The sequence below is a fragment of the Pectinophora gossypiella genome, chromosome 17 (genome assembly GCF_024362695.1).
Source record: "Pectinophora gossypiella chromosome 17, ilPecGoss1.1, whole genome shotgun sequence".
Lineage (NCBI taxonomy): Eukaryota > Metazoa > Arthropoda > Insecta > Lepidoptera > Gelechiidae > Pectinophora > Pectinophora gossypiella.
Window position 1 is genome coordinate 14,189,044 of NC_065420.1, and position 218,817 is coordinate 14,407,860.

At 40.0% G+C, this 218,817-nt stretch overlaps 14 protein-coding genes across 18 annotated transcripts; 6 read left to right on the forward strand and 8 right to left on the reverse strand.

Annotated features, from left to right (window-relative positions):
- Positions 1 to 9,703: 9,703 nt before the first annotated feature.
- Positions 9,704 to 13,866, forward strand: LOC126374731 (protein C1orf43 homolog). The gene is made up of 5 exons (XM_050021467.1): positions 9,704 to 9,958; positions 10,321 to 10,474; positions 11,160 to 11,379; positions 11,736 to 11,883; positions 12,485 to 13,866. Exons 1-5 carry the CDS (start codon positions 9,800 to 9,802, stop codon positions 12,587 to 12,589), a joined length of 786 nt encoding a protein of 261 aa, XP_049877424.1. The 5' UTR covers positions 9,704 to 9,799; the 3' UTR covers positions 12,590 to 13,866.
- A 2,026-nt stretch (positions 13,867 to 15,892) lies between these two features.
- On the reverse strand, positions 15,893 to 32,138 carry LOC126374699 (focadhesin). The gene is made up of 19 exons (XM_050021413.1): positions 31,790 to 32,138; positions 31,234 to 31,437; positions 31,003 to 31,159; positions 30,197 to 30,339; positions 29,245 to 29,393; positions 28,069 to 28,634; positions 27,488 to 27,592; positions 27,113 to 27,234; positions 26,594 to 26,797; positions 25,398 to 25,590; positions 24,642 to 24,735; positions 23,726 to 23,931; positions 22,632 to 22,871; positions 21,795 to 22,094; positions 20,689 to 20,888; positions 20,129 to 20,248; positions 19,249 to 19,426; positions 17,362 to 17,489; positions 15,893 to 16,148 (listed from the first exon to the last, which is right to left on the reverse strand). Exons 1-19 carry the CDS (start codon positions 32,068 to 32,070, stop codon positions 16,106 to 16,108), a joined length of 3,633 nt encoding a protein of 1,210 aa, XP_049877370.1. The 5' UTR covers positions 32,071 to 32,138; the 3' UTR covers positions 15,893 to 16,105.
- LOC126374719 (CCR4-NOT transcription complex subunit 11) lies at positions 19,205 to 79,260 on the reverse strand. Of its 2 annotated transcripts, XR_007567479.1 has the most exons (11): positions 79,125 to 79,260; positions 78,961 to 79,052; positions 78,654 to 78,877; positions 78,002 to 78,162; positions 77,027 to 77,177; positions 75,381 to 75,515; positions 73,465 to 73,674; positions 72,019 to 72,158; positions 70,413 to 70,578; positions 68,540 to 69,595; positions 19,205 to 19,248 (listed from the first exon to the last, which is right to left on the reverse strand). XR_007567479.1 is itself a non-coding variant. In XM_050021452.1 (10 exons), exons 1-10 carry the CDS (start codon positions 79,166 to 79,168, stop codon positions 69,464 to 69,466), a joined length of 1,455 nt encoding a protein of 484 aa, XP_049877409.1. In that variant the 5' UTR covers positions 79,169 to 79,260; the 3' UTR covers positions 65,983 to 69,463. The 2 variants fall into 2 exon arrangements, 1 of the variants encoding a protein (XP_049877409.1); XM_050021452.1 differs by lacking the exon at positions 19,205 to 19,248 and having other exon boundaries at positions 65,983 to 69,595.
- Positions 32,739 to 33,976, forward strand: LOC126374742 (probable protein BRICK1-B). The gene is made up of 3 exons (XM_050021484.1): positions 32,739 to 32,938; positions 33,322 to 33,404; positions 33,736 to 33,976. The coding sequence occupies exons 1-3, from the start codon at positions 32,818 to 32,820 to the stop codon at positions 33,760 to 33,762; spliced, it is 231 nt and encodes a 76-aa protein (XP_049877441.1). The 5' UTR covers positions 32,739 to 32,817; the 3' UTR covers positions 33,763 to 33,976.
- On the reverse strand, positions 34,037 to 40,950 carry LOC126374725 (3-ketoacyl-CoA thiolase, mitochondrial-like). Its single transcript, XM_050021459.1, has 8 exons — positions 40,784 to 40,950; positions 39,076 to 39,242; positions 38,685 to 38,816; positions 38,075 to 38,339; positions 37,789 to 37,958; positions 37,261 to 37,458; positions 35,115 to 35,269; positions 34,037 to 34,508 (listed from the first exon to the last, which is right to left on the reverse strand). The coding sequence occupies exons 1-8, from the start codon at positions 40,800 to 40,802 to the stop codon at positions 34,427 to 34,429; spliced, it is 1,188 nt and encodes a 395-aa protein (XP_049877416.1). The 5' UTR covers positions 40,803 to 40,950; the 3' UTR covers positions 34,037 to 34,426.
- Positions 42,629 to 50,433, reverse strand: LOC126374723 (3-ketoacyl-CoA thiolase, mitochondrial-like). The gene is made up of 8 exons (XM_050021457.1): positions 50,319 to 50,433; positions 49,142 to 49,308; positions 47,716 to 47,850; positions 45,924 to 46,188; positions 44,955 to 45,130; positions 44,114 to 44,314; positions 43,044 to 43,198; positions 42,629 to 42,825 (listed from the first exon to the last, which is right to left on the reverse strand). Exons 1-8 carry the CDS (start codon positions 50,338 to 50,340, stop codon positions 42,744 to 42,746), a joined length of 1,203 nt encoding a protein of 400 aa, XP_049877414.1. The 5' UTR covers positions 50,341 to 50,433; the 3' UTR covers positions 42,629 to 42,743.
- LOC126374724 (3-ketoacyl-CoA thiolase, mitochondrial-like) lies at positions 51,350 to 59,699 on the reverse strand. Its single transcript, XM_050021458.1, has 9 exons — positions 59,581 to 59,699; positions 58,344 to 58,510; positions 57,832 to 57,963; positions 56,955 to 57,219; positions 56,198 to 56,373; positions 55,512 to 55,706; positions 54,987 to 55,141; positions 54,362 to 54,519; positions 51,350 to 51,571 (listed from the first exon to the last, which is right to left on the reverse strand). The coding sequence occupies exons 1-8, from the start codon at positions 59,597 to 59,599 to the stop codon at positions 54,438 to 54,440; spliced, it is 1,191 nt and encodes a 396-aa protein (XP_049877415.1). The 5' UTR covers positions 59,600 to 59,699; the 3' UTR covers positions 51,350 to 51,571; positions 54,362 to 54,437.
- Positions 60,105 to 61,941, forward strand: LOC126374744 (acyl-CoA-binding domain-containing protein 6-like). The gene is made up of 2 exons (XM_050021486.1): positions 60,105 to 60,751; positions 61,077 to 61,941. The coding sequence occupies exons 1-2, from the start codon at positions 60,105 to 60,107 to the stop codon at positions 61,843 to 61,845; spliced, it is 1,416 nt and encodes a 471-aa protein (XP_049877443.1). The 3' UTR covers positions 61,846 to 61,941.
- Positions 60,751 to 61,082, forward strand: LOC126374741 (SRA stem-loop-interacting RNA-binding protein, mitochondrial-like). Its single transcript, XM_050021483.1, has one exon. The coding sequence runs from the start codon at positions 60,804 to 60,806 to the stop codon at positions 61,059 to 61,061; it is 258 nt and encodes an 85-aa protein (XP_049877440.1). The 5' UTR covers positions 60,751 to 60,803; the 3' UTR covers positions 61,062 to 61,082.
- A 1,731-nt stretch (positions 79,261 to 80,991) lies between the features above and the next one.
- LOC126374700 (E3 ubiquitin-protein ligase Nedd-4) lies at positions 80,992 to 138,363 on the forward strand. Of its 4 annotated transcripts, none has more exons than XM_050021414.1 (19): positions 80,992 to 81,488; positions 89,206 to 89,285; positions 96,284 to 96,365; positions 97,031 to 97,069; positions 98,173 to 98,342; positions 109,835 to 109,994; positions 111,939 to 112,054; positions 113,174 to 113,318; positions 117,278 to 117,979; positions 120,659 to 120,740; positions 121,003 to 121,101; positions 121,725 to 121,853; positions 124,805 to 124,929; positions 125,657 to 125,798; positions 126,432 to 126,641; positions 127,586 to 127,826; positions 129,294 to 129,522; positions 131,077 to 131,246; positions 132,118 to 138,363. In XM_050021414.1, exons 1-19 carry the CDS (start codon positions 81,333 to 81,335, stop codon positions 132,218 to 132,220), a joined length of 3,180 nt encoding a protein of 1,059 aa, XP_049877371.1. In that variant the 5' UTR covers positions 80,992 to 81,332; the 3' UTR covers positions 132,221 to 138,363. The 4 variants fall into 4 exon arrangements, with proteins under 4 accessions (XP_049877371.1, XP_049877372.1, XP_049877374.1 ...); XM_050021415.1 differs by having other exon boundaries at positions 98,173 to 98,336; XM_050021416.1 differs by lacking the exon at positions 80,992 to 81,488 and adding an exon at positions 82,282 to 82,602.
- A 2,378-nt stretch (positions 138,364 to 140,741) lies between these two features.
- On the forward strand, positions 140,742 to 164,808 carry LOC126374743 (nose resistant to fluoxetine protein 6-like). Its single transcript, XM_050021485.1, has 13 exons — positions 140,742 to 140,916; positions 141,799 to 141,935; positions 150,548 to 150,754; positions 156,203 to 156,359; positions 157,249 to 157,366; positions 158,906 to 158,993; positions 159,671 to 159,837; positions 160,646 to 160,831; positions 161,489 to 161,668; positions 162,292 to 162,442; positions 162,646 to 162,829; positions 164,175 to 164,317; positions 164,475 to 164,808. The coding sequence occupies exons 1-13, from the start codon at positions 140,835 to 140,837 to the stop codon at positions 164,682 to 164,684; spliced, it is 2,010 nt and encodes a 669-aa protein (XP_049877442.1). The 5' UTR covers positions 140,742 to 140,834; the 3' UTR covers positions 164,685 to 164,808.
- A 1,246-nt stretch (positions 164,809 to 166,054) lies between these two features.
- LOC126374647 (O-acyltransferase like protein-like) lies at positions 166,055 to 183,353 on the reverse strand. The gene is made up of 14 exons (XM_050021338.1): positions 183,350 to 183,353; positions 182,519 to 182,530; positions 177,999 to 178,138; positions 177,326 to 177,653; positions 175,965 to 176,073; positions 174,837 to 174,921; positions 173,631 to 173,797; positions 172,347 to 172,425; positions 171,405 to 171,508; positions 170,554 to 170,721; positions 169,383 to 169,533; positions 168,811 to 168,997; positions 168,140 to 168,282; positions 166,055 to 167,480 (listed from the first exon to the last, which is right to left on the reverse strand). Exons 1-14 carry the CDS (start codon positions 183,351 to 183,353, stop codon positions 167,295 to 167,297), a joined length of 1,863 nt encoding a protein of 620 aa, XP_049877295.1. The 3' UTR covers positions 166,055 to 167,294.
- Positions 183,354 to 183,441: 88 nt separating this feature from the next.
- LOC126374710 (nose resistant to fluoxetine protein 6-like) lies at positions 183,442 to 197,255 on the reverse strand. Its single transcript, XM_050021434.1, has 13 exons — positions 197,187 to 197,255; positions 196,328 to 196,467; positions 195,886 to 196,213; positions 194,905 to 195,013; positions 192,544 to 192,628; positions 188,618 to 188,784; positions 187,834 to 187,912; positions 187,010 to 187,113; positions 186,444 to 186,611; positions 186,069 to 186,219; positions 185,481 to 185,667; positions 184,618 to 184,760; positions 183,442 to 184,271 (listed from the first exon to the last, which is right to left on the reverse strand). The coding sequence occupies exons 1-13, from the start codon at positions 197,248 to 197,250 to the stop codon at positions 184,071 to 184,073; spliced, it is 1,926 nt and encodes a 641-aa protein (XP_049877391.1). The 5' UTR covers positions 197,251 to 197,255; the 3' UTR covers positions 183,442 to 184,070.
- A 3,238-nt stretch (positions 197,256 to 200,493) lies between these two features.
- Positions 200,494 to 217,100, reverse strand: LOC126374712 (nose resistant to fluoxetine protein 6-like). Its single transcript, XM_050021436.1, has 12 exons — positions 216,750 to 217,100; positions 210,014 to 210,147; positions 206,698 to 207,034; positions 206,438 to 206,549; positions 205,835 to 205,922; positions 205,248 to 205,414; positions 204,613 to 204,798; positions 204,107 to 204,280; positions 203,777 to 203,927; positions 202,409 to 202,595; positions 201,374 to 201,516; positions 200,494 to 200,657 (listed from the first exon to the last, which is right to left on the reverse strand). The coding sequence occupies exons 1-12, from the start codon at positions 216,817 to 216,819 to the stop codon at positions 200,511 to 200,513; spliced, it is 1,896 nt and encodes a 631-aa protein (XP_049877393.1). The 5' UTR covers positions 216,820 to 217,100; the 3' UTR covers positions 200,494 to 200,510.
- Positions 217,101 to 218,817: the final 1,717 nt, after the last annotated feature.

The window sequence follows — 218,817 nt, forward strand, 5'->3', positions numbered from 1 at the left end:
GACTGTTTATGTTCGGTGGTAAGCTAAGCGAATGTCAATTTCATTAATGGATGATACTCATGGTTAGTCTCACAAGCTGATACGATCTCCTTCTCTCGTGTGTTTCACCACGGTGTTAACCCTGGTGTCAAGGTTTCTGTTGAGCCGCCAAAGGTTTGACATGGGTTATGAAAAGACATAGTATCCGGTAGCTGATATGGTGGTTTATGATGATCAGTTGGTTGTGGTGATATGGGTGATATGCACTCTAGTGTAGTGCCTAGAAAAACCATTTTGGGAGAATTCTAATTGTTTATTTTTTAATTTATTGTGCGTTTCACCGATCGGCGCGGGTTGAAAATCAGTGTTGCCCTCTGGGTAAATTTTCACTGAACCCTGGCCTTTTTTTGGTTAACTGCGACACCCATATATACCTTTGTTTTGTGTTTTCTAACTAAATATTAATGTGTGTATATTTTAATGTTGTAAATGTAAGTATATGTGTGTTATTATTGTTCTAAGTAGGTACTTATTCAAGTTTTGTATAAGGCCAAAAGAACGTAGCCTGGAAAGTCATTAGTTTTATTAAAATCCGCGGGGCTTCCTTCGTGGTGCATACTCGCCAGTATTCAACTAAGTATTCATATAACGTCAAGAACCGCTACCCATCGTTTCCATGGTAAATACCGCGTAACTTATATTATTTGAATCACGCATTTCCTGATATGACTCTAAGTCCAAAATGGGTGATGGACGGAAACCTTTGCACTGGCAGGATATCCTCTTTGTTTATGGTTCACTGCCACCATCGCATCCAGACTGACTTATAACACCTTCGCGGGTTGGTTACTTTTAAATATGGCTGGGAACCAGGGGTGTAGTCAGAAGGCTCATCACCCGATTAGGTACTCTAGCCATAGAGGCGGCCAATCAGCTCGCGACACCAAACATTTCAGGACCCCGATACCGACCCCGCCGGCGTGTCGACGATTTCTCTCAATCAGCGCTTATCGCTATCGATTAATTCTTTCCAATATTTTTCCTCTCAGACGACGCCCTGAGCCGAGGTTCGCGCCCAACTGGGTACCCTCAGGCCTGTTGTCTTAAACGTTGTACCGGGTGAGAGCCTTCAGCGCTCCGCATTTGTCCGGCCAAGTAGTTAATGCCATGTGCGGCAAATCTACAATGAGTCACGTCAAAAAAAAAACAGAAAGGTCATTGTGAGGATTCTCAGGTGAATGCACACCCAGGACACTCCGTAAAAATCTCTTTTTTAGCGTGAACGAACGAAGTTATTAACTTATCTTAAGTGCAGTTTTCTCTAACCCTTGGCTCCACCATTGTAAGTAGACGGCGATACAGCTACCTGTCACGTTTGTCTAACAGAAAGCTCGGTGAGGTGATACATAGTTCATCTTGCAATGGATGTACCTACCTCCAACCCTGAATCACATTATAGAATTATGTTACTACCTACATTGCTTCTCTTTATTTTGATCGGAATAATAAAGGATGGAAGATGTAATGGTGCTTGGGTGCAATAAAAACAAAGATAAACGATGCATATGTCTGTTATCAGCAGACAGGCAGTGCTTCTGCCTGTAGCAATTAGCGCGCCTGTCAAATCGTCAGGTTACCTACGTAAGCGGACCCTGTGAAAAACGGGATAATGCTATAATGATGTCTATTTTCCATGAAATGAGAAGGTAAAACGAAGGGAAATCTTTACGGCGCCATTGATTTTGTTTTTGAGGAACGTAGCTTGGATATCCAGCTTACGACATCGTATCAACAGTGGCTGCAAGTTGTCTTTGATTACTTTTGGCTCTGCCGACCCCATTAGGCATTACGGGCGTGAGTTTGTTTGTGTAGTTTGTACGTAGCTTGGAAAGTCCCTCGTTGCTTTGTGGCCTTTTTAACCCCCAAGTCATCATCATCATCAGCCCATTAACGTCCCCACTGCTGGGGCACGGGCCTTCCCTATGGATGGATAGGGAGATCGGACCTTAAACCATCACGCGAGCCCAGTGCGGATTGATGGTTATGCAGCCGGCAAACCCCCAAGTATTTGTCACTAAACCCTCCGTCCGACCCTGTATCGCGGCCATTTTGTATCGCCGCCGCGTACGCAGTTTCCTGCGTCGAAAAGAGCGCTACCTACCCATTGTTTTCTTGGAGGGGATGTGTGTGCACCGAATACAGATACGGCATAATAGTTTAACTGTCGAATCAAAAAAATGTAAGGGCCCCAGTCTTTTTTAATACGCAACTGTTTAAATAGTCCCTCGTAAACTCTGAATATAAAATGCTTCGTTTAAGGTCAATAGAACCGAATTAGTAGCTTCATGGTTTTTGAATGGGCTTGGAAACCTTTAAGGAAGGAATACTGAGAAAATAAATTTAAACTCATGTGAAACTTGCTTTATGTAAAAAAGCTTATCATAAGATTAATGATTGATTACCTAAATGATAAAATGTCTGATATTAAATGTGTCCATCTAGTTATTAAATAACTTGTAATGTAGACATTGACTTAAAATATGTATTACTGTTGCAGTTTATTGTCATTTCTTCTCCTAAGCCATAACACGTTGCGAAATGATGTACTTAGATTCAAAAATGTTACATTGAATAAATGATTCTGATTTGTTTTCTATCTAACTAGATACTAAGGCGATATAATTATCGAGTAAGTAGGTACACGCCACGAAAAACCCCCGCAAATACATCCCTCGCTCCAATACATCAGCTTCTTTCACTCTATGGTTGCCTGGCTGAAATCGCTATTACAAAACATAACAGCATCACAATATGATCACATCGGTATCCTCGATTTTTTTTTATACGTGACTTATTGTAGATTTGCCGCAGATGGCATTAACTACTTGACCGGACAAAAGGTATCCTCGAAATTTAGTGCAATTAAGATATTTTTATTAATTTATTTGTACACAATAAAACAGACACAAGGAACATACAAAAAACAGACAGTACAAGAAGGTAAGCGTGCCTATGTCTCATCATCATCATCAATTTAAGAGCCACGCTCTTGTCGGTGCAGCATTTCCATGCTACTTTTTTAGGGAAAAATAGGGCAGTGATTTCCCTCTTGCCTTCCGCCCCGCAGTACTCTGTCTGACGCAAGTGGGATGGCGCCCAGAGTAGTCTATTACAAAGCCATACTAGGACTCCTGTCCTCCGCCTCTGAATAGTAGGTACTGACAGTTACTGCTGCCCTCTGTCAGGTACCTATCTCTAAACAAAGAAAAACAAAATTCAAAAAATCCAAATTTGAATTTGAGTTTACAATACATCCTTCCTCACCGGGTTCGAACAGGGGGCGACTCTATAGCCATTAGCTGAAGTATCTACAATCCAAACAATTTAAAACTCATAAACTCGAATGCAGAGATTTAGAGCCATAACGATGAAAAACACGCGTTCTCCGAACACGGCTATAAAGATTTAGGTATTTTTTTCAAGGCATCGATAGGTACCTACATTTCTAAGACCTTAACCTCTTAAACAATGTACTACAGTCGTCTTCCTACATGGTTGTATTCTGAACATTTACACTATATTATTCCTTACACTTTTACATACATTGCTCTTTAACCTAGAAACTTCTGCATTAGCAATCTTATTAAGAAAGCAATAGTTAATAAACTGAAGGAGATTTGTTTAAATTGTGCGTTGTAGTGTTAATATAATAGGTTAGTGTAGGAGTGGATTCGTCTAGTTGGCAACTGATGTAACTCTGACGAAGTGAGTGAGTCACACTAAGTACCTAGCTACCTACTCTTTAATAGAGTAATTACTCCTTTTGTAGTCTCAAACGTTCGGGTATTGTAAGGAATTTATGAATGAATCTTATTGTGATAAATGATGATAAATGATTAGGTATCACGTGCTCGCCGGTGAAGGAAAACATCGTGAGGAAACCCACATTCCCGAGAAATGCATTTCGTAGGTATGTGACCTAACCTGTATTGGGCTGGTTTTCCCTTCGCGGGTTGGAAAGTCAGTCAGGCAGTCGCTTCTGTAAAAAACCGGAGTTGTCAAATCTTCAGGTTAGGTAAGCTGACCCTGTGAAAAACAGGATACTTAATGGGAAAATGATGATGATTACGATAAGTGATGAATTCAGAAGTTCATAACGCCGCGCCGCCTTACTGTGAAAACTTAGTACTCGAAGCGCCTTTTTGAAAAATCACATTTGTGGTTTTTGCTAATAAAACCTTGCTAGACAAGCTTGTTTTAATCCAGGTAAACAATTGTCTCAAATTAAATTAAAACAATAAAATCTCGAGGTTTTGTTTAACTAACACAGTTGGTTCTACCATTAAAAGTGGACGGCGGCGATACGGCTCATCACCTATTTTTTTTTACCTTTGATGGACTTCCCCGAAGGCATTGACGAGGCCTGAAATGGAGTGAGCTCGCCCAGAAAGGGCCTGTTCACTCTGGGCTTGAAAGCACCCGGGTTATATGCATTCGGAAGTACAGAAGACGGCAGAAGGATCCAGTCCTTAGCAGTGCGCATAATGAAGGACGATGCGAAGCGCTTTGTGCGAATAGTTGGGATATCCACCAAATAGGGATGGAACCCGGCCGTACGTCTGGAAGTCCGAAGATAAAAGGGAGATGGTGGAATGAGCTCGTGTAGATCGCGGGCACACTCCCCGAAGTACAGTCTGTAGAATACCGACATACTGGCGATTTTTCGCCGATGTGCCGAGGTTTACGTTGGTCTAATAGAAAGCTCGGTGAGTTGAAGGTAGGTACTTAGTTCATCTTGTGATGGATGTACCTGTGACTACTTTACGAGGTTTTCATTAAGGCGACGTTAATCATCACCTTACTGAGGAAAAGCGATATAAAGCGATAAAAGCAGGTAGCTATATCTACTCCTCTGCGATACGACGGCGAATACGAGAGGTGTACGACATAATTTCAAAGAACGTGTCGCGCGTCGCTGGTCGTCGCGTGCGCATATTTTCGCGTGCCGACGCCATTGTGGAAGCTCGGACGCGATTTGAATACAGTGTAGCGAGGTTCAAGTCGAAATGTAACGAAGATTATTTCTACCAGCATACTGGTTTAACGTTACATACACGCATATCTCACGCCAGTAACGCCTAACAGGGTAGGCATACATACCTAAGTACCTAGTCATTTATTCTATCTTCTTCTACCGTGTGGGTTGTGAGGTGGATTACCAACCCCATCAACCCTGGCGTCAGGTTTATTATTGAGCCGCCAAAGGCCCCTGACATGGCTCATGTAACGACTACTTACGTACATCGGTAAATAATAGCCAGGACCAACGGCTCAACGTGCCTTCCGAAGCGCGGATCATCTTACTTTTGGACAATCAGGTGATCAGCCTAATGTAATGTCCTAACCAAACCTCTGTTATGTTGACTCTGTGGTGTTTTTTTTTAAATGATGTATGATATGGTGATGTTCACTGAAGAAAGGGTGAACGTGAAACGCGCACCGTACAAGTATGATCACACTTTACGACACACGGCGTTCCGCGATAGTATATTAAAAGGTCGTCTTATGCATTATACCTGCAGGGCAAAAAATCACATATAAGTACTTAGGATATCCCTCCTTATCACAGGAAAGCTAAGAGCCTTAGTAAGATCGACTATTCATCATTAAAGAAACTTTTGTATGCAGTACAAAAAGTAATGATAAAATTGCAGCCTATTACATAAAAACTTAATATATATGGCGGTAAAGAGGCAGTAGAGCTATCGTAGTTGTCTGTTTGCAAGAGTAATTGTAAAAGAGAGCGGAGTTGAACCGGCGACAGCGGTTTTCATACAAAATACGCGTTAGGAGGGCCTTTCCAACCGGGTGAGAGCCTTCAGCGCTCCCCATTTGTCCGGCCAAGTAGTTAATACCATCTGCGGCAAATCTACAATAAGTCACGTCAAAAAAAAGGGCCTTTCCATCCTCTTTCTTCTATTCCTTGGTGTTTGCGACATGATATTATTAAGCATACGTAGGTATGAAAATTATGGTGAGAAATTGCCTACATACGTACATAGGTACTTATGTAGTTATCTATCTTGAAAAAATACATGGCTCGGTTTTTACGATATAACATGCATTCTCATTTCTGTTCCCCGAAAAAATCCTTTTCCTCAGAGAAACAGTGAAAGATACGCTCTACCATTTATCAGACCGTATATTTTCAGTCAATCGCTCACTTCATAGGTACCTATCATTCCGCACCCACTTTTCGATTGCGAAAATTAAAACTAAAATGAATCTGTAGGTACGTATAAAATATTAGATTTTGAATTCATAAACTTACGCCCCCAAACGGCATAGGCAAAAAAATATTATTAGGGTAAGCTTTTTACTTAAAGCTGCAACATTTTTACTTATAGGTACTTACCTACGTGCCTACCTATTTACTTTATTGACTATTTAAAATGCAACCTCTTTCACAAACCGTCTCCTTAAAACGATTAAACACATATTGTTACTGATTGATTTTGCCCAAAACATTTATTTAAATTGCCTTTAAATTAAAGAAAAGAAACAAGTTTTACTTTTTTATTGTATTACGGCGATTTAATAAGTTTTTGATTATATTTCAGCCATTAATTACCGTGTATCGAAAATTAGAATCTCTTTGGTAGGTTTATAGAAAACCGAAGAAAACCAGTTGTGACTGTTTTTGTCCATAGTTACCTACCTAGATTAAGGATATTAATTAATTAAGTAGATAAATAAAAAATATTAGTAAATTACTTAGAGGTGTTTTGCAACTGGATCATTATTTTATTTAAATTGTAAGTTTCGTAACAGTAACCTCTGTGCACCAAGGTTAGCAATTTTAGCGGGAACACGTCAAAATGGCCGACGACACGTCACTGAAAGAAACCGCTAAACAGCCAGTCACGAGGAGACAAAAGTAATTTATTTTTAAAATACTATATTAACATAAAACATAATCAGTTTGTAAGTACACCCAGCTAGACACAGGGCTTCCTCAAAAAACCGGAACAGACGTGGAGCATACCCCAACACATTGCTCCACTGCGGGTTGGTGGAGGTATTCGGCATAATCCAATCCTTTAGTAAGGTACCTAGCTATTCTAAGGTCATTATATTGGCTATTATATGATCACTATTACACGATCCGGAGGTCCCGGATTCGAATCCCGGTGGGGAAATATCACAAAAATCACTTTGTGATCCTTAGTTTGGTTAGAACATTACAGGCTGACCACCTGATTGTCCGAAAGTAAGATAATCCGTGTTCCGGAAGGCACATTAAGCCGTTGGTCCCGGTTACTACTTACTGATGTAAGTAGTCGTTACATGAGCCATGCCAGGGGCCTTTGGCGACTCAATAATAACTCTGACACCAGGGTTGATGAGATTGGTAATCCACCCCATAACCCACACGATAGAAGATTATTAGGATTCTAGATCCAGCTGTCTAACTCAAGCAATTTGTGTCGTTGGTGGCTTTACCCACCCCTTTAGGGATCAGGGGCGTGAGTTTATCTATGTATTCATAGGTTCATTCGATCAGAAATTCTATTTTAAATAGTCTACTGGAATCATGCGGATTTAGGGGTTGGGTCATGGGTGGCCACTGCAATTTTATCTTATTCTCTATAGAGATAGGTTGTCTAGGACGGTATGGGAACATACCCTACCACGCTGCTTCTATGCGGGTTTTTGTTCCGAAATCCTATATTGGGCTTTCTGTTGCTATTTTTAAGTCTATTTTGTTTTGTAAGCTGTTGTTTTCCGTAAATGAAATAAATAGAAACATAATGATAGGTGATCAGCCAAACTCCCATAGCACTCTATCCACTATCCACCGCGTTATAACTCAACCCCACAATTGATTTTTACAACATGCCCGAGAAGATAAGCAGCTCCCACTCCAGCACAGAAGCTATTTCTCAGGCAGTATAATTTTATTGTAGACTCTATTAAAAACTTAAATCATACTGCGTATTACGAAAAATAGGCATAGAATAAAGAATACGTATAGAACGGTAACTCTCCGTCCCGCACCAATTCTGTCGTAAGTACGTCGATCTCACCCCCTCTGAGTCTTACTTTAGTACCCGTAAGCCGCTAAGGAGAAAGGGGGAGAGCGTGCAGACTGTCTTCTTCTATCGTGTGGGTTGTGAGGTGGATTACCAACCCCATCAATCCTGGTGTCAGGGTTACTATTAAGCCGCCAAAGGCCCCTGACATGACTCGTATAACGACTACGTACTTACAACAGTAAGTAGTAACCGGGACCGAAGGCTTAACCTACCGAAGCACGGATTATCTTATTTCGGACAATCAGGTGATCAGCCAGAAATGTTGGGCACAGGCCTCCCCTTAATCAACCGGAGGGGGTATGGAGCATACTCCACCACGCTGCTCCACTGCGGGTTGTTGGAGGTGTTTTGACGGCTAATACTTACTTTTTCGGACAATCAGGTTCAAGCCTGAAAAGTCCTTACCAAACGAAGGACAGTCTCACAAAGTGATTTCGACAATGTCCCCATCGGGAATCGAACCCGGACCTCCAGATCGGGAATCTAACTCTCTAACCACTAGACCACGGAGGCTGTTACTGTTGCTGTTGTTGGTGGAGTTACACAGTAAGTAGGGGATTTTTGAATGGACTGTCCTGGGTGTGGCATAGGTACTTATGTCTTACAGCAATAGCAGTCACGTCCTAGGCGTTTCATATGACTCAATTACATTCTAGTATGGAATACGGTGCATCGTAGTGGAATATACTGCTCCATACACGTTCAAGCACCTATTGTGGAACCAGTAAGCAACTAATAACAATTCCAACTCCTTATTGAAAAGTATTGGTCATCGGTAGAAGCATTCAACGGGTATTAGTACTATGCAAACAGTGTGTTCTTTCCGTCAAACATTCAGAAGGTTCGTGCCGCGCCCAACTGTGAATAGAAAGAATCATGATAAAGGAATTCATGTTCGGCCAGTACTCAAGATATACGATGAATAAATAATAAGTTTCGAGAATAATGATTTCAAAGTATGCATAGTTATTGCATAATGTAGTAGGAGGACTAGGTAGGTAGGTGTATCTTGTATGCAATTGATGTTTACTGGTAGTATGCGTGTGTACTAAACTCTTGATTTCATTATAAAATAAAAACCTTGAATTAGTTTTAGTTAACTTCGATTGTTTAATTACTTAACTTCAATCGATGAAGTCAGAGTTCCCGATAGTGATATTGCGAAATTACTTAGTGAGACTGTCATTTGTTTGGGAAGTCCGAAAGATAATTCTGTGGTTAGTTAGGCACTAAGCTGTCCCACTTCTGGGCATAGACCTTCCCTCGATCTACACTGCCCCACCCAGCCCCAGTGTGGGTTGTTGGAGGTGTTTACTACTAATTGATGGGACTAATGGCTTAACCTGTTTTCCGAAGTACGACTTATTGGACTTGATTTCATTGCTCTCATAGCGTAATTTTATTTGAACTCATTTATTTTTACGTACATTTAAAATTTTCCAGCGGCAAATCCTAAGACCAAGGCAAATCTATAAAAAAATAAAAAAAACTGTTTAATTCCTGAAAGTAAAGAATGTAGAATGAGACAAAGTATGCAAAGGTTCCAATAAATTTGTCTCTCTCAAATGTGTTCGTAGGGCACGTCCAGAGTAAAGAAAAACATCAATAGTTCTCTATTTCAGAACGAAACGACAATTGTCAAAACAAAGAATTCTGAAATCGCGATATCGATACAATTAATTTTGATTTTCGTATTAATTTATAGTTTCTGATAAGTGGAAACAATGGCATCAGGTTTTGCCGGTATACAGATTATATTTATAATCAGTGGCGGAGTGTTGACTTTCTTAATACTGTTCATTTTTGCCAAAAGACAGATTACAAGGTTCGCCCTTAGGTCTCGGAGAGGTCCTCACATTCCTATAGGAACTGATGCTAAAAAGGTAAGTTAATGTTGTTTATTTAACTGCAATTTTGATACTAAAGCTGGCTACAACCTTAAAAGGTTCTGGAGTTACATGTTCTGTTTGAGTGCAATAAAGTATATTTGATTTGAATTATCTTATAATATACTTACTTCTCATATCTTTGGATTAACTCTTTCAGAAAATGTGATTGAATTGTTATTTTAACGTTGAATTTATCTAGTAAATGCTAGTTGAATGTTAAAATCAATAAGTAAAAAAAATATTGCTCATGCACAGAGAAAAATAAAAAAATTATTTGTACAGAGAAACCTTGGGATCCACTAATTGAAGAAAATGCAACCTATTTGTTTAAAAAAAATATTGACTTCAATTTCCAGAGTTTAAAAAGAGAAATAGAGCGACGCATTGAAGCAGTCCCACGGATAATGCATGAGCCACGTCTGATAAGCACCGAGCCATCTCATTACATTCTAGAACCGCAACAACCTTACCACTACCGGTTTAAAGCTGTGGATGATGTGAAAACCCTAGGTAAGATTAGATAAAGTAAGTAATATAGTGATTATATTTCTATATAGGTAGGTAGATAGTTTTACAATAACTTCAATGCACAGTACAAGTTAATCTGTCAAAGTACAGGAGGCAGCATAGTCACACTAATGTCACAACACTGGCTCCTGTCACTAGGTATGTATCAGTTGAGATTAGGCTAATTGATTTCTTTCTATCTAACTTTATGTATGTGCAATCTGCAAGAAATTTGATTTTTCCAAGAAACTTTGTTTTTGTAGATATCACATTCACAGGGTCACAGATAAGTAATCCATACATATTCCATGAAAAAATAATTTTATGACATTTTGAAGAATGTTGTCATCTAGCCGATTTGCACTGAATTACAAATGAACTAAACATTTCTTTCATGTCTAACAGAATATTCAGTGAGGTGTGGGTACTTGTTCATCTTGCAATGGTATATGATGGATGTAGCTCTTGACTACCCAATCAGCATACAGCTTATGAGCTTATGTTTATGCACATTGACATTATAATACACACACATCTATGCGTGTGATGTTGGACGACCATATGATTGAAGACTAAAGTAAGACCAAGGGGATGGTAAACCTCGCTCAGCTGCTGGTGGGGAGCGGAGAGTTGCCATTCTAAACATACTATTATTCCGTATTCTATGGTTGATGTTCAAATCTTCCAGAGGAAGAAATCGCCCACCAAGACCCGGGTCTCCGGCGTCACCCGCGGGAGTCCCTCCGCGCGTTCCTGCTATCCTCATTAGCGACCCCGCTGGATGGTCGTGGACAGAAGCTGGTGCACCAGTTCTGTGATACTTATGAGTTCGCGCGCCACCACCCCGGCGAGTTCGGCGACGATGAGTACCAGGCGTATAGCCGGCTGCTTATGAAGCTGCTAGACGCGTGAGTATTTCTATATCTGATTAAATATATCAGATAGAAAGATATATCTGGAATTGTACTGTTCTGAGTCTTAACCTCTCATCTGCTGAGATACAAGACAGAATAGACTTTACATAGTATCTGGTTAAGATCTGCGTTCCGTGTTCGGAAAGTTAATGAATATATATTGTCTAGACTCGACCATTATATACGGCGATACGGCTCACCACTTCGTTGGTCTAACAGAAAAGTCAGTGAAGTGTGTGGTAGGTAGTGTACTTCATCTTGCCATGGATATACCTCTTGACTACCTCATTGGAATGTAGTCGTGAGCTTTATGTATGTCTATCCATCGCAAAATCTCTTGCCACTTCCAGAGCTCGCCTCCTAAAGAGCGTAGGCGGGTGTCGCAACATCTCCCCGCGCGGCAGCCCGCTGCGGCGCTCGCGGTTGCTGGACGCGGCACGGCTGCGGCCGGGGGGCAAGCTGCCCGGGGCGCTGCACAGGAACTACACCGCACTCGAGGTGAGAATGGACTAGTCTGTGTCTGTTTCTCCAGAAATGGACACAATACCTTCAAATTCAAAAATCTTTATTCATTAGGTAACATAGTTACACTTTGATTCGTCATCTTTTACATAACGAGCGTCTCATCCTCAGCTACTTACAACCTGTATAGCCGGGGAAAAGAAGCTGCAAGAAAAACCTCGGCACAGGGCGTTCTTTAAAAAAAAATGGTTACACAATTTAGCAATTTGGCTGCCTAATATCCGTTCCCAGACAGCTAATCATAAGAACTTATACCTTTTCTTTTTAACTACTGACATGACATTTTCACTGTTGTGTCACATTATGTGCCAAGCCTTGAGTTGAGGATGATTATATAGATATAATCTAGGTTTTTTTTAAGTGATTCCTAAGTAAGCATATCCCACCCTCAGCCACAACATCACTTACCATCATGTGAGGTTGTATATATCTAAATAAGCATTTGACCACTATCTCACCTGATGGTAAAGTGACGATGTGGTAATAGAAGATTCTATTTAAAAAAAGTTGGAAGTATTAGAAATAATATTATGAATTTTGGAGTCAACTAATCCTAATTTCCACCTTCCACCGACAGAACATGCCAGTAGAACCAAAAATGGAGGAGGAAATCATCCGAGTCCCAGTGCGAAGCCCTACGGAACCGGCAGCGAAGCCCCCGGCCGACGAGACCGCCGTGTGAGGCCGGCGCGCCCGCCACGTAGCACAGACTCTGTGAGCCTGGTGGTGGGTGTGGTATTTGAATGGTTGAGGAGTTGGTTGAAAAAAACAAGGTTTGTTTCTGTTCGATGAAAAAGTGGCTTAATTTTGATAAACAAAAACAGCCGTAAAGGTAAACATGTTAGAATTCTATGATCTGTGCTATAAGTATGCACGATCGTGAGGATTTGCAATCCAGATAACTATTGTATTGACTATATTGTTGAAAAATAGTGAAAATAACAAATTAAAATCGACGACGGTTACTGAAAAGTGGCTGGCATCAACTGACAGTTCAATCAGTTATCGGTTTCAAACGCCGAACTTCGATTTCTTCGGCGGTACCGAGGAACTGACAAATAAACGTGTGCGTCAAGCTAGCGGCCTCAAAAAAAAAATGGGCACGAAAAAATAATTTGACCATACCAAAAAATAGTACTCTTATTGAAAAAAATAGTACCTGTTGTAAAAAAATTAGTACCTTCACGGTTCTGGATTTATAGCCATGTTTTATTGCACTTGCTAGCTTGACGGTGAGCGAAATTTGGCGAGAGTTAACGACAAGGTCTTTCGCTTTGATTTAAACGCCAAAAAATAGTACCGAAATAGTACTTACCCCCTGCAAAATACCGAAATGAGTACTTCAACGGTTCCAAAGTTATAAAGGCAGTTCTTTGCTCCCGCTGGCTTGACGTTTTGAAAATACCTATTATCTAGGGAACGCTTGCATACTTCAGTATGTAACTAATTTCAATAAACTCGTATGAAATAGTACTTCCTACCATCATAATTTTGATCCGATTCTCTTTCTAGAAATATGTTAAAAAATCATCATAACCTATGCCATACATTTGTTGTTGATACAGTCACGTAGACAATTACATAACCTCACAATTTATTCGTAAGTATTGCCATCGCCAGTATTGCCATTTTGGAGGTCTACCCTACCATTTCTTTGCACTTCAGAGTGTTGCTATGACAAAAAATTGCTATTGCATACACCCATATGCAATAATTTTAATAGAAAATGGCTGCATAGGTCTAGTTCTTATTGAAAACAATCTGTGATTTTAATACATCATAATACATTTTTAATCAGCTGTTTTATTTTATAATTTATACCTTCATGTTCAATTTGTTACGGATCGAAGTGTTTGTTAATAAACAATTTGCAGTATTTGTAGAATAACTCAAAGAGTTTCAACAATGATATTACTTTCATCTGACAACCCTGGCACTTCACCAATTTTTACCCAAAAATGGGGAAAAAATACTAAAATCTGACAACATTCTTCTTGAGCATGTGTAATAATTTTGTTCGCGACTGTACCTGTCTTGATAAATGTATGACATAGGTTATAATGACTTTTTGACATATTTCTACAAAGAGAATCAGGTCCAAATTATGATGGTAGGGAGTACTATTTCATACGAGTTTATTGACATTAGTTACAAACTGAAGTATGCAAGCGTTCCCTAGATAATAGGTATTTTCAAAACGTCAAGCCAGCGGGAGCAAAGAACTGCCTTTATAACTTTGGAACCGTTGAAGTACTCATTTCGGTATTTTGCAGGGGGTAAGTACTATTTCGGTACTATTTTTTGGCGTTTAAATCAAAGCGAAAGACCTTGTCGTTAACTCTCGCCAAATTTCGCTCACCGTCAAGCTAGCAAGTGCAATAAAACATGGCTATAAATCCAGAACCGTGAAGGTACTAATTTTTTTACAACAGGTACTATTTTTTTCAATAAGAGTACTATTTTTTGGTATGGTCAAATTATTTTTTCGTGCCCATTTTTTTTTTGAGGCCGCTAGCTTGACGCACACAAATAAACGTCAAAAGTACTGAAATCATTCGTTCAATCGGCTTGCCGAACTTCATGTGACGGTACGACAGAATCAAATTGATGTTCGATTGCTCCAATTGAATAGTATTCTAGGTAAAAGATAAATTATGAGATTCTGATTACTAAAGACAGATCTAAATGTGTCAAAAAACGTTTTATTTTTCTATTTAACTTATTATGAATTTTAATTTAAAAAATGCGACATTTTGTCACGTTTTCCTATGACGTCACAGGTTGTTTTTTCATACAAATTCCATAGTAATTTCGTGTTTTGACGTTTAGTCAAAGTGAGTTGACTAGTTGGAAACTACTCTATTTGAATCGTCTTCACCTTACTCGGTAACCCCCGGATTACCTGAACCGGATTTCCGGTATCAATCCGGCAAATACGCATTAGTCCAATAGTTTGTCTGCTTTAACTGTAAATTAGATATTGAAGCAAATGGAATCCCATAGCCTGCTATCCCCGCACATTTCCCATGCGTGAGTATGTATGTGTGTAGTGTCTAGGACTTTTATACTTGTATCTCTGGGACATAATGGTGGTGTATATTAAACGTTATAGTGTAGCAGTATCGTTAGTAGTGATGGGCGATTGTTAAAAAAAATCGAATTATTCGAATGATTCTTCTATACTAACCCGGGTGCTTTCAAGGCCAGAGTGAACAGGCACCTTCTGGGCGAGCTCGCTCCAGCTTACGCCTCGTCAATGCCTTCGGGCAAGTCTGGGATCAAGAGCAAACCTATCAAAGGTAAAATATATATACAGGGTGTTAGTGATATCGTAACGAAAACTTTGAGGGACAACTTTCCGTCGCAAAAGTATAGAATTGAAAATAATTTAAAAAACTAAAAAAAAATATGAATTTTGCGACGGAAAATTCCATGTATATATATTTTTTGATTATTCATTTTTGCTGGTTACATTAATGTTCCCACACCTGGCAGCACGTTATCGCCTCGTCGATTCTGCCGCGTGCGGTCGCTCTCTCTCGCTCTAGCAAATGTCGGTTCTGAGTAACAGAAGAGGATAAAAGCATAGAAAATTGCGATGAGTTGCTGACAAATGTGGTTCAACCCTAATTCCTCTGTTGGTCTTTGATATAAATAACACAGGTAACAATTACTTACTTAATTAATTTTTAAATGTGTTAAAATTAAAAAAAAAAATTACATCGTAAAAAATCATTCAAATGATGCAAATTCAATCGAATGTTTATTTTTCATTCGAATAATTCGAATACCGTTCGAGTGAATCACTCATATTCGCCCATCACTCATCATTAGCTCGATTCGAATGTATCGTAGGTTTATATTAAAACTTTAATCAAACTGTAATTAGCGTAGTAATATTTGTATTAATTATTGTCCTATGATTTATTTTATGTAAATATTTACAATTGTGATATTAATTTATTCTAGAATAAAATATCGTTAATAAATAAACAACTTGTGTAATCTAATAAAGTATTTTATTTACAAATTACAAAAACTTAATGTAAACAACGATAGATAAGTCAGTTCTTTTTAACGATAGAATTATGTCGATTATGACCAACACTAACTTAATTTTATTTTAAATTACACCTGTCATTTTCTTATCTATAGAAAAGAAAAAGGACAGCCGCGGCCGTAAAGAGTCCGCACTCTTTCAATCTTCACTATCCGTAGTATTCTTGCCGAAGTGGCTTTCTCTGTAGAAAAAAAGAGACATTGTTATTTTTCGATATATGTGTCGCTTTACTGGTGATGTAGATGGTAAAATTATCTTGGTCGAATTGTATGGTCGGTGAAAAAACAGAATGGTTACAGAAACAAGATGGCCGCCGTACAAAATTTGTTCTGACACAAAATGGCGGCTAAATCCTGTCATACGCAAAACGCGAAGCTGCTTTAGCATCGAACGCACCACGCATTATCTAGTCTTTTTTACATGAAAGGACACACAGTCATGAGCAATATGATGTACCCACTTTAGGACTCTGTCGCACTAACATATTTGACATTTAGTGAGACTCAATTGTCAAAAAAGTTAATGTGACATGGTACCAAAGTGTATACATATTAATGCTCGTGACCGTACATATCACATAATATCGTGACTGACTTTCAAACTGACGTGTCTGCAATTTTTTGATAAAATAATTTGTGTGTGTGTTTGTTCAAACTGTAATGCAAATTAAAGTGAGGAAGGCATACTGTTCTAAAAAATTTGTGTCTTATTGACAATTGCAAAAGGTGCAATTCGGATTCGCTAAAAAAATCAGTACGTCAGTTATCAACGTCAGCACACCGGTAAAGTCGCTGGGACTAGAATGTGGGACAGTGATGCTGATCCAATAGACGCCATCAAATTTTTATACTTATATTTACGTTTTATACCTGTCATTTTCTTATCCGTCGAAAAGGAAAGGGACGGGTAATCCACAACCATAAAATTAATACGTCAATTTTAGGGAATTAGCATTCGTTTGTATTCGGAAAAAGGTGATCGGGCACTTTGTTTTAAGTTTACGCGGTTATTATCATAATTAAAACACATAATAACACACACTACGACAAACCGCACTCACTGTGTCCTCACGTTTTTTCACCACATTAGGCCGTTTCAAGCTTTTTACAACACCTACTACTGGATTCCACATGGTCGATAATTTGAAGTTTGGTGCGAGTTCAGATGGTTCCGAACATTCCGATATCAAAAACATAAACAAGCGGCAAAGAAAGAGGGTAGACAGATATGTCTGCCCGTAGAAAATTATGGATCTACCTACTCCACTCCAATCTCATCAGTCATCCCGTGATCATGGCACTTGCAACAGTGTCGAAATATCGGGAGTCTCATATCCTCATTTAAACGCGGTAAGAACCCGTTATTATGTGTTTTAATTATGATCGGGTACTTACAGTCGTTTCCAGAGCCCGTGCGCCATGTAGGGCTCGGCGTGCCGCAGCGCCAGCGTGGCGCGCTCGCAGGCGCGGCACACGCCCGCCTCGGGCACGCGGCCCCGTGTGTGGCACAGCCACTCCAGCAGCTGTATAATTATACAACTTTTTCTCTCAATGACATTCTTTTGTAACTTTTACACTAAAATAATAAAAAATAACCTATTTACGACTATAATTTCACTTAAATTACCTATTCGTACATCTAGTGCTTAAATTAAAAAGTATAGAATTTGAAAGATATTATGTGGGTAGAATATAAAAAAAAAACTATGTATCAGGTACAAATTGAAGCTGTGAGAGAAAAAGGTTTCATTGCAGCTTGATTGTAGCTGAAGTAAGGATGTCAGAAGTATTTATTTTGTTTAGTTGAATAGAATAAATACAGATCTAAAAGTTAATACCAATTTATAAATATCCCGCTGGCTGGAGGTTGGTTAGAAAACTTTGTATTTCCGTTTTTTTAACGGAACAAATTCTGTTTTCAGCATAATTCAGTAGAACAAATCCAGATCTAATTCTCTGCATCACTCTTATGTCTCCCAGACAGGGGATCCCGCTGAGTGTAGACACATGTTCAAATTCAAATTCAAAAATATCTTTATTCAGTAGGTAACATAGTTACACTTTGAATCGTCCATTTTACATAACGAACGTCTTATCCGCCTAAAACTACTGCAGCTTCTCACAACCTGTATAGCCGGGGAAAAGAAGCTGCAAGAAAAACCTCGGCACAGGGCCCTAGACGTTCTTTAAAAAAATAAAAATAAACATAAAATATTGGTATACAATTGAGTAATTTAGCTGCCTAATATCAGTTCTCAGACAGTTAATCCCATGCATTCATATCTTCTAAATAATCACTAACTTTATAATAACCTTTTTTGTACAGTTTTTGTTTAACTACTGTCTTAAAACAGTTGAAAGGCAAATTCTGAATGTCAATGGGAATCTTATTGTAAAAACGTATACATTGCCCCTTAAAAGATTTAGTAATCTTATGTAATCGACTGACTTGTAAAGCAAGTTTATTTTTATTCCTCCGTAACAAAAACTTTGGGGGATGATTCAGACCATGATTCTGTGATGTCAAGTTGTTTTTTTGTCAGAATAGACAGAACATTTTGAACTTATTTTCAGGTCCACAACTTTGCGCACGGTAAATTCCACTTGATATCTTTGTCTGAATCATCCCTTAAAGTTTTCGTTACGGTGTCGCTAACACCCTGTATATAATACTATACGTATATTTGCATAAAAGGAACACGGTAACAATTATATTTTTGTATAGAGTGTCCCAGCTGTGGAGCATTCGTTTGTCAAAGACGTACGTACAGTCATGAGCAATATAATGTACCCACTTTAGGACTCTGTCGCACTAACATATTTGACATTGGTGCTAATTCCTGTAAACACCATCTAAGTTATATCTGTCATTTTCTTATCCACCGAAAAGGAAAGGGACGGGTAATCGACAAGCATAAAATTTATGGAACACACGTTAATTTTAAGCACAAATCTAAAACAACCGTCTAAAAATTTTGCATTGGCCAATAACCCGACAGAATTATGTTGACAGCACACGTCAAATGGTTTGCATACAGCGAGATACCTTTTAATTCGCCCGGGTTATTCATTCATTTAATCATTCTTCCTAAAATTAAGAGCTGTGAATCAACCGTCCCCTTCCTTTTCGGCGGATAAGAAAGTTACAGGTATAACTTAAAGTAAAATCAGGAGGTGTCTGCAGGAATCGGGGCCATTTAGTGAGACTTACAGTTCAATTTCTCAAAAAAAATAATGTGACATGGTACCAAAGTGTATACATATTAATGCTCGTGACCGTACCTGTAAGACGGTCCCCTTCCAGTGCTGCCGGCCTGCGAGCGCCGCGGCCGCAGCAGGCAGGGCAGCGAGCCGCGCCTGCCTCGTGGCACCTCCTTGTAAGCTGCTGTGCCCACTCAGGACTATCACGGTCAGCATGAACACATCGCATAAGTACAGCTTCGATGATAAATCTTCAGTTCTGGAAGGCAATAGGCTACTTGACAACATAGTCAAATGAGATTGACTTTTACGAAACGTCAAAACGAAAGTTTTCTTTAAAGTTTGTATGAAAATACTGTCCTTTGACGACATTTATAAAAGCGGTCAAACGTCGTATTCATTGTTACTGAATTCATAAATAGAATTCGTAAAAAGTCGAAAAGTAAAATAGGATTGATTTTTGATCTGAGACTGGCTTCTATTTCAAGATGAGTATTTATAATTTACCTTTGACCCAATCAAATTCCCTATTAATACTAATTGGATACTAACCGGACTATGGAGGCCGTTTTTACACACGGTAAGAATGAGATTTTTGTATGGAATGTCTTAATAATAATAATAATAATAAAAACTTTATTTCGGACATTTGTACATCCATAATGGTTATATACTATGTTAGTAAGCACATATTAAATTAAATTAACTCGATACAAACCTAGTGTGAGACATGGATGTCAATCCAATGCCTCACAATGGGACAGTCAATTCTGTCCGTGACCACGTTTAAGAGACTGTTGGAGCTGGTCCGGACCCGATGCAGTAAAGAGGCAGTTTTTTTTCTAATGATGGCATGAAAGCCATCTGTACTGGCCTGCGCAAACATGCCGGACGCACTGCAATATCTCGGCAGCTTCAACAGCATCCTAAACGCGTCTTAGCTGTGCTTCAAATTACTTACTCATTGAAAGCGACCTGCGTCCGCGCCAGTAATTGCAGGAACCACTCCCTTGTGGACTCCGCATCCACGTCTGCACTCTTTAGAACTGGCACCATGCATTGGAGGGAATACTCTTGATCCCTGGAATCAGAAACAGAACGTTTGGATCTTAAAAGTGTTATTGATCCCCCTAGCATTATCCCGTTTTTCACAGGGTCCGTTTACCTAACCTGAAGATTTGACAGGACCGGTTTTTTACAGAAGCGACTGCCTGTCTGACCTTCTAAGCCGCGATGGGAAAACCAGCCCAATACAGGTTAGGTCACACACCTCCGAAAACGCATTTCTCGGGAATGTGGGTTTCCTCACGATGTTTTCTTTCACCGCTTATTGAACGGTAACTCTCCGCTCCCCACCAGCGGCTGCGCTAAGTTTACCTCACTCGGTCTCACTTTAGTGTTTAATCGACAGACGTCACACACACAGATGCGCGTGTACGATAACGTCAATGTGTAGTGTGTGTGTAAAATGAGGTTGTTTATATGAAGTGTCCGAGGTGTGGTATTAATTAAACCACTCACGTGTAATGCTGCGCCTGCGCGTCAATGAGCTCGTTGAGCCACACGAGGGGCGCCGGTGACGTCACGGCGAAGGCGCAGCGCACGGCGCACGCGCGGCGCAGCGCCTGTGACGTCACCTCCCACCAGCTGCTGGGGGACGACATGCGCTCCACGGGCAGCGACGGTAGTGCCCTGCACACTGACACGTACGTGGGCCACGACTGGAAGAGGAAGAGATATGTATCCCTCAGCGTCCTATCAAATTCAAAGTCAAAAATATCTCTATTCAGTAGATTTTGCTCTTGACTTCGTTCTTCCACAAGGAGAAGAATAGATCGACGTTGGAACGAGCTTACCCAGAAAATGCCTATTCACCCGTGATTTAAAGGACCCCAGGTTAGGTAACATAGTTACACTTTGAATCGTCAATTTTTACATAACGAACGTCTCATCCGCCTAAAACTACTGCAGCTTCTCACCAGGCCGCGGTGGCGCCACCAAGATTAACCAATCACTTCTTACTTTACTCTATGGTCCAGTGGTTGACCGTTGAGCTCACGATACGGAGGTCCTTAGTTCGAATTCCGGTGGGGACATATCACAAAAATCCCTAGTTTAGTTAGGATGTCATAGGCTGATCACCTGATAGTCTGAAAGTAAGATGATCCGTGGTTCTGAAGGTACGTTAAGCCGTTGGTCCCGGTTGCTACTTACTAATGTAAATAAGTAGGCGTTAAATTAGCCACGTCTGGGGCCGTTAGCGGCTCAATAATAACCCTGACTCCAATGTTGAGGTTGGTAATCCACCTCACAACCCACACCATAGATTTCTTTTTTTAATTAAATTAATTATTAGTTAACAAATTAAATTTTGTCCTTTGTTTGGCAAGGATGTTACTGGCTTCAATCACCTAAGTAAGATGATTGCGTGCTTCGGAGGGCACGTTAAGCCATTGGTCTCGGCTATTAGCCGTAAAAACGTGTCCACAGTAGAGCAGCGTGGTGGAGTATGCTCCATACCCCCTCCGATTGATTGAAGGGAGGCCTGTGCCCAGCAGTGCGACGTATTTAGGCTGTTTATTTTATGTTAAATTAAATTTGTTATTAATTAAATTACTATCTCTCACCACATTGTCATCATCAATAAGAGAGAAGTAAGTCTCGACGATCTGCGACAGAAGAGTCCTATTGGCGTCATGAATCTTCTCACTCTCCAGGCATTCTCTTATCATCTCCAACTGCTTTATAAACAGATACTCTTCTTTCTCCTCTAAAACATCTACTTTCTTACTTTCTTTTATCTTTATATTTTCTATTTCTCTATAAGATTCTGCCAAGCATCTTTCTATTGGTGTTCTGAGAGAGTTCGGTGGCATACTTCGACAGAGAATCGGTAGAAGTTCGAAGACTAGAAGGATGTCGGATTTCTGAAATAAAAGTTTTTTTTACGAGTAGGTTTATAATGGTGTATATACTGCCTACCCCTTCGGGAATACAGGAATGATGGCTTTTTGATTAACACTTCCAACTGTTATTCCGAAAATGAAACGCTCTACATTTATATTGTCACAACAAATTCAATCCAAAACCGTAGTTTCTAACTAGTCAAATGAGTTACTTTTTACTAAACATAAAAACAAGAAATTACTATGGAATTTGTTTAATAAAGCAACCTATGACGTCATAGAAAAATGTGATATAAACGAATATTTTTTCTTTCTTTATTCTTTCTTTCTGATAAAATGTCGCACTTATTATTACATTTTTCTTTACTATAAAAGGCATTTCTTTTCACCTTTAGATTTGTCTTTATTTAGTAATCCGAATTTCATAATTTATCTTTGACCTAGGAAACTACCCGATTGCGAATTAAAACAAAAGACGTCTAAATGTAATGTAAAATATATTCTAACCCCCTTATTTTGACAATTCATTCCAAATTCAAAAATTCAAACCCTTCTTACCTCAGACTCCTCAGTAATGCCCTGAAGATAGTTGTCAACGAACCGTCTAGCGGACCCTGACGTGTGCGCCTGTCTCGCAGCTAACTTCACGCAGCCGCCGCGCCATAGCGCACCTCGGTGGTACACTTCATGTACGAAACACAGGTCTATGGGAGGTAGAGGTTTAGGATACTCCTCAGTGAGGGTATTGAGGATCGAGAGGAGAACCGCGTCTGTAAACTCGTAGGAAGGATTCGTTGCCTGTTGGAGGAAAATAGATTAGATTTTTGAGGGTGCTCAGTAGGGCGCGAACCTCGGCTCAGGGCGTCGTCTGAATAAAATATATTTATTATTAACAGCCTCTGTGGTCTATTGGTTATAGCGTTAGGCATTGTCGAAATCACTTTGTGAGACTGTCCCTTGTTTGGTAAGGACTTTTCAGGCTTGAATCACCCGATTGTCTGAAAAAGTAAGATGATTCCGTGCTTCGGAGGGCACGTTAAGCCGTAAAAACACCTCCACCAACCCGCAGTGGAGCAGCGTGGTGCAGTATGCTCCATACCCCCTCCGGTTGATTGAGGGGAGGCCTGTGCCCAGCAGTGGGACGTATATAGGCTGCTTATGTACCTTGTTCTTTTCAAGCCCTGCTTTGAAATTACGGTAATAATTCTCCCAATAACAAATCGGTACGTATTTAATTTCATACCGATATGTTAACGGTAGCGTAACCTCGACCGCTTGTATATCTTCTTCGGCCCGCGAATACCAATACTAATAGGCTAATAAATTAGGTGTGAAAGGGAATAGGGTCTTGGTGAATAGTCAGAAGTAGGTGGATTCAGGGTGAATAGATAGGATAGATATTGAAGGTGCCCCGTGTCTTGACACGGAAGGAAGTAGCCTAGGATGGTGAATTTTTTTTTGACGAGACTTATTGTAGATTTGCCGCAGACGGCATTAACTACTTGGCCGGACAAATAGGGAGCGCTGAAGGCTCTCACCCGGTACAACGTTTAGTAGATATGTCAACGGTAGCGTAACCTTGACCGCTTGTACATCTTGTTCTTTTCAAGTCCTGCTTATTTTACAATTTTAAGTTAGAAATAAATATTCACTTGTTTCTTGAAACAATGCATAAGCCCCCTGACGACGCTGGTGGCAGGCAGGTAGCTCATATCCGCGGGCTCAGCCCTGGCATCAGGCTGGTACACCCCGCTGCGGTAACCGCGTATCTCGCGCTCTATGAGGCGCGTCACGAAGCGCTGTACACCTCCCAACGCCGCTTGGTTCGTGTACTTGAAGACCTCTGGCCAGATCTCACCTACAGACAAAAATATGTAGAATATATGTATCATTACCACTAACCAGTGTTGGGTATAATAGATACTATTTTTTTTGGCGGGATTTATTGTAGATTTGCCGCAGATGGCATTAACTACTTGGCCGGACTAATGGGGAGCGCTGAAGGCTCTCACCCGGTACAACGTTTAAGACGACACAGATACATTGAGATACATTGAGTAACTACACTCCACTAATTGTTTAACGGCCTCTGTGGTCCAGTGGTTGAGCGTTGGGCTCACGATCCGGAGGTCCTGGGTTCGAATCCCGGTGGGGACATATCACAAAAATCACTTTGTGATCCCTAGTTTGGTTAGGACATTACAGGCTGATCACCTGATTGTCCGAAAGTAAGACGATCCGAGTTTCGGAAGGCACGTTAAGCCGTTGGTCCCGGTTACTACTTACTAATGTATGTCGTAGTCGTTACATGAGTCATGACAGGGGCCTTTGGCGGCTCAATAGTAACTCTGACACCAGGGATGATGAGGTTGGTAATCCACCTCGAAACCCACACGATAGAAGAAGAAATGTTTATTTTTAATAATTATACTTCTTTGTTTGTCACGTCAGTGATGATGGCTGGTCCACGTTCAAATGGCCCTCCATTTTAGTGGACAGTAATTTGTATTAGATTTAAGTTTTTTTTAATTAATAATAATAGAAAAAGATAGTGTGTACAACACTTACACGGGATATAATCCAATACGTCTTCGGGTTTCCTCGCCGCGTCAGCCGGCGTCTTGCAGTACGACGCTGGAAGCTTCACTGTACGTCTGTAGATCTGCAACCAGAGAAGAATCAAAGTTAGGATACAGTGACAACCACGGCTGTATCCCAATGAACTAAGTACCCACACCTCAAGTCTCATCATCATCATCAGCCCATTAACGTCCCCACTGCTGGGGCACGGGCCTTCCCTATGCATGGATAGGGAGATTGGGCCTTAAACCATCACGCGGGCCCAGTGCGGGTTGATGGTTATTAACGACTGCTAATGCAGCCGGGACCAACGGCTTAACGTGCCTTCCGAAGCACGGAGGAGCTCGAGATGAAAACTTTTTTTTTGTGGTCACCCATCCTATGTCGGCCTTTGCGAAAGTTGCTTAACTTCAACAATCGCAGACCGAGCGCGTTTACCGCTGCGCCACCGAGCTCCTCAAATAGTTCAAGTAGCTTTCTGTTATACCAACGTGATAGGTGGTGAGCCGTCGTCTATAATGGTCAAGCCAACTGTATTAGTGAAAACTGCACTTAAGATAAATTAACTCAAGGTACAAGTTCGATATCGAGTTTCGAATCGGTGCTCCCCGTTTGAGAAGCAAGCGGATGAACCACAGGACCCCAGTGACTTCTTCTGCAGGCAATGATTGGTTACCAGTCAACGTGGTCCACAGCTGGTGAACAACAGGACAGCAAAATGAGAAGATTTCCTGATAATCTCACCTCAGGAATATCCTTGAGCTTGTAATCCTCGATCCTGAACCCGCCCAGGGCATCACAAGCAGCTTCAGCCACGTCGGGCTGGTGGCTCTCGGCCACCCAGCCCCACAGGCGCCGCGCCGCGTCTGACACCAGCTTGTCGTACTCCGGGGTCGACACGCGGAGCCCTGGCACTTCCGATAGCAGCTTGCAGATGCTGGCATTTACAAAATAAAAAAAATAAAGGGTCACGTTGCCTTCAACAAACATCTGTTCACACTAGGTGTCACAGACAGCCCCCTGTGCAGAGCCTGCATGGAGGCGGAGGAGACAGCGGCGCATGTTCTACTGGAGTGTGGAGGAGTCGCCAACTACCGGGCCAGGCACCTCGGCCTGACTGGGTGCCGCCCCGAGGTGGTCAGCAACGTCAAAGGACTGTTAGACTTCCTTGGGGAATTAGGCTGGTTGGAGTAATCCAGCCGTTTCAGGTATCACGCAAAATAGGCGCTCAGACGTCGAGTTTCAGAAATCTGCCCGCGAATACCAATACCAATGCCAGTAAATTAGGTGTGAAAGGGAATAGGGTCTTGGTGAATACTCAGAAGTAGGTGGATTCAGGGTGAATAGTGCCCCGTGTCAAGGAAGGAAGTAGCCTAGGGTGGTGAACTTTTTTTTGACGTGACTTATTGTATATTTGCCGCAGACGGCAGTAACTACTTGGCCGGACAAATGGGGAGCGCTGAAGGCTCTCACCCGGTACAACGTTTAGGTGGTGAACTATAAGGATGCTTGTGCATTCATGCGAATACGTTTAAATCGATTATTAATTAAATGATATTCAGTTAACAAAATAAAATGCGATATAAAATGATCACGCTTTTCCTAATGTAAAAGTCGCCTTAGAATTCGAAGGAATTATTCCAAAAGGAATGTATCTTCAAACTTTTCAGATGTTCTTTTTAAAGGCGATCAGGCCGAAGACCTAAATCAATCAATCAATCATCATTTATTTGCGGAAAACATTGGCAACATTGGAATATTTGCAGATCTTGATGGATTTTGGGGCTTACACATTAGGGTCGGCAACACATACCCTGACTACTGCAAATGTCCATAGGCGGGGGTGACTAGTTACAATCAGGTGGCCGCTCGTCGTCCAAGAGACATGAAAAAGGTAGAACTGGAAATAGCTCAAAAGTGACTCTTAGGGTTTCACCCACCTGATCTGCACCTGTGGCCGCGTATCCCTCCCCAGCTTGGGCTCGAGCGCTCGCCACGTGCTGGGCGGCGCCACGGCCGCCCCGCGCCACATGCACACCAGCGCCTCCAGCGCGGACGACGTGGCCACCGCGCCGCCACGCTCCGTGCATTTGTTCAGGATGGACGATATCACGGAGACCAACTCCAGGCCGTGGGTTGACGCCCTGTTGGGAGAATAATTCCCTCATCAACCCTCGGTATGAATGAATGAATTACAAAGGCGGCTAGATAATCTTCAATAAAGGCTATATATAAATGACTGTAGTGTAGCGCGCCATTAACCTCTCGTCTGCTGAGATACCAGACACGATAAATTTTACATTGTGTTTGGTCAAGATCTGCGTTCTGGCATTCGAAAGGTTAAATAGAGTTTACAATTTAAATACAAGAAAGAACAAGAAAAGAGATATTTTTAAACATCTTAAATTGGCTTCTAATTTTAGATTAGCATCTTATATATTCGCAAGAGGTATACCGACCTAATCTCACAGATCCTCCTGACGGCGAGGGCACGCGCGATGTCTGTCTCCCACTTGAGGTCATCCGGTCTACCCGGACCAGGGTCTACTAACATCTCTTGCAGGTAAGGGAAACATCTCACCTGGAATACAGAGCGACGGTTAATAGGTATACATGGGTGTATTTTACTTTGTGCTTATCTCAGATAAACGCAAGCCGGAAGGACAATGAAATCAATTTACCAAACCAATACCTGCGTTACAGGAAAATTTTGAAAATTTCGGGATCTCGCGGGATTGATATCTCCAATCCCGCGGGATCTCGACTTGCGATCTCGAGTCGGGATTTCATTCCCTATTAAATAGTAAGTAAGTTCTCAAACGCTAAAGTCTTACCTGTGTCTCAGCCAAACTGGCGTACAGCATGATTAAGAAGGATGTTGGTACACCTTTATTGGCCTTCAGTTTGTTTAGTACAGCTACTATGGTTGGCACATTCACCTGCAAATAGTATTAGTGTTACGCAATATAGGGTTGGCAAACAACAAATTTTCCATAACACAGCATCCACCCACTCTTCGCTAGCTATGTTTAAGTGCCAAATAATAGCGGGTGAGCCTATTGCCATCAACCGGCCCCAAATCCTGGAAACCATGTGATATCAATTATTTAGGATCCAAACATGAATTCAAACTCATAAAGGCGAATACTGTGGTTTAGGGCCCGAGCCGGGATCAAACCCATGACACTACGCTGTTAAACTACCAACGAAAATTGGTTTGAACCAGATCTAGTTAGTAGTTTTTTTTAATACATCATAAATCGTAAACCGTAATTTACTTTTCATTCAATCAACTCAAGTATAGGAAAGTTACTTGCTGTTACGGAACCCTTCATGGGCGAGTCCGTCACGCGTTTTCCGAACAGGGTTATCACGGATTTAAGGATTTGAATATTATATAATAATAAAATCATACCTTAGTCTTCGCCATAATGGGCAGCGCTTTAAGGCAAGCCATCTTCACATTCGGAGACGGATCGTGCGCAATTTTATACAGCAACACCGGCAGAACTTGTACTGACACCTCATTCTTCACATTAACCAACCCAGTCAAAATCTCCACAGCTTTTATTGTAACGCCCTCGAACCACGCGTCTTTTCGTCTTTCCAGGGTAACACCGAGGAAAAACGGCAACAATTTCAACCTTACCAAGTCATCCATAGTTTTCAACTCATCGAACCAACTGTTTAATTTTTCCGGGTTATCCCTTAATCGTTCCCAGATTTCGTGGACTTTGAACATGACGGATAAGTGGCCATCTGTGTATAGTAAAGTTTGGAAGGTTTTGTTGTTTATTAAGTTCGGCATGTGAAGTCTCGAGTCTTCGCCGTTGCTTTGTTGGTATAGTTCTAGAATTTTCGAAGCGACTTTCAAGGCAGAGGTGGTGAGGTAGGACGGTAGATGGAGCCACTGTAGTGATAGAGCAGTGAAGATGTTCAGGGATAACGAAGAGCACTCGAACTTGCTTATTATGTTTAGACCTGTGGAAGAAATAATAAATTATGTCCTTGATAAAAAACTATTATTTTCAATAGGTACATGATAATTTCAGATCAAAGAGCCACGGAAGAACGCTTGACTCTCACGGTCCAGGTTCGATACCCAGAACGCGCTTAAATCAATAATTTTCAAATGTATCAAATGATTATCACGTGCACGCAGTCTCAAGAAATGATTATGCGTTTCGGAAGTATGTGACCTAACCTGTATTGGGCTGGTTTTCCCTTCGCGGGTTAGAAAGTCAGACAAGCAGTCGTAAGAAACCTGACATGTCTAATCTTCAGATTAGGTAAGCGGACGCGCTAGCGAGATAATGACAGGATATTGGACTATGGATACCCCCAATATGAATTAATATGGACCCCCAAACTAACTCTTCGTAGCGGCGTATTGCAGTTCATTCAAAATCAAAAATATCTTTATTCAGTAGGTAACATAGTTACACTTTGAATCGTGTCATCCGCTTAAAACTACTTGAATTCTCACAACCTGAATAGCCGGGAAAAGAAGCTGCAAGAAAAAGTTCGGCACAGGGACCTGGACGTTCTTTAAAAAAGAAAGAATTTTTATTACTAGCCTTACACGACTCACCTAAGTTGAACAGCTCGTGTAAATGCAGAGCGGACGTGAGCACCAAGTTCTCAGCCAGTATAGCCAGGGTCAGCGTGGCGGCGTGTTGGAGCCCCGCCTCGGATGCCGTGCCGCGCTCCAGTAGCACGTAGCACGCGCGGGGGTCGCGGCTGGGAGTAACGCAACGCTATAAACCTGTACATTAACAGCCTCCATGGTCTAGAGGCAAGAGCGTTGGGCTCACGGTCTACGACCCGGGTTCGATTCCCAATGGGGACATTGTTGAAATCACTTCATGAACTGTCCTTTCTTTGGTAAAGACATGGATTGAATCACATGATTATCTGAAAAAAGTAAGATGATTCCATGCTTTGGAAGGCAGGTTAAGCCGTTGGCCCCGAGTTGGTACCTACCTTGTTTCTACTGTACTGGAACACTCTCCGGTTGACTGATGGGAGATCTGTACCTAGCAATGGGTATATAAGCCATTTATGTTATGTTATAAACCTGTAAGCTTCTATGCTACAGTGGGAGCGAATAAAAATCATGGAACATATTCAGCTGCTTACCTAACCAGGCGTGTTGTAAACATCGAGGGGCTGTCTGTGACCATTTCAATATGATGTACAAATAATACGGGCGGTACTGAACAATTAAAGTCAATGAGAAACTTTTTCTTAGAGCTTAGTCTTGTTCTTGTAGTATGGGAACCAATTGCCTTCAAAGCTATAGAATAAAGAATTTGTGTAAAGAAGTCCTCGCCCCTCACCCCTTTGGGTCTTAGTTTAGTCTAAATGGTTGTAAGCCGCCCGTACTTACACGTTAAGGCGGCACACGGTAAGAATGACATTTTTGTATTGAGTGTCCAGAGTGTGACAGCCCTAAAGATAGTGCATTGAGTGCACACTAAGTGTTAAGTACACTTAGTGCACTAACACTAACCTAATTGTACCATGTACATTGACCAACTCACCCGAACTTAACGAGCTCGTTAGATATCCTGGCTAACATGGGGAGTAGGGCGACCACATACTCCGCGTGTTGTTGGAACACTGCTGCGTCCATCACAGTAGAGTATGCTGCAAATGCGCGCTCTATGTGCTTAGGGTTGCAAATCTGAAAAAGATAAAATTGATGTTATTTTTAGTGTGTTATGTCACTACAATGAAGGGAATATGCTGAGTACTCCTTCCATATATTAACTCTAGACACGGCCCTATTCCTACATTTGAAGTAATGAATGCTGGCGCCGGAAGAAACCACATGCATCGTGACATCAACGCTATCCACCAATCACAGACTGATACCGATCAACTCTCAATCAACTCCTGATTTTAAGTTAATTAATTTTCTGTAATTTAAATATCTGAATTAAATATAGACGGCGATACTGCTTATCACCTATTACGTTGGTCCAACAGAGAGCTCGGTATCTTGCGATAGATGTACCTCTGACTACCCCAATTGGGATATAATCGTGAACTTATGTTATTAGAATATTTTAGGTTTATTTTTAGATTTCCGGGAGCGGAAAATAAAAGGCCGTGTTTCCTCCATCTTGGTTAATAGTGACATCTGTTAGATTTTTTGGTTACTCTGTTACAAATATCTTTAACTAATTGGTTCATAAAATATGCGCTAGATGGCGCTTGACTGTGACAGCATTATATTGATTTTGTTGCTGATTCCATCAGACACCCCCTAATTATATTTCAACACCATCGACAATCATGTACTTTGACCCAGCAGTGATTGCCTTACGTTTAAAGAGTCCAGTACCTGTTGACAACTAATACAAGCGAGCAACAGGTCGCACTGCGGCTGGCTGGGTGGCAGGCTAAGCAGCAGCTGCCAGGGACGCAACCCAGACATGCAGCCAGAACATGTCAGCCATAGGAACACTGGACGCAGGAGTTCCAGGCTGTTTGATGAAACACTGCAAGGCAGAAGTATGTTGAAAGTTTATTTAACATTTTATACCACTACCTTGTTTTGAACAGCTCAACTTACGTATAATCAGGATGAGTACACAAAGCATGCATCTGAGCAATGACATCATCCTCCGCATCCTTGTTCTTCTCGAGCACCGGTATGAATGGATGCAGTGGAGACCGCAGAGAGAACTGGCAGGTGTACGGCTGCCCCGGCACCAGGCGGGATTTCAAGTCTAGGATGAGAAGACCTGCCATTGTAGAGATGATTGCTGAATAGTTGCTGGAAAAAAAATAATTGAAAATTATTAATTTAATTTGTTAATGATGTGTATCAAATATGTATTTCAATATCAATCAATATTTTTTTATTGCACAAAGACATTTATTCATTTATTTATTAAGTACTACATCATATAGACATGATGTAGTTATACAAACAAAATAAGCACAAAACAGCAAAAAGGATGCCATCTCATTATTATATTTTATTTATTAATAAAACTTTTATTGCAATAAAGAATCTGTAAAATTATTAATAATAAAATTGTTAACATTTTTATATTTTTTCATCACAGAAGATTTTACGAACTAATAAAATATTCCCAAACAGTAAACAGCTGTTTCATACTCACTGTGCCGTGGGAAGTAAGGTTACCACAGTGGACATGGTGTGTCCTATTTCCAGCACTCCCAGCTGCACTAACGCAAGCAGACCCTGACACGCCGTCAGACTCACCAAACTGTCCTTAGCCGCGCATTTCTCTCTCAAAAACCTCAACTCTTCATTTTCTACCACAAACTTCTGTCTCTCCGCGAGTTTAAACTTCGATTTTATAGTGGATATTAACTTATCGAATGCGTTCACTACTAAAACACTATTGTTCGTGTTCAATTTATATTCTATTTCATCCATTTTGCTGATTTATTCGTAGAATTTCGTGAAATTAAATAAAATCGCCGGCTAAGCAACTCATGGACACAGCTGATAATGACAGCTTGCTGTCAAACTGGCTAAAAAGCTAGGATTCTAATGCTAATAATAAAGGAAAATATATCCCTTGTCTATGGTACAGGCATAGATTCGATTCGACTGTGGATGCGGCTTTTCGGCGGGAAACGGGAACGGGACAGTTGCTTTCTTCATTGAGTAATCTAAATAATTAATACGAAGTGGTGTTTTGTGGTTAATGATCGCATTAAGTTAGTCGGAAGACATTCGCGAGTGTTATTATATTGGAGTATTCAATAAACAAAGTGTATCTGCCTATTTTCGCTTCGTGCTGGGAAGCCGCTTCATAACTCAAAAGTTTATGCGGACTTTTGAGTTAATTCGTTTGGGGTTCGGAGTAGGAGTCTACTCTGAGGGTGGGGGCTTAGGTTTCATCATCATCACCTTTCATCATTTCATTAATCATCAAGAAAAAAAATACGTCAGACATGGCTGTATGGGCATAGTTCCCTTTGCCTTACCCTTCGGGGAAAACCAAAACAAAAAAAAAAACGACTGTGGATGCGTTCATGATAAGAAATTGAATGAATGGTTTCCGACAAAAAAAAAACAAACTGTCGATCAAATCAATCTTGTGTCGTGAACTCGTGAATTATTTCATCGTATTTTATCTCAAAATTATTAGATTATTGACAGTAAAACCTAGTGAAAATGTCGAATCCGCCGCGTGAAACTATCCAGAAGCAAATCCAGCAGGACTGGGCTAACAGGGAATACATAGAAGTGATTACTGGCAGTATAAAGAAAATCACAGATTTCCTCAATTCCTTCGGTAAGTGAAAGTATTATAAAAATAGTAAAAACAATACGGTTTTCTATAAGTTTCTATGTGTTTTCATTAGCATCTAAATGGAAAAACTGTGGCATTACGTTTGTTAGGGGACATTTGTGCAATGGACATGGACGGACAATGGGATATTTTCTGCTAGAAAGGACTAGAGTAGACAAAGTTCATGAGTATACTTCTTTGTTGTCTTTTTAACTTTGAAACTGAGCATTCAAGCAAGGATCTTTACCTTGAAATCTTTGTTTCTGTACAATTCAACCAAAAAAAATCTTCAAATTCGATTATATTGGTCATGAGTCATGAGTTACGATCAAATTGAAGACATATTAAAAATTATATACAACATGCTATGTTTACTTTTATTTCAGATATGTCATGTAGATCACGACTGGCCACCTTGAATGAAAAGCTCACATCATTAGAACGGAAGATTGATTACTTGGAAGCATGTGTAAGTGCATATTTTTTATAAAAAAAATATAAAATTGTATTAAAATGTTAAAGAAACCATTAAGCAGTAAAAAAAAACAAATAAATCTATTTACTTTTTTGCTTTTCAGACTGCTATTGGCACATAAAGGTTCGGAAATTAGAATAGAGATTGCATAATTTTCATTATGATAGGAAATTATTGATTTATTTTTAATCTTGGCCTTTTCAGTTTTAAGCGCAATGAAAGGTGTTTGGCTTTTAGTATTTTTTTTAAATGTGACAAAACCAGCTAGCTATGAGAAGATGATTTTATCATTTTAAAAATAGTAAAATAGTCATCTGTTTTACAGGTAACAAAAGGGGAAACACTGACATAGTAGATGAAATTATGAAGATCCATACAAATAATGTTAAGTCTCAAATTATAAGCATTTTTACTTTATTTACATTAAAGTATCATCTAGATTAAGGTTTATTTAAACAATACAAGTTACATTTCTTACAAAAACAATTACATAATTTATTATAAAAGAAATGCATTTTACATTGTAAAGTTAGCTTTATGTAACAATATTATAATATTAATACTCAGACATTCTTTTATTTTGAATATGAGATGTTACTAAAATTAGTCATTAGAATAGGTACATCTAATACTCATACAAAATCAGTAAACATATCATAAACAGCTTCTAATATGCTCCCACTATAATTGGGTACACACACCTCCCCATCATGGAGTAAATAATCAATCCTAGTGTCAGGGTTACTACTGAGCCGCGAAACCCCCCTCTATTAATTGACTACATACTTACTAATATACAACATCCACTGTTCACCAGAAAGGTAAACATAATATGAGCTCACGACTATATCCCAATTGGGGTAGTCAGAGGTACATCCAGAACTAAGTAACCACACCTCACTGAGCTTCCATTCTGTTTTTGTGTTTTTCTCCGTCAGAGAGAGTATGGAGCATAATAATGTTATTTTATTGGAATACATTGTTAAACTTCTAGTCTCTTTTATTTAAATATGAGATTACACATTCTCCAACAGAACTGCTACTCCCTGCCCTCCCCCGGCCGCTGATGTCGCTATGGCTCGCTTAACATTGCGTCGCCTGCAACAGTTGTAAAAAAGACGTCTTAAAAGTTGCGCCAATTTAATTAAAAAGATATGACTATACCATAACATAGAATCAATACTATAACAATCAAGAACTATAACATAGAATCACGCCTGTATCCCCCTAAGGGGTAGGCAGAGGTGTAAACATAGTATAATACACCCACTCCTAGCTAGTTCAAGTCAAATTAAGTGGGTTGGAGCCCAAACTGGGACTCAAACCAGTGACATTACGATGTAAAATCCGCCCATATCCCAACTGGGGTAGACAGAGGTACATCCATCGGAAGATGAACTAAGTACCCACACCTCACCGAGCTTTCTGATAGACCAACATCTGGGATCCTTTACAAAAGTATTTATAAGCATTTACCTTTTTCTATCGTGTGGTTTGTGAGGTGGATGACCAACCTCATTAACCTGGGTGTCATTAATTAATCGCTTTACGTGCCCTCGAAAACACGGATCGTTTAACTTTCGGACAATACGTGATCAGCCTGCAACGTCCTAACCAAATTCACACACAAAGTGATTTTTGTAATAGGTCCCCAATAGAACCCGGAACTACCAGATCGAATGACTAGACCACAGAGGCGGTTACCTGAGTTGATGCACCAAGTGTGTGACCATGCGAGCGCCGGTTGCGGCGGCCGGGTGTCCCAGAGCGATGGCTCCACCGCTGACATTCACCTTGGCAGGGTCTATGTGTAGATGCCTTAACGTGAGAACAGCCATAGCTGCGAACGTTTCGTTTATCTGTTGGTTCGAAATTATACACTTATTACAGGGTATTTGACGGGGTCAAAGATAAACTATAAAACGTTAATTTCGGAATATAAGCCAGTCTAAGGTGAACAAAAATCGAATCTTTTTTTATCATAGGGATATTCTCCGCACTAACAATGGTGTAATAAAAGGTGTTGTATTGTTAGCGGTGTGACAAACAAGAATAAAATTCCTGTTTGTCATACTGGTGTGCCAACCTGGTGTGACCACGAGTCCGGAGGGCTCATTTATTTACTTTTCGACTTATTTTCGGTATTTTCGAGTACGACGTTTGACCACTTTTATGCATGACCTTCAGGGATACTATTTCCATACAAACTCCAAAGAAAACTTTCGTTTTAACGTTTCGTAAAAGTATCTCATTTGACTAGGTCGCCAAGTAGCCTATCGCGCTTATTTCCCACCGGGGTAAAAGCAGAGACTAAAGAATTCCATTCGCTTCGATCCTGACACACTTGCTTCTCCCACATTCATCAATCGTTTCATACACGAACGCCGGTTCAGAGAATATAAACCCTTTTACGGATATCCCCAATTATTGTTTTCATACAAAAAAAATAGGTATTATTTTCTTTATTTGACAAAAGCTGCACCCGCAAGCCTCGTCCGAGTCAGATTTTTTTTCGATTTATGTTTCTATTTATTGTTTTCATGTTAGTAATACTTATAAGGTTTAAAATGACTTAGATAAAATTGCTAATGTAGCAATAAAGCCTATTGCTCTTCTTTCTCAACTGTTTTCCTTCTGCATCAAAAAAAAAAAATGTGACAAAATATTTGTAATGTATTATCTACACAGCCTTCAATGGACACACGCGCTAGGATACGCGTCTCATATCTTGGTTCACCTCCGATAGTTCCGATACCTACTAAAAGAACCCTTCGCCACCTGTACCAATCAGTCTTCTACTAGGTACCTCTTTCCTTTCGAAATCATGTGTCAACATAAACTTTAACCCTTAAACAGGCCCCGAAGAACTGCTGTAAGAAATAAAGTGTTATATATGGATTTAGGCTTTGAATAGCGGCCTGTATGATTCCTTATCAACACATTCAGAAAAAAAACACTGAAAGTCCTGAAAAAAAATGTGGGAAAACATAATCCCATTGCCTGGATAGAGACTATCCTTTATGTGATAGCTATATATAAATGTCGAATGTTTGTCTGTTCATAATTCTATTGTTTGATTACTAGATCATTTTTATTTTAAATTGTAATTGCTATTACTTATTTAATTATTTATTTATAAATAATTTAATTTAAAAATAATTGTATTAATTTTTTATATTTATAGAGGTTATTATGTGGTAAGTAAATCAAATACTTTTTATTATAAATCCCATTTATTTCACATTTTATTATGAATCCCGAATTTAGTATAATTTGTGTATAACATAATCATAATAAATTTGTGTGTAATCGAAATGATGCGTAGTTTTTAGTAAAACAAATATGTTTAAAAAAAACACAAGTAACGTCGGGTGCAAAGGCTAGTATAAAAAAATTGGTGATTTGAACAGGCAAAGGATATATAGCTCCCACAAATAAGTTCGACTCAACAGGCTTTGGTCACATGTTCCCCACATTATTATTTGCCTTGTTTTAGACAATTTAGCAAGAAATCAACTAGAAATAATGCAAATCCTGTTAGGAAAATTCAAAATCTCTAACATATCAAAAAATTGCACGACTTATCTTTCTTTGTTTCGCCATAATCTGTATAAAACCACCACAGTCACTCAAAAACACGTCTCTAACGGACAGACGAAACTCGAATGGCTGTCAGTGTCACTTACGTTCGGATACACAAAGTTTGAAAATTCGGAACCATAGAGTATATATTTACGATTAAATTTTGACAGATTGTGGACTCTTTATTGCCAAAACCTGGCTACAGCATCGAAAAATCAATGTGGGACACATATGTCCGCGGCCTGCTTAAGGGTTAAACTACCCGTACCTCAAACAAATCCACATCATCAACGCTCAGCCCCTGGTCGGTCAACAGTCGCTCCACCGCGACCACGGCGCCCAGCCCGTGCTGCGGGTCGACGCCCACACACGCCCACCCGACCACTCGAGCCAGCGGGGTCAGTTTCTGTTGCTTGATTGACTCTTCGTTCGCCAGGATCAGGGCTGAGGCGCCGTCTGCGGCGGCCTGGAAATATAACATACATTCGTAAAGTCACGCAATTCCTAATGGGGTGGGCAGAGCCATCAATAAAATAACCCGTAACCGTAACTCCTCCTGATATTTGTAGATATACTGAACCATTCACCAGCTTTGAACGGACATTGCGGCGTCTTTTGGGTTTCAGTTCTAACATAATATATTCATACCTAATGATGACTAGTTATCCCCATTTTTCCCCATATACGTAGATACTGCATAATTATGATTATGAAGAGGAATTTTGCAGCCACACCTTCGACTAAAGTCCAAAGATATATATAAAATCTACTCCAGTAAACCACCATCGAGACTCACGGAGCTATTTCCACCGGTGATGACGGTTCCATCTCGCACCAACGCGGGCAGTTGCTGCAGTTCGTACGCACTGATGTTCACTATGTCGTCCTTCTCCACTAAATACTCCTTCTTCTTCAGGGTCACCGTCAAGTTGGTTAATTCATCCGCGAAGGCGTTCGCTTCTTGTGCTGAAATGGAAATTGTTTTGGCAATAAAGTTAGCTAAGTATAATCATAACAAACGTCTGCTCTGCTTCTTGTCGTTTCGATGGCATTCATATTTCATCTTCATATTCATATTTTACCTGCCTTCCATTTGGAATAACTTTTTGAAGTGAACTCATCGGCCTCTTCTCGCGTGACGCCATGTTTCCTCGCTAAATCCTCAGCCATTTTATGGAACGACTTTCCACAGAAGCTGTCCACCAGCTCAGTCTTGATGTAGTCTTCAAACTGATAGTTTCCACCGAGTGTAGAGCCGAAGCGAACGTTCCTGACGAGGTGTGGAAGGGCTGACATAATCTCTGTGCCTCCTGTTAACGATATATTCGCTACTCCTGTTAGGATGTCCTGAAACAATAAAATAAATTGTGTGAACCATGGTGGAAGTCTCCTGTGGCTTTAGGGTGATGATCGTGGTGACCCTGGTGTCAGTCAGAGTTATCAAAACGCCAATATTATTGAACAAAGTCACTAAAGTAAAGTAGTTGGGTTCATCCGCTGCTAAGACCAATACTACGGTGCTAACACACCACTTTGTCACGATTCACTTGCCGATTGAAGTAGATACCCTTGGCTTGGCCTTTCTTTGGAAAATCCTCAATCTAATCAATGTTCCACTTACTCATTCTTTTCTAACTTGCTTTACATTTGTATCATTTATCGCTTATTTTTTTATCCTTCTATCCCACTTACCACCCCACTCGCGATGAAAGCCCGCAATCCGCTTGCGCAGGCGTTGTTCACTCCTAGCGCTGGTCTGTCGAGGGGAACTCCAGAGTAAATGCCACAATATCGCGGTGTCTTCCCGCCGTCGCATTGGCTTAGCTGAAAACAATGGTTTGATGTGACTACTACGACTATTTGCTCATATAACATCGTTGCCCTAATGTGCTTCGATCATTGTCCCATTATGTTTTTACTTTTTTAAATTAGTTAATGTGCCTATACAGCAGCGAAATGTCTGGTTATTCCTCAAATCCGCAGTACAACAGCGTGCTAGAATGGGTACCTAAGTGTGCTCCATAACAAGCTAACGATTACTAAAGTAGCAAATTCCATTTATGGTTATGCCAAAACTACTTACAAAATGCACGTTTCCCACTACAGTATTGTCTATCGTATTTTGGTCCACATTGGCTGTATAGATGACATCCTTCGCCGCTGCCGCAAACGCATGAGCTGCCGGCATCTCTCGAAGCGGTCCGCCATATTTGCAAAATGGCGTTCTTTTCGCGCCAATTACAAATAATCCTGAAAAGACCGTTGACTAGTATCGTGTGCTCTAGAATATAACACCCTATTTTCTATATCATTGCATTTAAATACCTAACCAAAGAGCCTAGCCAAGATGCTGTTGACAACACCAACTAAAATATTAGTTTAATATAATATCTTTCTCTCTCTCTTCCTGTGCATCAAGAATATAGTGTGCATCGTTTTATAAATGTAGGTAATCGCTTTAACCCTACGCTCCGAATGAAAATGTGTTTTTCATAAAAGGATCACGGGACATTTGGATAGCTTATCTTTAAAGCTTAGATTAAGGATTAATTATCTGTCTACTTATTTGTCTTTTAGGCAGACATGTAAACTTTAGAAGAAGCCCAAAAATACTTAAAAAAAAATAATACTTAAGTCCAAATTCAAAACTATCTAGTAAGTAATAAGTAAATTCATGTATTTTTTTTTATTTTATTCTACTTTAATTTCATATTTTATTCATATTTGTCAGTTAAGGGTAAATAGAGACTGCTTTGTTAATTTAATTAGTAATTTGTAGATTCTATGTACCTACTATGTACTGTAATTGTCATATATATAAGTCTTAATTTTAGTAATTGTCTTAGTTGTTAATGTTTTATATATATGATGTAGTAGTATTTGATAAATAAATAAATAAAATAAGAAGCCGAAGTGGTGTGTCAGGTTTGTAGTTAGTGGAATTAGTGGTCTCTACCTACCCCAACGGGAAATAGGTATGATGTCTACTTTGTGGAAACTTTCGCCAATCATAATAATTAAAAAATCTTGGACAGTTTATGTCGATTTCTGTAATAAATACTTATAGGTACATACGCTGCCACAGCTGGCTCGGCCATTATAATAATAATAATAATAACTTTTGTTGCACAAACACATTACAAAGATATTTTTGTTAAAATTTATAGAATATTATGCGCAATTTTACAATTTAAGTAAAAACAGCGGCAGTTCAACAGGGGTCCCCAAACTAGGCTTTGCCTGTATCTTGGGGATCTTATAGATGTCGCAACGGCTCGCTGCCTACCACGTTGGTCTGATCAGAAAGGTCAGTGAAGCGTGGTTACTCACTTCATCTTGCGATGGATGTACCATCCCAATTGGGAACATACTCGTGATATTACTTCTTTTAAGTTTTATTTTTTGTTTATTTGTTTTTTGACGTGACTTATTGTAGATTTGCCGCAGATGGCATTAACTACTTCGGCTCAGGGCGTCGTCTGAAGGAAACATATTTCGAAGAATTATGCGACCCTAGAGGGTCGATAGCCATAAGCCCTGATTGAGGGAAAAGTTTTAATAAATATTATAATATACTACTGTGCAAGGTAATATGTTAACTCCACTATCAGACCCTAACATTATAAAACATTTGATAATAAGATAGCACAGATAACAGTTGTCAGAATAGTACTGTGTTCAATGCGCTTGTTGATATTTAGAATACTTATTTACAAATAAACAATAACCCGTAAGAATAAATAAACTAGTTTCCGTAACTTTATTAATAAACTTATTTCCGTAAAACTGACCTTTGCACTTCAGTGACATTCTCACAGTTTGCACAAACACTCAGATACCAATAAAGATAAAAACCTGAGTATAAAGCAATATAAATTCACTTATCACTGATGATAATGTCAGAACTGTTTTAAAAACAATTGAGTTATTCGTGCGCAAGCGCGTCGACGCCGACGCTCCTACCAATTACAAATGCGAGCTTGTTTTTATCAGAGTAAACAGGCTTGGTAACTACATTGTTTTGTTATACTTACTGTGTATTTCGGTAATGTATTTTCATTGTAAAAGTGTAATTAAAATGTAATTACTAATGATATACCAGTTCAGTTTCTTGTTAAGTATACTTTTCTTGATTAGGTTTTGCTAATAGGTACCTATAGTTTTGCAATGAGGGATTCTCCAGGCTATGTTCCCCAAAAAATATATAGATATTGCGCTGTACAGATGTGCCTTTGTTTAACCTTTTAATTTCATGGATAACAGACATAAGTAAGCTTTACCTTTGTTTTCGGGTATAAATGATGAAACTTGTTTTTTTTTGACGTGACTTATTGTAGATTTGCCGCAGATGGCATTAACTACTTGGCCGATGACAAATGGGGAGCGCTGAAGGCTCTCACCCGGTACAACGTTTAAGACAACAGGCCTGAGAGTGCCCAATTGAGCGCGAACCTCTGCTCAGGGCGTCGTCTGAGAGGAAAAATATTTGAAAGAATTAATCGACCCTAGTGGGTCGATAGCGATAAGCGCTGATTGAGGGAAATCGTCGACCACGCCGGCGGGGTCGGTATCGGGGTCCCTGATGACCCTTGTTATTACACCGAGGCACTACTCACCTTCCACCCATTATTATTCTGGACAAAATAATATGAAGCAATATAGGTAGCAACATAATTCTATGATCCAAATATCAAGCATCAATTATTTTTATACACCTCTGCCATTACATTATATTTTTCAATTATTATGTACCCCGAGTTTCCCGAGCAATGAGAAAATAGGTAATTAAACGTTAAATCTGAACTTCTTCTTCTTCGTCGTTTCCTCACTGCTGACGATCGCGACCACAGGTTATGGTTTTCCACTCGGTACGGCTATATGCTGCGTGGAACGCCCTCTGTATGCTGCCGCCCACCGTCTTCTTCACGATGTCAGACCACCTCGTAGGTACCCTTCTTAGATCTGAACATCGCCATCTATATTTTTTTTAGAAAACGTAGCCTGGAAGAAGGCGGAAGAGAGGCGTCGTGGGAGGTTGGGCGGAAGGCAAGGGAAACCACTGCCCTATTTTTCCCTAAAATGTAGCATGGAGGAAAATGCTACACCGACAAGAGCGGGGCTCTTAAATTGATGATGATGAGCCTGGAACGTCCCTCGTTTGCTAATTTATGAGTCGAACCTTGAGTTTTATTAACGTTGATGCCGTCTAGGTATATTTACAATAACGGTTGATCATTGGTCATTCGCTAAACGAATATTGTATAAATAGAAACATTCAACAAACAAAAGCCCCACGTCCCACTGTTGGGACTCCCCTCAATCAACTGAGCATACTTCACCGCGCTGCTGCATCAGTGCGGGTTGACTGCATCATTGGCGGTTTTTGGGCTAGCAGCAGAGATCAACTTAACGTGCCTTCCGAAGCACAAAATTGAATCACGTAGAATTATACCTTATTCTATGCCGTTGGCTCCTATGCCTGTAGCGTATAACAATTAGGTACTTATAGAAAGTAGAAACATTGCTGTTTTACAATAAGGTTTGCTGGTAAAAGTCTTTATAGTTAGGTACCTTAGATTAGGTAGGTACTTAGGTACACACCGGAATCTTTAAACTCAATTAAAATACTATTCTCTTCAGGATTCTTATATATTTTTTATTTTTCTTTATTTTGTTCTGTGTTCAGTAAACTATTAAATAAGTAAATAAATAATAAAGTCTGTTTGACATGTCGTTGGCAAAGCAGAAGAATCAGACAGATTCAAGTAGGAGAGCGATGCCCTGTCCACCCCCGATGCACGCTGAACCAATACCCTTCTTCAGTCCGCGGCGTCTAAAAGAAAAAGAAATGTAAAATATCGTCGCGTTATAGTGTAAATCGCGCCATTTTAAATGTCTATTTGAATTTAGAACTGACTTTAGGAAAACTTTTTTTTGGAAAATGGTTTAACAGCTCTAGCGTAGTAGCCTTTTAAGCGTTGGAAATACCGTGCGCCTGTCTGCTCTCCGAAGTAGGTACCTAAATAATGTAAAGGTAAAATAATTACATACCTAAGTTCATGAGCAAGATGCGCCGTGATCCTGGCGCCCGAGGCCCCGACGGGATGGCCCATCGCGATGGCTCCACCGTTCACGTTCAGCTTGCTCTGGTCCAAGTTCAGCTCCTTCACGCACGCCAGGGTCTGAGCTGCGAACGCTTCATTGATCTGGAAGAATGATATTGTGGTAATCTTTTGACTTGCTTGTGTGTCTTCGCATCAAAGCCAATTGAATTGCATCTTGCGATGGTTGCACCTCTGACAACCCCATCAACCCTGGTGTCAGGGTTACTATTGAGCCGCCAAAAGCCCCTGACGTGGCTCACGTAACGACTACTTACTTACATCAGTAAGTAGTAACCGGGACCAACGACTTAACGTGCCTTCCGAAGCACGATTCATCTTACTTTCGGACAGTCTGGTGATCAGCCAGTAATGTCCTAACCAAATTAGGGACCACAAAGTAATTTTTGTGATATGTCCCCAACGGGAATCGAACCTGGGACCTCCGGATTGTGAGCCCAACGCTCACTGAACCACGGAGGTCGTTACAGTAACAGTGATAAAAATGTATGGGATTAGCTAAGGCCATTGCAGGATGTGCATGAATTATTATCGAGGAATTATTGGACCCATAAACACAGTTAATGCTATCTACGTAGACAAACGTCGAACGGCTATTGGTCGAAGCACTCGATGTAATTCGCGGTTATCATGTAGATACTGCTGATTTCTATTACGAGTGCATTGCATAAAAATGAACATTCGCTATTCGCGCAAAAAAAAAAACAAAGTTGCCGCGTTCGAAATCTTTCTCCCGTAGCATGATTGCTCTATTTATCTTAGCGTACGGCTACTGGGAGCTTAGCCAAGTTAGTTAGCCAAGGTTAGCCCAACAATGCACTTATGGGATGATCATGGTGACGTGTGAATCCCATAGACTTACTACTTTTATCATTGTCACTGTCGATTGTCATAATCGTTTGCAACTTGACTAAGGCCCCTAAAGTCATTAACGAATCTGGGGTTTATAACCGATAGAACTGTATAGTTTCTTAGAAAAGCAACTATTTAAAAACCTACCTCAATCAAATCAATATCGTTTAATTTCAAGCCAGTAGCCCTCAACAGATTCCGAATGGCAGGCACCGGTCCAATGCCCATAACACTAGGGTCCACTCCGACGTACGACCAGCCGAGCAGTCTCGCCAGCGGAGTTAGGCCATGCTGCTTCACCGCCTCTTCGCTCGCCAGGATCAATGCGCCTGCGCCGTCGTTCACTCCCTGTGATGAAATATGGTCACTTTAAAAGTTTCACGCACTTTATTGTTTGTAGTCTTCTTCTTCTAACGTGTAGGTTGTGAGGTGGATTACCAACCAAATCAACCCTGGTGTCAGGGTTATTATTGAGCCACCATAGGCCCCTGATATGACTCATGTAACTACATACTTACATCAGTAAGTAGTGATTCAAAACGTAAAATATTATAATCACACTACAAACAATACGGCCTAACGGCTTCCGTGGCCCAGTGGTTGAGCGTTGTGCTCACGATCCGGAGGTCCCGGGTTCGATTCCCGGTAGGGACATATCACAAAATACTTTGTGGTCCCTAGTTTGGTTAGAACAACACTGGCTGATCACCAGATTGTCCGGAAGTAAGACGATCCGTTCTTCGGAAGGCACATTAAGCCGTTGGTCCCGGTTACTACTTACTGATGTAAGTAAGCAATCGTTACATGAGCCATGTCAGGGGCTTTGGCGGCTCAATAGTAACCCTGACACCAGGGTTGATGAGGCTGGTACTCCACCTCACAACCCACACGATGGAAGAAGAATGTTGACAGGACACTGGAGTCCGCAAACCTAACTCTATACTCTGTGTTCGTCCTTAATAGCTTGTGTTTAACAAGCATAGCTTACGGAGGAGTTGCCAGCGGTGACGACTCCGCTCTTTCGGAACAGCACGGGCAGCTTGGCGAGCGCGTCGGCCGTGGTCTCCGGCCGCGGGTGCTCATCTCTGTCTACCACAACTTGCTGCTTCTTCACTTTCACTGTCACTGGGCTTATTTCAGCGTTGAACACGCCGTTGTCGAATGCTGGCGAAGAGAACATTACCATAAAACAACATACTTACATAAATAGTCTGTAGATGTTAACAGACGACATCTGGTCTAACAGAAAGCTCGGTGAAGTGGGGGTACTTAGTTCATCTTGCGATGGATGTACCTCAGACTCAATTGGGATATATCTAGTCATGAGTTTATGTTATAAACAGTCTATGCGCGCACCACGTTACTCCACTGGAGATATTCATTGAAGAATACTAGAAAGTAGACAGATAGACGATCAGCTCGTGGAATGTATGTCTCTCCCTGGCTAATGGTTAATAGAGGATACAAAATGTTCGGATTAACAGAAACTTGAAACAAGGATAACTGCATCTACCTACACCTGATGCAATTTGATCTTTTCCTCGATAAAAAATTACAACATTTTTTCTTGAGGGGTTCTTCTTCTTATCGTGTGGTTTGTGAGGTGGAATACCAACCTCATCAACCCTGGTGTCAGGGTTATTACTGAGCCGACAAAGGTCCCTAACATGGTTCATGTAACGACTACATACTTACATCAGTAAGTAGTAACCGGGACCAACGGTTTAACGTGCCTTCCGAAGCACGGATCATCTTACTTTCGGACAATCAGGTGATCAGCCGTAATGTCCACAAACCAGGGATCAGAAAGTGATTTTTGTGATATGTCCCCACCGGGATTCGAACCCAGGGCCTCCGGATCGTGAGCCCAACGCTCAACCATTGGACAACGGAGGCCGTTAGATGAATTGCAACAATGTGACCTTTTTAACCCCCCCCCCCCCCCTTTCCAACTCACCAGCCTTCCACCTCCTCTGGCTCTGAAGCGCGAATTCATCAACCTCTCCTCTCTTCAGGTCATATTTCTCTGCCAGGTTCTCAGCGGTCTGCGGCATGGTGAAGTTGCAATACGTGTCCAACGACCCCTTGTTCAGACTGTCTTCGAACTCGATGTTGGCTCCCAGAGGAACACCAAAGCGGGTGTTTCGGACCACGAAGGGGACCGCTGACATGTTTTCTGTGCCTCCAGCCAGAGATACTTGCGCCGCTCCTGTTAGGATGTCCTGGGACAGATATATATTACTAAGTACCTAGATTATGTAGGTACTTTATTACAGACACCCTATACTAATGAAAGTTATTTCTGGTGTCCGTTAGAATCGCCGGTCACTCGTATTTTATCGCCGTATTTTAAATCGAAATGGTGCTCAATAATTGCTCCATGCCTAGTGCCTACCACTAGAGAATTGCTTCCAATGTCATCATCACCAGCCCATTAACGTCCCCACTGCTGGGGCACGGGCCTTCCCTATGGATGGATAGGGAGATCGGGCCTTAAACCATCACGCGGGCCCAGTGCGGATTAATGGTTATTAACGACTGCTAGGTAATGTAGCCGGGACCAACGGCTTAACGTGCCTTCCGAAGCACGGAGGAGCTCGAGATGAAAACTTTTTTTTTCTGTGGTCACCCATCCTATGACCGGCCTTTGCGAAAGTTGCTTAACTTTAACAATCGCAGACCGAGCGCGTTAACCGCTGCGCCACCGAGCTCCTTACCGAGCTCCAATATATTTTAGCAATATAACAACATTTAAAGGTGACCGGCCGTTTTGACGCCAGTATGGCCGGTTACTCGACAGTCAGAAGACGGACACTTATTTCCGGACTAGGATAGAGAAAGGGCGCTTAGATTGGGACATGTAGAGAATGAATAAAAGCAGACTTATGAAGATTTATTATGCTGGTGTAAGTGGTAGAGTCAGAGGAATCCTGCATGTTTTAAAATGATAATATGATATGAAGCGGTCAGGTACGCAGGATATATTAAGGTGAGCAGACGTTCGCGCAAAACGCAGGCGCACACACTCGTCTTACCCCTGCTTGCTTCAGTGGAACGGAAGACCGATACGACTGAAGGAGAGGAAGTAACGCCAGGTTAAGAGTATACTTTAAATCGGCGTGTATGCACAAAGACTGGTGAAAGAAGCGAAAGTGGTGTGTCAATATCGTGGTAAGTGGAAAATGACAACAGAAGGGGCAAGTCACAGGGACTGTAACCTGGAGAGAGGGTGGCAGTAACTATCAGTACTATTCATAGACGGAGGACAGGAGTCTTAGTACGGCTTTGAAACAGTCTTCTCTGGGCACCATCCCACTCGCGTCAGACAGAGTACTGCGGGGCGGAAGGCAAGAGGGAAACCACTGCATTGTTTTTTCCTAAAAAAGTAGCATGGAGAATGCAACACCGACAAGAGCGTGGCTCTTAAATTAGTGATGTGTGATGTGAGTTATGTATCTGTTACACTACTGTGAATGTGAAATGACTGGACAGAAGGAGCAGTAAGAACATCAGAATACGTACTCTATCACCATGTATCTAGGTATTATTCCTATAGTAACCATAGTGAGTCCTGGGGGGTTAAAAAGGCCACATCGAAGCAATTCATCTAAAAAAGCAATATTGCTATTTGACATTTGTGTGCATTGCGCACTTTACTTTCATATGTGCAAACGTCAAATTGCAATATTGCTTTCTTAGATGAATTGCAACAATGTGGCCTTTTTATCCCCTCTGGACCTATTACTCACCTGTGCACTGTTGACAATGGCCTGGAACCCGGAGCCGCACAGTCTGTTCACCCCCAGCGCCGGCTTCTCCTGGGGCACTCCTGACTTGAGCGCCGCGTGTCGGGGAGACAGCCCGCCGTCTGAGGTGCCGCTCAACTATAAAAACATGAACGGTCACGAGTACTAAATATGTGCTTCTATCATGTAAAATAATTCCTATTTTCTGTTTAATTACGAGGACGACATGGTCGTTATTCTTGTACCAAGTCCTTTATTAAATTAAAGATTAAAAAAAGAGTAGGTACTTACTAATATGTATACACTTTGAAACCATGTCACATTAACTTTTTTGACAAATTAAACCGTAAGTCTCATTAAATGTCAAATATGATTGCGACAGGGTTCTAAAGTGGGTACATGATATTGCTCATGACTGAACATAGAATCACGCCACACTCCTCGTCTAGTTTGTCTGACACCCGTATTCTAAGAGGTTCACTCGACTCTCTCAACTCCATCTTCAGTTGAGGCGACCTCAAAGCCTTCTTCAGACTCAGCTTATTCTTAGACGGTGCCTCACTCAGCCTTAATTCGAGTTTACTCTAGTATGCTATGACGTCATTAACGGCTTCCGTGGTCCAGTGGTTGAGCGTTGGGCTCACGATCCGGAGGCCCCGGGTTCGAATCCCGGTGGGGACATATCACAAAAATCACTTTGTGATCCCTAGTTTGGTTAGGATATTACAGGCTGATCACCTGATTGTCCGAAAGTAAGGCGATCCGTGCTTCGGAAAGCACGTCAAGCCGTTGGTCCCGGGTACTACTTACTGATGTAAGTATGTAGTCGTTACATGAGTCACGTCAGAGCTACGTGTCAGAGGCCTTTGGCGGCTCAATAGTAACTCTGACACCAGGGTTGATGAGGTTGGTACTCCACCTCACAACCCACACGATAGAAGAAGATTATTTTCGTATTATTATGTTGGCAGTATGATATGCTCGACTCCAGTGAGTAAAGTCCTCAAGTCGAGGACGTCAATGACAACTTAAAGTACTGCTGAGGCCGAATGGAGTGGAGGAAGAGTCGAGTGTAAGACTTGTTTCCCAAGATGTCACGATGTGATGTGGTGTAGGGGGTGAGACATAGCTGAGACTGCCCTCAAGATCATGCTCAAGTCCCTGTTTTTATATAAGAACTGTCACATTGACAGTAGTCTTGAGAGCAGTCTCGAAGCTGAGATTAGTTTATTAATACCACCCTTAGTGTTTATGTAAAATAGCCAGGACCGACTTCCCAACGTGCAGTCTGAAGCATTTTAGGGATCACAAAGTTCAGGTAATTCAAGCTGCCTGAATAGTCATTTCGACTATGTCCCCATCGGGAATCGAACCCGGTTCTCTAGATGATAAGCCTCTCTAACCACTAGACAACGAGGCTGTCACTCACCACATTGACCATGCCAACATTGACAGAGTCCACTAAAGCCGGGCTGACGTTGCCGGCTTTGAAGGCGTCCTTGGCGGCGGTGGCCACCAGGTCGGAAGGGTGGACGTCTTTCAACAGGCCGCCCATACGGCCGAAAGGCGTTCGCTTGGCCGCTACTATGAAAACACCTGTACAAAGGTAATCAGAGGTAAAAGGTAAAATGAATTACTTAGTCGTAACACACCTCACCGAGCTTTCTATTAGACCAACGTGATAGGTGGTGAGCAGTATCGCCGTCTATAGTGGTCGAGCCAACTGTGTTAGTGAAAATTGCACTTAAAAGGTAATTTAATAAATTGCAAGTCCGGTATCAGGGTTCGAACCGGATCTCCCGGTTTGAGAAGCAAGCCGTGTACCACAGGACCAAGACCTATATTAGTTAAATGGACTAGAAAAAACAGTCCGAATTCGGGTCCAAGTAAATCTAGCTCGGTGAGGTGTCCGTACTTTGTATCGTTCTTCATTCTATGATGTAAGTACCTAGGTGTGTGTTCGTAGCATCGCGCGCGATATATTTATGTTTACTATGTAGTAACAGTACATTGACCTTATCGTATATTCCAAGGTCAAGAAGATTAATTTTAGTTTACTTATTTACTTTTAGTTTACTTTTAATGTTATGGGCGATGGGCTGATCCCTTATCACCATAAGGTTCATCATATCCATCTTTGGAATTCGTATCAACAGTGGCTGCAAGTTGTCTTTGATTACTTGTGGCTCTGCCCACCCCATTAGGGATTACGGGCGTGAGTTTATGTATGTATGTTATTTACTTCCTTCAGCCGTCATATCCCCCCTCCAAAAACATATAAATCGTAAACAGAGAGCCAAGTTCTCTTTGACGAAGTATTCTAATTATTCTTAAAAACGAAATTGTGCCAAAAACTAGAACCCGTTTATGATGAACTACATCAACCATTTAGGTAATTGTAAGATTTTTTTTTAATTGGGCTTTGCAGATTTCGTGGTTGTAAATCCATATAAAATAAGATCTCGCAACAAATAACTTATTTGTCTCACTAAATAAACTAGATCAGATACTTACCTACTTATTTATATTTCTAGCGCAAAAACCCGCTTAGTCTTAGTAGGTAAGTATACTTACATTTTTGTAAAAATAATACAAACAAAACTCACCTTTATTTATAGCGACAGACATGTTGCAAACACTTTATTATTCAAAATAACTACGCGCACGTCAACCCAGCAACCGGTTGGTTGTGTTTATGATAATGTTATCATGCCGGTGTAATGTAAAGTAATCGACGGACTTCGCTCTTATTGCTGTGTAGTAAAGAGCGATCTATCTACAAATCGCACTACATAAAAGTTATGTTGAATTCGCTACTGGGAGTTCAATGGAATGAGCTGCTTTCACTATGTTTACTACTAGCATAGAATAATATACACTACGCGAAATAGAAGTGGATGTAGTGTGCTTGATTGATATTTTAGGACTAGGATTTATCCAGCTTTTTTGGTCTAGAGGACAGAGTAGCGGAAAGCCGTGGCGGTAATTTATACAGGGTGTTAGTGACATCGTAACGAATACTGAGGGGGATGATTCAGACCAAGATTCTGAGTTAATATCAAGTGGAATTTTCCGTCCCAAAAGTATGAAACTGAAAATAATTTAAAAAAACAAAAATTTTCATGATTTATTCTTATACACAGTAAAAATGGTATTTCAAGTAGTTAGATTTTTTTAATGAGAAGATTGATGTCTGTGACGATAATGCCCCTATACTTAGGCATATCTCTATTTTTCCTGTCTATATATTAGTACAGAAAAAGCTATCATCTTGCAAAAACACTTCATATCTATATAGATCCGGATTTGGTTTGTGTAAGTGTATTAAGTGCGTGCTAATATCTTTATTTTCTTGATGCGGCCTGATTAAGTTAATACCAGGATTTTAAAGTACCTATTACATAAATTAGCTTGACAACGATCGTCGGGGGCTAAGTACGGCAATAAGAAAAGACTTAAATTTATTGCATGTAGTAATATGTATGTATGTCATGATGATTAGATGGATTATTATTGTTTTACTGTCATGATAATATCCAAGGACGTTTATGTAATCTAAAAACTCATGATAAAAAAGACACAAAACTTTTTATAAAAAAAACACATTTATTGAATCTATATATTAAGGCGATAATTATATACACGAATACAGCCATCGAAAATATGTTTTAAACAATATTTCAAGTTCACGATAAGAATTTTAAAACAGTAACACGTTCAGTCTAATAAACATTCATCATTGTATGAAATTTGATAAAATTATTTACATTATTATACATAAATAATTTCAAAATCTTGATGTAAAAATAACTTGTGTACAGCCAAGTTCTATGCGATTTATAATTACAACGAATTCAGACTTAAGGTGATTCGTTTTCCATACAAAAGTTGATGCAGTGCTACAGGAAAACGGATAGAGGAATATTGTTATGAAACCGATAAATAGTAATATTTTGGTGTATTATTTTCGCAAACTAACAAAAATTTAGGGTCCGAATACGAGAAGTACCATATTTCAGACCCTCAATTTTGATCAATTCTACATTTGTAGTGGTGCAGATTACAGTGTATTTGCTGAGCGTGTAGTGGTGTCAATGTTAGTTTGTGTGCGTGATAGTTTTTTTTTCTCTAAAGGCTTTGACTACTTGACAAGTGTAATAGAATGTCAGTGACAATTTATAAAGAGATTTTGTATGAATAAATAAAAAACTAAAAATACTACAATCTGAGAAAAGGAATATTGGAAAAATATTTTTGTTTTAACGCATATTTATTTAAACATTTTTAAATAATGGGTAAGTACCGTGTTTTAAAAGAGGACATATATTATAATAAAAAATCAATACATCAAATGAAATGGCTGTATGGGCATAGTTCCCTTTGCCTTACCCTTCGGGGAAAACCAAATCAAAAAAAAGTTGTTGCATTTGCCGGCCTAAATAGTAGTCATTTATAATGAATTGTTTTTCCATCCAACATACAGACTTATTTATATTCTCTTTGCCGCGGACTTTTTGGTGGGACCGGGAACGGGAAGGTTGCTTTCTTCATTGAATAATCTAAATAATCAATACGAAGTGGTGTTTTGCGGTTAATGATCACATTAAGTTAGTCGGAAAACATTCCCGATAGTATTATTAAATCGGAATATTCAATAAACAAAGTGTACCTATCTATTTTCGCTTTGCGCCAACAAGCCGCTTACTTCGTTTGGGGTTCGGAGTAGGAGTCTGCTCCGATGGTGGGGGCTTAGGTTTCATCATTTCATTAATCATCATCAAGAAAAAAAAACACAAGACATGGCTGTATGGGCATAGGTCCCTTTGCCTTGCCCTTTGGGAAAAAAAATAAGATAAATTTTGAAATTCTTATGTAGGTATGTATAATAAACAAACATCACAGGCATCATGACAGATCTAAAACTAACGAAAATCTTTTTTCTTTTTTCTATTTGACTTATTTATGAATTTTAATCAAGAAAACGTGATAATAAGTTCGACAGCAACCAGTTCAGGTCCCCGAAACAGCCCATTTCAGGCCGCATATATATGGAAATACTACTTCAATACGTCTCAGCCTCGTCTTTTTTTAACGACCTCGTTAAAAAAAGACGTCCTAACCTGAACTAACTAACCTAACAATAAACACCACGCGTAAATATAAGTCCAGAAATGCAATGCAAGTCGCCTTAATTTGAAAATAATATAAGACTTGGCTTCGGCCTTAATTTTTAAAACAAACTAAGACATGGCTTCGGCCTTAATTCTGAAATCAAACTAAGAATTGGCTTCGGCCTTAATTTTGTAAAAATACGCCAGACTTGGTTTAAACCTATGAATTTTATAACTAAAAATATATAAATAAATATAACACATGACTTGGCTGTATGGGCTATGATCCCTTTGCCTGTCCCACGGACAAAATAACCAAAAAAAAAAAGCAATGCAAGTCGTCTGGACTGGGCGCGAAAACAACATAGAATTCGATTAGCTGCTAAGTGTCCCGCTTGCTATCACCAGCTGTCACTGACATACGTATGAAGTCCCGCGGATTTTATTGGAACTAAATGACAAGTCATAATAATTATAGGCGGATACTGCGACATCAGCGCCGTGCTTGCGGGACGTCCTGAAGCGCTATTACATCTTTCAAACGCGATGCGACAAAGTTTGAACCGACGCAATTTAGGAAAAATCTACCTTATTATTACTGTACTGTGATCGTTATTTGTAAAATCATACAATACATATACACAATTCTTTATACACAATATAATTATTATGACATATTGTGGACTTTTCGGTAGACCTACAAAAAAGGAACAATTCAACCATACGTTGTTTTGTTATATCTCAATGGGCTCAGGCAGCGTTTTCGCCGAAAGCTCCAAGTCGGCTATATTTGTAACGATAATTATGTTTGACATTCATCATCATTTTTGAACCATTTTATACAAAAAAAATACTTGTATAAATTATATACCCTAAAGCACGCCCATGAATCACTCTACTCATTGGTGAAAACCGTATGAAAATCCGTTCAGTAGTTTTTTAGTTAGCCGCATGTTCACTGATGCGATTAATGCCTGTTAGAATTTTACAAAATAAAAAATACGGAAATTACGGAAGGTACTTTAGTGCAAAGTACATTATTGTATAATTATAATATTATTGGTAAAAGTGATACTTTTTGAAAATTCCGTAACAAATAGACGGGTTCGCCAAATTCAATTGTAAAAAAAAAAATACAAAAAGTAAAAACAATTAAAACATGCACTTGGGTTTGAACCGTGAAACTTAAGAATGGCGGCGACTGCTTTACCAAATGCGCCATTTAGAAGTTAGAAGCAGACTTCAAATTATGCATCTCTTTTAATAGCTAACCTAGTTCGCATGTGTGTGTGACAGCTTCGTGTTTGTACACAAATTGAAATGACACCAACTTTTGATGCAATGTTTTAATATGATATCTGCAGTAAATACTTCAAAATTGTAGCTTAACTTAAAGATAATGTATGTAAGATTTCGCCACCTAACATTTCACTGGGTCAGAACTCGACACTAAACGAATAAATGGAAAAAAATACGAAAACTGCAGAAGTAACGCCATCTGCTGACGCAGCGTTACCTAGCTGACTGAAACGCATCACCTTAAGCTAATAGCGTTAGGGTACCAAAGGGCAGTTTTTCTTAATAATTAGTTATTTTTTATTATATTGTGATGTTTTAAACAGCTTCAACCATAACGGCGATGCCCTGCCCACCTCCGATACACGCCGAGCCGATAGCCCGCTTCAGTCCGCGGCGTCTATAGATAAAAAGAAAATATTAGTAAATATTTATGAGCAGTTATAATAATATGAAGTAGGTAAGGGTTAAGTAGATGTGAATACGAAATGAGAAAGACATACTTTCTTATTCGAATTGAAATATTTACAGGCTCTGTCGAACACCGATTTGGATAAAAATAGCATATATTTATCATCGCACTTCTGCCTTTAACCCAATCTAGGTGGGGTCGACACTACATATCCTTCCCTTTCTCATGCATATTTCTGCAGAATTACCACTCGAAATCCAGGGATATAGGGTACTTACCGTAAAAATACTTTCTAAAGACGGACCAAGTGTACTTATCAATATAAAGTCCATTTGCAGAGGATAGCTAATTTTATTTATAAGACGATCACATTGAAAAGTAATTAGAATTTATTTAACGAATATATTCCGAAGTATCAATCAAATGTTTGTCTTCCTTCTTCTTTGTTCTCTTACCTGAGTTCATGTACAAGGTGGGCGGTGATCCTGGATCCTGAGGCGCCGAGCGGGTGTCCGAGCGCGGTGGCTCCACCGTTCACATTCAGTTTCTCCATGTCCAACTTCAGTGCCTTGGCACACGACAGGGTTTGAGCGCAGAACGCTTCATTGATCTGTTGGTAATGTGTCACATTATTTATATTTTTTTCGGACTTAATAGTCGAAGTAATTGGAGTTCAAGGTAAGGAATTTCATTTTTCTATTTTCTTTTGATCAAAGATTGAGTGTGATTGACTGTAACATTTTTAAGTAATCTACGTGACTAAAACTTTATTTTAGTCTGTGGCTAAACAATCTTAATGGTTATAAGAAAGGCCCAGATAAGTAATTGAGTAAGTTATATTCCATAATAATGTCTGACAAATAACAGAAAAAAATGTTTTTCATTTGTTATCACGTTTTTTTCATGGTTTTACTGCATCTTCTAAATATACTCACTCAGCGATAACTGTAGATAAAATAAAATAAATATCACTATCTTACCTCGATCAAGTCAATGTCATTGAGGGTCAATTTGGTGACCTTCAGGAGGTTCTCGATGGCGGGCACGGGGCCGATGCCCATGACGCTGGGGTCGACGCCCACGTATGACCAGCCGACCAGGCGCGCGAGGGGCTTCAGATTCTTGGCGGCTTCTTCGCTAGCCAGAACTAAAGCGCCGGCACCGTCGCTGATGCCCTATGGTGTACACGGAAATTATTATTATAGCTATGTAAGAGACAACAACTTATTTGAATAACACTGTTGATGAAAATTTTGTTAATTGTTTACATCACAGAATTCTCTTTTAGTTCAGTTTAAATTACTGTATTTCTCTTTAATTGTCATTAGTCCCGGTTACTGATACTTACCGATGTAAGTCGTTACATGAGCCATGTCAGGGGCCTTTGGCGGCTCAGTAGTAACCCTGACACCAGGGTTGATGAGGTACTCCACCTCCCAACCCACACGATAGAAGAAGAGATTTGTCAGTAGTTCTACTGACATTAGTTTTAGAAAGCAAGATACAAGCAAGTAAGCAAATATATAATGCTTAATATCGTGCTAGCACAGATATTTTGCGTTGGTGTAGTTGGTAGACGACTTATTAACTATATCAAATAGACTTTCTAGTTTCTACTATCCCAAACTTCTAGAGTGAATCTCATGTAAATGTATAGTAGTCTCACCGAAGCGGTACCAGCAGTGACAAGGCCTTCCTTCTTGAACACGGGCGGGAGCTTCTTGAGTCCCTCGATGGTGGTCTGCGGGCGAGGATGCTCGTCCACGCTGACCACTACTTGCTTTTTCTTGATGGTCAGCGTGACGGGTTCAATCTCAGCCTTGAACACGCCTGCGTCGTTGGCTAGTGTGGATAGAAGTAAACTTATACATAAACTGCCTATATACGTCCCACTGCTGGGCACAGGTCTCCCCTCAATCAACCGGAGGGGGTATAAAGCATACTCCACCACGCTGCTCCACTGCGGTTGGTGGAGGTGTTTTTTACGGCTAATAGCCGTGACCAACTTAACGTGCCCTCCGAAGCACGGAATCGTCTTACTTTTTCGGACAATCAGGTGATTCAAGCCTGAAAAGTCCTTACCAAACAAAGGACAGTTTCACAAAGTGATTTCGATAATGTCCCCATCGGGAATCGAACCCAGACCTCCAGATCGTGAGCCTAACGCTCTAACCACTAGACCACGGAGGCTGTGGAGTAAACTTATAAGTCATCTAAAAATAGTTGAGCTATGTTCCTCCGGTTTATTGACGGTAAGCCTGTACCCAGCAATGGGACGATCGTATATGTTATAGGTTGTTTATGTTTGTTACTAATAATAATAAAAGTAATTAAGTTGCATGTGAATATGAATGCCAAACAAAAATATTGTGACAACCTAACATTGTTAGATATCATTAAATAAATTGATCAAATATACTCACAAGCCTTCCACCTTTGTTGTGATCGCAGCGCGAAGTTATCAACCTCATCCCTGGTAATGCTGAACTGTCCACCGAGTTTCTCAGCAGTCATGCCCATGGGCAGACCGCAGTAGGAGTCAGTGAGACCGGCCCACAATGTGTCTTCGAAAGCGTATGAGCTGCCGAGGGCGGTGCCGAATCTGACATTTCTGACAGCGAAGGGAGCTTGGGACATGTTTTCTACACCACCGGCCAGGGAGATCTTAGCTGCTCCAGTCATGATGTCCTAGATGAGAAACCTTAAATTATTCCCCGAAAATACATGTATAACTTATTCTCCATCTCTCCAGGCAATGGTGCTAATTCCAGCATATACCATCTAATTTTATTTTAAGTTATATCTGTCATTTTCTTATCCGCCGAAAAGGAAAGGGAGGGTAATCGACAGGCATAAAATTTATGGAACACACGTCAATTTTAAGCACAAATCTAAAACAACCGTCTAAAATTTTACATTGGCCAATAACCCGACACAATTAAGTTGACAGCACACGTCAAATGGTTTGCATACCAGCAAGATACCTTTTTGATTCGCCCGGGTTATTCTTTCATTTACTCATTCTTCCTAAGGTTAAGAGCTGTCAATCATTCGTCCCTTTCCTTTTCGGCGGATAAGAAAACGATGACAGGTATAACTTAAAGTAAAATTAGGAGGTGTCTGCAGCAATCGGGGCCATTATCTGTATTCGATGATAGGAGACTCGCAGCGAAACAGGTCAAAGTATTTGGGCTATCAATGGACCCTACATCCTATAACTCATCACCATCTCCATACTGTTATCCGGTTTTCACATACATCCGATAACTGATTTGCATTAATTCATTTTTGACCACTCACCTGGGCGCTGTTTACAACGGATTGGAATCCAGAACCGCAAAGTCGGTTGATGCCCAAAACGGGCTTGTCCTGAGGAATGCCAGCTTTCAGGGCAGCATGGCGAGGCGTGTAGATACCGTCAGTTTGTGAGGCCTACGTTGAGAAAAATGAGTTATTATAATATTGCTTGCTTATCAGACAGTAAATTGCAGAAGAATTAATCTATTACCTATGTAAAATATCGGAAATTAATGGAAAATTTACAAAATCCTACGCAGCACGAAGTTCGCCGGGTCAGCTAGAATTTAATATAGTAGTTCAGCTGTGCACACGGGTAGGTTATTAGTTTGACATGCTATTGCTATGCTCTCTATACAGACAGCTACAACTACAAGTGTTTTTATTATTACAGAGATACAAACAATACAATACAAACCTACCCACCCCCCACCACCACCACCACCTACCTATCTACCCACCCACCTACCTATCTACAGTCATGAGCTTATGTAAATTTTACGTAGTTCACTCACCGACATGACCTGCCCCACGATGACGGTGTCGACCTGCTCGGGCTTCACGCCGGCCTCCTTCAACGCGCCGACGGCGGCGATGGTCTGCAGTTCCGTAGCAGACGTGTTGCGGAACGCGCCGCCGAATGTGCCGAACGCCGTACGCTTGGCGCCGACGATGAATATTCCTGAGGGATTTAGATTTTGAGCACTGGGCAGAAAATAGATGAGCAGAGACACACGTGATATTGAAGGGCTAAGATGGATATAATATTTGTTTTATGTTCTAATTTTCGGGTTAACAAAAGTACATTATTTATATTAATAATTAGGGGGTTACAATTTTCGTGAAATCAATTATAGAATATAAAATTAATGTTTTTTTTTTTTATTATAATCGTCTTAAGTATCTTAAACCTATTCATCATATAAACCCAAAGCCTTTGAATCATAAGTGGCTGCCAGTTGTTTTCTAACTACTTGTGGTTCTGCCCACCCCATTATCTACCTACTTACATAAAAATAAATAAAAGTGCAAAATAGGGAACAGATATTCTATAAAAAAAAATATACACCTTTGTGTTTGTGACTTTGAAATAAATGTTTATTAAAATGGAATTCTTTACTAGCTCACATCACAAGTTAAAAACTAGTTTTACAGTACTATATAAATAGCTAAATTGATCCACTTCATGCACCTAATGGACACAAGTAATAAACTTACGACATGACTTTAATTAGGTATTTAAGAATAATTAAATAAAGCATCATGTAAATAGGTACTGTACTCTAATTGGGACGCTTCCCATGATAAAACTAATTGCAAAGTTGTCTCCTACATAGGTAATAAGGCTTAGAGGAAATCGTCGTCAGTTATGTAAATTGTAATCTTACATAAACTGACGACGATTCCCCCCAGGTTCAGATTCAGGTTGAATGTTAACAATTCAAAGGTAAAATAAGTAATAAATAATAGAACTTTCGATGTAGGTAACTTGGCTCGACACTTCAGTGCGACCTAAATTATCTTTTTATCATGTTACAATAAAAAGCTTGCTTCTCAAATTAATATTTGTAGAAGAAAACCACTAGCATTGAACTTGAACAATTTAATTTGAATAGATACAAAGTACAGTATCAAGGTTTAAAACAACAAGATTTTGGAATTTGACCCCGAGAAGTCCAATTAACGCTTACGAAGAAAGTATACAAAAAAAATACATATTAGTACTTCTAAGAACTTTCAAAATATACGTACCTTTAGCTGCTACGGACATGTTGTATTTATTTTAAAATAAATTTAAATAAAAGTAAAAATATTCAGACAACGCGGCAACAAACTCAGGCGAAACTTTCAGAATGAGTGAATGAGTAACTGAACTGCACTGACAGTTGATTGATAAGCGTTGATTGAATGATTGAATGAAACGAATGTTAATTGATAAAAAAGAGTGAATGAATGGTACAAATTTCATACCATTGCTAAATAACATTACCTTTCAAATGGGTATCCCTTTTAGCAAAGTAATGACGAATCAGGCATATCATAATTTTCTTAGAGGAATATTTGTGTATTATTTATTATTATTTATTTAAAGGTGTTTTAACATGGTTCAAAGATGATGATTTTATGAACGTAAAATAATAGATGAAACATACTTTAATTAAAGGTGAATATTATTTTTGTAATTGTAACACCAAACTTTGACAGCAAAATTTTCAGTCGGAATAGCCCGTAATCGGCGAATTTCCCGTATATTTTCCACGAGAAATGCTTATGCAATGAGCGATGGTCGCCCTGTAAGCGGTCAGTTGAAGAAGTACGTCTTTCGCGGCAAGTCTAGCACCAACGGTGATACTCGAGGTGAATACTTGGAGATTGTAATCCCGGAGCTTCTGACCGCGGGCTACTCGTTCTACACGTGGCCTTCTGCGCCTTTGCTCGCCTGGTACCTTTGGACGCAGAGACGACATTTACGAGGGCTTCGAGTGTTGGAATTAGGCTGCGGCACCGGCCTGCCCGGCATCTTAGCTGCCAAGTGTGGTGCTCGTGTTACACTTACGGATAGCGTAGCCCTACCGCGATCACTACGACATTTATCTGCGTGTTGTGAAGCCAACGGCTTAGTTCCCAGTCGCGACGTGCAAATTCTAGGCCTAGCCTGGGGACTATTTCTTGCCGACGTACATAACCTGCGCCCAGTAGATTTACTCCTAGCGTCGGACTGTTTCTACGAACCGTCGCAATTTGAGGAGGTATTATCAGTGGTTGCTTATCTGTTGGACGGCACTGACGGGCGTTTTTTGTGTGCTTACCAGGAACGCAGCGCTGACTGGTCCATCGAGGCATTACTGAAGAAGTGGGGGCTGAAGGGATCCCTGTTGGACTTGGATTCTCTGAGTGAGAGCTCGGGCGTCGACTACAGGTCGCTTATCGGCGAACGTTCTTTGCATCTGCTTGAAATTATATCTGTTTAGGGTATGGCCAGCACAGCCAGAGCAGCGCGCCTGTATGTAGGCAACTTGCCCTGGACAGTAGGACATCGTCAGTTGAGAGAATACTTCGCTCAGTTTGGTCCAGTGCAGAGTGCTAGAGTAGTGTTTGACCGCTCCACTGGCCTTAGTAAAGGTTATGGTTTTATTGAGTTTGCAAGTTCTTCTGCCGCAGCAGATGCTACCAACAAGCAGATACACACCCTTGAAGGTTTAAATTTAACCGTACAAGTCCAAAACAATTAAATACTAAGTAGATAGTATGGCAGAGGGGATACCAGAATATCCGGATTCGGATTTCTCTGATGAAGAACTGTCACCCTTAGACATATCTTTCAATAAAGCAGCAGATCATGTGAGGAAACTTACAAGTAAATTAGATAACAATCAGCTGTTAGAGCTGTATGGATTGTTCAAGCAAGGCACTGAGGGCACATGCAATACACCTAAACCGGGATGGTTGGACGGACGAGGGAGGAGGAAGTGGGAAGCTTGGAAAGCCCTGGGCGATATGCCAAAAGATGAAGCAAGGCAAAAATATGTTGCATTAGTGCAGAAATATGACCCTAACACGGAACTGAGTTCTCCCACTGAGAAGGGTCAAAAGGAATTGTGGGTAGCAGTGTCATCCTTACGTTACTCCCCCGAACCGGAACTAGACCATCAAAGTTTGTCGGTGTTAGAAGCAGCAAGGGAAGATCTTGGGGATCTTGTTACAGAACTGTTGACTAAAAACCCAGAGTTGAAACACAAGAGAGATGAAGATGGGTTGACTGCCCTGCACTGGGCGGCAGACAGAGATGCCACTAAAGCATTAGCTGCTGCTTTGAAAGCTGGATGTCCTGTAGATGGTGTTGATGAATGTGGCCAGACTGCTTTACACTATGCTGCAGCATGTGGCCACATTAGATCCACACAAATCCTTATTGATGCTGGAGCTTCCCTATTGAAAGATGAAGATGACTGTACACCATTAGACGTAGTAACTGATGGTGAGGTCCGGAAGATTCTGGAAGGTGCTGCAAAGTAGACTAAGGGCATTATTGTGAGCCTTGTGCCAGTTAGAATTAATATTGGGTTCTTATACATACATGTAGTTACTTGGAATAAAACATTATAACATAAATCTTGTCTTTTGAAATTCTATATTTTACCTACTTAAAAAATTCTTAAAATATGTGACAACGTGATGGAAAACTTAGTATTGAACACATTTAGTTAGCAACAAGAACCTCGGGTACCTACTATGTTAGTTCTTAATTATTTCCAATCTTGAGTGATTAAAAATACTAATACAATCTGAAGTAAACCTAACTGAAGATATTCAATGGGGATTATGGTATTCCTGTATAAAGTATCTGTTTGGCCTTGGAAGGACCTTACAAGCAAGTTAGGCCGGGTTTCCACTGACGCGGAGATCGGAGTTGGCGGATTTGACCAATCACAGTGTTCGAGAGAGTGAAAAACGAAGACACTCTGTCACTTTATCCCTCAGGGTGATTGGTCGATTCCTGCACATCTCCGCTCCTCTCCGCCCAGCTCCGCGTCAATGGAAACGCAGCCTTAGTTTAAATAGGTGATCCATTGATAAACAAACCACAAAATTCAGTATCACAATTTACTATCATATTAATTAAATAGTAAAAAAGTACAAGCTTGTTGAGTAAAATACTTACAGCAACATGTTGAGGCATTCATAGTTTTATTTACAACTATTATAATATAACTAGACATAATGAGATATTAATCGGAGGCAAACTTAACTTGCACTAAATTATAAACAACATTCAGCTTCACCTTTAGTCATTGTGCTGAGTATTCATTAGATTTCAAAGGTTGCGTGTTTTGTTATAAAGTGTGCCATATATATGTATATGACAGTGTGGCATACATATCGTCACTGCCAAGAGGCAATTTCGAGAAAAAGCCGCTTCAAGTATTTTTCATAACTTTTTATTCAATTGGGTAGTTTCCTAGGTCAGTTGGGTAGTTTAGGTAGTTTCCTAGGTCAAAGATAAATTATGACAGAAAATGTCACATTATTAAAATTCATAAATAAGTTAAATAGAAAAAGTAAAACGATTTCTTGTCACCTTTTAGATATGCCTTTATTTAGTAATCAGAATTTCATAATTTATCTTTGACCTAAGACACTACCCAATTGGATAAATGGATAAAAAGTTATGAAATATACTTGCTACGGCTTTTTCTCTAAATTGCCTTTTGCCAGTGACGATATGTATGTATGCCACACTGGCATAGAGGGAAAGAAGGGTATTTATAGAAACATTTCTATATTTTTTCTTTCATTAATTTATTTTTCCCTCTACGCCAGCCAGCTACTATAGATCCGCAATTATGCGTTTATACAAACAGTTACGTATTTCGAGTCTGGGCACAAAGTATGCAATATCTCCTACACCTTTTGTAAAGACCGTTGGAGGCAGATGAAACTACATCTCAGGTAATACGTAAACCCTTAACCCGCAAGCAACCAGCACCGGACCACGGAGGCCGTAACGCGCTAAACATTTGTCAACTATTGAACACCCAGCTTTAATACTATATCACAACAAGAAAAGAACTATATTTAATAAGAATGAATAACAATTATACTACAAGAGTATTTCACATATTAGCATCTCTGTTATTACATATCTGGTGGTATGAAATGTAGTTTATTATACAATTACTAATTAGAAGGCAATGCGGTTGATGATGGTCGCCTATTTATGTGTAGTCATGAGCAATATAATGTACCCACTTTAGGACTCCGCCGCACTAACGTATTTGACATTTAGTGAGACTTACAGTTCAATTTGTCAAAAAAGTTAATGTGACATGGTACTAAAGTGTATACATTTTAATGCTCGTGACCGTACAGTCATGAGAGATATCATGTAACCACTTTAGTACCCTGTCGCACTAAAGTATTTGTCATTTAGTGAGACTTACAGTTCAATTTATCAATAATGTTAATGTGACATGGTATTAAAGTTACACATTTAATTTTCGTAACTGTACATAATATGCGAACATTCATGTGATGTTAATTTATCATAAGTGCAGTCTTCACTAACACAGTTGGCTCGACCTTTATTGATGGCGATATGGCTTACCACCTATCACGCTGGTCTAACAGAAAGCCCGGTGAATGGGTACTTAGTTCATCTTGCGATGGATGTACCTCGAACTAGCCCAACGGGGTTCAAAATTGCCTATTCCTCCCACCAGGTGTCGTAACCTACTGTTGAGTGTTCTTAAATTTTGGCAGTTCCCATATGTTAGTATTATAATATTATGATCTGGCCACGACACCTATACTATTTGAGTAAACAAACATATTGTTTTGTTTATATTTTCACACTATAACCCTTTGCGCAACGCTTAACTGCAAAATCATAGTGTGTGTGTGTTAGCTATTGTTGTTGATATTTGAAGTTTTATGTACCTACCTAAACTATTTTTGCATGGTTTTTAACTGTTTATTTTGCAAAATAAATTTTGATTTGATATTTTATTCCCTAAAGACCTGAATGAATAAAACTTGGAAAAACTTATTTTTAATCAAAAAAAAGTTTGACGAAGCTTGTGCGGATTTTATTATGTATGAATTGAATATTTATGCTTTCCCTTATTTTTTTTTTTTTAATATGAATGTTGGTACTGACGAAGCCTGTGGTGGATTTACATTCTGTTTTTTTATTATTTATGAATAAATTATGTTTTTTTTTTTTAAAAGTTTTTCTTTTTCGTAACTCATCCTTCAAACGGGATACACTCCACGTTGCTCCACGTTTTATTAGAATTTTTGTCGGACAGTATTGAGAAAAGCCCACTGCCCTATTTTTCCCTAAAAAGTAGCATGGAGAGTTAGGAGAATGCCACACCGACAAGAGCGTGGCTCTTAAATTAGTGACGATGGAGTATGGAAAAATTTGGGAACACTCAACAGTGCTGCCACCTACATTTGAGCTTCTAGTTTTTATCCTCATTTGGCATATAGTCGTGAGGTTATGTTATACTGGGTGTTAGTGACATCGTAACGAATACTGAGAGGGATGATTCAGACCATGATTCTGAGTTAATATCTAGTGGAATTTTCCGTCGCAAAATTCATGAAATTTTGAGTTTTGTTTTTAATTATTTTCAATTCCATATTGTGCTTTTAGCTGCATAGAACCCAAATTTCAATAAAAAAAACAATAATGACAAATTATCGAAAATTTTCGATGTAATGGAGACAACAGCTGCTCGAACGGGTCAACGGCCACACGCACCGCGCCGCGCGCCCCGCTCCGCACGCCCCGCTCCGCGCGCCCCGCGCCGCACGCCGGCGGCGCGGCGGCGGCGCGGCCTACAAAGTAGGCACTACGAACCGATCCTATTTCTTTCTCTGTCTATCGTAAATTATAAATTTATTTTATTCTTATTCTTAAACGGACGGATAATCAACAGGCATAAAATTTATGGAATACACGTCAATTTTAAGCAGAAATCTAAAACAACCGACAGAATTAAGTTACCAGCGAGATACCTTTTTGATTCGACCGGGTTATTCATTCATTTACTCATAGGAATCAGGGCCATTATCTACCTAAAACAGTTGAAACAGTAAATAATTGTATTCTTTGTTGTCATTAGAATAACTAACAACCAACTAACACAACCACCACAGATTAGGTAATTAGTTACCTACTATGTCAACCATCCACCAACTTAGTATGTAAGTACCTACGCAAAACCTCGCTACACAAAAATCGAGCGAGATCGCGTCTAGAATTGGGCGGACACTCCGCCAGAGTGTTGCCTATCGATATTCTATCGATACCTAGTTAAAAAAAACCAATAGTAGGTACCTATCGATAGATCTTTTAGATCAATACCCATTATTGTTACAAAGCAAGACCTATCGGTACTATCGCTAGTATCAATCTAAATGTACTATCACTACTTTCGATAGTTTAGACAATTTTCAAGTTCAACAATTGATAATCTACCTATCGATAGTTCGGCAACTCCGCCGCGTAGGCAATGTCGGCATGTTCAAAGAAAAAAATTGTCCGAGAGGAGTGATCTTATTTTTCTTGTTACATGTTGGTACCGTACCGAGGTACTAAGTACTAAGTTATTCGTGGTTTTAAATCTCATTGTTAAATCATCAGTAAAGAACTAATTAAACCTATCCTGTTCTGTGTACAATATTCATGTAACGGCTACGTGCTTACATAAGTACCTAGTAGACGGGAGCAACGACTTAACGTACCTTCCGAAGCACGGATCATTTTACTTTCGGACAATCAGGTGATCAGCCTGTAACGTCCCAACCAAAGGCCTTATAAACAGATTTTTGTGATATGTCCCCACCGGAATACGAACCCGGACCCTCCGCATCCCATCGCTCAACCACTGGACCACATAGGCCAAGAAGGTTCTAAGACATAATTAAAGGATCCTGGGACGCAAGACCTCCGAGTTAGGGCTTGTTTGATCTGTCTTGATGGATACTCGGACGTGAATAGCCTCACGGATCAAGGGCAACGCGCGCCAATAAAGTAGGCATTACGAACAGATACTAGGTATTTCTTTGAGTTGATAGGTATCAAGTGAAGTTTCCTGTTGCCAAATTCATAAAAAAATTAGATTTTTTTCAGTCCCATATTGTGTTTTAAGCTGCATAGAACGCACATTTAAAATAAACAAATAAAAATTACTAATTATTAAATTTTATCAATGTCATCAATAATAATAATAACGTATCTACAACTTCAGCTATGCGCAGGTGAATAGCCGGCGCACGGGTCAAGGGCAACGCTCGCCAATAAAGTAGGCATACGAACAGATACTATTTCTTTCTCTGTCACTTGCACCATAAACATACTTCTCTCTCTCTCTCTAGTCGTCGGCTCGACTCGGCCGCGGCCGGTGCGTCGTCGGCGCCTTTGATGCTTTGCGCTAACGCCGCCGCCGCGCGCTTCCGCTCAGTCGAATACTAAGCTTGACCCGAATCGCGTGATGTTTTTCGAGGATATTTTTTTCGTGTTTGTGAGTGTTTGTTTCATTCTGTAAATGAGTAGTGTCGACTATGATGATAGATCATAGACCATTTACTGCGCAAAAGTATGGAATATTGTTGATGTTTATTAAAGAACAAGGTGTTGTGTTTGTGAGTGCGTGTGATACCTACCTACCGCGGAGGAAACGCGATGTTGCATACCTACGTGACGTGACATGTTCTAGGGTACCTACCTAGGTACTTCATCCGAAGGAATAACAATTAAGGTAAGGCAAGAGTAGGGTTTTTATTGTTAATAAGTTAGGAACGTTTTAATAACTGGTAGGTAGGTATCGTGCGTGAAAAATCGTGGCAGTAGGTGTTCTACTTCAACAAACAACATTTTTAAACGTTGAACCACTAAGCATCTAAATACAAGAGAATGAAAACTCCTACCTAGATATCAACATCGTATCACGCACGCGTAACGTAGCCGCGCGTAAGTTTAGCGTCTGTGTGGCGCGTTGTTCGACTTACATTGCGGCACAGTAAAAATTGAAAATCTTAATTAAACATTTGCGACAAGAAAAACACCCACCATCGTTTTTAGTACAATAAAATAGGCGTTCCATTTTTTTTTTTCGTTACGATGTCACTAACACCCTGTATATCGTCAACTTATAGCGAAAACGACGCCATTTTGAAAAATCACACTGATGCGATTTCCTTCAACAAAAGCACACCACGGACACGTCATACAAACAACCTCGTTTTACACACACATACCACACATTGACGTTATCGTACACGCGCATCTGTGTGTGTGACGTCTGACGCCATACGATTCAAGTCTAAATTATGGTGGGGGGGGGGGTGAGGTAAACCTAGCTCGCTGGTGGGGAGCGGAGAGTTGCCGTTCTATACGTAGCATTATTCCTTATTCTTTGACAAAAGTACGGAAGCGATCCGATAGTCTTCATCCAGATAAAAAATGTGGTTTAAATTTTTACCAAAATTGAAATTGAATGAAACCAATGTTTTGTTGAAGAACTAGCCTGTCTATTGCTAGGCTTTTTGAACAAAAATCACTTCCGAACCGAATGTGATTTTATTTAAAGGCGCCTGACCTGGGGCCTGTTTTATAAAACTTACAATTGTAAATTACAACGACAATTTGATGTACATTATGTAGCTAATATGAAACTGCAAAATATTCGTGACATGTACATCAAATTGCCATTGTAATTTACAATTGTAAGTTTTATTAAACAGGCCCCTGGTTTTCTCTAAAAGGCGAGAATATATAACTTTATAGTTTGCATAATATGAACAAGACAAGAAAATTTCAGCCCCGCTTAACGGGTAGGGGAACCTAACCTAAAAAAAATGTTAGTTATGTATGATGTTGCCAATTTTTTGACGCGATTAATTAACTTTCTAGTACTAAGAGTCTGATAACAGCGGACAGACAGAAGGACGGACATGGCCATACTATAACGTACCTTGTTGACTACAGATTACGTAATTACGTAACCATTCACATACAAGTACCGCAGATAGAATACTTCATACTAAAATACGACAAAAACCTGACGCTACCTGCGTTATAAAAACCATTAAAAATTACGTAGCTACAGCCGTAGTCTTAGCATCTATAGCGCGTGGTGATTCGTAACGCGGTCGGGTTATCCAAATCTATATGTTGCCAGTTCGTCGCCCAATAGCGTACTACGGAATGTCAGAGCATGCATTGCTATTTCTGCTCTGTTTCGTCCCACTTTTTGAGCGCTTATGTTAAATCTTCGGTACTTATATATCAATGTACGTAACAGAGAAATCACTGGGAGTTGAATTCTCTGCCGTCTTCTGTATTTCCGAATGCATATAACCCGGGTGCTTTCAAGGCCAGAGAGAACAGGCACCTTCTGGGCGAGCTCGCTCCATGTTAGGCCTCGTCAATGCCTTCGGGCAAGTCTGGGGCCAAGAGCAAACCCATCAAAGGAAAAAAAAACTCTAAAAAAGTCTCGGTGATTTCATCAAAGAGCGCGCGGATAGTGGGCTTTATGTTTGACTCGTTCGCCTTCATCTCACGTTCGAATATACAGGGTGTTCGTGACATTGTAACTAATACTAAGGGGATGATTCAGACCATGATTCTGAGTTAATATCAAGTGGTGTTTCCTGTCAGAAAATTCATGTTTTTTTTAAATTATTTTCAATTATATACTATATACTTTTGCGATTGAAAATTCCACTTAATATTAACTCAGAATAATGAACTGAATCATTTCTCACACAGGTTGCCATACAAGTATGGGTGTTAGTGACATCGTAACGAATACTGATGGGGATGATTTAGACCATGATTCTGAGTTAATATCAAATGGAAAAATGGAACACTTTGAATCATCCCTCAAAGTTTTCGTTACGATGTCACTAACGCCCTGTATATACCCGTTTCACGTAGCACATCAGAACTTGTCATTTGCAAGATGAGACAGGTATAGATTCTCCCACGCGAGTTGAAGACGAGTGGTTTCGAAATAAGGCCCCTTATTTCGTTCGCATTGACGCGTTACTTTTGTTAGAGCGCAAGAAAACGAAATAACACCCGCCATTGAATACATAAAGGCTACAATCCCTCTCTTTCTTGCTAGTTCTCCTTGGCATCTTTGTGTCCCGTTCCCTCTCCGGAGTCCAGCTGTTTGAGCAGTCGGAATAGCGCCGCCGCTTCCCTGATGCGGCTGAACTCTACGCAGAATGCTTCCACCTCTATGAATAGTTCCTGCAAGTTACAAATACGGGGTATTAGATTATCTGAATAGGGTATTTGACTGTGGGTTGTAGGGTCGATGACCCTCTAACCATTCGGGTTAGGGGGCTAGTCGCCAACTTAATATCTGGCCTGCGGGCGACTTGTCACTTTTTATAATTTTTTGTAGTCTACTCGGCTGAATGGCTCCATTAGACAGGGTCAGTTTACTCCGAACGAAATAGTAGTATTTATATGGATTGTTTGTTTTCATTTAAGGTAAGCAGTATATAAAGCGAAGGTTGGTGGTAGGGTCCGTGTTTTAGTTCCTATGAAATGAAATGAAATGAAATTTATTGTCATAAATGTGGTAAGTATATCGATGCATGCCTATGTAACACCCAATTATACTACATGGAATGCAATAAATGAGTATTAAATAACATAAAACATAAACAGCCTATATACGTCCCACTGCTGGGCACAGGCCATACCCCCTCCGGTTGATTGAGGGGAGGCCTGTGAGTATTAAATAAATAAATGAAATTGAGAAATTGGAGAATTGTTCTATGCTGTTCTGGGAGCAAATAAAAAACATAGAACACGTTCAGCTGCTTGTCCTCCCGGGCATGTCGTAAAATCCGACAGAGGGATTGTGTCCTCTAACATGATGGACTAATGTTATGGGCGATAGGCTAAGGTTTATCGTATTTATCCAGCTTACGACATCGTATCAACAGTGGCTGCAAGTTGTCTTTGATTACTTGTGGCTCTGCCCACCCCATTAGGGATTACGGGCGTGAGTTTATGTATGAAACTGAGAAAGAGAGTGAGTATGGTGATGGTGTACCTTGACATTGATGATCTTGTTCCTGATGAGGGACTGCAGGAAGACGCAGACGAGCCTCACCAGACGGTTCTGCATGTACCGGTCGCGGATGGTCTCGCAGGTGGAGATGCAGTTGCTGATGTACAGGTGCACGAACTCCACCGGCAGGTCCACGGACGTCGTCAGCCTGTGGAGCAGTTCAGCCACACATTATTATCATATATACTGAAACTCGAAGTGAACTTGGGCGGAAGGCTAGAGGGAAACCACTGCCCTGTTTTTCCCTAAAAAAGTAGCATGGAGAATGCTGCACCGACAAGAGCGTGGCTCTTAAATTAGTGATGATGATGATACTGAAACTCAAAAACCTCTTTAGTGATTTTTTTTTACCTTTGATGGGTTTGCTCTTGGGCCCCAGACTTGCCTGAAGGCATTGACGAGGCCTAAGATGGAGCGAGCTCGCCCAGAAGGTGCCTGTTCACTCTGGCCTTGAAAGCACCCGATTGATAACTTAGTTACACTTTAAATCGACGATTTTTACATAACATAAACAGCCTATATACGTCCCACTGCTGGGCACAGGCCTCATCTTAATCAACCGGAGGGGGTATGCAGCATATTCAAAATCAACATTTTTCAAATTCAAAATTATCTTTATTCAGTGGGTAACATAGTTACACTTTGAATCGTAATTTTTTACATAACGAACGTCTAATCAAAACTCAACCACGCTGCTTCACTGCGGGTTGATGGACGTATTTTACAGCTAATGGCCGGCACCAACGACTTAACGTACCTTCCTAAGCAAGGATCATCTTACTTTCGGACAACCAGGTGATCAGCCTGCAATGTCCTAACTAAACTGGGGCTCACAAAGTGATTTTTATGAGATTTCCCCTCTGGGATTCGGACCCGGTAACTCCGGATCGTGAGCCCTACACTCAACCACTGGACCACGGAGAACCCGGTGGTGTAAGGGTTAACACGGTCGTCCCGGCTTGAGAAGAGCTGTGGGTTCAAGTCCCGTCGATTTAGTTTTGACTTTGTGGGTCACCTGTTTACTATGGGCGCCATTCCACTCGCTTCAGACAGGGTACTGCGGGGCGGAAGGCAAGAGGGAACCCATTGCATTTTTCCCTTAAAAGTAGCATGGAGAATGCTGCACCGAAAAGAGGCTCTTAAATTTGTGATGTGAACCTTTTTTTTCCTTTGTCCTCTAACTTGCGATCGGTCTTCCACCCATAAGCAGTTTTTTTTGCTAAGCAGTATTGGCGTGCAAGGCATGCCCGCCCATTGTTGGGATGCTTGCATGTAGATTACTGTAGATTGCTACAGGTTACCCCAAGTGTAAGATCTCTTCAGACGCCTTGTTTGTAGCCTACGAATAAATAATTATTTATTTAAAAACGGGATAATGCTACAAACTACGAATAAATAATTATTTATTCGTAGTTTGTAGCATTATCCCGTTTTTCACATAGTCCGCTTAGCTAACCTGAAGATTTGACCGGTTTTTTACAGAAGCGACTGCCTGTCTGACCAGGTTAGGTCACATACCTCCGAAAATGCATTTTTCGGGAATGACCCCGACAAGAGCGTGGCTCTTAAATTAGTGATGTGAGGTCACCTGTTGACGACCTCCATGGAGTGGAGCGACATCTCCATATTGACCAGCACGCTGAAGTACTCGGTGATGTGCTGCGAGTGGATCAGCTTCAGCAGCACCGAGATCGCCACGAGGGGGTTGTTCTCCACCAGCTCTGGCAGCTGGAAACATTATGATAATGAGCAATATTGTGTTGCTAGTCATATTTATACACAACGGCGGAGGATAAGAGTCCTAGTATGGCTTTGTTATATACTACATCACTCTGGGCGCCATCCCACTCGCGTCAGACAGAGTACTGCGGGGCGGAAGGCAAGAGGCAGTGGTTTCCCGCTGCCCTATTTTTCCCTAAAAAGTAGCATGGAAATTGCTGCACCGACAAGAGCGTGGCTCCTAACTTGATGATGATGATTCATATTTATTATATATGACGCCGTACCGAATATTGAGGGGATGAGTCTTGAAATTCGTATTTTTTACAATTACTTTCAGTTCCATACTTTTGCGATGGAAAATTCCACACTATATCTACTCAGAATAATGGTCTGAATCATCCCTAAAGTTTTCGTATATGGCATGTGAAGGCCTAAGTTCATTGAAAGACATTTATAATCACTAATCTTTTTTGTGTAGGTTATTCTCTCTCTCTATTTAAGAGCTGCGCTCTTGTCGGTGGAGTAATCGCCATTCCTCTCTTCTTCCCGCCAAAACCTTCACCTCCCGATACGACACGACCTGCACCTTCTCTTTTATTTGTTTCATAAATGTTAACCTACCCCTTCCTCTCTTCCCAATGGTTATTACAATGCCAGTTTTATTTGAAAAGAAAAAAGATTGCTTTGCAAGATGGATATTGCTATTTAGCAGCATAAAATACCTTCGGGGGGATACAGACGTCTCTCCATACAGGCTGTTAGAGACACCATACCAAATACTGAGGGAGATAATTCGGATCATGGTTCTGAGTTAATATCAAGTGGCATTTTCCGTCGTGTCACTAACACCCTTTATGTTATAATGGTGCTAATCCTTGTAAACACCATATAATTTTATTTTAAGTTATATCTGTCATTTTCTTATCCGCCGAAAAGGAAAGGGACGGGTAATCGACAAGCATAAAATTTATGGAACACACGTCAATTTTAAGCACAAATGTAAAACAACCGTCTAAAAATTTTACATGGGCCAATAACCCGACAGAATTATGTTGACAGCACACGTCAAACGGTTTGCATACCAGCGACATACCTTTTTGATTCGCCTGGGTTTTTCATTCATTTACTCATTCTTCCTAAAATTAAGAGCTGTCAATCATCCGTCCCTTTTCTTTTCGGCGGATAAGAAAATGACAGGTATAACTTAAAATAAAATTAGGAGGTGTCTGCCACTCGAATCGGGGCCATTGTCTGTGTTACGCTGTTTATCTGAAAGCTCTCCATTTGTCAACTCTAGTCTGGTCAGCATTACCTGGTAGGGCGTCACCCCGATGTCGTACACGAGGCTGGGCGACGAGTCCAGCAGCGCCAGCAGACGCTGCTGGTGCTGAACACTCAGCGCGCCCTTCAGAGCGAGAGCCGTCAGCTCCTTAGCCTCGGTCACTGTGTTCGACGACTCCTTCTCTTCTGATGTTGCCTTCTGTGCCGGCTTCTCTTCTTGTTTCTCTGGTTTCTTCTCTTCCTATAAGACACACATACATAAGATGACGCCTATTTCCCGTTGGGATAGGTTGAGACCACGGAATTCCCCTTACTACAATCCTGACACACCACTTAAGCTTCTTCCATTCTCATCAAAGACTTTATGCATGCGGTTTAGAGTACTGTAAGATATTCTGTCAAAAAATTTAAACATATTTATTTTTTAAAATTGGTTTACAAAGTCAGGCGCTTTTTGAACGTCAAAAAATCAAATTACATATTATGTAACTAGCTGTAAAACTACTACCACATCGGAATCTGTAACGCTGAGGGAAAGACGTGGCCAGAAAACCTCCCAGCACAGGGCCCTAGTCCTACTGTTTCATGTTTTCCTTTCGCTTCCTTTTTTTTAAAATCCAGTTTGTATTAAATATTTTATAGACTTAAATACAACGGTATTCCAATGGTATTACTTAAATACTGTTTGAATTCATGTTTGGATCATGAATAACTGATAACAAAACTAACGTTTTTTAATTAAACCAAATTGTAATTATATTGTAATTGTAATCGTATTGTTGTTTGTTGTATTACTAACTAAATAATGTATTTTAACTACTTTACATATATCGTCATTGAAATGAAACAGCTAATTGTAACTAAACCAAACGTAATTATCACTGTCATATATTGCCGTCTCGTTTTCCGTCTCTCTCTTCATCCGAACTTCTCACGCACAAGGTTTCGCTAATTGTTGTAATTTGATATTTTGGAAAATACAGTGCATATCGAAGTAATCTGCGTTTCAATTAATAAGGCAATTCAATTTCAATAAATATTATATAAATACGGAGGCTGTTAAATATTATATAACAGCCTCCGTGGTCTAGTGGTAAGAGCGTTAGGCTCACGATCTGGAGGTCCGGGTTCGATTCCCGATGGGGACATTGTCGAAATCACTTTGTGAGACTGTCCTTTGTTTGGTAAGGACTTTTCAGGCTTGAATCACCTGATTGTCCGGAAAAGTAAGTTGATTCCGTGCTTCGGAGGGCACGTTAAGCCGTTGGTCCCGTCTATTAGCCGTAAAAACACCTCCACCAACCCGCAGTGGAGCAGCGTGGTGGAGTATGCTCCATACCCTCTCCGGTTGATTGAGAGGAGGCCTGTGCCCAGCAGTGGGACGTATATAGGCAGTTTATGTTATGTTAATATTATATACAAAACACAACACGTGGTTTCCAGGACTTGTGTCCGGTTTAAAGCAATAGGCTCGCCCCCTATTACGTGGGACTAAAACATAGCTGGCAACACTCGGTTGATCGACAACTAAAAACTTTCAAATGGGAGCAAGCTATACACGCTACAAAAGATCGCGAGAGTGGAAATCTGTTGTTCGAACGCTACGCAGGATTAAAAGATTTCCCAAATCAAAAAATCCGTTTTACCAGTAAAAACACGTCCACCAACCCGTAGCGGAGCAGCGTGGTTGATTATGCTCCATACCCCTTTTGGTTGATTGAGGGGAGGCATGTACCCAGCAGTGGGACGTATATAGGCTGTTTACGTTTATGTTAGACTACTCTGGGCGCCATCCCACTCGCGTCAGACAGAGTATTGGTGGGCGGAAGGCAAGAGGGAAACCACTGCCCTATTTTTCCCTAAAAAGTAGCATGGAGAATGCTACACCGACAAGAGCGTGGCTCTTAAATTAGTGATGATGATGTTTATGTTATAAAATTCCCTGACCTTGGGCTTGGCATGCGGCGTGGCGGCGTGTCTCCGGGCGCCGGCCTTGTCCTTGGGCAGCCCGGCCAGCCCGGCGTACTCGCTGTCGTACAGAGGCACGTACGCCCCGCGATTCACCAGGTTCTTCCATACTGCCTACAGTACAACAATAAAGAAAAATTACTACGTATAGGACAGAGGTGTGGCGCAATAAGGAGGAGGCCTATGTCCTAGGACAGCCCGATATATAATTAAATAAATACATACATACATAAACTCACGCCTATTTCCCACCGGGGTAAGCAGAGACTATAGAATTCCATTTGCTTTGCTTAGATCGTATTGAACCTTTTCTAAGGACATCTCCAATTTGGTCATCGTAAGTCCTTCTCGGTCTTCCTCTGCCAGCCCTACCATCAACTTTCGCTTTATATACCGCTTTTGCAATTCTATTATCCTTCATCCGCTCTACGTGTCCAAACAAACCTAACATTCCCTTCTCAATCCGAGTCACTATATCGTCTTATATAATTATATTATATATTAAACATATAGATAATTAAGTTTTAGCGGCAAGGATGTGCTGCCGCCAAAGGATGTTTTCGGGGTACCGAACTGAGCATAGTACCCCGCTAGCCACAAGTTGGTAGTGTGACTAGGGATCGACGATCCAACAGTGTTGTGTTGGAAGTTGTCTTGCTGTGTAAACTTCGATACCGCGTTTCACGACCGCTTGAAGAATGTGGCGCTATCTGTTGCATGTGAGCGGAACTAGGTGGCCAACTAGTTGGGTCCGCTACAAAGTAATAAAGTAAAACTATGTGATAATGTCGGTGAATACAGGTTGTTTTTTTTTTATTTTACTACGTATAGGACGGTAATTCTCCGCCCCCCACCAATAGGCTAGTTTCCAACTACTCAAATCAGTTACATTTTACTAAATGTCAAACCATGAAATTTGTATGAAAAAGCACACTATGACGTTATAGAAAAACGTGATAAAATGTCTAAGTTATTATTACGTCTTTCTAGATTAAAATTCATAAATAAGTTAAATAGAAAAAAGAAAATGTTTTCCATTTGTTTTAGTTCCATTCGTTTAGATAAATTCTGAAATTCTGATTACTAAATAAAGACACATCTAAAACTAATGAAAAGCATTTTCTTATTTCTATTTAACTTATTTAATCATTTTAAACAAGAAAAACGTAATAATAACGTTTTTCTATGACGTCACAGTGTGCTGTTTGAAACAAATTCCATAGTAATTTTGTGTTTTGATTTGATTTTGATGTTTAGTAAAAGGTAACTGATTTGACTAGTTGGAAACTAGCCTATTATCACATGAAAAGCGCCATCTATATGTTTTTTGGGGAATGCGGCATGGAAAGTTCTTCATTAGCGTTCTCTGATGATCCTACATTGAAAATAGACTATTTTTATAATTTGTGTGACTTACGATGACCAAATTGGAGATGTCCTTAGAAAAGGTTCAATACGATCTACTCTGAACCGGCGTGCGTGTATGAAGCGATTGATGAATGTGGAGGAAGCAAGAGAAGTGTGTCAGGATCGAAGCAAATGGAATTCTATAGTCTCTGCTTACCCCGGTGGGAAATAGGCGTGAGTTTATGTATGTATGTATGTTATAATTTTTGTTAGCTGACCTCGTCAGTGAAGGCGATGTCGCTGGCGTCCAGCAGGAAGGTGGGCGGCGGGATGGGCCCCGCGGCCTGCAACGTGCGCTGCAGCGGCGAGTACTCCGTGGACATGAGGGCTTCTAGTAGCTCCTTCATGGCCATGCGGTTTGGGGGACTCCTGGGGGGAAGACAATTTGTTGGCAATTTTAGTTAGTGTATCCGAATTAAACGAAACGAATATGACTCGCAGACTGCTCAAATCGTCTTACGACGCCTATGATACTATAGTGTGGCACATATTTGTGGTGGAGTGTGCTTCATACCCCCTCCAGCTGATTGAGGGGAGCTCTATGGCCAGCAGTGGACATATAGATATAGGCTGTTTAGGTTCATTACATTCTTTTCGGTATAGCATTCTCCATGCTACTTTTAAGGAAAAATGGGGCAGTGGTTTCCCTCTTGCCTCCCGCGCGCTGTTTAGTTTATGTATCCAAATTAGTACTGGCATTTCTCCCTAGCAGCCCTGCAGCATGGAGGGTGCTAAGAGTTTTTGGCAGAGAGTCAGTCTAACAATGGCCCTGGCATATTATGTTACTAGCCAGATAGTTGGAAGACATAGACATTGATGTATTTTATGACATTATGACATGTAAGGAAGGAAAGAGTGTCACTCTAATGGAAATATTTCTAGGCAATGATTTTATGAAAAAATAGGCATAACATAAGCACCTTTTTATAAAATCACATTATTTTATGGTTTTCTTCACCAAACCCTCAGCATCTTTCAATTTATTTCATTACGAGGAAAAACTTTTGACTACAAATTTTCATCTGTATTGAAATTAGCTTATCTATTATGATTTTCTTAACAATTTTTTTTTAAAAAGGCAAACGCAAAATGTTTTTACTCACTCTAACATGAATTTATGTGGTTTTCAGAATAATGATAGTACATATCTATTTATCTTCTAAAAACTGATTCTGCAAAGTGTGCAAACATACCCATCACTAAACGGTATAAGCGCTGAGGCAGTGGCCCGCGCCATGGAGCTCATCTCGGAGACGCGGTCGGCCACCAGCGCCTGCAGCGGGGAGTAGTCAAACTCCAGCTCCTTAGCCAACACTTCTGTCATCATCACTTGCTTTGCTGACTTCTTAAGCACCTGAAATGGAACAGCTTGGTTAGGCAGGACTACTAGTTTACACTTTTGCTTTACAAACTTGATTTATTGAAAGAGGCACTGAATACACAAGCTGTTTTAATTATTTGTTTTAATAGGTAGCTTTTTATTTTTGTTATTTCTTTACTTTAGCTTGTGAACTCTGATAAGTTTTTATCATTATTTTTGAGATACCAAACAGTCTCTATTATCCTAGACAACTTTCACACGCCTGAATCCCCAAAGGGGTAGGCAGAAGTGTATAGTTTATATCCCATCTCCTTGCCAGCTTTGTTTCAATCCCATGTATTTAAGTTGGTTCAAAGCATTAAATCAGATTATTAAAAGTAGGTGATTCAGAAACAATACTGACACAGCAACAAAAAACAAGATAATTTGCTACTGCAATATAGTTTTTTTATTGAGTATCATGTAATTTTTTTTCTAAGCCAAATAATTATGATCTCAATCTTAAAAATACATAAAATACTTACATCCTTAATATTAACAGGCAAGAACCCGTGCAATTGTCCTATAAACAGTCTCTCCTGGGACACTAGGGGCAGTAGCCCTGGCTTGCCTTCCAGCAGGTGGAGAAATAATGAAGCAAATGGATTATCCACTTTGTAGATATCATACAGCAGCGCCAGCGCCACCACACGCTGCCCAGGGAGCGACAGATCACCTCCCGTGATCAGCGATGACAAGAGTAGACACACTAATAAAAAACACCACGAGTTAAACAAATATGCACAGTGAAAGTTTAGCGAATGTAAAAGTATATAACAATAAAGGACTTACAATTGAAATGCTCGGTTTTCGGAAATCTCTTTTGTACCTGAGCACATATTGAGTCTAAACTCTGCGAGTCTACCGTTTGCTCCGAAAATAAACTGAAAAAAATGACCAAAACATTAACAATCTAGTGACAAGGAGGTTATCAAATTAAATTTGATTTTACTCACTCTAATATGTATTTACTATTTTCATTTATTAACTGCTGCGACATTATTAACAAGACGCCTTCTAGCAAGCGTGTTAAATAGTTTATTTATGACGAAAATAAACAAAATTTTCGCAAACAAAACATCGGCACTAATGTCAAAATTTACTAGTGTTGTGCCTTTTTTTTTTTTTTTTTTTGGTTTGGTTTTCCCCGAAGGGTAAGGCAAAGGGAACTATGCCCATACAGCCATGTCTGACGTATTTTTTTTCTTGATGATTAATGAAATGATGAAAGGTGATGATGATGAAACCTAAGCCCCCACCCTCGGAGTAGACTCCTACTCCGAACCCCAAACGAATTAACTCAAAAGTCCGCATAAACTTTTGAGTTATGAAGCGGCTTCCTGACACGAAGCGAAAATAGGCAGATACACTTTGTTTATTGAATACTCCAATATAATAACACTCGCGAATGTCTTCCGACTAACTTAATGCGATCATTAACCACAAAACACCACTTCGTATTAATTATTTAGATTATTCAATGAAGAAAGCAACTGTCCCGTTCCCGCCTCCCGCCAAAAAGCCCTAGTGTTGTGCCTTCTGCGTGGTAATTTACTTACTTTCACTTCTTAATCGATAAAAATAAGTCGATCAATTTAATTGTAAATTCAGTTAATAAAATATTGGATGTCAAACAGGAAAGTTACTAATAGTTAAATCACGATAACGGTCCCGATTCTGGCAGACACAACTATACTTAGTCTTTAGGCAGACAACATTTTATTTTAGTTTGACACTTGATACCTCTAAAACTGAGAAACTGAAACTAGAGCTATCCTTTGTTTACAATAAGTGCAAAAAAGTGTCAAACATTACAATCCGAATTTGATCCGAATAAAGGTAATCTCCATATCCGCCCCGGTTGGTACGGCGATCCCAGATGTGGGATTTGTCTGGATTATTTAGATAATTCACTTTTATGGAAAGGAATAATTTGAAACTATGGTACCTATACTATTGTATAATATAATAATAGCAGCTACAAAGTAGGTACCTACAAATAATAAGTGCTAGTAGTAGAACAAAGTTAGTCTCATTAGGGTTAATGACTGTGAATCAGAAAAACAAACATGATTTTGACGAGAATTTCTTATCTTACGAGTTTGGCAATAAAAATACCTACTTACATATTTCTTTGGCATTTTTATCAATATCCGGTTAGGTAAAAAATATAAACTCCCTATGTTCTACGATAGGTACCTACCTAACTACTTAGTTGCTCTACATTATCCAAAGTAGAGTACCTATATTAATCGAGTCAAGAATACTTAACTGTTTTATGCCTACCCGTAGATTCTATAGTATTCGAGTTATCACTACCGGATTTGGAGGTGTGGGGTCCCTGGGGCAATAAAAGAGCCGAGGACCCTAAGTATTTTCCGAATAAAAGGTACAGTGATTTAAACGAAGAACTTAGTAATCAAGTAGTTAAAGTGATTTACAGTTTATTAATAACTAAATCATTCCGTTAGAAAATTCAATATTGCGAGTTTTGTGAGATTTTTTCGACGTAAAATACCTAATTGCGGATTTTGCCGAATAATCTGCTTTGTTACGTCCCATGGGACGTAGTTCAGAGTCCGAGCCTATTATTTATAATTTTCATATTTGAAAACAAGCGCTCCCCAGTGCTATACGAGAGTTTTGAGTTGAGATCACCAACATTTTTGTGTAATGTCTGGAAGGTAGCTCTAAAAAGAACCTCTATTGTGGGGCCCGCCGGGCAGTTGCCCCGCCTATCCTGCTCTAAATTCGGCCCTGAGAGTTATTAGAATTTATTAAGCGATCGTCAGCTCATGACAGTGTTTTGTTATGTGCGCACCTTGAGTTAGCACGTCTGAATCTGGAATGCTGACTGGAATAGTGCATCATTGACCGATACCGTTATCAACCTGCTTTATATTAAACAAAGCTTATTCCGTGAACTTCGCATGACTCTACTGAGTTATCACCGCAATGCTAATTGTAAACGCTCACATCTTTATCGTGCCCATTTCTCGTCCTGATAAGATTACAGCAGTCATATGGTGCGCCACAGCGCCATCTTGGTGCGTTTTAAGGACGATTATTGTAAATACTGGCTATTTCAAGTTATAAAGAGTGCTTGTTATAAAAAAATAAAGTGATGGTGCAGTGTTTGGGAGTACATTTGTCATTAACTCGCAATGAGAGATAGGATTGCAGTGATGCATAACGCAAGGCCATTGGAACTAGATTACGCGTCCGCGGACCCTCACCGGAGCAGGTCATCGTCGTTTTCGGTCTGGCGAGGGCCCAACGGAGTACCCAGACCGGTACCACGATATTCTTTGCAGGTTTCGGTAAGTTGATTTCATTGACGCACTTATGAACGTACTGTAGGTAATAATAATAAAATGGGTGAAAGTGTAGATATAAACAGAAAATGTATGATTTGGGTGTTGAACCGAAACAACAATGTGAAATTGTTTTAATGACGATGTCTTCCGAGACGTAATAATCTTGGTACCGAAGGCAAATTTTATAATAATGATAATTTTGCCTTTATTTCACAAACATGTGAATAAATGTGTTATGTATGAAGTCTTGTCAGACGTTATGCTATCATCACTGTGTTTTTAAAAACTTGGCCATTCTCGACTGAACCACATTTATAATCGATACAAATTACGTATAACGGAATACACTGCGTAAAAAAAGTTTGCAGAATGACACATGTCAGGCTTTCGGCGGGAATCGGGAACGGGACAGTTGCTTTCTTCATTGAGTAATCTAAATAATTAATACGAAGTGGTGTTTTGTGGTTAATGATCGCATTAAGTTAGTCGGAAGACATTCGCGAGTGTTATTATATTGGAGTATTCAATGAACAAAGTGTATCTGCCTATTTTCGCTTCGTGCCGGGAAGCCGCTTCATAACTCAAAAGTTTATGCGGACTTTTGAGTTAATTCGTTTGGGGTTCGGAGTAGGAGTCTACTCCGAGGGTGGGGGCTTAGGTTTCATCATCATCACCTTTCATCATTTCATTATTCATCAAGAAAAAAAATACGTCAGACATGGCTGTATGGGCATAGTTCCCTTTGCCTTACCCTTCGGGGAAAACGAAAACCAAAAAAAAAAAAAAATGACACATGTCACTTGACCTGTCATAAGTAGGTGATTCTTCGTGCGATATTTTAGTTTTTTATTTGTGTATTATCGTAATTGTATTAAGAAATTCATAAAGTTTTGGTGTTTAGATTTTGTATTGGACATTACAGTAATCGTTTCTAATGTTAGGAGGCAGTGGGACAAGTTGTGAATGCGTACCGAACAGGATCTTATAGAAAACGTGTCATCGCATTTCTACTGTTATTCTGACCGATGTGATACGAAAAGGAATGTGAATTGTTGTTAAATTCTTTTAAAATTAGCATTAATTCTCATGGGTGATGGCTTGGCAGTCGGATACACGTGTAAGTACTCGAAAACTTTACTTTTCCTTAGTCGTAGTATAACAAAGATAAAACTTTTTTACCGATATTGTAAACATGTCCTTGTGATCGATTAGCATTTAAATGGTCTTTACTTAGACAAACGATTGATCTATTTAAATTTTTGTATGTGTGGAATATGCTTTGTTGGCCAGTAATGTTGGAAGTGTGAAGAGAATGCTGAGACTGTGTGGGCAGATAATACTTTTAGGTTAAGTGTTTTAATAGGATTTGTCCTTCAACTTAGTAACAGTACTTTTTGTCCAGTTGCCTACTGCTTTGATATATTGCTGAATAAGTTCATTCAGTCATCTAAGTACATTTTTGTTATTTTTTTTTAAACTTGTTATTATTTTTTATGCTATTGTCTAGTAAGACATAACTCTTAAGTATGTATATATATATGTTTGAGTGTCATTTATATGCAGTAGATAATTTTATAGATGTTAAAAAAAATGTATATATGTATTGAATGACTGATTGAAAAGATAGTCCAGTTCCTGAATATCAAGTTTAAAAATAGAAGTTTTTCTTCCAATAGAACTCAACAACAGACAGTAGTAGTGTTGTCTAGTTTCATGTAGACAATTTCTTGAAAATTTGTACTTGTTATAAGGTTGAAAGTCCCAATATCCTTTTAAAATCCAATCTCCATAGTTGAACTATTGTGTCTAAAAACCAGAAGCCCTACAAGGCTATAATTCAATGGGATCCATCTTTGTATTATTTTTAATAAATTTATATTCCATTCTATTAAAATCCATCACCTGAAATTTCGCTCAAATGTCACCTTATCTCAAGCCAATGTAAGAAGTTAGAAATATTTTGAATAATATTTTCTATTTAGTTTTTGCCTAATTAACTTAGGATAACATTGGCACAACTTTGGCAAATATTTCCACCATAGTAGCTTGTGAAATTAAAAAGTTATGTTTCTGTAAAGTTTTTAGTTTTTTTTTCAATTTCAAATGATGGAAAATCACCAAAACCGATCATCACTAATTTAAGAGCTACACTCTTGTCGGTGTAGCATTCTCCATGCTACTTGCCTTCTGTGCAAAATCAATAGAAAACAAAAAAAATATATGTGTATTAAAATTTTTACTTTGACAATCAGTGTCATAATTACATTTAATAAATGAATAATTAAAAATATCTTTTTGAAGAAAGAATTCCAAAGGATATACATATTGACCAATGACTATAATGATTTTATAGTAATTATAGAGTCTATACTATAGACTCATATACAAATACTATATCTTTACTATACTATAGAAAGAAAACTAGTAGGAAGCCAAAGCACTTTTTCCTCATGTTAGAGGTATGCCTCGAAAAAAAAAAAAGTTAAAATAAATGTAGTAGTAGAATTAAGTTGTGCCTTTTGTCTATATTTTTCTTCTATCTTTATCTTTATTGCACTATAATAAAAGGAAATATTTACAAAAGACTCAGCTAAGTACATGGCAAATGGCGGCCTTGTTGCTTAAAGTGATTTCTATCTTCATGTTGTCATATTTTTTTTTTTACAGTTTTAATGATTTTGTCATATTGTGTTATATATAATTGGTGTTAATATAACACTATATATATAAATATATTTATTGTAATAAATTATTAAAATAAATATATAAAAATAAGAGTTCTGGCATTCTACTTACCTAGTTTTGTTTCTATAGTATAATAATAGTAAGTACTTGTGTCTATAGTCTGTACTATACAATCATTTATAGTCATTGATCAATAAAATTTTCACCGACTAAACTATTTCTTAAATTTTGTATCACATGATTCTTTTATAGCGGCAATAGACATGTTATTGCTGTGTTCACAATCAGGATTATGATTTATACGGCCATTGTAGAATTACTGGCATGGTAACCAGTTTATTCTTTTCCTTATATGTAATACATATATAGAAAAAAAATCATTTTTAAATATTTCTTATACTAGTGTGTAGTACATAAAATAAAAACATTAATAATATTGGCATTATACTTTCGAAAACATTGTTTTTAATGCATTATTTAAAACATGCATTTTTAAATAAAAATAATTAAGACTAAACTTAATTTAGAAAGAGTGCAAATCTATAATAGGTCCTGATTCAAAGGTGCAGTCACAGTAATTATTCTTTGATGCTCAGACATTTTCAACTGTGACACTCTCTTTGAAAGTTGCTCTTAATGGTGTTTCAATTACTTGATGACTCAGTCAAAATATTCCCCTTTTGAGTCAACCTTAATCTTAATTGATAATAGTTTACAGTTATCTTTGTGGGGTTATCAGGAATTGAGATTTTCTTATTCGTACAATGACCAAATTCGGGATGTCATTAGAAAATAATGTTTAGTATGATCTAGTAGATTATACTATAGTCGCATACCTTAAAACATATACTCCTCAATTTATATACATACATACATAAACTGACGCCTATTCCCCGTCGAGGTCGTATCAGTAGATCCGATCTTTTCTGAAACCGGCGTGTGTGTATGAAACGATTGATGAATGTCAAGGAAGCAAGAGAAATATGTCAGGATCGAAGCATATGGAATTCCATAATCTCTGGTTAGCTCAGCGGGGAATAGGCGTCAGTTTATGTATGTATATAAATTGAGGAGTGTATGTTTTAAGGTATGCAACTATGCGTTACATAGCAATCTGTGAGCACGTATGCAGTCTCTGTGTGTACGGAACCTCCCAACCCATTTTATTACTCTTGTTTACCAATACTAAAACTGACTTGAGGACGTGGCCTAAAGGTATTTGCAACCAGGCCAAAAAACCCCCCAAAAAAAAAACAAAAACTCACTTGACACTTGACACTAGGGTACAACCCAGACACTCCATACAAAAATGACGTTCTTACCGTGTGCCGTCTCACGCGGAAGTTCGAGGGAGATAGGCAATCCTCGCGGTCCCTTACTCCTTAACCCCTTAAACGCCGGAACGCGGATCTCGACCAGACACAATGTAAAATCTATTGTGTCTGGTATCTCGGCATATGAGAGGTTAAAGGCTTATGGCGATTTGGACTAAGGTGACGTAAATCTAGCTCGGCACCGATACAAATCGGCGCGGGGTGGAGAGTGTCTGGTCTATACGCAGTTGTATTCTTTATTCTATGACCAGGGTTAGTACCGTCGACCCACCTCACAATTCATTTTACAAAAAGAAAACTAAAATATACAATGTCTGTGGCTACCAACAAATGTGCCATGCTGCTTATGTCGTCGTATAAATAAGTTACCAGCTGATTTACAAAGAGGAAATGAAATCGAAAAAAAATCTGACTCGGACGGGACTTGAGTTCTTGGCAAGCCGGGATGAGCGTGTTAACCGTTACACCATCGGGTCCTCCTCCTGTCATTGCGAAATTCTTTCGATCTGTAGTCATTAAGTCGACGCATCAGTTGAGTTCTACTCACAGCACTCCAACTTGTCTTCCATCCAAGTAGTGTGTGATAGAATAGAATAATAGAATATTATGTTTATTTATCAAAAAACATATCAGAAATAATTTATTCGCTTAGGATTGGTAGGTACAGAGTCACAATATGGTATAAAGCAGTGTTACAGCATCTCTATCCTGCTAATTATTATTAGCATGCAAATGTCGAAAATTCAAAAATTCTCTAATACTATAAAAACTATTAGTAATTAGCCATTCGCGTAATTTAAAAGTCATAACTTTAGTGGGTCCGTTTTTAAATTTATCAGGTATCATATTGCATACTTTTATGCACATGTTATGAGGACTTTCTAGACAAAGTGTAGTTTTTGGCCAGTAGTCCCTTGCTAGTTCGTGTAGTAGTCGTCTCCTAGGATTAATATCAGCTGCTGTCTTAAACAAATGTCTATGCTTTTTAACTTTATAAACATGTATATACCTATTACTGGCGGACCCCGCACTAGGGAAACCCTGTATCGCGGAGTTCCTGAACATTTGTTGTTAGCAAATACACCGGCGCTAATGTAGTTCGACATCCTACCATTCTTTTCCCGCATTCTATCTCGCAATGTCAAGATAGTTTTCTCAAAATTTTCCATTCTACCTCTTATATTTGAATACCCAGAAGCCACTAAAAGTATAAAGGAAAACAAATGTGTTTCAATACGACGACGTAGACTCCTATAGCGAATATGACTCATGCTATGACGCGACGGCAATTCATAGCGAAACATCACAAATAGGTATAAATACTTAATATTTCTGATAAGAATTTGCTTTAACCTTCTAAGGCTGAGATTTCCAGACACAATAGTTAAATTATGGGATTTGGATTACGCATAATGGGCCATCTTAGAGTCTAAATGCGGAAAACAGAACCCACTAACTAACTGGGATTGGGATTTTAAAAGCATTATTCGGTTTAACGACTTTAAACATTTGTCTTTTGATTTTTTTAGCTTGGGATGAGGGAAACTACAGTATAGGCCATCAGTCTCCGTCGCTGACGTCATCACACATTCAAGTTATGCCCCTATCGGGATGGGTAGACGCAATGTAGAGAGATACATACAAGTCACATGGGTCCTTAGACAAGTTGCAAACGGTATGAAAAGCAAACTGTAGCATTCTTCCATGCTACTTTTAATAGGGAAAAATAGGGCAGCGGTTTCCCTCTTGTTTTTCGCCCTGCAGTACTGTATCTGACGCGAGTGTGATGGCGCCCAGAGTAGTCTATTTCAAAGCCGTACTAGGGTTACTATTGAAAGACTTGAAATATAGTTTTAATCAATCATCCCTACAGCCTGCTATTAAGTGTCAATGACCTCTACACCCTGCTTTTACACTCGGCTGACTTGCGGTCATTCACTACACATGATAAGGTTAAAATTCTCAAATCACCACACAATTCATCACTTTGAACCTAAATGAAACAACTGTACTTGAGAAAATTGTTGTTTACTGTTTGTTTACATTCACATACATGCATAAGATCACGCTTATCACGCCTATGTGGCCTCTGTGGTCCAGTGGTTGAGCGTTGGGCTCACGATCCGGAGGTCCTGAGTTCGATTCCCGGTGGGGACATCACAAAAAATACTTTGTGGTCCCTAGTTTGGTTAGGACTTTACAGGCTGATCACCTGATTGTCCGAAAATAAGATGATATAATAATAATAAAGATCTTTTTATTTGTTATCCACAATGTACATAGATGGGTTTCACAAAATAATGCAAATTGAAGGGTATGTACGAGTGGAGACTGGCGCTTGATCCGTGCTTAGGAAGGCACGTTAAGCCGTTGGTCCCGGTTACTACTTACTGATGTAAGTAGGCGTTACATGAGCCATGTCAAGGGCCTTTTGCGGATCAATAGTAACCCTGACACCAGGGTTGATGAGGTTGGTAATCCACCTCACAAACCACACGATAGAAGAAGATTGCTTCGGTGCGGAGGATTACCGTTCTATCATCACTAATTGAAGAGCCACGCTCTTGTCAGTGTAGCATCCTCCATGCATGAAAAATAGAGCAGTGGTTTCCCTCTTGCCTTCTGCATCGTTCTATGCGTACTTTTTTTCTTTATTCTACGCTTTGACCAAAGTATCGTGGCGTAGCATCAAATCAAATCAATTTATTTGCGAGAACACATAGAATACAAAAAAGGTGGTAAAATAATTCAAATAACAATCATATTGTTATAGGCTACTTAGCCTAATCCACAGGGATTTGAAGCGGCCTTCAGAATAACCATTATGTTACCTACTACATATATCTACGAAGAAGATATGCATGCATAATTATCTATTGGTAATTGGATAGTTTCCTAGGTCAAAGATAAATTATGAAATTCTGATTACTAAATAAAGATTGTAAAGGTGACAAAAACGTTTCCTTTTTTGTATTTAACTTATTTATGAATTTTAATAAATACAATTTAATAATAAGTGCGAGTTTTGTCACGTTTTTCTATGACGTCATAGGTTGCTTTTTCATACAAATTCCATAGTAATTTCGTGTTTTGACGTTTAGTAAAAAGTAACTGATTTGACTAGTTGGAAACTATCCTATTGTATCTTTAGTATTCATAGATGTGCAATCCACCAGGTGGGTAAAAACCTGAGTAAACATCCAATTGTTGGGTATTTACATAAACTATTTCATATACTTCAAGAGGGAAACCACTGCCCTATTTTTCCCTAAATAAGTAGCATGGAAAATGCTGCACCGACAAGAGCGTAGCTCTTAAATTGATGATGATGATATATTTCAAGAGCCCAGAACACTAGCTCTCATCTCGCTAGCGTTACCCGGTTTTACACAGTACCCGCTTACCCAACTTGAAGATTTAACAGGTCCGGTTTTTACAGAAGCGAGTGCCGGACCTGTCAAGCTATAGGTAAGCTGATCCAGTGAAAACGGGATTACGCTAGGGAGATGATGTTTTTCTTCACCGCCGAGAACATGATCTCTTCTTCAATCGTATGGGTTGTGAGGGCTGGTGACAGGGTTGTCATTGAGCCGCCGCCAGAATCCCCGGAAATTGCTCACGTAACGACTACACACATCATCAACACCATGATGATAATTTACGATCCAAACATGAATTCCAAAATCATTTTATTGTTGCAGACTGATGAGAACAGCCACCTGCTCCGCCTGAAGGTGATCGGCGCGTACTCATTGGCCAAGAAGGACATATTCGGTGCTAGGTGAGTCCCCTGAGTGTTAATTATACGTGAAAGACAGACACAGTAACCTCATATCGCACGCGCTGCGTTAAATGAACCAACTCTATTTGCGATATACTCTTTTTTTTTCATAAATAGGTATGTTTCTTAACTCTTGACACCATTCTCCATATTAAAGAGGTTAAGAAAGTGTCGACGATATGGTGAAGACATTAATCGCGTCGCGCGCGATTTGCGCATGCTATAGAAATACTCTTTATTTGCCTTTAAAAAAAAACAAAATTATGTATTTGCTCATAAAACATGATATAATAAAAAAAGGGTACAAAAAAGGGTACATTAATAGATAAAAAAAGAAAAGGGTACATTAATAGATGGATGTAAAGTCATGAGCAATATAATGTACCCACTTTGGGACTCTGTCGCACTAACATATCTGACATTTACTGAGACTTACAGTTCAATTTGTCAAAAAAGTTAATGTGACATGGTACCAAAGTGTATACATATTAATGCTCGTGACCGTACATATATAAGTTCCTCCTTATCAGCTATCAACAATAGCATACTATGGCTACTACTACTATGGCTATAGTCCAATAAATGAGACTATAAAGTTTTTTCATGTATGCGCATATTAATGTAAATGCGCAATATCAACAAATGGTAAATAGCAAACTGATTTTTTAGATAAATTGCTTCAATTCTCATTATCCTTTGTTCGTTTTGTAATCTTCTCGGTGTGCCTCTTCATTACTGGAGGTTGGCGACCTGCGTCGTGGAATCATCATGGAATGTGTGTGAATGGATGGATGTGTGTGGCTCATGGTGTGCGAGGGTGTATGTGTGCACCATACATAGAACTTACAAACGCAATATCGAATAACATTTGTCATCATCAGCCCATTAACGTCCCCACTGCTGGGGGCACGGGCCTTCCCCATAGATGGATAGGGAGATCGGGCCTTAAACCATCACGCGGGGAATTGAGGAGCTCGGTGGTGAAGCGGTTATCGCGCTCGGTCTGCGATTGTTGAAGTTAAGCAACTTTCGCAAAGGCCTGTCATAGGATGGGTGACCACAAAAAAAAAGTTTTCATCTCGAGCTCCTCCGTGCTTCGGAAGGCACGTTAAGCCATTGGTCCCGGCTGCATTAGCAGTCGTTAATAACCATCAATCCGCAATAACATTTGTATTTTTTTTTAATTTGCCCATTCGGGTAGGCAAAGGGAACTAAGCTATACAGCCTAGTCTTTGGTCATGTTAATCTTTTTTGGAGAAGCACCCAGAAAATGTCTTCAGTCTTCACTCTTCAGGTAACGTCCTTCGTTTTAAATTTTATAGCTTCATGTATATTCCGATAAATAATGTCTTTAGTGATAGACATTTGTCCAGGCAAGGCCATTTGCAGCAAATTTACAATAAGTCACGTCAAAAAAAAATCGTATGACGTCATTCTACCGTCATCGTCCATAAGATAACAGTGCAGCGTGGTATGATAGGTCTGGTATGACGAGAAATACGTCACAAGATTCGTTTAAGCGGCGAATCTGTTGAATGATTCTAAGTATAACAGGAGAGTGAGTAGTTCCAAGAACTGTAGGCCACAGACGTGTTTACGTCATAAGTTCTTCGGAGATTCCACTTAATTGGTAATAAACTAGTACTGATTCTGGCGAAGGAAACTTTATTTTATACCGCGTTATATTTATCGTACCATGATTAGAATGGCAACAGTGCGAAAGATACGAGAGATTATGTAAGGGTGAATCTCAAAATTTCAAGTTTGGTGGCGAAATTTCATATTATTTTTTCGAGAAAAATTGGGTTCCGACATAAAAAAGATCCAAAAGGATCCTCGGTTCCGACATGAAAAAGGAATTTTTTAATTCCCAATTTTTCACGAAAAAATTATAAGACAGTCGCCACCAAACTTGACACATTTCGATATTCACCCGTAACAGGGTAGTTACCAAACCAACTAGTCAAATCAGTTACATTTTACTAAACGTCAAAACGCGAAATGACTAGGTGTGGAATTTGTACGAAAAGCAACCTGTGACGTCATAGGAAAACGTGACTTTTATTAGCATGCAAATATCAAGAAATCACTGATGCTATAAAAACAATTACTATTAATGAGGCATTATCGTAATTTATGTGATTATTTTTGCAAGTCCGTTTTTTAATGTTACGTGTCTGTGAGAGACTGTCCTTTGTTTGGTAAGGACTAGGGATATTGCAGGTTGAGTCACTTGATTATCCGAAAACTTAAAATGATTCCGTGCTCCGGAAGGCACATTAAAGTGTTGGTGCTATCAACCCAAACACCCATCAACCCGCAGTGGAGCAGCATAGTGGATTATGCTCCATACCCCTTCGGGATGTTTGCGGGGTAAGCCTGTGCCCAGCAGTGTGACATTATATGATGTTATGTTATGTTGTATAACTAATTGAATGAATTTTATAAAACCATTATAGTAACATTATTAAAACACCCAATTATGTATACAGAGTGTCAGTGGCATCGTAACGAAAACTTTGAGGAATGATTCAGACCATGATTCTGAGTTAATATCAAGTGGAATTTTCAATCGCTAAAATATATAATTGAAAATAATTTTAAAAAACTACATTGATGTAACATTATTAAAACACCCAATTATGTATACAGAGTGTCAGTGACATAGTAACGAAAACTTTGAGGGATGATTCAGACTATGATTCTGAGTTAATATCAAGTGGAATTTTCAATCGCTAAAATATATAATTGAAAATAATTTTAAAAAACTACATTGATGTAACATTAATAAAACACCCAATTATGTGTACAGAGAGTCAGTGACATAGTAACGAAAACTTTGAGGGATGATTCAGACTATGATTCTGAGTTAATATCAAGTGGAATTTACATCGCAAGAGTACAGAATTGAAAGTAATTTAAAAAAGGCTACATTAATTTTGCGACGGAAAATTCCGCTTGATATTAACTCAGAATCATGGTCTGAATCATCCCCCTCAGTATTCGTTACGATGTCACTAACACCCTGTTAATAAACATTTCCAAACATATGGCTTTAATGTTACTTCAGCCTGCCAGCTGTGCATTAGTATCTACATTATGTACATACACATGAGTACATACATTATGTACACACACATGGAATATCATAATGTAGGCACACATCAAATTACGGCGCATTTTTAAATGAAAAGAAATGCGATATGATAAACTGGTATATACCAGTTATTGTCTGTTCTTATCAATGATCTGATGTGTGATGGTGCAGTAGAGAATCCTGGAGTGACGTCATGCCACAAATATAAACCAATGATCGACTCTGGGATTTTAATTATCATAACTAATTGGTTTAAGACGCTCTTACGTTCATAGAAATTCGTGGGATTTAATCATTTATGTATAACATGTGTGTACAAACATATAATATATATTATAACATAAGATACCCCTCCGCCCCCTATTACTTGGGACTGAGCTTGGCACATAGCTGGCAAGGAGTGGGTGTATATCAGGGATGTTATGGATATGAATGTTACGGATATAACGGATACGGATTTAAGAATGACTATTCTACCGGATACGGATAGTAAATTATTTCGGATTATCCGTTAGTTTCGGATAATTTCGGTTACGGATATTAATTTTATAAGGAATTTCGAAAGTAAAATACAAATAGGTAACAAAGTTGTTTTATTTATAACGATAAAAGTTATAACGACAAGGTATATAATGTTATGACGACAAAAGAAGAAAAAAACAAACAATGCGTGAGGCTTGTGTGTCGACACTGGCAGAGGCCGGCCGATCAAAACAAATTGTCATAACGTGTCTCAATTAGACTCCGCCTCTACCTGATACCTATTATCCGAAACTATTATTTCGGATTCGGTTACGGATGTTTTTTATATCGGATATCCGATAGCTACGGTTACGGTTACAGAGCTCCCTAACATCCCTGGTGTATATCAATATACTGTACACCTCTGCCTACCCCTTCGGGGATGTAGGCGTTATGTTATGTAAAGCTTTATCCGTCTATAATTTCTCTGTGAAGGTTGCCCAGGTGCATTAGAACATCATGTTATTTGAAATCGATATGTGCATATTAGTCATTTATGCATTCATTAAATTGCCAAGGCCACAGAGTCTGAGCAATTTATACATTATAATAATGTTAATACTACGTAGTCGTATTTTATCTTTATGTATGTCCGTTTGTATGGTAAGGTTTATAGGAAATATTAGTTTTGTAATGAAAACCTGTTGGAGCAACAAGTGGAGTATGAATCACATAAATCATTGGTAAAAATGAAGTTAAATTAGGTTAAGGACAGACAGGCAGTCGCTTCTGTAATAAACCGGACCTGTCAAATCTTCAGTTTAGGTAAGCGGACCCTGTGAAAAACGGGGAAATGCTAAGGTCAGACAGACTTTTCTAAGAAATTTTCATCAGAAATCCTTACTCTCACTAGGGGGCAGGTTAGGATTTTAATAAGAGCCCTCACGGGGCATTGCAGACTCAATAAGCACCTACACAGAATGGAGCTGACCGAGTCTCCTTTATGCAGATTCTGCTTAGGAGAAGATGAGACGCCACTACATCTGCTGTGCAGCTGTGAGGCTCTCATACATAGTAGAAGCCGTACACTTGGGGGCCACATAATGGACCCCCAGGTAGTCATGGAGCTTTCTCCCAAAAAGATGTTGGATCTCTTCGAACGGATCGGTCTACGTAGAGGAGGAATTTTAAATGTAGCGATTTAGGTCACAAGAGATCTGACAAGGTCGCAGTGATCTCGCGGGCTGTTTTTCAGTCCGGTTCTCACAATTTTCAAATAATAAAAAAAGGTCAGACAGGCAGTCGCTTCTGTTAAAACCGGACCCCGTGAAAAACGGAATAATGCTAGGGAAATGATCCTTTGACGAGTGAAGACCTTGGGGTTAAAGAGATCACATAGAAGCAATTTATTTAAAAAGCAATATTGCAATTTGACATTTACGCATATAAAAGTAAGTGCGCAAAACTTGGATAGAAGTACAATATAACGTGTGGAGAAAGCAAGAGAAGTGTGTCAGGATCGAAACAAATGGAATTCCATAGTCTTGCCGACGTAACGGCCACGTGTCCAGTGGTTGGGCGTTGAACTCACGATCCGGAGGTCCCGGGTTCGAATCCCGGTGGGGACATATCACAAAAATCACTTTGCGATCCCTAGTTTGGTTAGGTCATTACAGGATGATCACCTGATTGTCCGAAAGCAAGACGATCCGTGCTTCGCAAGGCACGTTAAGCCATTGGTCCCGGTTACTACTTACTGGTGTAAGTACATAGTCGTTACATGAGTCATGTCAGGGGCCTTTGGGGCTTTGGCTCAATAGTAACCCTGACACCAGGGTTGATGAGGTTGGTAATCCACCTCACAACCCACACGATAAAATAAGACGCGGATGGAAAATAGGCGTGAGTTTATGTAAGTGTAGGAGCAGAAAACATAATAAGGTGTGAGTCATACAAATCTGTCAGCGTTGACCTGTTGGAATAATTCTGGCAATTGGTGTCTGATGTCACGAGTACTCACGAGCTGAGAGTGAATTATATTGATCAGGTGCAAGGTTGCCGTCTGCTGCGCTTAGAGCCTTAGGTATATCGCACTATTGCTTGATTGTTATCACTTATCAGAAATAAAGAAATGTTGTCACGTCTCAATGCTTAACATAAATACATACATAAACTCACACCTATTTCCCACCGGGGTAAGCAGAGACTATAGAATTCCATTTGCTTCGATCCTGACACACTTCTCTTGCTTCCTCCACATTCATCAATCGCTTCATACATGCACGCCGGTTCAGAGTAGATCGTATTAAACCTTTTCTAAGGACATCTCCAATTTGGTCGTCGTAAGTCCTTCTCGGTCTTCCTCTGCCAGCCCTACCATCAACTTTCGCTTTATATATCAATGCTTAACAATGAGATAAACTTCGATGATCGATAGACTCTGATTATGCCGTGGTAGCCTAGTTGGTAAAACGCTTAACACTCAATTTGAGGTCACAGGTTGGATTCCCAGCATAGGCCTAAATCATTTTCGAATTCGTGTTTGGATCATAAATGATTATCACGTGCTCAGCGGTGAAGGAAGACATTGTGAGGAGACCCACATTCCCGAGAAATGTATTTCGGAGGTATGTGACCTAATCTATATTGGGCTGGTTTTCCTTTCGCGGGTTGGAAAGTCAGACAAGAAGGTGGGGACAAATCACAATAAAAATCACTTTGTAAGCCTTGGTTTAGTTAGGACATCGCAGGCTGATCACCAGGGTTGATGAGGTAGTAATCCACCTCATAATCAACACGATAGAAGATGATCGAGTCAACTGTGTTAGCGAAAACTGCACTTAAGATAGATTAATAAGTCATTTATAGAACGACCTCCGTGGTCTAGTGGTTGAGCGTTGGGCTCACGATCCGGAGGTCCTGGGTTCGATTCCCGGTGGGGACATATCACAAAAATTACTTTGTGGTCCCTAGTTTGGTTAGGACATTACTGGCTGATCACCAGATTGTCCGAAAGTAAGATGATCCGTGCTTCGGAAGGCACGTTAAGCCGTTGGTCCCGGTTACTACTTGCTGATGTAAGTATGTAGTCGTTACATGAGCCATGTCAGGGGTCTTTGGCGGCTCAGTAATAACCCTGACACCAGGGTTGATGAGGTCGGTATTCCACCTCACAACCCATAAGATAGAAGAAGAATAAGTCATTGGCGCAAGTCCGGTACCGGGGATGGAAACGGCGCTCCCCGATACGTTCCATCACGATATTTTCCTTCACCGCTGAACACGTACATGAGTTCGAAAACAAATTCGATAATCATTGATTTAGTACCGTGTTGGGATGGGAACCTGCGACTTCACAGTGAGAGTCGAGCATTCTTCCGACTAGGCTACCACGGCTCCTTTTGATTTGATTATTGATGTGTAATGTTGTACGTTTCAGTGACCCGTATGTGCGCGTGGAGCTGCAGAAGGCAGACGGGGATGTCACCATCGAGACGTTTCTCACCAAGACCAAGAAAAAGGTACATTCGTTTGTGAATCCTATAAACTGATACTAGGCAGCTAAATTACTCAATTGTATACCAATATTTTATGTTTATTTTTTTAAAGAACGTCTAGGGCCCTGTGCCGAGGTTTTTCTTGCAGCTTCTTTTCCCCGGCTATACAGATTGTGAGAAGCTGCAGTAGTTTTAGGCGGATGAGACGTTCGTTATGTAAAAATTGACGATTCAAAGTGTAACTATGTTACCTACTGAATAAAGATATTTTTGAATTTGAATTTGAAACAATAAAATAGGTAGATAAATAACAACATTCGCCTGTATCCCTGGGATACGCAGAGGTGTCATCATCATCAGCCCATTAACGTCCCCACTGCTGGGGCACGGGCCTTCCCTATGGATGGATAGGAAGATCGGGCCCTAAACCATCACGCGGGCCCAGTGCGGATTGATGGTTATTAACGACTGCTAATTCACCCGGGACCAACGGCTTAACGTGCCTTCCGAAGCACGGAGGAGCACGAGATGTTTTTTTTTGTGGTCACCAATCCTATGACCGGCCTTTGCGAAAGTTGCTTAACTTCAACAATCGCAGACCGAGCGCGTTTACCGCTGCGCCACCGAGCTCCTCCACACAAAGGTGTATATTTTGAATATTATTTGATCCATAATTTGTTTTTTTACAGACGTTGAATCCAGTATGGAATCAGGAGTTTGTATTTCGGGTAAGTTTTATCTTACAAGCAGTTAATTCCCATAAAACAAGACGGACGGAGTTATAACTCCACTTCTTATCTATAGCCAAGCAAGTGAAGATTCCTGAAAAACTGGTTGTTTTTTCTCCAAAGGTGTAACGGCTAAACTAGACACCTTGTCCAGACCAGAGGTTCCATCCTGGTTTGATTCCCAGTTGGGTCAATTAAGAACCGTAATTACAGTTCATGATGTGGGTTTCTCTACCAACTCTAAGTACAGCAGCGTGGTGGAGTATATCCCGTACGCCCTCAGATCTGGCTTATGATCAGCAGTGGAACATATCCTGCTTGTCCAATGCAGGAAACCTTAAGAATCTTATATTATGGATAATTTCTTCTTCTATCATGTTGGTTGTGAGCAGCAACCCTACATACATACATACATAAACAGCCTACACACGTCCCAGTGCTAGGCACAGACCTCCCCTCAATCAACCGGAGGTGGTATGGAGCATACTCTACCAAGCTGCTCCATTGTGGGTTTGTGGAGGTGTTTTTACCGGCTAATAGCCTGGACCAATGGCTTAACGTCCCCTCCGAATTACGGAAACAATCCTGGCTGCATCATGTTAACATTCCTGTTCAGTCATGATCTGTAATGTCATGATGTGTGTGTGTGTGTGTGTGTGTGTGTGTGTGTGTGTGTGTGTGTGTGTGTGTGTGTGTGTGTGTGTGTGTGTGTGTGATGTGTGTGTGTGTGTGTGTGTGTGTGTGTGTGTGTGTGTGTGTGTGTGTGTGTGTGTGTGTGTGTGTGTGTGTGTGTGTGTGTGTGTGTGTGTGTGTGTGTGTGTGTGTGTGTGTGTGTGTGTGTGTGTGTGTGTGTGTGTGTGTGTGTGTGTGTGTGTGTGTGTGTGTGTGTGTGTGTGTGTGTGTGTGTGTGTGTGTGTGTGTGTGTGTGTGTGTGTGTGTGTGTGTGTGTGTGTGTGTGTGTGTGTGTGTGTGATGTGTGTGTGTGTGTGATGTGTGAGGTGCAAAATTAATAAAGAGTTTTTACAATAGGAACAATTCCACTTTTCCAGGAACTGTATATCACTGATCATGATAACATCATAATATTCTCACTTATGTTTCAGGTGAAACCCGCGGAGCACAAGCTCCTGATTCAAGTGTTCGACGAGAACCGCTTGACCCGCGACGACTTTCTGGGCATGGTGGAGGTGCCGCTGGCGGGCGTGGCGGCCGAGAGCGCGGCCGCGCCGCGCGCGCCCGGCGTCAAGTACCCGCTGCGCCCGCGCAGGTCGGTGTAAGTGTTACACCAGCTTATACCCCGCGATATGACTCATTCCGACATTTTTGTCATACTCGGAATGATTAACACAGTACACTTTAAAAAATAACAAAATCATAAAATCAAAGAGATAACATTAAATAAGCTCATGACTATATCCCAATTGGGGTAGGCAGACGTGCATCCATCGCAAGATGAACTAAGTACTCACGTCTCACCGAGCTTTCTGTCAGACCAATGTGATAGGTGGTAAGACGTGTCGTCGTCTATAATCGCAATAATCAATGAGCTGCCATGCTTGGCTTGGATGGCTATAAACCATCAGGTTAACCAGCGAAACGGAAGATTACTTTCAGTTTTGTTTTGACTGGATTAACAAGAGCGAGTCTTCTCTCTTTGTCTCTTTTGATATTATTATCGCAAGAGTTTTGGATTTAGAATAATTGAGATGATGGTCGGCTGCTTGTAAGAAAACTAAAGTTTGAATAATTTATTCACAAAAAATATACAAGAAATTACCATCTCAGAAAAGTATTTCATAGTAATTCAAAGAGTAAGAACACAAAAAATATTTAAAACGACATGTACCTTCTGAGTAAGTCTCGAAAAAAAAATATAGGTGAAAAGTAAATGGCATTTGAGCTACAAGGTAAATTGATTGTTTAAGAAGGAAGATTGATGTTGTCCCCTCGCTTATATCCCAAAAAGCAGTAAAACAATTGCATGTTTGGTGTTGTGTTTCGGTGTCAGTAAATATTTGAAGTAGCATGGTAATTCGTGTGATATAAAATTATAATTTGTGGTAGCATAAGTTTTAATAACGTATGAAATTTATTTTATTAAATAATTATTTTAATTCGGTTGTCATAATCTTATGTTCTTAAATTAAATTATTTTTTTAATAGTGCAAGTTTTACATAACAATAAAACTTGTATTATTGAGCAGAGACGATGCACAGCATCTGTGAGAGTGCGTCATTGTACTTCCCTTGTATTTCCTGCTATCGGTTGACGTTTTGTTGATGTCAGCGCCATCTAGTGAAAATAAAGTGTAAAAGTCACAGGAGGCCGTTGGCGGCAAATCAACTTTCATAGAAGTCTCTCACCAGGAGCCCTTAATAAAAAAAAAAAAATAAAAAATAAAAATAAAAAAAAAAAATAAAAAAAAAAAAAATAAAAATAAAAATAAAAATAAAAAAATAAAAATAAAAAAAATAAAATAAAAAAATAAAAAAATAAAAATAAAAATAAAAAAAAAAATAAAAATAAAAAAAAAAAAAAATAAAAAAAAAATAAAAATAAAAAAAAAAAAAAATAAAAATAAAAATAAAAAAAATAAAAATTGTTTATTTTCAGACAACTTAAGTCCATAGAGTGTTAGTAACTATACCCTTAAAACTATGTTAGCAATTATCATTATACTAGGTAGGCAAGAAATATACAAAATAAACAAACATTTAGGTTAGTGGGACCGGCACCACTCGGTAGCCTCACCGACCTTTAGTGACATGTAGTTCGATGAACCTACCGAGCAGAGCAGAGTCCCATCTGTCCCCAAGCATCCTTAGGACACTATTCCCGCTCCCCCGCACTCGATATAATAATGACGCAACCTTTTTACGCATAATTGCATAAAAATCGTCCACGCTAGCGTCAGCAAACATGCCAGACGCACTACAGTACCGGGGAAGTCGGAACAGAGCCCTAAAGGCATTATTATATTGGACGCGCAGAGAGTTGTAAGCTTTCTGTGTGAAGTTGGCCCACAGACTGCTCGAGTAGAATGTCTGACAGTATGCTTTAAAAAGCGTAATTTTGACTTCAGCAGTACATCGAGCAAATCTATGAGCCACCACGTTCCCACGCACAGACAACCCTCTACGCTCCCTCTCTATGTCTATACTATCACACAAATCGTCTGTCACTATATGGCCAAGGTACTTAAACTGTTGAACACGTCTCAATTGTACACCATTTAGAGTAAGAGGTGGAATACAGTCTGGTCCTTTGCCTTTTGTCTTAAACAACATGAATTCACTCTTACTCTCGTTATACTTCAATCCATGCTCAACAGCATAAGCCTGACACACACCTAGCAATTTCCTTAGTCCGCCGATCGATGGGCTCAGCAGCACCATGTCATCTGCATAACTTAAGTTATTGACACATACGTCATCTATGTAGCACCCGACATGGGTACTGCTGAGCTCCTCGATCAACTTATTAACATAAATGTTAAAAAGTCGCGGCGATGACAAGCCACCCTGCCTTACACCACACTCAAGCAAATAGTCGTCAGAAACACCCCTGCCCCACTTAACTGAGTTCGCCTGGTTGTTGTACCAATATGAAAATATTGATACAACCTCCAGTGGTACCCCAGCCTCCCTTAGCTTCGTCCAAAGCTTTCCATAAGACACTAGGTCGAAAGCCTTGGACAAGTCCAAGAAGCATGCATAGACAGGAGTCTTTCTTTCAACATAATAATGCACAGACTGCTTCAAAGCTAGTATCGCACTTTCAGTACTAAGGCCTTCCCGAAAACCAAATTGGGTATCATGTAATGATACTGCCTTATCAAGTTGTCCATCCAATATCCCATCGAAAACCTTTGCTATGATTGTTGCCAGAGAGATGGGTCTATAATTGGCCTTATCCGCATTATCCCCGGTCCGATTTTTTACTACTGGCACAACTATAGTTCGCATGAAGTCATGAGGCAAGTATGAATGACGTAAACAAAAGGTGTATAGCAAAGCAAGCACTCTACAAATATGAGCTCCCGCATGCTGTAGGTGCTCAAGGCTGAGTCCATCGTGGCCGGGCGACTTGCCCCTCTTCATGTTTTTAATGATTTTAGAAACATCTTTAGCCGAGACTCCAAGTGGACGCTCAACCACACAATTTATATCAGCCCTGGGCACCGACGGCAGACTGGATTTTACGTGAAAACTGTCTTTAAACAGATTAGCTATAAGTTTAGGGTCACTTGTCCCATCAATACTTATCGGAAGACTAAATTTGCCGTTAAGATTTTTAGTACCTTTCCAAAACTTGTTAAATTGCTTGGAAGAATGTTGAGAAGCAAGAATATCCATTCTAATTTGTTCTTGATTATTTAAACAGTACTTTAAACGAGACTTGAAGATTTTTCGGCTTTCAAGCATTTTATTATAAATAGGCCCACTATGTGGCTTGCCATAGAGTACAAACATTTGGTAATCCAACCTAGCCTGCTTATGCGCCTCCCTTACATGCTTATTCCACCCATACACACTTTTCCCTCTTATTGGCCTTTTAGTTTGTACTTTACGACTTTGCTTAGAAGCCTGACACAAAATATCCACAATGTTACAATATAATTTCTGAATTAATTGTTTATGTTGTAAATCATGACACATTCCATCTGCACACTTATGGAAATCAAATGGAAAATCGATATTTTTTAAATTATTATTACATATTTCAGTATATTTATCAATTTCTGTAAGATCTCTAATCCCCCACAGAATATAATTATTACATACATTATTATTAAGTAACGTTGTTCTAAGCTTTTTAATAATACCAAGATTACAAGTAACTTCTAACGGAAAATGATCCGACCAATACACATCACAAAGTACCTCAGCACTGATTACAGTCCGCCACGCTGACTTAGTGACTAGACAATGGTCCAGCCAACTCCGCGCACTCGGAAAAGTATAGGTACCAGACGATATACCTAGTTTCTGTATGTCTGCACAACACCACTCTTGATCACGACAAAAGTCTAGCAGTTCATTACCAAACTCCGCCTTGGGGTCAGCGTTGAAATCACCCATCATGAAAACATCTTGTACATTACTGTCCTGAATAATTGCACTTAGTTCCCCTAAACACTGGGTGAATTCCGGCAGGTTTGCAGTTTTATTCGTTGGCATATACACACTGAATATTATTATGTCCCGAGTTTCATTGATCTTAACTTTTATAGCGATAATACGATCACTTATACACTTCACTATCGTGACATTCTGAAAAACACTCTTCCGCCATAACAGCGCGACACCACCATACGGCCTGCCTCGAAGAGGACTCGTCGACAGATCTACTGCCGATTTCGCTGTGTAACTGAAGTCTTCATTTATTTCGCCGATTACTGATAAGTCATGTTGCATGAGCCAAGTTTCCTGAAGGGCAAGTACATCGGCCTTTAGGCATAACGTTCTCAAGCACTCAAAACTTCTTTTAGCACTTTTACAATTATAGCTAATTAGTTTGATGTGCTCCATTTATTCCAGTATTATTGTTACTCGAATTACTCACGATCTGCTTATGTTTAGCTTCGTGATCTAAACTACGCTTCCTGAAGTGTATATATTTTCTAAACCTAATCCCATCGGGCCAGAAGCTGTCATCTAAAAATGTGGTCAATTTATTACTGGACACAAATAATTTGAAAGAGTTATAACTTTTTTCTTTTTTCATAATAATTTTTTCAAGCTGGACCTTTTCTTGCGTTTTACTCTGTATATATTCACAGATATCAGTTTCCGACGCATCCTTGTCCACATTAGAAATAAATAGTGGAATTTTGCTATGCGCTGCCTTAAACTTCATATCGAGCTGGCTCGCCGCCTTTCCCGTCTGTCCCGCAAAGCGATTTTTGTATTTTTTGCGCTGTACTAATGTCCACTCTTTATTATGTTTATTTTCAAACCCGCTAGCAGGACGTTTCACTATATCAGCCATACTCGGTTGTAAGGTGTCAGCTGATTGTGTTGATAACGGTATCTCTGCACTCACAGTGGGTTGGAAGGTGATATCCGGGCTAACGCACGCGCAGGAGTAAGACAGCGCAGTATTATTATTGCTCTGACCGCCCGCGTGAATCACCGTAGATGCCCCACGAACTCGTTCCGTTAACTTGGTCTCGTCATTTTTTTCGGTCACCGTCACATCGATATGTGACAAGCCAATGGGCCCACTATCAAGAAAATATGCACCCCTTTTTCTCGTATTTACATTCTCACAATCCACAGAAGTTAATTTGCAGTTATTTAGCTCTAATCGTAGTTCTTGCAGCTGTTGTACACTCACATAATTATCTTTTATTGTATCCAGTTCATATCGCATTAGTACCAAATCCTTCATCAATTTCGTAACATCTATGTGGTCAAATGTTACAGGGGGAAGTTTTTGTAAATCACGAGCCACAAAGATAGGAATTAAATCAGGATCTATTTCCTTGAACAAACAGATAATATCTTCGAGATCCTTTTGCTTTTTCCCGTCCTTACGTCTAGATATTTCCCGTCTCGATGTCGTTACAGATTCAAATAACAATTTCTTCGCCTCGTTAATCTCCGATTCCGTGAAAGCGGATAGACACACACGTATTATCGATTCATTATCCATCACATCTTGCTTGTTTTGGATAAATGCAAGCAATTCACAAATAATTATGTTGCAATTATTGCACTTTAACTGGTTAACTGCCATTGTTTACATTAACACACCCTCACCGCGACGCTGCGAGAGCGAGACTTAATGGGATGCTGTGCATCGTCTCTGCTCAATAATACAAGTTTTATTGTTATGTAAAACTTGCACTATTATCGGCATGTGACGATGCACAGCATCTGTGAGAGACGTGTTTATAACTCCTGGTGACTGATAACGACACGACGCTATGTGAAAAGAAAACAATTTAAATGAAATTGCTGATATAATTATTACATATTACAATCAACACCCAAAACAAGATTTTGTATTCTAAGAGAAAGAAAATCAAGTTAAACAAGTTGCCTATTATAAGGCTTAAATAGGTTCGAAATTTGCTGCAAGATTAGTCGATGATTGAGTTTTTCCTATGATTTGTTTACAATAATACCTGGCAAAGGTATTTTCACTTCGCCAATTTCCACGACTAAGAATATCTTCTATAGAGAAATTTTCAAACCAATTTAATGAAGCGACAGCCGAGCGTACAGAGCCCGGCGAGGCTGATATACCGGCATCTCTCAACATTGTTTTTATCCAATTGCCGATAACAGTACGTGAAGCTGCTTGAGTAGAACCTCTTATGGTCACGAAAAGGGCATCATTACACTCAGCCGAACGTCTCTGTGCGCCTAGCTCCACAACCTTTCTTAGCCAGAAAACGGGACAAATACTTTTATTACTATGTTGTAACAATTTCCAGCCTGATTGTCTGTATGATGCAGTATCGGTTTTGGAACCAAAGGCTGGGCACAAAATGACATGGTCGCTGGCGTCAATGTAGTGGGCCGCGGAAACCTTCAGTAAGGTCAGGTCATGCACCCGTCGGCCCGACGCGAGAAGCAATAAGCAAGCCAACCTGCGTGAAGCTTCAAACAATGTTTCATGAACTGGTGAATTTGCTTGCAGCCAGATAACCAAATCATTTGGGTCCCAGACTGGTGGTTTCTCTGCTCTTGGTCGCTGAAGAGAAATTGCTTTCAACATATGTTTCACTAAAAAATTAGAATTAAGATTTTCATTGTCTACTGCTTTTCCAAAAGTCAAAACTACTGATTTATGAAGCAAAATAGTTTGATAAGCCAATCTCTCTTCTAGGCACAAGTGCGCCAAAAATCTAGATAAACTTGTACCGGTTGGATGTCTGTGATTAAAATTATTATCACTACACCACTTGGTCCACCGTGTCCATGCGGGTCTATATGTTTTTAATGATGATTCTCTCCAGCTGGACTTAAATAAGGCTCTCTCTGCCTCTGTCCAATCTTTGGTAACATCGCTCCAGCCCCAATCTTCCAGACGTATAATTCCATGTCCTGTACTCGAGGTGGAGGAAGGCCAGTGCTCTGATCTATTAGCACTTGGGCCAAATTTGGGATTCTCATCGGTTTGCACAATGCCCGCTGGCTCAGATCTGGCAACCAGAACGCATTCTTCCACATTGGCGCTACCATCAGGAACACTCCCTGTGCTGAGTTCAGGTGGTGGAGTACTCGAGGAATAAGACTCGGTGGCGGAAACACCCACGCTAGTTGGAATTCCCATCGACGGCTGAAGGCGTTGCAAAACACCGCTGAAGTGTCCCGACAGTCCTTGGAGACATACTTCTCCACAACTCTCGTTTGAACCGTGGCAAATAGATCGATTTGAGGGATTCCAAGCTTGTGAAACACTGTTGTCAACGCCAGTGGAAGCAGGTGCCACTCGGCTGCCAATTTCCCTCGTGACAGTCTGTCTGCTATGTCGTTGAATTTGCCGGGCAGATATTCTGCTGTCAATGATATGTTCCACCGGTCTAGTATATTCAGCAGGTGATGTGTCAACTTGAGAAGACCTGTTGACCGTGTCCCCCCTTCCTTGCAAATATACGACACGACTGTCCGATTGTCGGACTGTACCATCACATGACGATTCCGTAATTGTATCTTGAAATGTGTAATCGCTGCTATGATGGCGAACATTTCCTTTCGGTTGCAATGCCATCTGCTCTGTACGGGTGTCCATCTGCCCGATACTGACTGGTCGTCCATTTGTGCCCCCCACCCATAGTCGGCGGCATCTGTTGTCAGAAAATGATGAATCAACGTCGGGTGCAGGCTGATCGACACTCGGCGGCTCTCCAGAGCTTTTATCCACCATTCCAGGTCTTCTTTTACTTGAGTTGGCATCTCCGATTGCTTCTGAGATGTCTGTCTGGCCAGAATCCGACAGTATCGTTGGAGCTGGCGGCAGTGCAGTCTCCCCCTGGGTATTACAAAATTTGCAAAATTTAGAGTTCCTAGGATGACTTGCGCCTCCTTCAGCGATAACGTTCCTTTGTGGACGGCTTTGCGGGCGATTAACAAGATTGTATTCAATTTTCTTACTGGCAGGGATTTGAGACTTCGATTCGTATCCCAAAGTAATCCTAGAAACTCTATCTCTTGAACAGGCTTGATTATCGATTTTTGGTAATTGATTGTCCACCCCAATCTTTCCAGCGTTTCTATCGCTATGCTCAAATGGGTTTCCAGCAGAGTACTCGACTGATTTGCCAACAGAAAATCGTCTAAATAGACGATAATTCGGACGCCTTTGTCCCGCAGGTATTGAGCCACCCAATTGGTTAAGGCAGCAAAGTTCTTCGGGGCGCACGACAACCCGAAGGGCAGGCAGGTCATTTGGAGAACCTGGTGTCTGTATACCAGCCGAAGAAACCTTCGATGACTCTCCGCGATTGGTACGTGAAAGTACGCTGACGACAGGTCGAGCTTTGCCATCCAGTCGTTCTTCTGCAGAAATCGGGGTACTTGGAAGTGTGAAATTAGTTTGAAAGGCTTCGGTATTATGAATTGATTCAGACGCTTTAAATTGAATATGGGCCTGAACGACCCGTCGCTCTTTCTCGCCAAGAACATGGTTGAAATGAAACTGGGACCCAACCGTTGTTGATCGGGAATCTCCAGAACACCTTGTTCCAACAGTTGGTTTATCTGCTGTGTCATGTCGGGAGAACGAGCCGTTTCGAATTGACGGCAGACCCGAGGAGATGGATGAATAAGCAGAGGTTTGGAGGTAAATGGCAGACGCATTCCCGTTACTATTTTGAGAAGAGCCTTCGGAGCCCAATCCGTCTGCCACTGCCTCCGATACGCTCGGAGGCAGCCTCCGTAAAAATTGGGTTGAAGCGGATGATAGTCATTTGTCAGATTGGTTTTTCTTGGCTTGTCCGTCCTTTCTAAAGAATTTCTTATGCTTTCCATGGTCCTGTGCCGACTGCTTGGGGATCCCTGTATGGGCAGAAGTTTTATTTTTCCCCGAGTCGTTTCCTCGTGGACGAAAGGACTGGTTATTCGATTCCCTTGAAGGACCTGGTTTAATTTGTTTATTACCTGGGTTGGAGTTGATTTTGCGAGTATTCTTCTCTCCGTAATACCAAGGACGTACCCATTTATCCATACCACCCGTATTTTGAATATAGGTTTGCAAGGGGTTTTCGTCGAATAGGTGCCTAGAACTCGGCGGGATCTTACGCAGACCCTCCCGTAGATTCTTATTAGCCACTTCGCCCAGGATACGCTCCCTGCGATTTTCAATGAACTCAGCTCGTTTCCCGCAAACCATTTGCATAATTTCCTCACTTACTTTGTGGAATTTTGAGGAAGGTTGAAATAATTCGGAAATCTTGTCGAATATGTTGTCTGGTGATAAAACTGTGCTTGCGGAAGCTGTCCAGTTTATAAATTCTTGTAAGTTTTCATTAAGAAGCTCGCGTTGAGTTAATAAGCCATTGCAAATAGCAGCTAACATTTTTTCCGAGCTTGCTACATAGTCTTTACCCTTCGCGAATTGCCTTAGTTCATCATTTACCTCAAGGTCTACGAAACCTGGCGAGGCATTATGAGCCTTCAACGATTCAGTATAACGAACATCTTTCCAAGCAGGATCACCAAACTTTTGCAATACTTCCAACCGTCTTAGATGAACAGGGTCAGCTGGAGGCACTAAAGGGGCTTTTAGGGCCGTACTTATGTGACTTAGGCTTAAATGCCGCGGTTCGACCACGGTAGTATTGTCAGCAACAATAGGACGTTGTAAACAAAAGTCAGGGTTTGGCCCCAAAGCCAACTCACGCGTTGCATTGGGTGCCGGTAAGGTTTTAGAACACGGAACATTTACACTGGATTGTAAAGAGGGTGTTTGTAACAACACGCTAGTTAACAGATTCACTTTGTTCACTAAGTCATGAAAATCGATATCGGACTCACCGCGCCTCCTCCGTTTTACCTCACCACCCGAGGAATCGGATGAAGATGATTCAGAATTGCTGCTTGAGAAGTCACGACGCTATGAAAGTTGATTTGCCGCCAACGGCCTCCTGTGACTTTTACACTTTATTTTCACTAGATGGCGCTGACATCAACAAAACGTCAACCGATAGCAGGAAATACAAGGGAAGTACAATGACGCACTCTCACAGATGCTGTGCATCGTCACATGCCGATAATAATGAATTATCCAATAATAATAATAATTTAAGTATTAATATTTATAATTACAAATTACATATTAATATAATTATAAATTAACAATTCAAGACCTTACGTCTCTAATTGTCAAACAATCCCCCCGAGTTATTTCAGGCGCAAAGGTAAATTAAATTCAGTTTGGCGGAAAGAGATCTTCTATCGCGCGGATTGTGAGGTCCATAACCGATCTTAGAAGCCCTGGCTTCTCAAGGTTAAGAGTGATTGGGTAATCAGTAACCAGTAATCAAACTCGATTAGACAAGTATATAAAGGTTTTTTTTATTAAAGCTGTTTTCATAAGATTTCTTGATATAGATGCTTCAGCAAAGTACCATTCTCCTTTAATAAGGAATAAAGACCAAATAGCCCTTTGCACAATATCATCTGAATTATACTTTCATTATACTTAGATAAACGGAACATCCCAAAAGTTACTTTCATAACATCATCCATTTTCGTGGGGTTCAAGAAAGGAAGTTAGAGGCACGATGGCCTTTTGCCAAGCAATTGGACGAAACATCAAAAACAAACGTAGCATTCTTGTATCACGTGAATACACTTACTCCGCGCTATCTATGTTTAAGTCCCATGTAATAGGGGGCGAACGAATTGCCAATGATCAGGCGCAAATCCAGGAAACCACGTGATATCAAGGCAGTCAAGGGAAAAAGAAGCCTCTCCAATAACGATAACGTTTACAATGCCTCCGTTGCGTTCTTCGCATTTTGGGCAACCCGTAATATTCATTCTATAATCCGGTATAAGACCACTAAATACCGTGAGTACAGAAGTAAAGTTATCAGAAGAATACAGACTGTCGTGGCGAATCTAGTTGGTTGATTGATTGAAAAACACAAGTGGTACGGGTTCTGCGCGAATTGTGTCGAGAGCCGATTTTGTCCAATGTACGCAGCTCATCCTATCGAGGTGGATAAACCTCGGCTGGTTATGGCTAATGGCTATTAGTCCAAGGCCTTGATATAATTGGCGCCGCGGGTGAAGAGAGAACAATTAATAGCTGCTCAATTCCTGTAGGAAAACCGTGTCTGCTGTGGGTCATACGAACCGTTCAGCGTTAATGATGCTTAACTTCTGTACTCCGACGTTTTGTTAGGTTAGTACGAGGGGTGCGGTGGGCGAGAATAAGCCGTGTAGGGCTCAGCGTACACGCAAATCTTATTCAGAAATCAGAATCATTTATTCAACGTAATTATCATGGATAAACTTGTTGAAGGTCAATGTAACATTTTTGAATTTACGTCATTTCGCAAGGTGTTATGGCTGAGGAGAAGAAATGACAAGAAACTGCAACAGCAACACATCTTTTAAAAACCAATGAGGATATACATTACAAGTTATTTAATAACTAGAGGAACACATTCAATACCAGACATTTTTATCATTTAGGTAGTCATTAATATTATAATAAGCTTTTTTACATAAAGTATTCTATCCTACATTACTAACATGTTATAAGATGGCTACTAACCACTTAAGCGTCTTAACCCCTTCCAGCGCGCGGTCCCGAGTGCGTGGCTACATAGAAGTGTACGCGGCGCTGGTGGGGCGTGTGGGCGAGGGCACGGAGCCGGCGGAGGCCGAGGGCGCCGCCACGCCGCCGGCGGACGACTGGGAAATGGTCGAGCCCGCGCCGCAGAGAGGGACCGTGCAGCCGGTAACTATACTACTACTATAACATAACATAACATAACAAATACTTTATTGCACGAACAGGAAAAAACAAAATACAAAACAAAAGAGAAACAAGAGAGAGAGATTTATGATTCTACAGGTGAATAGTATCACAAACGGACAACGTGCGTCTAACGCAACTACGCTGGCCTGCAAAACTAAGTAGGTACCTCACGTCATCACTAATTTAAGAGCCACGCTCTTTTCGGTGTAGCATTCTCCATGCTACTTTTACGGAATAATAGGGCAGTGGTTTCCGGCTAAGTAGTTAATGCCATCTGAGGCAAATCTACCATAAGTCATGTCAAAAAAACGCAGTGGTTTCCCTCTTACCTTCCGCCCCAAGTAGGTACCTACTACACATAAAATTATAATAACTTTTTAAGTACATTAGATAAACTTTCGAAATAAAAAGGACTCGAAATGTTAGTAACGTATCTTATAGTTTAATCTCTAATCTGCCGAGATACCAGACAATACAGGTGTTAGTGACATCGTAACGAAAACTTTGAGAGATGATTCAAACCATGATTCTGAGTTGATATTAAGTAGAATTTTCCGTCGCAAAAGTAATGAATATAATTGAAAAAAAAAAAATAAAAAACACAACATTTTCATGAATTTTCCGACAGGAAATTCCACTTGATATTAACTCAGAATCATGATTACAATCTCACTGATACTATATTTTTTTACATTGTGTCTAGTCGAGATCCGCTAAAAAACGTAAAAAAAAAAATTTGAAAAAAGATTAAAATCTTCAATTGACAATTGGCAGCTTAGTAGTGAATGTTTGGGCGGTAGGTGGCGTTTGTAACACACTCGGTGTCTTCCTTCACGGGGAGCGACTGGGACCTGATCGAGGTGACTGCGCCCGCGCACCCAGTACGTTCACGTTTCATTCCTTTTTTATTTTAACTTTGTTTTCTTTTCTGGAGGTCACGGTCACTGAATGCTTCCTGCCGCTCAAATATTATATTAAATATTTTAATTATGATATTTATAAATATTTAATATTATTATGTAACGAGTCTGATGTGTTATGTATGTAAAAGTGTATTAATAATTAATATAATTATATGCTTATTATCTTGTAATCTATGAGCTTGGCGAAATATTTGTCACTAACGGAAAATCACGTGTTCCAAATTGATGTTTGAAAAATAGATAATGATGTAAATCCCTTTGTCTGGCTAGGACATTGCATGATTCCGTACTTCGGAAGTCACGTTAAGCTGTTGGTCCTGGGCTATTAGCCGAATCACCTCCAGCAACCTGCAGTGGAGCAGCGTGGTAGGGTATGTTCCTTACGCCCTCCGGTTGATTGAGGGGGACGGCTGTGCCTAGCAATGGGACGTACATAGGCTATTTATGTATTGTTATTTTTTTTTTGATTTTTGTTATTGTTACAATTAACTTTTTTTATTATAATATTACTGTTTCCACATGTATGTACGGAACCCTGGCTTCCAAGTCACAAGTTTTCCACTTAGTTTGGAAGTCAGTGGACCATGCTTTGTACCATGTTCCAGTTAAAATTAAGCTCTATGTACCATTGTCACTGCAACTGTTGACAATAAACTATTATTATTATTATTATTTTTATTTGTATGTCGTTTCCATATCTCGGGCCTATGGAGTCCCGGACTTTTGGGAGGCGTGCGTGGGGCCGAAGCCAACACGTAGAATTTAAGACAATTTAATCTAAATGTTGTGTGACACCAACCGGCGATTATCCCTGTATGCACTATGGGAGTGCACCCAAAGACAATCCCCGGTTGGTGTAGGACTATTGCCGATTATGGTAACAAAGGCAACTGGGCTATTAGGTTGAGGGTTAGTGGACCGGATACTGGGGCTATGGGGGCTATGGCGCCTGCTCGACCGATTTTAACAGCAAAGATTATTATTATGTTGTGTGTTGCAGGTGGTGGGTGGTGACCCGCTGCCGGCGGGCTGGGAGGAGCGGCAGGACGCCAACGGGCGCACCTACTACGTCAACCACATCGCTCGCTCCACGCAGTGGGAGCGCCCGCACTTCACGTTAGTACTGTATTTATTTTACACAGATATGTTACAAACCTAGGTTATAATTAAAACACATAATAACGGGTTTTTACCGCGTTTAAATCAGGGATATGAGACTCCCGATATTTCGACACTGTTGCAAGTGCCATGATCACGGGATGACATAGTCATGGCACTTGATGACGTGATCATGGCACTTATTGCGACAGTGTCGAAATATCGGGAGTCTCATATCCCTGATTTAAACGCGGTAAGAAACCGTTATTATGTGGTTTATTATGACAATAACCGCGTAAACTTAAAACAATGTATTAAAATAGGTTAGCTGGAAGAGATCCCAATCAGGGATAAGCTCGCCTATGCTTTAATGTGAAGATATTTTTTTTTAAATAATACAGGTTCGCGTTTGACGACAATATCACCTGATGGGAAGTGGCGATATGATCTAGGGTGGATCACGCCTACCTAGGAAAGGTTTATTCACTCTAGCCTTAAAGAGTCCCACATTATAACGAGTTGGAAAAACAGACGACGGCAGACAGTTCCAGTTCTTTGCTGGTCGCATCATCTTTAGTGCGGATTGGTGGTATATCCACATTATTAGGATAAATGCCTGCCGACGCCCAGTTGTTCGTAGATGGAATGGAGTGGGTGGAATTAACTCGTGAAGTTCCTGCGTATACTCATCGAAGTTATTCTATAAAAGTGCTATTTGATGTGTTTCCCTTTATATTTTAAAGCAATAAAAAGTTTTTAAACAAACAGAAACTGTATAGGGCTTGGTTTTCAGATTGGAAGGTCAGACAGGCAGTAGCTTCTGTAAACCACCGGACCTGTCAAATGTTCAGGTTAGGTAACCGAACCCAGTAAAAACGGGATAAAGCTAGAACTGATTTTCCAGCCCGAAGGGAATTCAGCCCAATACAGGTTAGGTAACCTCCGAAATGTATTTCTTGGGAATGTTGGTTTCCTCACGATGTTTTCCTTCACCGCTGAGCATGTGATAATCATAAGATCCAAAAATGGAATTCGAAAACAAATTTGAAAATCATTGCTGGGGTTCGAACCAGCAACCTTACAGCGAGAGTCAAGCGGTCTTCCAACTGTCTAAAAATTGAATATTTATTTGCACAGTCGTAACGTGAGCACAGACTCGGCGGCGGCTGCGGAGCGCATGGAGACGGCCGCCACGGAGTTCCAGCGACGCTTCCACATCTCCCACGACCACCCGCAGCCGCACCACGCGCCGCGCAGGACCAGCAGCCAGGGGGACCACCACGTACGTACCACCAGGCGGGGTTACTCATAAACATGGAAGGGGATCCAACGAAACGACAGCTGCCATGACGCTCCGACGAGAGATGGTGGTCGCGTCACCGGATTAAAATCGATCTGCAGGAGGTTTAAAAGCAATCGAAGCAATTCACCTAAAAAAAGCAATATTGCTATTTGACATTTGTGTGCATTGCGCACTTACTTTGATATGCGCAAATTGTTTTTCAAGATGAATTGCTTCAATGTGGCGTTATACCGCTGATCCGTAGGGAGGGTCGCTGAGTCACGCACACGCACGATTGGAACGTGCACGCACTTTGTACGTACGTATACGTCCAGAGCGTTGCGTTGTTTTATGACAGCTTTCGTTTCGATCAATTTCTCTTCCATATTCATGACAGCAACGGCAATTATGTCCACAAGCACCTGGAAGCACCGACCATTAGGCCGCAAACTGGACGACATTAGACAACAGAGTGAAAATTGATTTCATGTTAATTTTGTAACGAACTAGGGCAAAGATAAACAAAAAACATATAGGTACAAAAGATAAATTAAATAGATTTTTTTTGTGTAAAAGCAATCCAAGATTTCATTATGACTTATTTACGAATTGTAAATAAATATGTAACAATGAGTTAGACGTTTGATCGTGGTTGTTGATGACGTCATAGATTTGTCATACAAGTTCAACAAACTCCATGGAAATTTCTCGATTGAACGTTTCGACAATGGTGCTAATTCCTGTGAACACCATCTAATTTTATTTTAAGTTATATCTGTCATTTTCTTATCCGCCGAAAAGGAAAGGTACGGGTAATCGACAAGGATAAAATTTATGGAAAACACATAAATTTTAAGCACAAATATAAAACAACCCTATAAAAATTATATTGGCTAATAACCCGGCAGAATTAAGTTGACAGCACACGTCAAACGGTTTGCATACAACCGAGATACTTTTTTTATTCTTCCGGGTTATTCATTCATTTACTCATTCTTCCTAAAATTAAGAGCTGTCAATCATCCGTCCCTTTCCTTTTCGGCGGATAAGAAAATGACAGGTATAACTTAAAGTAAAATTGGGAGGTGTCTGCAGGAATCAGGGCCAATAGTAGTCTAAAGCAAAAATAATTTAATATGAACCAGTAGTATACACTTGCTTTGCAGCAGAGCTTTTGGCTTACAAACAGAGGTCTATTCGTGTAGATCAGTTTCTGTATTGACATATCGTTGCCTTTAGTGATCTGATGTGATTTTCTTCAATAAAACCTCATTTCTTTCAACGAGGGACTTTCAAGGCTACGTTCCTCAAAATCAATATAGATGGCGCTGTACAGATTTGCTTCTATGCTGTTCTGAGAGCAAATAAAAAACATAGAACACGTTCAGCTGCTTGTCTTCCCGGGCATGTCGTAAAATCCGACAGAGGGATTGCGTCCTCTAACATGATGGACTAAGTAAGGTTCATCATATCCATCTTAGGACTTCGTATCAACAGTGGCTGCAAGTTGTCTTTGATTACTTGTGGCTCTGCCCACCCCATTTGGGATTATGGGCGTGAGTTTATGTATGTATGTATGTACAGATTTTCCTTCGTTTAACCTTCTAATTTCACGGATAACAGACATTAATAATGCATCTTTTATCTTTGTTTTTGGATACAAATGATGACACTCTTTATTACACCCGGGCACAATTACATTGATCTGGATTAAAAATTGCTTCTTCTATAGTGTGGGTTGTGAGGTGGAGTACCAACCTCATCAACCCTGGTGTCAGAGTTACTATTAAGCCGCCAAAGGTCCGACATGACTCATGTAACGACTACTTACCAGTAAGTAGTAACCGGTACCGGCTTAACGTGCCTTCCGAAGCACGGTTCGATGCGGATGCACTCCTGACTACCCCAATTAGGATATAACCGTGAGCTTATGTTATCTTTATACTTGACCTGGATTGAAACTAGTTTGTTTATCGCGAGGTTTTGTTAACAAAAATCGGATTCGAATGTGATTTTTCAAAAAGCAGCTTACGTAGTTTTCTCTATAAGGCGACGATAAAGAAATAATATCCTGTGATTGGTTGAAACTGACAACTGCTGTTGACTAAGTGATATTTTAGCCAATCATAGGATAGGATTAAACTGAGTTACACGACCGTCCCCAGATTACAAATACACATACGTTTACGAAGGCCGAATCTATCTTATCTCTGTATTTTTGGGTTTCTAATTTTCTATATTGTTTCCTTCTTATTTATACAGCTAAGAAAGCGGGATAAAGTAAATAATTTGGGTTGTATTCTATTGAATCGTCTTTTAATAAGGCCTAATTTTTTGGTGTAATATCTGCTCTCTACCATCAGCTTTATACATCTAAGTGCGGGTTACAGTTTTCTTTATTTATGGCGTGTTTAAACGGTTTTTTTAATTATCATTTTGGTGTTAAATTCTGCATGATACCTATGATAAAGTTATCTAGATGTGATAAACGATGTTATGCAGTATTTTAGTGCATGTTTCCGACGTCGTAGGTGTATGTTATCTTGATATTATTATGTATGTTCAGCAGCCGTAGTATGGTAGATGCGACGCGGCATATATCACGGGTTTTGTTCATTAGATGTAGCCGTAGCATCTGTCGATACGTGTAGCGTCTGTTTGTCGAAGCTTGTAACATATGTCGCTTCGCGCCTGCCATGCTACGGCTGCAATTCAGTTCTAGGTAAGGTTACATCATGCTGCATGGCCTTACGCTACACATTCGGTACTAACACGATACATCTTCTATACGTATGCCGTATACTCGTGGGCTTAAGGAGGGTCAACATGTTTTGAAATACTTGTCAAATTCCAAAATATCTTTTTTCAGTAGGTAACATAGTTACACCTCGAATCGTCATTTTTAACATAACGAACGTCTCATCCGCCTAAAACTACTGCAGCTTCTCACAACCTGTATAGCCGGGGAAACAAAGCTGCCAGAACAACCTCGGCACAGGACCCTAGACGTTATTTAAAAAAAAGTAAATTGATAAATATTGTTATACAATTTAATAATTTGGCTGCCTAATCTATCAGTTCCCGTGAATTCAAATCTTCTAAATAATATTCTTCATACTAGAAAGATTGCCGCAAAAACTTGCGCAAATGAAGCGCCAATGGCGTACATACAACATTACAGTGTAACCCAATGCGCTGTATTACGAGAAAAAATATGTAAGGTTATACGGTTAGCCACATCTAGTTACTCCATGGCGAAATAGAGTAACAAAATACTATAGCACCTACCCTAACTACAAATATAAATGTATAGAAAGAAGCTGACTCAGTTTCCCTAAGACGCGGCGATACGGCTCACCACCACGTTGGTCTAACAGATAGCTCAGTACGGCGTGTGTATTGAATTCATCTTACGATGGATTTACCTCTGAGTGGGGTACTGAGATACTTGAGATACTGGGGTAATTGGGATATCCCAATATACTAATATATATTAGTGAGCTGATGTTCACAGTTATGGTGTATCATACATAACAGTGTTGTGATAATTACTTATAAGCCCATCATCTGGATATCTTCTTCACGTTACACATTACAAAATAAGCCACATAGCTCGAGTATACGACATACCAACATCACCATACAAACCTCACCAACTAACGACGGACATACAAACAGATATTGTTGTCCTCACATGTAGACAATCAGCTTAGACGGTCTACTGGCGAGATCTTTTGCTATCCTAATGCTTGGATTAAAAAAATAAAAAGCAAAGCGAAAGGTCTTTGTCACGTGTACTTTTAAATACTAACTTATTTGTGCGGCTTGCAAAACGTTTAAAAAATCTTTAGCGTAATTCTAACACGGAGGGTTTCAATCGCAACATTTTCTTGGAATAGCTTCCGAGTCGTCCGCACAAATAAGTTTGTACTATGGTAATATCAAGTGTTGTCTAACAGGAGGATGTAAGCAATACCGAAGACTCTGCCTCCACGCTCACGCCACACTCTACACCGACGCGCTCGCCCGAGCAAGCTGGCGAACAAATAGAACAAGACACCGAACACAACGGCCCGACTAGCTTAAGTAACGAAACCGACTGTGATACTAGACATAGAGAAGATGACGACGTCGTCTGCGCTAACGAAGTTCGCTTAAGAGAACCCGACGGGAACAACGAAGATAGTGCTCAAGATGATACTAGTCAAGTTAATGGTAACGCGGAACAAAATACACCAAATCGTGAGACCAGAGAGGATAATGATATAAACGATGAAGCGCCTCGAGAGAGTAACGAAGTCTCCGAATCAAACGCAGAACAAGAACGGCAGACGCCGCAGGTTTCGGTAGAAAGCGTAGAAACGACGGAAAACCCCACAGATAATACAGAAACAGAAGACACAACAACGGAAAACGCAGACACACAAAATAACGCTTCAGAAATAACAGTAACAGATGGTCAGATAGTGGAACACACGGCGGTGACAGAGAATTTAGAGCGGAGAGAGGAGACAGAGGAACAGTCGGAGGAAGCGAGGGAGGCGCGCGAATCGGAGCGGAGAGAGGCGGAGATCGAGGAGGCGCTGACCTTCGACGAGAACCACTTCAGCACGCCGCGGGGCGCCTCCCCGCGCACGCGCGGCAGCGACCACGACTCCGAGGTAAGACGGTGACGCGGGAAACACCACGTAATACATACGCCTCATTACGGTTACATACACACGATTTACATGGCTCATACTAGGTTAGCGCGCCTTAAATCTCCAAATAAAACAAATTATTAGGTAGCACACAAAGAATAAGAATCTTCGCAGGCGCGGGATTATTTTCCGAAAAACTTAAAAGTTTTGATGTCTTTCTCGTTAAAGTAGGATTAAATTGCCAACGATAATCTTTAGAATTGATTCGATATGGAATGTCAGACCAAAAACAAATTACACAGAAAAACAGAGCACTTAGAAAACAGCTGACACAGGCACTCCGCGTCACACCCGCCCGTGCTTGATGTCTATGACCGTGTGAGGTACAACGTGTGTGTCCATGGCTCGTGCTTCTACTAACATTTCACCGCGCCTCACAACCACTAACACCACTAAGATTACACAAGCAACAAATACTATAGATTAATTATAGCTACGGGGAAGTCTGGTCACCAGACCTTCGCTCATAGACAATCCCATCTTTTTGGAGAGGATATGACGCGTTACTCTTTCGCTCTTAAGTCCGCCTTTCCGACATGTTCATGATGACATGTAGCTGAACGCATTACATGTTGTTTCGGGAGGGTTCAAAAGGCTACATCAAAGCAATTCATCTAAAAAGCAATATTGCAATTTGATGTTCGCGTGTATAAAAGTAAGCGCGCAATGTTAAGAAATGTTGAATAGCACTTTTGCTTTTTTATGAATTGATTTGATGTGGCTTTTTTAAGCCCCTTGTAGTCTCACACATAAAAGGAAATGGGGTTCTTAATTTATTTATTGAGTCTACGCTAGTTAGGAAATAGCGCTACAACACAATACACACAAGGTTCAATTTCCTACAACTTTCCACCACATTGCGCTTCGCTTCGCTTACATTTAGTTTAGCCTCACGTAGCATGGTGTACTATGTCATTTTGCATGATAAATATACGAATTATATATTTACTAGAGCAAAAATATAGTTTTCGCTTTGTGAATAGTCTAGCGTTCGTGTTTTATGTATTTTTTACATGTAACTCTGTAGCATTTGAAATATGCATATGTATTCGTATTGTTTGTTTCTCTAAGATACAGAAACGTGGCTTCATTTGTAAGTCGGTTGGTATTATTTGTATTAAATTGTGTATGTGTAAGCTTGAGTAAAAGCATGTTATGAGTGGATAAGTAACTGAATTACTATAAAAACTGTATATTTGCTTAAAAATGACCAATATTACAGATTCTGAGCTGGTTAGTCAAATTTTTACTATTCCAAGCTGGCAATACCAAATTCGAGCATCTGCAAAACGCAGTTTTCTATTAGTGTTGCCAGGTTCGGAGTTCTTAAGTTTTATATTGCAGCTAGCTTAAAAAATATATTTATTCTAAGTTCAAACAGTATGTTGGTCTCGATTCTGGCAGACAAAACTTGATTTTATTTTAGTCTAGTGCCGTCCCCCACTTACGACGGGCGCAAGACAGAGTTAAAGATAGTTTTAGATCTGTCAAACTAAATTAAAGTTAAGTTGGTGTGTGCAGGAATCAGCATCAATATCTAAATAAAATGTTTTAATCAATATAAGAAAAACATTGGTCGAAAATTTATCTTTATAAACCTAGGCGGAAATATTGGCTAAAGTAATATACGCTACATGTTGGTGCCAGTCTGCAAAAATTGTACATATGTCTACGCACTGTTTATGTTTATGAAAATTTATTCAGTAAGCAACAATTGGGGGTCGAAGGATATGACATGTGATATTCTAATTAAAACACATAATAATGGGTTTTTACCGCGTTTTAATTAGGGATATGAGACTCCCACCCCGCGGTAAGAACCCGTTATTATGTGTTTTAATTATGATGTATGTTCTGTTGTAAGGATATAGTCTCTTGTGGTAATGAAAAAGTCAGGATTCGCTAAGTCAATGATTTTAGTCTTGGTTTTAACCAAGTTACAAATGATTATTATATAAGTTACAACTTGGCTAATCCCTAGGTTGCTGTGTGACCAGTTCGGACATTGGTCTTTATAAATGCCTTTTACAACAGAACCACACATAATTACTGGCACACAGGACACGCTAATGAACTACATTTTCTGAACGAAGAACAATGTTCGATATTCTAGAAACATCCATCAGCTAAAGAAAAGAGTGGAGATGTGGATTGGCGAAATGGCTCTGCGCGCAGCCAGGCGCACTGCCTATGTGGTGATGACGTCACCATAGTATCATTTGATATACGTAATTCATTACTCACTCTTAAATTTTATGCACTATGCAAATCTTCTACGGAGACATGCCGAGATTGCAGAGTTGTGCTAGGCATCACTGCATATCAAATGGGCCGCTCAACGCGCTGAGCCACGCGATATGCTACGCCTAGATTATCGAGACTTTACACCTAAAGTAGTCTTACCTTTACCTCTGGACTTCCCTCAGTTAGCGTGTCCTAACCAGACAATATGAAAGGTACATCAATCCTCGTACCACGGCAACCGCGTCGGCTTTGACCAATAGCCGTACAAGGTCTATCCACGTAGATAGCATTCGCTGCGTCTATTGGTCGAAACTATCGATATAATTCGGTAGCCGTGCAGAGCCTGCAGGTGATCGAAAGAGTAGAGGAGTAGTGTTGATATGTGTGGTGTTTCAGGACGAGACGGACGCATCGACTGACAGCACGCGTAGCAGCAGCGCCAGCAGCGTGCAGAGCCAAAACCTGCCCAGCAGCGACGGTGAGTTGATGGTTCAGCTATCTCCTAAGTCCAAGATGTTTTAAAGAAAGGCCAGATCAAGAGTACTCTAAACCGGTGAGCATCCATGAAGTCTGATGAGAGTGGAAGAAGGGAAAGTGGTGTGTTAGGATAGTAATAACTGAAATTCCGTGGTCTCTCTCACAAGTCTTCCCTCAATCAACCGGAGGGGATCTGGAGCATACTCCACCACGCTGCTCCACTACGGGCTATTAACTAACGTTAATATTATTGTAATGTTTAGGTCTACCGCCCGGCTGGAGCATGCAGCGCGCGCCCAACGGCAGGATATTCTTCATCGATCACAACCAGAAGACCACTACGTGGATAGACCCTAGAACAGGTAACTAAAAGACCAGCAGTTGGAATTGTGTTTTTGTATGAGGATCTCTTAAATCACTGCTGCTTAGCGATTGATCTTCGTTAGGAAGATAGGAAGCTTTCATTTTGGATTCCTTTTATGGAGGGCACATATAATTGTCTATAGGTTCGTTAATTTTTTGCCGGGTTGCAACCATTCCAGCATGTACTAACAATAGTCATTTATTGAGAAATCAAAAATGATATCCGAATAGGTAGTAGTAACTAATGCAGTTCATTGAATCGGTAGTGAACCTCAAATTAAAAGCGATTAAACAGTAAACAAATTGATAACAACAGTAACTTTTGAAAATGTTGCGGTTATTTTAGAGGTAATTATTTTCAATTCTATACTTTTATGTTTTTAAAGATCATCTAGGGCCCTGTGCCGAGGTTTCCCTTGCAGCTTTTTTTCCTTTTTTGAGAAGCTGCAGTAGTTTTAGGCGGATGAGACGTTCGTTATGTAAAAAATGACGATTCAAAGTGTAACTATGTTACTTACTGAATAAAGATATTTTTGGATTTGAATCGTGAGTTGGTATTAATTCAGAATCATCTTCAGTAGCCGATATGGTCTGTGTAACACCCTTTATGTTTACTGTGCAGGCTGCGCATCGAGCCTGCCAGCGGCGGCCGCGGCCAGCGCGGGGGCGGAGGCCGACGAGCTGGGCGCGCTGCCCGAGGGCTGGGAGGAGCGCGTTCACACCGACGGACGGATCTTCTTCATCGATCACAGTCAGTATCACCATGCTTTGTATTTAAGGTGATTCGTTTTCCATACAAAAGTTGATGCAGTGCTACAGGAAAACGGATAGAGGAATATTGTTATAAAACCGATAAATAGTAATATTTTGGTGTATTATTTTCGCTAACTAACAAAAATTTAGGGTCCGAATACGAGAAGTACCATATTTCAGACCCTCAATTTTGATTAATTCTACATTTGTAGTGGTGCAGACTACAGTGTATTTGCTGAGCGTGTAGAGGTGTCAATGTTAGTTTGTGTGCGTGATAGTTTTTTTTTTCTCTAAAGGCTTTGACTACTTGACAAGTGTAATAGAATGTCAGTGACAATTTATAAAGAGATTTTGTATGAAGAGAACAAATATAAATAAAAAACTAAAAATACTACAATCTGAGAAAAGGAATATTGGAAAAATATTTTTGTTTTAACGCATATTATTTAAACATTTTTAAATAATGGGTAAGTACCGTGTTTTAAAAGAGGACATATATTATAATAAAACATAAAATGAAATGGCTGTATGGGCATAGTTCCCTTTGCCTTACCCTTCGGGGAAAACCTAAATAGTAGTCATTTATAATTAATTGTTTTTCCATCCAACATACAGATTTATTTATATTCTCTTTGTCGCGGACTTTTTGGTGGGAACGGGAACGGGAAGGTTGCTTTCTTCATTGAATAATCTAAATAATCAATACGAAGTGGTGTTTTGTGGTTAATGATCATATTAAGTTAGTCGGAAAACATTCCCGATAGTATTATTAAATCGGAATATTCAATAAACAAAGTGTACCTACCTATCTATTTTCGCTTTGCGCCAACAAGCCGCTTACTTCGTTTGGGGTTCGGAGTAGGAGTCTGCTCCGAGGGTGGGGGCTTAGGTTTCATCATTTCATTAATCATCATCAAGAAAAAAAACACAAGACATGGCTGTATGGGCATAGGTCCCTTTGCCTTGCCGTTTGGGAAAAAAAAATAAGATAAATTTTGAAATTCTTATGTATAATAAACAAACATCACAGACATCATGACAGATCTAAAACTAACGAAAATCTTTTTTATTTTTTCTATTTGACTTATTTATGAATTTTAATCAAGAAAACGTGATAATAAGTTCGACAGCAACCAGTTCAGGTCCCCGAAAAAGCCCATTTCAGGCCGCGTATATATGGAAATACTACTTCAATACGTCCCAGCCTCGTCTTTTTTTAACGTCCTCGTTAAAAAAAGACGTCCTAACCTGAACTAACTAACCTAACAATAAACACCACGCGTAAATATAAGTCCAGAAATGCGCTGCAAGTCGTCTGGACTGGGCGCGAAAACAACATAGAATTCGATTAGCTGCTAAGTGTCCCGCATGCTATCACCAGCTGTCACTGACATACGAATGAAGTCCCGCGGATTTTATTGGGACTAAATGACAAGTCATAATAATTATATGCGGATACTGCGACATCAGCGCCGTGCTTGCGGGACGTCCTGAAGCGCTATTACATCTTTCAAACGCGATGCGACTAAGTTTGAACCGACGCAATTTAGGAAAAATCTACCTTATTATTACTGTACTGTGATCGTTATTTGTAAAATCATACAATACATATACACAATTCTTTATACACAATATAAGTGTTATGACATATTGTGGACTTTTCGGTGGACCTACAAAAAAGGAACAATTCAACCATACGTTGTTTTGTTATATCTCAATAGGCTCAGGCAGCGTTTTCGCCAAAAGCTTCAAGTCGTCTATATTTGTAATGATAATTATGTTTGACATTCATCATCATTTTTGAACCATTTTATACAAAAAAAAATACTTGTATAAATTATATACCCTAAAGCACGCCCATGAATCACTCTACTCATTGGTGAAAACCGTATGAAAATCCGTTCAGTAGTTTTTTAGTTAGCCCCATGTTCACTGATGCGATTAATGCCTATTAGAATTTTACAAAATAAAAAATACGGAAATTACGGAAGGTACTTTAGTGCAAAGTACATTATTGTATAATTATAATATTATTGGTAAAAGTGATACTTTTTGAAAATTCCGTAACAAATAGACGGGTTCGCCAAATTCAATTGTAAAAAAAATACAAATAGTAAAAACAATTAAAACATGCACTTGGGTTTGAACCGTGAAACTTAAGAATGGCGGCGACTGCTTTCCCAAATGCGCCATTTAGAAGTTAGAAGTAGACTTCAAATTATGCATCTCTTTTAATAGCTAACCTAGTTCGCATGTGTGTGTGACAGCTTCGTGTTTGTACACAAATTGAAATGACACCAACTTTTGATGCAATGTTTCAATATGATATCTGCAGTAAATACTTCAAAATTGTAGCTTAACTTAAAGATAATGTATGTAAGATTTCGCCACCTAACATTTCACTGGGTCAGAACTCAACACTAAACGAATAAATGGAAAAAAATACGAAAACTGCAGAAGTAACGCCATCTGCTGACGCAGCGTTACCTAGCTGACTGAAACGCATCACCTTAAACCAAAATAGACGGGTCGCGCTATCGCGGGCGACTGGATAGGCACTGCAGATTTTGACCAATTTAGAATTCGAGCAGCTAAAGCGGCTACTTTTACTAAACGTCAAAACACTTACTATGGCATTTTTATGAAAAAGCAACATGTGACGTCATATAAAACGTCGGGCTTATTACTTTTTTCTTGATTACAATTCATAAATAAATTATAAAATAAATAAATGGTGTTTCCTCAGTTTTACATTTGTCTATATTTAGTAAAAATCATAATTTTATAATTTTCCTTTGACCTAGGATGCTACTCGTTTTGTGCTGTTTACTTATTGTTACATTTTAAGCATTTGTGTTAGCATAAAATTCGTATGTATTGAACGGTTCTGTTAGTGCAGTAATAAAGGAGGGTTTCTAAATTTAAAAATAACGTATCTCGTTGTTCCAGACACGCGCACCACGCAGTGGGAGGACCCGCGGCTATCTAACCCGCAGATCGCCGGCCCCGCTGTACCGTACTCGCGTGATTACAAACGAAAGTACGAGTATCTCAAGAGCCAGCTGCGCAAGCCGGTGAGTCAAACAGTAGCAAAAAAAAAATCGTAATTCATAATCATTTATTCGCAATAAAATTGGTATTGCAGTTGGTCAGCATTTTTAAATACGCTTATGTTGCTAAAGAATCCAAGCCCTTGCAAAGTTTGTGAGGTTTTATAAAATATTTCACGGGTTCCGTGCCGCAATTTATATCGAAGGCCTCAGCCAATTAACGTTCGACGTTTATTGACGTAGATAGCATTCGCTGCGTCTATTGGTCAAAGCCCGCGATATAAAAATATACGGCGGAACCCGTGCCGCCTGTGCAGGACGACAGAAATCCTGACGCTTCCATTCCGCTTATTTGGTAATATTTTGAAGTCGATGACAATTCAAGTTCCTAAGTACTTTTGCTGATAAATCATCAATAAGAAATGGCCACTGTGGTCCAGTAGATGAGCATTGGACTCACGATCCGGAGGTCCTAAGTTCGAATCTCCGTGGAGATCACTTGTGTGTCCTGATTTGGTTAGGATATTGCGGGCTGATCACCCGATTGTCCGAATGTAAGATATTCCGTGGAAGGCACGTTAAGCAGTCGTTACATGACTCATGTCAGGGGCCTTTGGCGGCTCAATAATAACCAGACACCAGGGATGATGAGGTTGGTAATCCACCTCACAACCCACACGATAGAAGAAATACGAAGAATATCCTTGACTTGGTCAAGATTCCCTATTGTGATGTTTCCCTCATATCGCAGAGTAACGTGCCAAACAAGTTCGAGATCAAAGTCCGGCGCAACTCGATCCTGGAGGATTCGTATCGCATCATCAGCTCGGTCAGTCGGCTGGACCTACTCAAGACCAAGCTGTGGGTCGAGTTCGAGTCGGAAGTCGGCCTTGGTGAGTCACGCAATCTTGCAACAGTCCAATGTTGTAATTAGTATCAGCCAACACCATCTCACTTCATTATCTTCTACAATTTCTCCATTTTTTCTAGACATAACATAAACAAATGATTTTGTATTAATAACTAGTGGTTAGAGCCTTGGGCCCACGATTCGGAGATCCGGATTCGATTCCCGATGGGGACGTTGTCGAAACCATTTTATGAGACTGTCCTTTGTTTGGTAAGGATTTTCAGGCTGATTGTCTGAAAAAGTAAGATGATTCTGTGCTTCGTAGGGCACGTTAATCAGTTGGACCCAGCTAATAGTCGTAAAATGACCTCCACTAACCCGCAGTGGAGCAGCGTGGTGGAGTATGCTTCATACCCCCTTCGGTTGATTGAGGCCTGTGCCCAGCAGTGAGACGTATATAGACTTTTTATGTAAGGTTATGGAGACTTATGCGTCCCACTGCTAGGCACAGGTCTACCTTCATTCATCAGGAGGGGTATGGAATATTTCACCACGCTGCTCCACTGCGTGTTGATGGAGGAGTTTTAATGTCTCCAATCGTCAAATATAGATTTATCCAATAATTACCGAACATCCTTCACATTCACATCAATATGACATACCGATTCCCGCACAGACTACGGTGGGCTGGCGCGCGAATGGTTCTTCCTGCTGTCCAAAGAGATGTTCAACCCGTACTATGGCCTGTTTGAGTACTCGGCCATGGACAACTACACGCTACAGATCAACCCCAACAGCGGGGTCTGCAACGAGGAGCATCTCAACTACTTCAAGTTTATTGGCCGAGTCGCTGGCATGGCTATCTATCATGGGAAATTGCTCGATGGTGAGTAAGCATTGAACCACATCGGTCAGCACAGACATTTGTTCAGGGCTCTCACCCGGCACAAAAGGCTTGAGTGTGCCCAGTTGGACGCGAACCTCGGCTCAGGGCGTCAATCAATCAAACAATACACACTGTAATGTTGTATGTACCTTTATAAATAAAAAATAAATAATAAATAAATAAATAATAATTCTTTATTGTACAAAACACAATACACAGGACATATACATACGAATAAAAAAATAAGCACAATAGGCGGCCTTATTACTAAACAGCAATTTCTGCCAGGCAACCTTAGCAATTTCTGCCGGGCGTCGTCTGAGAGGAAAATACATATTTGAAAGAATTAATCCACTACCCTAGAGGATCGATAGCGATCAGCGCTGAGGTTAATAGAGAGAGCGACTGCGCGCGACGAGGTCATAGCGTGCGTAAGCGTGCGGTCGCTCGCTCTAACAAATTACTGGTTCTGAGTAACAGAAAAGGATCGAAACATAGGAAAGTGCGAGAGGTGCTGACGGCTGCGGTTCTAACTTCATAGGCTACTTGACAACTTAGTCAAATGAGATACTCTTTATGCAACGCCAAAACGAAAAATTTTCTATGGAATTTGTATGAAGATACGATTGTGTGACGTCATCGATAGAAGCGGTCTAACGTCCTACTCGTACATAACATAAACAGCTGGGCACAGGCCTCCCCTCAATCATCCGATCGGGGAGGGGAGGTCGTACTCTGATACTTATTGATACTTATTAACATAACATAGCATCAGACTTGTATGGCCTTTTTTTGACCCCTTCATCACTTCAAGCGTACTTCAGGTCATTATATATTCACTATCAGGTCAATATATATCCCATTGTAATTGAAACAACGGCTAAAATGTTTGATCAAAAAAAAATCTGCAATATGCGATATTACATTATCCAAATCTTTTTCAGCATTCTTCATCCGTCCATTCTACAAGATGATGTTGTCTAAGACTATAGAGCTCCAGGACATGGAGTCGGTAGACCTGGAGTACTACAACTCCCTGATGTGGATCAAAGAGAACGACCCCTCGGAGCTGTACCTGACCTTCTCAGTGGATGAGGAGCAGTTCGGGAAGACCATACAACGGGAGTTGAAGCCTGGAGGAGCTAATATATCCGTTGACGATGATAACAAGGACGAGTATATTAAGTGAGTATGCTCAAATATATGCTATATATGTAATCCGTGTCTGTGGTGTCCTAAATAATGTTTCTTTCTTACTTTCTTTCTTTCAAATGGGATAGGAAGAAGCCGTGGTAGCCCAGTTGAAAGAACCTTTGACTCTCGCTGCGAGGCCGCAGGATAGGATCCCAGCATCAGCCTAAACCAATGATTTTCGAATTCACAGTTTGAATGTTATACAATTATTTCGTGCTCAGCGTTGAAGGAAAACATCGCGAGGAATTCCACATTCCCGAGAAATGTGTTTCGGTGGTATGTGACCTAAACTGTATTCGGCTGGTTTTCCCATTGCGGGTTGGCACATCCGACAGGCAGTCGCTTCTGTAAAAAAACCGGGGGTGTCAAATCTTCAGGTTAGGGTAGAGGGCCCTGTGTAATACGGGATAACGCTAGGGAGATGTGGTGCTCAAATGGTATAAGAATGAATGGAAACAATGAGGATTGTCTGAAGCTGTTATGGTTTGACAGCGCGTATTCTTCTATCTGTTGGTTTTGAGGTATGAATTACCAATCTCATCAACCCTGATGTCAGCTGTTAAATGTAACAAGCTTAGAATGAGAGCAGGGTTGAGATATCGTCGCTTAATATAGAAAGATCACTTTCTTTCTTTTTTTAGTCAAGCGCGGGTTTTTTGTCGAGTGCAGTAGATGATAGCACAGTGTCGTGCTGTCGTGTAATTTAATATGCAAATTATTTATGAGCAAATTATTAATATTATACATTAAGAAATAAAAATTAATAACTTCCTTTCTAATGTATTTTTTTTAATTTCAATTTCAATCGGGGTGGAAATTGAGACCACCAATTTTACCTGGACAGAAACTAGCTTGACCATTGCCAGGCTTTTATTAACAAAAGTCGCATTCGAATGTGATTTTTCAACAAGGCGCTTATGCGGATTTTTTGGTTTTGATGGGTTTGCTCTTGGCCCCAGACTTGCCCGAAGGCATTGACGAGGCCTAAGATGGAGCTCGCCCAAAAGGTGCCTGTTCACTCTGGCTTTGAAAGCGCCTAGTTTATATGCATTCGGGAATACAGAAGAGAGAGAATTCCACTCCTTAGTTTTCCCTATCTAGCACATCGAACTAAAATTACATAGAAATAACATTGCTCCGCATCGCAATATTGATTAAGTTATATAACATCGAGCATAGTCATAGAATAAGGAATAATACTACGTATAGAACGGCAACTCTCCTCTTTCCACCAGCGTCTGAGGTAGGTTTACATCAACCCCTCGAACATAGTTTACACTTGAATCGTATGGCGCCAGACGTCACACACACACACACATATGCGCGTGTACGGTAACCTCAATGTGTGGTGTCTGTGTAAATCGAGGTTGTTTGTATGAAGTGTCTGTGGTTTGGCATAGTCGAGTATTGAGACATGAACGCTTACCCTTTTACTTTATTCCTCATTTCATTCAACAGGTTAGTAATCCAATGGCGGTTCGTGAATCGGGTCCACGAGCAGATGGTGTCGTTCCTCGAGGGACTGAGCCAGCTGGTTCCTCTCCCTCTGTTGAAGATCTTCGACGAACACGAACTGGAGTTGCTGCTCTGTGGCATACAACATATTGACGTGCGAGACTGGCGGGCTAACACCCTGTACAAGGGCGACTATCATGCTAATCATATTGTTGTGCAGTGGTTTTGGAGAGTAAGTTATATTTTATTACATTCCTCTATCTATATACCCGCATCCGCACTGGAGCAGCGTGCTGGAGTATGCTAACCCTCTGGTTGATTAAAGGGAGGCCTATGTTAGCTCATTATGCCGATCGATTCTTTTCTATCAAACAGATTCGGTGAAAGAAAATTCTATTTTTCAGATTCAAAAATATCTTCATTCATTCATTTATTTGCATCATGTACATTATAAAAAGGTCTTAAAGTTAATTATAGTATTAGTACATAACCCTTATAGGGCATCGCAAATTGACATCGTAATTGTATAAGTATTCTTAACAAAAAAATAATAAATAACGAGAGAAATGTCACTAAACTAGCATGCACAATTAATTATTTATAGCATTGTTAATATAAAAGATGTCAAGCAAAAACAATAATTTTAATTAAAATAATAAATAAGAAGGTCAAGTATGCAAGTCACGATCACATAAAAAATCGTTTATGTTATAATAACATTTATCTCGCAATAAGGATTTTAATTGATTGCGGAAAGAAGATTCATTGATGGCCGCTTTAATGATATTTGGAATTTTATTATAAATTTTGATAGCTGTATAATGCGGTCCATTCCTGACCAATTCAACATTTGTTTTTGGTAACTCTAGTAGATTCACCCGACGAGCCCTCGTGCAGTGCTTAAAATCCTGGATATTTTTCCTAATGAACATCGCTGCTTCGAGAATAAAAATACAAGGGAATGTAAGGATTTTTTCTTTTTGAAAGAACGGTCTACAACTTTCTCTTGGCGGTATACTAAATAATATTCGCATGCACTTTTTTTGTAAGACAAATACCCCATGCGCATCTGTACTATTACCCCATAACAAAATTCCATATCTCAACCACGCGTGAGTATAAGCGTAGTACGCGGCAAGTTGTGCTTCGCGGTGAGTGTTGGATTTGAGTATTGATAGCGCATACGTGAATTGTGATAATTTTGTTTTTACCTTCTGTACGTGATTTTTCCATCTTTATTCAGTAGGTAACATAGTTACACTTTGAATTTTTCATAACGAACGTCTCATCCGCCTAAAACTACTGCAGCTTCTCACAACCTGTATAGCCGGGGAAAATAAGCTGCAAGAAAAACCTCGGCACAAGGCCCTAGACGTTCTTTAAAAAAAAATAAAAAAGTAATAAACATGGAAGCAGTCTCTTCATACTCGCTGCAGTTGATTATTGACGCCAAAACTCACACGAAACAAAACACTCTCACAGAGCATAATAATCGTACACTGAAATAAAAAAAGTATATAAGTATATTTGTATTAAAAAATAAGTATATTTGTATTTATACAATTTGAAATTAGCGCGTATAAATGTAAGTGCGCAATGCAAACAAATGTGAAATAGCAATATTGCTTTTTTAGATGAATTGCTTTGATGTGGCATTTTTGACGCCCCAAGTATGATTTTGAAGGCCTCTCCCACACGGTATGATTTTCGATGCGTCATTTTTGATCCACAAGAATGCTTCTATGTTTATTTACCGAATAGACTATAAAGCATCGTGTCTGCGCAGGTGGTACTATCGTTCTCGAACGAGATGCGGTCCCGCTTGCTGCAGTTCGTGACAGGCACGTCCCGTGTGCCCATGAACGGATTCAAGGAGCTGTACGGCTCCAACGGGCCGCAGCTGTTCACCATAGAGAAGTGGGGCTCGCCCGACAACTACCCGCGGGCGCATACCTGGTGAGTATCATAAAAAAAACATTTTATTTCAGACTTTCGTCCATACATGTGTTAGTAAAAAAAGTTAAAGTAAGTTAGTATCAAATTAAATAATTCTATCATTAAACATACATAAACTCACGCCCGTATTCCCCGAAGGGGTGGGCAGAACTACAAATAATCAAGAAACTATTTGCAGCCACTTTTGATACATAGTCCTAAGGTGGATAATGATAAACCGTATGATGATAGGGGATCAGCCTATCGCTCTTACAGATGATCCATCATGTTCGACAGGACGCTGTCCCTTTGTCGCCTTTTACGACATGCACGGGAAGATAGGCAGCTGAACACATTCTATGTTTTTTCTTTACTCCCAGTCCAGCAGTCCAGTCCCAGTCCAGAGTTTCTATTATTAAATTCTATTATTCAAAGTATACATATTTATAGTTTTATTCTAGTTGAATCCTTATTAGGTCCAACCAGATTATACACCCATTGCCTAATTAGAAGACACTCATACCTGTCACCAATACCCCTCAGGATGCCGACAGGATCATAGAAGATTTTTGTTCGAAACAACAAGCGTGGATAAACTATAAGTCGTTGGAAAGATCTTTCAGTTTAAAATATTGAACCCGAATGGTTGATAGAATCGTAAACTTAAGCACCTACTCCTGAATCTATATGATGTTAAAATATTGTACCTACTAAAATAAGCTCACCTTATTTGCGTTTTACTTGAGTCTGAAGTGGCCGTAAGCCGCTAAAGAGTGAGAGGGAGAGCGAGTTGATTGTGTCTCGCTCGCACTTACGCATTTAAGCGGCACACTGTAAGAATGAGGTTTTTGTTTGGAGTGGTCGGGTTTCAACATTGACCGTTTATTTGCAGTTTCAACCGCATCGACTTGCCTCCATACGAGAGCTACCAGCAGCTGCGTGAGAAGCTCATCAAGGCCATCGAGGGCTCGCAAGGGTTCGCTGGCGTCGACTGAGCCGCCCTGCGTGTGGGGCCTAAACTGTCGGTGGCTGCGGCCTGCCATATGTCGGGCCTCAGGCTGTCGGTGGCTGGGGCCTCGCTTATATGGGGCCTCACGCTGCCCGTGACTGAGGCCTCAACAGCGAGCGCAAAAAACATAAAGATCATACTGTTACGTCTCCAATGACACACTAAACTACCCCGGGGAGTCGCCTTCTGCGAACGTCATCAATCAAAAGGCAACTTTATAATTATAATTACAAGGTTGATTCCAGCATGCGTACTTAATACATCTTCGTGTTGCAAAAGGTATATTACGTAACTGTCTATAGATGACGGCAGAAATTGCGATGGATTTTGTTCTAAGGGCCGACTATGTTTTTTCGCTCGCTAGGCCTCGCGCTCGTGGGGCCTATTGTCACCTATTCAGTCGTGTATGGATTGTAATGTGATCTTGCGATGGTGTTATCTGACGATATCTGGTGAATTTCTCTGGTTGTTTCAAAATGTGGTTTGTTAAATACATGAGAAGGAAAATTGTAAATAATTTGGAACAAAAATGTTTCGGAACAAGCTTTCGCAAGTGTCCCAATCTCTTAAAAGAATTGTTTTTATTATTCTTAAATGTTAAATAATGAGTTCGATACATATATCGACTTAGGACACTATTTTTTTAAATCGTTTGAAATATATAAAGTAAGATTCGGGTTATATATAACTTATAAATAAACTAATATACATGATGGATGATTATTGATTATTGAATGATGTTATTTAACATTTTAGTACATTTACGAAATTGTGAATTAAAAACAACCTGAAAATATCACATTCAATTGGCAGATAATGACATCACAAAAGGGAGAATAAATTGTTAATCGAGAATTGTCAGCTATCGATAGTGTCGTATAACGAATAAACTCCTACATACTGTTAAGGGGCATAAAAAGGCCACATCGAAAACTTCATCTGAAAAGGAATGTTGCTATTTGACATTTCTTGACATTGCGCACTTGATTTTATGTGCGCAAATGTCAAATTGCAATATTGCTTTTTAGATGAAGTTTTCGATGTGGCCTTTTTAGGCCGCCTGAAGTATAAAACTGAAGTGATACCAATAAATGATGGGACGACAATGGGAATAAAAGACAAAAATCTTTTTATATTTCTTATTTAAATTCTGCTCCCATTATATTTTGTACTTTCTTTTTTATTTTCCGCATTATATTTTTAGTCGAGTATCAGAGATTATTTTTATTACTCATTTATCTTCTTATGGATTGTATTTTTTGTATCTTGTTATTTTATTTCTATATTGTGTTGTTGTAATAACATAACATCACGCCTGTATTCCCGAAGGGGTAGGCAGAGGTATATAGTATAGGCACCTACTCCTCGCCAGTTTAGGTCTCATGTAATGGAGGGTAGTGTTATTATTACCTATTGTTGTTATAAATAAATAAAATTCATTTATATCGAACAACTTTTTCCGTAAATAGTTACTAACAAGAACCTGAAAAAATACAATACATTGTACTGTTACAATACTATTTTTTAAGTTACTTGTTACTATCCTTACGGCGTTTAATGGCCACAATTTAAAATGCCTACTTCTCGAAATGACCATTTCTGGAAATCACCATTTCTAGAAATGGCCATTTCTGGAAATCACCACTTCTAGTAATGACCATTTCTGGAAATCACCACTTCTGGAAATGACCACTTCTAAAAATTACCACTTCGAGAAATATGACCACTTCTATGGAACTCATTTTAAGTCTCTTCTTAAAATGGGATTTTGATCTTTTTCCCTCGTCGTACAAATACAAATACAAAAATATTTATTCGTGAATGTTGCGTGTTATATTACAGTGTTGTCATCGGTCTCAGCACATTCAGCCAAGAATTGGCATACGAATTTAAAATTGTCATGCATATAACAAACTAAACTTAAGAAATCAACATAATAATATTCGTATCGCTATCGCTTCAGTTTTATATTGTAAGTCTGTGTAGACATGAACGACGATTCGACTGTTATCTAGAGTAAGCTAGGTTAGATCTAAAGCCAATAAATTCTTAACTACGGCGTTCTTATATATTTCGAGTTTGTTTTGTAAAGACTTTCCAAGAAAGTGCTAGTTAGTTCCTTTGTTTTGTTGGCCGAGCGTTAGTGTGCCTTCGTTTGGTCTTTTGAATTCTCTTTCAACTCAATACATAAGTTCACGACTCTATTCCCAATTAGGCTAGTCAGAGGTACATCTATCGCAAGATGAACTGAGTACCCACGCTTCACCGAGCACTCACTCTATAGTTAGATATAACATCACTACTAATAGTCCGGCAAAGTAGTGCGTGTCATCTAAGGCAAAATAAGTCATCATGTTAGCGATTATATTGGGGTTTCCTAACCAGGGTCTGTAACTTTAGTTCGAATGTCAGTAGTTCGATGAATGCTTATTCGACTGAAATATTTTTCGAAACCCTTTTTAACGAACGATCATTTTTCCGAGTCAACTTGATCGATCGTTATTTGTTACTTGATGATCAAAGAATGATCGTTCATTAGAAACATAATTCGAAAAATATTTCAGTCGAATAAGCATTCATCGAACTACTGACATTCGAACTAAAGTTACAGACCCTCCTAACCAATCAAGAAATCAGCAATAACTCAAGTCAACAAAAAATATTCTAATTTCAAAGTTTTCAAGGCTAAATAGACATTTGCCTGGTAAGAATATTTCACCCTAGCCAGCACCTTTCAAATGCGAGGCTATCCTGAATTTTAAACTCTTGCTTTTTTATAGTGGACTTTTCTCTTAAAAATGTACATTTAAATGAGTCTTATGAGATCTTATGAATCGTTCCGAAATATGAATTCGTTTATACATCTGGGGGGTTAAAAACGCCACATCGAAGCAATATTGCCATTTGACATTTGTTTGCATTGCGCACTTACTTTTATATGCGCAAATGTCATATTGAAATATTACTTTCTTAGATGAATTGCTTCGTTATGGCCTTTCTAACCCCCCTATACTGCAGTTCATCAGACGTGGTTCTCGTGGAGGTCGTTGTCAATTAAATAATGTAATTTATTTAGTGTATAGCTTCTTGAAACACTTCGGGAAATGCCAGTTTAGGCATTGAATATTGGTTATATTATCGCCTTAAAATGAAAACATTGTAAACGCCTGTTTGAAAAATCACATTTTGATACGTTTTACTTTAGCAAAACTTCGATTTCATTCAATAAATTTCGTTTATGGTAAAGATTTAGGTGTGAGGTGGATTACCAACCCCATCAACTGGTGTCAGGGTTACTATTGAGCCGCCAAAGGCCCCTGACATGGCTCATGTAACAACTACTAACTTACATCAGTAAGTAGTAACCGGTACCAACGGCTTAACATCCTTCCGAAGCACGGATCATCTTACTTTTGGACAATCAGGTGACCAGCTTGTAATGTTCTAACCAAACTGGGGGTCACAAAGTGATTTTTGTGATGTTTCCCCACCTGGATTTGAACCCGGGACCTCCAAATCGTGAGTCCAACGTTCAAACCACTGGACCACAGAGGCCGTGAATTTTTTACCTGGATTGAAACTAGCATATCTATTTGATTTTTCAAAAAGGTGCTTACGTAGTTTTCAGTACAATGCGACCGAAAATCAAGTAATGGAAAGACAGCGAAGGTATACAAAAACGTTGTTAAGTTATCAAATTCCACTTGAATATAATATTATCGATATAATGAGGCTCTGCGGACATCTATTGCGAAAATTTACTCGGACCTCTCTTTCTCTCCTATATGCACGAAAGAGAGATCCGATTGTAATCGTCCATGTAAGCAGAGTCGGTAATTTATATAATTCTAAAAGCGAGTGCCTATGTAGCGTTATTGATTAATTGTATAATACTTAGTCGCACTTAGGGCGTTGTAATTATGGCATAAAGTATATGATGGGGGAGTGGCTTTTAGGCGCTGTGCAGACCTTGAACGGTAGCGGACCAGACAGTCTGTCCCCGACAGTCGTATGAATGGGAACTTATGCAGTAACGTGTTACAATGTATAATCCACGATATTGAATCACCCACATGTGAGACATTATTATTAACCAAAACAATATCACAACAAATGTAATAGGCTACTTGACAAACTAGTCAAATGAGATGCTTTCTACGAAACGTCAAAACAAAAGTTTTCTTTGGAGTGTGTATGGAAATACTGTCCTTTGACGTCATCAGTAACAGCGGTCAAACGTCGTATTAATTGTTAGTTAATTCATGAATAAAATTCGACAATAAGTGGAAAAGTAAAATAAGATTGATTTTTGATCATGTTAGACTGGCTTCTATTTCTAGATTAGCATTTTATAGTTTATCTTTGACCCAGTCAAACATCCTATTGTCCACTAAATGGCAGTGTTTTTACGTTACACTAGTTGCTACACGCGGCTCAGCTATGCACGCCCTTTATTTCTATTAACTATTTTGATAAATACATAGGGTGAGCAAAGCCATGAATTATCAAAGAAGGCTTGCAGCCTCCGCGGTCTAGTGGTTAGAGCGTTAGGCCCACGACCTGGAGGTTCGGGTTAAATTCCCGATGGGGACATTGTCGAAATCACTTTGTGAGGCTGTCCTTTGTTTTGCAAGGACTTGTATCACCTGATTGTCCGAAAAAGTAAGATGATTCCGCGCTTCAGAGTGCACCGACCCTTGGTGGAGTATGCTCCATACCCACTCCAGTTGATTAAGGGGAAACCTGTGCTCAGCAGTAGGACGTGGATAAGCTGTTTATGTTATGTGCTTGCCACTGTTAATACGAAGTCCTAAGACGATTAAAAAAAACAAGTAATCGGTTGTGTAAAATTCATTCTCATTTATTCATTTTCTACATAAAAAGGAACCTTTGTGCATTGGCATAAGTTTACATAATTATATTGATTAACGTTATTGGATAAGTTTCTACTAACATTTTATTGTCACGGACTAACTATCGCGTCCGCTGTTGTCGCAAGGTCTGCACAGGGCCTTACTGGACCAAATCGAAGTGAAGTGATGTAAGATAATATACTAATATACGAACGACGGGGCGATCTTGGCACGACCAAATGTTGAACATGGGTCAATTTAATAGTTGGTTATTTTAATTGGATATTTATTTGTAAGGATTTCAGTCGTGCCAAGAACGACAACACGTAAGGCTTAGTGTTATATGTTTTATGGAAAAAGAAACCACGTAACATTTCAGTTTTGGCAAGTTTATTTTTCATTTTAATACAATTAAGACCGCGTTGGCAGAGGAAGACCTAGAAGGACGTACATTAACCAAATTCGGGATGTCATTAGAAAAGGTTTAGTACGATCTACTCTGAAGCGGCGTGCGTGTATGAAATAATTGATGAATGACGAAGCGAGAGATGCAAATGGAATTCCATAGTCTCTGCTTACGCCAGTGGCAAATATGCGTGAGTTTATGTGTGTATGTATATTAAGACCCTGTGGGAGGGTATGTAAAGTATAATAAAAATTGGACGACAAAATTATTTGGTACTTTTTCCGTAAAATAGTTTTCAAACCTCATCGCTTCATTCGTAAGGTCGATGATTGAAGGCAATAGAGATAACTATTTATGTGAAATAATCTGCTAAGTATTACTTGTAGAATATTCCATATAAATAGTGAAGTGTAGGGTTGAAAGGTTGTTGAATATAAATATGACTGGCCACTAGAAGAACAAACACAACGTTGATTATTTATTGTTTAAAATACTTCGATAATGTTGCCATAAGGGAAAAATTGGTCCAAAATCTTGGGTAATAATTTTATTTTTATAACATTTTATTTTTAATTCTCATTTCGAATTTTGTATTACAACAAAATGATTTTTACTAGTGGCCAGGTAAACGAATTCAACATGAATAGATTTGTGAATTTCTAGAATATATTCTATAAAATTACATTATGTATATTATTTGTAATTATTGTACAGAACAGCATTTCGGTGGGATCTGTCGACGTGTAAACGAAACTAGAACTTAACGCATTTACGTAACTGCTACAATCGTTTGACAGGTTCGCATTCGAAGTGTTTAGTGATTCTTAGATAGGCAATAAAGTAAATTATATTGATAATCAAATTGACGAATTGAGATTTTTTATTCGGCCTTTGTTTAGAAACTTGTTGATAATACATTTGCATGCTTTACCCGAATATCTTTTTCGTGTATAAGTCATTATAATACACATCTCATAAAAAAACGAAACTTCTTGTAAGTTTTATCTTTCGTAAGGATTTTCAAAAAAAGTGGGTAGAAAATGTAAGTGTCATAATACAGTGGATATTATACGATTTGTAATTCTTATGTTCTAAATTGAAATTTAAAATTTAATTGAACTCGTGTTTGGTTGAACGAAAATTTCGAAGTTTTTTTTATGAGAAGTATACCTATATTTATATACGTAGTTCCTTAATTCATTAATCATAGTTTAGTAATTCAATAAACGATAGTTCGTCTTGTTCTGACAAACCCTAATTTTGAAGTATAAAATTACGGTACCAACTTTACGGACTAGTAGGAAATCGGTACTTCAATTTCATACCGGTATGATAACTTTAGAGATAGACAAACACAGTCTGCCAGTCAGCCATTTACTGATGTAAGTGAGTAATCGGTACATGACCCATGTCAGGGGCCTTTGGCGGCTCAATAATAACCCTAACGCGAGGGTAGTTGAGGCTGGTATTCCACCTCACAACCCACACGATAAGAAAAAGTGTTACTATTAACTCGCCAAAAGCCAATGTGACGACTACGTACTTATTTCACTGATAATCTGCAAATTTACATTCTGTGTAATTCATTAGTTCCCAACTCACGCAGTTCTCAATTCACAGCGTCAAAAAAGGATTATTTTTTAATAAACTATTTTTTTTATTAAAAACGCCTAAATGCGTAATGTTTCATCCGTATAGGGTCGCCATCGGGGGTCGAACCTGGACTTCGTAATAACCTAACTATTATCTAACTTGTATCTGGACGTCGCCGCCGGACGTCGACGCTCTAACCATCAGACCACGAAAGCTAAGACTGTTGAATTCGAGATGTCAAAATAACAGGTCTACAACAGTGTTTGCGTAGCATCTGCGGTGGTAAGTTGAGTGATAGAGTGAGAAACAGTGTGATAAGACACAGATGTGGTGTAAAAGACGATATAGTGACTAAGATTGAGAAGGGAATGTTAGGCTGGTTTGGACACGTAGAGCGGATGAAGGATAATAGAACTGCGAAAGCGGTATATAAAGCGAAAGTTGATGGTAGGTCTGGCAGAGGAAGACCTAGAAGAACTTACATTGACCAAATTGGAGATGTCCTTAGAAAAGGTTTACTACGATTGACTCTGAACCGACGTGCGTGTATGAAGCGATTGATTAATGTGGAGGAAGCAAGAGAAGTGTGTCAGGATCGAAGCAAATGGAATTCTATAGTCTCTGCTTACCCTGGTGGGAAATAGGCGTGAGTTTATGTATGAGGAGCTCGGTGGCGCAGCAGTAAACGCGTTCAGTCTGCGATTGTTGAAGTTAAGCAACTTTCGCAAAGGCCGGTCATAGGATGTGTGACAAAAAAAAAGTTTTCATCTCGAGCTCCTCCGTGCTTCGGAAGGCACGTTAAGCCGTTGGTCCGGGCTGCATCAGCAGTCGTTAATAAACACCAATCCGCACTGGGCCCGCGTGGTGGTTTAAGGCCCGATCTCCCTATCCATCCATAGGGAAGGCCCCTGCCCCAGCAGTGGGGACGTTAATGAGCTGGTTGATGATGATGATTATGTATGTATGTATGTACAACAGTTAAATAAGACACTTATATGACAAAACTAGGATGTTCACTTTTCCGCAGCTCGACAAGTGGGCAATATGCAAAGTGGTCATCAATAGAAATGCTGTTGAAACATGGGCTATGTCAGCAGCGAGAGGCGGGCGACCTTCGGTGTTGCGGCAATATGTTGTGCGTTGTACCACATCGGGGGTATCAGTGCAGTGTACTTACCGCGGACGACGCGACCTATCGCCGATTCTAATATTAGAAAAAAAAAAACAAATACAACCTCACAACTATCAATTGGGTTACACAGATAATAGAACAACGTAATTTTTAAAAAATAAAATCATCTCGCTAGCGTTATCCCGTTTTCACAGTGTCCGGTTACCTAATCTGAAGAACTGAGGGTTCCGGTTAAAATAAAAATAAAAAAAAACCGATTTAAAATGAAAATAAATTAAAAACGAAGGAAGACATTTTTAATAAGTAAATGTGATCTATACGTGACCGAAACTAAATAAAATAATAACAGAAGATCGATTTATATTTTTAATAAATACCTAAGTATAATATGTGTAATATGGTTCGAAAAAGTTTAAGTAAGTAATAGGTTGTTGTTGTGATTCATAAATCAATAAAACAAATCTTTAAAACTTTTAAATTAACATTTTTTTTAAACAAATGTTGTTTATTAGCTAACGTTAGGTCTCTCTCTCTTTATTTTTTAACGTTAGGTAAGAAATTGAAAATAAATACAGAAAAAGGTCATAAATAAGTGAAAAAAACATTGTTGTACAAAATGAAGTCAATAAACTTAGTGTTAACAATATTTGTTGCCCACACGTGGACTACGTCATATGGAAGCCTTATTGAATTAAATGGTAAGTATGAAATATATTTCATGATATTTAAGCCTGTTGTCATGATGAGAGCCCTCAGCAGCGCCGGAGCCAGCCAGCCAGAGCCCTCATTTGACCGGCAAAGTACCTACCAATAAGTAACCATCTCCAATAAGTCACGTCAAAAAAAAGCTTCCCAGTGGAATCTAATTTAGTAAAGGAACACAAATGATACGGGTAGTACCTGGGGCACTGGGTCACAGACACCTTGTCAGATGATACGGACATAGAGAGGGAGCGTAGGGCTCTGGCCGTAAGGTGTAATATGCTGGCTCGTAGGTTCGCACGCTGTACCAAACAAGTAAAAATAATGTTGTTCAAGGCTTATTGCCAGTCAATGTACACGTGCAGCCTATGGACCAATTACACTCAGAAGGTATACAGAGCTCTCCGCGTCCAATGAAATAACGCGTGCAGGGTAATGTTGGGGCTGCCGCGCTTTTGCAGCGCATCTGGCATGTTTGCTGCACGCACGGATAGTTTTGAGACCATAGTGCGCAAGCGGATCTTCTCCCTGAGGCGCAGGGTGCGGGGCAGCGACAACATATACCTGAGCGCGTTAACCGAGAGGGTTGACTGCCCTATCGTAGTACAGGATGAAGGTACTTATTATGCCTAATTCTGGTGCCTACGAAAAATAGATATTACCTAGTGTTACTTTACTAACATAGTTTATAAGCGCCTTTTTTCTTACTAACAATAATATGGAGTACAATCTGAAATAAAAGTACTTAATAATAATAATAAATGATTACAAAATTCTATACGTATGTGTACGTGTAGTGTACCTACTATAATATATTATGTGTAAGTACTTCATGCTTGCCCCAGCAGCTCCGTTACGCTTACAAAATGTAATTCCAGAGACTACATTCGCGTCCCTGCCCCCCCTGTACGCGCTAGGCGACTGGTACCAGTGCCAGCACCCGGGGGACGTGTACTGCATCGTGGACGCCGCCCTCACCGCCGAGGGACCATCACCACTCCTGCACCTGTTACAGGTATCGTAAACAATAAAACACATAAACAGTGCTGGGCACAGGCCTCCCCTCAATCAACCGGAAGGGGTATAGAGCATACTCCACCACGCTGCTCCGCTGCGGATAGTTGCAGATGGTTTTTACGGCTAACAGCCTGGACCAATGGCTTGACGTGCCCTCCGAAATACGGAAACCTCTTACTTTTTTCGGACAATCAGGTGATTCAAGCCTATTGTTTTAGGAACATTACAAACTTAGAAAATTACTAAACAATTAAACTTAGAACTTTTTGTTAATATTTAGAGAGGAAGCCTCAACCCACATCTCTGTGGAAGTTCATTCACTATGGGTGAGATGAATTACGTTAGCAGCTTAAAATAACCATACATAGGCCCTGATTCCTGCAGACACAGTAATTTATTTTAAGTTATACCCGTCATTTTCTTATCCACCGAAAAGAAAAGGGACGGGAATCGACAGGCATAAAATTTATGGAACACACGTCAACTTTAGGCAGAAATTTAAAAACCACGTTTACAAACGGTACGTATAGTTCAATGGAGCACAAAAAAAACGGAAGTAACTTGCGCGACAAAATTAAATGTTGTCATTTTCATGTTCGGGTTACCAACACAACTTGAGTGAGACGTTCTTTAAAAAAAAAACATAAATACTGTTATACAATTCAGTTATTTGGCTGTCTAATATCGGTTTCCAGTCAGTTAATCCCATGCATTCATATCTTCTAAAATAACCTTTTTTACGTCTTAGAGATAAGACCTTCACCCAGATGTGTCCAAAAGTTAGTGCAGGATTGTGTTAGCAAATTGTGTAATACAAGTATTTCTAGTCTAAGACTAATATTTAACACCTAGACGACCTAGAATTATTAGATTTACAAAATAAAAAATACATACATTTATTTCATACAAAAGACATCAACGAGAGCTTATGCTTAAATATATTTTAGTTCCTTAATTATTAGTTTCCTGGGCATAGAATATGGAATAATACTACGTATAGAACGGCAACTCTCCGCTCCCGCAGCGTCAGAGCTAGGTTTACCTCACCTCCTCGGACATAGTTTAGACTTAAAACGTATGGCGTCAGACGTCACACACACAGACGCGCGTGTACGATAATGTCAATGTGTACTGTCTGTGTAAAACGAGGTTGTTTGTATGAAGTGTCCGGGGTGTTTCTGGTCTAAGGTCAAAGATAAATTATGAAATTCTGATTACTAAATAAAGACAGATGTAAAGGTAGCATAAACGAAAAGTATCGGCGTCCGAAGGACGTAATATACGATCCCGACGACCCGATTACTCTAGCCATAGAGGCAGCCAATCAGCTCGCGACACCAAACACTTCAGGACCCCGATACCGACCCCGCCGGCGTGGTCGACGATTTCCCTCATTCAGCGCTTATCGCTATCGACCCACTAGGGTCGATTAATTCTTTAAAACATTTTTCCTCTCAGACGACGCCCTGAGCCGAGGTTCGCGCCCAACTGGGCACCCTCAGGCCTGTTGTCTTAAACGTTGTACCGGGTGAGAGCCTTCAGCGCTCCCCATTTGTCCGGCCAAGTAGTTAATGCCATCTGCGGCAAATCAACAATAAGTCACGTCAAAAAAAAAAGACGTTTAGTACAAAGTAACTGATTTGACTAGTTGGAAACTAGCCTATTCTATGATTCAGAATGAACCATTCAATCCGACTTTATAAGTTTGATTTGAATTCATGTTTAGATCATAGATAATTAATATCACGTAGTTGCCAGAATTGTTGCCCGGTTAATGGCAATAGGGTCGCCGTTTATGACATGCGAGGAGTGGATGTATATACTATGTACCTCTGACTATCCCTCTTGCGATACAGGCATGATGGTATATTATGTTATAAGGTGAGATAACGGCCTTCGTGGAGCAGTGGTTGAATGTTGGCCTCCGATCCGGAGGGCCCGGGTTCGAATTCCGGTGGGCACATATCACAAAAATCACTTTGTGTTCCCTAGTTTGGTTAGGACATTACAGGCTGATCACCTGATTGTCCGAAAGTAAGACGATCCGTGCTTCGGAAGGCACGTTAAGCCGTTGATCCCGGTTACTACTTACTGATGTAATAAAGTAGTCGTTACATGAGCCATGTCAGGGGCCTATGGCGGCTCAGTAATAACCCGTACACCAGGGTTGATGAGGTTGGTATTCCACCTCACAACCCACACAATAAGAAGAAGAGACGGTGAGATGTTATGTTATAAGGTGAGATTAATACATTTCATTAAAAAAGCACTATAGAATAGAATAGAAACATTTTATTTGCTTGGATACATATAGATATAGGATATAGATATACATACATACATACATAAACTCACACCCTAATGGGGTGGGCAGAGTAATCAAAGACAAGTTGCAGCCACTGTTGATACGAAGTCCAAAGATGGATATGATGAACCTTATGGTGATAAGAGATCAGCCTATCGCCCATAACATTAGTCCATCATGTTAGAGGACACAATCCCTCTGTCGGTTTTTACGACATGCCAGGGAAGAGAAGCAGCTGAACGTGTTCTATAGATATATATATATATATATATATGGATTTGGATATAGGGTGCTTTTTGTACATAAAAGTGGTGCAATAACAGTTATTTTTCGTGGAAGTGTGGTGTGAAAATAGAAGACTGATGCCCACATGGTTCCGGGCCATAATCTTTAAAAAAAAGAAGGATGCCCTCGACATATTATAATATTACACTAGGCAAGGCTACTAGATGCTGTAGGCAGACAATAAACTTAGGTACTAATGTTTACAATGCATTAACTAACAGACATTCAATTGTACCTACATCAATATTGAATTGTACTTACTTATTTTCTTCATATTAATAATATAAAAATATAAGATAAAAATATTTAAGTAACTATCACGTTGGTCTCACAGAAAGCTATGCTAAAGCTAGCATTCTATGTGTGTGAGAACATATAACGCCATTCCGTCCCCTATTTAAAGAGCTACCCCATCTAAAGTTTCGATCCCAACTCAAAAAGTGGTTAAAGGGGAAGCAGTTTTATAGCTTAAGAGAGTTTTTCAGTTTATAAATAGGTTTTTTTTTTCTTTTTTTATATAGATAAGTGTTTTTGTAATATTTTTCAGTACTTTATGTAAGTACTTAGTTATTATTGTATGTCACAACATGACTAAATGTGCTGAGCGCTATAAGCTTTACTTCCATCGATATACTTACCACATTTATTGCAATAAAATTTCATTTCATTTCAAAGCTCGGTGAGCTTGGGTACTTAGTTCATCTTGCGATGGATGTACCTCTGACATGTCTGTGGTCATTGTATATTAATAACGCCTTGGGAAAAATAATAAATAAATGGATAAATAAATAGATATATTGTAAAATGCGACCATATCGGCGCGTGCGACTCCTGCGGCGCGTCTACATGCGCGTTCACCTTAAATATGTGTCGGCAGGTACTTCTAACCTTGCTCATCATCACACGACTCCCAAAGGTTAATTTCTCACACAATTAGCAATGATATAATACAAAGGCCATACACCTCATGTAACATTGAACGTTATGATTGTTTACCCATCATAAGCGCAGGCGCAGTGATTGGTCCCACCTTGCACCGTGCGCTCTGAGGTCGAGGGGGTCAAGTACGAAGCTTTATGAAGCGGTAATAGATAAACAAATTATTGTAGTTATAAATAACTATTCCAATTGAAAAAAAAAATAAGTATACACACTTCATAGTACTTACTCATTATTACAAAATTAAAAAATATACAAAATTTAGTTAAATCTCTTTGTTTAGAGATAAGCTTACTGTCTCTTTCATTTGTATGTTTCTTTTGACTGTTTTAAATAAATAAAGTGGGGACTGCCTTTTACCAAAAAGCGATCTCCTAGTAGTATTACATCTCACTGTTGGCCACAGGCCTCCCCTCAATCAACCCTGGGGGTATGGAGCATACAACATCACTCTGCTCCACTGCGGGTTGGTAGAGCCTCAACGTGTCCTCCAAAGCATGGAATCATCTTAATTTTTCAGACAATCAGGTGATTGAAGCCTGCAAAGTCCTTACCATACAAAGGGCAGTCTCACTAAGTGATTTCGACAATATTCCCATCCGGAATCGAACCCGGATCTCCAGATCTTGACCCTAACGTTTTAACCAATAAACTACGTATAATGCTTCGGAACGGTTATAGATGGCGAGAAAAGCGCTGCTTGTGAAACACTTTTATGTGACTTCCATAAAATATACCTAGTAAGTAATTTTGAATGAATACTTACAAAGAACAGAAGACAGACTTGAGGCAGCAAAATTTAAAAACAATCACAAAGAATATAATGTCGGAAACATTTGATTAATTTGTAAACTAAATAAATTAATAAAGCTCACTTTGAACTAAATACTAAAACCAATAATCAATAAATAATCAACTTAATCTAAATAAAAAATAAAAAAATTGAAATAAAATATAAATAATAATATTATATATTTTAATTATTAGTATAATAATATTTATAATCTTTTCTTTCGAAAGAAAAGACTTGTAGTCACGATACATTGCGGTCAAACGAGGTGTGTTAATAGCGGGTTAGGCAAAATCTACGGAAACTTGGTCACAGTGTGCCACGCATCTTTATGTGAATTCTCGAGCCCTGTTTACTGACGACAAGGATTTAGTCGAGTAAACAAGTGGACTTGTTACTAAATAAGGCAAGTTACAAAATACACACACACATTAAATTAAACATACAATAAATAAAACATAAGAACATTTTTTTACATAAAATTTTGTAATTTTGTAATAATAAGTATAATTTTCAATAATGTTATTTTCAATATACCATTTCTTTTTTTTTTATGTAAGTATATTTGTACGCCGAACACATCACAACATTGTTATTTCAATTATTTTACCACCTTTTTTGTATTTGATTTACATGTCGAGTGTCAGTTTTGGATACTTACAACAAAATTTGGTCTGCACTGGAGTGGAGCGGCGTGGTGGAGTATGCTCTATACTTCCTCCGGCTTATGGTTTATGTTATGTTAGTATATTATGCGAGTAACTGGTATAATATACTAACTGGTTAGCTAAAAATAGTTCTAATCGTTAAAGAAATGTAATATTTAGAGTAAATACTTACGACATCTTTGTTATTACTTAAGCCTATCTAAGCGGAGCGCTACGGTCTTTAACCTAGTAACAGATTCTATACGAGTAGTTCGACGCTCTACTTTATTGTTAAGTGACAAGCTTGCAACTTCTATCGTACTGTGGGTTATGTGGTAGATTACCAACTTCATCAACTGGTATCAGGGTTTACTGAGCCGCCATAGGCCCCTGACATGACTTATATAGGGACTACGTACTTATATCAGTAAGTAAGTAACCGGGACCAACGGCTTAACATGCCTTACGAATCACGAATTATCTTACTTTCGGACAATCGGGTGATCAGTCGGCAATATCCTGACCAAAACAGGTCTCACAAAGTGATTTTTGTGATATGTCTTCTCCGGGATTCGAACCCGAGACCTCAGGATCGTGACCCAACGCTCAACCACAGGACCACAGAGGCCGTAACATGCAACTCATCACCATCAATTTAAGAGCCACGCTCTTGTCGGTGCAGCATTTTCCATGCTACTTTTTTAGGGAAAAATAGGGCAGTGGTTTCCCTCTTGCCTTCCGCCCCGCAGTATTCTGTCTGACGCAAGTGGGATGGCGCCCAGAGTAGCCTATTACTCCTCTTACAAAGCCATACTAGGATTCCTGTCCTCCGCCACTGAATAGTACTGACAGTTACTGCTGCCCTCTGTCAGGTTCTAGGTTACAGTCCCTGTGACTTGCCCCTTCCGTCCTGCATTCGTCCGTACCGATGGCTCCCATCTTCGCCTCTGCAACCGTTGAGATCTTCACCCAGCACACACAACATATAACATACAACTAAACAAAGAAATTCACTTTACTAAAACAACAAGTTGACTGGTTACTAGGTGTAAACAAGGCATAACTTGCAGCTCAGGTGAAGGTCTCTCGCGTAACATTAGTTTAAGCAACGATTGAACGTAATCTATCGGTCTGGTGTCTTGTTGGGCAATTAAAGGTATAGCAATATGTTGATTAAGACCAGCCGTGTGATCGCTTTGATGCAAGTTAGTGTTGAAACGTCTACTAAATAGAAGTATTTTTGGACGTAATCTGCCCTTGACTCCTATTTGTTCACTGTCGTTATGTTATAATAGCTAAAAATGGCGCATGAGTATGTTTCATCATAGTCAACTCGTAGCAGTGCCCACTCCAATAGTATTCATATCACGTGTGGGTTGTAAGGTCAATGACCGATCTAATCAACCCTGTCAGGATTACTATTGAGCCGTCCAATGCCCCTGAAATATTGATCGGGAATTATGTTGATAACCGATCCCTAAAGTTACAGTGCCTATAATATTTTTCTTAAATTCCCAATAAGTATACATGTGAAAAGTTTACTTTTAACAATTTGTACTCGCTGCTGCTGGGCAGAAGGCAAGAGGAAACCACTGCTCTATTTTTCCGTAAAAAAGTAGCATGGAGGATGCAACACCTACAAGAACTCTTAAATTAGTGATGATGATGACTCGCTGCCCATCCTATTTACAATTACGATATACACAACATAAACACAAATAGCCTATATACGTCCCACTGCTATACACAGGCCTCCCCTCAATCAACCGGAGCGGTATGGAGCATACTCCACCACGCTGCTCCACTGCGGGTTGGCAGAGGTATTTTTACGGCTAATAGCCGGGACTCACGGCTTAACGTGCCCTCCGAAGCACGGAATCAACTTATTTTTTCAGACAATCAGGTGATTCAAGCCTGTAAAGTCCTTACCAAACATAGGATAGTCTCACAAAGTTATTTCGACAAGTCCCCATTGGGAATCGAACCCGGACATCCAGATCGTGAGCCTAACGCTCTAATCACTAGACCACGGAGGTTGTTACGATACACTTAACATGTTGACAGTCCCCATACAAAATGTTTTGATTTCCTTGTAAGTCCCGTATATTGCTTCAATGTTTATACGTCCTGTTAAAAACGCAAATAATAAGTGGAGCACCCGCTCTAAGTCGTTTCTTAGTGACCCATATATTGGTCACGGACGTATGGAGCTAGTTCATCATGACCCGTATATGGATCACTGGACTGTCAAAGTATTAATTTAAAAAAATAAAATTACGATAAGTATACCTAATTTAAAAAAAGTGAAGTGTAATCTTTATTCAGGAAGTAATATACCTAGTTGGAAACCCTGTTACTCTACAGTTACAAGGTAACAACTTCGTAATGTTACACAACCCTATACTGAATTACTCAGCATTACGTAGACTACAATTTCACTGCCATGGCCAATGTTATCCAACATTTTATTAGTAAAGCAGTTTTTCCATTTCATTTGTACGGTGTACCTACCTACTTAACTAAGTATCCTAACAATAGGATGTGATATAGAATGCGTATGTGATGAAACTGTTGCTGTCGTGCACCCATAACATAAGCTAAGCTTACAACTGTATCTAAATTGGAGTCGTCAGAGATACATCCAACGCAAGACATATTTGGCGGCGAGGGTGTGCTGCCGCCAAAGGATGTTTTCGGGGTACCGAACAGAGCATAGTACCCCACTAGCCACAAGTTAGTAGTGTGACTAGGGATCGACGATCCAACAGTGTTGTGTTGGAAGTTGTATATATGCGTCTTGCCAACTTCGATACCGCGTTTCACGACAGCTTGAAGACTGCATTATTGAATGTGGCGCCATCTGTTGCATGTGAGCGGAAGTAGGTGGCCAACTAGTTTGGTCCGCTACACATAAAACACCTGTTCACACAGAAATCATTATTTTGACGTTACTTATTGTAGATTTGCCGCAGATGGCATTAACTACTTGGCCGGACAAATGGGGAACGCTGAAGGCTCTCACCCGGTACAACGTTTAAAACAACAGCTCAGGGCATTATCTAAGAGGAAGAATAGTTGTAAGAATTAATCGACCCTAGAATTATCGATACCGATAAGCTCTGAATGAGGGAAATCGTCGACACGCCCCGGCGGGGTCGGTATCGGGGTTACAGAAATCTGCGGTTTCATAGTAAAGTGACGTTTTGATCGTCGATGGCAAAATACATACTTATGAGCGGTGTAGTAAGTTAAATACACATTATCATCAAGTATACGAGCTGATATGATAATTAATTTGACGTACACAGCATTGCTTAGAGCGTTAGGCTCACGATCTGGAGGTCCGGGTTCGATTCCCGACAGGGACGTTGTCGAAATCACTTTGTGAGACTGTCCTTTGTTTGGAAGGACTTTTCAGGCTTGAATCACCTGATTGTCCGATAAAGTAAGATGATTCCATGCTTCGGAGGGCACGTTTAGCTGTTGGTCCCGGCTATTAGCCGTAAAAACACCTCCACCAACCCGCATTGGAGCAGCGTGGTGGAGTATGCTCCATACCCCCTCCGGTTGATTGAGGGGAGGCCTGTGCCCAGCAGTGGGACGTATATAGGACGTTTATGTACACAGCATTGTGATGGTTGCAGGAGTATTCAAAGCAGACAGTGAAGCACTACAATCGCACGCTGATCCACCGCGGCGTGTGCGTCACTCGGTGCAGGGCCAATGAGACCACTGGGGCTTCTAGCGACAGCGGGGCCTATAGCGACAGCGGGGCCTCGAGCGACGGCGGGGCCTGGCGGGACGCCGCCCAGCTCTGTGTTTCCGAGAGCGTCGCTAAATATGGGCTACAGGTACTGAGTTTAACTCACTTACTATTTAAACAACTTGTAACAGCAGTGTAAGCCGCCAAAGGCCCCTGGCATGGTAAGTAACCCTGACACCAGGGTTGATGAGGTTGGTACTCCACCTCACAACCCACACGATAGAAGAAGCAGTGTAAGAGTATGCTGACTCTCCGCGGCGGGGTTTATGACAGCGACAGCGGGGCCTATAGCGACGATGTGGCCTTGCCTTCAAAACATAAGCTCCTGACTATATCCCAATTGGGGTAGTCAGAGGTACATCCACCGTAAGATGAACTGAGTACCCAACTCACCGTACGTTAGACCAACATGTTAGGTGTGTTGGCAGAGTAGATTGAGCAGAGGAAGGGCGCAGCACTTAATAGGGTGATGACAATAAAACTCAGCGGAATCTCAAGCCCAGCATCGCCATTGTATTTTCATAAAACACATGATGAAGATGAAATAGAAACATGTCACACAAAATTGTATCCCAAATAACATCCACGAAGGCAAACAGTCACACTTTCAATGTCACGAATTAAATTAACGTTTGATTATAATAATACGTCCGGATTAAATTAAATATAATATTACAACGGTTACGTTATATCGATGTCGTCAAAAGGAGAACAAAAAGAGGCAAAGACAATACATAGAATCATATGAGGCATAGACAATAACTTTATGATAGATAAGAATGCATTCAATTTAAGACGCATAGGTCGTGTTCAATTTTTATCACTTCCCCTCATTCTTATCATCCATCAACATACCTATGTTTATCAACTATAACATATAGAATACAGGCATAAAGAAAAATAGTTATTTCAAGTAATACTTATGCAATAATATAACATACACAATAAGCTAATTACACATCAAAAATTTTTAAATTCAATTCTTCAACAAAGTAATGATGCTTGTAATTACATAATGGTTTGGTAAGTACATCAGCTGTCATCTTATCAGTTGGTAAGTATTTAATAGTTACATTAGGGCGTGATACATACTCTTTCACAAAATGATAACGTATGTCTATGTGCTTGGTGCGCTTATGACTATATTCCTTAGCCAACAACAACTTATGTGCGCTCTGATTATCATTATAGATAACTGTGTCTATATGTTTATCAATAATTTCTAACAAGAAATTCTGAATAAAACATAACTCTTTCGCAACATCACTTATGGCTAAATATTCTGCCTCAGTGCTGGATAAGGCAACACACCGCTGCTTCCTAGCTTCCCAGCTAACTATACTGTTACCCAGTTTGATAACAAAGCCTGTATATGATTTCCTATCACTTTTATCATTTGCCCAGTCAGCATCTGCATATGAAATTAAGTTTATACAATTACTTTTATAAAAACAAAGCCCCAAATGAATGGTACCTGCCAAATATCGTAACACACGTTTAGCAGCCACCCAGTGACTTTTATTAAAATTGGTCAAATACTGACTCAGCTGACTACAACTAAAAGATATGTCAGGCCTTGTACAAACTGACAAATACATTAGACAGCCTATTAATTGCCTGAATTGATAAACATTGTCATCTAAAGGTTCATTGTCTGCATCAGCTAAATTACAATTTGCTATCATAGGTGTGCCAATATGCTTACAGTCTAACATATGAAAACGTGTAAGTAATTTCTTTATATACTCTGATTGGTCTAGGATTAAAACATTATTCTTTCTAGTTACACGCATGCCTAAACAACTAGTAAGTGAACCAAGATGTTTAATACAAAATTGACTGTTCAATAAATCAAATAAATCTTTTGTATTACATGTCGAAAAAATATAAAAATCGTCAACATAAAGAGCTATAATAGTGAGATCCCTTTCATTTCTCCTTGTATACACACATGGCTCACATTTACTTTGTATATAGCCATTTCTCAACAATAAATCATTTACCTTCTGGTTCCACATGCGACTAGCCTGTTTCAAACCATATAGACTTTTTAATAGCATACACACCTTACTTCCATCACAGACAAAACCTTGTGGTTGCTCCATATAAATTCTTTCATGAAGGTCACCATTCAGAAATGCAGTAGTCACATCTATGTGTTCAATAGACATATCTAACTGATTAGCTAATGAAAACAGAATACGCATTGTCGAATGACGTACCACAGGTGAGAATGTTTCAGAATAATCTATGCCTTCCTTCTGACTAAAGCCACGAGCAACCAAGCGAGCTTTAAACTTGTCAAATTTACCCGAAGTGTCGTGTTTAACTTTGTATACCCATTTACATTTAATAATATTGGCATCTACAGGTCGATCTACAATCTCCCATACTTTATGATGAACAAGTGAATCATATTCCTCTTTCATCGCTTTTTGCCACTCTGATGAGCTCGACGATGCCATCGCCTCGTCGTATGTTTGAGGTTCATCAAATATAGAGCTGGCGTACATACCAATTTCGTAGTCGCCGTATCTTATAGGTCGTTTACTACGTGTGGAGCGCACAGGGCGGTCGCATACGGTCACAGGGTCCACTGGACGAGTAGCACCTTCCCCTGAAGCTACCGTTTCCTCGCAAGTTACCGGCTGCGCCTCCGGCTCCCTAGCTAAGGATTTGGGCTCAGCAGAGACTGGTGTAGTCCCGCTGCGCTCGACACACATGTCACCCGATTCTGCATCTGAAAATTCATATAAATTTTCTTCATTAATTGAGTTAAAATTATTACCAATTACATTAATATTTGATTCATTATTATTATATTCAGAAATAATAAAATTATAATTGTCATTGCAAATAAAATTTTTATTTATATCCTCCTTTAAATCTTTATAAAATCTATCTTCAATAAAATTTACATTCCGCGACAATATTACTCTCTTTGGATTAGATGGGTCAATAAGTCTATAGCCTTTTGTGGTTTCTGAATAACCAACAAATATGCACAACTTTGCCTTAGCGTTTAATTTACTTGTACGAGTCGGCTCAGGAATCAATGTATAGGCAATGCAACCAAAAACGCGTAGGTGTCCGAGACAAACAGAATGCCGGGACCAGACCTCCTCAGGTACTTGTCCCGTTAATGCAACAGTGGGGCTCCTATTCTTTAAATATATTGCTGTCATTACAGCCTCACCCCAGAAACGGTTACCAAGACCTGACTGAATTAACATGCATCTCGCCTTCTCCATAATAGTCCTATTCAGGCGTTCAGCCACGCCATTTTGTTGAGCACAATACGGTACAGTTAACTGGTGAGATATTCCTTCATTTTCAAGGAAATTTTTAAAACTGTCATTACAGTATTCACCCCCATTATCAGAACGCAGGCATTTTATATGCAAACCAGTCTGCTTTTCTACAAAATTCTTAAAGTGCTTAAAGCAAGTCAGAACATCTGACTTTTTCTTTAATAAATAACCAAAGCTTTTTCTAGAATAATCATCAGTAAGAGTTAATAAATACCTTGCATCACTCCAGCTGGTCTCCGTCATAGGGCCACAAACATCACTATGTATCAACTCCAAGGGCTGGCTGGCACGATGAGAAGATCCCTTCGGAAAAAACCTTGGCCACCGGCTTCCCCTCCAGGCAGGCGATACACTCACCTAAGTTATTCTCATTGTCCTGAAAAGATATATTACGTTCTGCACGTGCCCGAAGTGTACACATACCTGTGAGACTAAGATGCCCTAACCTTCTATGCCATAAATTAGCATCCCTACAATTAGATCCAGCAAACTTTGCGATCTGTGCTTTCTGCACTTGATGTAGAACAGCCATCGAACGCTCCCTTGCAAAGGTACAGTTCATTCTATAAACACCCTTACATAGATCTGCAGACATAACAGGCTTTCCTTGTATATGACAACTCTCATAAATATGACACCCATCTTTATCAAAAATTACTATCATACCCCTCTCACATAATCTACTCACAGAAATTAAATTTTCAGACAAATGTGGAACATACATAACATCATTCAAAGTTTTATGAATACCATCAGAACTTACATGCATGTCTCCTATACTACAGCTCTCTAGTTTTGATCCTTTTTGAGCACAAGAAATAATTGTTTTATTTTTCTTAATATTATCCAGCAAATCTTGATTATTGCACATGTGAGAACTCGAACCGCTGTCCACAATAAAGTCTATATCAGCAGCTGTGTAATATGAAGAAGCAAATATAGTCTTTTCTTCATTCGCTTTTTCTTGTTTCTGCCGCTTCAACTTAAAACAACGAGACTTGATGTGTCCAGGTTTCTTGCAGTAGTTACATATAACCTTTTTCTTCACATATAATGCACTAGATGAATTATTCTGGCTCTTCTGATTATCAGTGTGCAGCTTGCGATATTCTTCTTGAATTAATCGAGCACGAACTACTTCTGAAGATAAATTGTTAGTAAGAGAAGCTGTCTCCAAGGCCGATACTAATGTGTCGAAGTCCTGAGGGAGCCCAGATAATAGAATCTCTGCTATTTCTTCATCTTCAATGATTTTTCCGATGTCCGCTAGCTGCTGCACCAGTGAGAATACTGTGTCAATATACTTGGTCATGCAATCATAGTTACTGTAGTCCACACGATGAAGTTGACGGAGTAAGTTAACTCGTCTAAACAAACCTTTGTCTTCATAAATATTTGCCAGCTTTTCCCAAGCTTCTTTAGCTGTCTGAATTCCATGTAGTAGCTGATAAAGAGAGGGTTTTATGCTTAATGATATCCGTGCAAGTGCTTTTGCCGCCTTCGATGCGTCCGTTTCAGTACCAAGGACCGCATTCCATAAGTTTTCCAATATTAAAGCGTGTTTAATGGCAAACTTCCATGCGACATAGTTAGAAACACCGTCTAATTTTTCAAAGCTGAAGCCTCCGCTGATCACATTGCAATTCTCCATGCGGTTTTGCGATTCGGCCATTGTTCAATAAATTCACCGCTTACCAATGTGTCTTTTTTTTTTTATTGTCGTCTTTTCTTCTTCCTGGGCAACTTAACCTGTTGGCAGAGTAGATTGAGCAGAGGAAGGGCGCAGCACTTAATAGGGTGATGACAATAAAACTCAGCGGAATCTCAAGCCCAGCATCGCCATTGTATTTTCATAAAACACATGATGAAGATGAAATAGAAACATGTCACACAAAATTGTATCCCAAATAACATCCACGAAGGCAAACAGTCACACTTTCAATGTCACGAATTAAATTAACGTTTGATTATAATAATACGTCCGGATTAAATTAAATATAATATTACAACGGTTACGTTATATCGATGTCGTCAAAAGGAGAACAAAAAGAGGCAAAGACAATACATAGAATCATATGAGGCATAGACAATAACTTTATGATAGATAAGAATGCATTCAATTTAAGACGCATAGGTCGTGTTCAATTTTTATCAAGGTGGTGAGTCAACAGTGTTAAGTCAATTATGCGTTCGATATACTTAATGTATTTTGTGTACTCCAACAGGCACAGGTGCAGTCAGTGGGCTGGTGCTCCGTCAAGGATGCGCAGCCGCCGACTAACTCTGCGCGCGCGCTGGCTGTGTTTTGCATTGTTATCATCGCGCTCGTCTTCATGGCGACGGGATTGCACGTGTTGTGTGACAAATGCGCTATTATTGAAGGTAAGGGAACAGGGGGGAGGGGGGGGGGGGTTTAACTCCACAACTGTAGAAAGCCCCAAAAAAAACTCCCCAAAAAAAATGTAACTGTAGTAAAACCTGTATTGGGCTGCTTTTCCCTTCGCGGGTTGGAAAGTCAGACAGGCAGTCGCTTCTGTAAAAAACTGGACCTGTCAAATCTTCAGATTAGGTAGGCGGACCCTGTGGAAAACTGGATAATGCTAGGGGGATGATACCTAGTTCTTAAAGAAAAATGTTTATTAATGTATTCTTATTCTTAACACAGTTTATTGATTCGCACTAAGTATGAGCGTGTTGAGACTGATGTGTTGTAAGATCATGTACTTAGTTACTTTTATAAGTAACTTAACTAGTTTTGTTTTTTATGGTATCTCAATAGAATAGAATAGAATAATTTATTTGCCAGAAAACAGTATTTACAGGTGTTATTGTATACAATAGTCCGTGTTTTCAGCTTACAAGTAAGCATGCAAATTTATGCTGTTACAATTACATAAGAATTATATAAACAGTATTTACAGATGTTATTGTATACAATAGTCCGTGTTTTCAGCTTACAAGTAAGCATGCAAATTTATGCTGTTACAATTACAATTACATAAGAATTATATAATACAAATCAATCATAAAGTAAAATAATTATACAACTCTAATTAACAATGTCGAAGTTTAGTTTTATAATCTAGAAATTCATTAATAATATAAAAGCAATGTTGTAGCAACCATTTTGTCAAATTAACTTTGAAAGCAGCTTTGGTCATATTTGTAAATGCGGTGGGAAGTTTACACATATTAGATATATTCCTCTTGTAACAGCATAATATATTTCCGGGCAGGAGGTTGATATAGCAGGTTCATAATATGCCTTCAGGTAACAAGTATCTGCTGGCGTTCTCTCTGAAGCAGAACTGGTCTATCCTGACTTACGACCGTTCCAAGCCGCGCTCCGATGACCGGATGAAGGATGTCGCATGCATGGAGGGGGTCAGGTGAGCGGTCGTTCGAATCCCACTTCCCGATCATACAGGAAATACATAGTTACTATAGTTTCTTGTGGTAGGCTCATGCAATAATGTAATCATAGTCCGAAGGACGTAATATATGATCCCAACGACCCGGTTACTCTAGCCATAGAGACAGTTAATCAGCTCGCGACACCAAACACTTCAGGACCCCGATAATGACCCCGCCGGCGTGGTCGACGATTCCCCTCAATCAGCGCTTATCGCTATCAACCCACTAGGGTTGATCAATTCTTTCAATTATTTTTCCTCTCAGACGACGCCCTGAGCCGAGGTTCGCGCCCAACTGGGCACCTTCAGGCCTATTGTCTTAAACGTTGTACCGGGTGATTGCCTTCAGCGCTCCCCATTTGTCCGGCCAAGTAGTTAATGCCATCTGCGGCAAATCTACAATAAGTCACGTCAAAAAAAAAAAGAAATAAAAACATGCAATCATAGCTAGAAGTGGTACATCTTGAAGAACAAAGACGGAAATAATTATTATGTCCATACCAAAATTGAACTTGCCAAAATATTTCACACTCGCTATACCTACAAAGGCACTTTGCTGTATGAAATGTATACATTCTGACTTTGTTCTTCTACATCTCTCATTATATCATAAACTGCCTATATACGTCCCACTGCTGGGCACAGGCCTCCCCTCAATCAACCGGAGGGGGTATGGAGCATACTCCACCACGCTGCTCCACCGCGGGTTGGTGGAGGTGTTTTTTACGGCTAATAGCCGGGACCAACGGCTTAACGTGCCCTCCGAAGCACGGAATCATCTTACTTTTTCGGACAATCAGGTGATTCAAGCCTGAAAAGTCCTTACCAAACAAAGGACAGTCTCACAAAGTGATTTCGACAATGTCCCCATCGGGAATCGAACCCGGACCTCCAGATCGTGAGCCTAACGCTCTAACCACTAGACCACGGAGGCTGTTGATTGACATCTCTCATTACTATCATGATTTAGGTACATACATACATAACATACATAATAGCCTATATACGTCCCACTGCTGAGCACAGGCCTGATTATTTTTATTTTTTGATGATTTATGTATAATTTTTAAATATGTTAAGTATGGATGATGTATAATGTCGAACATAATGTAAAAATTGTTAACGATTACATAAATAAATAAATAAATAATCCCTAGGGAAGCCCTTCTGGGTTAGTCGTTACCTTGTTTTTCAGCTTGACAACTTTTATCATATGAGAATCGACCTTATCTTAACTTTACAATCAGGTAAATCATGGACCTAGTACAAGTACCGAATACCGTGAACTAGCATAAAGATTAGCATCACAATGGCGGGGCCACTTTTCCTTTTTTTTATTTCTGATCTAACAATATGCAATTTCAATATTAAGCAATTGGTCCTGCTAATTTGACGCTAATGCATAAGGCGATCACAATAAGCCTTAAGGTTACAGTGTTAGTACAGTGCATGAAATAAAGCTTGCCAAGTCCCCAAGTTAAAAAAGAGACGTACCGAATATGTTTAATTTCACAGATTTCTCGGGATGCAGTGTGTGATATTCTCTCATGTGATGTTCATATGTTTGTACTCATATGTTGACAACCCTCAGTACATTGAGAAGGTAAGCACAAATTTATTATCTCTTAATTTTTCGGTGAACCAAATCATGCTACATTTTCATTTTCGCACCTTTGGGGCCTTTGGCGGCTCAATGATAACCCTGACCATCTCATGTTAGAAGATTTTCGCACCAGTCACCCACACTTCACAAAGCACTTGGCTTCATTCAAACCGTCTGGTTAAATCATCTTAAAACATTGAACTCTTCACTAGAATATCAGGTAAGTATTATTCTTGTTATTGTTGTTGTTGTTACTCCACCGACAAGAGCGCAGCTCTTAAATAGAGAGAGAGAGATTATTCTTGTAACATACTGATGATACATACTATTCTTATCTGGCAAATCTCCTCTCCTTGGCATTTATTACTCCCATCTAAAGTTGAGGTCTGCCTTCTTTCTATTTCTCTTCTAGTTCGCTCTATCGGATATAAAAGTAAGCATTGTGCCCGAAAATGAGACACAATGCACAAACACGTAGGGGTTTAAAAGGCCATAAAAACACAATTGCAATATTGCTTTTTCAAATGAATTTTTCGATGTGGCCTTTTTAATCCCCCAGGTCTGTATTGACGGACGTCCCCTTGGTCTGGCAGATCTATCAAATCTTGGGGTTATCAAAGCTGAATCTTATCAGCAAATGGTGACCTAGTCCTCACAGTATCCGTCCTTTGCCTTAGATGTACGACCAGTTCGGGTGGCAGGCCGTGCTGAACTCCCCGCTGTGGCTGCAGGCGTTCTTCTCGCTGTCAGGCTTCCTGACCGCGTACGCCGTGCTCATCACCACCGACGACAACCCCATCACCCTCATCAAATGCTTCAATTCCATACTCAACAGATACGTCAGGTTTGTACATTTGGCGGCGTGGGTGTGCTGCCGCCAAAGGATGTTTTTCGGGGTACCGAACATAGCATAGTACCCCGCTAGCCACAAGTTGGTAGTGTGACTAGAGATCGACGATCCAACAGTGTTGTGTTGGAAGTTGTAGGTATATATGCGTCGCGCTGTGTAAACTTCGATATCGCGTTTCACGACTGCTTGAAAACTGCATTATTGAATGTGGCGCCATCTGTTGTATGTGAGCGGAACTAGGTGGCCAACTAGTTGGGTCCGCCACATACATATTTAAATACAATCAGGCGTACACAACGCGATCAGATCCAAGATGTTTTAAAGAAAGGCCAGGTCAATATTACTCTAAACCGGCGAGCATGCATGAAGTCTTTGATGTGAGTGGAAGAAGCAAAAGTGGGGAGTCAGGATCGTAGTAGGTGGAATTCTGTGGATATCATTAGCGTCTATGTGGAATGCTCAGGATGCGGTGTCTCACTGCTCCTGATTGCAGCCGTCCATGAATATGAATGTCAGCCGGAGTCGATGTCAGTCAGTGAGTCAGATCATCTCACTAATGAACTGCGTCAATTTGGAAGCCTAGTACGTCGGCATAATTACCTTCTATCTAAATATGGAACGGCGTGTTGGAATAGAAATTATTAGGTAAGTACACATGAAGGTAGCATACAGTGAATATTCATTATATCACAAAGTGAAAAAACTGAAAAACTCTAACGGGATTCACACCTCTTGACAAGTCTTTCGAGGTAATTTTTCTTTAGCCAATTAACACCTAAAATCATTTATCTCTTCCTGACAGGATAACCCCCCTCGCAGGGTTCGCGCTCTGGTTCACGATCGCGTGGTTCCCACTGCTGGGCTCAGGCCCGCAGTGGACGTGGCTGGTGGCGCGCGAGGCCGAGGACTGCTCCGAGCGGTGGTGGTACCACCTCCTGTACGTGCACAACCATCTGCCACTCGGCAAGCTCTGTATGGGGCATACCTGGTGAGTAGTAGGATGTTTACTGATATGGTGATTAATGTGAACTCTTTGAAATAGTCATACGATTTTATTCACAAATAAGTAGAAAAGATTGAAAAATTCTGACCCGCAGGTCTTTTTGAGCCGGAACCTGTCTCGGTCAGTTTCAAATACGAGTAGTTAAGTGCTTAAAAACAAAAGAACAACCATTTCGAACTAAAAATAACATTACGAGCTTATTATAAATAAAATATCTCCTCCAGCGCGCCACACTGAGGCAGAGCTCCCATCTCGAATTGTCTAGTAAATAATCCATTGCAATCCTAATCCCTGCGGTTTTGATTCGTTAAATTATGACAACTTCTATCCTGAAAACCGATCACAAACTCATAGTCTAAAATTAAGCTAACGATGTTGAAGATGGAAAGCTATTGTAACCCCCGCGTCACAGCACCCGCGCCGCGCGCGATGCGAAATATAAGAGAAATCAGAAATCACCCATAAAATCATCCATAATCTTCGACTCATAGGCGCAGCGAATGCTATCTTCGTGGATAACCGTCCCACGTTTATTGCTTAAAGTCCTCGATCTAATTCGCGCCGCGGTTGCTGTGGCGCGGAGGCATGTTCTGATATCAACGATAATCTACACGTTTACTCACAATGTTTTCCTTCCCACAGGTACTTAGCAGCCGACATGCAACTCCACGTCCTGGGCATCTTCACCCTACTCTTCTTGGTGCGGTTTAGAAGAGCCGTGATCCCAGTACTGACTACCCTCGTGCTAGCGTCAGCAGTGGCGGCGGGAGTGACAGTCTATTGGCACCAGCTGTCTCCCATCATCACTGCGCAGTCGCCAGAGTGAGTACCTACTAGCTAGCACCTCATGGTAATTAAAAAAACAATTGGAACTAATCATGATGGTGTTCAGACGCGCTGAGATTCCGGTGCTGTGAACTATTGGAGCCTTACAATGCACGTTCATCCACTTGCGAAGAATCGGAGAAAACGTCGAGTCCCTGGACAAACTAAGTCCGTCCGATCTAGTATTCGCAGTTCTTATCTATCACGCGAGCTTGAAGAATAGGATGAGGGTACCTAGTAGGTACATTTCAGAACACATTAGATACTTAGAGATGCTATTCCAGTACGTCACCGTCTGAGTTGTAATGTATAACTTGGATGTCATGGACCTCTTCATTTTTGTGCTCCTAATACTATTTTGTCCATAATTAAGATAACACTGTATTACGTAATAAACTCCGTGGTCCAGTGATTGAGCGTTGGACTCAGATCCAGAGGTTTCGGGGTTCGATTCCCGGTGTAAACATATCACAAAAATTACTCTGTGATCCCTAGTTTGGTTAGGAAATTACAGGTTAATCACCTGATTGTCCGAAAGTAAGACGATGTGGTGCGACGAAGCACGTTAAGCCGTTGGTGCCGGTTATTACTTACTTACTGATGTTATTTGCCCATTCCAGGGCGCTCCGCACGATGTTCCTGGACTCGAAGCTGATGTCGCTGGTGTACATCCCGAGCTGGATGAACCTGTCAGGGTACGTGGGAGGTATAGCCACCGCCTTCATCCTGCACCACACTCAGGTCCGAGGGATCAAGCTGAGCCAGAGCAAGGTACGCCTCCAGGACTAGTTTTCTTCCAGGTCCACGGGGTCAAGATACCCCGTGTTCCCTGGCGTTTAGATTTGGCATCACCGTCCACTGATTCGTTTCCACTTTGCTAGCACCATATTGGTTTCATTAAACAAAGCATAGTATTCCTATCTGACCACGCTACCACACTGACATAATGTGACTGTCCTGACCGTGTCCCACAGTGGTTCACGATCCTATTCCACGCGTCGCTCACCCTGGGCGGGTGCGTAGTGCTAGCCGGCACGGTGTTCCTGTCTGACCACGCACCGCCAACGTGGGCAGCACCTGTCTACGCCGCGTTAGACCGCACCCTGGTCGCTGTATTCTTCAACATCTTCATGCTGGGATGCGTTAGTCGGTGTCAATGTAAGTATCGTTTTTTTTTTAAATTGTGAATCTGTATAACGGGAGAACTATTAATAATAACGCCTAAGTTCGCGGTCTGATAATAATTTTATTATTTTCTGTAAGAAATGTTGCTACAACCAGAGAGCACTGCGATTTAGGTACAATTGTAGTCAGATTTCATCTCGAGCTCCTCCGTGCTTCGGAAGGCACGTTAAGCCGTTGGTCCCGGCTGCATTAGCAGTCGTTAATAACCACCAATCCGCACTGGGCCCGCGTGGTGGTTTATGGCCCGATCTCCCTATCCATCCATAGGGAAGGCCCGTGCCCCAGCAGTGGGGACGTTAATGGGCTGGTGATGATGATGATGTAGTCAAAAAATTTTTGTCAGATTTAATAAGTACTGAACAATACTGCACTGAGATGTAAGTACGTAGTCGTTACATGAGTCATGTCAGGGGCATATGGCGGCTCAGTAATAACCCTGACACCAGGGTTGATGGGGTTGGTAATTCACCTCACAATCCACACGATAGAAGAAGAAGAAGTACTGAATTTCACTTTATAAGTTTGAACTGATATTTGGATCACAGTTAATTGTTACGTGATTTCCAGGGTTTGTGCCTGATTAATGGAAATAGGCTGGCGCTAACTGCATTTGCAGAGCGTCTGGTAGAGCTTGCCGCTCTCGCATTGGCTTGTACTATAGTTATGAAAAGAAGTGCCTCCTGGACACTATACAGGGTGTTAGCGACGTCGCAACGAACACTGATGATTCAGACCATGATCCTGAGTGGTGAAGTGGAATTTTCCGTCGCAAAATTCATGAAAATTTGAGTGTTTTTTTTATTATTTTCAGTTCCATACTCTTGTGACGGAAAATTTCACTTTTTAACTACTCAGAATTAAATTCTGAATCATCCTTCAAAGATTTTCTTACGATGTCACTAACACCAAACAGATCATCATATTAATTGTATCAATTGTTCTTATGGATTGTATAAATACTTTCGTCGCATAATGTCCCTTTCGAAAAATGTTCCTTTCGCAAAACGTCACTTTCGAAAGGGACGTTCGCCTTCGCAGAATGTCAGTATGAGGCCTGCTGAATGGCAATAGGCTCGCCCCTATTTCTTGGGACTTAGCTGGCGAGGAGTGGATGTACAGTCATAGCAATATAATGTACCCACTTCAGGACTCTGTCGCACTAACATATTTGACATTTAGTGAGACTTACAGTTCAATTTGTCAAAAAAGTTAATGTGACATGGTACCAAAGTGTATACTATTAATGCTCGTGACCGTATATCCTATACCTACACCTCTGCCTACAAATACAGGTGTGATGCTATGTTATGTGTTCCAGCGGCATTCCGCACCCTGCTGGACTGGCGCGGGTTCCACACCCTGGGCCGGCTGTCCTACTGCGCCTTCCTCGTCCACTTCATAGTGCTGAGGCTCACGCTCGCCACCACCACACAGCTCTTCCACCCGAACCTCTTCTCACTGGTACGTGCACATTAAGTACATCCTACCTGGCGCCTACCCCGCCGGCGTGGTCGACGATTTCCCTCATTCAGGATTAACTCACTAGGGTCAGGCAGAATTCCATTTGCCTTTCCTGTAAGTTAGTAATTTGTTTTTATAAACTGTAATTCCCCCACAGATCGTCCTCCTAGTCACCGCCTCCACCCTAACATACGCGATATCAATCCCCCTGGTGTTACTAATCGAGCTGCCAGCGACGCAGCTGTGGCGTGCGCTGACGCAGCCGCCGCGCCGCGCCGACCGACCGCCGCCTGCGCAGCGGTCAGCGCCGCCCACGCCGAAGGTGTTTGATTTAGTCGCGCATATTCGGAGACGAAATGACGTTTAAAAAATAAGAGATCGTAGCATATAAACAAAGAAAATATTTATAAAAAAGAGGACGCAACAGCCATACCCCGGACTTCATACAAAACACCTCGTTTTGTACAGGTAAAACAATGTGTAGTATCTATACACTACACATTGACGTTATCGTACGGTCACGAGCATTAATATGTATACACTTTGGTACCATGTTACATTAACTTTTTTGAACTGTAAGTCTCACTAAATGTCAAATATGTTAGTGCGACAGAGTACTAAAGTAAATTAAATAAAATTAATTAAAGTACATTATATTACTCATGACTGTACACGCGCAACTGTGTGTGAAGTCTGACGCCCATACGATTGAAGACTGAAGTAAGACCAAAGGGAGGTGAGGTAAACCTATCTCAGAAGCTGGTGGGGAGCGGAGAGTTGCCGTTCTATACGTAGTAAATATTAATCCTTATTCTTTGTCACAGCTACAATACAATAACATCAAGAAAGAATAAGAATAAAATAAATTTATTGCCAGTAACAAGGTAGCAATATAATGTACCCACTTCAGGACTCTGTCGCACTAACATATTTTGATATTTAGTGAGACTTACAGTTCAATTTGTCAAAAAAGTTAATGTGACATGGTACCAAAGTGTATACTATTAAGGTATATAAAATGTAAAATTTAAACAATATTAAAAACAAAAAAAGACGTTGGTCGAAATATTAAATATATGGTGGTAGTGGAGGTCCTCAATAAATGGACCACTCAGCATGAGCTGCGACGTGAACATAATAAAAAACAAAAGATCGTTCAAGACTTCAAAGAGTACAGTGACGTTTGTGATTTAAGTAGCTGTATTAAAAGACGCAATGAAAAGTTGAAAAAACGAGAGAGATAGATAAGCTAAACATTCTCGTCAAAACTTAGCCATTTGGCCAGTAGGTAAATTTATCGACAGCTCCCGCGGCATAGAACACTAACTTTATCAACATAGACGCGACAACGATCGTGAGTTTCAACCAATAGACGTACAACGTTTTTATACGATGGCAGCATAGTTCCGCTTCCGAAGTCCGTGTATTTGTCGTCTCTACATATATACTTAGCGTGTGCCATGCCGCAGGGGTGATTTGCTCAAAAAATATAAGGGGGGTTAAAATGGCCACATCGAAGCAATTCATCTAATCAATATAAATCATCTAAAGCAATATAGCTATTTGACATTTGTATACATTGCGCACTTACTTTCATATGCGCAGATGTCGAATTGCAATATTGCTTTCTTAGATGAATTGCTTTGAGGTGGCCTTTTTAACCCCCAAGTTATATATTAATAGATAATATTGTAAATACAAGGGGATTGAGGTAGAAACAGGTGGTAATTTTAGCTAGATAACATAAAATATATTTTATTGTTATTTCATGAATGACTGACATTGTAACAAATATGTTTAGATAAATAATATAAGTAGGTAATAAAATTAAGGTTCTTAATAAAAAAAAATATTTACAAATGTTTATATAATTATGTGGTGTTTATTTGTATAACTTAACTATAATACCCTTATAATTATACCATATTCCTATTCTCTTCTGCAGTCTGTGTTTCCAAAAATATATTTTGCCTTATTACAAAGCGAAGAGTTTTAACATAATACCAGGTTTAAATTATAGAAAGCGCCGCCGTGAATAAATCCACGTATTTTATGCAATATCTCTGCTACACGCGACGCGGACTATATTTTAAACCTAGTATTAGTCTTCGTATTGTTATTAATAAGGTGGATTGAAGTTCAACCTTGAGTGAATAGAAATTAACTTGTTGAGCGTATTTCACAGGACCATACGAAAGCCTCTAATCGTCATTACCAATATGCGGTGCGGTTTTGAAAAGGAAGCTACTAGGAACGTAATTTCTAGGAGATCAATTCTATAAAACATCATTACCCATAATGACTAACACCGACGCGATTGGCTGTGAAGAGGATGGCAAAGTAGCATTGACGCCGCGCGCGGTCCATCGCTAAAATTTGCGACGTGTGAGCCTATCTAACGCGAGCCCAGTATAAAAAAAACCTTGGGAAAAACCCAACGAAGTCACTGTGTTCCTGTAGTAATACCGGCTTGACACCGGTTCGAACCCCTTTACCGGATTTGCACCTGATACATACATATATAAACTCACGCCCGTAATCCCTAATGGGGTGAGCAGAGCCACAAGTAATCAAAGACAACTTGCAGCCACTGTTGATACGATGTCGTAAGTTGGATATGATGAACCTTATGGTGATAAGGGATCAGCCTATCACCCACAACATTAGTCCATGTTAGAGGACACAATCCCTCTGTCGGATTTTACGACATGCCCGGGAAGACAAGCAGCTGAACGTGTTCTATGTTTTTTATTTGCTCCCAGAACAGCATAGAAGCATCTTTTCAACTTGCACTTATGAGTTATTCATTTATCTTAAATTCAGTTTTCACTGACAAAGTTGGCTCGACCATTATCTGGTCATCATCTAACAGAAAGCTCGGCGAGGTGTGGGTACTTACATAGTTCATCTATGATTGTACTTTTGACTTATGCACGTAGTATTATTCCTTAATCTGTGTTTATGTTAAAAACACGGGCTATACAGCAGTAAATTCATTTTTGACAAGATTCTCCTGGTTGATTTTGAGCTTGTCTATGGGTGGAGTCTTCCTAGGCCCAGACAGGACCAGCTTGACGACCTGCACCAGCGGGGCCTCCACCAGCAGGTGCAGTGGGAGCGCCAACACGAATGATATGATGATGTTGCTTACTAGGATCTCGAACTGAAACCAACATGACAATTGGGTAATTTCCTAGGTCAAAGGTAAATTATGAAATTCTGATTACGAAATAAAGTTAGATCTAAAGGTGACAAAAAACCTCCGTGGTCCAGTGGTTGAGCGTTGGGCTCACGATCCGGAGACCCCGGGTTCGAATCCCGGTGGGGACATCACAAAAATCACTTTAGTTTAATCACCCTAGTTTGGTTAGGACATTACAGCCTGAGCACCTGATTGTACGAAAGTAAGATGATCCGTGCTACGGAAGGCACGTTAAGCCGTTGGTCCCGGTTACTACTTACTGATGTAAGTATGTAGTCGTATAAACCATGTTAGGGGCCTTTGGCGGCTCAGTAATAGCCCTGACACCAGTGTTGATGAGTTGATATTCCACCTCACATCCCACACGATAAGAAGATGAATTTGAATAAAGAGAAATGTAATAGTAAGTGCGAAATTTTGTCACGATTTTCTGACACAGGTTGCTTTTCAATACAAATTCCATAGTAATTTCCACGAGGCAACACGGACCTCCGTAATTTCGTGTTTTACATTTAGTAATAAGTACTTAACTGATTTGACTAGTTGGAAACTAGCCTGTGGAAGGCTCGTCGACGAAAGGGACAGCAACGAAGTGGCTTTTAGAGATTCTCATAGCTTACCACAAGGAACAAGGTGGCGTGTACGAGCGTCGTCCGGCTGCTGTTGATAAGGTTAATGATGGACATGTGAAGGATGTACGCGCTGTAGGTGAGCCGGGACGGGACCGCCCAGCCGCGCCACTCCAGGATGCGGCGGTATACATCTGGCGAAAAGCATTTTTTTTGACGTGACTTATAGTAGATTTGCCCGAGATGGCATTAACTACTTGGCCGGACAAATGGGGAGCGCTGAAGGCTCTCACCCGGCACAACGTTTAAGACAATAGGCCTGAGATGGCGATTTTTCAAAATGGCGCTTGTTACGTGATTTTCACTATGGCGACTATACACACGCATACGTACATAAACGGTTTTATGACATTCAAGGTAAGCAGCTAAACCCGTTTTCGCTCCTACTCCAACCTACCTAAATTCTATCTATCTACTCAGCCTGTATCCACCCACTGCTGGGTATAGGCCTCCTCTTTTTCACGCCATCCTTTCCGGTCCTGTGCAAGTCTCATCCATTGCTTTCCGACGTACCTCACAATGTCATCAACTTATAATTGACATGAACGCCTGTACTGTACCTATGATCCACAATAAATATATTTCATTTCGTTTCGTTTCATTTCATTTCATCCGACCACCGGGCCTTCCTAAATTGCTCACAAATAAATATCGCTGCTTACTTTCGAATTTAAACACCAGAGCAATGATATAAAAGCCGATGAGCCCTCCGAAGAGAGGCCGCGCCAGCGCCGCGAAGGGGGTGCGCAGGTAGATGGACAACCGCGGCCCGTCCAGGTAGAAGATGCTGCCGAGCATCAGCAGAGCGACACCAGCTGGAAATATGGCCCAGTAGATGTACTGCTGTTTCTGTAAGACAACCAGGGGGTTAGCTAAGATGCAAACGATTTCGAAAAGCGATAGCTTTTTTGGCGTGACTTATTGTAGATTTGCCGCTGATGGCATTAAGGCTCTCGTGTATATTTAAGACAACAGACCTGAGGGTGCCCAGTTGGGTGCGAGCCTACTCAGGGCGTCATCTGAGAGGATATATTTGAAAGAATAATTGACCCTAGTCGATAGCGAAAAGCGCCAAATGAGGGAAATCGTTGACCACGCCAGCGGTGTCAATAGTAATATTGCTTTTTAGATGAATTGCTTCAATGTGGCCGTTTTAACTCCCCCAGGTATGAGACTTTATACAACTGACCCTAGGGTTGATCGGGTCGGTATTGTAAAGATTTTCTTCACGTACCAGAATTCTTGGAAACTTGTAGTCAGTCTTCTGCCAACGGTAGATGGCCAGTCCTACCACCATGCCGATGACGAAGGAGGCAATGTTGGTGTGGCCGCGCTTGTACGCGTGGTTAAACGTCGGGTCAGCTTGGAACAGGTAGCGTACACGTCTGTAAGCATTTAAGACTAAAGTAAGACCCAGAGGGGGTGAGGTCGGCGCCCGATGATTGATACGTTCACTCACTTACTTCACTCGCTCACTTCACCCGCTCACTTCACTCGCTCACTTCACTCACTCACTTCACTCACTCACTTCACTCACTCACTTCACTCACTCACTTCACTCACTCACTTCACTCACTCACTTCACTCACTCACTTCACTCGCTCACTTCACTCACTCACTCCACTCACTCACTCCACTCACTCACTCCACTCACTCACTCCACTCACTCACTCCACTCACTCACTCCACTCACTCACTCCACTCACTCACTCACTCACTCCATTCACTCACTCTACTCACTCACTCCACTCACTCACTCCACTCACTCACTCCACTCACTCACTCCACTCACTCACTCCACTCACTCACTTCACTCACTCACTTCACTCACTCTTTTCACTCACTCACTTCACTCGCTCACTTCACTCGCTCACTTCACTCACTCACTTCACTCACTCACTTCACTCACTCACTTCACTCACTCACTTCACTCACTCACTTCACTCACTCACTTCACTCACTCACTTCACTCACTCACTTCACTCGCTCACTTCACTCACTCACTCCACTCACTCACTCCACTCACTCACTCCACTCACTCACTCCACTCACTCACTCCACTCACTCACTCCACTCACTCACTCCACTCACTCACTCACTCCATTCACTCACTCTACTCACTCACTCCACTCACTCACTCCACTCACTCACTCCACTCACTCACTCCACTCACTCACTTCACTCACTCACTTCACTCACTCTTTTCACTCACTCACTTCACTCGCTCACTTCACTCGCTCACTTCACTCACTCACTTCACCCGCTCACTTGTAGTCAGACGCGGACCGCGTGAAATACAGGTTTACACTTATAACAGGGTATTGGCGAGAAATGATATTTATTTGTTTATTCAATACAATATACAAAATAAATAAATTAATTAGATAATTAAATTATTAACTCACTCGGGTGATAGCATGACGACGGCGTCCAAATCCTGGAAATACGTGTGCACAGCGGGTGCCAGCACACCAACTATCAACAGTAGAACCAAAAGGGCCCTCCGCGCGCGGCCCCTCGTAATGCACACCGCCAGCCCTAACAGGTGGAGCTGGTAATCCGCTGCCACATACCTAAGGGCGAGAAAACGAATAGTGCTAAACAAAACAAAAAAGTCCTGAAATGTAAATAAATAAATAAATAATAACACAATACCACACTTCATACAAAACACCTCATTTTACACAGACACTACACGCGCATCTGTGTGTGTGACGTCTGACGTCCATACGATAAACTAAAGTTGACCGAGGGGGGGTGAGGTAAGCCTAGCTCAACCGCTGGTGGGGAGCGGAGAATTGCCGTTCTATACGTATTATTCGTATTATTGAGGAGCTCGGTGGCGCAGCGGTTAAAGCGCTCGGTATGCGATTGTTGAAGTAAAGCAACTTTCGCAAAGGCCGGTCATAGGATGGGTGACCACAAAAAAAACGTTTTCATCTCGAGCACCTCCGTGCTTCGGAAGGCACGTTAAGCCGTTGGTCCCGGCTGCATTAGCAGTCGTTAATAACCATCAATCCGCTCTGGGCCCGCGTGATGGTTTAAGGCCCGATCTCCCTATCCATCCATAGGGAAGGACTGTGCCCCAGCAGTGGGGACGTTAATGGGCTGATGATGACGTATTATTCCTTGTTCTATGATAATACGGTCCCTGCGTTTTCCCATGATTTCGTGCGTACTGGTGAATGAATAATAACGTAAATATAAAATAAACCACCTCCTTCCCATCTCTCTCTAACTCGTCTCCTATACCTACCAGGTCTGTACCATACAGTGCGTGTGGTCGAAGTAGTTGCTGACAAGCAGCAGGTTGAGGTACCAGTTGCTGCGGCAGTCGGCGCTCTCCGTTCCCGCCGTCGACTGAAACATAATGATAAAGATAAATAAGATATTTATTGCATTCTTGTTTTTACAGAGGTCTTAAAAGTAAAGGAAAGCATAAACAGGAACCCTGTAAGGGTACTACACATAGACAACACAAGTAGGTTTATTTTACTTAAAATTTGATAAGTATAAGTACATAACAAAAAAAAATAGAAAATTGAAATAAAAAAACTGATTAAATTAAAAATATACATTTCCGCCATTTTTTCACAAATTTTCACCATAGGCCCTAATTTTCGTAAAAAAAGTAGCATGGAGAATGCTACGCCGACAAGAGCGTGGCACTTTAATTAGTGATGATGGCTTACATTTATTAATCAGTAAGTACCTAACAGATTCATTAAAAAAGTGTAGCGTGTAGAATCATTTTTCGAATATTACATAATTAATAAGTATTTTTTAACGAAATTTTGTGTAGGTGTACTTATTTAGAAACAAAATGGCCGTTGTCTTTATCCGTTAGGTATATGTATCCCCGTTAGTATGGAATTTAATACAATGCGGCAAAAAAATATTATATGATTATATAAAACATTTTTTATAATAATAATTATGTTTTAGAGGTTCACGCAGAGTTGCAGCAAGTGGTGTGCCGCGAGTTCGTTTGATTGATGTACTATGCCGTACAAGTCAAGTGCAAATGAATATTAAAAACGACAGTGTAATCAAATAAAATGTATAAGATTGACATGTAGGCACTGTTGTTTTTCGTAAGCACGTTCAACTTGGCTAAGGCCCTGTGCGATTCAGGCATAAAATATTCTTCTTGTGAGTCATAGTGGCAGACTGAAAATATATGAAACCATTTATTTACCTCCCACAGCGGGCCGTGGCCGGCATGCCTCAGCCATGTTGCTGTGAGACCCAGCACCAAAGCGTACACAGGTATTAATCTGAAAATAATAACATTTAATATACTTACTTATCTATGGTAATATAGTAATAGTGTCTGTCTGTTTGTTGGTAATATGGAGCGACCAATTGACGTGATTATCTAAGTGGAGATAGTTGAAGGGATGGAGAGTGACATAGGCTAGTTTCTGTCTCTTTCTAACTTCTCACTACCCTAAAATGGAAAGTAAAAGTTTATACGAAGCAATCCGCAATTTTCAAGGTAAAAAGCAATAGCAAGATGTAGTTTGTTTGTTTAGCTATCACTTAACTTGTAGGCGTTTCCGTTATACAAATTCGAAGTTCGAACATAGGCTTCATAGTTTACTGATTTCCTCATTACTAGGGATTACGAAAGTTTGTTTATGTACTTAGGTATTAGTTATTAACGACCGCCATCTTTATAAATTACAGATACCGTATCTGTTATTATGACCCGCGGAGGTCCATGTTGCTATGATTTTGACGTATAAGCTATAGATAGAAATCCAGTCAGTAGTGTTTGCGTGAAAGAATAACATACATAATTATACTTCTTCACAAATTTTTGTTTGTGGAGGAAGCAAGAGAAGTATGTAAGTATGTATTATATAAACTATGTTATTTTATACGTGTTATCTATCATTTATGTATGTATATAGGTATATATTTTAAATAGGTACTAGGTTTGTTTATAGTATCATTATGTTTTATGTAAGTAGATCGTTTTATTTAAGTTACGTATATTGTATTATTTACTTATAAGTACCTGTATTGCACCGTCCCGATTCCAATATGTAGCAAGTTCTTTCGCCCTAAGGTTGCCTGGAAGAAATTGCTATTTAGCAATAAGGCCGCCGATTGTGCTTCTTTTGTCACTTTTGTAAAAAAATTACCGACTTCAAAAAAGGAGGAGGTTCAAAATTCGACCCTATATTTTTTTAGTGTTGTGTTTATATGTGCAATAAAGCGTTTTTTGTAAGTATGTCAGGATCTAAGCAAATTAAATTCCATTGTCTCCGCTTATCCCGATGGGAAATAAGCGTGAGTGAGTTTATGTATGTAAAATGTATACGGTCACGAGTATAATATGAATACACTTTGAAACCATGTCACATTAACTTATTCAACCGTGAGTCTCATTAAATGTCAAATATGATAGTGCCACAGGGTTCTAAAGTGGGTACATTATTGCTCAAGTCTGTATGTTGGAAGTAGGATGACCAACCTCAGCCACCTGTTGAGCGCACTCTGAGGCAGCAGGGACCAGCTGACGCGGTGTGTCTCTTTGTATATCTGCAGGTTGTACGCCAGCAGGAAGCCCGACATCACAAAGAACGTCTGCACCACCAGCGTACCGTTGAGGAACATCAGGAACAGCGGGTTCTTGTAGTTCTGGGAATTAAGATATTGTCACATTGGGCATGTCAACCCTACTGGTTGTGCATCATCATCATCAGCCGTACAACGCCCACTGCTGGGCATAAACCTCCCCCAAGGATCTCCACGACGATCGGTCCTGCGCTGCCCGCATCCAGCGGCTTCCCGCGACCTTCACCAGATCGTCGGTCCACCTTGTAGCGGGCCTACCCACTGAGCGTCGTCCGACACGTGGTCGCCATTCCAGAACCCTTCCGCCCCAGCGGCCATCGGTTCTCCTCGCTGTGTCCTGCCCACTGCCACTTCAGCTTTGCAATTCTCCGAGCTATGTCGGTGACTTTAATTCTCCTGCGGATCTCCTCATTTCTGATTCGATCGAGCAGGGAAATACCGAGCATAGCTCTCTCCATTGCCCGCTGAGCGACACCGAGCCTCCTCACTGGTTGTGCAACCAGGAATAATTAAGAGATTAAACGAACCTGTAAGTGAAGTTCTATCTCAATTATATGAAGCTCCTTGTGTAAGCTTCTACGGTTTTTGTGACGATCTTCTATCGTGTGGGTTGTGAGGTGGAGTACCAGCATCATCGGCCCTGATATCAGGGTTAATATTGAGCCGCCAAAGGCCCCTGACATGGCTCACATAACGACTACTTACTTACATCAGTAAGTAGTAACCAGGACCAACGGCTTAACATGCCTTCCGCACGGATCAGCTTAATTTCGGACAATCTGGTGATCAGCTAGAAATGTCCTAACCAAACTAGGTAAAAGTATTTTTTGTGATATGTGCCCACCGGGAATCGAACCCGGGACCTCCAGATCGTGAGCCCAACGCTCAACCACTGGACCACGGAGGTCGTTGGTTGCTTGTGACGATGCTGGAGCTTATGCTTGCTTATGCTTCTTGTTCGAGACGGTTAACAGTGTAGTCTTATGACTTAGACTATACTGTTAACCGTCTCGAACAAGGAGCGAGTATAATTTCCCGCTGTCCTAGTAAGGTAAGGGCTATCTACGTTCCAGTATCAGTTGTCCTTCGACCATTGTCTTACCTGCTCAACATATATCGGGTTGTCGATATCCTTCACAAAGGGCATCATGGAATGAGTCATGATCACTAGCGCCATAGTCACAGCCCTGCGAAATAAATACATACTTACTAATATTATAAATGGGAAACTGTCTTTGTTTGTTTGTCCGTCTTTTACGGCAAAACGGAGCGACGAATTGACGTGATTTTTTAAGTGGAGATAGTTGAAGGGATGGAGAGTGACATAGGCTACTTTTTGTCTCTTTCTAGCACCCAGGTTACAATTCAGGGTCGATCTAAATCAAGTTTACCTATAAAATAAATAAGTTATAAGCTCGCGGCTATTTCATTAGAAGTCACTGATGTCCTGTGGTACATCGGCTTGCTTCTCCAACGGAGAGCACAGGTTCTAACCCTGGTACCGGACTTGTACGGTCACGAGCATTAATATGTATACACTTTGGTACCATGTCACATTAACTTTTTTGACAAATTGAACTGTAAGTCTCGCTAAATGTCAAATATGTAAGTGCGACAGAGTCCTAAAGTGGGTACATTATATTGCTCATGACTGTACTTGTAGTTATTAGCAGTTAACGGCCTCCGTGGTCCAGTGGTTTGAGCGTTGGGCGCACGATCCGGAGGTCCCGGGTTCAAATCCTGGTAAGGACATATCACAAAAATCACTTTGTGATCCCTAGTTTGGTTAGGACATTACAGGTTGATCACCTGATTGTCCGAAAGTAAGATGATCCGTGCTTCGGAAGGCACGTTAAGCTGTTGGTCCTGTTTACTACTTACTGATGTAAGTAAGTAATCGTTACATGAGCCATGTCAGGGGCCTTTGGCGACTCAATAGTAACCCTGACGACATCAGGATTGATGAGTTTGGTACTCCACCTCACAACCCACACGATAGAAGAAGATTAGCAGTTTCCACTATCACGGTTGGTTCGACCATTATACATAGATGGCAATACGGGTCACCATCTATCACGTTGGTCTAACAGAGATTGACTACCCCGAATGGGATATAGTCATAATGCCTATTTCCCTATTGGGGTATTCAGAATTACACCCATCCCACGACGAACTCCGCCGTTCACAGTTTTATTAGGCTAGCGTGATAGGTGTTGTCTGTCAGGTTTACCTGAATCCGCAGAATCCCTTCAGCCGGGTGAGCCTCGGCTCGGGCCCCGCCCCGGCTGGCGCCACCAGCTTCTGCCAGTTATGAGATATTGAGAAACACGCGAAGAATCCTGAAAACTCAGGAAAATTAGCTAAATATTCCCCTAAGACCGATTATTTACACGACCAATCTAACTCAAAGGAGAAAACACAGAACAAAGAAGAAGGATAGCATTTATCTCACTTTTAACATCACTCTTTCGTACTAAGCTACGTACTCTTTCGTACTTTTAGTGCGAAAGAGACATAGATACCTCTAGTTCTTTCTTTTCTTCTTTCTTGTTGTGTATGGCTGCATCGTTACTGAATGATGATTCTGCCAATGTCAAAGTTCCGAAGAAAACTGTTTATAAACGTAAATAACTGGTTTTATGTAAGATAGATTCTTCGAAGAGAATACTCGGTGGGTAGTCCACTGTTGCAAAAGTTACCTAAAAGTAGGACAACACAATGTTATTCTTTCGCACTAGGCGATGTACTATATATCTGTCCTGCTGTCAGTCTAATCATGCTACCTTAAATAGGTTATAATATTATAACAGTTTCTGCCCACGTGGACATCTGTTATCGGGCGCAGCACGATATTTCCACCGGCCTTTTTCATGCCGTTGAGGGGTGATTTTCGTTCGGTGAAAAGAGAATAGAAAAAAGAGTTTCTCTTCCAATTATAATAAATATTAGTTTGTTATTTATCAAATAACAATTCGCATAAAAGCTTACTCCTTCTCATTAAAAATTCTAAGTCTTATGCTCCTTCCCACATGACTAGCTTTCAAACACCTATATCTAAAATTAGAATTTGTATATGAAATTATCACAAAATCGACAAAAGAAAATGCTAATGACTAATCTGTTTCACGACATTCTATCTAACCAGTTTTATGTGTCTACTCGTAGTTACTATCAACTTGAATTTTCAAGGCTTTATGGAAATAAACTTTATTGAAACAGGTTCGCCATGCTCAATTAATTTACGACTACAACAATTAGAAGGAGTAGAACAGCGAAAAGTTTAAAGAATTCGGGAGTAAGCACCTCCTGTATTAACATACTCGTAGTTGAAATTACCGTAGCCAAGCTATTTCATTGACGTTTTGCTTACTTGTGACTCAAATCCACACATCTTCCCACGAAATCCAGAACCATAACTACATAAACATAAACTGCCTATATACGTCCCACTGCTGGGCACAGGCCTCCCCTCAATCAACCGGAGGGGGTATGGAGCATACTCCACCACGCTGCTCCACTGCGGAGAACCATAACTATCTATTAATATTACTATAATGCAACTTATCGAATAAAATAATGTATTGCCATTACCTTTGTATTTGACCTTAGCGTCGTTATGGAACGCTACGAAGCTTCCGATTAGGTTCAGTATCAATAATATCGCAATTACTACACCTAATATAATATCACTCGTATCAAATTGAATACTTTCATCTAATTTGTTACATGTGACATTATTTGATACTCTAGCTTTTAATTTGTAGTCTCTCCAAAGGGTATTGTTCAAGCATGCCTCAAGGACTATATTTAGGTCCCCTGATGTATTTTCTTTATAAAATTCTCTACAAGTCTGTGTAAGGCATATGCCGTATTTTAATTGCGTATGATTGAAATGTACTTTGGTGTCGGCAGAATATTCCTGCAACAAAAATGTAAACATAACAAAATGAGTGCTCATAGTCAAATGTCAATGACATGTTTTGCTTGGTGTTTTCCACTGACAATTATTATAAGGTGTAAAAAAGGTGTTTACATATTTATAGTTTAGTACCTAGAATATTACGTAATATTTTTGAAAAACTCTCAAAATTATTCAAAAAGTATTTGATGTAGCTATCAGCTGAGTTATTGCAGTTTTACCTCAGATGGCCTAATCATCATCCTCCTGCCCTTATCCCACTCTAATTGGGGTCGGCAGAACATGTATTCCATCCATTCGATTTGATCGGAATAATACTGTATCTGTTATAAAAATATTTCTTACTTGGATATAAGAGTATAGTTCACTGGGTTCATCGGAGACCAGGTCGATGTCCACAGAGCAGTAGACACCTCCTGGCCGATGGATGCAGGAGTCATAGGGGTCCAGGTGGAACAGTGGCGGCATCAGATAGTACTCACTCTCTGTGGGGCGTGAGCAGTGAGATCAGGGAACATTCAGTCATCATCATCAATTTAAGAGCCACGCTCTTGTCGGTGCAGCATTTTCCATGCTACTTTTTTAGGGAAAAACATTGGAACATTCAGTAGAGGATAAAATTAAAATCAACACTTTCAGGGATACAATGTCATGATTAATTTCAATCAACGTGAAAAATTATCTGGAATTGTTTGAAGTGGGTTATAGAGGGTTATGGTGACACCTACATCATAATAACCAACGCATGTCGAGGTATAAAAACGACGTCACTAATAGTCTATCGAGTGAGTAGTTGCGTAAATTAGCAATGACCAAGGTTCTGTCTGGTTTTGCAATAGGTGACCCTGCGCCGACGATATATGACTGTAAACTTCTTTATTATCGTTATATATGCAAAGACTGGGATTTCGCTCAAAGTCTATTCAGGAGCACAACAGTGATCAGGAGAATTTTTGAAAAAATGTTTGCAATACCATCTGTTTCTTCATATATCCATCTATGGACTTCGTCTCAAGAATGGCAGTAAGTTGCCTTCCGATTACTTGTGGTTCTAACCACCCTAGTAGGAATTGGGTGAATCTCAAAATTTCAAGTTTGGTGGCGAAATTTCATATTATTATTTTTTCGTGAAAAATTGGGTTCCGACATGAAAAAGATCCAAAAGGATCCTCGGTTCCGACATGGAAAAGGAATTTTTCAATTCCCAATTTCCCCAATTTTTCACGAAAAAATTATATGACAGTCGCCACCAAACTTGACACATTTTGATATTCACCCAATTAAGGCCGTATTTAGTTTATATTACGTATGTATAAGGGCGGAAGGCAAGAGGGAAACCACTGCCCTATTTTTCCCTAAAAAGTAGCGTGGAGAATGCTGCACCAACAAGAGCTTGGCTCTTAAATTGGTCTTGATGACGTGTGAAGGATCTTGATGGGAAATATGTCTAACCAGCTGAGCTAACATTCACAACGTGATAAAATTATCGATCGATTCAATAAGTTTTGTTAAAATCAATAAGTTTGTTTTTTCCCTAACATGCGTGGCACGTGATTTTGTTTGTATTTTGACAGAACGACATGACTTAATTGGGTCCACATATTAGTACCCTTCGACAAAACGATAGAATCGATAAAATGACAGTGATAAAATTTTGTCACGTGTCGCACTGGACCAAGAATAGGCTTTCTAAATGCTACTACTACTAGGCTAGGCTAGGCTACTAGAGTGTGTAGATAGTTCCAAAAGAAAAGGATAATCTACATCTACATGTTGTGTGCTTTTATACGCAAACACCCGTGTGCTAAGCACACAAATTGTTGAATAATTACAATTTGGTTTACTTAAGTAAGTATATTTCAAAACCGAATTACTTCAACTTACCAACACCACCACAGAAAGTTCGGTGAGGTGTGGGTACTTAGTTCATCTTGCGATGGGTATGCCAATTGTTATTATGTTATATAATATTTAAACAATCGATAAGTATTTTATAAAATTTGATTTTTTATTAATTATAAATGATAAATAAGTTTATTGCAAATTCCCGATAAGTCACAGCGCGTTATGTATTACTGTATCATTTTAATTATTGATTATTATTAAGTACATTGATAAATCGAAGTGAGTACTTACCATTTTTAATTCCAATAGTTGAATCACAATTAACAAAAAATACGAATAATATTAGAATTAACATTTTAAGTTTGTTGATATCACTCCATACACCATGTGACCTCCACATCAAACTAGCGAATGAATGAGTGACTAGTCTAATAGTTAAAATTCGCAAACTAAGTTTCATAGTTGTAGAGTAGATTTGTCTTTTATTAGGGTTCCTTAGAGTAAAATATGAACCCGTACTTATATATGCTACTGAAAAAATTATAAGGACCACTAATGTAATACTTAGTTTATTGCTTTTTTTTGACGTGACTTATTGTAGATCTGCCGCAGATGGCATTAACTACTTGGCCGGACAAATGGGGAGCGCTGAGGGCTGTCTCCTGGTACAAAATTTCAGACAACAGGCCTGAGGCTGCCCTATTGGGCGCGACCCTTGGCTCACTTACTTAAATTTAAAAGTAAAGTAAAAAAAAGAGTAAAATGTTTATTTTTTATAAAAAATACAAAAAATATTGGTACAATAAAAATCCCACAAAAGAGAAGGTGCAGGTCGTGTCGTATAGGGAGGTGAAGGTTTTGGCGGGAAGAAGAGAGGAATGGCGACTACTCCACCGACAAGAGCGCAGCTCTTAAATAGAGAGAGAGAGAGAGAGAGAGAAATCTCACAAAACCAATTCCTCGATTTTTCTGTGGGAGTGGAGTTCGCTTAAAGTTATTATGTTTTAAAATACTCACTTAAAGTTAACTTACAGCTAAGAGATCATGCCAGAAGATACGAGTACTTACAATTGTTATTTCTTGGAGAGCGAATAACGACGAGTAGCAATTTTATATAATGTCGGATTTAAAACTTAAATTGGTTTATTGAGGATCGGTTTGGAAGACGTTGTTCACTTTAGTGGAACGACATGACATAATTACGAGCTTGGGGCCGAGGGCGTGTGCTTTTTTCTACGATATTATCTTAGAAAATAAAATAAAACTTTTTGAAGCTGAGTGTACAAACAATAACGTTTTGGTACTCGTTAGTAATAGATTTTTTATTTTAAAAAACGTGGTAAGTACTCGTTGGGAATGGAGAATACGTTCGGAAATAAACTAATACCAAGTGGTATTAGTTTTTGGCATTAGAACGGAATAAATCGCAATAACTGCTTGGCCAGAGAGTGCGTGTGCGATGCGGACGGATAAGTACAATGCGGCCGCGAGAATATTTTACTTAAGAGGTGCTTTATTCTTTTTCACACGTACATATAACGCTCATTATTTAATAATAATCGGATTTAATGAAACTTTACTTAAGTATTAATCTTTAAAGATTATAAGGACAAAATAATAAACATCTCCTTATTAAACATCTCCTATACTTAAAGGTTGCCTGGAAGAGATTGCTACTTAGCAATAAGGCCGCCTATAGTACTCATTCTATTTCTGTTTTGTTTTTAATTTTCTTTTTTTTTCCTGTTTATGCAATAAAGTATTTGCTATGTTGTGTTGTGTTGTGTTGTGTTATGTTACTATAAGAGACCTACGGAACCTTAGCATTAAACGAGTTGAACCACACGTGGCGCTTTTTTATTAATGTTTATTTATAAGTAAATAATAAGTAATAGACTTTGCTCTACAACCATTATGATTTTAAAGGTTAGATCATCCGGCTCACGATCTGGACGTCTGGGTTCGAGCCTTGCCTGTCATGTTGTTTTTCTTGAAGTGTCAATTTTGTAGTTTTGCCGCAAATGGTATTAACTTCTTGTTCGGAATACACATATTTTATTTTTTAATTTCTGGTATTAAATGTGTTCCTCTAGTTACTAAATAACATACATACACATACATACATAAACTCACGCCTATTTCCCACCGGGGTAAGCAGAGACTATATAATTCCATTTAGAAATAACTTATTGTAATATATACCGTACATTAATTTAAAAAAAAACGTTGCTGTCACCTTGCAAAATGACGTCCATCCAATAAGTTTATCCATAATAAGAATGTTGAATACTTAAATGATTCTGATTTCTCGTTCGGGTTGGAAGGTCAGTTGCTTATAATAATAATAATCACATTTAGATTAAATTATACATTGTTTTAAGTTTACGCGGTTATTATCATAATTAAAACACATAGATTAAATTGTCTTAAGGGTCCTCTACGTGTTGGCTTCGGCCTCACGTACGCCTTCCAAAAGTCCGGGACTCCATAGACCCGAGATATGGAAATTACATACATACTTAATAATAATAATTTTATTTATTAATGACAACAGATCAATTTATTTGTTAGTACAATATACTTAACTTGTGGTGGTAGTATTATGTGACAATCCGTCAGGTTAGGTATGTGGATCCCGGAATAAGAACAGGGGGTTTAAATTGCCACATCGAAGCAATTCATCTAAGAACACAATATTGCTATTTGACATTTGATAGCATTGCGCACTTACTTTTGTATGCGCAAATGTCAAATTGCAATATTGCTTTATTACATGAATTGCTTCGATGTGGCCATTTTAACCCCCCCCGAATAGATCAGGCTTACCGCTGTATATTTCTTGTAATAGCAAAATATGTGAAATTGTGACCCCTGATCTGTCGAGGTACGTACTAAACAGAATAGATTGTACCTATATACGTATTGTTCCTCCTGTAAGTCAGCGTTGCTTACCTAAAAGTGAGAACTTCCGACATTTGAAGGCAAACTACATTTCAAGGAATGCAAATTTTCCAACTTACTGGTGCTAATTCCTGCAGATTCCGTCTAATTTTATTTTAAATTATACCTGTCACTTCTTATCCGTTGAAAAAGAAAGGGACGGGTAATTGACAGCCATAAAATTTATGGAATACACGTTAATTTTAAACAGAAATCTAAAACAACCGTCTAAACAACGGCCAATAACCCGACAGAATTAAGTAGACAGCACGTCAAACGGATTGCATACCAGCGAGATACCTATTTTATTCGCACGGGTTATTCATTCATTTTAAAACTTGTTGAAAATCATGCGTCCCTTTCCTTTTCGGCGGACAAGAAAATGACGAGTATAACTTAAAATAATATTAGAAGGTGTCTGCAGGAATCGGAGCCACTATTTAATACTTTATTTTGTACATCTACCTAAACTATATTTAGTAAAAAAGTATGTTTGCATACCGGCACCTAGAATATGTCATAATCATGTAACAGCCTCCGTGGCCTAGTGGTTAGAGCGTTAGGCTCACGATCTGGAGGTCCGGGTTCGATTCCCGATGGGGACATTGTCGAAATCACTTTGTAAGACTGTCCTTTGTTTGGTAAGGACTTTTCAGGCTTGAATCACCTGATTGTCCGAAAAAGTAAGATGATTCCGTGCTTCGGAGGGCACGTTAAGCCGTCGGTCCCGGCTATTAGCCGTAAAAAAACACCTCCACCAACCCTTAGCGGAGCAGCGTGGTGGAGTATGCTCCATACCCCCTCCGGTTGATTGAGGGGAGGCCTGTGCCCAGCAGTGGGACGTATATAGGCAGTTTATGTATGTTGCTGTTTAGTCCGGGGGAAGATACAGGTTTTTTAACTTAGTTTACGCATCAGCCTTTCACAATATACGTATATACTAACAATCGATGCAACTTGTAATTAGTCAGAGTATTTTGTGTTGGGAAATAAAATAAAAAAAAATCATTTCGTTTAATTTTAATTTCATTTCAATGTACTTATCTCTGAGACTTATCTAGTAAGTAAACCTAAATATCCATATATATAGATCACATTAAGTATAAAATTATGTTGCTAGGTAGTTACTTCTTTTTATTTTGATCAGAATAATAATGGGTGGAAGATGTGTTGTGCCTAGGTGTAATAAAAAGGGTCACCATTTTGTTTTTATTGTTTTTGGGTTTATAGCTAAAAAAATGATATTCAAATTCAAAGTTATCATGTAAAAGTGTTTTTGTCTTTTGGCAAACCTAGTAAATAAATATATAAACAGCTTTCAGCTTAAATGGGCAGAAGTGGCGTCCATCGGGGAGGTAGATCAAACTCGCTACAAGTTCGTACTTACTGTTTGTCGGATTGTAACTATTTCACTGCTTCATCAATGAGCTTAAGTCACTTGACCATTCGCTCGGTACCTAAATCGTTACAGGCAGAGTGTCCTTTGTTTATTCTAGGCTATCGATATTTGCCATATTTTTCCCTTTAAAAGTAGGTAGCATGGAGAATGCTACACCGGCAAGAGCGTGGCTCTTAAATTAGTGATGTGTGTGTGATCGATATGTGATCGAATGGTAAAATCTCACAATGCTTTCAAACATAACTAGCGTTGACAACACCCGTGCCCTTATCACAGCCGTCCGTCTTGCACGGAGTAATTCCACCAGGAGTCTTGCTCAGAGCCCTACCCCCGGTGAGCAGCTTGACTACTTTCTGCAGCGGCACCTCTACCAGCAGGTGGAGTGGTATGGCCGCCACGAACGATATCACGATACTGCTGAGCACTATCTCGAACTGGCACAGAGAAGAAGAACAATTTATTACATACAGTTGCAGGATTTATCAAGGAAACAGCGTGGAGGAAAGGGTAAAAAGCAGCCTTATCGGTAAATGCAGTCCTCATCCCTCACCGTTCGACATCCCTCGATAAAGTATGATATTAGAGTGTATGATACGCAACAGTTAGATGTACCTAGTGGTAGAGAAATCTCTAGATAGCGGAATATAACTGTCAGAAAACAAATTAGAGGCATTTATGTTTGGTTTTTGGTTGGCATGTTGCAGATTTAGAAACTGTAATGTATGGCATTCTGCTCATAACCCCATTAGCTAATTAGTTGATGGCATTAGCATGTCTTACGAGATGCGGGACGGTGGCGTGTACGAGGGTGGTCCGCGTGGCGTTGAGCAGCCTGATGAAGGCCACGTGCAGGATGTAGGCGCAGTAGGACACTCTCGACGGCACCACCCAGCCGCGCCACTCCAGGATGCCGCGGTAAACGTCTGTCGAGATGTACGACATTTAAATGGGTACACAAAAGAAGAAGAAGGAAAGTAGAAGCGAATGTGGTGTATCAGTATCGTAGGAATTGGAATTCCGTGGTCTGCGTACCCCAACGGGAGATAGACGTGATGTTATATAGTATATTATGTATGTGGATTTTTAACACGTCCAAGTCCATTGACATGGCCATTGACCTTTAAACCATGTTTGACACTGCAATCGGGACATCATCTGTAGACGTTCTGTCCCGTACCAAGTTAAAGCTGTCTCCTCTGTCTCTCTTTTGTCTCTCTCTTCTCTTTGCTTCTCTCGGATATAATGCATCTGACCAAGTTCCTTCCGTCGGAACTAGTAACCAATTAACTTATTCAATAAACTAAACCATAAGGTTATTGGTTTAGTGTTTTGGAATAAAATTGAGGATTCATTGTTCAAACTACACAAAATTATACTCGCTATATTATGCACCGGTTACTGGAGAAGTTGTTTGGTATCATTACGTGCTGAAATCATTTTTGTAGGTAGACATTTTACTTGCCATCACGATGAAAGAATTTTCCAATCCTTATATTACCCACAGCAGATTGTTCACATTGATAGTCCGTCTTTTCTTGCACCATAATCCCGGCATTGATCGTGATCCTCGCGAAACTCTTCATGAATAGTAATATAACCAAACAATTTTGAAGTTTAAAACTGTATCGAGTACAACCACTTACTTTCAAATTTGAAAATCATGCCAACAATTAAGAGCCCAATGATCCCTGCGTAGACAGGCCGCACCAGGCCCGCGTACGGGGCCCGCAGGTAGACAGATGGACGTGGTCCCTCCTTGTAGAAGATGCCACCCAGCATGATCACTGCCACCAAACCTGGGAACGTCAGCCAGTAGATGAAGCGCTGTTTCTGTAAGATAACATTATTTTCACTTACTTATTTTTTTACAGCACACAGTTAATAACATAAGTAAGCTTTCACTATGATTGGCACAGGGTACCTTCCAAATCCAAACAAATCTAAGCCTCCAAGACATCATTGTCAATTCATAGTATCCCGTTTTCACAGGGTCCGCTTACCTAACCTGAAGATTTTACGTGTCCGGTTTCTTACTGAAGCTACTGCCTACCTGACCTTCTAACCCGCGGACTAGCCCAATACCGGTCCTAACACAGTGCAGAAAACCTTAGTTTACACAGACAACACTATCAAAGGCAGTGTCAAGTATCATTGTCATACTATTATGAATAAAATACCATTGACTGTATTCTAGAAAGGGTTAAGGTATTTGTATCAAGATATCAACGTACCATGATCTTAGGAAGCTTGTATTCGTTCTTCTGCCAGTGGTAGACCATCAACGCGGTCGCCAAACCGACGACGAAGCCAGCCAGATTGGTGTGACCGCGCCGGTATGTGTGGTTGAACGTCGCGTCTGTCGTGAACAGGTTACGCGGCAGTCTGAGAACATGGAAAATGATAACATAATATAATTTACATTACAGACCCATCATCCAATTTTCCGAAAGTAAGATGATCCGTACTTCGGAAAGCTACTTCCTGATTTAAGTAAGTGGCCGTTATAAGAATGTCAGATACTTTTGGCGGCTCAATAATAACCCTAGTACCAGGGTTGATGGGGTTGGTAATCCACCTCACAAGCCACTCGATAGAAGAAGACTCACTCGGGTGAGATTATGAGAACAGCGTCCAGATCCTGGAAATAGGTATGGGCGGCGGGCATCAGCACGCCAGCCAGCAGCAGCAGTGCCAGCAGGGTGCTCCGCCCCCAGCCGGTCAGCGCGCACGCGGCCAGCCCGATGATGTAGAGCTGCATGTCTGATGCTAGGTACCTGGAGAGGTTTTAACAAGAGGAGTGAACCTTTGGAAGTCCCTCGTAAGTCAGGTGGAACTTTTTTGCAGTTTTTCTGACGTGTGGTTACAAAAATAAAGGCACTTAAATTCAGAATGCGTTAGAATTACTATTATATTGTTAATTTAATACGTACGTACTTACTTATGTCAAAAAGTAGAAAATTATGGATCTACCTACTCCAATCCAATCTCATCAGTCATCCCGTGATCACGGCACTTGCAACAGTGTCGAAATATTGGGAGTCTCATATCCCTGATTTAAACGCAGTAAGAACCCGTTATTATGTGTTTTACACACATCATTATCGTAGCTCGAGTTGTTATCTAGTGAGTATGTATTTAAGTACTTATTTACAAGCAATAAGAGTATTGTTACCATGTCTGCGGCATGCAGTGCGAGTCGTCGAAGTAGTTGTTCACATAGAGCAGGTTGAGCCACCAGTCCCGGCGGCAGTGCTCACTCTCTGAGCCTAGCAACAGCTGGAAAAGAAACTTTATTTGTACACCATACATTTTTTTAAAGTTGATGGTAGGGCTGGCAGAGACAGACCTAGAAGGACTTACATTGACCAAATTGGAGATACCGAGGATCCTTTTGGATCTTTTTCATATCGGAACCCAATTTTTCACGAAAAAACAACATGAAATTTCGCCACCAAACTTGAAATTCTGAGATTCACCCTTAATAGAATTGCGAAAGCGGTATACGTATAAAGCGAAAGTTGATAGTAGGTCTGGCAGAGGAAGACCTAGAAGGACTTACATTGACCAAATTGGAGATATCCTTAGAAAAGGTTTAATACGATGTACTCTGAACCGGCGTGCGTGTATGAAACGATTGATGAATGTGGAGGAAGCAAGAGAAGTGTGTCAGGATCGAAGCAAATGGAATTCCATAGTCTCTGATTACCCCGGTGGGAAAAAGGCGTGAGTTCATGTATGTGTATGTGTATGTGTAAATGTTTTCACAAAAGCAGAATATGCTTTACACAATGTTCTTCGGCGATACGGCGCACTACCTATCACGTTGGTCTAACAGGAAACTTGGTGAGGTGTGGGTACTAAGTTCATCTTGCGATGAATGTACCGTTGACTATCCCAATTGGGATGTAGTCGTAAGCTTATGTTATGTGTCAGAATATTGTTCTCGTGAAACATAACAATGCATGAATATGCAAAAAAAAAAATAATGTAATTCACCTGCCACAGCGGCCCCGTCCCAACGTGCCGAAGCCATGTGGCTGTGACAGCCAGCACCACAGCGTACACAGGAGTTAATCTGAAGAGAATCATTAAAAGTAAATTATTTATTTCATACATAAACAGCCAATTGTTTAACTTCTTTATCAGATAAGACACGATATTCACCTTCTGCAAACTTCCTTCTTGGTCTTCTTTGAAACCAGTGTTTTTTTTTTTTTTGTATAGTTTTGTTTTCATTTATGAAACAAATAAAAGAGAAGGTGCAGGTTGTCGTATCAGGAGGTAAAGGATTTGGCGGGAAGAAGAGAGGAATGGCGATTACTCCACCGACAAGAGCGCAGCTCTTAAATAAGGAGAGAGAGAGAGAGTTTTGTTATTATCTTACTTATTATTACTTTCTTTCTTAATTAAATGACTATGTTAGAGAGTGGCATTTTAGCTCGGATAGAACTATTATTGAGGAAGAAGGAAGAGGAGCCTTTTCTCAGCTTTTATTATTTTATTTCAGGGCGGAGCGATTCGCTTCATTTCGTACTCCGGAGTGGAAATTATGAAAACACCACCGTTTTTTCTGCCGTCTGTTCTGTCACAACGTAAAATAGTGTAACCTTGTGGTATTAATTCACTGTCACAAAATGTATGAGTTAATCCTGTGTGAGCTTGGTTCTCAGTCCATTGAGGTTTTGGTATAAAATCTCCAATTTGTAGCAATTATTTTTGTTGCTAACTCTAAGCTTCTTTTGTGCCCTTTCTTGAGGATCGACAAACATTGCCACGTTACCTGAGCCACCTGTTGAGCGCCCCCCGTGGCAGCACAGTCCAGCTGACGCGGTGTGTCTCCCTGTGGAGCTGTAGGTTGTACGCCAGCAGGAACCCTGAGATCACGAAGAACGTCTGGATGACCAGCGCGCCGTTCGTGAACAACATGAACATCGGGTTGTTGTAACGCTGGAAATAGGCGCACGAGCTGTTTCAATAAGTACTTACTCATAGAAAGAAAGATAAAAACGTTAACATATTTGATTGTCAAAAAAGTGGCACCGCCACCTGTTGACGGGTTTATGTTAGAACATTTTTTTATTATGCGTTTCCCTGATAATTAAATTATCAAAACATATTAAAAGACACTAATTTAATGGAGGTGTAGCGGCGGCCGGTACGCTTCGCTTGAGGGGGTGTACTGTAGCGGCGCGCTCCGCGCACGTCCGCACTCTTCGACGCCGCGACGAGCAAAACCGAGACGCAGTCAGGCCGGTCGTATTTATAGCTCGCGCAAAGTTTCCGGGGTGGAAAGCGACGCGCGGGCGCAGAGGAACGATTGCGCCGCGCATGCGCGTACTGCATATTTTACTTTAAATTGTCCTTTTTTTAATTGATAGATAATAAGTTTATAATGTGCAAACCTACCACTAGTTGCGTAGACATTTTGTATATATAATTAGATATCCCGAAAATAACAAGGACAATTCATTTCACTACGCGAATGGAGTCTTTTATTTGCTAGGTGTAAGACCCCATTACACCTACAGAGGCATAGTGCTTTATGTACGAGTACTAATATGTATACACTTTGCAACCATGCAAGCAATTTAAACCGTAAGCCTCATTAAATGTCAAATATGATAATGCGACAGGGTTCTAAAGTGGGTACATGATGTTGCTCATGACATGACTGTACTATATGTATATTTAATAACATTTGAATTTGTTTGTATCTATATTTTGTCGTTCTAACGCTAGGTACTTATCATGTTTAGAGTAGAAAAAAATAAAGCCGGCATCATAACTTGACTTAAATACTCAATATCATTTGTCTAATCTCCAAGATTTGAAAGTATAGTGTTTTATAATATTATTGCCTATTAATTTTAAAAGTTATTTGCTGTTAAAGTTTTTGCCGTTTAAAATCGACCTTACCCGTTCGTTAATAAGTACGGTCACGAGCATTAATATGTATACACTTTGGTACCATGTCACATTAACTTTTTTGACAAATTGAACTGTAAGTCTCACTAAATGTCAAATATGTTAGTGCGACAGAGTCCTAAAGTGGGTACATTATATTGCTCACGACTGTACTGGCTAATTCCTAGTAACAGGGTAACCTGACCTCTGTCAGCCCTCTTGCAGCAGTAACTATTAGAACCATTCAGAGGCGGAGGATAGGAGTCCTAGTACGGCTTTGGAATAGATAACTTTAGTCGCCATCCCACTCGCATCAGAGTACTGCGGGGCAAGAAGGAAACCACTGCCCTATTTTTCCCTTAACACTTTCAAGGACAGAACGTCTACAGACGTTCCGATTCCAATATTCCAATATTACCTACCTATTATGAACTATCAATGACGCATGGTCTCTGTCCGTGAAAGGGTTAAAAAGTAGCATGGAGAATGCTACACCGACAAGAGCGTGGCTCTTAAATGATGACAATTCCTAATAAATTAAGAGTAATTATTCTTGGTTTTACCCAAGAGGAAGCGGCAACGTATAGGTAAAAAATCAGTCAAGAAGATTATTTCTACATTAACATAAAACAATCGAATAAATAGCTATTGTGTTGTCTGTGTCTCAAGTGATGTTTCATAAGTAAGTACCTAAAATTTTAAAAAATGTATCCCGTTTTTTTAATACCATCAATGACATTCCGCAAGTTAAGTGTGGCAACCTCTATAACAGGGTGTAAGTGACATCGTATAGTCACGAGCAATATAATGTACCCACTTTAGGACTATGTCGCATTAACATATGTGACATTTAGTGAGACTTACAGTTCAATTTGTCAAAAAAGATAATGTGACATGGTACCAAAGTGTATACATATTAATGCTCGTGACCGTACCGAATACTGAGGGGTATGATCCAGCTCATGATTCCGAGTTAATATCAAGTGGAACTTTCCGTCGCAAAATTCAAATTCATGTTTCTTTTTGTGTTTTTTAAATTATTTTCAGTTCCATACTTTTGGACTTACGCCCCGTACGAGTACGTATGGGTGTTAGTGACACCGTAACGAATACTGAGGGGGTTGATTCAGACCACGATTGTGAGTTGATCTCAAGTAGAATTTCCTGTCGGAAAAATAATTATTTAAATGTTTTTTTTAATTATCAAAAACTAGCTCCAAACTATTGCAATGGAAAATACCACTTGATATCAACTCAGAATGTTGTGAATTACCGTAGATTTGAAATGGATTTAGCGCCTATGGGTATTCCAGAAGGTTTTCAAAAAAATAAATACGACTTGCACGTTCTGATGACTTATTTATTGTGAGGGGGGTTGAACCACGCTCAAACACATAGCACGAAGAAAGCGCCTGCAGGAAAAGTAATAGCTATACTTAATTAAACAAGGATTTGCTTCGCATAAGACGACAGGCGCTGCAACACAAAATCATGATCTGAATCATCCCTCAAAGTTTTCGTTACGTTGTCACTAACACCCTGTATATGACAGTAATGTATGTGGTGATGTTATTCTATAGTTGTATTTTTTTCTTGTTGTAGACCATCCTTGAACCTATACATACAATACTATAAATAAGGTTCCCCTTGACCCTAGACGTGAACCCTAATTGGAATTTTGGATAAGTAAATTATGAAAAACATTCTAGCAAAATATTCTAATCATACGATAGAATAAGAATTAATACTAGGTACGTATAGAACGGCAACTCTCCGCTCCCCACCAGCGGCTGAGCTAGGTTTACCTCACCCCCCTCGGCCTTAGTTTATTCTTACACACACAGATGCGCTTGTACGATAACTTCAACGTATAGTGTCTGAGTGAAACGAGGCCGTTTACATCTATAAGTACATAGATAATTGATATTATATGGTTTTCAGGATGTATATTATGACAATGGAGGAGCTCGGTGGCGCAGCGATAAACGCGCTCGGTTTGCGTTTATTGAAGTAAGCAACTTTCGCAAAGGCCGGTCATAGGATGGGTGACCATAAAAAAAAAGTTTTCATCTCGAGCTCCTCCGTGCTTCGGAAGGCACGTTAAGCCGTTGGCCCCGCCGGAATTAGCAATCGTTAATAACCACCAATCCGCACTGGGCCCGCGTGGTGGTTTAAGGCCCGATCTCCCTATCCATCTATAGGGAAGGCCCGTGTCCCAGCAGTGGGGACGTTAATGGGCTGATGATGATGATATTATGACAATAGGCTCACCCTCCATTACGTACATGGGACTTAGAATAGCTGGCGAGGTGTGGGTGTATATATTATATATAATACTTAAGTACTATATATATTATACATTTCTACCTATCCCTTCGGAGTTAGCACAGATTATAGAATACAAGCAGTTCTTCTTCTTCTTATCGTGTGGGTTGTGAGGTGGAATACCATCCTCATCAACCCTGGTATCAGGGTAATTACAGAGCCGCCAAAAGCCCCTGACATGGTTCATGTAACGACTACATACTTACATCAGTAAGTAGTAACCGGGACCAACGGCTTAACGTGCCTTCCGAAGCACGGATCATCTTACTTTCGGACAATCAGGTGATCAGCCCGGTACAAGTAATTTAGAAGACAAAAATCACTTTTGATGGATTATCTACTCGTACCTGATCACCTGATCGTCTCGTCGCCCATATGAGCCATCATGTCAGAAAGGACAGAACCACTATCGGTTTTAACGACATGCCCTGTAAAGGCAATCGCTCTCACTCCATTAATTTACATTAATGATCTTACCTCTTCAATGTACTGTGGGTTATCGATGTTCAGCACAAAAGGCAGTAAAGCATGAGACATGATAACTAGGATCATGGTGATGGACCTGTGAAAGATATTAAACTTTAGCCCGTACAGCGGTGTAGCGAAGTGGGGACGGCAGGGGCGGCAGGGACGGCCCGCCCCGGGCGGCACTTTTTAGGGGGCGGCAAAATTTCACAATTCAAATTCAAATTCAAAAATATCTTTATTCAGTAGGTAACATAGTTACACTTTGAATCGTCAATTTTACATAACGAACGTCTCATCCGCCTAAAACTACTGCAGCTTCTCACAACCTGTATAGCCGGGGAAAAGAAGCTGCAAGAAAAACCTCGGCACAGGGCCCTAGACGTTCTTTAAAAAAATAAAAACAATCTATAATATATATAAAAATGAAACCCGTTTTCTGACTGTTCTAGCCGAAAACTTCTCTAGAATTAATGTATGTATTGTATAGTATACATTAAATTGAAATATCTAAATAAAAGGGCGGCAAAATTGTCTTCCGCCCCGTAGACCCTAATGGGGTGGGCATAGCCACAAGTAATCAGCGACAACTTGATGTCCCTATTGATACCAAGTCCTAAGATATGTATGATGAACCCTAAAGTAACATGGAATCAAGCTATCGCCCTTATAATGAGGGATTTTCCTGGCTACGTTTCCCCAAAAAATATAGATGGCGCTATAAAAAATTGCCCTCGTTTCACCTTCTAATTACATAATTAACAGACATACTGGGTGTTAGTGACATCGTAACGAATACTGACGGGGATGATTCAGACCATGATTCTGAGTTAAAATCAAGTGGAATTTTCCGTCGCAAAATTCATGTTTTTTTTTAATATTTTTTTAATTATTTTCAATTCTATACTTTTGCGATCGAAAATTCCACTTGATATTAACTCAGAATAATGAGCTAAATGAGCCCCCTCAGTATTCGTTACGATGTCACTTACACCCCGTACAAGTACATACAGGTAGCCATACAAGTAGGTATGGGTGTTAGTGACACTGTAACGAATACTGAGGGGGATGGTTCAGACCATGATTCTGAGTTGATATTAAGTGGAATTTCCTGTCGGAAAATTCAGGAAAATTTTTGTGTTTTTTTAAATTATTTTCCATTCCATACTTTTGCGACGGAAAATTCCACTTGATATCAACTCAGAATAATGGCCTGAATCATCCCTCAAAGTTTTCGTTACGATGTCACTAACACCCATGCATCTTTTATCTTTGTTTTTGGGCATAAATGATGACCCTTGTTATTACACCCAGGCATCTTCAACCCATTATTTTATTCTGATCAAAATAAAGAGAAGCAATATGCGTAGCAACATACATATAATCTAGTCCAAATATCAAACAACAATTATTTTTATATATGCTTCTGCCATTACATTATACTTTTGAATAGTACCAGAGTAATGAGAAAATAAATAGCCAATCTGTCCTAAGAGCATAGAATAAGAAGAGTTTACTTACCCCTGCATACGACCACGGCTATCTTCTAAACATCACAAGATGGGAGAATTTCAGAGAATTACATACATACATACATAAACTCACGCCCGTAATCCCTAATGGGGTGGGCAAGGCCACAAGTAATCAAAGACAACTTGCAGCCACTGTTGATACGATGTCGTAAGCTGGATATGATGAACCAGAGAATTATATGCCTATTTTCGTGTTTCATATACTTTTAGAGCGTGATTTTTCGTGTTTTATAGTTTTAAATCTTATGTTTTGTACAGATACCCTATGTAAAGAGAAAGTGGAGGCCTTTGCCCAGCAGTGGGATCTTGTAGGCTAGACTAGGTTAGACAAATTGCAGAAAATTCGCCGAGGTATGGGTACTTAATTCATCGTGCAATGGATGTACCTCTGACTATCCCAATTGTCGAGTACTATGTTCAAGATAAGTTATGAAATTCTGATTACTAAATAAAGACTGATCTAAAACTAATGTAAAACATTTTCTTTTTTCTATTTAACTTCTTTATTACGATTTTTAATCAAGGAAAACGTAACATAAGTCCGACATTTTGTCACGTTTTTCTATGACGTTACAATGTGCTTTTTCATATAAATTCCATAGTCTTCTTCTATCTATGTGGGTTGCGAGGTGGATTACCAGCCTCATCAACCCTGGTGTCAGGGTTACTACTACGTACTTACATCAGTAAGTAAGTAGTAACCGAGACCAATGTCTTAATTCCATAGTAATTTCGTGTTTTGACGTTTAGCAAAAAGTACTAAGACTAGTTGGAAACAAGCCTATTGGTATATATGTAGTTGTGACCTTATATTATTGAGTGCAGCGAACGATATACTTACTTGAGTCCATGGAATCCCTTGAGCCGCGTGAGTCTCGGCTCGGACCCCGCCCCGGCTGGCGCCACCATCCTCTGCCAGTTACGAGATATTGAAAAGCACGAGAAGAATCCTGGAAATAAAATCATAAAGTGTCCTTTCTAACATGATGGAGAATTGGTATGGGCGATAGGCATTGTCACCTTGCCATAATCTGAACCCATATCCAACTTAGGACTTCGTATCAGCAGTGGCTGCAAGTTATCTTTGATTACTAGTGACTTTGCTCATCCCATTAGGGATTAGCAAAGCATCGGTATGTATGTTAAAGTTTATATTTTACTGTCTAAGACTATAAGATTACATACATGCATACATAAACTCACACATATTTCCTGCCGGGGTCCGCTGAGACTATGGATTCCCCTTTGCTTCGATCCTGACATACTTCTCTTAGTTTTTCCACATTCGTCAATCAGAGTAGATCGTAATGTACCTTTTTTAAGGACATCTCCAATTTGGCCAATGTACTTTGTTCTTGGTAGGTAAGTGTTTACTATGAATTAACCAATACAAAACCAGTTTCCTCATTAAACTATATTACTCACTTTATTACATAAGCCCCCACCATTATTACTAAGCCATGACGTACTTTTATATTCATTTTATATTCTTTTGAGTACTTAACACGTTCTGTGACGCAGACCACATGCCATTGACCTATCACGTGTGGTGTGACGTAAATACTTATAAAAAATACGTTGTTTTATGTCCTTCTATTTCACTTTCCTTCGTCCGATGTCTAAAGTAACATTGCCATCGAAATTTTAAAGGAAAGTAAAAGGATTCAACGCTTTAAGAAATATTTTACCTGCCTTATAACCGTTTATACGTATATGCTACACGTGTTTTATAATCCAAGATTCAATGGACGTTAACCCTAATTATATTACGTAAATAATATTCAAATAAAAAAATATAACTTAAAAGAATCATATCGTTTACCTCGTTCACAGTCATCTGCACGTTTTTGGAACTCTAAGAAGCTTCCGATTACATTCAGTATCAGTAATGTCGCAATTACAGCACCTACTGTAATATCACTTGTGTCTATTTTAATAGAGTCCTCTTTTGTATAACATTCGACATTGTTCGAGACTTTAGCTTTCAACTTGTAGTCTCTCCAAAGGGATTCATTCAGACATCTCTCAAGGGCTACTTCTCGGTCCACTGTTGTATTTCGTTGATAGAATGCACTGCAAGTTTTCGGTAAGCAAATACCGTATTGCAATGTTGTATGATTGAAATGTGTAATAGTTCGCGCTGAGTATTCCTGAAAATAAAGAGCATTTGCATATTGTGCTGTAAAAAGACAAACCGGTCGATATTTTAAAAAACTACCTAAGTAGGAAAGAATGTGAAAAAGTAGGTAATACTTATATCTTACTTGCATCATTGTGTAGAGGTCACTGGGCTCATCGGTGACCAAGTTCAACTTTACGAAGCAGTAGACTCCTCCCGGCTGGATGATGCAGGGCTCAAACGGGTCCAGGTTGTAGAGAGGTGGCATACGGATATACTCACTCTCTGTCGGAGGTCAACAAAATTGAGAAAAAATACAGACTCTAATAAAATCAAAAACCAAAAAACTTCTACTACCACTACTGGCAAACCGCCCCGGGCTGCACCGCACCGCTACCGACTACTCATTAGGATTTAAATAAGCAGAAATTGTACGTAATAATAATAAATATAAAAAAATAATTTTCCCTAACACAGTTGCCTCGACCACAATGCCGTAACACGTCACGGAACTTAAGGCTCAGAAAGCTCGGTAAAGCGCGGGTACTTAGTTCATCTAGCGATGGATGTACCTTAGATTACTCCAATTGGGAGAATGTAGCGTAGACTCCACTATGTTGCCCCACTGCAAGCTAGCGAATGTATATTTATTTTTGTTATAAATTCATCGTAAGTGCAGTTTTCAGCAACACAGTTGGCATAAACGGTGATACGGTACCGAACTTGCAGCACTGAGTTATTAACTTACATCAAGTACAGTTTTCACTAACACGAACTCCTCGACCATTATTGACGGCGACATGGTCTAACAGAAAGCTCGGTGAGGTGTGAGTATTTAGTTCATCTTGCGATAGATGTAACTCTAACTACCCCAATTGGGATACTGTCGTCGTGAGCTTATGTTATAATAAATTATTTTAAATTAAGGATAGTGTAAATTCAGTAGTGTAAGTATTTTCTCTGATAGATATCAATAATGTAATGAAATAAATAATTTGACGTACCGTTTAAAGATGTAATTTCGGCGTAAGAATTTTGAAACAAGATAAATAGAACAAAAAATATCATTTTGAGGTATTTTGTCAGCACAGAAAACAACATTGAATAGCTTCTCGTCTTATACTGCCGATTAGAGTAAATTTTTAGCACACTATGACGCGACTCATAGAAAAAATAACAAGTTTTTGCATTTTACTTTGCTCGAAGGTTTATACGAGTATGTTAGGGTATCGCAAATAAAATTCTTATGATGACTTCTTTGCATAAATATTTTATTTGTAAGTCATGATTTTTAATCTAGTTTACTTACTACTTTCAGATAGGTACATATTATTTTTATTTTTTTGACGTGATTTATTGTAGATTTGCCGCAGATGGCAAACTACTTGGCCGGACAAATAAGATATTATTTGTTATCATATGTGTACAACTACAGAATAACAAAAATGTAAGTATTTTATTATTTTTTTCCATTAAAATCATTTTTTTTTTCTTTTATTAACATTGTATATTTAGTAATAATAATAATTTTACTCTAAGGTTATAATTAATAAATTCTCTTTATTTCCTTTTTTTTTTTGACGTGACTTATTGTAGATTTGCCGCAGATGGCATTAACTACTTGGCCGGACAAATGGGGAGCGCTGAAGGCTCTCACCCGGTACAACGTTTAAGACAACAGGCCTGAGGGTGCCCAGTTGGGCGCGAACCTCGGCCCAGGGCGTCGTCTGAGAGGAAAAATATTTGAAAGAATTAATCGACCCTAGTGGGTCGATAGCGATAAGCGCTGAATGAGGGGTCTCTTTTTTTCCATTATTATATTCATGTTCCCAAAAAAACAATATAGATGGCATTGTACAGATTTAACGTGATAATTACCTATTTTGTCAATGCTCCGGTACATAATTATTAAAAAATATAATATGATGATAATATAATGGTTTAGGCATATAAAAATTATTGTTAAGTACTTACTTGATATTTGGATCAATAGTTATATATAATTATTATTAGTTATATGCTCCGTTCCCCCTCCGGTTGATTGAGGGGAGGCCTGTGCCCAGCAGTGGGACGTATATAGGCAGTTTATGTTATGTTATGTTATGTTATTATGTTATATATAATTATGTTGCTACCTATATTGCTTTGATCAGAATAATAATGGGTAAAGATGGGTAAAGAACGCCGTCTATAATATTTCTTGGAAAAGTAGCCTAGAAAGTCTCCCATTGACCCAGTCAAAGGTGCATCCATCGCAAGATGGACTAAGTACTAACCCACACCTCACCGAGCTTTCTGTTAGACCAACGTGATAGGTGGTGAGCCGTATCGCCGTCTATAATGGTCGAGACAACTGTGTTAGTGAAAACTGCACTGAAGATAAATTAATAACTCATTGGTGCAAGTCCGTTACCGGGGTTTGAACCGAATGCCAATGGAGCGTTCCAAATTTAAATTTTTATGCGGAACCCTTCGACTCTCAATATTATGCACGCTTGTTTTTAGCATTGACCAAAATTTTAACTGATGAATTTAAATAGGTAAGTACCTAACTTAATCTGCTATCTTATGTTTCAACGCATGTTTTGAAATAAATAGCAAGATTGGGACAAAATTTATTTTCTTATTCTCAATAATTAGTCTCCAAAATGTCTCAAACCTTATGATTTAGTAGTTGAGCGGTGGGCTCACGATCCGGAGGTTCCGGGTCCGAATTCCGGTGGGAACATATCACAAAAATCACTTTCCGATCCCTAATTTGGATAGCACATTACAGGCTAAACACCTGATTGTCCGAAAGTAAGACGATGCGTGCTTCGGAAGGCACGTTAATCCGTTGGTCCCGGTTACTACTTACTGATGTAAGTACGTAGTCGTTACATGAGTCATGTCAGGGGCTTTTGGCAGCTCAATAATGACTCTGACACCAGGGTTGATGAGGTTGGTAATTCACCTCACAACCCACACGAGAAGAAGAAGAAGAACTGACTAAATAGAGACATTTACTAATATTTAATAAGATAACGTCAAAAAATAAAATATAAGTAAGTAGATCTCGTTGGTGTCTTTTATATGAAACTTTCATAGGCGAAAGTTCAAAATCCTCTTGTATTAGTTATACGCATATAACGGCTCCTGTGGTCCAGTGGCTGAGCGTTGGGCTCACAACCTGAAGATCTCAGGTTCGAATCTCGGTGTGGGCATATCACAAAAATCACCTGTGATCCCTAATTTGGTTAGGATATTAAAGGCTGACCAAGTAACCATCCGATGCAGTGGTCCGAAAGTAAGATGATTCGTGTCTCGGATGTCGCTGATGTAAGATACTCGTTACATGAGCCATGTTAGGGGCCTTAGGCGGCTCAATAATAACCCTGACACTAGGATTGATGAGGTAGGTAATCCACATCACAACCCACACGATAGAAGAAGTTTTACGCTTGAAGAATCACGCGACGTAGCTTGACACACGTGGCATATCCGAAATCCAAGACTTTCCTCGGTGTCATGGGACCAGTGACAGGCCATTAGGCTTGTTGCCGTCAATCCTGCCCAGGGCGGCGGCTCCAGCGCAGGAAGGATGCCTGCTATATTGTCGCGGCCGTCTTGCACACCAAGAAATAAAAATAGAATTGCTATTCAAAATTCTAGATTAAGTAAATTAAATTCATCTTTTTTGGGGTTATGTATACGTTTTTACAATAAAATACCAGATAATATTTTAAATTTGTCAAAAAATAAATTTAAAGCTCATGTAAATAAAAATGTCTGGTATTGAATGTGTTCCTCTAGTTATTAAATAACTTGTAATGTATACCCTCATTGGTTTTTAAAAGATGTGTTGCTGTTGCAGTTTTTCTTGTCATTTTTTCTCCTCAGCCATAACACCTTGCGAAATGACGTAAATTCAAAAATGTTACATTGACCTTCAACAAGTTTATCCATTATAATTACGTTGAATAAATGATTCTGATTTCTGATTTCACCTGACTCAAGCCAATGCGTGATGTCCATTACCCTCCACCAAGGATGCGCGAATGCATTCATGTGGTTCACGACATTGCTGCCCAGATGGAGGCCATTACGACTTTTTCCCACATTCAGCGCTAGAACAAAACTGGGTACTCATGACTTAGGCCTGTTGTCTTAAATTTTGTACCAAGTGAGAACCCCCAGCGCTTCATTTGTTAATGCCATTTGCGGAAAATCTACAATAGTTAACAGCGTCAAAAAAGGAGGTCAACAACCACATCATATAAAGAGGATAAAAGAATTGGATTTCAAGGAATAAAACACTTTCTTATACTCGTAACCAATATGTTTATTCCCTACACCTTGGTCTGCTCTTGCTCTGTTTTCTCTGCGCGCCCTGCTAGCGCCAGCTTAGTGAGCGCGCCCACAGGCGCCTCCACGCACACCCACATCATGGCTGCGCCCAGGAACGACAGGAATATCGTCGACGTCAGCACTGTTATCTGGGGGCAAACGTGGATCAACGACTCAGTCGTAGATAGAGAATGAATTTGACTTCACTAGGGGGTATAAAAAGGCCACAAAGAACGCGCAATATTGCTTTTTTAGATGAATTGCTTCAATGTGGCGTTTTTAGATCCTCTGGTATTTGGACCCACAGACGTACGTGGAGTAGCTAATCCCCACGTCGGCGCCAGATTGAAACAATATTGATACTTACACAAACATAAACAAGTTCACACGTCACGTTATTGCCAGCGTAAAGAATTTAAAATTCAAAGGAAGTAAAAAGAACACAAAATATTAAGTCTAGAGGTAAGTTTGTGAGTTTGATTGTAAGATGCTCGACCGATTTTAATAATTATTTCACCAGTAGAAAGTAAAAGCTGCATTATTCAAATATAAATAATTTTCTCTTGATGTAACCTGCTGTGTTGGGGGGAGCTTTAAATGTTGTTCAAATCTAATCTAGCCTACAAAACCCTACTGCTGGGTTTTTTTCGCGGTCCTGTGCGAACTCCGGCCAGTCCCTCCGGCAAGCGTCCAAGTTGTCACGCCGTCTTTCAAGGTCTACCACGATGCCTGTACCCGTCATGAGACAGCCAATGCGTGACGATCCGTGTCCACCGTTCATGGTGCATGCGATAAACATGTCCGGCTTTACGTCCCACATTAGTGATCTAGCGGTTGTCCAAATATTTTAAGAAAATGTGTGTACCACATAGTAGTCGGTCATGTGCGTGGGGCGTGTCTGTATGCCGACCAGCCCACGCTGGAACAGCGTGTGCAGCAGGAACCCGCTGTAGGACACACGGCCCGTCCACGTGAAGGCGCGCCACTCCACGATGCGACGGAATACCGCTGAACGTAGAGAACATGGCATTAGTTAAATGAACAAAGAATTATGTAAGTATGTAGTACGTAAATGTGGTCATACATAGTGAAGGAAGTAAATATTATGATTCAGCACATTCAGTCATATTATGATAATTATATAGATGATTATTATAAAAGATAGGTACTTAATTAGAATATTATTACTCTAATCTTACTCTAAATTAACTAGTCATATTTACAGCAAATTTACATAATATTATTAGGATGCAATAACTCGTTCAAAGAATAAAAAACCTTCTCTCTTAGCCACAGGTTTAGCTCTACTATCTAGATCCGGGTCGCCATTTTGTCTGGTCCATCTTGACGTCAAGATGGCGGGACCACACTTGCGTGTATATCTTTTCAATGACAAAGGTACTAGATAAAGAAACCATTTAAACATAAAACATTTTAAGGTAAGTACTAGGTTTTTTTGAGTTTAGGTACTAAATAGTGCTGGATGAGTACTATATCTAACAATGTGTAATTTCAATATTAAGCCATTGCTCCCGCCATTTTGACGCTAATCGTCATTGTACAACTTTCTTCATTCAAATATCGAACTTGACGGTCGCGTGTGTTGCATTTATGTGTTATACAGACATATTTTACGAAAAAATATTTGGTAAAAAAAAAAGCAAATAGCTGGGCTCCGAAAAAAGCTCGAGGCAAATAATCCATCCATCCTTTCTGTTCATACGTGCGATTATGTGTTGCTTCCTTTTACTTTTCTGAATGTAACATTCGTGTGAATGCTCAAGCTTATCTGCACCTTTAGCGGCGGACCTGGTTAATATTTAAAGCAATCTCTTATTGCTGCGCGACTATCTACAAAAGGTAATAAAGTAAACATTAACAAAAGCATAAAACCACTCACTTTCAAACTTAAACACGACGCCCAGAATAAGAATCACAATAAGCAGCTGGAAGACAGGCTTGTACAGCATCGCGTAGACCACTCTGAACAGGTTGGATGGGGGGGAGCCGTCAACGTAGAACAGCCCCCCTGACAGGATCACCCCCACCCCCGCCGGGAACATCAGCCAGTACAGGATCCGGTACCTCTGCAACCAGATATTGTACATCATCAACTCGTACTACTCTCTAATATTCAGTATTCTTCCTTTATTTGCATACTATGATGGTGTACAAGTTTGTAAGTTACATATGAGTTTCACATCACAGACCCTTTCGGGCACAACAAAATAGAAGTTTAAAAGAGAGAAGGAAGCTTTTCAAATAGTAACATCAGTATCATTAAGGTATTCACTAGTGCTGTAGTAACATTTATTGATTAGAAGTTTTATTTTTTTAAAGATTTTGTCACTTTTAATATGTTAGGCAGTTTATTATAAATTTTGATGGACATCACATAATATACACAGCATCAAAAACACCAATCGCATAATATATACACTTCTTCTTCGTGTGATAACGACGTCATTAGCCCTGGGGTCAGCGATACTATTGAACCGCTTCTTCTATCGTTTGGGTTACGAGGTGGATGACAAACCTCATAAACCCTGGAGTTAGGGTTGTTATTGAGCTGCCAACGGACCCTGATGTGACTCATGTAACGATTACGTGTTTTCATTGTCAGTACGTAGTAACCGGGACCAACGGATAACGTGCTTGAACCAGTAAAAGCCCCTGACGTGGCTTAAGTAACAACTGCTTACATACTTAAGTAAATATTAGCCACCGGTTGCGACTGCGAATACACTTTAGGTATCGCACATAAAAACACCGATCCGTTAGATGATCTGTGCTTCGGAAGGCACGTTAAGATTACTACTTAGTGATGTAAGTACGTAGACGTTACTTGAGCCAAGTCAGGGGCCTTTGACGGCTCAGTAGTGACCCTGACACTAGAGTAGATGAGGTCGGTAATCCACCTCACAACCCACAAGACAGAAGAGGGGGGACATAAAAACAAAGTAAAGGACAATAGGTTACTTGACAACCTAGTCAAACGGAATACTTTTTACGAAACGTCAAAACGAAAGTTTTTTTGGACTTTGTATGGAAATACTGTCCTGTGACGTCATCACCAAAAACAGTCAAGTATCGTACGATTTTGATCATCTTATTAAACTGGCTTCTATTTTAGAACAATTTATCTTTGATCCAGTCAAATACCCCTATTCCAGAGACTGTCTTAAACTCGTAAGGCCTGGACATCCAGACAACAGTTAAACATACTTGGTTTTGGATCTTAAAAGGCATCTGGGCCTTACGAAGATACCTTGTACTTGCTGAACTCCTTGCCGTCCTTCTGCCAGTAGTACGCGAGGAACCCGCCGGCGAGGCCGAGCGTGTAGGTGGACAGGTTGGTGTGGCCGCGGATGTACAGCAGCCGGAACGTGTCGTCCAGGGAGTACAGGTTGCGCAGCGACCTGGGAGGAGAGTGACGGTTGATGTTGGTGGTTGCCATCAACCAGGTTGCAGAAGGTTGTTTAAAATATACCACAATCAACAGCTACCACCGTGGCGGTATCGGGAGGCGAGCTGGCCAGCTGGAGTAACCCACACGGTAGAAGAAAAAGATTTGTAACTGTCTGTGCCAGCAACTTACTCAGGGGCCTGTATCACGACAGCATCCAGATCCTGGAAGTAGGTGTGTGCGGCGGCAATGACGAGCGCAGTGGTAAACAGGAGACTGAGGGCGATTTTCTGCGCGCGCGCACTGCGGGCCACCACGCAGATCAGCAGACCGACGCAGAATAGTTGCGTGTCTGCTGCCAGGTACCTGTGGAGTGGAGGAGAACCAATTTGTTGCTGGTAAATTAATCTATATGTATATCAAAGCGAAAGCGAAATGTCACTGACTAACCCACTCGTCTCGAAACTACAAGTGTCTAGAGTCTCAAATACTGCATGGGGGACCTAAATAGGACGGAGGTGCTCACTAAGATGGGATTTTGCGACATTCGACCCCTAATGCGGTAAAAATGGGTGGCAAAGTTTGTATGAAACTTTTATAAATTTAATACATAGCAGGGTTTCATGCTAGTAGCAGCCAATCCCAAATGATTTCCAGCTGGTGGCGCAATATCCTAGCGAGATAAGGTCCAAACTTACCAGGCCTGAGGCACGCAGAGCGCATCCCCGTATATATAGTTGTTGATGTAGAGCAGGTGCGCCCACCAGTACTGGCGACAGGCGTCGGCCTCCGAGCCCACCACGAGGGGCCACAGCGGGCCCGACCCCGTGTGACGCATCACCGTTGCTATCGTTGCCAACACCAGCATGTATACTGGTGTCAGTCTGGAATACAAGGAATTGGAGATTGGAATCATTGCATGAGTTGAGCTTAAGTCATGTTTATTAATTACGTAGTGACAGACTTAAGACGTTGCTCACGTCTCAAGTCAATCTCAGCTGAGACGCACTTAAGATGTCGTTTGAGATCGATCTATTAATACGGGCCTTAAGTAAGTTAAGTGTTTTAATTTAAGCTATCAAAAAACTACAAAATAGAACTTTTTGTACCTACTTAATTGTATTTAAAGAGTATTTTACTTCAAAATCTGTCTAATAAAAAGAAACAATACATTGTCGGAATCTAAATTCTGAATCCTGCGCAAAAAGAAAGGCGATTGAATTGCATGTTCTATCCGTTGTCATAGGTAAAGTAACCATAGTGGAGCATTTGCCAAGTTTGCAGGTTCAGTATCGAAAGTTGCTAGTAACATGAAGTTGCTGGATCCTCTTACCTCAGCCACCGCAGCACTATTCCCTTGGGCAGCTGTATCCAGGAGACGCCATACTTCTCAGCGTGTAGCATGAAGTTGTACGCCAACAAGAAGCTGGACATTACGAAGAACGTGTGTGTCACCAGGCTGCCGTTCAGCAGGATGTACTTCAGCGGGTCTTCGTACGACTGTAAGAAAAAGAAGACTATAATTATTTATACCCAAAAAGTTCTTCGGAATTTGTTTTCTGATTCATTCATGTACTGTCGTGAGTATCAGGGTGACTGGTACAATTTTTTAAAGCTTCAGTAGAAATATTTTTCTCAATTAATTAATTTAAGAACATCACTCAATAAAACCTTAGCGAAGAAGGCACTAGGCGAACTTAACGCCAAAAGATATCTCTTCCAAACAACCTGGTGTAGTAAATTTATGTGTGTGTATAGTGTGTGATGTAAATTTATTAAAAAATTCTATCTATTCACAAATTTCTTGGAAATTGGGAACCAAACCATTTGATTGTCCGAAACATTTAATTGATTGATAGTTGGTATAAAACTTTCTCTTTTAATATTTACTTCGGTCTGGTAATTGAACAAATTGAGTACCTTTTCGATGTATAGAGGATTGTCAACGAACGTCAGCGTCATGACCAGTACCGTGTGAGAGAAGAACACGCATACCATTGTCATCGTCCTGAAAATCAAGATCCGGATCATGTCTTAGATAAACACAACATACTTAGTAATACTTAACGAATATTGTATAATCTAGAAATGCCATAATAAAAATGAAATTACATGAATTTTATCGCAAATCATTATCAGCACAATTATTAACTACTTAGTTACAGCCTATATTCAAATTCAAATTCAAAAATATCTTTATTCAATAGGTAACATAGTTACACTTTGAATCGTCAATTTTTATTTGAAAGATTATACATATAACATCTGAAAAAACACTATTTTTATATACTAGTGGAAATTACTATAACTATACCCATCCCGAGCTTGCTTTAGCTTGCTTTGCTATTCATAACATAACATAAGCTCACGACTATATCCCAATGGGGTAGTTAGAGGTACATCCATCGCAAGACGAACTAAGTACCCTCACCTCAGCGTGCTTTCAGATAGACCAACGTGATAGGTGGTGAGCCGTATCGCCGTCTATAAAGTAAATTTATTTGTGATTAAAAACATAGTTACCGCAGCCCATGGAACAGTTTCAGTCTATTAAGTCTCGGGTCGGGCCCGCCATTTGGCGCGACCAGCTTCTTCCAGTTGCGACGAGCAGAAAATGCCAATAGACAAGCATTCCCTGAAAATATTGGCAAATACTTGCATAAACTGATACGTTTCACAGTATTGGACTTAAAATGTTTATACTTATTACAAAAAAAAATATATAATAGGCAACAGAATAATCTAAACATTAACTTAAATTGAAGTTTTTCTTCCATATTTACCTGATTTTTCTCCTTTCTTACAATAAATGACGTCGTAGAAGCTTCCGACAACATTGAGTAATATTATGACTAAGTATACCACAGTCACTATCACATCGCTTAAATCTATCTTCGTAGTTTCATTTGCTTTCCTACAATATTCTATATTCGCAAGGTTCCCTTGCAATTCGTAGTTTTGCCACAGAGATGCGTTGAGGCATCCCTCAAGGACAGAATTTAGGTCCTCTGGTCTATCTAAGCTTCGGTTGTGAATATAATCTTTGCATGTGTGTGTGACGCAGACCCCTCGATGTATTTGCGTGTGATTGTAATGTTTTACTTTGTAGTCTGAGTATTCCTGGAAATAGAAAAGAAAAAATATTATAAGTTGTACTGTATATTTTTAACAAAAAACTCTTTTCCAAAAAGATGTGTAAGTGTATGTTTCTTTACGATGTAAGTAATGATAATATCAGATCAAAATTCTTCCGCTTCGTATGTACTTAATGTAGTTTTATATGTAATTATAACCACTATCACAGAAGAGAGAAGGTAAATTTTTGTTTAATTAATTTTACCCCCTCCGGTTGATTGAGGGGAGGCCTGTGCCCAGCAGTGGGACGTATATAGGCTGTTTATGTATGTATGTTTAATGTAATTAATTTTAAAAATTCGAATTCCAATGACTTTTCTCGACGAAATCTTCTGATGACATCATCAGATTTTTTTCAAATTAACATAACAAAAACCAATTTTCCGCGTTTTGGTCTATCAGGTACTTAGTAGGTACTTAAGTACTTTTGTTTCTTAAACTTTTAACACGCAAAATGACGCACGTAATTATGCAAAAATGCGTAAATAAGTAACGCCGCGGAAGGCCATTCATATAATATCAAAAACAACACAAAAGTAATATAAGTTGCGAATCACTCTCAAGTTCATTCGCATTGTAAATTCAAAGCACTACAAACATAAATCATGTAGAATTACTTAAAACAAAATACCTTGGGCTGAATCAATTATGGATTCACTTAGATTACGAATAATGAAAGCTTTATCATTATAAACATCATCATCATTAATTTACCACGCCACGTGACTTATTGTAGATTTGCCGCAGATGGCATTAGCTACTTGGCCGGATCTGCTGGCAACAGGCCCTTGCCTAATTAAATTAATTTCTTTCTCGACTGGCAATCTTACCCAGGGTACGGTAGTAGATATTATATGATCTGCGTCCAGGGCCTCTCGGATCAGGGCCTTTTGTTTTATGATCAAGCCTAGCCATATAACAAAATACCTCCATTCAACAACAAAAAGAAATAAACCACCTACTTAAAATCCTGTCAAACCGGTCCCTGACCCCGTCATCCCATCGTCATTACGACAAGGTAAATCATTGCGGACAATTCTCCACGTCGTTTGTATTTATACTCCTTTGTTTAGTCCAATTATGACAATTACTATATCAGATCAGTTCATAGAGGCCACGAAAGCAGCGAGATTGGCGTCAGTGGGGTCAGGTTCACTGCATAAAACGATACCTAAGTGCATATTAATTAGCCAATTGCGCTAATTCCAGTACACACCATCTAATTTTATTCAAATCATTTTTTTTAATTTAAGTACCTTTAAGTTATTTTAAGTGTTTATTTATTTGTAGGTTTTTTTAATTTATTTTAAGTTATACCTATCATTTTCTTATCTGCTGAAAAAGTAAGGGACGGGTAATCGACATGCACAAAACACACGTCAATTTTAGGCAATCTAAAACAATCAAATAACCATCTAAAAATTTTACAACGTCCAATAATCCGACAGAATTAAGTTGATAGCACATGTCAAACGGGTCCCATATTAACGAGATACCTATTTGATTCGCGGGGGCCCTTAAATTAATTGGTGATGAATCACATGGAAGGTTATCAGTATGACAAAAATGCTCTTGTCACGCTGCTCCATTGTAGATTGATGGAGCTAGAGGTACCTAAGCTACTGACTAATAACCCACTTTCTAGAGTTTTAGGCAGAATGTCCTCTCTGAAACCAGCCTTGCTAAAGACCAGGTATTTTCTTTCTTTCAAATGAATTTTATCGATGACACTCACTAACATTAGGATATTACTCCATAATATTAATAATAAGATGTGTTTGTTTCAGACGAATTGGTTTTTACTATAATGGCTGAATATAATAATGTAATAATTAAATTAAATAAATGTAATAAGTATTGTTAAATATGTTTTTTATAATGCTGTTGGTTTTCTCAATAAACATAAAAATAAAAAATAAAATAAAGCTGTAAAAATAAAATAAATAAATAAATCAATTTTTGAAATACCGTTCGGCACTGTGTTATTTTTGAAAATTATTTCAATCTGCCGTGTAAGAGCTTTCAGCGCTTCTCAATGTCGGTTGGCTTTCACTACTGGACAAACTGCCCGTCAAAAACATCAATCATCCATGAATCATTAAGTGTAAAAAGCAGGTAAGTTAAAACGAGCCGACCGCCTCCGCTTTCCGCCATTTTCCTGCACCCGACCGGGCATGCTACTAGTCCACAAGTCAATGTTAAGCCTAGGTCGTTAGGTCTTGCCTGGGTCTAGCCCTACCGACATTGCACGCATGCGCCGTACGTACAAACTAATTGCGCAATTGCACCAGTTCAAGGAAGTTACGTTGGTAATTCCATTTCGGTCGCGCATTTTTCTAATGTCGCCGCAAATTGTTTCTATAATAGTAATTTACAGGATTTATGATGTTGGAAATAATGCGGAATATGTATTTTTTAATGTATTTTGGTAAACAGTTGGTGGAACGCAGTAGTAGGCGGAATTCCGTGGTCACTGCCTACCCCAACGGAAAATAGGCGTGGTCTTATGATTGAAAGTATGTGTGTATGATTTATTGTATATTAACGGCCTTCGTGATCCAGTGGTTGAGCATTGAGCTCACGATCACGGCCCCGGGGTTCGAATCCCGGTGGGGACATATATCACAAAAATCACTTTGTGATCCCTAGTTTGGTTAGGACATTACAGGCTGATCACCTGATTGTCCGAAAGTAAGATGATCCGTGCTTCAGAAGGCACGTTAAGCTTTTGGTCCCGGTTACTACTTACTTATGTAAGTAAGTAGTCGTTACATGAGCCATGTCAGGGGCCTTTGGCGGCTCAATGGTAACCCTGACACCAGGGTTGATGAGGTTGGTGATCCACCTCACAACCCACACGATAGAAAAAGAAGAAGTGTTTTCTTGAAGTCCCTTCGCCAGCTCCTCATCCAAACTCGACCCACATCACACAATGGGGACCAAACCACGTCATGAAAATCTAACCTGTATCATGTGCATGAGCGGGTTATCGCCGCGCAGGTTAACGTCGATCACGCAATACACGCCGACTGGGTCGAGCAGGCACGACGAATAGTCGTCCAGCGCAAACAGTGCCGGCATGCGGTTATATTCCGACTCTGGAATATACACATACACACAAATTATTTAGAATTCTGTACAAAAAAAAATCTTTTATTTACTTAAAGGCTTTTAATAAAGTTTGTTATGCCAGCCCCATCGATAAAGACTGACTAAAACACCAGCCTAAAATGTGATGCTTTTGTGAATGAGAGCATAAATCAAATAATGATTCTCTGCTCGTAGGCTCGGAGAAAAAGGCCTTCAAGATACCTATATCACTACTCCGACACCTAACTTTCAGTTGTAAAAATAACTTGTCACCTCTTAGGCTAATCTGAAGTGTTCTACTGCTGGGAAAAGGCCTTCCAGGATGCTTTCTTCAGACGCAGGTGCAATAGAGATAGTATATTTTTCGTTACATTAGCGAACGACCACATCTATCTATCCCAAAAGGCACTTTTTGGAACAAATTCAGATATTTATTTTGTTGTTCATACTTTTTGAGGTCGCAGGTTCGAATTTAGCACAGACTTAAGCCAACGATTGTCGAATTTGTTTTCGAATTTATGTTTGATTCATAAATGATTCACGTGCTCAGCGGTGAAGGAAAACATCGCGAGAAAACCCACATTCCCGAGAAATGCATTTTCGGAGGTATGTGATCTAACATGTATGGGGCTGATTTTCTCTTCGCGGGTTGGAAAGTCAGACAGGCAGTCGCTTCTGTGGAAAACCGGGCCTGTCAAATCTTCAGATTAGGTAAACGGACCCTGTAAAAAACGGGATAATGCTGGGAGATGATAATTTTTAGAGCGTGATTTTTCCATCACATTTGATTTTTCCGTCATATTTCAGGGCAAAACGCCGAGGGCATGGAGCGGAAGCGAGGTGATCTTGTTCTTCAAGAAAGGTGATAAAGCCCTACTGAAGAACTACAGACCTATCTCGCTTCTGAGCCATGTCTACAAGTTGTTTTCGAGGGTCATTACGAATCGTCTCGCTTGCAGGTTTGACGACTTCCAGCCTCCCGAACAAGCCGGTTTCCGAAAAGGCTTTAGCACCATAGACCACATCCATACGCTGCGGCAGGTTATACAGAAGACCGAAGAGTATAATCTGCCACTTTGCTTGGCGTTTGTGGACTATGAGAAAGCCTTTGATTCGATCGAGACCTGGGCTGTGTTGCAGTCTCTTCAGAGGTGCCAAGTGGACCATAGGTACATCGAAGTGCTAAGGGACCTCTACCAAAATGCCACTATGTCAGTTCGAGTACAGAACCAGAGCTCTAATCCGATCCAACTGCAGCGAGGAGTGAGACAGGGAGATGTCATCTCTCCGAAACTGTTCACTGCTGCATTGGAGGATATTTTTAAGCTTCTGGACTGGAAAGGATTTGGCATCAACATCAACGGCGAGTACCTGACGCACCTTCGATTTGCCGATGATATAGTCCTAATGGCTGAGACCCTGGAAGACCTGAACACCATGCTCGAGCATCTCAGTAACGCATCCCAACGAGTGGGTCTTAGCATGAACATGGCAAAGACAAAAATTATGTCCAACGACCATGTCGCACCCACTCCAGTTCAGGTTGGGAACGTTACACTCGAAGTTGTAGACCAGTACATTTACCTAGGACAAATAATCCAGTTAGGTAAGTCCAACTTCGAGAAAGAGATCTCTCGTCGGATCCAACTCGGATGGGCAGCGTTCGGGAAGCTGCGGAATATCTTCTCGTCCAGAATACCTCAGTGTCTCAAGACGAAAGTCTTTGACCAGTGCGTGTTGCCAGTGATGACCTACGGCAGTGAGACGTGGCCGCTTACTATGGGTCTCGTGAGGAGGCTCGGTGTCGCTCAGCGGGCAATGGAGAGAGCTATGCTCGGTATTTCCCTGCTGGATCGAATCAGAAATGAGGAGATCCGCAGGAGAACTAAAGCCACCGACATAGCTCGGAGAATTGCAAAGCTGAAGTGGCAGTGGGCAGGACACATAGCGAGGAGAACCGATGGCCGATGGGGCGGAAAGGTTCTGGAGTGGCGACCACGTGTCGGACGACGCTCAGTGGGTAGGCCCGCTACAAGGTGGACCGACGATCTGGTGAAGGTCGCGGGAAGCCGCTGGATGCGGGCAGCGCAGGACCGATCGTCGTGGAGATCCTTGGGGGAGGCCTATGCCCAGCAGTGGGCGTCATACGGCTGATGATGATGATGATGATGATGATTTTTCCATAGTCTCTAAACACCTCTGCTGGTCTGGGAGTAAAGAAAAAACCAGCTGCCTATCTTCCCGTGCATGTCGTGAAAGGCGACAAAGGGACAGCGTCCTGTCGAAACTGATGTATCATCTGTAAGAGCGATAGGCTGATCCCCTATCATCATACGGTTTATCATTATCCACCTTAGGACTATGTATCAAAAGTGGCTGCAAATAGTTTCTTGATTATTTGTAGTTCTGCCACCCCTTCGGGGAATACTGGCGTGGGTTTATGTATGTATGTATGTTTTCCATAGCCGGATTTTAGTTTTTAATGTGGAACATGTTTTGTACGTGTTGCCAAAAATACACGCTTTATCCCTGACAGCTACTCGAACCAGGATGTTAGAACTTAAGAAGCAGGCCAGTCGACCTTTGTCCAAACGTGTAATAAGAACAAAATGACAGTGATACTTCACGAACGGTAAACAACAATTTGCAACAGTCTGCGGAAACTCCGAGATATTGACCCTAAGGTCGTAAGTGTAACTTTATAGAGCAGAAAATTATAGTTGGTTTGACCACATCAACGCTGGCATATTATTATAAGTTACTGAGTGATAGGTTTACGACTCGAAATAAGTGATCATAATTTATAGATTTAACATCTCATGTAGTAATTTATAGAGTTACCATCGTATTATGTAATGTGGAACATGGAATCCGTTATAGCTCACTGGCACATGCTCTAAACCACCGAACTCGACTTTATGAATTTGAATTCATGTTTGAATCTAAGATAATTGATATCACGTGGTTTCCGGGCTCGGTTAATGGCAATAGGCTCGCCCTAAACATAATATGTAATTTAATTTTTGACGTTCAAAAAGCGCTGACTATGTAAGCCAATTTTGAAAAATAAATATTTTTGAATTTTGATTTTTTTTTGAATTTTGCCTCCTATTACGTGGGACTTAAACATAGCTAGCATGAAGTGAAGTGGGTGTGCTTTATACTTCTGCCTACCCCTTCTGGTCTATGTTATGTTATGTGAGTCTTCCGTATTTGACGTTTTACGTCAAGATCTTCTAAACGCTTCTTTTCGTACAGTTCCACTCGACACAAGCCCTCCTACAACTATACATTTAATTCTGCTGGCCAGTTATTCTGTGCGCCATGTGGCCGAACCTTCAAATCGAAGTTCGATTTTGCTAGTCATATTAGAGCCTATCATAACATCGACCTGGGATAGACATTTAGGAGTCGCCGTCGCTGGACACGGCTTGGATGAGGATGATGATGATGATGATGATGATGTTATGTGAGAACTTTTACTAAAGCCTGACACAGTCGGAAATCCAGTTCTGGCAAGGCTCATCAATGGGCGTAAAAAACGTCTAGTGTGGATAAGCCTCGTTCCACTGAACGTATTTTAACATTACTCATGTGGTCAGAAACCGGACTCGGGCAGAGGACAACGAATATATATATATCGTGAGCCTTATGGTAAAGACCACGTAAGCACCTTTATGATAAGTCACATTCTGATGTAATTTTCTTCAACAAAACCTCTATTTCTTTCGATTAATTTCTATCCGGATAAAAATTTAAAACAAAACTTACATTAGAATGTAATTTTTCAAAAAATCACATACGTGGTTTTCTCGTCTTCTTCTATCGTGTGGTTTGTGGGGTGGATTACCAACCCCATCAACCTGACACCAGGGGATTATTACTGAGCCGCCTGACTTCTGTAACGTACTTACATCAGTAATAACCGGGACCAACGGCTTAACGTGCCTTCCAAAGCACGGATCTTCTTATTTTTGGACAATCAGGTGGTCAGTCTGTAATGACCCAACCAAACTAGGGATCACAAAGTGATTTGTCCCCACCGGGATTCGAACCCGGGATCTCCGGATCGTGAGCACAGCACTCAACCACTGGACCGCGGAGGCCGTTTTCTCTATAAGGCGACGATATACACACTTACTAACTTGACATTGAAATTTTTACTCATTTTTTGTCTCAATCTGGAAATTCTCATATTTAATACCTTGCAGCGCCTTTCATTTTGCATTTAGGTCAAATGTTATTTAATAAAGTTTACCAAACGAGGCATTGACCTTAGCGTGGAGACAAATTACTTTTTATTTTTGTTTTTTATTTTTTGAGAGTTGAATTACTTAATAAAATAAGTTCACAGTATTCACAGATACAATTCACGCTCGTAAACCCTTTGGGACTGGGTAGAACCACCACAAGCACAGGTAACAACATCCATAGAAAGTGACATGTGCTGTCAACTGGAATGACGGCCTCTGTGGTCCAGTGGTTGAGCGTTGGACTCACGATCTGGAAGCCCCCGGTTCGAAACCTGGTGGGGAGATATCACAAAAATCACTTTGTGATCCCTAATTTGGCTAGAACATTACGAAAGAAAGTAAGACGATCCGTGCTTCGGAAGGCACGTTAAGCCGTTGGTCCCGGTAACTATTTACTGATATAAGTGAGTAATCGTTACATGAGCCATGTCAGGGGCCTTTGGCGGCTCAATCATAACCCTGACACCAGGGTTGATGAGGCTGGTATTCCACTTCACAACCCACACGATAAGAAGAAGAAGATTGGCCAATATATAATATTCGAAGGGATTTTTTAATTTCTGCATAACATTGACGTGTGTTTCATAATTTTTATGCCTGTTGATTACCCGTCCCTTTCCTTTTCGGGGGGTTAGAAAAGGACAGGTATAACTTAAAATAAAATTAGATAGTGTGTACTGAAATCAGCGCCAATGAGAAAATTAAATCGAAAAAGTCTGACTGGAATAGGATTTGAACCCGCAACTCTTGTGAAGCTGGTGCGAGCGTGACAACCAATACCTACACCACCGGGACCTCATCGTGTCCATGCGAATTTTTCGATCTACATAATCATTACGCCACAAGACAATGCCACATAAAACGTAAACAAAATATTCGGGTCTAAATGCGTCTATCAATATTCACATCACACATACAGAAGACATCAACGTACCTCCATTTTCATGATAATAAATTTTAATGTACCTACCTACGTGAAGAAATGTGCCTTTCTTCTTCATCACAAGACATACCAACAACATAGATTCACGCCTGTACTCCCGAAAGGGTAGGCAGATGTGTAGTTTAGTATAACCTACACTTACTCCCCGCCAGATATACATTTTTAAGTCCTATGTTCACTCAGGAAGAAAGAAGAAAGAGAAAGAAAGAAAAGAACAATATATAAATAGAATGTGTGGAATCCAGCCTATTGCCTGGAATCCACGTGATAAGTTAGTATCATTTATCTATATTCAAACATGAACTCACACATGAACCGTTTTGGAACTCATCTAAACTGTGTGTGTTCTTTAAGAAAATAATAATATATTTTATTTAGGTATCAAATATAATATAATATGTCACTTCAAAATTTTCGTTTTGACTTTCATTTTTATACCTTTCGAACACGCCTAATACGAGTATACCTTCCCAACATGAACACATCTAAATATATTTGGAGAAACTGGCACAATTATCAGAAAGCTTGGTGACGCGTGGGTAGGTTAATCCTTAATTACTTCATCATGCAATGAATGTACGTAGGTACATTTGACTAACCTAATGTAAAACCGCCAAACCCCACGCGTCGTAATCTCTATTTAATCAAACATAAAATCACGACTATATCCGAATTGGGATAGCCAGAGGTACATCCATCGCAAGGTGAGCTAACCCACACCTCACCGTACTTTCTCTTAGACCAACGTGATAGGTGGTGAGCTATGTGGCGTCTATAATGGTCGATCCAACTGTATTAGTGAACTGTACTAATTATAAGATATCTTCTTCTTCTAATCATTTTATCCCCTGTTGGGATGTAGGGCTCTAATAATAGATTTCCACTGGTTCCACTGGTCTTTTGCAGCTTACTCCCATAACATGCTGAGAGTTGAAAACTAACCACCCAAGGGTCGCCGGTCTCTTTAGGCCGCCCCCTTTTGCGTTTTCCACGCGCACACCAGGTCAGAGCTCGTCGGGACGGGCGTTCCACAGGTTTTCTAAGGACATGACCAATCCACCGCCATTTCCATGTGTGGATATCAGCCTCCACAGTATTTTACCCAGTCAATCTCCACAGTTCTGTATTTGTAATAGTTTTAGGCCAGAAGATCTTTAATATTTGCCGTATTTTTTGCAAACACCTGGAGTTTGCCGGTTAGGTTTAGGTTAATTAAATGTTATCATCATCATCATCATCATTGGCCTTATACGTCTGTTTCAGACGATTTATGACGTCATTGCCTCGAATAAATGCACTTTCTTTCATGGCTGTGCAAGCCAATCCTAGAGCGGCAAACTGTACCGCATATACTCTGCAGGAGAAGTCTCCAACTGGTGGATTAAATGTTATAGTAATTACTAATTACACTCACCATTTAAACTATAGATCACAGCCTCATTTTGTTTCACCAACACAACCAAGAGTAGAACTAAACCAAGCATTTTTACGGCAAGATAATTTAGCAATTACTAAAATTAAATTCCTATACGCAAGTAAACCCCAGTCTATTTGATTATAAAAAAAAATACATAATTTCTTGTGTAAACTTTAAAAAAATATATTTCTGGACGTAATTATTATTGTCACAAAAATTGCAAATTCTTTTCGCGCGTAACAGTTACACTTTTAACTTTTTCTTTTGAATTGTTTTATATATTTTTTTCATTATAAGTCAAGTCAAGTGGTTCGTCCGTACCACACCCGTATGGCGTAGTGAAGTGTGTCCTAGCCACTTCCTAGCCGTGCACTGAGATGTAATCAGATATTGTCCCTCCCAACTAGGGTTGCCACCCGCCGTATAAGGAAACTTGAAATATTTTATTAAAAATTCCTTGAAAAGGGAAGGGTCTGTCTTATTGATTAAATAATAATATACGTATTCTTCACCGGCACTGGTTCACAATGAACCAATTTTTATTATTATTAAAATGCATTTGGGACCTTGAAATTCAAAGTTAATTAAGGTATACCGACCGTCTTGTGATATACGCACTCAAAACTTTTGATTTCGAATAATAAATTACCGAATTGACAGATTAAATTAAGTACTTATTACCTATTTTCCAAATGTTTTGTTTGTTGTTAAATTCAGAAACACAAAAATGTAGAGAAAGGAAATAAAAATAATATTTAAAAAACGGTACATTTACCTTACCAGGTGGGAACTTTCAAAGATTCATAAACAAGTCAATAAAATAATATAAAAAAAACGGGTCAGAGCTTTCAGCGCTTCATTATGGCTAATGACATAAATTCTCCGAACGTCGATTCCCGCTACGGCGAGTCACCTTATAATGAGTGGCTCCACGTCGTCCTGTCTGTAAGTTATAAGTAATTAGTAAATTGTATCATCATCAGCCCATTAACGTCCCCACTGCTGGGGCACGGGCCTTCCCTATGAATGGATAGGGAGATCGGGCCTTAAACCATCACGCGGGCCCAGTGCGGATTGATCGTCATTAACGACTGCTAATGCAGCCGGGACCAACGGCTTAACGTGCCTTCCGAAGCACGGAGGAGCTCGAGATGAAAACTTTTTTTTGTGGTCACCCATCCTATGACCGGCCTTTGCGAAAGTTGCTTAACTTCAGCAATCGCAGACCGAGCGCGTTTACCGCTGCGCCACCGAGCTTCTCAGTAAAAATTGCATTACAGTATTTAAAAAAAGAGCGTCTCGGGCCCTGTGCCAAGATATTTCTTGCAGCTTCTTTTCCCCGGCTATACAGGTTGTCAGGAGCTGCAGTAGTTTTAGGCGAGACGTTCTTTAGGTAAAAAAATACTATTCAAAGTGTAATTATGTTACCTACTGAATAAAGATATTTTTGAATGTGAATTTGAATAAGTACTTACCCGTCATTTTCTTATCCGTCGAAAAGGAAAGGAACGTATAGTTAACAATTTTAAAATGAATAAGTAAATGAATAACCCGGGCGAATACAATAGGGATCACCTTGATATGCAAACCGTTTGACGTGTGCTATCAACTTAATTCTGTCGGGATATTGGCCAATATAAAATATTGGGAGGGTTTTTTTAACTTTCTGCTTAAAATTTACGTGTACTTACACGTAAATTCCATAAATTAGATAGAAATAAAAAAAAATAGTAAAAAATAAAATAGTAGCATTAAATAGTATGCCGATCGATTTCCTTTTCGGCGGATAAGAAAATTAGAATAGAATAAAATAGAAATAGTTTATTATGAAAGGACGCCACACACAAAAAGAAAGACAATATCATATCTTATTTCCACTAAAACAATTACAAAAAAGCAAGAAGGATGTTAGTCGAAATGATCATAAGGTGGTGGTGGACGTCCTGAGATAAAAGGGCCTCACTCAGCACAAGTCGCGGCGCGAACCACGACCCACGAATTACAGGTATAACTAAAAATAAAACTTGATGATGTGTACTGGAATCAGGACCAATGTTGGAATACA

Coding starts and splice junctions, on each gene's coding strand:
- LOC126374700 (XM_050021414.1), top strand. CDS start 81,333: ATGAGAGATAGGATTGCAGTGATGCATAACGCAAGGCCATTGGAACTA. Junction 89,286..96,283: donor AAGGACATATTCGGTGCTAG/GTGAGTCCCCTG, acceptor TGTACGTTTCAG/TGACCCGTATGTGCGCGTGG. Junction 127,827..129,293: donor AACAAGGACGAGTATATTAA/GTGAGTATGCTC, acceptor TTCATTCAACAG/GTTAGTAATCCAATGGCGGT.
- LOC126374723 (XM_050021457.1), bottom strand. CDS start 50,340: ATGTCTGTCGCTATAAATAAAG. Junction 46,189..47,715: donor CCATTGTCAACAGTGCACAG/GTGAGTAATAGG, acceptor TATCTGTCCCAG/GACATCCTAACAGGAGCGGC. Junction 45,131..45,923: donor CCAGAGGAGGTGGAAGGCTG/GTGAGTTGGAAA, acceptor TCTCTTCGCCAG/CATTCGACAACGGCGTGTTC.
- LOC126374719 (XM_050021452.1), bottom strand. CDS start 79,168: ATGTCGCAGCAGTTAATAAATGAAAATAGTAAATACATATTAGA. Junction 78,163..78,653: donor TGCCTGTTAATATTAAGGAT/GTAAGTATTTTA, acceptor GTTCCATTTCAG/GTGCTTAAGAAGTCAGCAAA. Junction 69,596..70,412: donor ACAAGATCATCAATGTCAAG/GTACACCATCAC, acceptor TGTAACTTGCAG/GAACTATTCATAGAGGTGGA.
- LOC126374725 (XM_050021459.1), bottom strand. Junction 37,959..38,074: donor TTATTCCAAATGGAAGGCAG/GTAAAATATGAA, acceptor TTTCCATTTCAG/CACAAGAAGCGAACGCCTTC. Junction 37,459..37,788: donor TCACCGGTGGAAATAGCTCC/GTGAGTCTCGAT, acceptor TTATATTTCCAG/GCCGCCGCAGACGGCGCCTC.
- LOC126374743 (XM_050021485.1), top strand. CDS start 140,835: ATGAAGTCAATAAACTTAGTGTTAACAATATTTGTTGCCCACACGTGG. Junction 150,755..156,202: donor TCGCTAAATATGGGCTACAG/GTACTGAGTTTA, acceptor GTACTCCAACAG/GCACAGGTGCAGTCAGTGGG. Junction 157,367..158,905: donor GCATGCATGGAGGGGGTCAG/GTGAGCGGTCGT, acceptor TTAATTTCACAG/ATTTCTCGGGATGCAGTGTG.
- LOC126374712 (XM_050021436.1), bottom strand. CDS start 216,819: ATGCTTGGTTTAGTTCTACTCTTGGTTGTGTTGGTGAAACAAAATGAG. Junction 206,550..206,697: donor TAAGAAAGGAGAAAAATCAG/GTAAATATGGAA, acceptor CAATATTTTCAG/GGAATGCTTGTCTATTGGCA. Junction 202,596..203,776: donor AGGAGTTCAGCAAGTACAAG/GTATCTTCGTAA, acceptor ATCTGGTTGCAG/AGGTACCGGATCCTGTACTG.
- LOC126374724 (XM_050021458.1), bottom strand. Junction 56,374..56,954: donor ACAACAAAGGTGGAAGGCTT/GTGAGTATATTT, acceptor TATCCACACTAG/CCAACGACGCAGGCGTGTTC. Junction 54,520..54,986: donor CACCTTGTACATGAACTCAG/GTAAGAGAACAA, acceptor TTTTATCTATAG/ACGCCGCGGACTGAAGCGGG.
- LOC126374699 (XM_050021413.1), bottom strand. CDS start 32,070: ATGGATGAAATAGAATATAAATTGAACACGAACAATAGTGTTTTAGTA. Junction 31,160..31,233: donor TGTACTCATCCTGATTATAC/GTAAGTTGAGCT, acceptor TCTGCCTTGCAG/TGTTTCATCAAACAGCCTGG. Junction 26,798..27,112: donor AGGAGGATCTGTGAGATTAG/GTCGGTATACCT, acceptor TTCTCCCAACAG/GGCGTCAACCCACGGCCTGG.
- LOC126374731 (XM_050021467.1), top strand. CDS start 9,800: ATGGCATCAGGTTTTGCCGGTATACAGATTATATTTATAATCAGTGGC. Junction 11,380..11,735: donor CTTATGAAGCTGCTAGACGC/GTGAGTATTTCT, acceptor TGCCACTTCCAG/AGCTCGCCTCCTAAAGAGCG. Junction 11,884..12,484: donor GGAACTACACCGCACTCGAG/GTGAGAATGGAC, acceptor TTCCACCGACAG/AACATGCCAGTAGAACCAAA.
- LOC126374741 (XM_050021483.1), top strand. CDS start 60,804: ATGGCCAGCACAGCCAGAGCAGCGCGCCTGTATGTAGGCAACTTGCCC.
- LOC126374710 (XM_050021434.1), bottom strand. CDS start 197,250: ATGATATTTTTTGTTCTATTTATCTTGTTTCAAAATTCTTACGCCGAA. Junction 196,468..197,186: donor CGAAATTACATCTTTAAACG/GTACGTCAAATT, acceptor GACCTCCGACAG/AGAGTGAGTATATCCGTATG. Junction 184,272..184,617: donor ACGCCACCGTCCCGCATCTC/GTAAGACATGCT, acceptor TCTCTGTGCCAG/TTCGAGATAGTGCTCAGCAG.
- LOC126374744 (XM_050021486.1), top strand. CDS start 60,105: ATGAGCGATGGTCGCCCTGTAAGCGGTCAGTTGAAGAAGTACGTCTTT. Junction 60,752..61,076: donor TCGGGCGTCGACTACAGGTC/GCTTATCGGCGA, acceptor CTAAGTAGATAG/TATGGCAGAGGGGATACCAG.
- LOC126374742 (XM_050021484.1), top strand. CDS start 32,818: ATGTCGAATCCGCCGCGTGAAACTATCCAGAAGCAAATCCAGCAGGAC. Junction 32,939..33,321: donor AGATTTCCTCAATTCCTTCG/GTAAGTGAAAGT, acceptor CTTTTATTTCAG/ATATGTCATGTAGATCACGA. Junction 33,405..33,735: donor TTGATTACTTGGAAGCATGT/GTAAGTGCATAT, acceptor TCTGTTTTACAG/GTAACAAAAGGGGAAACACT.
- LOC126374647 (XM_050021338.1), bottom strand. Junction 170,722..171,404: donor CACTGTATGGTACAGACCTG/GTAGGTATAGGA, acceptor TCTCGCCCTTAG/GTATGTGGCAGCGGATTACC. Junction 168,283..168,810: donor TCTGGTGTTTAAATTCGAAA/GTAAGCAGCGAT, acceptor GCTTTTCGCCAG/ATGTATACCGCCGCATCCTG.